The 219,499-nt window shown below is 39.3% G+C and overlaps 2 protein-coding genes and 14 non-coding genes across 16 annotated transcripts; all 16 read right to left on the bottom strand.

Annotated features, from left to right (window-relative positions):
* Positions 1–102,779: 102,779 nt before the first annotated feature.
* On the bottom strand, positions 102,780–125,253 carry slc6a5 (solute carrier family 6 member 5). Its single transcript, XM_041985450.1, has 15 exons — positions 124,745–125,253; positions 122,833–122,983; positions 122,231–122,362; positions 121,944–122,117; positions 120,429–120,579; positions 119,703–119,835; positions 116,683–116,817; positions 116,450–116,553; positions 115,957–116,081; positions 115,710–115,822; positions 111,587–111,718; positions 111,319–111,418; positions 108,757–108,857; positions 105,547–105,714; positions 102,780–104,117 (listed from the first exon to the last, which is right to left on the bottom strand). Exons 1-15 carry the CDS (start codon positions 125,225–125,227, stop codon positions 103,962–103,964), a joined length of 2,358 nt encoding a protein of 785 aa, XP_041841384.1. The 5' UTR covers positions 125,228–125,253; the 3' UTR covers positions 102,780–103,961.
* A 5,948-nt stretch (positions 125,254–131,201) lies between these two features.
* On the bottom strand, positions 131,202–217,792 carry prmt3 (protein arginine methyltransferase 3). Its single transcript, XM_041987391.1, has 16 exons — positions 217,684–217,792; positions 217,317–217,437; positions 217,081–217,163; positions 216,943–216,992; positions 216,708–216,813; positions 214,876–215,041; positions 214,271–214,412; positions 213,056–213,121; positions 210,170–210,291; positions 207,315–207,414; positions 189,035–189,113; positions 156,357–156,544; positions 153,477–153,563; positions 141,318–141,368; positions 140,607–140,694; positions 131,202–131,529 (listed from the first exon to the last, which is right to left on the bottom strand). The coding sequence occupies exons 1-16, from the start codon at positions 217,703–217,705 to the stop codon at positions 131,420–131,422; spliced, it is 1,581 nt and encodes a 526-aa protein (XP_041843325.1). The 5' UTR covers positions 217,706–217,792; the 3' UTR covers positions 131,202–131,419.
* LOC121646124 lies at positions 158,307–158,413 on the bottom strand. Its single transcript, XR_006011568.1, has one exon. It is a non-coding gene; the product is annotated as a U6 spliceosomal RNA (small nuclear RNA).
* LOC121646117 lies at positions 160,874–160,980 on the bottom strand. Its single transcript, XR_006011566.1, has one exon. It is a non-coding gene; the product is annotated as a U6 spliceosomal RNA (small nuclear RNA).
* On the bottom strand, positions 162,362–162,468 carry LOC121646113. The gene has a single exon (XR_006011565.1). It is a non-coding gene; the product is annotated as a U6 spliceosomal RNA (small nuclear RNA).
* LOC121646110 lies at positions 163,851–163,957 on the bottom strand. Its single transcript, XR_006011564.1, has one exon. It is a non-coding gene; the product is annotated as a U6 spliceosomal RNA (small nuclear RNA).
* LOC121646104 lies at positions 165,340–165,446 on the bottom strand. The gene has a single exon (XR_006011563.1). It is a non-coding gene; the product is annotated as a U6 spliceosomal RNA (small nuclear RNA).
* On the bottom strand, positions 166,829–166,935 carry LOC121646100. The gene has a single exon (XR_006011561.1). It is a non-coding gene; the product is annotated as a U6 spliceosomal RNA (small nuclear RNA).
* Positions 168,318–168,424, bottom strand: LOC121646079. Its single transcript, XR_006011555.1, has one exon. It is a non-coding gene; the product is annotated as a U6 spliceosomal RNA (small nuclear RNA).
* Positions 169,807–169,913, bottom strand: LOC121646095. The gene has a single exon (XR_006011559.1). It is a non-coding gene; the product is annotated as a U6 spliceosomal RNA (small nuclear RNA).
* LOC121646087 lies at positions 171,296–171,402 on the bottom strand. The gene has a single exon (XR_006011558.1). It is a non-coding gene; the product is annotated as a U6 spliceosomal RNA (small nuclear RNA).
* LOC121646195 lies at positions 172,785–172,891 on the bottom strand. Its single transcript, XR_006011587.1, has one exon. It is a non-coding gene; the product is annotated as a U6 spliceosomal RNA (small nuclear RNA).
* Positions 174,274–174,380, bottom strand: LOC121646187. The gene has a single exon (XR_006011584.1). It is a non-coding gene; the product is annotated as a U6 spliceosomal RNA (small nuclear RNA).
* On the bottom strand, positions 175,763–175,869 carry LOC121646183. The gene has a single exon (XR_006011581.1). It is a non-coding gene; the product is annotated as a U6 spliceosomal RNA (small nuclear RNA).
* Positions 177,254–177,360, bottom strand: LOC121646131. Its single transcript, XR_006011570.1, has one exon. It is a non-coding gene; the product is annotated as a U6 spliceosomal RNA (small nuclear RNA).
* On the bottom strand, positions 178,743–178,849 carry LOC121646147. The gene has a single exon (XR_006011572.1). It is a non-coding gene; the product is annotated as a U6 spliceosomal RNA (small nuclear RNA).
* Positions 217,793–219,499: the final 1,707 nt, after the last annotated feature.

Below are 219,499 nucleotides of genomic sequence, written 5' to 3'. Positions count from 1 at the left end.
GCTTTATAAATAAAATGTATTTGATTTGACTAAATCTAAAACCTGAGATTTTCTAAAAACCTTGAAATTTTATACCAGAATCCTTTATTAATCAGTTTCCAAGGTGACTAGTAGTGTGATTTTATTTTTTTAAAAAGTGAATAAATATGTTTTTAATAAGTCTGAAAGGGTCCACCTTCCATATAATGTACTGGTGACCTGATAAGGGCATACCCGATGTCTCTAGACTGATAACAGCGGGAGGAGTCTCCAGCCCTGGTAACCCTGAACTGGATTAATCAAGTATAGAAAATGGATGGAGGTTAAAACTTTTACTTGTGTACCTTTTACAACATGTACAGTGTTCACTTAAAAGGTCAAAACACATATGTGATGGATCAGGTCAAAATAGCTCACACTCCCTCAGCCCCCATTAATAAGCTAACCTCATTATAGTGTGGGTGGTGTGTCTGGCTTTTGTCATTAATTTCCTCTGTTACATCTTAAGAGTTCTTATAGGCAGCCTGAGAATTTAAATGCTGGCTGAGCAGACAGATAAAGCAGCAAAAATAAAGAATAAATTCACTCCGGAGTTGCAAGTGCTGCAGGAAGAAGCACAAATATTGACACAAATCTTCAAAAAACAGCCAAGATGGTGAACAGATGAAGAAAAGGGAATGACCAACAGATAAACTAGATGTAGGTGAACAAACAAATATAATGCCAGGAAAAGAAAAAACAAAAAAGTAAAAAAAAAAAAAAAATAATAACACAAAATAACAAAAAACTGATTTGTTCAAAATAAACCAAGAAGCACAAAACTAACTACAACTAAAACTACACTGAACTCACTTACTGACACCATGACAGCAGTACCTGTGATCATGGCTAGCTAGTGGCATCTGGCACCAACAGTTTGCTGCATAGTGAAATATTGCCAACTACTATGTTGTAAAGTAATGACTGAGACCATCTGCAGCACCACAGACCAAGCCAAGTCCGACAGGATATTAAGGCATAATATGCCGGTGAAAAATAACCTGTGAAACTCCAAAAAACATCATGGGAAATCACGCTCAGTCCAAACACTGTACTGGTTTCAGACACATCAAAGCAGGTGGTCTTGATGGAGTGTCTGAAGTACAATGAAACTATGCAGAGTTGGTGGTGTAGTGCACACATGGGAAAGTTCCCTTTGCAAAGTTAATAGCCTCTTGGGCATCACTGGTGCCAAAAAAGAGAGAAAGCCATCAATCAGTTCATTTCAGTTCAACTCACTTTAATTCAGCTTTATTTATGTACGGCACATTCACAACAATGTCATCTCAGGACACTTTACAGGCAAATCACTTTGAGTCAATTCATAATAAATAATAGCCTAGTTAAGGAAAACTAGGAGACTGCATCAAATCTAGTTATTCAGATGTGTTGAAGCAAATCTTGTATGACAATGGCCCTTGAGGACAGGAGTAGAAGAGCCAAGTTTTTGTTGATAAAATCCAAAAGGGGAAACTTGGAAAAGTGGAAGTTAAGTGCCCAAACTTCAAAATGGCTAAACAAGAAATCTGACCAGTACCATCTGCATTAAAAGCTTGTATATGAAAGTACTTTGGCTTCTATGAGGCTGAACTGAGATACTTTGGAAAAAAAAAACAGAACAAGAAACCAAATTATACATTTCCAGCCAAGGAAGGATGAAAAACACCTAGCTGTACTATATTTTCTATTTGCGTAGTCAATAAAAATATATATTTGAGTAATTAATTCATAATTGTCACAAAAACTTTACTTTGAAAGTATAAAGTAGTCACAAAGTGATAAATAGAAGCCTTGCATTAAAAAAAATTGTATAAAGGTGCATTAATAGTTTAACCATCAGACTTCATTCTTTTGAATTATGATTAAGTTGAATCCAGCACCTATAGATTCCCGTTCCTTGATCATGACTTGTAACATAATGTGAGAACAGGTAAGAGTGTAAAATCAATATAAATAACTATAATGAATCATTAATTAATAATCATATAATCATATAATAATCATAATTTGATAGAAATTATTATTTTAATGCTTTCCTCAACTGCTAATGTAGCCTGCTATTATGGATACAGTATAATGCTATAATAGGTGAATGCTTCATATGGACGCCATCTCTAGTTTGACCACTAGATGTCAGTAATTTTCACACACTGTTACTTTAATCATTACTTCCAGTATCATTAGATCCCAATACTACTCCATATTATATGTGCTACATTATTACTTATATATAGATGAAAACACAAAAAGCAACGTATCCTTATGTCTTTCATTGGTCAAGTTTAAACCATCTAACCTGTCGCAGAGGAATTGTTGCTTACTTGTCAATCTATTTTGTTTACTTTTCTATTTAACCATGCAGGATTTTAATGATATCTCTTGTAGGAAGTAAATGTTTTGGAGCGCTTTTAGAGAGTCTCCATGAAGAGGAGTCAGCTTTGTAGAGTTAATTGGAAGGAGAATGACACTATCACTCATTGTACCTGGCTCCTAATGAGTCTCCTTAGGATACATGAGGCCCCTAACATGAAGCCCCCATGGCACTCATTGAGTGTTATTGACCGAGCTGGTTTCTCTGACTTGAACCAGCAATAGCTGTCCCACTGCAGCAGCGCACAGCACTGTCACTCCTCTCCCACACTTTCATTTGCTTCAGAAATACAAGCCTGAATGCACAATCTCTCAGCGTGCACAGATGTCTCACACTCGACCGCACATGCAATATAATCAATGCTGCTATGCTATCCATGTACTCTCTCCACAACCAATAATTTACAATAACACCAGCCCATCTCCTTGACACTTAGAAAGAAAAAAAAGAAAAGAAAAAAATAGCTACCTTGCAGGTGCCAAAGCTCCAGGTTAGGCAGCAGGGTCCTGCTGTGTGGAGAGGCAGAGGGGGTTAGGAGAAAAGGCAGGGGGGTGGTGAAATGTTAGGGGGTCGAAGAGGACTAAATAAAATCAATTACCACCATCACCATGTGTCAGTTGGTGATAAATAAGCTAGGCATGGCATGGACAGAAGCCAGTGGATCTGATGGTGTAAGTACAGATGGCATCCTCACACCAACACTGCCCACTGGCATACTGGCGGGGGTGTGTGTTGCTCAGAAACAAAGAAAGCACCCAGATGGACCAAATCGCTGAGATGGATGCTAATATTCTGCCTATGCATTTTCAGCTCCATGTAGCCTGAAAAATGCATATTTTCTTCCACTAAAATAAAAGAATGATTAGTTAGGTCTTTCAGAAGAAGGAAACGTCACACTCCTCTCTCCTTCATGATGTATGATCAGTATTCAAGCTCCATATTAATTAGCCCTAATTCATTTCCATCCTAATGAGATGAGTTTATCGAGTCCTAAAGCAATCTATACACTAATAAGCTGTTTACAAGCAAATCAATTATGGAAGAAAATGGCATGCATAATCAATGCACAAACACACAATCAAATCAAAGCAGACAACTGTGAACATTTAACATTCACAAGACTCGGCATGTTTTTTCAAGGACATAGTTATTAAATATCAAGCTAAATGAGTGTAAAGTAAAATGTTTTATTAGATAAACATTTTAACTTTTCATAGAAATGCAGAATATTTCTCTGCAATGCAAAATTGTGCCTTTAAGAAGAAAACGGCCCCAAACTGAGGGGGGATTAATTAACTCGTGTTTTCCACAGCAGGTCCAGATGAAAGCAATTCTACACTGCTGCTTACACTGAAAGCATCCTCTCTGACAAGGCAATTAATAGAATAAAGTTTTTGCAACTTTTCAGATAAACTTCTTCCACCGGTGGCAGTTATGGGCTAAACAATCTAAAAAGGTTGGTAAGTTTGTGCAGCTCTTTTACTGCTGCAGACCTCCCACTGTCAGGCTCATTATGTTAGACAAGATGCAGATTCAGCCTCCTTGATCAATTGCAGCTTTGCAGACATCCACTTTTGTCGTAAGAAAAACCGACTGCTGACTGCTATTGACTGAATGTCAGAGCGCTTATCTCAAACATAATGGATTTGCATCAGATCTGCAGAAGAATATTTCTTCCCACAGCAAAATAATCTATCCAAAGTTCAAGAGGAAGGTTTGAGGAGAGCACTCATTGATTTCTGAGGATGTGTGTGTGTTTGCATGTTTTAATACGAAGATATGGGAAAAGGGTGACAATGAGCCACTGCTTTTCTTCATGAAGAGAAAATAAAATCAGGTTCTGGAAAAGTCATATTTCTATTTAAAAATAAGAAAGAAAAGAAGGAATGAGCATAAATGCAGAATAGGTTGACAGGTGTTTTTTGTTTATTATTATCGTTAATATTGCACTTAGAAATTATTTAGATTTGTATGTCATTTTACTTTGAAGAAGCTCAAACTGTAGAAAAAGAAAGTAGGGTTTTATTGGTTAACTGTTTTCATGTTTTCATACAACTTTGCAACTCAAACCGCTTTACAGACATAACAATAAAGCAAATGATGTAAGTAATGTTCAGAGCAAACTAAGTTACTTCCTGCAGGTGTTTAAATGTTTTTTTTAAATAAAATAAATAAAAGCCAAACAAGAAAAATGGAAAATTGATGTTGAATGTTATTTATTTATTTGGTGGTGGTTTAAAAAGTTATGAGGACCAGTGCAAAAGAGATGACCTGATGCACATATTTAATAGCACAAAACAATGGCTAAAATAAAATGACTGTTTTGCACCTAATTCTTCCATTTTCAAGAGCTCAGGGAGAAACTTGAGAATAGCTTTTACTAAAAATGACTCCAGAAAACTAGAAGCTTAAATACACACAAATTGGAAATTAGTAAAACAAATCAGTTTTACAGTTTTTTTTTTTGTTTTGTTTTTGTTTGTTTTCTCCAAATAAATATTTTGTATATTATTAATTTTCAATGCATTTAATAAATATTACATTATTCAGAATAGGTTCATTTACATGTATTTCTTGCAATATTCTTTTTAAATTTCTTTCATAAACTTAATTAGATTCTGGTACAAGCAAGTACTCTTTAGGTCTGACATTAAAACTGTATTATTAAAAATTGTAAAGCCAAAATTTGTGTTTATCAACATGAATAAAGTTTGATTTAATAAATCTAGAAAAAGAGAGGCTCATGTTTTTTAAATGGAGTTTTCTGTCTTTGTCTATGTTTGACTTCAAAACATTTTACCAGAGGTCATAGATTCACTACTTTCTTGAAGTAAGTGCTGCTTCAGGAAATGTGCATTTTACAGAAGCTACAACAGTTTGTTTAGTGTTCAGAGTTTCATGTTTTTCAGGCAGAGCATAAGTCAGCAATCAGCTTTGATTCTTTAAATGGAGCATTGATCAAAAAAGCTGAAGAAGTCTGTGTTTCTGCTACAAAAATAAATAAATAAGTAAAAAAAACTAAAGTGAATCTAAACGAGTAGCAGAAACAATCTTGAACATTTAACTGAAAAAAGAAAATAAAAGAAGCCATGGAAAGAAGTTAAGATTAATGATGAGATTCCAGTTATTTTAAACAATAAGCCTCATGTTTTTGTGGTAGGAAGGTTTCCTCTCATCAATCCTGGCAGAAACAGAAAATGTTGCCTGATGAGCTGAGTTTCAGCAGAGCCATCAGGAAGGTTTTCAAGAAGAGCCAATTTTGTGCTAAAAAAGGAATTCATCTCCAGGGCAACAAAATGTGAGCAAAACCTGCAGACTCACCACTTTGCTTCAAGTATCTCTGGATTTGTTGTGCAGTTCACAGGATAGAAACCCTGCTGTGCTCACAAAAAAAGTTAAAAGTGGTGGCTAATTTTCTCCTCTCCCTCAGCTGTTCCAAAAGCCAGCACGGATATTTCTGTGGCTGAGCTGCGAAGTTGTGCTTCGCAATTACCTCCTGCCTTGTAAACAAATTGTCCTTCAAGACTGTGTGCTGTCAGGATTTGTGAAGCAGAGCAGAATTAACAACTCTGTCCTCATTAGATAAAACAGTCCAGCTTTTATAGCCACAGAAATCAGCTCCATTTCACAAAAGAAGGGAGAAAATCTTCATTTAATTTCATTTTCAAACTCAAACTGTTCAGAAAATATACCAGTAAGACATACTGTTCCACTTACTCCTCATTAATAGTCCATTAAAATCTTTCATAACAGTATATATCACTGTAAGATGTTAATGGCAATGAAAGGGATTGAAAAAAAGCGGAGCATTCAGAGTGCTTTTGATTGCAACAACTTTGTTTATGCATTACTTTAATGGATGCATGAAATGATCAAAAGGCATTAAAATAAAAGGTTTTCACAAAACAATTACAGTTTTAGTGGCAACAAATGTCTATAGCATACAGCTAATTGCAATGTAAGAGCTTTGGACCATTTGAGCCACCCTGTGCTGTCATCTAAATAAGGAAGACACATCTGCTAAGGGTTGTGTGAAGAAGTAACACCGAGAAAAATTAAGAAAAAAATCAAAGCTTGAAACCAATTAAGATGGTGTCAAACAAAATGACAAAGATATTAGAGAGTGAATATAGAACAAAAAACCACTGAATGTGTAAATGCAAAAAAAAAAAGAAAAAGAAAAAAGTGTTTCCATTACACTTTTGCCATTTAACTTTATATATACACACACATCTGAAAAACCACCTCATAAGGGCTTAAAAACTATTTTGCAATATTAGAGAGGTTTTTCAGAAATGTAGGTGTTTCCATTACTGGTTTTTTATTGCAATATTTTGGTTTTGCACAATTCCAGGGGTGATGGAAATGCACCTCTAAGAATCCAGACTTTATTCTGGATTCTTACAGAATTAAGTTTCCTAATGACTGAAGTCTTAGCAGGGTCAGCAACATCTGAATGGCATAGGTTAGAAGTGGGAATCATTACAGGATCTTTGTGATCCTGTTTGTTCAAGCAAAGAACATGCTGGTAAAATCTGCTGATCCAGAATGCAGAGGCCCAAAGTCTGGGTGAGGGATATGGCAGCCACCAATCTGCTCTTTCACAGATACCCTGACAGTGACCACTGCGTCTGTGCCTGGAGGAAGATGGATCTTGAGTAAGCTAGAGAAGCTGATGGTATTGGCTAGGATGCCATTCAAACCATTATCATGATCTCCTCCACTGTCACCATGTTTACTACTGAATAAAACTGATGTCAAAACTCGGAGGTGAACTGCAAATACTCATGCTAATCCTCTGTGCGATGTATTGCCCAAAAACCATATGAAGGTAAAGGACACATGGATGTATGAGAGCAGTGACATTTGAAACATACGTACGTATAAAAGGAGCATAAATGGGCCATTAAATCAGCATCTTACAGAGAAACAAATATTAAAACTGTGGAGAGGCAATTGTTTAAAGGTAGTAGAAAAAACGGTTTAAAATATCAGAAATTAAACAGCAGCTACGTAAAAATAATTAGAAAAAATATTTGAGGAAGAGAGGAATAAGTATTGTTGTGTCGCATAGCATTATGTGAGTAGTGTAGTCACATTTAGAGTTTCTTCATATAAGGGTCTGTGTCTGTGCGTTCACTGAACCCTGCATACTCAGTGAATTTTTAGAACAGGATGTACTATATATAAAATCTGGGGAAGCACACGTACAGTGTTTCAAGTTTTAATATACAGCTCTCATGATTGGCTCAGATGTGAACTTGGGAATGTTATTTGTTTGTAAAAGCATATATAAAGCGGCTGACATATGTGGTCAATTAGGTTTTCAACATTGACCAAGAGACCTTCAGAATTCTGCAGAATCTGTTTTAGATACCAGAATTTTTGTAATAAACCTTTTGCTTATTCACAAAGTTGGTGTCCGGAGACTTTTGCCCAATCTTTAACTTCTTGGTTGATGGCTTAAGATGATGCTTCAGTATTTACAAATAATGTTCTTTCTTCATGATGCCATCTATTTTATGAAGTGCACCAGTTCAGCAGCAAAACAACCCCACACCATAATGCTGCCACCACCATACTTCACAGCTTGAATGGTGTTTTCAGGTTTCAAGCTTCCCTCTTTTTCCTCCAAATGTAACAACAGTTATTTTAGCCAAACAGTCCCACTTTAGTTTCATCAGACCACAGGACATGTCTCCAGAAATTAGAGTCTGTGTGCATTTGCAATCTGTAATCTGACTTTTTTTTTTTTTTTATCTTGCTTCTGGAGTAATGGCTTCTTCCTGGCTGTGTGGCCTTTTAGCCCATGTTGGTACAGGACTCGTTTGATTGTGGATAATGACACTCTTACCAGCTTCAAAGCCTTAAAGTACACACACAGGTGTGCCTCCAATTAACACAGATGTTGCCCCTTAACCTATCAGAAGCTTCCAAAGCTATGTCATCATCATCTGGGATTTTCCACATTGTTTGAAGATATAGTAATCTTTGTGTATGTAAACTGACTTTGAAGAAAGTAATAAAAGCTTCACTGAAATAATCCTTCTCCCATTTTTGCAGCGTTTAACAAATAAAAATAGATTTGGTAATCCTAACTGACCTAAAACGAGAAGTTTAGTCTGATTTAATTTCTGACAGAAAAAAAGGTTTATGTATCTTTTTTACACTGTATGTACATTTCTGGTTTCAACTGTACTGTAGGTAGACCATGCTGGAGAAGAGAAAATCTATATCAAAATGAACATATGGACAAATAAATAAGAAATATTGTCAACATGTAAGAGTTAACTAGAAATAAGAGTTAACTAGAGATTTAATAAGTTTCTGTAGTGTGCACCATCAATCAAAAGTTTGGACACACTTTCCTAATAAATCCAGTGGGAAAGTGTGTCCAGACTTTTGACTGGTAATGTATTTTAGGCACAACATAACTGCAAAGGCACACAAAAAATCAAACTACAAAAATATTCCCAAACAGATACAGCACATATACTCTGTCACACCAGCACTGTAACTTGACAACTGGTACATCTGTACATTTGAAACAACAAACCTGCAAGTACCAAGTGACCAAAATACATGTTTTTGTTCTGATACAGAAAAATGTACCTTGTAGGAGGCAAAAAAACAAACAAAGAAAACAATTCCTGCTCACATTTACACCTAGTGTCAGTTTAGAGTTGACCTCAGTATGCATGTTTTTGGATTGTGTGAAGAAAGCAGAGTATCAGTAGAGAATCCATGCAGTTACAGGAAGAACATGCAGACTCCACAGAAAAGCCTTGGCATCTATATAACTGACAAGTCTTTTTTCATCCAATAAAATTAACATTTACAATAAATTGGTTTAATTTGGATTAGAGTTATTTTCATTAGACTATAAGACTAAATTGGATTGTTTTTTTAAAGTGTTCTGTTCACAGTGTTTTCTGTGAACTGGCACTTTATAAACAAACTGAACTGGATCAATTAAAATGCTAAAAATGATCATTAATGAAACTGTAAAACTGCTGATTACAAAACAAAAAGTAAAACAGGGAGTAACTACATAGTAAATGAAGGCATTTAACATTAGTACACTTATCAAATAAACCAATTTACTGTGCAGGAAAACACATTTTCCAATGGATAAGAGATTTGTAGAAAACAAAGCTCTAAATTACTGAAGTACAATGCTGACAACTAAGGGTACATAAATTACTTTATACCTCTAAAATTAAACCAAACTCAACAGTATATACAGGGCCATTTCTGGATAGTACAGCAGTGCAATACACAGAAAAGGAAGGACCCAAACGCAGGACTACAAGGCCCAGGGATGTATGACCTAGGATTTATTTAGAGCAGGAATGTCCAGTGTCCTCCAACACACCTGATTCAAGTTATTGAATCACCCAAGCCTGGGCAGAACATGACATGAAGTGGAACATGAAGCATTAATCTGAGTCAGGCATGTTGAAGTGGGAAACATTTGAGTCTCAAGGGGCAGACTTGACAATCCATGATTTAAATAAACTAAAGAAATTGCAAAGGTAAAATTAACGTGCTTGAACCAGGACAAAATAACAAAACTCAAAGAAAAGCTAGTGTTAATCAAAGACAAACCAGGAGAGGATATGTGAGGATCTGGCAATTAACAAAGGAAAACAAGGAGTATCTATACCGAGGAAGCTAATGACCAAATGCAGGTGTGACAATTAGGAACAGAAATAGGCACAACAGAGGAGCAAGATGCAAAAACAGAATACGTAGGAGACACCTCTACAGAACCAGAACAAGACAAAGCTAACAACATAAACTGAACCAAGAAATACAGAACACAGAAAAATTTGACAATAAATCACAAACACAGAAATCCTGAGCCCAAGGAAGCCCAGCTGAGAGCCAGAGAACACACAACACTTGGAATTTACCAGGAACTAAACCAAAACCAGAACAACAACCCACAGATCCCAGAACTGGTCAGGAAAAAGAATTTCATGTGACTTCCCTAATATTATATCTAAATTTTGTTAAGATTGTCTCTGACTTGTTTTGTCTCTTAGTCCAGTGTTATATTGATGAATGATGCACAGTAGAGCTGGCATCTCTTTTTGTATGATGTTGTTTTGGAACTAGTTACTAAAACACTTAGCATGCAGTGATCAGTTCAAACAAGCTAATCTCTCTCAACCTGGAAAGTCAATCTCAGGACATCCACTCTACATATCAAAATATCTTTGAGGAAGAAACTGAACCAACGTCACCAACATGTGCTCATGTAGAAATTAATGAATTTATAAGGAACGAGTGGTCAACAAGACAAAAAGCCTGCTTTGTGAATGCAGTTCTATTATGAAGTAAAAGGAACTACTCCCAACACTTTTTATTTACATTTGTCACATTACATGTATTCGTGCTGAGAAAATACTGACAGGTCACACACTTTTTGCTGCCAGTGTTGACTTTGAGTTTAGCAATCCACCACATCTCTTGAGTATTGGCAATGTTTCACATTTACCACTGACATTTATATCCTCAGAGAGGGTGTCCTTGAGTCAATGAATTAGCTGCAGGTGGATAAATGAATCAATATCACAAATTTTGACAGTTACGGCAAGTTCATGTATCCCACCATGCTACATAAACTGTCACAAATGCAGTTGTTCAACATAAAACCTTCTTCTGTACAGTGACATCAATAACTGAGCTGTGTTGCTATTAGTGTCAGCTTATTCCCTATAAAGTACCTGGTCATAGTTATTCTATTACCTTCTGTATTTTCTCCTAATACAGACAGATTCAGCTTATCGTAAGTGGAGCGATTTTATTGTGAAATGCCTCAAAAAATAAAAATGAAATAAAACTTGACCGGTTAAAATGTAAAGTATGTGAGATTTACTGACATCTAGTGGTAAAGATGGGCATGGAAATAACTCCAAATGTCAACCACGTTGTGTATGGATGGTGGCCATTGGTGGCAGAAATTCTTCCACACATAAGTGGAGTGGATCCAGTGGCCTCAAGTGCAGCGATAACTGAACAACAGGTAACTACTTCAAAATTGTGTACATGTGTACTGTTTTCTTTTGTGCTTGTGTTTGTCCATTTAGAGACACCACAGTAAAAATGGTGGTACAGTGGTCCCTCGTTTATTGCGGGGTTATGTTCTGAAAACACCCCACAATAAATTAAATCCGCGAAATGACGACCTTATTGATTTTTCACGATTCAAATGCATGTTAAGGCTCTCCTCTGAGTGTTTATAGACCTTTTCAAACTATAATGAACATTTTCAACATTCTCACACACTTTATACACTCTCAAAAACCTACATATATTTAACAACGTGAATTTCTTAATAATTACTCACCCCGTAAAATATATTACAGCTTCTCTGCTGGTGCTGCTTCCCCACCCTCATCTGTAACATTGTTTTTCACAGAAGGCCCAGGTGTTGCTGTCTTTTTCAGAAAAAGAAAGCAGGACACGAAGTAGACTGACTCTGGACAGAATTTGGACATAGAATGGTTGAAATAGGATTTACATATACTTAAATATGCAGTGATACAAAAAAAAAATCCATAAAACAGCGAAACCCCAAAAGATGAACTGCGATATGGCGATGGACCACTGTATGGTAGCAGCCATGTATGTGAACCCATAGCAAGTAGATATAAATCGAGCAGGGGCCTTCCTGTGTGTAGTTTGCATGTTCTCGCCTATATACATACCTGAGTCTAATTTGAGCCAATGGATTTGCTACCACATCAATGGAAAACAGTGGTTCGTTTTGGATAAACTTTGGGATAAACATCTGCACATTAATGGAACAAGTAAATGTTTTAAAGACAACTTTTTTTGATATTCACATTCGTTTAAACCAGTTTCCAAAGATGTGCCCATGTTTGTGAATTATTTTAAAAACATATCTCTGAAGAAGGCATGGGCATATATAAAAAGAAAAATAGTTCAAAATATGAAGGCCTTCACCTCCAAAGTAAAACACACACACATATGCACACACACCTCTACTGATTTCAAAGTCATCCTTGAACTCCATCAAGCTGCATGCATTATTTTGGCCATTGACTTTTAGGAGATCAAAGAGTTTCCACTGCATGAGAAGGGATAACAAATTTCAAAATATCAGCCCAACCCACAGGCAGGCAGAGGCAGCGATAGAACACAAAAGTTAAATTGCTGAGTGTTTGGTTAGTGGGCAGGTCTCTGTCTTTGTTGCTATGGCATGCACAGGCAGAAGAGCTGAGACTCTTATGTCTCAGTCTGCAAAAATGGCATTTATCAGGATAGTGACATCTGTCAAGGCGCTGATTTACCACCGCCTCAATGCAGACATCAGCAGATGCTGCTGTTTCAGGATGAAAATTACATTTCAAAACATAACCCAGAAAATAACCACATTTACTGGGAGAACTCTGCAACAGTGTAAAGCTTTTTAATTTTGTGCGCATTTAGGTTAAAACCAGGCTTTTCTAATATTTCTTGGCTGAACGTTGTAAAGACTGAGATGCAGTATATCCTTCCCAAGGCTTTCTGTGTTTTGAATAATTCATACATCTCAATGTATTTGCTACAAGGCAAGCTTTGGCAAAAACAAATGTAGCCTAACTTTGAGCAAAGTGACTAAGTAGTTTGTCCTGAAGGAAAACATAAAAACCACACAGAGTAGTGGCATACTGTGACTTGGGAGACCTTTGACAGTATGAGATACAAACTGCACTACATGACACCACTGGAACAAATTCATTTCACAACTGATGTATGTGTTTGTTTATCTATCCACCTTACAGCGGCAAAGATAGCAGTGTCTTATGAGTCACTCCTAAAGCTTTTTGCAATGTGTTTTTTCTGATCCCTGTGGTGTCAAAGAGAGAGACAACTATATCTGTGCTGGAAGAAACGCTAAGACTGTGGCACTAAACAGATGTAAAATAAAAATACAATTTAGATAATGTATCAGAGTTGTATTATTTTACAATCTCAAATGTTTCCAAACTATATATAAAGTTTTTGTTGATGGGATTTACCTTACGTTGCTCACTAGTTTCCTCCATCTTTAAAATTGAAAGGATAACGGGGCATGTATTGTAGAATGCATCCATCCATCCATCCATCCATCCATCCATCCTCTACCATTTACAGTATCCAAGGTTGTGCCTAAGCAGGAAATTCCTGACATCTCTTTGCCCAGCTATTCTTCCAGCTCATGTAGGGGGATCCCAAGGCATTCTGAGGGCAACCAATAGATGTAGACCCTCCAGTAGGTCCTGGGTCTACCTCTGGGCTTTCTGCAATAGGAATGTACCTGCCACACCTCACCAAGGAGGCGCTATGGAAGCATCCTAACCAGATGTCCAAGCCGCCTCATCTGGCTCCTCTTGATGTGGAGAAGCAGTAGTTCTACTTACAGCCCCCGGCCAGATAACTGAGCTTCTCATCTCCTCCTTGAAGCCATCCAGAAAACGTTCTTCACGGCCTCACCAAATTCCTCCCACATCCTTTTTTTTTCTCCTCAGTGACTGCTGAGCTGCATTTTGCTTGGCCTGCTGGTACCCCGGAGTTTCACAGGCCAAAAAGGCCCACTAGAACCCTAGAACCCCTCTTCTGGATCCAAGACAAACTACTTGTATTTTCCAATGGCCTCACACTGAAAGCTTGCTTCTTTTATTTAAATTGAATACTAAGGCCCTTTTATCCATCTTCTGCATCATTTAGATGTGTAATTTGTTCCATTTTGGGGTCCTTGCAGATGTGTACCCTGAAACTAAGCAGTACCACCGGAAATTGTGGGGGCTGTAAATTTGAACAACGAAAGAAAAAAAAGTTACTCCCGGTAACTTGGAGCTTCAGTCTTGTCCAGTGACGGTTTGGCACATGGCCACTGAATCCATCCATGGAACCAGTTTTTCTACAAACAGTGGACAACACAATACTTCAGCTACGGCTGCGCCCACACATATTTCCCTTGGTGTGGTAAAAGAAGTACTATATGAATTTTATTAATACACATTGTTTAACTGTACAACCCTTAGTCCTAGCCACTTTCAGCTGCAGTTTTGGTGATGCATAGTATGTAGTTACAGTAAATTTTATGTACTTGCTCTTAGTTCCCAGTAATGAACGGCACTAAACAGATGTAAAATAAAAATAAAATTTAGATAATGTATCAGAGTTGTATTATTTTACAATCTCAAGTGTTTCCAAACTATATATAAAGTATTTGTTGATGGGATTTACCTTACGTTGCTTACTAATGCTTACTTTTATATACTTGCTCTTAGTTCCCAGTAATGAACGGACTGATTTGTTTGCATGATAAATTAGCTTTTTCTCTCATTCCTTGCACAGGATGTGATGTTTACAGCACTATTTTCTTGAATTAAAACTTATTTTATACTTATTGGTTTGGTCTTCTGTCTCTGTCAACATAATTTACATTTAAATTATTATTTTTTGGTTAGACCAGCTAAAAGGCAAGGCAAGTTTATTTGTATAGCAAAGTTCAATGACATGGTGATTCAAAGTAGAAGCATAATATATCATTAAAAACAAAAGAAATAATAAACAAAGAACATTGGATAAAAACAGTATTAAAACAGGGTCAAGTTTAAAAATTCAAACTTAGGAGCTTTCAACCTGTCATGATCATTTGACTGCTTTTGTTTTTACAAAATATGAGCGCTTAAGATGTCAAACAGGACTTATTCTGAAAACGTGACAGGAGCTCTATTTTTTTTTACACGTCTGTCGGATCTTTCACTGATCATCTTGTTGGTGGTCTCTGTTTTACATAATTTCCTTATGAAGTGTCAAAGAACTGAGTTATGTTACTTCTATACCATTAACCACTTAATGGGGCAGTTCTTCCATTCCTGCAAATGTGCCTGCAACACATTAAAACATAAATCTGCCTCATGTACACACACACACACATATATATATATATATATATATATATACACACACACACTGTTCCCTTCTTCCACTTGTTTGCTGTTTTTTTTTTTTTTTTTGTTTTGTTTGTTTTTTTTCCGCTCCTCTTCATCCACACTGAATCAAACTCGAGTAAATAGGATGACAGCTCAAAAGTTTGAAAAGAAATACACATTTGGATTGAAACATAAGTGATGAGTGATGTATGACAACCATATTTGGTTACCCAGTGTGATATGTAGGATAGGACTGGCTGGATTTTCCCAAGATTAATTGTAATAAATAGAGCACTACTTTCTAATTGGCATTGGCAGCTTCCTGATAAGACTCTGCCATCTCACTTATCACACCAGCCAATCAAATGTCATGTGTGACAGGCATGTCCTGCTTTATTATCTGAAATAACAGGGACCTTATTAACAGGGTTGATTGAGTTATTTGGAGGTAAAATAGCTGCTTACTTTGGGAAACCTTTAGTGGAAGCTGAATCTATTTTCATTAACAGTCTTCTTGCATGTTGCCATGATTCAGACACCACAAGTTCAGCAGTTTCTCAGCAAAACTTAAATTAACTGAAAACAAAATGTTCTGCAGAGTAATGTAGAAGCTGCCTCTGCTATTACATTGCCCAAAATATCAAATTCTTCAGAACTTTGTGTGCTTCAAATTCCACTTATTCAACTTCTGCTACTAAGTTCTACTTCAACTGCTACTCAGGAGCTGTGCAACCATGGCCCTCCAGGTTCTTCAGTTGTGCTATCTACAGTTAGGATAATAGCATCGGCCTTGCATAGATGCAAATGTGTGTGCATGATAAACATATTTCAGGCTTTCACTCCCATGTTTTCCTGTAAGCATAAGTTGTGACTACCTATGCAGACTACTACTATATTTTGTTTACTAGCCTTGAGTTTACAGCCATCTAAGAATTGGAGTGATTTTTGTTTCTTACACAAAAGTAATTTAAAAGGGCTGAACATTGATGTCTGGATCAACACATTCCTCACAGACATGTGTTTTTTTTTTTTTGTTTTTTTTTTGTTTGTTTTTATTTTGTTCTTTTTTTGTTGTTTTATTTTTTAAACAGTAATTTATGTTAGATTTTGGAGTAGATAAAATTCTACACATCAGGGTTAATAAATGAGTTCTGATTTTATGTAGTTTGATGTTATGTTTGGAGAGTAGAAACTAGGGTGTGATGTTAACCTTGAAAGGCTTGGCAGCAACAACTAAATACAATTTAGATTAAAAAAACTGAGACAGCTATGTTTATTGCAAATCGAGGTGAAATCAAGGCAAATCAAGGTGCTCGACCTTGATTTCATCTACTCCAAAAGCAATTCACCTCAGCCATCTGTGTCTGTATCCCAGAAAACAAAACACAATCAATAAACAAAATAGAATATGAAGAGAAAAAAGGTGAAATTTTTTATAACATTCAAAGAATGAAATTATCAAGGAGGGTGCAAACAACAGAGATGCACACTTGGTCCAAACTGTACACTCACTTTTATCAGTCTCTGTGGCATTTTTTTCCTATAGTATTTAAAAGAATTAACAGTCTTTTGATGGGACAGCTTAGACCACATGCCTCTGTGAAAGCATGTCTTTTTCTACCAAACAGATGCCCAATATTGTCTACCAATGTATCATCTAAAGCATTATTTTAAAAAAAGGTGGAATGGTTGAGATATCAAAATTGTTCCTTTGGTCATTCGAATTTCCAATAAGGTTTACTCAAAAGGCTACTTATAGGTATTATAGGTAACTGTATTTAAAAGTTGATCTATCCACCACAATGGCACCAATTAGTTTTTTGACTACTCTTCTAAAGCTTTGGGTCTGGTATTTGCCCATCACCGTCTTGATCGGTTTGCAGTCAAAAGGGAGTCACATTTGACTCACTGCTAGCCCACTGAATGTTAAAATTAAGTTTGATCTCAACAATGCAGTTGTACCTTAGCTCTGTACATGAGAGCTGAGGTCATATGTCAACCTGGGCATGGATTTGTGACTTCAGCATGTGCATTCTCTTACTGGAGTCTGTTCACTAACAATCTTTGGCTGTCTGTTACAGGGTTACTGTAGGGGTGGGGGCTAATTAGGGTCCGAGCCATACAAAGTATGGCGAGGCCCTATTGTTCCTGAAATGTTTATTATTATACTCCTAAGCATTTCGACGCCAAATTTGACCCCCTAAACACCCATGAAAAGTTGTGAAACTTGGCACACACGTCAAGCCCCACGGAACTCGGATATTATAAAGTCCGCATACACTTCAATGCAAAATTGGCGTAACAGCGCCACCTAGACACCCCAAAATTCCCCAAATGAATGGGGTCCTGAAAGTCTACTTCGAAGTAGGAACACGAAACTTGGCACACACGTGTAACACGCCAAGCTGACCAAAAAAGTCAATCGAACACCTGGTGCCATGCCAACGGTGTGCCCGCCATCTTGGCGTGTGCTGCCATTTTTTGGCCATTTTTTCCACTTTACACACATCCTATTTGAACCAACTAGTCTGAGGGGATTCGTGCGATTGACTCCAAACTTGGTGGGAAGCTTCCTGACAAGTTGGGGACCAAACGCTATTCAAATCTTTCTAATAGCAGAAAGCATGTTACCGTGGCAACCGACCGAAAAACGCCTTCTCGCCATGAAACACGGTTTGCTCATATCTCCATAGAAATAGATGGGATCTGCACCAAACTTGACAGTATTCATATGTGTAACACCCCAACTCCAGCAAACAAGTCGATCAAACACCTGTTGCCATGGCAACGGGATGCCCGCCATCTTGGATTTCATTGACATTTGAACGAACTAGTCTGAGGGAATTCGTGCGACTGACTCCAAACTTGGTAGGAAGCTTCCTGACAAGTTGGGGACCAAACGCTATTCAAATCTTTCTAATAGCAGAAAGCGTGTTACCGTGGCAACCGACGGAAAATGACCTCGCCAAGAAACACGGTTTGCTCATATCTCCATAGGAATACATGGGATCTTCACCAAAGTTCACAGGATTCATATGTGTAACACCCCAAGTCCAGCAAAGAAGTCAATTGAACACCTGTTGCCATGGCAACCGACGGATAATGACCTTCTCGCCATGAAACACGGTTTGCTCATATCTCCATAGGAATATATGGGATCTTCACCAAAGTTCATAGTATTCATACCTGTGACACCCCAAGTCCAGCAAAGAAGTCAATCGAACACCTGTTGCCATGGCAACGGAGTGCCCGCCATCTTGGATTTCACTGACATTTGAACCAACTAGTCTGAGGGGATTCGTGCGACTAACTCCAAACTTGGTGGGAATCTTCCTGACAAGTTGGGGACCAAACGCTATTCAAATCTTTCTAATTGGAAAAAGCCTGTAACCGTGGCAACCGCCGGAAAAAGCCTTCTCGCCATGAAACACGGTTTGCTCATATCTCTATAGGAATACATGGTAACTGCACCAAACTTGACAGGATTCATACTTGTTGGGTCCCTAAAGCATTGCACCACCTGTTGTCATGGCAACATAGCATGTTAGCTAGCAGAATTAGCATGCAAGCAAAAAATGCTAACTAAGTATATCAACATTTCAGATTTTCAGCTGGGTGTTTTGCCATGTTACCTTCCATGTTACCAGGTTACCTACCATGCTAGGAACAGGTGTATGAGACGGGTGGTGGGGTCCAGGACGCTCGGACCCGATGGATGCCGCTTGCGGCTTTAATTTCTCTTCCATTTTGTCTGCACTATAAAACACTAGAGTCTCTTGTTTAAAGATTAATAAGAAATGCCACATTTATATGAATGACTAATTTTAGATTAGAAGCTAAAAGAAATATCTCAGCCAGTTGTTAATCAAATTACAATGAACAGCATTGAATTGTTCTTTATAGAAATATTTTGACCCTGATTCATACCTCACCTGGTACATCTACATACATATACGATGGTCTTAAAAACTGGTTGTTATATAAAATAGAATTATATAATCTGGTGTTTCATCAGTTGTGATGGGTGAACCATTTGCATTAAGTAGCTTTTTTTGTTTGTTTGTTTGTTGAGTAAATGAAAACTGTGACAGAACAGTAATTTTGTCACTGGCTTGGCCAAAATATTGTCACATTCTAAATATCACCCACACAACAGTTCTGAGGTTTCTGCCACAGTACAGGTGTACACAGGTCATTTTTACCTGCTCATTGTTTAAATAAGAATAAAAATGGTCATTGCACATTATAGTACAACAAAATTATGAGTACTACTCTTACAAATTGCATGAAAAATCAATAAATACACATAAAAGAAAGACAGTATTCAGTGATACTATGCATACCAAATAAAAATTATTACTACAATAAAAATATTGGATGCTCTCTTGACAATCCAGTCCCTTTCAAGCCAACAAAACAGCCCTGACCCATCAGGACACAGGGCCAATGGAAGTGTCCTTTGGTGTGTGGCACCTGGATTTTGGCAGATCCTTTGGGCCCTGTGGGTTGTCGGTTTTGGAGGCCAAGTCCCTGCCTCCTGTTGTTTCTTTGTTGTGTATTACAAGCCATTCCTTAACAGTTTTTGTACTGAGAAAAGGTATATTAAGATGGCGCTGTCATGTTATTTACTTGACCTTTCGGAGGTTTTAATGTTGTTGCTTTACAGACAATATAATTCTCTTCTACTAAGGCAGTTTTTTCTATTGGACCACCAAATAAGCATGTACCAGTTGTAATAAATTAATTTCCATTGCTTTTATCATATTTCTTTAAATCACATTTCTTTGAAGTGTTTCACCTGTGACAGGCAGGAAGTGTCAAAACGCTGTACTTGTCTATTTCTCTCTATTTGTTTCAGTATGATGAAACAAAGCATAAGATATGTTTGTACACCTACCTTTAAACATGTGAGATGAAAGGGGCTTTGAAAGGAAAGGGGAGTAACAGAAAGAGATAAAGGTTGTAATGGCAGGCGTCCAGCTTGGCATCCCTACTGGGTCCTGGCTTGAATGTAAGTTAGATTGGTCTGGTGTCAGGCCTGTACTCCCACTGGGCTGGCAGTGGCACTAAAAGGGCTGGATGTTATCAGAGTCAGATGCTTCCACTGTGGAAAGTAAATTACATTAAGGCACAAAAAATAAAAAAATAAAAATTCTCTTCCATTTGAATACTTTTAAATGGATTGTTTTGATAAAAAAATAATCTAACATGCAGTATAAATGCACGGATACGTTGATAATATGTATGAGATATCGCTTCTTCTTTTTGAAAGATCATGAAATTTGAGGTTCTTCATTAAACCTACCCTATCACTCAACATTCAGAGACACTCCTTTTTTCCAAGCTGGTCTTACTGTATGATTGACACATGGTAATTGTGCTTATAGGCATAATACTGCTTGGGAAAAATGCATAAACTCAAAGATTACAGGTTGCATGCATACTGAAATTTGTGCAACAGAAATTCAGACCCTGTTTATATTTGGTTTTTCAATCTGTCCTGGTGGACCTGATCAGAACTGGATAGTGTCAAGTGTGTGTTCTTAGTTGGGGCTAAAATGTGTCCAATGTGGTTCCCAACTTGTGGTCCAGGACCCCCAAAGAGCACATGGGGTCCCTGAGGCTTTGAACATTAAGAGCCATTGTGATCAATGTCCACAAATTGTCCCTATTTTAAGGGGGGAAAAGTAAGGCTATATGTTAACTTTGGCTTTATCAAAAGGACAGAAATCTCACTTTTAAAAGCATAAAACCAGGCATGGTTTCAGCACAGGGTGGGGTAGGGGGTCCAGAACTTCTTAGTAAATGCATAAAGGTGGTCCCCGAGGATAATGGGTTGTGAACCACTGTCCTAAGGGACCTTATGTGATCATATCTAAGTTATCTGCCCTGTATCCAAATAAACATGTTGCCTACAGGACATCAGCGTGTCTATCAATGTTTCTGAGAAATCACAAAAACATTCAGCAACCTGAACTGTCATCATAAATCAAACACTGTTCATTTTCACCCAAGTCACATTTATTAAAGATTTATGCATAAAAAATTCAATAAGATCAGACTAATGTGATGTGGGGAGCATACAAAAAAATTACTTTGTTTTCTGGCTGTATTCCACACAATTTTGCTGTGCACACAAGGGATTCGTGCTTGCCCATGTGACAAAAAAACTGGAAAGCTAAGTGTAACCCGGTGGAGAAAACCTGGTTAAATTAGGAGTAAAGAGAGACAGAACCTCTTTCCCTGAGTTCATTCACTACAGTGGCAAGATGGGAATATCCTATAACACTTGAAGGTAACACTAGCGTGTTCAACCCCACATTGGGTATTGATCTCTTAGTAGCCAATCAGAAGCTCTGTAACTACATCTAATGCCAGATCAGGCGAGAAGTGTAGGCGCGTTTCCTTTTTTCCAGTCTTTTTTGGATTCAGCCCCAGAAAGTGGAGCGACCACACTTACGAGAGCTCAGAAAGACGAAATTCCAGTGTTACACACAAAATTAAGTATGCACTATCAGCATCTGTATCAGTCGGGAGCGCGGGGCCGAGCAGTTAAACAGCAGAAGACAAGCAACGCTGGCTAGTCTTGCGGTCTCCATCTTGGGAATTGCGGCAAGCACGTCAGGTTTTTGGTAAGGGTCGGAAATACCTGAATATTCCTGGAAGAAGGGTGGCAATCATCATCCATCCGGTGGGAAATCCAGGGTCCGGGTTGGAGAATCCAGCCGTCGTGATTGGAAAGAGAACTCAACGTCCCAGTCCGTGGAGGGAGCTCACTGCCTAAAGACAGGATTGGATTCTGATGGTGAGCCAGAAGTTCCAAGGAAAGAGATAAGCACGTTTTCACTCACACACGCAGGACATTCCGACTTGACGGATTATCAAACCAGGAAACTCTGTGACTGATTCAAGGGAATAAGGGCCCAGACTGAACATTTCCTTTTATTTTATCTTATTTGCCAGCTGTGTTTGTTTCTTTGGGGGGTTTTCAACTGTGTTGTTCTTGTTGCCAGTCATTTTTGTTCTCAATAAATATATGAGTGGCTACTCAACTACATGTTTTGTTGCCTGTTGTTGTTGCTCACTTCTCTGGCTCCCAACCCGAATTTAGATTTCTGATCGCTAGGCCTAAGAAATCTTATTGATTCCCATTCGAACATACTGTAATCCACCGTATGTCAGAAGAGCTGGTTACATAAGCATCTCTGGATTCGATTGACGCACGACATCTTAAGATATGGTTGTACAAGGAAATTACAACTTCACAATGATCTCTAGGAATGGTGTGTGATGAGGACCCAAATGCAGGAGTCACTTGAGGACAAGTAATGTAACTTTACTTAAAAACAAATACAATTTGCTGCAGTGGAGGGAAAATACAAAAGCACAGAATAAACTTGGCAGGAATAAAACCTGGGCCAGAACAGAGGTGAGACATTGTAAAACAACAATGACAATCTGGCACAGAAGAAAGAAAAAGTTGGTGTATAAAGACCAACGGGTACAATCATAAAAAAGACAAGTGTAGCAATCTGTAACTGACACACTGGTGTGAATCAAGAACAGGGAGTAAGTTTAACAGAGTACACATTCGGTTAAGCTACGTTTAGAAAACCCTTACCCTGTTGCCTTATGATATAAATTCAAATTCATCTCTGGAGTTTCAGTAGCATGAACCTCATTGCAAACGGTTTATTAAAGCTTAATCCAATGTAAAAAAAAATAAATAAAAAAAACAGCACAGGCTTGAAGAGATGAACAACAAGACTACACAATGAACCTTTAAGAACTGTGGGTCTAAATAGAGGGGTGGACAGTTGTAACCCATGAGGCTGATGATGATGAGACACAGGTGCAGTCCATGATGGCAGGAGCAGAGGAATCCTGGGTAATGTAGTGCCAGAGCCGGTGATCAGTAGGCTGGTGATGCTAAGCGCACCAGCAGAGGAGTAGGCCTGATAGTCTGGTAGGAAACCTAACCTGCTCTGAAACAGGTTCCATTAAAAACTAAAAATAAAAAATTATTGGTGTAGGGATGAGTTTTTTGGACCAAGAGTTTATTTATTGGTCTGACTGGTTTATAAAACTTGGTAGTTCAGTGGACCAACTACCACTGAGCCACCCTACTCAAATCTTTAAACACCATCCTCTTTTACTGTGGTCCCCATGCCTGAGTAATTCACAAGTCCAAATAGTAAAAAAAAACTTACTTTCCTGATCATCGGTCAATGAAAACTGTTGATCTACAGCCCACTGGTTGTTCTCCTAAGACCAGGCTGAACCAATCAGATACTTGAGATGCCTTTTGGTTCTGTACAATGCAGACATTTAATACAAAGATCCATGTTGCGCACTTAGCTGGCAGACACACAAGCATGCAAAGAAACAGTGAGATGTACACAGCCACACATAATAGTATGTATGTAGCCCTCATTTCTGTTGTCGGATCATGAATACACTGAGGTTTGTCATTTGGAATGTGCATGGAGGGCAAAGAGGTTAAAAATTTTCAATCGGCTGCAGGAAATTAAGGCAGACATCATCCTCTTGCAGGAGACTCATTTTACAAACTCAACAATAGATCTTCTTTCAACAGCCCAGTTACCACATGTGTACTCAGCATGTTATATTTCTAGGCAAAGAGGAGTAGCAACTCTTATTAATAGAAGGTTAAACTTTGACATTGATAACACAATCACAGATCCAAAAGGCAGATTTATAATGGTTACATTATCTATTCAAAATGTTGTATTGCAAATATTTATGGTCCAAATGTTGATGACCCCTCCTTATTTCTCTCCCTCTTCACCTCACTCTATGGTCACTCAGATAACACACTAATTATAGGAGGTGACTTTGACATTATATTGTACAAACACAGAACCATAGGAAGTCATCGAGTTTGGAAATCCTCAGAAACTGTTAAATAGTACATGAAGGATTTTGATCTGTGTGATGCTTAGTGCTCTCACTATCCTACAGTAAGACAAAACACCTTCTTCAGTTAACCATTCAGTTAATTTATTCTAGATTAGATTGTTTCTTAACTAGCAGCTCGCTGATGAGTGATGTCAGAAATCGAAATCCAGCCCATTACCATCAGCGATCACACACCAGTATCATTCACTCTGAGAAATAAGAACAATGAACCAGCAACTAGAAACTGAAGATTTAATATGTCATTACTCAAAGATCTTGCATTTATCAGCTACAGGATTTGGGGCTCGCTCGTCTGCCAAAAGGCATGGAGGGAGGGTGTGTGAAAGTGAGTGTTCGTGGGTATGGCACAGGGGAGGCTGTGAGTGAGGGGTTACAGGGTGAATAGATATGGATAATGGGTGGGGGGAGGGTGTGGGAGGATGGGAGAGTGGTCAGTGGTGCACTGGTTCCTGGGGTGTGCGGCTGGAACATTGGGTGGTTGTCTGGGGGAGCCCAGTCCTCCTGGTCATGGTGCGGGCCCTCTGCCTTTCCCTTCTATCTGCTGTATCTTTGTGTCCTTTTCCTTTTTTCTATTTTCTGTTTTACTTCTCTTCATTATTGTCCTTTTTTGTCTCAGGATCATTCAGTATATTACTGTCTATGCTTAGTGTATTTAAATCCCTTCAAACCAAGTATGTCTTCAGATTTGAGAAATTTAATCTTGTAAGATTCTTCAGTTAAGCCTGATAAGTGGAAATTATTTTGCTTATGGTAAACCTCATGGCATAAACCCATATTGGAAGCTCTGCTGTTTGTGTTAAGTCATGCAAGGTAAGTGAGGTGTCCTTCAATGCAGCAAGGGAAGTATTTGCATTTAGACTGCTTTGTGAATGTTGAAAAATGCTTCTTCAACCACCTATGAATGCATCTTTAATGACACTTGTATTGGTTCCTAAGGAATAATTTTCATACCAAAAACAGGGTCTCAAATCTTTTACAGGAACCTTAATGTACATTTTCAGTTCCTCCTTGTTTTGTTTTGTTTTGTTTTTTTATTGTTTTTTTTGTTTTGTTTTGTTTTTCCCTCCTACAGTGTTATTTTGATGAGAAAACAAATGTTGGGATAGTTAAGAATTAACACAGGTATTGTTACAGTTTATCCCAGTTGCCATACAAATCTGGTCCTTGAGGGCCACGGCGACACAGGTTTTAAACATTTCCCTGCTTTACTTGAATCAAATTATTGGGTCATTAACAAGCTGGTGGAGAATGTGGAGACAAGCTGTGGAGGAGAGTCATTTCATTGGAATTAGTTGTGTAAGAGTAAAGAAATATCTAAAGCCTGCAGGGCAGAGGTCCTTGAGGACTGGATTTAGACAACGCTGCCAATCATGTTCAATGTTTTAAGGTTAGGGCTCTGTGCAAGCAGATCAAATTCTTACACACAAAACTCAGTGGAAAAATGACTTTGCCATGTACCTAGAGTGCTGTCATGTACAGATAAGAAAAAATCTTTGACTGTTAAGCACATACTTTTTTTGTTTATTCATCCTATTGCTTACTTAACTTGTCTTAAAAGGCCAACAAACAAAACAATCACAGAAATAACCAAGCATTCTCACAAAATCACAAAATGTTTTCCATAATAATAAGGATTTGAGACCTTCCAGAAAAGTCTTTAAAGTTCTCCCAAACCAACTTGACCCATTATCGATCACAGGTGGTAAGGCTTGCAGAATTTTTTTGTGTTGTTGTTTCAGTTAAAAAACAAAACAGCCTGCTGCTGATTAAGATTAAAGCAAAGCACTTCTTTTCTTTGCAAACGGTTTCAGTGAGTCCTTTGAAGCATTATCTCCTGAGTTAAAGCAGAGGCATCAGCAAAATATACACACAACATTATAACATCAAAGATAAGTCTCTACTGGCTTAGAATGACCTCATAGAAATATCACTTGTGTCAACATTTTTGAGTAGATGGACTCCATTTTATCAGATTGCTCCTACAGAGGACTATGAATAGAAAAGATAAAGGGCAATGACGGAAGCAGATACAATCTCTCATTGATGGGTAGTTCTTCATTGTTCTGTCAGCATATTGTGAAAGGAGCCTTATGGGATTCAAGCTGATTGCTGGAGAGTAGAGGACACTGATTATCAACATCTTTTCATCACACCAAAAAACAAATGTTTTTGTTAAAAATCCAAGTTTGTCCTTTCTGACTGATAAGATTGTAATTATATTTCTAAACTGGAAACAAAAACCAAAACACAGCAGCAGGAGCATACTGCTGTTAGGCTGAAGATAGCAGCGAGCCTGCTATTGTTGCTATTAGCAACAGTAGCAGCAGGACTCTGTGGGTGGTACTGTAATGCTGGTCTGTTGTTTAGTTAATAGTGATGGAGCTAAAAACTATTTGTGAAATCATTTTGAAATGTTGGAAGTTGGTAAAGAGTGAATTTGGGCTTGCTCTCTATTTTCAACACACTCCTAATATAGCACTAATGTACTTTTAAGAAAAACACCAGGCATGTATTTCCAACCAAAGACCTTTTTTTGGGACACATCTAAATCATGCAACGTGTTTTTGTGGATTCATGACTTTTATCCACAGATGTTTTACCCAGTCAGTCATTCCTGCATCTCTGAGCATCCTCCTAACATCACAGAGAATAAAAGACATTTTCACTGCACAAATATCAAAATTGCGCTACGTTAACAATGCAAGCAAAAGTGGGTCAAATCCCACTTTTTTGTCCTTTTGTGACCCATATCTGATATTTATTTGGCATTCTGAACTGTCACGAATGGCAGAGGTGGTGAGGACCCAACTTTAGGTAGAATCAGGCAGGAGGCAGAAAGGTGCAGTTAACGGGTTTATTTCCAAAACTCAGGAACCAGAAAAAACCAACCATTACAAGGACGACCCACACACAGCAGGGATAAACCACAAGGATCTGACGACAACAACTGAAAACCATGGAGTATTTACACAGAGTGGGAATAATCAGGAGCAGGTGAAGTCAATGGGTGATCAGACCAGATAAACTAATGAGGTACATGAGAGAAAGCTACCAACAGGAAAGAAAAATAAACATGACAAACACCTAAACCATGATTCTAACAGGATCTAAACATGACAAAAACCAAAACTATAAACCAAAATCATGACAAAACTAAAACATGACACAAACCATGATCAGCAGCTTAAACAGAACCCAAAGACATCCCATGATCATGACACTGAACAACAAATCCAGTTCTTTAATCCAACTCCAGGCCACTTGCATATGTTGTACTAAATTGGATATTCAATCTCTGTCAAAGTGACCTCAGTCTGAATGATCGTGCCACATTTCATACAACTTGTACATCGCTGAAGTGAGACAGAAGTCACAATTCTGTACTGGAGGACGTGGGACGTGGTCGAAACAGTATTATATTATAATTTTGTCAACTGATTGCACAACAACTTAGAAAATGACTTTGACAATGACATGTGGAGCATCCATATTTACCTCCATAAACACAGCGTGCTGTGTATGATGTCTTACTCTACACATGTGGGCCACTTTGGGGCTATAGACTGTTCACACTGGAATCTGATGGCGGTAACTTTAATCATAATGTGAACATGAAAAAAAAAAAAAAAAAAAAAAAAAATCTGATCTCAGGCTAAAATCGGAATTGTGCATTAAGACTTGCAGTGTGAACATAGCTTTAGAATTACCTACATTATCCTAACTAATTCCTTGGTCTAATAATAATAAAAAAAAACTTAACTAATTACTGCTACAAACGGAAGTCAAATGTACAGTTTGTTCCATAGAAAATAAATCTTGAAAGAGTGCATCTACAACTCCAACAAAACAATAGCTGGGTGTATTTTTCATTAAAAATGCAGACTATGCACACATTCACTCTCTACAATTAGACCAAAAGTGCATGAAGTATAAAGATGTTCGTCATGGAGGAACTGTACTACAGAGTTTGAAAGATTTCCAATCTGAGACAATTTCCACTGCAGATCAAACTGAAAATAAAATCTTATTTTACAGATGTTAACACATACTAATCAAAGGAATCATGATAGTGTTGGACATCTACATCTCAAGCTAAATAAAAAAGCTGGAAATCGGTGCTCTACAGTGGTTGTAATTAACTCCAGTGACTGCACTGTAGACAAAATATGGCAGACCTTCATCTGCAGCGTTCTAACTTCTGTTTATACAGGTTGTCTTCTTGAGACATGCACATGTCATGTACCAAGGTGACTTATTTTGGGCAGACAAAAGAAAAAAAAACAGAAAAATGCCCATTTCGTTACAGTTACATGGAGTTAAAACAACACAGTATATAAACTAGAGTTCATATAAAAGTGTAAGGCAGGTTAGAAGATTTTTTTCTCCAGTTTCCAGTTTAAATTCCCCTAATGGGATCAGTGTGGGCAACTTTAGACCCTGCTGTATTCTGTTTCAAGTTGAAGGAGCAGAGTATTAAGAGCGCCTTTTGCCAAGCTCAGTACAAACTGAGGGAAAGGTGAAAGTAATAACATCCTGTGAGCTCAGGTTTTGATGGTGCTATCTGAGTAGCATGGAGCATAAATATGTCAGCGGCCTAAGTATGGATTTGTAAACTAAGCTATACCAGTGCAAAAGTCTGTGAATAAATAGTGATGACCAACTGACCAGAGTACAATGTGCAATGGTGAGTGAGGGATATGTGTCCAGGTGTTATCTATTTTCATTTACAAAGTTGAACACAAACCTAAGAGTCAAAACACACAAAAATTCAACCAAGTTTAGCAAATGTAGCTCATTAGGAAAAGCCATTATGTACATTCAGTGCTTGCTTTTTTTACCTTGTTTATAACGGTTTGCCATTAGCAAAGTCTGTGCACAGAGGCTCATTGACAATGTTCCCAAAGCATGCAGCAATCAACACTAGATAGCAAGATGTGCAGTGAGGTGGATAATTCACCGAGGTGTCCTCTGAGTACATCTGCCACATTTCAGGCAGGTTCAAAAACAACCTCAGTCCTTATACTGCATTCCTCTGATTGTTCAACGAACACCCATAGACATTTGCATCATCAAATATAAATTTTGATTAGAGACAATACACTGAAAGATCCACCTTCTGAACATGGTTAATTGCGACATTACATACTGATTTATGTCAGCCTGAACTGCATTGACTGCTTCTTTTTTTCATTTCACATGAGCAAAAATAGGCAAAAAATATTCTGCTGACTGCTTTGGCTCTCTGATGAATTCGTCTTTTATTTAGTCATCAACTTGTAAAACTATCTTCCTTTTGGAAAGTATTCCATTTACAGAAAACAAAGAAAAGAAAAAAAAGGTTGCTCTTTGAGGATGCACTTTTGTTTCAATGCAACTGATAAAAAAATCCTTTCAACTCGTGTTTTTATATTGAGGGGATATTGTGGGCCATAAACTTTATTGCTAAAGGTTAGATTGGGATTAGTGATTTGAGGGGGTGGTTGGTAAATGATTAAGCAGAATATATTTGAGTTTTCCAGCCCCAAATACTCAAACAAGACTTATTGTAGTCCTAGTCTGTGCTTCTGTTTTTATTGGTAATTGAATACATTTATAAATGTATCCACCATTTTATACATTTATAAATGTATTCAATTGCCAATATTATCTTATAATATTATAATATACCAATATTATCTTATAAATAAGATATTTTAATATGTATTATGTTTTGTTTATTGGTCAGCTTTTTAAAACTTGGATAGAATATACGTGTTTCATTGTGGTGCACCACTTCTATGTAAGCAACAGTTCAGCAGGACTTAAATTCATAGGTTAACCTTCTGATGAATTGATTATTAATAACAGTGCCACATTTTTTTCACATACAGTATTTTACTTCTACAGACATGTATAGTGAGGCTTTTCTTTATTTTTCATCTTATTTGACTTATAAATTATTTCGGTTATATCTGCCTATCCTATAAAAATATTTATAAAATAATAAACTTATAAAATACTTATAAATAACACATTGTCATATTTGTATGATACATATATATTATATACATTCAGTATCATGTTCTTTTCCTGTTTAGCGCTGAAGCTAACTTGGTAATTACATCCACACCCATGCATATACAGGAAAACTCCATTTAAATAGGTGTCCACTTTAATGGACACTATATATGAAAGGGTTAAAAAGTACACGATAGAAATGTGCTTAAGGGAATGATGAAGTATAAATAGCATGATGGACAAAGGGCATGGAAGGGAGAATGTGATGTGTTGGCACTGTGTTTCTGTTGTTCCAGCTTAGTGAAATATCTGCCTAGGATGAGGCATTGGCACTTCTGACACAGAAAAAGCTCCATGTTTACATTGTGAGGCTAAATGTTGCCTTTCTGTTCAGTTTTAGCTTGCAGTTTGAATGAGCCTTGAGGCATTACAGGCAGAAAGGATAATTATCCAGTGCCCACTCAACACAGCCAACATACAGACTGTCTGCAGTAACTATGAACATAACCAAAGCAAAACAAGAACACAACAAAATGCAGCAACTTAAAAAGAAACCCCATACACATGTGTACAATTGTCCCATTATGAGCAAATGGGGAGATAGCAGTCTGAAACCAAAATATGTCATTAAAGGAATAAACCAAACAGAGCACTAGATTTAGAAAACGTCACCAGTAATTTCCTAAACAAGAAACATAATGCTAACTAAAAGAGGAATACCAAGTGGATATTATCCCACAACACCCTGAATCTTTCCATACAGCAACTGGACAACTAACTCCCATATGCATAATTAAAGTAGCCTACAACCTGGCTCATGAGCTGACATTGCTGATACTGACACACAGGGCCAGAGTGGGACAGGAGTTATGCTGTCACCCAGGACACCTCAGCTTATATATTGCATGCATATACTTACAAAAGTGTGCACATATAAACAAAGTTCATTATTCCATGTACACCAACATTCACACAAAACATTCACAGCCACCAGTCCAGCTTTTTTCTCTCCTCTATCCTCACCAAAACAGCTCAATACAACAGTCACAAAACGACTCCTATATTAGGAGGGGTTTTTAAATGCTTCAGGCAGCAGCCCACCAGTGAAGGTATGTTTGGTTCAGCAGGACAGACTAAATATTTTATGCAGTAAAATATTCAATGTTACTATGTAAAAAAAGAAAGACAAACACACACTCCATATGTAGTTGTGAACAAAAACTTCAGACATCAGCATTTAACCAACAAGTATTTAAAAAGCTGCAATCACATCCTACACAGCCAGATAACCACAGTGACAATCTCTTTAAATACAGATGTTCCCTCATCTACATTTAACTTGGGCTAATAAAATGATTCTCATTGGCACAGTTTTGCAGCTATTTTGACAGTTCTACAAGGACGGTATATGTAAACAAACTAGTATAGCCCATAAATCTAAGTATTACAATATCCACTCATCAGTTTAACACAGCACACAATAATAACTAATATGTTACAAAGGTTATATCAGGAAATTCAACAGAAGACTTCCTGTATTTCCACAGAATGTAGGTACTACTGCTCCATCACAATAAACACAACATGCTTTTCATAAACAAGACAAAAATGATCTATACTACCCAGTCCTTTATGTGGGAAAACGTCTGTTTCCCCTCCATTTTCCTTTTCTGCATCCTCCATCATACCATAAATCTGAGCCTGCAACAAACTTGACACAGCTTTTACGGGTCAGTCGAGATTTCAGTTATTTGAGTTAATCGAGAAACTGTTTCAGTCCTAATTTTCTAATGTGTGATGCTCCATCCTGTATGCCTCTGAGCCCAGAGAAGTTCATGGCTTGAATTTATAATAAATAAATAAATAAGAAAAACATAACGTTAGAGTAAGAACTAAAGATAAAATGCAAATATACATGTATGTTCAAGACATTTTTAAAACTGCAAACAACCGTTTTGTTGAGGAGTTCATTAGACAGCAGCAAAAACTGCAACAAATGAGGCGATTTAACAGGGACTACCTGTCATGGACACCGGACTCTAGTGTCAGCTCTTTTTGTTGTTTTCTTCTCCCCCTATGTGTGTTTGTGGGCATGATTGTTTCTTCAGACAGACAGCTATGGCGCAGCTACCTTTCATCTAATCATCACAGCTGCCACCCATCTAATCATCGTGGCTACCAGTCATCTACTGATCCTCCAGAGTATTTAGACCACATCCCTTCTTCACTAGATGCCAGAGCGTTGTACCAACCACACTTGAGAATCCTGTGTAAGCCTTCCAGATCCAGAGCCACGCCTGCACTACTCTGCCCGTTCAGACCGAGGATCAGCTGTCTGCCCGCTCGCTGTTATACTAAACAATTTTTGTCATCAAATAAATCTTTTTCCCTCAGTTCTAGAACTCTGTCTGCATTTGGGTCCGCACATCCACTGCTTTGTGACACTACCTCTCTTTTAAATGGCAACAGAGAACATTTGCATAAAGGCCTTCTTCTTCTTCCAGTTTCAGAAAAAAACTGATGTCCATGTCATACTTTATGCAATATTAACAAAGCTTACTGTTCTCAAGTATAAAAGATAGTTGTAGCATTTACATGCAAACTACAGATACCATCCCTCTTGGATGAACACAAAGACATGTTTCAGTGGTTAAGGTAAATCTGCAATGCCCTTGAACACAGACAGAAATGAAAAATATGAGTTTAAGTAGTGGATCTTATTAACTGACACAAAAGCAGCATCAAGAAAGGAGAGCGGACAGCCAGAAATGTTTCTGCAGGACCAGCCATTTTTACAAGAGGACCCAGGAGGACATCTTTATATTTCAAAACCTCATGTTGGTAAAGGCTGCAGTGATTATCATTCCACATTTTTTCTATCAGCAAGACTCTTATAGATAAGCAGTGGGGATCTGATTGATCCAGGTTAGATCTCCAGACAGAATTTAATCAAATCTCAGTTGTAAACATCTTGGTACATCTCAACAGTTGGATATCAGCATTTGCATTATGCAGCTCTGTTGTTGACCGGAGGACTCTGGCTTATCTGTCAGTACAGGCTTGTCAGGTCTGCACCTCGCAGTGAGAGGCTGCTGGTGCTTCCCATTCAAGGCTGCAGCAGTGGGAGCACACACTGGCGTCGATGGGAGAGCCAATAACCTTATGCAGTAAAAGGAAGAACAGCCGCAGTTCCACTCTTCAGAGGCAAAAAACACACAATTATACAGATTCATCTTCAACAGCTGCCAGAAACGTACAAAGAAACACATTTCTCTAAAGATGTGCAGCACTAAGCAAACATTTCTAAACCCTTCAGCTGAGAGGAATTTTGACACCATAGTTTTGTACAGTGCTTGGTTGGTACATGACCTTTTAGCTTCCTCATGTGTGTTTGAAGCAAGATTCATAAAAAAAAAAAAACTGTGTCTATGTACAAAGGCAGAGATGTACATTCACAATCTTTTCATCAAATTTAAAAAGCTGTGAGCATGGCTCCCTTCTATAAATCAACTTGTTGGGTGTGGGTGTGCAGGCAACACCTCAAAAACTGGTCATTAAGCTGCTCTTTTCTCACTCTCCTGTCTGTCTTATTCATCCTTGATCTTGTTCTCCCTTGTCCATTTACCTCATCTAGTCCCTCGCCTCATCCCTGCCTCACTGATGCCTCTTCATAGCCATTCATCCAGTCTTCCCTTTTCCCACTCCCCTCTTTTTACTGGCATCATCTAGGGAGTTCACAGCCAACTGAGGTCCGAGACAGAGCCCCAACTCTGAGTCTCTTCCTCCCAAAGCATAAATTCTCCCAGCTGACTCAAACAAGAGAACATTCACATTCATGGATACCCTCTCTTCCAGTTCTTTACTTTGACTTCTCATTAAACCAGTAATCTTATGACGTTTTGGCGTGGTCATGGATTGTGAAATCTCAATTATTATGAAATAGTACACACATGTACAAACCTGATTTCCATTCTGATTTTTAGCCATGAATGGATGGATCCCTAATTAGTAATTTGCATATTAAAATGTGCACCACAAATAAACAGACATGACAAAGAAAGCAAGAACACAAAAGAATTTTACTGAAAGTGAAATTGGGTCATTCATCAGTGAACAAAAACTGATTAATAGAAAGACAGATGCAATCAACTCTAAGTTTAGAGAAAATTATTGTACAAATTTAAAAAAACAAAATGGCACAACATGGCAAGGGGAGGAGTACAGGAAAACTGCTACAGGGCTACAGGACGACCACTCTACCACTGAGCCATGCCGCCCCTATATGAAAGGGATAAACTCTTAGCTTGTATAGATTAAAAAAATCACTTTCTAAATGTTTTCTAACATTCATATGTGTCCTCATAGCCAGCGTATGAGGCCCAAAAATGAGAAAATTCTGTCACCTCTCTCACTTGCTCGCTTCAATTTTTAATTAATGTGTGCTCAAACGGGTGAGTCTGAGATCTTTACTTTTGTGACCTCACAAAGGGAAGTAACCACTACCCCCAGTAGTGGATACTGTTACTGACCCACCCCCTTCGCTAGCTGAGTCTGCCCTCTAAAATCACCTAGCAGGCACCAGTGAAAGCCGGATCTTCTCCCAGAGAGGAGCGTGGACAGGCACCACCCATGAACATTTAAAAGTTCAGACACTGAAACAGCCCGTTCTCATTAGAGCTCACAAGAGCCACATTTGGAATGGCTGAAATTAAGGCCCAAGTCTGAATTTGGGCTAATACACTTTTTAAAAAATGTTGTTGGACCTTTGATTTCCATATGACATTGCTGAAAAAATGTATAATATGGGACCTTTAAGGCTTTTTTTATATATGATCAGAAGGGCCATGCAGTTGTAAAGATGGTATGATAATGCTGGTATGTTGGCTGTTTTCACTCACTCATTTGAATTTAATCTCTTTCTGCAGAGCTATTACAGTAAGCTTTTGTGTGTCAGGCATTTCTGCAGGGTTTTTTTAAATTAAGCGATAGTAGCTGGTTAAAGTTATAATGTGTGAAGTCATTGACTGAAGAGTTTTAATAAATTTTGAACCAAGTGCAGTCTGAATTTCCTAAGTATTAGCACATGATTGCACAAAATTAAGCTTTTTCTGATTTGCGTTATAGTCATTTTTTCTGTTTTATTTTATTTCAGTCTTTTTCTCCAGTTGGAGGACTTTTGGAGTGATAATTTAGAATAAATGCTTCTTATCTTCAGTGTTAAAGTTTGAAGGGATTACACCACACAATTAAAACGAAAATATGGTTTATGAGCTACAATTTATATTATTAAAATATAAGTAAATAACTCTGAATCTCTTGGAAACAAATGGAAGTTAATACATTTAGTTTCAAAATATTTTTTATTTAAATATTTAGCTGTTAGAAAAGACAACATATGCATGGTTTCATTTAGTGAAACAACAAAAAAAAAACAAAAAAAACAAACAAATAACACCATGTTCTGCAGACACATGTGTTGGCTGTTTTCATGGTTAACTAACTATAATATACTTTGGACTTTGGATGACCGCCCAGACAAAGAATACAAGTTCTTTGCTTCTCACCTAATTTTTTTTTACACTAATACATTTTTGCCTTTGCCACTGCCCTGCAGGTTGCTTTTTTGTTCCGTCAAACCTGTTTCAAATGAAATGGACCAAACAGCTTGATATTAGGCTCTCCACAATGACCCATTAATTGGAATCATTTGTTTTGAAGAAGGGAAACATCTAAAACCTTCCAAACTGTTGTGCTCAAGGACTGGAGTTTGACATTCCTGCTCTAATGCTGTGCCTTCAGTATTAAAGCTAAAGCAACCTCACAGCTTAACAGAATCTAAACCATGTTTCATGATGTTCTGAATAGGATGTTGTTTTAAATGATTAAGACTTAATATCATCACTTCTAAAGTCTAATGGACTGAATTAACAATAAACTCTATTTTGTATTTTTATTCCATGGAACATTATCCCAGAAAGTGGCATATCCGAATGAATTACTCCTTTATAATATGAAAATATTTTAATAATAAAGGGGAATTACAGTGTTGTGGTAAGATTTCTTTTAGGGCTTATTTCCTTTAAAAAAATCATAAATAATTAGTTTTCATATCACTAAACACACTGTTGTTTCCTTGCTGTATTGTGTGAAGAATTGTACATTATGCTCAGCAGCTTGTGCAACATTCTTCTCACCTCCAGGGGCTCCAGAGTTTTCCTCAGTACAGAGCCAGTCTTAGTCAACTAATCAGTTTTTTCAGTTTGTTTAAGTCTCTGACTCTGATGCCTGTGTCCTAGCAGATGGCTGCACAGCAGATTGCACTTATCCATAACAGACTTGTAGGAGATATGCAATATCTTTGTGCAGATACTGAAGGACCTCAGCTCCCTGAAGGAGGAAAGTCTGCTCTGTTACTTCTTGTAGAAAGTCTTGGTGACCGTAACTTGCTCCAAATTTTAGACTTACATTAGGACCTGTGTAAAATGTAAATGAAACAATGCAATAATCAGAAAAGCTTATACATCATATTTGGTTCCCAATGGTATATTAGCAACGTATATCTAGAAACTGAGATATTTTATTGACATTTACATTATTTCTTTTAAATTGAACCTAAAATTATTTGTCCCTCTGGGGATAAATAAGGTTTTTTTGACTAGACTTAATTTAATATCGACCATTTCATGGAAAATATTTGCTTGTTTCTAATTTGATGGCAGCAGCATATCCCAAATTTAGTCTGAGATCTCTGTGTAAGGGATCCTGATATTTTGCTCTCACATTCACTAACCTACAGTTGTTGTGTTTTCATGTGTGTTTAATCACCAATAACTATAGTTTTGTTTTTTTTTTTCTTTGTGTTGCTGAGGTTATCTGTATCTTTTCATGTGTAGCAGCTGGTTGTCTGGTTTTCTGTTGCGATTGAACAGCTGATGGTGTTGCTTTCTATCTAGTTTATTCTTGACTCCCTTTTTCTTCTTTTAAAATTTTCTTTTCTCTTCACTTTTTCCTGCGATTCACTGGATGATTAATGCAATGTGCATCTTAAACCTGCCTGGTCATAAATTAAAATACCAAAAATGTTGGAACAGGGTGAATTCTATCATTGTGTAGCATCTCCTCTTCATTTGACATCTGTCTGTAAATATCTGGAAAGTGAGACCAGTTGCTGGAGTTTTATGAGAGAAATATTGTCCCGTTCTTGTTTAATGCCAGACTATAGAGTCTCTGCAGTCATGGACCCTTCTTACCAGATTTTGTTGTTTCATAATGCACCAAATGGTTTCTGACTGGAAATGTTGTTGAACTGAACTGCAGGCAGGTCAGTTCAACACCAGTACTTTTCTCCTGGGAAGCCATGCTGTTGTGATAGATGCAGTTTGTGGTTTAGCATTGTCTTGCTGAAATATGCATTTCCTTCCCTAAAAGAGATGTTGATTAGATGGCAGCAGATGTTGCGCTAAAACCTCTATGTACTTGTCAGCATAGATAGGAGCCTCCACACAAGTGTAAGCTGTCCACACCATAGGCACTAATGAAACCCCATACCACAGGGTTCACCAACTCTGGTACTGGAGGGCTGGTGTCCTGAAGGTATTGAATGTTTGGTATTGAATGTTTAGCTATTGCAACACACCTGATTCAAATAAAAGGGATCTCCAACAGTATGTTGTCAGGTTCTGCACAAGTCTACCAATGACCCATTCATTTGAATCAGGTGTGTTGCTGCAGGGAAATATCCAATACCTGCAGGACACCGGCCCTCGAGCACCATCAGAGATGCAGCCTTTTAAACTGATAAGCCAACAAACATCAAGTCTTGGCCTTCAGTCTTTTCTCTTTGCACTCAGAGACCTCTCCTGAATTGTTTAATAATAATATAAATAGGAAATGGTGGGATCTTCCAAATCTTAATTTTAAACGGAGAAAGATTTTTGATTAACTGAACCTGTGCCCATCTTGACATCTGGGAGGCTCTGCCTTTCAGAAATGCTGCTTCATATTCAGGCATATTACTGACCCATTGATGATCAACAAGTTCTCTTCCAAATGTTTAATTTGTGCAAATTACTTTTCCAGCTTTTTGTTGCCCCTATTCCAACATTTTTGAGATGTGTTGCTGCCAACAAATTTAAAAAAAGCTGATATTTTCTATGAAATGCGAAAAAGCCTTAATTTCACCACCTGAAATATATTCTAATGGAACTGAAACGTGTTTATGATTGTCTTTTTATTTATATTGCACACAGTCTCCCAATGGTTTTGGGATTGGGGTTGTTATGTTTCACATCATTTTCATTAAATTGTTACTGATCACTGCCACGTTATTATCCACTAAATTTTGAAGCATGTCTTTCTAGACAATACATCTTATAACCTTCATTATCCAACATAAAGGCAAATTTTCACACAAGTGTTTGTTTCAGGTTCAAACTGCTGCAGAGTAATTTCATTGCACAACCTTAACAGCATCATTTAGCTTAAGAGTACTTGAAAAGCCAACAGAACCTTTGTAATGACAGTACAAATCAGTTTCAGTATAACCTTGAGTGATAGTGGTGTTAAACAAGCCAGTGAGCAGGTCAGCCTGAAAAGGCAATAACCTCATAGAACCTGGCAGCTGAGCTTCTGATTAAAAGCAACATTCACATATTATCTGCAGCAGGTTCCAAAACTAATGTAAGTGAAAGTCTGCCTCTGAGTGAAAGTCTTTTTTTTTTCTTATTCAGTTTTAGAGGCTGGACATAAAAGGCACAGAGAAAAATAACCTAAAGGCTGAATGGATCAAGATACCAGCATCTCAGATAAGAGACTGTACAATGATGCAAACCGCGTGTTCTCTTCAAACATTTACTGCAGTTATGGTATTTCACATTAAGTATGGTGGGTTTCATATATCCCCATCTGCATACCACTAGGTAATCATATTTATTATTAAATCAAAATATTCAGGCAAGAAGATACATACACATAAAGAAAAGAAAAAAAAAAACAAAAACAACTCACTATTAATGTTCATGGACCTCCCTGTGTGAATTGCTGCAAACTACAGAAATAATAGGAAGAATGATAACAAATTACAGTAATCAGCATTCTTAATTAATAGTCAGATCCTGCTTTCTTTGACGCCAAATAAGTAACACTTCAACACAGAGACTGCTAGACCTCACTTGAATGCATATGAAAACAGTAAACCGACTTGTATGACTCATGGCAGGTAATTCCACAAGGCAATTGTGTGTTTGACAGCAGCGCACTCCCACCAACTGCTCCTCTGATAATAATGTTTATGTACTTTGGCTCCATGAGGCAAAGCAAAATGGCCACACTAACAAGAGGGGCAGTGGACAGAGGCATCCAGCAGAATGGTGCTGATTCATCCCCTGAGGACTTGAGAAGCTAAAGAATTTCCTATACAATAATGTTAATCAAAACAACTGTATGTCAGTAATATTAACTATAACCCAGATATATAAGTGCAGCTATATTTTCATGTTATTATATCAGGCAAATAATGTCAGTTTCCACACTTACATGAACTGTATTTGATAGGATGTTGCATGTCTGTTCCAACTGAGACGTTTCTTTTGCAAAAATAAATAAATAAAAGAAAATACATAAAGGGATAACAATGATGTATATAATCTGACTGATCAGATAAGGACAAATAAGAAATAACTGTTGTTTTTGACAGAATGAAACATGAGGTTTAATTAAGTTTTGTATCAATATCTTGAGTCACTCAATGCACTCAGCGCAGTGTCTACTATAAAGTCTGTGTTCCAGTACAATTCTGGAGGAAACATATTGGTGGATTAGGAATAACTGAGGTGTGTTAATGAGGGCTGCAAACAAAATTAGTCACAATGTCTTTTTGTATTTGGGATCAGTGTTGTAGATTCGTTATTTTCAAATCAGAACTTAAAGATTTTGGGCTAAAATGATGCACTTCAGGTGGTTTCAAATGAATGAAATTATTTTCACCATAGATGTCGGTTTTCTCTGTCTCTACTTTAGTTTCAAATCAAAGATGTTAGTACAAACAGTAAAGATATCCTGATGCTGATGTCCTTTTTATAGAAAGTATGAATCTGACATCACACAGCAGTTTGTTTAGATATGATATTCCGTTTTGGCTTACTCTGAGGTGGTCTTTTGTGCATTAACAACCTGAACAGTAACTATTATTAGTATTATACTCAAACACAAGCATCATCCTCTAAAATTATATTTCAGTACATTTCTAATCCTAATAACCAAAAATGAACGTATCTGTCCAATGAATGCGTTTAAAAAAGAACATTCTGATAAGTGCCAATATTAAAACACATCTTTGTTATTAAGGATGAAAATATATATCTGTGCATCAGTTCCACAATCTTGAAATGATTGATCCAAGCTGAAGATATTGATCAAACATCAGCAGGGCGCTAAATTAACTTTTTGATCACCAATAAATGTGGCTAGTAGATTCTTGAAGTCACCGGCCCATAGCAGTTTCAATCAGCTTTGTTGACTGCATTTAATCATACAAGTTTTTTGGACTGCTAACATTTACGTTTTTTTCATTAAAATGCTGAACAGTAACAATCTTCTCTCAATGTTCTCTTCTCCAGCAGCGAGCAAAAAAACTTAAGACACTAACCAGCCTCGTTAACAACACCACACGGGCTAAATTAGCATGCAGCCAATGGATGGAATAGCCTAGTGTTTGTGCAATTTTTTTCATGGTGTGCTTGCATTTAAATCTGGTTGCAGTGACTTCCTCTGTTGTTCTGTGTAGTTGGCCTGTACCACTGCACTGAGACGTCATCAACCAGTTGAACCACTTGGCAACATGGTCTTAACAAAACCTGTAAACCACACACAATATATGCCCTGCATTTTTACATGTCTGTGGAAAGTAATAGAAATCCCTAAAAGACTATGAACATTTAGTCTCTTTCCCTAAGCTTAAATATTCCTACACAGCATTGTGTATGTGTGTAAAAGTGCATGTGTGTGTGTTGACAGCAACAGCTTAACACAGCAGAGGAAACATTAACACTGATAGCTAAATGTACCACCATAATTCAACATAGAAGCTAACAACACAATAAATGCTCTCCATAGATAAAGCTTATTTCTTGTCTCAACAAAACTTCAGCATACAACTACAACATTTTTCACTGAGATAACATCCACTCAGTTTCTAGAAGATGAATGTAGTCCTTTTCTTCAGATATCAACCTAGCCAAACTATTCAAACTTGAAGAAGTCCCTAATCAACTTCAGTAGAAGCTGGTTTTCAAAGTTGCGTGAATCAATTCTTCGTCTTCTTGAAACACTGAAAAGATTTCACAGGCAGCAGAGGCTGGTAGAGCAATGTTTAACTTGAGTGACAGTCTGGATACAGCTGGGTAAGATGTTAAAATATCCATACCTCTAGCTGTACATGTCAGGTATGCATCAAGTTTTTTGGCTGTTTCCTGGGTGTGTACGTGCTTCATGTTGGAGAAAAAAATCCACTTTATCAGAAGCATTGAGGAGTCAGCTTTCTGCAGAGGAGGCTCATTGTCAAATTTGATTTTAAGGAATGAACCAGCTAGATTCCTCAGGTCTTCAGTGTATAAATGAAAATTTAATTGATTGATTAATGTTAATCGTAGGGAGCACCCATCCCATCTGAATGTTGGATTCTCCCTGAAGTATATTTATTGCCTTTGCAACTGGACCCATGATGCTGGAATATTCAAGCAAAGAGGCGATTGTAGCATTGAGGCCCTAGACTCATGTTACCACATTGAAGGAGCATGTCTACCTTTTTCTCTGGCCTCCCCCATCCTTGTCTATAAGTTTTTTGACCCCCAAAAACACCCTCCTTGTCCAACAGATGGCCAAATTGTTTATTTAAGCTGAGTGCTCAGCTTACACCCACTACTTCATTCAGAGGATATCTGATTTGTACTGTTACGACCCAGCTTAGGGGTATGAGAGGGGACGTAACATAAAGGACAGTCTCAGGCAGTTGTAAAGGTGGAACACGTCATTTTATTGTGGAGGGAATAAAACAAAGGGGTAAAACAGGAAGTTAACTGAAATCCGAGTGTTGGGGTTAGCGGAACTGCTGAAAGAAAACAAAAGTTTAAATGAGGAAACCATATACACCAAGTAAAACATCTTGAATGAAACAAACAAAAGGGTGCCCTTAACTTGGTGTGATAACTGAATAGCAAAAGCAGCAGTCCCATTAAACTAAGTGTGAGCAATTCAGAACACAAAACCTAAATCTAGCCCAACACAAAACCCAAACTTTAATGCAAAGTGAACAATAGGACAGAACACACACTAATGGGTAGCGCTGCTCAAAACCCAGCCTGTGCCCAGAACATTCCCCACGGGGAACATGGAGGTAAGCCAAACCTTCTGGGACTATTTTACCGTCCCCGACTAGGGACAACAACCTGGCAGGATCCATCCTGCTACACACACTCAAATAGTCCAGCAAACAAAAGGCTACCTATTAGCAAAGCTGGCACACAACCAGCAACACTACCAGATGCCCATCTGTCCAGATGGTCTGAGGTGAGGGGAAACAGCACCCTCCAAAGGTGAGGGGAGGCAGCCCACACAGCCCAGCCTCTCCCTCCAATGTGAGGGGAGACAGGTCACCCAGTCCTGCCTCTCCCTCCGAATGTGAGGGGAGACAAGCCACACAGTCCTGCCTCTCCCTCCGAATGTGAGGGGAGACAAGCCACACAGTCCTGCCTCTCCCTCCGAATGTGAGGGGAGACAAGCCACACAGTCCTGCCTCTCCCTCCGAATGTGAGGGGAGACAAGTCACACAGTCCTGCCTCTCCCTCCGAATGTGAGGGGAGAAAGGCCACACAGTCCTGCCTCTCCCTCCGAATGTGAGGGGAGACAAGCCTCTCCCTCCGAATGTGAGGGGAGACAAGCCACACAGTCCTGCCTCTTTGCATATCCAACGAGCCCCAGCTGTTGGCAATGATCACCAGCAGTCTTACGTCCCTGGGGACGTAACAGTACTCAGACCTAGAACTTAGACTTCGTTAGCTCCAAAGAAGAACCTTGAGAAGCCATCTTGAGTAGATTAAATCCAGAACTAAGTGTCAGCTTATACCTGTGGATATCTAACAACCTTCTTGATTAATGACACTTAGCCCATCTTCCCTCCCTCAAAGGTTCCTTCTCCCGAACGTTTCACACATGTAAATCTCCTGAGCCAGATGGTTTCTAACGCCAAGATAACATTCCTTCAACAGGTGAATTTTGTTAAGAAGTGTCAAGAAAATAACCATTTTCTCTTTCAGGACTCTTTCAAATGTTTAAACTGCATTAAATGTTTGATTTTTGTGATAATGACTGGTTTGAAATGATTCCACATATTAAGAAGAACAAATTGTAATTTGAGCAGAGTTTCTGGGATGTACCGTTACAAAGTTAAAATTAAATGGGTTTTTATCATGGAGCAAGAACTCTTCCTAGTGGCCATTTTTCAAGGTTTGTTACTGTGGTCACAAAAGGAAACTTTTCATACTTTACAGAAAACTTTTGCCAGAAACATTCATGACTAAACTAAGAATGTATTATTGCAAACATGAACTTTCTTTCCAGGTCCCGGATTTGCAATCTTGCATACTTGAAAATGATATAAATGTATGTTTATATTTGATGAATAATTAATTACTCTCTTTGGTAACAATCTATGGTTGTGTTTCACTTTTGACCAAGTTGTTCATCCGTTTACAAAATGTGTGTTCTAATGCATTTTCTTGTTGATTAGGACATGGGAAAATAAGTTTAAAACTTGCATAGACAATTCGATTAACACTTATATTCTTTGTATGTAAATTAATCTTAACTGCGCCAATATATTACGCTGTGATTGGACTAGCCGTGCAAAGCCCCGCCTGAGTCAGTAAATATTACCAGAATCTTAGAGGTTTGAGACAGACGTGGAAAAGGAAAAAAGAAGAGAAGAAAGATAGAGAGAAAGGAAGAAGAAGGAACTAAACAGATCTGTAAGAAAAAAAATAAATCCATGGATTAACACTAGAAGTTTCGAACTTAGTTTTGTCTTTTTGTCCTCGTTCATTTGTTTATGTTTTTGATTTTTGCTCAAAGTAACCAAAACCGCTGCTACACAACTAAGATATAAACTTTTTGTATACAGCGTGAGATATATTCAAACTTGCTGAATTTTTAATTACTTTTTCTGTTGGAAAGAACTTTGGGGAGCCAGTCCAAGGTTCCAGTCTTCAGAGCAAATTTCAGCCAGAAGCGTTCTGATTAATAACTCTTGATTGTGGACATATTCAATAAAAGGCTCTGGTTGGGATTTTCAAGATTTCTGGAAGCACACTTGTCACACCAGTAAATTGTCACCATTGTGCCAGTGGAGAACTGAAGACCACGAAGTTCGACTTGGACGCTGAACCAGACCAGTTCTGAATGGGCGGTCTCTTGCTGAGCATCGAGACAGATTTCAGGGAGATTCTTGCCATACTCCGCTGGTAGGCCCTACCTCTGCACCAAGTAAGACAGAACCGAACCTCCAACTGGTTTAGCTGGGGTCTTTTAAAACCCTAAATTAAGTTCCCCTTTCATTCCAAAGCTACACATAGTTTATTTCTTTTATTTTAATTGGTTATTCCCAAAATTGCCTTAACAAATTCCCCTTTTGCTTCCTCTGTTAGTTGTAAACAAAATTAATTAAATGCTGCTCATTAGTTTAGTTAATTTTCCCATATTCCTTGGGTGAATGTAGTACATATTGTAAATTGCTTTATGTAAAAAGGTGCTATAGAAGACCCTTTACCATTTACCCTAAAAAAAAACAAAAAGTTATTTTCTACAAGGCTTTTGGCAAACTCTAAGATTCACTTGGAATAATTTCTATAGTTCCAGCATAGGGTGATCGTATTAAGTATTAAAACACCCAAACAAATATTTACTACTTACATTGGAACTTTAAGTGCAGCACATACAGCTCTCACAGCCCCCTCTCCTTGTTCTTTGAGGATTCCCAGGATCCACTCTAGAGCCAAAAGGGACGTCCATCTTGTTGCGTTAGGTTGCACCAGCTGAAGTTTGCAATGTTCTTCAAGCACCTCTGCAGCAGTAGTGGACCTTGCAGTCCGGATTCAACAAATGACAAGCACACTGATAATGCTTCGGAAGTTAGTATCTTCAGTCATAATGGTGCCAACATCAATGAATACCACCTCCTCATCCTCATCAGTTACCTCCTCAGCAGTAACATTGTTGTTTTCATCTTCTCCAAAAACTCGAAATGCTTTGAAATGAAATCTGAGCCATTGTCATTGACTTGCTTTGTTTCTTCAAGAGTCATCTGTTTGAGATTCTTGGAAGAGGTCCCACCCTCAAATTTTGTCTTGCAGGCTGCTGTAGTCAATTGACTGTATTTTTTCAGCTGACTTTTTTGCTTCCTCTATAAAAGACAATAAAGAACTTCATTTAAAAATAGGTAACTTAAATTAGCATCAAAAGGATTCACACATTGATGGTGGTAGGCAACTGAATAAAGAATAATCCCAATGCAATTACATTTATCTTTTTAAAATGTATTAATGCAACTTCACCACACTGCAGAGTATGGCTGGGCGATATGACTTTTAATCAATATCATGATTAGTTGAAGATATTACCTCAATTATAATTAGTAATTATCATTGTTTTATTTTTAGTTGTCGTAGCTCTCATAGCTAACTGAATGTTTTTGCTGCAACTATTTTCATAATAGTATCATTAGTATCTGAATAATTGAGTTAAACTTTTAAGACCAGTGGTAGCACAAACGTCATGCATGCTGATGATCTTGTCAGGAGCGCCATCCTACCCACTGAGATGTCCTGCCTTGCTTTCTACTCATGCAGATATCACAAAAATGTCATTTTCATGAGTAGTATGGACACACCTATAAATCCATGCTACCCTCAAGTCCGTGTCTATCAGCTGTACCTCAGAGTTGTGAGGCTTTCCTCAGCAATAACTCGTGAAATAAACTAAAAAACGTCATTTTATATAGGGCTACAGTATGTACATATTTTATGTATTTCCTAGAAATTGTAGGCTTTTATTTAAAGTGGTTTGAGTTTTTTATTATTATAAAAGCCTAATAATATAAATTTTCATTAATTTACAGTGTTGAGGCATCTTAACAGCATACTTGATGGGGTAATTTAAACTGTCAAGGAGTCACAGGTGTACCTCTGTGTTGTGAAGTAAACTTTAGTTTTATGCATTTATATGCATTTTTATAGAAATTGTCTATTATAAATTCTTTAAACTGTTTTGAGTGTTGCATTATTATTTAATATGTTAATATCTACATTCACGTCCTACCTTCTTTAATTTATTCAAAGTTTGATTTTTGAACAAACATGACATATTTCGTAAGATCGTACCTATAGGGCACTTCAGTTAGTTTAAAGATCATTAATCTACAAATATGAGGATTAATGATCTTTAAACTTACTACTTAACTATTTTAGAGAGCACAAAACAATAAAATACGCACAGTATTCTTTTCTGACAGGGTAGCACAGATTGACAGATAGACCTATAAATTCATCCTGTGGTAGCACGTTTTAACAGAACAATGGCACACCTGATATCATGATTGATTTTAAGGCCATCAGCTTGTCATATCATCTCATACTGATCTCATCTCATATTGATCTCAAATCAAAAACAAAATTTCTGACTCAGACAAGCGTCAAATCAATATCCATTAAATCTATATTGAATTGTGATCCAACTTGTGATTACACCGCTATGTACTATTGCTATAGCAACTTATTAATTCCACTATATGACTTCATACAATAAACATATTGCTGGAAGTATTCTAATTCCCTTTCTGTCATAAAGTCATCTAAAAGTAGAGGTGAGACCTTGCAAAGAATGCGATTCAGGCTTATAGGCTTGCAAATTATCAGTGCTTGCATTGAGAATTGCAGTTCAGTTACTCCTTGTAGGGTTCACTATTCACTCTATTCTTCCATCCTCTTTTAGATTGTTTTTAGTCAAACAATCTAAATCAACTTAAATGGCAACAGTGGTTCTAAGTGGACATCACATGAAAGCATTCTTTATAAGTAGACGTCCCGATCCTAGCATGCAACGTTGCATGTCACATCTTTACATTCTATATAGCTAAGAAGTCATTTACTTCTTAGCTTGTCAGTCTCCTAAACAATGCAAGCAGGTGCAGCAAAAAAAGCTCTGATTACAAAACAATCATGTCACACATACAAGTAGAAAAGAAGCAGTGGTTGAAAATTCTTTGCTAAATTTTATAAAGAAAGGTGATAACACAGATAATTATTTATGCAGTGTTTATTTAACTGGCACCATGCTAAAGCGAGTGAGAAAAGGCTGATGACATATAATGATACTATCACAGGCTCACACTTTTACGCAACAGCAAAATAGCTGCATTTTAAAGAAGTGTTCTGAGGTGAGGTGTTAAAGTGCTTTAGTCTTGTCAAGTTGTACTTTAATTTTCTGTTTAAATCAGTTCATTTGTTTATTCACATTACCTGTATGGAGTTAACAAGGATACTAAAATCAAAGTTTATTCTGGTAGTAGTTTCTGTGATATGGTCAAGACTCAATAAGGGAACTGATAAAGAGCTGGATCTGTAAGAGAATACCTCTTGTAATGGCTGATAATGGCATTGGTATCAATGTAATCTTTTCAACTCCCATACCTAGTCCCTGATATCGATACAAGTCATTCAAGACAGAGTATTTGCAAATAAAAAGTCAAATTTTGAGTTTACAAATAATTGCTATGTGATTCTCATTGTACTTTTACTTCTTACGTTATCATCATACAGCTTTGTCTGGTTCTCCTGTGATTAGCATGTCCTCAACTGTGGCTCTCAAACAGCAGCACAAAGTTCTGGACATGCATCAAAGCATGCTTTTGATCAAATGAGGAATCAATCCACCATGTAGTGAGGCTATGTAATAACATTGTGAAAAAATCAGAACTCCAAATGTCTGTAGTGAAGCCAATGGCAGTCACATAACAAAAAGATGACTTGTACTTTGTAACTCTCTCTCTCTCTCTCTCTCTTTTATCATTGACATTTTATTGTTTATTCACTAAAAAAAAACAAAAAAAACAGAGGTTTAGACTATAAGCAAAATAACAGAGTGGTAACACCGTTGGATCTTTGATTAGAATGCAAATAAACAAACACAAACACACTCACTCTCAGTTCCATCAGGCTTTTTCAGGAGCATCTGTGAGCTGGTAATGTCGCTGCTTGATGTGGCAGTGATACTGACCCCATATTAAGTTGTACTCTGCTCTATCCTGCAGCCTATAGGTCAGATGTTCTCCTCCCTCCAGCCAGCTGCCCAAGGGAGGAGCCCCACAGTGAAGGTGCTGGTGAAGAAGAGGCCCTCCATTGTTGTTCTGAACTGGATCAGTATAGTTCTGAGTTCACTCAACTTTTCCCCAATTTTTCAATATTTTACCCCATCTGCTTCTGTGAACGACAGCCTCATGTCCTTCCCAAATTAACTTAAAGCAGAGTATAAATGAATCTGTGGCTGTAAGTACTATGTAGTAGTAAGCAGATTCTTTATTGCCACGTCCAAAATGTGGGTCCACCTGCCAAAATCCTCTATCCATTTCCAAGGAGGGTAAAATAACGTCATTGGTGAGGACTGATACCTTTAGATAACTGTAAATGAGATGAATCCCATTTATGAATTTTTCATTTAAGCCAAAACTTTCCAGGGTAGTGAGTAAATACTGTCATTCCACCCTATCAAAGCCTTTTCTGCATCCGGGGAAATGGCTGCAACAGGCCTCTGATAGTAAATTATCTATTTCTACTAGCATATTGGAAGTTTATTCGAGCGTAATGCTTCAGTGGAGCTTTAGCTCAAATTAGCACAGTGATTTTTTTTTTTTCAAGCAACTGTTTAAACTTTAGGTATTTAATCAGATTGGTTTTACTGAATGACATTCTGTAACAAAAGTCTTGCAAAAGTGCTCCAATCGCAGATATTGACTGTTTGGCTGCTCTTGTTTTCCACATCCAAGATCTATTGACAAGGTCCTGCAGTAAGGGGAAGCCATATTATGGTGCAGCTGATACGAAACAATAAAGATTGGACTTAAAGTTTAAATAACTCCAATACCAATCATACATGAAAAAAACATGTTTACCGAGACTGCATTCCAGGCCCTAACAAGTTCAATATCCCACTATGCCACACCAGATAATCATTTTCTGTTCATTCATTCATTTACTTTCTCTGCAATCTCCCACAGAGATATTCCTTATTTATTTGGACTGATTAGATCCCGGTATAGCTCAATGGGAGGATTACTAAACTTCCTAAGAAGAAATATTCCAGTACACAATTTCAAACAGGTGCATCACACAAATCAAGAAGGCTCAGTCAGATATAATTTTCACAGTTCAAATAACTTCAACAACCTTCACAGATATGATTTCCCCCCTCACAACACATGTATGTCAAAGGACTGCTCTTACTTTATCTTTGGCAATATGCTGCATGTGCAAGTTTATAAGTCAGTTGCTTTATTGGGAGCCGAAATCATTCATCACTTTGCCTGATCGCACACTGGCCTTTGGTGACTAATGAAGAAAAATGTTCCATTACAGGCATTTAACTCAACGTGTGTATTAGACTGAAGGTTTGCAATGGATTAAGGTTACCTTGTTAATTAAACAGCAACAAGTTTAACCTTGGAATTACTTTCTGTTCTATGAAAGGAGCTTGTTGTGCTGCAAGTTAAATCTTGTCAGTATGGAAAATAAAGTCCACATTAACTGTCCACATAACTGCATATGCTGCATCTAGATCATGACAGTTTTCTGTAAATCTTGCACCATATTCCTCAGGGCCTGCTTAGGGCCTCCATGGGGCCTCACATGTAACTCTGTTTTCCTTTTACCTATGATAAGTTTCTTTAGTGCAGGCCCAAAAGCTGCTATCGTTTTCTATGTCAGAGGAGCTAGCATTTCAAAACATATTTTCTTATCACTGTATCACTTTAAGAATTCATTAGGTAATACATAACACACTCTGTGGATCTACCATGGGTGGCTGCTGAAGGATTTGTAGCACAACTTTCAAACTGCTTGAGAAGAGGAGTCCAACACTGGGTATATTGTTAACTTTGGGGAAAATATTGCCTCAGATGAAGAGTGCAGCTCAAATCAAAGCCAAAACTGACAACACACAAGCAGAAATTAATTTTTGGGCTTATGTGTGTAGGCTTTGGCTGAGTCAGCAGGCTAGCAGTCCCACAGTCTGAAGTCTCAGAGTTGCTGAGTGTTGACAAGAGCGATCAATAGCAACCACTGTCTTCTCCCGGTTTTCCTCCCTGATTATGAGGTAAAGAGAGTAAGAAGTGTCTCTTATCATCCAAACGGATAGAGTTCAATGAATGACTCAAAGATGATGTTAATACGAAAAGAAAGTAAAGCAAAAGCTCCTGACTGACTGGCAGAATAACATAGTTTGGGTATTAGTAAGAAGAAGAATAGAATTTGTTGTTCCTATTCAATGTAACAAGTAAAAAGCTGCTTGTGACTTTGTTGTTCTACAAATACAACAAGGATTTTAACTACAGTGTCCAACAGAGACATGTTTACAGAACAAAACATGAATGTAGACAGTGTTACTGAGCTGTGGGAGATTTAGTAGCCTAAGTAGATTAAAGCACCCAAGCAAAAAATAAGTTTACTCGTGTCTGTTGAGTGTTTATGGAGCTGTACATTGGGTCTACCTGCTTCAAAATATCAACAAGCCTAGCTTACTGATGAAATAATATGCTGATGTAAAGAAAACTGTGCCTCACATGTGCGAAACAATAAACTGTTTGTGTCATAAATTATTAATTCCAGTTTTGGAATATACACAATTGAGAATCCAACCTCATTAAGAAGAAGCTAGATGATTACTGATTATCTTCTAACTAAAATAATAACCATTTAAAAACAATACATCAATTTAAAAAAAAGATGAAAAGGATGAAGGTTGGGAATGTTTTTTTTTTTACATTTTTACTACATTTACTGGTGTCCACCATTAAAATTACACCAGCAAATCTAATTAAAAGCATTTGTCTAAGAGATGAATAAGGGGGCAAAACACCATATTTAAAAGCTCATTGTTAATAGCAGTGTGGGTGTGCATGTCTAAAGGAGTATGCTCATGACAATATTGCAGAAAGCAAACATGTTTATGACTCTGTGCTGCCTTCATGTGTCTTCACAAAGCAAATTAGGTCAAAAGATCTTGTGGAAAAACAGGCTTTTCAATCCCTTCTGGGTGTAGTTCATGTTAAAAGGCCAGTTTATGAGTATGTGTGTGATCTGTGTTTGAATTGTCAGGTTAAAAAGAGGAGGATGCATGCAAGATCCTTTTGTACACAAGTAACATCACCTCAGCTTAACCACAAAACATGACTGCAACAAAACAAATTCAAAGCAACAAATCAATAGGCTACTTGTGTGATAAAAGTTAAGCATTTGTTTGCTTAGCTGTGTACAAACTGCAGTGCTATTTCCCTGTTAGGAGCAATAATGCAGACAGTAATCACTGTTGAGCTTGACTGGGAAGCTTTGTGCCCTTTGTGTAAAAAATCTAACGTTATGGGGATAATAAAATGGAAATTTGAAGATAAAATATGCAGTCATTAAACAGTTAAGTCTCTAAACACCAGCATACTAGTTCACAACTGAAAAATATCACTTCTTGTTTAAGAGAACTCATGATAGGTTACACTGCACACCACGCTGAGATATGCCAAGTTTTCAGCTGATAGCTCTTTGGAAATCATCTTGTTGCTGCAAAAATAATAATTTATGTCCATCAAACTGTGTTACCCTTGACTTTTTTTCCTCAGTGATGAGACAAAAGATGTGTCTTCATGACAGGCTGCTAGTAACTTAGTGCTTTAAGATACTATTTAAAATGGTTCTTTTTAGCTCAGTGCCTTTTCATGTGTAAGTGATTCATAGTTCAGTGTTAGTTGGCTTAACAAATTCTGAAAACAATTAGATACAAGGACTGAACTGAAAATCTGTGAAAAAGCAGCCAGTGTCCAGAGAAAAATTTTAAGGACTGCTCAAAAGCACTTTAAAAGAAAAAGAAAGAAGATCTGTCAGCTTTGAAGAAAATCTTTTAAAAATTAAACTTGGCTCAAAACCTCTGCTCAAGGAAATATTTCTATACTTGTTCTACATGTGTTGATCAACAGTAAAATGGTCCCTTGTGTAATAACTTTACATGATTCACTCAGAATTCAAGGCAAAGATATTATTCAAGTCAGTTCCAAACTTCAGTTCAAATCAGCTCATCTTTATTCAGCCTCCATTTTTCCAGAGCCCCCTTACCATGACCAACACCACATCCAAAGAGAATGGACACAGCAATCGTCCTCACAGAGAATAAAGGAGTCTATAAACAACTGGAATTCATGTTCCTGTGGTTTATATCTGAAATACAAAGACAATTCTAAATTCAATATGGTATTGTTGAATGCTGGGTTTGAAACTCAGAGCAATTCTTTGGTTTGTGGTGACCAGTTGCATTTATCCCATCCTTTCTGCTGTAGTTGTCAAATCCAGGCACAATCCAATTTGTACATTTATCTAGTTGAATTTATTTATTTGTGTATGATCTAGACTAAGGTGGTGCAGTGGTGCAGAAAATAAATTGACTGATGTGCTAGCTTGACAGAAAAGAAAAGTTTTATTAGATCCCGTTGCTTTGTGTATATAGAGTCAACCAGCACACTAGGTTAAAAATTTACGGTTGATGTTCAGGACCTCTCGTGCAATTCATCATAGTGCAAGTACGCGCTGCTGTGACAGCTTTGCAAGTATGTGTAAAGTTAGCTTTCTCTGTCATTTTAGGAATTTACTGTTCCTATTACAAATACTATCAAAACAGATTCAACATCCACATGAAAGGTGGGGAAATTTTCCTTTAAAATGTAATCATACTGAAGGTAATCAGTGTAAAGTCTAGGCTTAATAAGTGCTCAAATAAAAAGACTGAAAGTTGAAAACACATTTAAGACTTTAATTAGGAGAATTATCGGCTGCACCTGCTGGCCCATTTCTAAAGAGGTATTTTCAGTCTCCTCCACATGGATAAGCCTGAAATACTTCAACATTTCTGTGTTCTTCGTGACAGCCTTATTTTCAGAACATTCACTTTGAATAAAGGTGCTTTTAGCATTCATAAATGTGCACTCATGGTGGACAATCCATCATAATCCTGGCTGCATACTGTACATAGCTCAGTGGGCACAGCAGTCTCTTTCTATCTCCGCTGCTGACATTCAAACAAAGCACAGACTCCTCAACTCCTCTGCAGGATCCCAATGAAAAACAACAACAAATGAATCACAAGCAACAGCAGCCCACTTTGCTCCCTTCACAGCATATAAAATGTCAATGTGCACAACAATTCCTTGCAGTGATGGATGGGTTGGAGTCTCAGCTCTGTTTGGGACACAAAGCATTAACTCCACCTCACACTACCTACGGATTTCATGCTTCTTTGTAAATGTCACCCACAGGATTTATGAAGAGATGTCATTTCATTGTTTAAAAGATGACCTAAGGTACAGGTGAACCTTTGCAGCCAAATCTGGAGAAAATAGCCCCTTTCTGAATAATACAGTAACTTATTTTGGAGTTCTATTTTGGATGCAGCATTCAAACGGATTCTGGATCTGGAACTCCTTGTTGAACATTACAAGCAATATGGCCTTCACGCAGAAATGTTAAAAGGAAATTTGTTGGGGTGCCTCTGATAGACTGCGAATGCAGCAGAACCAGTTTGGATGTGCGTTTGCTCAGTAGCCTGCACCTTCAGTTCTGTCTTACAAAAATAATAATTTCAAGAAAATGGGAGTACAAATTCTTTTTAAGGTGTAGAAATAAAAAAAAGGGGCACACATCTTTTTGAAGTGTGTGGTTGTATGCTGAGGTCAAGCTCAGTATTTTTTGTCTTCAAAAAAGAAACTTTAGGTGGTGAAAAAAGAATAATAAAAGGTGATGATTAAAAAAAGAAAGCATATTAAAGCTTTCAGAGCTAAATGCACAATTAGACAAAAATCATAGTCAAGAAGAACTTTTCTTTTGAAACATTAACATTTTTATTGGTTACTCCAGTGGAAATTATAACACACATTAAGTCAGTTTATCTCACGCTATCAAGGATTAAATGCTCTGTTTTCACAAGGTGCAGTCAAACAGATGGACATTTTCAGCAACTAATTTAATAACAGATGTCACAGGCAAACACAAGCATCTTTCCAGTGATGCTGATTTATCTGCTCTGCTGTTAAAAGAAATTAAAAGTTAAATACTTCACCTTTTTTATGTACATTTATCAGTGCTTTGTTTACAATGACAAAGTCAATTCAAATTCCAGTAATTACTAAGTTTTACACACATCAATATCTTACATTTATGGTCAAATGGTAATTCCGAGTGTAGAAACTTTCTTCAACAGGCTGTTTTAGATCTCTTGGTACTTTTAAGCTTTGATAGTGTTTTAGGTGTGTGTTATATGTTTTTAGATGTTGATGTTGGAACTTCCACTGTCCTCTGTGCTGCTGCTGTTTTTGGGCCAGCATTTTAATCTCAGTGAGTTGATTTCTCCTGGTTCTTTTAAGGATGTTTTTAGTTTTTTTGGAATAGTCCATCCTGAAGGAAATGAAAGTGTAATGAGTTAGAATATTGCACAGTCTTCATTATTACTTCATCGCTATTATTTTATTGTTTATTAACTGTGGTGGAGGAAATAGCTTCACATGTGTTTAACAGTGGGGCATCAGGATGTCTGCCCTGATGGTGACCTTGGTGATGCATTTGTAGTCTGACCATGTCCTTCTTGCCTCTGCCAAGATCTTTCTCTCTGAATGCCGCTGATAGCCTCAGTGACTTTTTTTTCCATTCTGCAGTATTTTTCTGCTGCTGATACCAAAAACTGAGACCAGTTTTTCCAGCGTTGCCACCTCAAATCCTGTTAAATTGTACTTCTAAGCTGCTCTTTTTTAATACTGCAATTGCACTACAAGTGATATGAACAAACAATGTTTTAATATGCAGATGATTTGTTAAGGAAGTGGAAATCTGATTTGTACATGTGTTAAATTTTCACAGTAAGTTTTTTTTTTTTTTAAAAGTGGACCAAGCTTTTGTATAGCTTTATAAATCTGATTAAAACTTGCATATTTCTGTCTCCAAGCATTCTTGGCTTTAGTTATGAATCTACAGAGGTCCTAACTATGCAGCCTGAAGGCAAAAAAAACAAGACAACGGCATGAAGTAATGATTGTAGAAGGTGATTGCAGGCATATATTTTACAGGCTGGGAGGTATTTCTCACCTTATACGGATGTGATATTCACTGGAAGCAATGAAGGGATGAAGAAAAATTCACAGAGAGAGAGAGAGAAGCTTATGTGGTGCCTGAAATTCTGAGTTGAACGTAGAAACAATTTAAAAATCCTTAAGCTCAATGGCAAACCCTGCAGTGACGGTTTATCGGTAAAACTGCAGGATTCTTTTTCTGGAGGGCTTTGCCTCTGGCGTTTCTATGCTTTAAATGTGAGTAATGACAGAATGTACTGCCAGTTTTATCCTGATTTCTGTGATTAACTTTGCCTTTTTGAGGTCAATCAAAAAACCTGCAGTTGGTAGTGTAGTTTGACAGAACTGCATTTTATTTACCAATTTGCTCTAAACAGCACAGTAAGTCAAGTGGTCATGGAGTGACGCCCACTTACAATGATTATATTATTATAAAGCAATTTGTTGTGTTATACAAGGTGTTTTGGTCATGGTTTCACCCTTTTTCCATCCATTCTTCCCCTCAGTCTCTACAATTAAACAAGGTCTTCAAACTAAGAAGCAAAGTACACTAGGAAGCATTTTCTTATTTATCTCTCAATTCAACTCAGCATCACCATAATTTTACCTTCCAAAGCCTTTTATCTGCTCCTAAAAACTAACAGAAAATTGTTTTCTGATCTGCCACTAAGTCTGGAACATGGCAAAACTTCTGTAGAAGGGAAAGATGGGAGTCTTGTTGAAAGAATGTCTGTGGAATTTCTCCTGAATTGAAGACTCTCCAGGGAACAGAGTTTAAATCTGTTGGACTCTGACACATTAATGTGTGCTATCAAGCAATTCAAATAATCTAAAGAGAGACTGTTTAAATGAAAGAAACGGTCGACACCGAGGCTGAGCCCTTCTTCTTTGAATCATAGCATGCAAATGTGAATCTCTAGAATACAAGTTAAACACCCAGAATTCCATATATAAATTTAAGTAACCAATCCTGTCACATGGCAGGGTGGTGCTGACTTGTGACAACTGGTGAATGGGAGATGGCTAAATCAAAAGGTTTGTATTTTTGTTTTACGTCACTTCTTTTAACACAGAAGAAAGGTAGAGAGAATACAGGTAAGCCATGGAAGATTGAGGCTACGCAAATTTACATATTTATAGACCATGTATACTAAAATAGGCAAAGGCATGGAGTTATGTCTAAGTCAATTTAAGGCAAGACACTTTGTATGTTATTTTAATGATCAGGGTTTTTTGTTGTTGTTGTTGTTGTTTTGTTGTTGATTGTTTTGTTTTTTTTTAAACTCAGTTACATATTAAGGGGGTTTTTGTTATTGGTGCCACTGATGTATAAAAGTGGAGCTATCATGCATTTAACATTTACAATCACAATTAACTATAAATGAGTAAAAAATGTATCTATGGAAGTTGCATGCAAATATATCCCACAATATGTACCATTACCAGTAAAGGATTGTGTGAATAATCTGGTTTTGACATTGAGTGAGCACATGGCTGTATTTGAGAAATTCATACACAAAGACGTTATTCTGACGCTTATATTCAACTTATATCCAATAAAATTAGATTATGTAGTTCTAGCTTAGTCAGCACTAAGATACTGAGGTACTTTGAGCATCTTTACAGTTTATTTTCAGCTCTAAATGTGAAAATCTTGATTAACTGAGTTCATGTGTAGTCCCTAAATATACTCACTAAAAAATAAGTTACATTGTTTCTTCACATTACCTTAAAATTAATCTAGTGGTACCTTAAAATTTGATTAGCTATTCTAAGGAGCTTCATGCTAACATCAGGTTAATAGCCTTACTTAACATTAGTAACTGTACTAGTCCAGTCAGACTTCAGAGATGGCCAGTGCCACCCTGGTCACCTCTATACTGCCACCCCTAGGCACCAAATGTGTGCAAGAAAATGTGAGGTGTCCAGTGTTGTATGCTCTTCAACACAGACAGCTACAGCATGATTTAAAGTAGAAGTACATAACTTTCTGACATTAAAATTCAGAGTTTCTGACTCGTTTTGATAGCACAGTAACATTTAATATGTACATTTCTGGAGCTGTCATTGCACAAAATTTTTTCCATCGCACTGCATCACTTACAGCAGCATTATACTTTACGGCACTGTCATAAGCTATCAACTAGATTTCAGTACACTAGCCATTTTTATCATGCACCATGGCTGATTCAGCAAAGAAACCTAAAGCTAGGTACACACATAAAGATTATCAGGCTGTTTTTGTCACAGTTTTCCCCCTTCCTGACCAAGGACGGCAAATGCACGATTATCATAAGTATTATAAGATTTTCCTATAAAATTATCCTGTGGTCTACAATGTGTTAAGAGTGAATTTGTCACGACAACTGGCTCCGAAATGGGTCATGGCTAACAGTCGGATCATGCTCAATATTTACAACCAAAAGCTCGTGTGTGAGGAAAGCCGGCAACTCCTGAGTTATGACTCTGTGGACTGTGAAGTGGAACAGAATGTAGCCAATTTTTTTCAGTTCTGAATTTTTCTGTTCTGTTCTGGATAGTAGCAAGACCGCCATCATTACTTCATGTATGTCCTCTGCCATGCTGGGTGTTGTGTTTTACAATCTTTGTTTTTCTGGTTGTTTTCACGGTTCCTATTCGTTTTTCCAGATGTTGCTATGTTACTTCTTCTTCAGTGTTGTTAGATCACATTTGGTCACGCCAGATTTCTGGCTCAGAGGACTAGATTCTAGATCAGTTGCGAGTCAGCATCGTTATGTGTGTGTTGTTCTGTGCTGAGATTATTGGAGAACACCACACACAGTATGATCAAAACTGTTTTTTATCTTAATGTGTAAGGTGTCGAATAGATAAAATTTTAAAAATCCTTATGTGTGAACTAGCCTTAGAAGGATGCAAGGAGAAGAAAGAGAGAATGTGACCAAGCAATAGATAAGGATCAACATCAGCCTGACTTTTACTTGCTGGAGGGAACTCAGAAAAGATAAAGGATGTAAGTGGATGCTGAATTACCTGTTGTTAAGGGCTCTCAGACAGAAAATCTAAAAAAAATAAATAAATAAATAAATACATAAAATAAATAAATAAATAAAAAAAGAAAGAAAATTTGCCAAAGGTCAGAAGTGAAACTTTAAATAAAAAGACATGCAGTCTACCCACACTGTATTAGGAAAGGGGTTTCAGCTTATGCTGGAACTAAGTGTGACCATCATATCATGACTCGGCAACTTCATAAGACTACAAAAGAGGAAAAAAGTGAAGTAATAGTAGAAGCTGTTGAAAGATACTAAGGAATATAGTGTAACTGTGAAGTAAATGTATCATTAAAGAATTGATCTTTTCAAATGCATTTCATCTTTTTAATTTCTTTTTCCCCAAAAAGCGGCAGCCCTTGTGTGTGAAATTGACTTTTGCTGCTCTGCAAAATCCACACATGACCCAATGCTTTACTGAAGGTTTGCTTTATTGCAGCTTTTACTAAAAGATCAAGTAAATAGATTCTGGCAAAAGTCTGACAAAATTTGTTTATGATTTGATATTATGGACACTGGCTGATTTGGGTTCCATATCAGCTCCAGCTGGCAGCTTTCAAGCTAGCTTTGGATCAGCAGACACCTCCACACACAACACCAATTCTGCCAAATTGTACTCAGTCACACATCATAAGCTTGGCATAAGTCCAGTTTATGCCACTCTTAGGCCAAAATGCTTTTACACACTGATTCTTTACCTGCAAACGGGCACGGGATCAATGCAGCCAAACATGGCAAGATGACAAGTAGTGTTGTGTTTTATTAGCAGGATTAGGAGACATGTAAAGGAATAACAGGGCATCACCCATCATACTATAGGAATAAAAAAAAGAAAAGAAAAAAAAGAAAACAGCCCTTTCAATTCTGTAAAACTAATTTGAACAAAACAAGCACTGTTTCTGGGCATGTCACTGCAATAAGTGAAATGTCTTTTATCAGCCATGTAGCTGCTGTAGTCTAGAGTGATTGGTGACCCAAGGTTACTTTCTCACATTAATAGTCTGAGTAGTGATACTTCAGCTTCACATGATGCCACTGGGCTTTTTAAAGTTTAAAAAGGATGAAAAAGCAAGATTCAAGAAACAAGTCCAGATTTAAACAAAAAGTCTTCCTATTACTACAGCATGTGGTGGCCCTGAGAGGCACATAAAAGTAATAGTCGGATGCAACACCTCCAGCTGCAAATGTGTGATGAAGCCAGAGGTGTCCCTGACCTTTAGGAAATGTATGGGCTCACTACTAGGGCATTTATCATTTTCTAATTAAGTTATGTGGCAAAAGCATATCTTGTGTGCCCAAAGTATGCGGTGAAATGGGTCTCTATCAGTATGAAATTATTACAAAGCCATGTAAAATTAATGAAAATATGACCCAGGTGTCAGAGCTAATATATCAAAAAGAACATGTTATAGTCTGAGACCACACTGTGGCAGAGAACAAGGGGGAAAGAAGTGCATTAGCTTGAAAACAAGCTAAGAGCCTATTTCTGAATTCTAACATATATTTTACTGGCTAGATGTTAAGTAAGTGCATGAGCTTTTGAAAATTCAGATACATGTGGTATTGTTTTAATAAAGAAAAAAATACTGAATAAAATGCTTTTAAAAAATATTTTTTCAGGGAGAATGCCAGTTTACCAAATGTATTAAACAGAAATAATTTTCTGACTATCCCTAACTCAGTCAGTGCTGCCTGTTTGGAAAAAAATGTTTAGGTATTAAATAATTTATCCAGTAAAGAACTGAATGAAGAATCTACATTAATAGAAGACAGTCGTTTGGAAACTGTTTCAGCTTGTGTCTGCTCTGTGTTTGAGAATAGAGAGAGATGCAATAGCTGATATATCAGTCTAAATGATGACATTGTATGCTGTTGTGAAGGTGCTGTGTTTGGTCAGATATGCTGTTCACATCTGTCATTTTCCTTCCCAAACAGCAGCAGTGGTGCTGTGCACTGCATGTCCATTTCTGTAATAAGCTAATTCTTTCCAGTCTGAGCTCTCTCTCTATATATAGATTTATTAAAATATTAAGGATCACTGTAATGCTTTTTAACACAGCATTAATCAGTAAGTTAATCTTCATAAGATGCGATATGTTTTTTAGTTAACACCAGCTGTTTTTAAAATAGTTTACATATTCATTCATCAACAAAAATCACAGCTAATTTTCACAATATTTCAACACTGTCAGCTTTCAGTTGATCATTTTGATTAAGCTCTGCCTGTTATTTTATGTGCAGTGCTAATCTGCAGGGCTATTTCCAGACCATTCTTTTTCTTCCACTCATAGCTTTCTGAGAAACAACTGAAAATTAGAGCATTTTTAGAAAATGTAGACGGGGTTTGCAGGTATTACTGGGAGCACACACCGGCAGTTTATCATATGCAGAAACACCTGCATCTATTATTCTCTGCATAAGCCCACACACCATGATGGACATTAATTCAAAGTTAGTTTGTGCCTCTGCTCTATTCCCAAACACTGAAGTATGAATACAATGCAACAGGTACCTGCACCACTGAGAGCTTCTTTTGTTTGTGTGTACGTCTGATGTGTGCTATATGCATCTAATGAACATAATGATACCATGCAGATGGTGTTTAAGAAAGATAGTGTCAATGCATTACAGTTATACATGCATCACACCACGACAAGTTTTTTTTAATTACAAATGCGGATCTGACTAGGGCATCCCAATGTCTGATACATGACCTCAATTTTTGTCTAGTGCAGCAGTCAAACAATAACATAGACAAAACCAAGCTATGATGGAGCAAATAAAGCTGTGCTCCAGCCAAAATGTGGTGTAGCTATGTTCAATAGAAACAAACAGTTGGCAAATAAATCAACAATGTTGAATATGGGGTTTGATAATCAGTTGAAGCCTCCTATATCCTGGGGTAAACTTCCCTTGGGAGGCTAAGAACCCAGATTAACCTGTAGTTGAAGCACATGGGGACTAACACCTTGGTTTGCTGCTACACAGGCTTTGTTCAAGACCTCTCTGCTTTATTAAAGAAACATATCAGTCCAGGCAGCCCCCCATCCAGAGCCTACAGGATGTTGGGGTGAATCTTGTCCATTTCTGCTTTCCTGCACTGTTTATATCAAAAGTAGTTTTTAATTAACTGGTTTGGTGGTAAACTCATGATTTTGTTGCAATCAGCCTTTTTTCCACTGGCACTTGCACTATGAATTCTCGTCTTCTAACACTGTGAAAGCTCTTCTTGATTCATTCACATCACATATTCATTCAGTGTCCTTCTGCAAGCTGATGATTGATAAACACAGGTCTGTGGCTTTGGAAGAACCAAAGCTGTCTTAAAGAAGGGCTGTGATTTCATATCTCAGATGATTACACCAAACTTGTAATTAACCCCAATCACAAGAACAAAGGGCCACAGGAGGAGTGACTCTGCTCTGCTGAGGCTTGTGATTCTGCTAATAAAGAGGTCAGAGTCTATGACCTTTCTACACTGAGATCCCTGACACACAATAGAAATGATCGGAAACTTGAGGGTGCATAATATAATGAAATCACCTTTTTTTCCCTAAAACTGTCTCTAATCACTCAAGTACGCAGATAATTATTTAGCCATTTTAAATTATATGTTTCACAGGAAGAGAAGAAGCAAAAGAAAACAAAGAAGACAAAGTAAAACCACCTCTTCTAAATGCTGGTTAATGCTGCTTAAACAGCATTTCCATGTGGATTTTTGTTTTCTGTCTTTAAGATTCTTTTCCTCAGAAACCTATTTAAATCCTATGATTAAAAGCCTGTAGAACCACTGTTAGCAGCAACAACTTTAACCATTTTCCATACAACATAAGTCTGTCACATTGTTATGAACAAGTTTAAGCAAAATCTTCTTTATAATTTAGCTTCAGTTAATTGAGATTTGCAAGTATATGTTTATCCACAGCTCTCTTTAAGGTCCCACTCCCAAATTTCATTTAGATTGAGCTCTTTGTTTTTTACTAGAACATTGCAATGCCTTTATTCTTCTCTTTTTCAGCTATTTTGCAATAGATTTGCTGCTGTTTCATTGTGGAGTTTAGATGCAACTTTGCAAACCTAAGCTGTGCTGCCATGTTCTTTGGGAGAGAAAAGGCTTTTGCTTGCAATCCTTCCAAACAAGCAATACTTGTTCATTCTTTTTTTAACCATGCTGTGATAAACATTATCTTTAATATACTGAGAACTAGAGAGTCTGCGAAGTAGCTCTTTGATTGTTTATAGATTTTTCTGAGCATTGCATGGTTTAACCTTGGGTTAACATCCACTCTTGAGAAGAATTGGCGACAGTCTTGAATATTTCCCAGTTATGAATATCCACCTCACCCAAAAATGACGATGTCCAAGTGTCCAATGTCTTTCCTTCCCACCATTGTTAAAACACACTTGAATACTTCAGAGCAGCAAACAGCTAAAACATCTGCTTTCAACAGAAGTGCTCACACATGCTGATGACCAATTAAGCGTTTCTAATCATGAGCACCCGACTGCCACTTGTACTCTTAATTTCTATTTCTATGAAATTAGTGAGGGTTAACTTTCCCCATGCACTGATGAAAGATTTTTGTTAAAGAAGTAACAAAAGCACACTGTGTCACACGTTCTTGCTCTGAGGTTGTATTTATCTAATTTTAAGCCCTGGTTAACAACAGATTTTTTTAAATTACTGTTTCCTGATACAAAATGCATTTAAATTGAAAGAGACAACATTGTCACATTTTACATGAGTGTGGGAGTATGAGTGGTTGTTTATCCCTCTGTGATGGACTAGCTACCTGTTCAGGGTGTACCCTGCTTCTCGCCTCTCAATTCCAGCTGGGATAGGCTCCAGCCACCCCATGACCCTGCAGTGGAATAAGTGTGTATAGACAATGGACAGATGGATGGATTTTTACATGATTATATTAAAAAAAGACAGAGTTTTATATAATATCAATACAAAAATAAAAAGATAGTAGGGACAAATTTATTTTTGAACTTGATTTAGTTAAAAACACAATACTCAGACCAAAGTTTAAAAGCCCTTAGCATGAAGAAGTAGTAAGTTGTACCTCCATTATACCTAGCCTTCAGCATGCCCCAAGATGCTTCACTAGTCCCCTCTGGTCATAAGGAACCAGAAACAACAATAAACAGGAAGTAATGTGAATGTGTAAGTAGGGCTCGGGTAAGTGATAATCTACCTGCAAAAGAAAGTTTAGACAAGAAACACCTCAGGTGCATGCAGTTTTGATGATGATAATGATCATATCATATACATGATGATGAAAATCATACTCTATAAGACCTGGGCTTCAATGCCCCCAGTGCTTGCAATTTCTTAAATATACAATTTCTTCAATGAAGACAAAACAGAAGTAATGGTCAAAAACCTTGGTGTCAAAATTAACCCTGACTTTGGAGTTGATACCCAAATTAATGATCAATCCATCCTCTAAAAATCGTCTCCAGATGGTGCAGAATGCAGCGGCACGCCTTTCGGCACATGTAAATATGATCACATTACCCCTATTTTAGCATCCCTCCATTGGCTCCCTGTACATCTTAAATTCATTTAAAAATATTATTTGTTTTTAAGTCCCTTTATGATCTCACTCCACTCTAACTCTCTTGGCCTTTATATGGTTTTATTTAAAGTGCTTTACAAATAAAGTTGGATTAGATTGGATAGAGAATATTTGTCTGACATATTGACTCTTAAAAAAAGCCCTTGGCACATCTATTTTTCCAACGGGTGTGTGGGAGAAGAACAAATCAAAAGCTGTAAACTCCCACATGCTGTCCAACTTGCAAAAACACATTTGCCATCATTTCAATTTTTGGCATTTTGTTTCAAAATTACCAGTAGGTTGACAACATTAAGAAAATAATGAAGTGAATGTGTTCATGTGATCCATGCTTTTATTTAAACTCCCCCTTCCATAAACATATAAATCCATAAAATATGAGAAGATGGCATAAAATTAGCAATGCCTAGATAAAACTTTGATATGGAAAGTAAATTACACTCTACAGCAGGGGTGACAGAGTCAAGTTCTTGAGAGCTGCTATCCTTCAACTTTTACATGCGTCCCTTCTCCAACACACCTTAATCAAATGAATAGGTCACAACCAGGTCTCTGCAGAGCTCAATGACATGTGCATTAGGGAATTCAACCATATGACTCAGGCCTCTTGTAGAAGGGAGGCATCTAAACATTGTAGGAAAGTAGCTCTGGAGGATTGGACTTGGGCATTCCTGGTCTACAACCACCCTCAAGATCATTTCAGGGAGTCACCAGATCATTGTACTAAAAAATTTAGCCTACATTTATCAAATAAATTTGGGATTTTCATTAGGACTGTCAAACTGAACGTGTTGATGCAAAGATATTAATCTGTGAAATTAATGTTTAATTTTTAAAATGTTAATGCATAAACAGAAAAGTTATTACTCATGCCATAATAAAAGTCTGAGCACTGCGTGCTATTGCACACAAATAGTAGTACAGAGGACATTACTAAAATAGCATTTTTGTAAAGAAAATAATTATATTAAGCTCTAAAATTTCACTCAAATATTTCTAAGAGGTTTACTCACTGGAAACAACTGGAATATATCATTTCAAATTATGTTAATTGGTAATTACCAGATGAAATAGACCATTTTAAAGCTACAGTTGTCCTCTGTAAGGATCAACAGGACATAATAAAGTAACGTGAAGTGTAAGAGAAAGGAGCTAAAGTGGAATGTCCACTAGAGTGAAAAAATATAATTACTCAGGAGGTTATGTTAACAGCATGACTACACTACACATTTTTTCTCTTCCTGGTTGGAAACAGGTATTTGTTAAAGGTTGGAAATAAAATCTACTTTGTGAGGATTAGAAAACCCATCAAAAGGGGTAAAATACATTCTTATATTATCCCCCCTCCCCATTAATGGATGTCAGTTTGACACTTGAAGATCCTGATGCTCTAACAACCATAAGAGATTCTTTGAAAGCAATTAATATTGCTATTGCCTGCATAGTTTTACAGAGGGCAGTCTGCCCCAGCTTCTATTTAGGTGTGCTTTTTCTGTTTAATTAAATCAAAGATATATTTATATATTATTTATATTTCTCTCTGGGATAAATAAAGTATTTTCCATATACTAAACATTGACTCTGCAGCAGTTGCTATGTAAATCACACCTTCAAGAATGAACAAGGTAAGTCTTCATACTGATGTTGCATAAACTACTGACCTGCTCAAAGAAATCCCTTTTTTGTACTTCATGAATTGCAGCTAAAAGATTTTTTATATGAAAGAACTTTGTCATATTTGCACCACTGTCTTGTACTGCCATCATCTTTGGATTACTGTGTTGCACATATAACTCCTGTTTATTCACTTGGAAAAAAAAAGCAACAACAATCCAACAAACTGATTGACGGGGCTTACAGTTGTTGAGTCTCAACAGCCATCACATACTCACTGAGTGCATTGTTGCAAGAGTACAAAGCAGCCTCACATTTGAACAAAACAGGCTACACACCCATAGTGGGACAATTTTGTACAAAGATTAAATTCACAGGAGCAGCTGTTTCTTTTGTGGCAGAGTGAGCTGTCTATTAATCTTGAGTTTTTTGCTTTAATCCTCATACATTTGGATTCAGGAGTTTCATATATGCAATTCAAATTTGCAACTTGATCTGCATGAAACAATGCATGAACAGCGGGGCAGAAAATCAATATTGCTGTGACTAATAGGGAAAGATTGTTTTCAAATGGTCATTTTATAGTAAAAAAATCAAATAGTTGATGTGATTATCGTTGCACTATACAACTGTCCTGTTTTAACAAGGACCCCTCCCTCTGATGTCCGGATTGGACAACTATGAACCCGGACAAATCCGGGATGGCAACCCGGAAGGACTCCTTTGCTATAAAAGCCGCGTAGAAACAACCTGTCAGGGCGGCTGTGTGGTTGGGTGACACCAGTGCGCCAGGTTGGCTTTGTTTCTTGTGTAGTGAAAAACCTTGGATGGTAAAACCCTTTAGAGAGTTGGATTTGGTTGTGCTGAGCTTTTCAGATTGATTTTTCGTTGTGGTGAGAAGACTCTCTGTTTTTTGTGCGAACTGCTCTTGTTGTGGCGGATTTTGGTTTTTGTTAGTAACATTTGTGTTAAACTGTTTAAAAATTGACGCTCTCATTAGGAGACACTTTTTGAGTTATCTAACTTGTTTTTGTTTTTTTTTTGTTTTGTTTTGTTTTTTAGGGGTTTTTTTGGGGGGGGGGCGGGGGGGTTGTAGTAATCCCAGGATTTATCTGGGGGGACTTTTGGTTTTTCGATATTTGAAGATTTATTGTAGAAAATATTATACCTGAAAAAGGACACAATTTGTTAGTAGTTTTGTTCGTAAATACTGCCGTTTTTTTTTGTTTTGTTTTGTTTTGTTTTTATAGGAACCTTTTCTATTATCTTTAAAGTTCCCGAGGTGTTTTGTGAATATTTCTGTGTTTTGTTTTATTTATTTGGTGCAGGAATAAAATTGGTATTCCTTCACAAAACGCCGGACTCCTATATTTGTTATTTATTATTTGTTACCTTTACCTGGTCCCTAGCCAAGGGGAACGTAACAAAAATAAGTGTTCCATGCAGGAATAACTTGGGTGCACCGTGTTGCTCTTTCCAACATCCAGGATCCTTAACCAATCATTTGCGACTCCCCACGGTTGCCAAGGCAGCGTTTGGTATTTTATGTGGGCAAAAGAACAGCAGCGTGCAGGTATGGAAGCTAGTAAAAGAAGCAGTCCAGAAATAGTTTCAGAAAAACCTAAAAAGTCTCACCATCCTGCAAAAAGTAAACGACCAAAAACGGAATAAAACGAGGATCAATACTGGAGAATCTTTTGCAAGGAGAAGTCTGAGCTGGCAAAGTTTCTCCTCGACAGGTAAACACCGGAATTTTGCTTATATTAACTGAAACGTTTATCTTGATTTACAAAGGTTTTGGTCTAATTTATTTCTCAGCACTCATTAAATTAATTTGTGTGACTGTATGGATGTATTAGTGGAGTAAATTGGTGGCCTATTTGTTTACAACAACAAATGTAATGATGTTTGGGCCAAGTGAATGGTGTGTTGGTCCTTATAAACTTATGAAATTACTATGAAAATAATTTATTAAGTGAGACTAAGGGAAAACAGCTGCTGCGTGGCATTTGTTGATTAAGGTAGCTTTGTTTACTCTATTTTATACTAACGTAAATTAGCGTGTGAAATTAGCGCTAGCATTGCAAAGCATACAACTTACTGTGTGTGTGAATCATCTTCACTCCTCATCATGTTTGCTGGCGCTATGTTCTCCGTCCTTCATAGACTGTATAAAAGTACCGTCCTCTCACAAACCGGCAACCTGCGCAAAACTTTCCGATGGGGAGGGGGGAAGAACACTCTCCGTGTTTTTCTCTTTCGACTGCACTTCTGATTTGACACACCAGGTGTCAATGCTACTTTTTTGCCTTTAACTTGTGCATTTAAGTTGACATAGATTAAACCTGTCTGTATGCAGTATGTTACCAAGGGTTGCTGCAACAGCATCGGGAGCCTTTAACCAAAGAAGATAATTAGCACACCAAGCATGCTCTCCGGAATAGAGGATGGTTTGTCCTGCAGCATTCCTGTGTATTCTCGAAGCATTAATACTACTTTATTAAACTATATTGCTGTATGTATGCATGGGAATTTCTCACATGAAAACTCTTACCTTTGAGGACTGTAATGTCCAGTCAAATGAGTTTGTATCCTGTATTTTTGCCCATTACTGCTTATGCATGGTTATGTACAAGTGCTGTGCATCTGTGCAAGGACATGAGCCTGAGGAGCCAAAAGTAGATTCATCACTCTCACCACGACGCTTAGTTTAGCGGTGGTTCTGTGACTTGTTGCCTTCACTTCTGCGCCTCTGTTATCACCTTGGGTCTTGGCTGTGGAAAGAGAGGATAGTGTCATGACAATTAGGTTGGTAATCTATCTGACATTTGTGTGTGTGCTGTTCTTAGAACTCTGTGTTTGATGTGGTATGGTTGGTGTTTTACAAGTCTATGAATGAGAACAAAAAAGATTAATGAGCCAATATTAATAATACTTTCACACTATCACTTTTTGAACTGACAAAAGTAGCAGACCAATAATGCTGGCTCTCTCCTCTGTGTGATTAGCAATGATGACTACAGAGAGAAAAAATAAAAACAACAATTGCACAATAGAGGACTGATTTCTTTTTTTCTGTTCAATCAATGCACAAAAAATTTGAAGTAGTTTAACAGAGTTCAACTGTCTGAAGGGACAGACAGGGACAGACAGAGAATGGGTGCTTAAGTAAAGTTCTGTGATGATGTTTTTTCTAGGCAAGACAGTCTGTTCAAAAGGGTATTTTGACTATTTTGATGCTGGATCTGTCACCCATTTATTGAGAAACACGCAGCTATGGGAATACGAGTAAACCAAAAACTTTTATACAAGAATCTGCATTTATATACACTGTTATTTCACTTTTCAAGCATACAGAAAGTCCATACTGCAGATGATTTTGTGAATTTTAATAATAAGCTTAGGGTCCTGTGTTAATTTTTGTCAGTGTAACTGCAAGGGCTTCAGATTGCTAACATTAGGTTACATTTATTTCTAACTACATTTTAAAGCAGATCTGTAACTTAGATATTTAAATACTGTGTGTTTTGTTTTCCTAAATTATCATCATTGTAAATATATATATATATATATATATATATATATATATATATATAATTATTATTATTATTATTATTATTCATTCATTCATTCATTCATTCATTCATTCATTCATTCTCTGTACCACTTGGTCCATTAAGGGTCATGGGTAAGCTGGAGCCTATCCCAGCATTAACAGGTGAAAGGCATATTATTATTATTATTATTATTATTATTATTATCATTATTATTAATAATATTTGCATCATCATCAAAGTCCACGGCCACATTATTTTTCAGAGTCTATGCCGAAGCCGTACGGCTCCAGTGCAGTATCCTTAACCCCCACATTACACCACTTACTAAGTGGTGTAATGTTTATTTAAAAGATTGTGTGAAAACTACACAGGAGTGGTCTGAGCCAGGTCAAGAACACAGCAGTGGACAGGCCATAGGCAATGACCACATCCAGGGTGTGTTCTCTGTTGTGAGCAGTGTTGGGGTAGTTACTCTAAAAAAGTAATTAGTTACTAGTTACTCATTACTTCTGTAAATTGTAATGAAATTACTTCACTCATTACTGCATTTGAAAAGTAAAGCCACTACTTATTACTTTACTTTACCATTTCTTAATTCACCATGTAGACAACTGAACTGAAAATAATGTGAATATCACCCCAAAGCCCATATCTCAGACCCTCCAGCTTCATTTTTCTTTAGTTGGCGTACAATCAGCTACGTCATGCAAATCAATCTCTACGGTAACGTGCCCAGGTAGGGGAATACACAGGCAGCACCATGCGCGTACCACTTAAAACAGATCAGAACTTTACACATAGGCGAACACAGCTCCAGTAACACAGAAAAATGCATTACTGTAGTCCAGTAAAGTAATTTCGTTACCAACATTTTAAGTGTAGCGCACTACTTTACTTCATTACCCAAAAGTAATATCGTTACTGTAACACGTTACTCCCAACACTGGTTGTGAGTAGGTTGTGTGATGTGTTATTTAAAATCCAGACAGTTTAAAAGATTTAAAAATACTCCTTCTCAAAAGGGTGACCGCTGTTGTCAGTCTTTATCTTAAAATAGACAGTTATTAAGAAATTGTAGGATTCTGATATATCAGTTGAAAAGTTGGAATTCTTGTAGCAAAACAGGAAGGAGGCTTGGGTGGTCTATAAACTCTAACACATAAAACAGGTGGGTTGCTAAAAGCAAAAGCATGATGTTCAAATGAAGAGTAATTATTAATAAAGGGGAGTTATTTTTGCTAAAACTGAGCTTTGAGAAATTGATACTGTAAACACAAGGCAGTGTAGTGCAGAATAAATTGCAAACTGCGTAATAACAGATAGCAAAGAGCAGTCTAAATTACTGGGGTGAACAGTATCACAATATTATCACAGTAGCCCAATCTGCATTGGCAGAAACAGCATAGACATTAAAATCGCATTAACATCACCAAGCCACTGATTTGCTGTGTAAATTACAACAAAATGAAATCTAAAACTACTGATCTGATTAATTTCTTTCCTGCAATCTCCTTAAAATAAAAATTCTGATCTATAAGGCGTTATGTCACCAATGTGAAATCAAAAGAAAGTGATCAGAAAGGAAAGTCTTAATCATAAAGAAGGACAAATCCATTTTATATCATATTTGGAGATCAAATTTAAACAGGTTTTACATAAAAGATGTTTTTCCAGTCAGGTCCGAAAGTCAAAATATGACCCAAAGTGAAGCAAACAAAACCAAAAAGTGTTCAATATTTCAAAGTCTGGGAGTAAAACTATCAAACAAGAAACATGTATTAGAAATGAGTAACAAAGAAAAGGGAAATGAGGATCTCCAGTGGAGCAAAGCCACTACAGGCAGTTTCAAACATAACAATGGTGCATATGTGCAGTGGCACTGATCAACCTCCACCAAGAGAAAAAGACAACAAATGGATTCTTATGTCTCCATCCATCCAGGCCTGATAATGTATCAGCAGATCTCATGAATAAAATAATAAAGTTCCTGCTATGGACCTCTGAGGACTGTCCACATGGATATCAGAATAAAGAGATTTGCCCTGTACACAGCAGGTTCAAATACACATAGCAGATACAGAATGTTGATTATATTGATGATTAATTATTTCATCTGACAGAACAATCTAGAGAACATAAGTGAGAGATTGCCTGAGTTCACAACTAAATTAATATTAGGTAGCAACATGCTGTCCCTTCTAAAGAATGGTAGAATGCCCACAGTATTTTCTAGAAATTCATCTTGTACACAATATGACACGGATGAAATTGCTTTCCATCTTACAACACTGTAGCTTGTATTTTAGAATATATACAAGCATATCAGATGCCCTTACTTGCCTGAAGATGAGTGCCTCAGATGGAAAAGTTGGAGCGTCTCCATCCCAAGGCGCTCACCATGCTTCATTGTGTTTTCAAAGCTGAGTCTGCAATGCTGAACTGCAATGCTGGTGGGCTAAACGAAGCCTAACATAGTGCTTGGAGGATACAACAGCAGCCCACTCCATTATGACAGGATCAGAAATAAAATGCTGGAAACACTACGCTAGATAAGGGTGAAACCTTTGTAAACCAGATTTTTTCCACAGTTCAAAAACACATGTCAATTAGTGTCTTAATTATCTGTAGGAGCAAGTATCTTGCTCAGTATAAGCTGGGGTATACTCCAGGCACTCAATGCAAACAGCCATAATTAAAAAAAACATAGCTGTCATAATAGTGAGACTAAAAATTTGAAGGATTGAATGTGAATATGTATCGCTATAAAAACCAGCAACTAGCAACTGTAACCATCATCATAAAAGGTGAGTTTAATGTAGAATACATACATTTTGAAAAATCTACCATGCCTTTCATGTCTACTCCTGTAAGACTTACTGGTGCATTCAAACACATCTGGTTCACTTAGAAACTGTCACTTAATTGGGCACAACTATTAACAGTTAAATGTATTTTATTTTTATATTTTGACATCATACCGTTGTCACAATGCTCTGGACTACACTAAACTTCAATAAGAGGGTTCAAATTCACAAACTCTCAGTGGAAAAAAATACATTATTACTCCAATGAAATGCCTGAAAATGACAAACATGAGGTAAAAGCACCATTAGTAAACATCAACAAAGATTATCCTTCATGCTTCAGCTTAAACAGCTTTCAGCTATGTAATAACTGCACTCAAGGTCCATCAACAATCGGCTTTCACCACAGTAGTTTATCACTTAGAGTACATCACTCATCTTTTGACATTTAAAGTTTTCTGTGATCAGGCTTCACTAACAAAAAAGGGACAATTTACTGCTACCACAGCCACAGATGTCCATTCATCTGGACTTTTCATTTGTCCTACAGAAAGTCCCCATCATTGGATCACAGCCTAAGTCATTTGTTACTGTAGTATTTGCTGTGGGAATCCATGAAGCATGACGGACCATCTGCACCAAGCACAAATCAAAGAGCTCATAATATAGCAGACAGATGTTGTCCTCTGTTTGACCACACGCCTTCTATGCTGATACAGACAAATGTTTGATTTCATTTGCATATTTCTTCTGTGATGACAAAACATTTTTCCAGACAGATTACAAGTTACAATGGAGTATATTATTTTTACATTAAACTCTGAACCTATAATGTTGATTTCTAAAAGTCCCCTTCAGGAATACAGCCATCACAGTATCCTTGCATTATCATAACTCTATAGATGACTGTCAGATGAAAACTAAGTGACTGTCTGAGCTTTGAACTGCTCACATGTAGTTTATCAAGCTAAAGGACATTAAATACTACAATTAGGCCAACTTAGCTCAAATGAGACCATATGGATTAATTTTCCATCTGTTAGATTGGTATTTAAATAACTGCATGTAGTGAACAAAGTAACTACTAACAAAAGCTATAAAATTAAAGGCCTTTATCAGTGAGCATCACCTTCCATTTCTTACCAGTCAATTGTGATGGTCTGTCTAGGGATGGTGCACAATATGAAAATGACTTATATCACTTAATTCTCAAGCAGCCATGGAGACATCATGAAAAGTTTTAACAATTACAGAGCTCCAGGTTCAGGGAGCATGAAACATCATTTTCACACCCGGATTGGTCACCACTGAGTCCAGACCTGAACCCTACTGAGCATCTTTGGGATGTGCTGGAGAAGGTTTTGCACAGTGGTCGAACTCTCCCATCATCAGTACAAGAAAGTGAATGCAACTCTGGATGGAAATAAACTATGCGATGCTGCAAAAGCTTACTAAAACAAAGCCACTGCAAATGCTGCCGTAATCAAAGCCATGGGTTTGATTCAAAGAATGTGATCTTTTTTTATTGAAAATATCCACAGATTTTGCACACAGATATTTTAAAAAAAATGAAAAGAGGTAGCAGTTATTGCCTGTATCATTTTCAGTCTTACACACTGATGTGGAGAGATCTTTGCTTATGGTATTGTAACTCTTATAATATCCCTTATTGTAACACCTTCATTCTGTTCTTTTGCAGACATTCTGTTGTATATATTCCTTCTGTTTGGGACTATTGTCCTGTTTCATAACCAAATTTCAGCTGTCAGACTGATTGCCTCATGTTTGAATCTAGAAGACCTCAGTATGCAGAGGAGCTTGCGGTGGCCTCAATGACTGCAGGGTGTCCACATCATTTGGTTGCAATGAATGGTGGAAGAATTCTCAGTGATTTCAAATAGTGTTTTTACTTGATAAAAACTCCATTCCTATGAAGTTTCCATAAGTTCACAATTTTGAGTTATACTAGAACAAATTCACATGCTTTAATGATCATAAAACATATTGGTTTCTCCAACAGCTCTTTGGTCTAAAGAGCCTTGATAAGTTTCTAATCCTTGAAGGCCATCCTAAGGCTTTGGAAAAAAAAAAAAAAACAAAAAAGAAAAAAATTTTACAGGTGGCTACTGAAAAAACAATTTAGAACAAAGCTGCCCCAAATACCAGAAAATGTAATTATTGTTACACTTTCATTTTGAACAAAAACTTATTAAATATGAAAATGAAGAGGAAATTTAAAAAGATGTCAGCAGTTCAAAGATCTGCTGTGTCTTAAAAACATCCTTAAGAAAACCAAAGGTTTGGTACCACAGCTGTAATTCTACTTGATCCACCTTTGATCTGGTGAATGTCCTTGCTCACCCGTTTCTTTCACACAGAAAGGTCATTGATTTCTGCTGCTCTGTTGTTGCTTCTCAGCACCAGACCTTAACACATGGCTACTAATTCTAAAGAAAGGCACAGATACACTTTAGTAAAGCTCCAGGCCAGGGGGAATTAGAAATTGGATGTTATCAGTCTTAGTCCACGACTCCAGTGTGACAAATGCAAGCTTTCACTCCACTAAAACCAAGAAGTCTCTTTATTGTGGCTTCAGTTGTGCCATATTTACATTTTTTTTTTTATATATGTACATTTTTGTCAATTTTGCAAATAATGGGAGCATGAGAATCTTCCACCAAATTCCAGATAATTTCTTCTAATTCAACTGTTTTTTTTTTCAAAAAAGTTAGTTTGCAGAGGATGATCAACAGTATAATAACAGAATAGCGAAGGCAGACAGAAACAGAAAGCAAGTTTATTTCCAATTGATTTTGCATGCAGAGTGAAATGACCTTGTCATGACTAAATGGTAACCTGCAAGCCTTCTTGTCAATTTTTCTGCTCATCTATTATGACTCTCTTGCCAGCAGCAACAAATACACCAAGTATACCAACAAATATGTGCCCTGTGTGATTCATCTGTCTGCATTTTTATATGACCATGTTATTATTAGACTGTTTGCATCCCTTACACATAAAGCTGGTTTATGTAATTCCTCAGATAGCATACAATGATTTTCCCCCCTCTCTGTTAGCTGTGAATCATATTTGTTTTGGGGAGAGCTAATATTTTGGTTATTTAATGTTCGTGGTCGCCAGGGGGGCATTGGTAAGAATGCAGCAGAGAGTATTCAGAGTTCTTTTATTAAAGGCTCAAATGAAACGGTTGATTGGGGTATGTGTGTGGTTCTGTAACACAGATACAAATAAAGAAATATATCAGTAGGATTCAATAAATAACAAAACAAACAACAACGTCACAAACGAGTGGCGCTATAGTGAAGTTAGCTTAGCACGGCAGGGCCACTAGGCGTGCAACAGGTCTCACGTAGGTCTTGCCTTGGACCTGTACTTCAACAGTCCGGATCCTTCCATCCTGTCCAGGGAGGACGTTGGTAACATGACCGATGGGCCACATTGCCCTCGGTAATTGTGGGTCCATCACCATGACTGTGGTTCCAAGTTGCAGCTGTCTTGGGTCCTTGTGCCATTTAGAACGGGTCTGCAGGGTCGGGAGATAGCACCTGATGAAGTGAGCCCAGAACTGGTCCGCCAACACTTGACTGTGTCTCCAGCGACGTCGACTCAAAGGCTCTGCATCCACATACACAGCCTGAGGCAGAGATGGGTCAAGCCGCCCCATGAGGAGCAGGTTAGGGGTCACCGGGTCAGGGTCTGCAACATCCGTAGACACATAACCTAGTGGCTTGGAATTCAAAATCCCTTCCACTTCTGTCAGGACAGTCCGCAAGACTTCTTCTGGGACGGATTGGGGCTGGATGGTGGCATAGAGTGCAGCCTTGACTGATCTCACCTCTCTTTCCCATATCCCTCCGAAATGCGGTGCATTTGGTGGGTTAAGTCTGAACTGGATCTGGGATTTGGCCAGCTGATCACGAAGTGCAGGATGTAGGGCATCAAAGGCCTCTCTCAGCTCTCTCTCCCCACCTCGAAAATTTGTGCCCTGATCAGACAGGAGCTCCGCTGGCTTTCCCCTCCGTGCAATAAATCGCCTGAGGGCCATCAAGAATGAGTCACTGTCCAAACTGGATAGGATATCTAAGTGCACGGCCCGTGTCGTCAAGCACTTAAATATGATGCCCCATCTTTTCTCCAGACGACGTCCCACTTTGACTGTGAAGGGCCCAAAACAGTCCGTACCTGTAGAAAAGAAGGGCGGCTTCAGCAGGCGCAACCTAGCCTCCGGCAGGTCTGCCATCTTAGGCACGGTTGGTGTGGCTCTCCATCTCTGGCAGTCCAGGCAGGAGTGCTGGTGTCTTTTGACTGCTTCTCGTCCTCGGAGTATCCAGTACTTACGCCGTAACTCTGCGAATAGGCGCTCTGAGCCTGGATGGTGAAGGGCCTTGTCTGTGTCCTGGATGATGAGCTGAGTCACTTTATGACAGGGATCTAAGACCACAGGGTGAATGGCATCAGGCTCTAGTTGACTACTGCGGCGAAGCCTCCCACCGACTCTAATAAGCCCTGCAGTGTTATCATACTCTGGGGCCAGCGTTAACAGCCGACTTGTTGTATGAACTGGCTTACTGGCTCTCAACAGGTTGTATTCCTCTGGAAAACTGTCTTGTTGGGCTTGTTGCAGGATCTCCCGCTCTGCTTCTTGACAGTCGGCAGCAGAGAGTGTCGTGCGATCCGCTGCCGCCCCATGGCGGGACTGGGCAACAGTCTCTATCAGTTCGGAGAGGGAGGAGGACTGGTCAGCCTGTAACTGCAGTGTGGTCTTGGTGGTTGTGGTAGTAAGGCAAGAGATGGCAGGCTTACGCAGTTCAGCATCAGTTTCTGGTACTTCTCTAACTGGCTGAGTGGGCCAGAAATCTGGTGCCTGCTGCAGAAAGGCTGGACCGTGTCTCCACTTGGTGCTGTTGGACAGTTCCAGCAATGCCCTGCCCCGTGTGATGTCATCGGCAGGGTTATGTGCTGAATTCACATATCTCCAAGACCTCGGATCCGTCAGCTCCTGGATCTCGGCCACTCGTGTTCCTACAAAGACCTTAAATCGACATGAGTCTGACTGTAGCCAAGTGAGGACAGTAGTGGAGTCTGTCCACAGGGTGACACTGTTAATAGTCACCGTCAGCTCTCGTTGCAGGAGTGCAACTAGTTGGGCGGCTGTCAGGGCTCCGCACAGCTCCAGCCGTGGCATAGACTGTTGCTTTTTCGGGGCCACTCTGGATCTAGCTGTGAGGAAGGCAGTCTCTACATGTCCCGCTGAGTCCTCTGTGCGCAAGTAGGCCATGGAGCCATAGGCCTTTTCCGATGCATCTGCAAACACATGAATGTCTCTGGAGCAACTTGAAGTGTCTATGGCAGAACTGACGTAACAGCGTGGTAATGTGACTTGGGACAGATATTGTAACTCTTCCTCCCACTCAGACCAGGGCTGTAGTACCTCCTCAGGGATGGATGGGTCGTCCCATTCTCGTTGCTTGTCCCACAAGCGCTGAACTAGGACCTTGGCTCGTGTTGTGAAGGGGACAATGAACCCCGAAGGATCATACAGACGCGCCAGCACTCTGTAGATATTTCGCATGGTAGGTGTGGGTGGATCTAGCTGGTGGTACTTGTACCTTAGGGTGTCTGAGTTACAAAGCCATCGTAACCCTAGAGCGAGCTCTTGCGGGTCCGCGCTTGACTCCTGGAGCCAAAGCTCACTGCTCTCAGACCTGGCTTCTCGGGGCAGATGTTTGATGGTTTCGGGGATGTTACTAGCCCACTGTCTTAGTTCGAAGCCACCTGCTGCTAACAGTGTTGTCAGTTTGTTCACAAGGTGCTTGGCTTCTTCTACAGTGGGGAGGCTTTGTAGACAATTATCTACATAGAATGATTTCTCAATTGTCACTCGTACATCCTCACCCGACTGACTGTGGTCAAACACATGCTTCTGCAGCGCAAACGTAGCACAACATGGGCTACATGTCGTACCGAATGGGAGGACCTGCCATATGTAGACACTAGGTGGTTGGTCTGTCTTCAGGTCTCGCCACAGGAAGCAGAGCAGTGTTTTGTCCTCAGGAAGTAGTCTAATTTGATGAAACATCCCTCTTATGTCACTGCTGACAGCTACTGGGTGTTCTCTAAACCGCAGCAGCACCCCCAGCAGGCTGGAAGTGAGGATGGGGCCGGGGGGGAGCAGCTCATTCAAATTGTCTCCTTTATAGCAGAAAGAACAATTGAAGACGATTCTATTCTTCCCATTGTGGCTCACCATGTGGTGCGGGATGAACCAGGTCTCCTTTGCGTTGCTCCACTCATCTTCTGAGACTTTTAGCACATAGCCAGATTTCTCCAATTTATCAATCTCTGCACAGTAGGCAGCCGCTCTCTCAGGGTCACGCAGTAGTCTTTTTTCGGTGCTGCGCAGATTGGCTAGCACTGCCTCTTTGGGCGCATTGAGCCGTGGCATATTCTTTACTCTGAGGAGTGGAGTGGCATAACGCTGGGTTCCCTGAATGTCCACACGTGTAGTTTTGGTCTCCAGCAGGTGTATTGCTTGCTGGTCTTGTCTGGAGCGCACAACCAACTTTTCGCTACGATAGGGAAGGACGTCTAGCTGCCACAACCTTTCCACATTGTGTAGGATTTCAGCTGAGGGTGACAGCGTGGATATGTGTAGACACTGCTGGACTGCAGACTGCTGGTCGGTATGCTTAGTGGGCCCCTGGAGTGTCCATCCTAATCTTGTCTTTACTGCTGCAGGGCCTCCAGGACGTCCCAGGCGCACAGGAGCCACAGGAGTGATGAGGTGCGGGTAATCTGACCCAATTAACAGCAGGGGGCGCACTTTATCTATTGCTGGGAGGGGGAGGCCTCTTAGGTGCCTGTACTTCCTCTGAAGTGCCTCCACTGAGTATGTGTGTTCAGCCAGGTTCAGTGGGTCAGCTGTGAATGCACCCTTAATTTTGAAGGACCTTTGTGGCTTGTCTACTGGGGAGAGGGTGAATGACACTGCTGTACCATGCAGGACTCTAACGTCTTGTCGAACTGTTCGAAGAGCAAGTTGTTCTGGCTGGCCGCTGAGTTTAAGGCTTTGAGCTGCCGCAGGGAGCAAAATAGTCCGCTCCGAACCATCGTCAAGTATCGCATAAGTCTCTAATGAGTGCGCACCATTGCGTAGTAGCACTCTGCTGATCTTTAACAATACTTGGTTACAGCCAGAGCGTCTGTCCAGGTACAGCACTTCATTGGTTGAGCTAACAGGGCTGGCTGGGCTATCAGTTGTAGGCTTTATGTTTACATCATGTAGAGCCTGCAGATGTTTCCCCTTACACGCTGGGCATGTTGCTTTCAGGCGACACTGTGCAGCCTGATGGGAACGACCACAGCGCCAGCATTTTCTGTTTGCCTTTATCCATGTTGATTTCTGTTCCCCTGTGAGCAGAGCAAAATTGGCACACTGGTCAAGATAGTGCAATGTATTGACACAATATGGGCAGTATGCTGTCTTCTCCGACTTATCGGTTCTGGGATGTGTTAGCTCTGCGGGGGTTGTATCCCTTGGCTTATGTGTCGTGTGGAGGATGCTGGTGTTTTTACTCCCCTTACTGTCATGGCGCCGTGCTGGTTTTGGTTCACTGCTGCTTTTCACCTCACTGTGCAATGACTCGTACACTGTCTCTTGTATCTTCAGCTCATAGTTGAGCCAGTCAGATAAGTGTAGGAGGCTTGGGATGGTGACACGCGTAGGATACAGGAACCGCTTAAACTCCGCTCGCATGTCTTGTGGCAGCTTTGACAGCAACCGTGTCACATGTGACCCGCAGCTCAGCTCAGTCTGTCCGCTTTCCCCCAACTGCTCCAGCAGGCCCACCAGTGCTCTCACTCTCAGGGCAAATCGCTTGAAACCAGTAGTATCGCCACGTGCTATATTTGAGGACTCCATCAGGTCAGCAATCTTTCGGAGAGCCAGCTGGTGCGGCTGCCCATACCTTTCGATTAGACTGTCCATTGTGTCTTTATATGGCTGTGGTGAGTTGGTGTACGAATCAGCAATGAGCAGGGCGTCTTCCTGCTTTAAATGGTCTACCAGAATCTGATATTTAAAGCGCTCTGTAGCATCTTCTGGCAGAAGGTTATCTAGAGCAACTTTAAGTCTGGCAAACTCTCTTGGATCCCCCTTTGTGAAGTTAGGGATCGTAGGCTTTGGACCATGATACACTGTTTCATGCTTGGCAAGGAGCAACTGCTTGGTGGGCTCTGACCCACGTCTTGATGGGGTATAAGGGGTACAGTACTCTGTTGTCTGCACATGAGGTATTAGGAGGCGTGGTTCTGCTTGGTGACTGGTTTGCAGCTGCTGAGACTGCTGCGATTCTTGCGTAGTTCTCATTTCCCTTAGCCGTTCGGTGAGTCCAGCTACCATATCTGGTGGTGGTGGAAGAGGTCGATCCACATATTCATCTGCTACAGGGGGCGGCGGCAGTGGCCAGTCCTCTTCAGCATTTGGAGCTAGTCTAGAGGTGTCAGCTGGTGAGGATAAAGGAGGGGGCCGACCATGGTCCTGATTTGTGAGCAGAGCAGAGTCTTGTTGATGGACAGGGGCTGACCTGGGTAATAGGGCTGGGGGCGTTGTCTTAGCATCAAGACGCCTTTGCATTTCCATCATTTGTCTTTGCATCCTCTGATTATCCTCAAGCACCCTGTGCAGGACTGCAAGGATTGGAGGTGATTCTTCTGCAGCTGGCCTGGACCTGGGGTAGACTGGGGTGCTTGCGGGTAATGGGGGTGAACGTTCATAATCATATGAGTCCATAGCCCCTGCTCCGTGTATTGTACTCCAGTCTTCTGTTAACTGTGGGGGTGTGAGAGGTGTCATCCTGGCAGCTCTCTCCACTGGCCTCCCCACACTGGGGTACGGTGGCTGCTGCTCATATGTATAATCAGCTGACGGCTGCTGTGCAGGTAGTGAGGAGACGTAATCCTGCATCCAGGTTGGTGGTCGTCTTTCTCGGCGTGGCCGGGCACCTGCTTCGATTGGAGTCTGGCTCGGGTCTGAATACATCTCGGTTTAATCCCCCGGTGGCCACGCTATCCCGGGTTTCGGCACCAATGTTTTGGGGAGAGCTAATATTTTGGTTATTTAATGTTCGTGGTCGCCAGGGGGGCATTGGTAAGAATGCAGCAGAGAGTATTCAGAGTTATTTTATTAAAGGCTCAAATGAAACGGTTGATTGGGGTATGTGTGTGGTTCTGTAACACAGATACAAATAAAGAAATATATCAGTAGGATTCAATAAATAACAAAACAAACAACAACGTCACAAACGAGTGGCGCTATAGTGAAGTTAGCTTAGCACGGCTGGGCCATAGCATATAGCACTTAGCATATAACAGTAGCAAGCAGCTTATAAATATAGTGACAACACTCTTCTACTAAACTACATGAACTACACACGAACCATGAACAATATGATCATATATCTATTAGGCTGTATCAGTGCTTTAAACCAATACTCACTCTTTTATCACGCACACTGGCCCAACCACGCTTACTGTGGTGCATCGGAAAGGTATAAACAAACCCAGCAAAACGGTGTGCTCTCAACCAAACTTCGCAAGCATCTAGCCTCTGATTGGCCATAGTGGCTGTCAATCTAACTGAGAAGTCAAGGCGGGCCCAATCCTTCTTTACAATATTACATCAGTAGTCTTTCATAAAATGTATAAATGTGCATTTCTTTTTATATAGGAATCCTTAAAACTGATTTTGAAAGTTCAGCTCTCATTAACAGCAATCAGGACCAAACATGATTCCCTGTGTAGCTTCCTCAAATACATTTTTCGGCCTAATCAAGCCAACAATAAAAAAACAAACGTTATCATCAGTGTTGGATGAACCTACGGCTGTAAATTCAGCAAGAGTTAAGAGAGCTCCCAACACTGCCTCACCCAACAAGGAAAAAAAGTAAAAAGTGAGACAAAAACGTAAATAAACTAAACGTAGCATTGTGTTGCTACCAGTATGTCGCAAAGACAGTTTGATCTAGTTTCTTCAGCTGCTTGCATGAAAAATGCCAAAGATAACACAATTTGAAAGGCATAACATTTTCATACCAACAAGGAAATTCCCAAAGAACTTTTAGCTGTAAAACTTAGCAAATCTGACTTTAAAAAAATGTGAACAGGAAAACTGGATAAAGAAGCGCCACACCTAAAAAAAAAAAAAAAAACCACAGCAGATGAACAGAATATGAAATTGATGTCCTTAAGGAATAAGAAATCAAATTCATTAAAAACCTGACAGGACCTGAGAGGTGTATGTGGACCCTTCAGTTATCAGGCCTTCAGGAAACAGGGGCCACATTTTTAGCCACGATTGTCCACTGGCCACAAGTAGATGTTGACAAGAAAACACTTAAGATAACATCATCAGTCATTCACTACCCTTCCAGAGTTTAGACATTAAAACGATATAAAATTAAAAATGTCTGTCATGAAATATGGTCAACTATTACTGTAAAATAATAATAATAATAATAATAATAATAATAATAATAATAATAATAATAATAAAATTTGTCCCAAAGACAAAGTTAGTCAAACCAAACCCTGAATTTAAGGTTTATTGCAGAAACTTTGTTTCATGAATTTCCCTGCAAGGGATTAATAAAGTATTTCTGATTCTGATTCTGATTTTTACATGCTGTATTTCCATCCGTGTTTACATGTTTCAAACTACTTCAACCATATCCCATTTTATTGTTTAAGAAATGTGTTTGGGTAGTTCCAAATGTTAGCACAGTACTGCATATTGTGACAGACAAAAGATTAAACAATTTGTTGTAGCTGATAAGAAAATACTGGCTTTGTGCAGAAATGGGCAGTTATTTAACCTTTCCATTCATTATCTGTGGCATTAGCAATTCAGTGTTAAGACATTTTTAAATAACGATTTCAGGTTTATTATTATTATTGTTATTGTTGTTGTTGTTGTTGTTGTTGTTATCTCAAATAACAATGTTTTTGTGTAAAGTAAATGACAAAATGAAAGAACCAATAACTGAAACCAGACATACCCAGTTTGCTTGACCACAGACCACTGTAGGTACCAGACAGAGGTCAGACACTTATGGCTGATTATAAAATCAAGGAGTGATTTTACTCCTTTTCTTTACTCATTTTCCACTAGTTTGACTTTTCACTTGTTGTTAAAAAAAACTGTGTTTGTTAATCTCTTGAACTCTTCCAGCAGGCTATAAAACAGCTGAGTAATACTGAATAAATTTCCACCAACTCTTCAATCCACTGTGCATTAATTAACTGTTGTTTACTTCCAAGCAATCACAGGCTTTTGAAGTACTTACAAAATTGCCAGTTGCAGAGAGAATGTTCTTGTTTTGCCAAGGCAATTTATTTTCAAAGACCCTCTAAAGGGATAACATTGTTAGTTTTGTTAGCATATTTTTACCAAACACTCCTGGCTTGACTGTATATGTAAATCATCATTCCCCAAGAAGAAATACATGTGTTAAATATCCTGTAGTTTAGCTGACCAACATTACTTGTTGACAATGTTTTTGGTAAATCACCAGAAACACTATCTACTGACCTGTTTACAACATGACATCTCTGTTATTCCACAAGATAAAGAGGAAAAAAGTGAAAACACCCACTCTTATTATTGAAATCACCCAAGTTTCCTGCAAAAGAGAAAGCCTTGGGTTACAGCATATTTTATTTGTAGCATAATATGGCCTATATTTCATTATAATTCATAAAGATTAAATTAAATTCCTGCTGTCAGCAATTACTAAAAAAGTTGAAAATGAAAATTGGATAAATGTGCCATTTGCAATGGATTCCTCATTTCACTGTGAAGATGCACAACCTGTACCTATACTCTATTTTTACATAATATCCACAGAGAATGTGTCAACGTGATTTGGTTTCATCTTTATCTTGTCAAGCATTTTAATATACCCACATTAAAAGACGGTTCCAGACCAAGGAATCTCTCCTAGCCTTTTTTTTAATAGCATTTGCATCTAGCATTGAGTCTATATTTGGCTTTCTCTTTAATTACAAAAAGCATCACAGAAAGGCAATGACATCTTCCTAGACAAAAATAAAAATAGGAACGTCATCAGGTGCCAGAAAAACATATAAGACACAAAAACTTGCCATGAAGATGTCACCAAGCTTAAGTATAGTGATACAGAGAATACAGCAGTGCTGCAAAATAAATAATTTATTTCAGTAACTTTACCTAAAAATGACATAAGTGGGATGTACAACATAGTCACTACCAGTTTGGATGAAATAATGCTTCACTCCACAACAAAAAAAGGTTAAATAATTCTTTAATCAGCTGAATGTTAGATCAATGTGAAATATAACCCGAGTCAATTTGACATTTTGCACAAGACAATTTGCATTTTGTTGAAATCTAAAGTTTGTCAGACTCTATGTCAGATTGATCCAACATACTACACATACCTATGGTATATACGGTACATTATGCTAGACCCTATGTGTGACATTACAAAGTGTTACTAATATCTTACAGATTTAGTATGCAATCCTTGGTGGTTGTGATGATCTGGGATTTTTGTTCTGTTGCATTGATCTTTGATTTTCAGTTTAGGCTGTCTAAGTTCAGGTTGAGCCCTCTGTGTTATCTTGTGTTCTGTTTCCTTTTTCATAAAGCTCAAATTATAGTTAGGGCTGGCTTGGGTGACCCTTAGTTATCACTTTAGTTGTAAGTTATATGCTGCTATATTCTGCAGGGGATGTCTGATGATGGGCTGAGCACTTCCTTACATTTTTTCCCTCTTTCCTCTTCATCCAACAGGTATTCATGGCTTAGAATATTGGTCCCAACCAATCGAGGTAGGTGGCCTTTCCTGAGCCTGATCCTGATCCTGCTGGAGGCTTTTCCTTCCTGTCAAAAGGGAGTTTTTTCCTCTCCACTGTCTTGCTGCGCTGTGCATAATCAGGATGTAGGATTGAGTCGAGGAGATTCAGTACTTCTGTTGGTTTTCTTAGCAATTATTTGCAATGACATTTCTTGAACTGGCTCATATGAACTCAGTTATTTGTTCTAAATTGGCCTAATATGGATCACATACTGGATTTGTTTTAATTGGATTGCAGTTGGACAACAATGAACTGTATTGAATTGAGTCAACTCAGTTGCAAATTGGTGCAAAACAAACCAAGCTGAAAAAAACTGAGTTTATCCACAGGGGTGTTGTGTTGGATTTACTTCCTGCTCCCCAGTTATTCTTAGTTGCTGATTATCACACCTGCTCCTCATTCATCAGTAGTGAGTGTTGAATTCTTATCTGAGTTTTGTTTTTCATTTGTTTCCCATATAGTTTTTTGAACATCCTGTCTGAGCAGCACTTTCTTAGCTTTACAAGTTCTCTGTTAAGTTCCCCTTCCTGTCTCCTGACTTATAGTCAAGTATTTGAGTTATTTCCTTTCTCCTCTACTAAGGATCAGGCATGGGGATATTTAACACTGATAAAAGTTTTAAGTAAAAGAATTAAAAAATAATGCAGATTTCCACCTGAGATAAGTAATACCCAGTGTAGAGTGGTGCCACACTAAGACATACTAATGGAGTGCCACAGATGTTTCACACTATGCCCCAAACCGGCCTAGGGCCAGAGGTCAACTTCCTATCAAGCCAAAAGTACTTTGTCTGCAAAATATAAGACACAATCGAGAACCTTTGCAAGCACCTTCTGCTCATTGGCTACATCCACAAAGCCTGTCTGTAAAAGTTATTAATAAAATCTGTTAAAAATAATCCTCCCCATAAACAATTTGGACTCATTGCTGACAATACAAACCTAGCTATTGTTCAGCTGTATGAGGACCAAATACCCCCATGGCAGTTGGTGGAATGAAAGATCGACATGCACGTCAGGGCAGCATCTGTATCGGTGTGACATGTTGAAGAAAGGAAAAAATAAAAAAAAGCTGAGCCAAAAGGTTAAGGTCACCAAAGGCCAAGAGCTGTTAGTGGGCATAAGAAATAGATATAAGTGAAAGAAATTATCTCCTTCTAAGGCAGGAATGGGCAACTCTGGTCCTCAAGGGTCACAGTCCTTTAGGTTTTAGATGTTTTGCTGCTCCAACAGACCTAGTTCAAATTAAATGGCTCTCTTCAACAGCTTGTTGTCAAGTTCTGGCCAAGCACCTTGATTTGTTCATTTGATTTAAGTGGGCTGCAGCAGGAAACATAAAAAAAATCTGCAGGACTGAGCAGTCCCTGTCCCTGCTCTAAGGAGTCACCCTTAAAGACATAATTTGGTAGTGGAGAGCCTCTGCTCAACTGTCACATCCCCCGGCTTGTGGCCGGGTTCTGTGTTAATTCAAAGCCACCTGTGTGGTTGCAACTCTGCGGTTGGCTGTGGACCTGAGAGGCCTCCCCTGCTCTTCTGATGCCCTGTGTGATTGCAACTCTGCGATTGGCTGTGGACCAGGGAGACTGCCCTGCTCTTCGGACTCCCTGATTGGCCGACTCCCCTCCAGACAAGCCAACCTGTGGATCACCTGCCCTTTATAAGGAAGGAAGCACCAGCGTTCGAGGCAGCTGGTCATTAGACCCTCAGCTTGTCATCTGGGATTGTTAGTGGAGTGTTGGTTTGATTGGATTGGATTGGATTGGATTGGATTGAATTGGATTTGATTGTAAGAGCATTTAGTTTTCCCTAGAGTAAACCTTTGTGTTAAATTAAGTGAAGTTGAGATTGTTCGCTCTCATCGTTTGTGAGTAGCTTTTGGTTTTTGGTACGTTTTATAGCTGTGTTTTGGTTTGTAGTTTGAATAGCTTTCTGATTTATTTTGTGGTATTGATTTTTGGTTTGTTTTCAAAAGAAGCTTTAAGTTTGTTTAGTAACATTTTTGGTTTATATAATGGTAAAGATTGTTAAGGTTAATAAGTAAAGAGAACTGTTTATTTTGCAATTGTTAATTATTGTTAATTGTAACCTCAATTGAGGACACCTTTTGTTAAGTAGATTTCTTTCTTTTTTTGTGACCGGACAAGATATTCTGAACTGTGGACACCTTTGGTTGTTTTGTTTTGTTTAAATTAGAACCTGGGGTTTATAATAAAACTTTGTGTATATATATCTTTAAGTTTGGTCCGGTGTGTTTTTGTTGCCGACCCCTTAATCCCCTGGATTCCAAGGTGGGGTCGTAACATCAACCAAATCAAACAAAGCCAACTGAGGTGGTGTGAGAATCTACCTATACTTCCTGACTCTTGCTGAGATGGTTTGGCTTCAGTTAAATGCTCTGGCACTGGTGCAGACCAAAGACATTTTGGAGAATGTATTTTTTCCATTTGGCTTTGTAACATCTCAAAGTCCACACTGAGATTCTTAAAATTTACTAGGCAAGACAGACTAAGACCAAATTCTTATTTGCAATCTTTCTACATAGTCTTTTCGGTTTACTTGTGAAAGACTCATGGACAGTTATGATTGCTTGGCCTAGTTTATGACTGATGAAGCAGTCTTAAACCTTGCTTGTAAATACTAATATTCTAATCATTGTTACGGCTGCCTACTCATTGTCGCCACCTGCAGCCCATTCTGCATATAAACACTTGTTCACTGTCACCTGGCCAGGATTAGCTGGAGCTGTCACACCTAGAAACCACCAGGAAATAAGAACCTTCTGCAGCTGCTCAGTCAGTGGGCAACTGTTTGTGCAAACAGTCTGCCTTTGGCTTGCTGAACTTTCGTAGTTGACGGTGTGCTTCGATTGGTGGGATTTGTTTAGTAAGAATAGTCTTTTTCCAACAGTGTTAAAACTGTTCAGCTTTGTGCTCTCTTTTGTTTGCTGACTGATAGTTTTGTTTTCTTTTTTTTATTAATAAGTAAAGCCCCTTTGGCTTCTCTCTGTTGTTTATAGATAGCTTAGAGTTAAAGTTAGAATGTGTTGGGCTAGAATAATTTTGTGTGTGTAATTGAATGCAGTATTTAAACATTGCTATTAAACACTGCTTCCCTTTCTGTTTATAGTTTAGATTAGTAGGCCAGTTTTTCATTCACCCGTTTATTTTTGGTTTGCTTTTTTTATTGGCTGGTTTTGAGTTAGAATATAACTGTTTTGCTTTCTTTGCTTTAAGCAGCTTCACTAACCCAACACTTATACCTTACCAACATTTCCAACCATAAATTCTATTAGCTTCCATTTTAACACCTGTCCACAGTTCTCTTTAGACAGACAGACAGACAGACAGACAAACAGACAACTTTATTTATCCCCGAAGGGAAATTGCGTTGTTACAGTAGTCCAGTGTCATACGTGGCATAAACTATGAATAAAAAATAGAAGTAAAATATACAATATAAGTAAAGTGGAATAGAAGTAGAAATAAAATAAAGATAGAAATCCAGAGTGGAATAAAATTAGAAATAAATAAAATATGAATACAGAGTGGATTGGCAGATAAAGTGCAGTGGCAGTAATAATGAAACTAGCTATCAGATATTAATATGTCAATATGACTATGTAAATAAAGGATGTGCAAAGATGATACAGAATGTTGGATGTGCAAAGGATACAAATATTGTATAATTATATGATATATAATATCAAGCGACAGTTATAGGTTGCAGTAAGTTCAGTGGTTGGCTTAGTCCAGTTGTGTGATCATGGCTTTGGCAGAGGTGGATGAGTTATGGAGTCTTATTGCAGCAGGAAGGAACGATCTCCTGTACCGTTCCTTAGAGCAGTGGGGTTGGATCAGTCTGCTGCTAAAACTGCTCTTTAACTTGTCCAGTGTGTTATGGAGGGGGTGGGAGGGGTTGTCCCTGATTGCCAGCAGTTTTGCCAGCATTCTCTCCTCCACCACCTCCTCCAGGGTGACAAGTTTAGAGCTGACAGCAGACTCTGCCTTTCTGATCAGTTTCTTCAGTCTGTTGGCGTCCTTTGCCTTGATGCCCGCACCCCAGGACACTACAGCAAAGAAGATGGCGCTCTCCACAACAGACTGATAAAACATCTGCAGCATCTTATTGCAGACGTGGAAGGACCTGAGCCTCCTTAAGAAGTAAAGCCGGCTCTGCCCCTTCTTGTAGATGGCGTCAGTGTTGGTGGACCAGTCTAGCTTATTGTTAAGTGTGACGCCTAGATATTTGTATGAGTCCACTGAGTCCACATCCGTCCCATTGATGCAGACAGGAGAGGGCAGAGGCTTGTTCCTCCTAAAGTCCACCACCATCTCTCTCGTCTTCGCCACGTTCAGCAGTAGGTGGTTCTCCCCACACCACCTCACAAAGCGGTCCACCAGGTCCCTGTACTCTGCCTCCCTCCCCCCCTCCACACATCCCACAATGGCCGTGTCATCAGAGAATTTCTGCAGATGACACGACTCAGTGCAGTACTTAAAGTCTGATGTGTATGTGGTGAAGAGGAAGGGAGACAGCACAGTTCCCTGGGGGGCCCCAATGTTACTGATCAGACGATCAGACACACAGTTCTGTAATCTCACAAACTGCGGTCTGCCCGTCAGATAGTCGTCTACCCAGGCGACGAGGGGAGCACTCAACCCACATGTCCAGCAGTTTGGCCTTCAGCAGTCCAGGCTGGATGGTGTTAAAGGCGCTGGAGAAGTCGAAGAACATGATGCGGACTGATGTGTCAGGTCTATCCAGGGAGGAGTAGGCCCTCTGCAGCAAGTAGATGATTGCATCATCAACCCCAACATGGGGCTGATATGCAAACTGGAGGGGGTCTTGTGATGGGCCCACCAGTGGCCTGAGGTGCGCCAGAACCAGTCTCTCCATGACCTTCATGGTGTGAGAGGTCAGTGCTACTGGCCTGTAGTCCTCCAGTGCAGTAGGACGTCCTTTTTTGGGCACTGGGACCAGGCACGATGTTTTCCAGAGCACTGGCACTCTCTGAAGGCGTAGGCTCATGTTGAAGAGGTGCTGGAGAACTCCACAGAGCTGACCGGAACATGCTTTCAGCACATAAGGGCTGAGTCCGTCCGGTCCAGCGGCTTTCCTCTGTTTGAGTCTCTCCAGTTCTCTCTTCACCTGGCTGGATGTGATGTGGAGTCCAGACTGGGGGGTGGGGGGTATAGCAGGTTCTGAGGTGGATGTAAGCAGTGGGCTGGGGGGTGGAGGTGACAACAGAGGTGCGAAGAGGTGTCTGCAGTCGGAGGTGGGGAAGAGCTGTGGGGGCTGTGAGGAAGTCCTGGGGGCAGGAGATGAGAACGGGTCCCAGCAGGTGGTGGTGTTGGTGGGGGGAGGTGGGGAGTTGTTGTATTGAGATTGAGATGCAGAAGAGGGGCTGCCAGTGGAGGAGGGGTTGGAGTTGAACCTATTGAAAAACATGTTCAACTCGTTGGCACGTTGCCTGTCCCACTCAGCTGCACCCCCACCTCTCCTCTGAAAGCCTGTGATCTCTCTCATCCCCCTCCAGACGTCCCTGATGTTGTTATCCCCCAGTTTGTGTTCAAGTTTTCTCCTGTAGTTGTCCCTGCTCTCCCTTATGCTGTGTTTTAGTTCCCTTTGTACACGCTTGAGTTCAGCATGATCCCCCGATCTAAAGGCTCTCTTCTTCTCATTAAGAAGGATCTTCAGGTTGCTGGTAACCCACGGTTTGTTGTTAGGGTAGCAGCGAACCTCTTTTGTGGGGATGGTGTTTTCAATGCAGAACCCAATGTAGTCAGAGACACAGTCCGTCAGGCCATCGATGTCCTCACCATGTGGTTCATACAGCGCATCCCAGTCCGTGGCCTCCAGCGCTCCCCGCAGTGTTTCCATGGCCTCAGGAGACCATTTCCTCACTGTCCTCACTGTGACTGGGTGCTGTTGAACAACAGGCTTATATGATGGTGAGAGCAGGACTAGGTTGTGGTCTGACCTGCCCAGTGGTGGCAGGGCAGTGGAGCTGTATGCATCCTCAACATTTGCATACAGCAGGTCCAAAGTCTTATTTTCACGGGTGGTGCATGTAACAAACTGGTGGAAGGTTGGAAGAGTAGCAGGGCTGGCTCGTAACAATCATCAGTTTGCCATGTGGCCTTGACTGATACTTGTGTAACCATTTTTCATTCAGAATATGTCAAGGGGTGTAAATTTCAGGCAGTCCATCAATTTTTTCCAATAAACAAAAAGGGCATTTTAGAGATTAATTTCAAATCGCTGTATTTCTAATAACCTTATGATTTAATCCATATCCGGCCACAAAAAACACACTTTGTGAAATACTGTAAGTCAAGAACGGCTTTTCAGCCCCACCTACTTTTTCAAAATATGACAATTTCGAGCTTCAAACAGGCCAAGACGGTGACATCCAAAACTCTGCTTTCACATGGAGGTTCAGCAACCAACCAACAAGTGACATCTTGGGGACTTTCTTCACTTTCTGTAAACTGTAAATATTTTAGACAGGCAGAAATATCTCATTTTAATTAGCCAAAACATTACACATAGGCATGCAAATTATAGATAAGTTTGTTTCATGTAGTACATAAAATCCTTGAAAGGGTTAAATTTGCCTTTTCCTTTTGAGCCAGTAGCTGTGTGCAGACTTTTGACCAGTAGAGTACATAATTTGGCTTTTTACAGTGGATCAAGTTAACATCCAAAACAATGCTCAACACCTGCCTGAGCAGCATTCAGTTTAATTTTACAACCATGATTGTTGATGGAGCCTACAACACAGAGGCTGACACAGTTCAGAAAACAGCAATAGAGTGAACACAGAGCTGACCTCTATCATGGCATGTCAAGATGGGGACATCTGTACCCTTTTCTCTTGTTACAGAAGGAGATTTAATATCCTCCTGTCAGTAGAACAGGTGTAGTCAGTTGGAGAGCTGTATTACACACAGGGGCAGACCCCAGGTGTTTCTTCTCTATAGCTGAATTGGTACCAAACGAAAGTTTTGAAGAAATCCGAGTTGCTCTGCTTTCTTCACATTTTTGTGTGCAGCTCACAGTTACAACAAAATGTGAATGATGGAACTGAATTAAAGTCTTAGTGTGTCCTGAAATGTTGAATCGTTTTCCTGAATTTATGGTAACACCATGTTCAGTCCTGCACAACGCTGTGATAAAACTTTAATGTGCATTTCAATCTTTACAGCACAGCCTGCACAATTCTGTATTTCCATAAGTGACACATTGAGTGACTTTGCCAGTAAAGCTGAATTGTCATTTTAAGGATTTCACTTATTTCAGTTGAACCAGGTATGTTAATCCGGTGGTAGTTGGGTCTTATTGATAAGTGGCAGGCACAAAGTCGCGTCATTCAACATCAAGATTTCAACACTGTAGAAGAAAATTAAAAACAATAGATCTTCACCTAACAAGCAACCCCCCCAATTCAAACACAGCTGACCAACTTATTCAATAATTCATTAATTCCACAATTAAATTTATTGGATTTATGACATATTTGTCAATAAAAACTTAACTAAATGATTGCTAATTCATTCAACTGTAGAGTTAATGCATTTATGTAATAAGTAGGTCATCAATGTTTCCACTGAAATAGAGTAAGCACGGTGGGTGCCAGTGCATGCCTTTACCATTTCACAGCGATCACCTCGCTGCTGCCTCCAACTCAAGCCACTGTCTTTCAACTTCTTCAGGTCCACAGACGGACAATAGTCCACATCTTTGTTGTCATCAGACGGACAACTGGAGATAAAATGTGTCTCTGCTGCATACCCGGTGCCAGGGCATCAGCTTCCAGTTTGCCAGGCTGATCGCACAAATTCAAGTTGCTTGCTGATGTTCCTTTACAGGAAACCGGTAAAAACTTATTCCCTGTTCAAATCTCTAATTTCCTCGGTAAAGACAAACACATAGCCTATTTCACTTAACAGCTTAGCTTTCTGCCCTCCATTACAGTTGCGTGAAAGCAAGGGTGACATAAGCAGAAATTAACAAAAGGGTCTATTGCAGGAATAGCAAAGTACTTTAACCAAAAACTATTTAACTCATTATAGGCTACGACAAACTGATAAAATAAAGCTAGGTTAATCAAGACAAAACAGATGAGGATCTAGCCAAAAGCAAGTGATACCAAGAATATAATGAGAAAGCTAATGACTAAATAAGAAGCAGGTGTGGTAATCACCAAGAACCACATGACAGAGAAGCAGAATATAAATACAACAGAATATTTAAAGTATGAAAGTATAAAAATCTCTACAAAATTAAACAGGAAGCAGGACTAACAATACAAACTGGACCAAGGAATATAACACATGAGAACAGAATAAAACAAAATCACAAACACTGAAACCCCAACCTGAATCCAAGAAAGCCCAACTGAGAATACACACAAGACTTCAAAACATAAATTTAACATAAGTAATTTTCCATTTAGTTTTATGGAAAATTTGCATGGAATTACAGTGACAGAAGTAAACTGACGACACAAGATGGATGATAAACAACAAGGTTAGATTAAAAAAAAAAAATTAGGTTGAAAAAAGGAAGAAAGAGGGGGTTAGCCTGCCTGATCGTAATGCATTTAATAAATACTTTGTTGAAAATTGTAAGAACCTCTGTGCATGTATTTCATAAGTTACAGGCACATGATAACTTGGCCAAAAACAGCACACATTGCAAACACATTGTACTCAGGTCAGTGAAGGCATGGGTGGTTGTATGGTGCATGGGGCCAGCTTAATTGTGCATGCTCACTATAAACCAGACAAAAGTTTTTTTCACCTGTTGCATCTTAATGGACATGTAGAATCAAACTCTTGGTAGGCAGCTTATTAGCCTGATCGGGCAACTGCAAAGGTATTGGACATTGTTATGCAAGATTCCATAGCAGTGGGGACAGAAAGTTCAGTTTAATAGGAACTTCAACTGTGTAGGGAATCAGCTATATTTTTTCTGACATTAAAATAAATGTGTTAGCAATGTATGCTAATATTAACTTGGTTGGCTTAGGATTTTACTCTGCCAATTCTGTGCAAATGTACATTGGTGAAGAGCTTTTTAGACTCAACAACAGTTAAAAATGTGTAACACATGGTTCATATGTGGATTTGTATATTCAAATACAGACAAATATTAAGACAACTGCTTCACACATAAACACATTACAATCTGTACAAATTAGATATTTTGCAAGCATATTTTTAACTGAAATCTGACAGACATGATCCTTTTTATGTTCAAAAAGGTTCATATGCATACAAATTGTTAAATGTGTGTCCACACATTGCCTGATGCGTACAGATCAGATTGCATTTGCTCACAGATGCCACTGATTGTTGCACGTGGGATTTTGAAACTTCTTTAACACATCCAGACTACCCACAGTTCCAGAAATAAATGTCTAATATGTAACCCAGGACTGAAATAAAACCAATGATTCCAGTCTTATCCTACAAAAGAAAAAAACTGGCTTGAATCACTCACACAAAAAAGAAAAAACAGTCAGATGCTCTAACACTGATTTTGTGATCCTTACTGACCTCATTTGGACTTTTTCTTTTCTTTTCTTTTCATTTTTTGGCATGAGAATAATTTATTAGGTTTATTTATATATTAAAGCCCAACACTGTCATGAAAGCCCAAGAAAGGGATGCACTTTAGGTGACGCTTTCTTTAATAACAGTCACAAGACAGCTTCTTTCCTTTTCAGAGTGTTGCCTGTCTGAAATACATGAGGTTCTCTCAGAGGTTAGCATTTTGTTTTTTTAACTTTAGTTTCATCAGCAAATGAAAGACTGGACACATTTTCCACATTTCTTTTTTATTTAAATGTCAGTAAAGCTTTTTATCCGTTGGCAAGATAAATCAAGTTCAGGTCATCATACCTGCAGGGCTACACATTAGATAATGTGATCTTATGGAAGATTAAATGGATTCCTGAAGCTGTCATGAGAAATAACCTAAAACAAAAAGAAGAAAAAAAAAATAGAACATAATTTTCTTCAGGGGAATTTCCTCATAAAACAAGTGAATAAGTTAGTGATGTGATGATGAAAACAATGGGGGGGGATTATATTATAACAGTGGGCTGCCAGGCCAGATCCCAGCACCTGGTTGCAGTTGGGGGTTAAGGGCCTTGCTCAGGGGCCCACAGTGGTTTTACCATAGTTGCCAGCCCAGGGACTTGAACCCAGGTTCTCCAAACCCAAGCCGATCTCTGTAACCACAAGGCTACTATTATTATTAGACCATAGGCTATTATTCTACTGTGGTAGTTATTATTATTCCAACAATCTCCATTTTCTATATCCACTTATTCTAATGCAGTGTTCACACAGAAACCAGCTGAGGTTCAAACAAGGGACTTCGCTGTAAGAAAACAGTGCTTACTTCCATACCACAGTAATATTACTTACAAAGTAATACAAGTAATAGTTATGATTATTTTGCAGGTATTTTGTAATGTTAAAAAATAAAAAAGGTTTTGGTTTTTTTTCTTATGAACTGATATAATTTTAAAATGGATTTTTATGTTATTTATAGATTTGATTAGAGGGGTAAGATGCAGCCTCCCTTTTTGTTGGAAACATGTTCCTATGAAGCAGCAAATAAGACTTACCTTTTAATTCATAGAAACATATTATATGCCGTATATTATTGTTCCAAATTTTGGTCAATTACAATAGAGCAGGACTTTCAGGGAAAGTAGACATTTTTAGGTTCAACACACATATGGAGGTGGCTGATTGCTGATGTGCTTAAGTTTGGCGAAGAAAAAAAAAAAAAAAAAGTAAAACAAAAGCAAGAAGCAACTATAAAAGAAAAAGTTTGGATCAAAATGAAGCAAAAATTACAAAATCCTTTTTCTATAGTGCTTTTTCCAATTCAGGGTGGTGGGTTGTGGGTAGCTGGAGCCACTTAGCAGGCGAGACACAGGTAAACCCTGGACAGGTCGCCAGCCATCACAGGGCCAATACAGAGAGACAAACAAACATTTACATTCACTCCTATGCCATGCCCTTTATGGTGGCAATAAGGCTACTCTTAGGATATTCTTAGATACACAGATATAAATGGTTTATCCTAAGGTAGTTGAATATAATTATTGCCTATCCCAGAAATTAGTAGGCTGGGATATGCAATCGCTTTTTATCTGCAAAATGATAAAATATTAACTGAAATGCTGCTTAATCATTTTTTCCAAACATCTTTGTTATTGTTACACACCGGAACTTTGATTAGTATAATTAAAGGAAGTTCTGCTTTATATCTACCATAACTGAAAACAATGTTTACTGAAATTTCTAAACATTCATTTAAGCAGAATACAAACACATTTCTAAAAATCATATATATAACTTATCCTTGTTCATAGTCATGTCATGGCTCGCCTAGACTACTGCAACTCTTTTTTATTTGGTCTCCCTCAGAAAACTTTACACAAGTTGCAACTGGTTCAGAATTCATCTGCTCATGTCATAACTAGGACTCCATTTTCCCACCACATCACACCTGTCCTGCAGCAGCTCCACTGGCTTCACATTTCATACCACATTCAATTTTAAATTTTACTACTCACTTACAAGGCCATCCATAATCTCGCACCTCCATGTAGCTCAGATCTCATCCATGCTGCTAAACCCGTTCGCACTCTTAGAGCCTCTTCCTCCACCTGTCTCACTATACCTCATTCGTTTTTGCCAGTTGGATCCCTGTTGGCTAAAATTGGTCATGGGAAAATGGAACATCCTTTGACTGCTGGGGAAGGAGTCCGCCTAGCTGGATCCATGCCTGGTACGCTCCCGGTGTGACCTGACCCACCGCGGAAGTTGGAATAAAACTGTGGTGCAGCCGGAATGTGGTGCACAGGCACATGGTGGAAATTGGAGGTTAGAGAAACAACTTGGTAATCTAAGTGGTGCTTAGAGTAGATGCTCCTCTACATTGAAGTGGTTAAGTCATCTGGTTAGGATACCTCCTAGACTAGTTTTTGGGCATGTCACAGCAGGACTTGCTGTACACCTAAGATTTACTGAAGAGAATAAATCTTTTGAGTAGTTTTGGAATGCTTCTCTGTCTCCTAAGAAGATGTAGCTGAGGATTGTTATAATCCTGACTTATGCATCACAACGAATATGTTGTTAGAATTAGAATTTCCAAGAATATATAATCAACGTGCATTTTGAAATTGCTCCGCCCCTAAATGCCCAGTGTTTGTGCTGGTATTAGTACTGGCATAATTGCAATTTACAGTCACAGGCCAAAAAAAAAAAAAGTTGCCACCTGGATTTAACTAAGCAAAGAGGTACAAGCCTCCTATTGGAAAATTACTGCATGGGCAATTATGTTTCAGCTAGCAACAAGTTATTTAACCTCAACTGATGCAATGAGTAGCTTCTCATTTCTTAAACAACCATGTGGAAAGACACATACCATGGTTGTGGAAAAGATGTTTTAGAGGGGTCAAATCCGTGGAATGTGTCTAGAGAGAAAATATCTAAGGAGATTGCAGAAACTACTAAAATTAGGTTAACAACTGTCCAATGCATTTTTTAAACCAGAGTACAGAGCTCTTTTGGATGTGCTTGGGGAAGGCTTTGCACAGTCTTTTGGACTCCTCCATCATCAACACAAGATCTTGCTGAAAATAAATGTAACACTGAATGAAAGTAAATCTGCAGAAGTTTATAAAAATGATGCCACAGCAAATGTATGCCATAATCAAAGCTAAAAATGGTCTAATGAAATATTAGAGTGTGTGACCTTTTGTTTTGGCCAGGCAGTGTTATTTGAAGCTGTTTGTAGGACATGTTATTATAATCAACTCCATTCAGCATTAGAGTCAATAAACTTCTAGAAAATTTCTCAACATTGGCAGGAGACTGATTTGTATACCAATCAGTATGCTGCTTTCAAATCAATTCAAATTGCAAATGTTCAGTAGCACAAACCAGCAAAAATGGCTCCCAAAATGTTCAAATTCTTTTTATTCCTCCAACATCCACGTTCTTTCATCATGATTTCCCAGTCAAAAACTAAATATATCACTTTCCCCCCTCAAGGCTGGTACACACATAAGGATTTTCTAAATCTAAAGAGATTTTTTTTTTTATCTATTACTCCACACATGAGGATAAAATAATCAGGCATTTAACAGTTTTGATCATACTGTGTGTGGTGTGCTCCGATATTCTCAGCATAGAAAAACACACACACACACACATAACGATACTGTCCCACACCCGATCTAGAATCTAGTCCTCCAAGCCAGAAATCTTGCGTGATCAAACATGAGCTAACAAAAACAAAGGAGAAGAAACATAGCAACAACTGGAAAAATGAAGAAGAACCATGGCAACAACTGGAAAACAGGATGGAAGAGGATATACAGTATGAGGGAATGATGGTGGTCTTGCTATTGTTAATAGAAAAATTCAGAACTGAAAAAAACAACTGACTGGAGACAGCGTGAACATGGACTTTATATCCTTCCTTGTTCCTCAGTCAGCTCGCTTTCTGATTGGCTACATTCCGTTCCACGTCACAATCATAGACTGTATATAAAAGATGGACGGAGCCTCCATGACGTCAACTGTAGGTTTCTGAAGAGCTGAATTGATGCTCATTGGGCGGTTCCCACCGTCGCCATCTTGGCACTGTCATGCGTGTTGTCATTCCTGGAAAATCCAAAAATGGGCAAAGAGGTGGAGCTGAGAGGGGGACTGTGAAGGTGGGGTGGATGATTGACACCCATCAAACTCCGAGCTGCCTGTAGCTAAGAGCTAACTGAGCCAACTTGGCTCTAATTTGAGCTAACCAGCTAATGAAGGTAGGCGGGCTAAAACTAAGGCACGCTTTTAGCCGGCTAAAAACTGCATTTGTGCTACACTCTACCTTCTTGTCGCGGATAATGGATACCTGTTAATCAAAAGGACACGCCCCTAATTATGCCAAATTTCAAGATTAAATAACATCCAAATAGATGAGTTAGAAAAAAATTCGTCTCCCTCACAGTTGTCATGAAGGTAAAGTTGACCTATTAATCCTAAAATGTTTTTTTTGTTTGTTTTTTTTTTACCAGGCTTTAAACATGTTTATTTCTGCTGTGAAGTTGGCCTTTTTAACATGGGCATCTATGGGGATTTGCTCTAGCAAATGAGGGGTGAACTGCAATTTTTTGCACTTTGTAGGCTTCACATTTTACCAGGTTTCCGCTTGGTCACAATCTACACAGTCACAACTCAGGAGTCGTCGGCTTTTCCCACACACGTGAAGATTTTTGGTCGTAAGTACTGAACATGTTCAATACTTGCAATACTTGCAATGAATACATGAATACATTCTTAACACACCTCAGATCAAATGATAATTTTATAGGATAATCTTATAAGACTTAAGATAATCGTGTGTTTGCTATCTTTGGTCGGGAAGGGGCAAAATCGGGACAAAAACAGCCCGATAATTTTTATGTGTGTACCCAGCTTAAGCTAAATCTAAAAGTTGAATGACAGAAGGTTTTTACCATCTTAACCCAATTTACTCATTAATGGGTTTTGTTTATTACTCGACAAATGCAGCAGACAGATCTGAAAGAAGCTAGTGACAACAAACAAACAATAACATTTATTTATTGATTCATACGTTATACATTTCATGATATAATAGCGATATATTATTATTGGCAAAGATACTATAATCCAATTGCATTTCTATACATAAATACAAAATCTGAGGTAGGGCCTCAAAGATTGATGATGTTGAAAATAAATAAATCCATTTCACATTTATGATATATATATATATATATTCTATTTTTTACACATCACACACATTTTAAAACATATTTTCTATAATATATCTATATCAATTTTAAAATCAAATGAATGTCATGGGCGGTTGGAGGCACATATCTATATCCATAGGCAGCAGTACCTCACATAAAACACACAGAAATATATGACATTACTCAAGTAATTAGAAATTTAACCTATGCATCCATAGGTCACACAATAAAGTGCCAAAAAGACACAACAGACATAAGAATAGGAATACTGGTACCATATGAGACAGACAGCTATGCTGTGATGTTATTTTTGAAATACATATAATTTTCTACCATTAGAGAACATCTATAAGGCCAATGGTTACCTGAAGATGTTTTGTAACATATTGGCAAACATCGAAGAACACTAAATGTTATATGAATGGCAGTATCTCGACTTTCTATACGCAGATGACATTCCTTTTTTTATATTTATATTTTTCTGTTTTCACTACAACCCTAAAGTACTCTTTCTTTGGTTACTTATACTGCCCAAAGTTGACTTGTAGGCCAAAAGAAATTTTACTTCTTGACATTGTCTTTTTTTTTTTTTTTAACCTCTTCTGTAACTGGACAACAACAACCCTTTGTTTCTTACTTTATGTAGAACAAAAAGTTCTCTAAAGTAAACATGCACTGACTTATAGTATTAAGAGAAAAAAGGTCAATTTACATGGACATTGATTTACAGCAACACAAACTGCACATGCAAGCTCTTTGCTGAATACATTTTATGAAGCAGTGAGGTTAACTAAACCCTAAGCTGTTTTTTTCCCCCCCCTCTTACACCAAACGCAGGGAATCCCTGTCAAAATGGAAACACAGGAAGACAAAACTTATATTTCATAAGCTGTGGCCCTAAATTAAATTATTAAAAGCAATCAGGGCATAAAGGTTTTTGTCATTAAAGTCTTTCTACTGTGAACAAAATCCTTGCTACACACAACATAAGGTTTTAATTAGCTAAATGCTCCTGTAGCAGCCCCTTTCTGAATTGTAAAGAAGCTGTAGAATTTCATTGTTTGGAGCAGATCATCATTAAAGGTTTGTTACTCTCAGGAATTCAAGTTCACATTTGGTTTTTAAAGATCTTCTAAACATAAAAGAAGACAGAGAGGTGCAACAAGCCGAGGGATTCCAGGAAAACTGCCTATAAATCCTCTGCTTCTTTATGCATTTTACTCTGAGACTGGCCATGCAACCCTCTGATTGACACAGTGGAGTTCTGCATAACTAATACAGAGACAAACACACACACACAAGCTTACACAAACACACATTATTATCACATTTAAGCAAATGGAAGGAAATGCACGACATCTTGAAAATAATGCAGTATCGCAAGCTATTTAACATCTTTGTGCTCGTTAATTATGTTCTGTTTTCAAACAACCTCTTAATTTTATCTGTGCTATTTTCAAGGTCATGAAAAATCATGGCTTAGAAAACTAGAAAGGGAGAGCCTTAAACTATTAGCAACAGTTATTGCATCCTGCATTAAAACACAATTAAAAGCCTGCAGTGTTAAAAGTGTAATCAAGCCAATCATGACTTTGTGACATGAAACGACCTATCCAACATGTCAAAATGAGCAAAGGACTCATTGCTTCTGAGTGGAAACTTTGAGGTTAAAAGATCTACAGCCCACAAAGTAAAGCCAGTCTGATCACCTGTAGAGCTACAGTGGTGAAACATCTACAGATGACTTTTGCACCCCTAAAAACACACCTACAGTCGTTTTGTTGTGCTAATGGTTTCTGAACAGCATGGTTTTGCAGTAATATGTCTGATTCTCATGGACCACAGTGTTAACTAGGGAACCAGAAAGCTATTAAAAGCACTGGTTCTACTTTCTCCATATGAAAAACACACTGCAGTAAACTGTCGATAAAATCTCACGTTGATTGCACAACATTCAAAATGTTACTTTTTAGGGATCTTAACTCATTTTTGCTCTTTTTTTAAGTATATCACAAACATAATGACACTCGATTCACGCTTCTTCCCATTGGTTATGTCACTTAGACATCCTTTGCAGCAACAGAAAGCAAAAATTGAGCTGTTTGGAGGTCATCGCAGAGTTGTATTTTTGATTTTAAGCTTTTGGGACACTGCTTCCATTGTATTTAAACATGAGGGTAGCTCTGCTCTCTGTTTTCTGTGCACTGGATGCCATTATTCCTGCAACTACCAAAGTAGTCTGAATACCTGAGACCCTGTTTTCATGTGGACACACAGAGAAGCAAGAGGGATAAGTCTGAAATAACCAAGTGGTGTCCAAATCTCTACCACAAAACATCAAAAGACAAAGTACACTACCTGGAGAGCAGGAGGCAATTTTCTAGTCTAATCTTTGTCTGCTCACATATAACAACAGCTCCTATCGCTGTGAGAATGCAACAACACACACACTACTTGAATATAGTCGTTTTTCCATGAAGAGTGTACTTTATACAAAATATTCCAGCTTTGCAAGAGAAACGTGGAGACACATTGACACACAGACACACACACATACAATCTCTGTCTTGCTAGCTCTGTCTTCTGCTAGAGGCTTTAATATATATATATATATATATATATATATATATATAGATAGATAGATAGATAGATAGATAGATAGATAGATAGATAGATAGATAGATAGATAGATAGATAGATAGATAGATATGTGTGTGTATGTATATGACTGTATATGTGTAAATATTCATATATATCTATATTATATATTTAATATTTTTACACTACTGATGTAATGTGCAATGTAAAGATGATTTTCACAGATGGCTTAACAAGTTCACAGCACATAAATACACATCTGAAATATATGCGTAGAGAGGGACTGTGAGGTCAGTTTTTGAGACCCGAAAAGGTTAATTGGCCCAGTTATCGCCTACCAAAGGGTGGATAGACTATTCTAGTGATTTTCTATACTAAAAAGGTGCAATGTTACATTCTAGGATAATACAACAAGCACACAACTTAATAAGTAGACAAAGAGAGAGGGTATCATACATGGTCCCTCAGGTTCAGAGAGAAAAATAGATCCAAGCTTCTATCACACTGCTGAGTCTTCAAAGGCCAGAGTGTATCCACTGAAAGTGGTAATCAGTATGTATTTGCTACTCTACTGGGATGTAGGAGGCACAAATTGCAGATCTTGTAATCTGTTTTTGACAAAGCAAGAGCGACTGAGCAGTAGCTTATATAACTAGTATATACTCCTGGATAGGAACAAAATCTAATAACATAGCATATCATATCTTTCTTTTCTTTTGTATTGCCTATTAAATTTTGTACAGAGATGAAACCAAACACAGATTCCCGCTGAGCTCATTGAACTGCTTTTTTTTTTCTTCTTCTTCTTCTTGTTGGTGGGTTTTTTTGTGGTGCTCAATTTTCTTTCTTTCCTTTTTTTTATTTTTTTTTTTCTTGTGTCTGCTTGCACCAACATGGATTGTTATCTCTACAGATAAAACTAATGGCACGCACACACACATAGAAACACACACAACTCCATAGGGAGCAGCTATGGTCTAATATTGCAAGTGCAGTCTGAGCTGTGTCATTTTATGACACAATTTTTCTCTTGGAATAAGGTTTCCTGGGAAGAGTTCTGAAGTAATCAGTGGTCATGTGAGAGAGGCAATGGCTGCCCCTTAACTGAGTATGAAGCAGTTGCCACTCCTTCACGAGAGAAGACAGGAAATGGTGAAGAAGTAAAGGAAGAAGAAAGTCTGTTTCCATATTCGTGATGAAGAGAGGACTAGAAGTAAATACTGTAAAATATGGAGCATAAGATAAAGAGCAAGGAGGAGGAGGGGATGAGAGGTAAGAAGGAGAAGACAGCCTACAAGCAGGCATCCCCCCCCCCCCCCTCCAAGTACCTCCTACAAGAGCTGGAAGTGGTTGGAGAGTTGCTCCCAAGATGGCTGCTACTGATAGGAACCAAGCTGGAAGTCCTTTGGGGGCAGTTTGAGACCAAGGGAGCTGGTTCCAAGTGGGTCAATCATGTTTTTGTAGCGTTCTCCACGGTGCTTCATTAGGAAAGGACCCCAGTCAGGCTGAGGAGAGCAGACCAACTTCAGACGCTGCAGGGGAAAACACAAAGGCACATACAATTTATTAGATACATGACAGCATAGATGCAAGCTGTTGAATCAAAGTGAAGATTTGTTTTAATAAGTTGGTTTTCTTAGCTACACTTGGTATGTAATAAATACTTTTATACTGAGCTGGGTTTGATAGAATTAGATTAAAACTGCTTCATTCAATTTGGTTTTATCTGATTTAATTGCATTTAATTATACTGAAGTGTATTTAGAGATAGACAGACAGACACAGACAGACAGATAGATAGACAGACAGACAGACAGACAGACAGACAGACAGATAGATAGATAGATAGATAGATAGATAGATAGATAGATAGATAGATAGATAGATAGATAGATAGATAGATAGATAGATAGATAGATAGATAGATAGATAGATAGATAGATAGATAGAGAGGGTCCAACTTTAGCACATTTAATAAACAACAAATCATTCAGGCATTAGGATTTTTGGAGTGGATTTGGATTTGGAGTGAAAACTGAAATTTTTATAACTGAAATTAATTTGATTGCATTTGATATTATGATTATGATTGAAAATTAAATGCAGAAATAACTGAGATGTCCAACTGTAACTGAACTGCACTATAATTGGGCTGAACTGGATTTTAGTGAATTAAACTAAATTGGAATTTAATTAATTAAATTATAGTTGAATTGAACAGTAACTGGATTTAAATGGGTTCAGCTTATTATAACTGGATTGAACTTGACTTGGACTGAACTCAGTTCTAATAGGATAAGTTTGATTAAAATGATTTTACGTTAATTTAAATTGTTTGAAATGTATTTTACAGAAATGCATTAAATGAATTGAATTGATTGACTTATAATTATATTTAACTGGACTATATTTATTTTAACTTAATTTCCTTCCTTTTTTCCTGTTATTTTTGTAAAAGTTTAATCACACTCTAACAATGAATATGATGTTATTCCTTTTGGTTGCAAAACATCATCACGAAATGTGAGCTTTGAAGTTGTTTTGTAGTAGTACCACATAACTTTGGCTTGATGCTAAAGTAAAAAGCTGCAATACTGTAATTATAGTCAAGCACAGCAAAGAAATGAAATTGTGGCGAAAACCTGTAATTGAAACTGCAGTCAGATATACTGAAGAAACAAAGACATTTGGACAAAAAGACACAATCATCATCACCTATTAATCAAAGCATTTAGAAAAGTGCCCCAGGACTCCCAGAAAAATATTCAAATTAATCCTCAGCCAGCAGCTACTTCTTCATGCTAATGAATGAAGGATGGGACCATCAATTTCTAAGACTGTGTGTGTGTGTGTGTGTGTATGTGTGTGTGTGTGTGTGTGTGTGTTTGTCTTTGTGTGTGGAAAAGATAAAAAAAAAATATACATTACGATGTCTTGCCACAGTTTCGTATGAATTATTACCTCAACCATGGTGCCGGGGGCCAGGTGCATCTTAATGCCGAACATGATGGGGATCCAGATCACAGAGCAGATAACCATGAGCCAGCCCATAATCATGGACCAGGGCGGGTAGGTGTAGTCTTCATATGTCATCACCTTCCACTGGTACAGACTGAGTATCAGGATGCCCTGCACGCATTAAGGAATCATAAAATGTACATTAAATAAAGTCCTCCTCTTTTCTTTCAAGAATGTCTTTTGCAGTTGCGTGCTTACATTTTAAAGAAGTACCACTAAATTTTTGGACTTTAAAACTCTGTGCTTCTGACTCATTTTGATGGCACCGTGATATTTATTATGCACCAAAGTTCTGCCAAAGTTCAGTAGTGGGGCTTTTAAAAAGCCTATTATCTTCTGTGACCTTTGGTTCTGCTTTAGATCCTGTTAGATTTCTATTTCTAGTTTGGGCATTCTTGAGTTCAGGTTGGTCTTTCTGTGTTTCTGTGATTTCTGTTTCTTCTGTTCTTCTTTTGTTCTGTATCATGGGGTTTTGTAGAGGTTTCCTGCTTTTGGACTATTTTATGCGGTACCTGTCAAAAGTTCACACATACTTTTACATTAAATTTAAAGTAAAAGTGTGTCCAAACTTGATTAGTGTGCATACTTTCTGATTCCCTGTCATACCTACTCTTCTGTGTCTGAGTTCCAGACCTGCTCCTTTTTTGTCATTAACTCCCTCATAAATTACTTATCTAATAGTACCCTTTGGTTTCTTCAGTACCAGATACTTGTCATTCTCAATGCTGTCAATGTCAATGCTTTGGGCTGTTTATCATTCTGGTCTCAGTAGGCTTGTCCACAGGGATGGTGAAACCGAATCCTTGTGAAGCACTGAATCACTTTGACATGTTTGCTATAAAATTGACTCACTGCTTCGAAGCATTTGATCCAGTTAAAGAGCACCATCTGCTGATTGTGCTCCTTAACTTAGTGGTGCACTGTCGTTATTGTTAACAGTTGTTATTTTTGTTATTGTTAACAGTCATTGATATAACATCTGGCAATGGGGTATGAGTGGGTGGGGAGAGCGTAAATGTGCTGTTTTTGTATATGTGTGAGCTCAACTCATGGGTGTGAGTTTGTGTGCGAATGTGCGTGAACTACTATGAGGTGTCTTTATATATATATATATATATATATATATATATATATATATATATATATATATATATATATATACACTCTGGTGTGTGAAGGCTTTTAAATTTTGTTTTTAATATACTTTTTTTTATTATGTAAAGCACTTTGTGTTGCTTTGTGCATGAAAAGTGCTCTATAAATAAATTTTATCTGACTTGATAAATGATGAAAAGGGGCTGTTGGGTTACTTTGATCTAGGTAACATTATAAGATGGTGGTATAACTTTTAAAAATGTAACACATTTGGAAGCTTTTTCAGGTAAATCAGTGTTTTTAAATGGAAAAAATAGAAGGAAACAGGTGCTAATGCAACTGGGAAAGTGACTGTGTTACTGTTTTATTAGTTATATTGTAAGGGATTGAAACGACTTTTAAAACATTGAGACATTGACAAGACCAGACCCCTCAAATCCCTGTGAAGCAAGCTCGACACAAGTCTAACATAACAAGATCTTGGTTGGTGTGGTCACAGTGCCACAAATGTTTCTGTTACCCTCCCAATCAGCAGTCTAAGCTACTGAGAAAATGGTGCCACATCACTGCTGTAATAGCTTTCAAAGGAGTTATACAGGAAGCACAATATTCATTTACAAGTGTGACTACACATTTTCAACTTCACTGTTCTATTTTAGCACTTTTTCCTGCCATCGGTTACATCTATAATAGTTGGATCTTATTAGGTTCTAAAGGTTCATACAGAAGCCTGTAGAGGCAGAATATTCAAACGCTTTCTTACAGCTTACTGTTTTTCAAACTCCACTCACTCAGTGGGTTCCAGGATATATATATCCACCTGTACTCTTTCTACCCCTCTTATCTCCTTATGGGCAGTTTTTAACATTAAAGTTTAACATGTGATGCCAAATGTTCTCATTTTAAAAGGTAGATGTAGACATACAACTCTCTTGGAGTTCAGAAAACGTAATCAACACATTTTAAGCTTTGAGACCTTTTTACCTTTTGTCCTATAGACCAGCATAGATGTTACACATTGTGGAGCATGATTACTCCTGCACACTATGACACAATCAAGAAGAACATATTGAAGGTAGAAATGTGGCTACATTTTAACATAGTATAATATAAATAGAGGCAGATACATTTAAAATCCACCAGTAAAACAAATTCCTCCATGTGTCTAACAAGATGTTAAACTATGAAAGCAAATTAAGTTATTTTTTCAGACATACTTAAATTAAAGCATCTGAGAGGTGAAAGTGGAAATGAGAAATTCACTATATGGCAAGTTTGTATAAAAAAAATTAAATCAACAGTGTGGAAAATTATATCAAGCTGACTTTGCTAAAAGAGGATTTCGAAAACAGAAGGCAAACAGAAATGGATCAGCTGCAGGTTGTAAATCGTGCTTGCAGGAGAAATTTGATCTCCCCCAAGAGCAGAGCGACTGGTCAGGCCAACTGTAGCTCCATTTGTCACTGTCACCTCTGCTTTGGAGGTACAGTGGTTTCAATTGCAATTACAAACATTAGTGCTGGCCTGTGTCCAGCTCTGACACTCTGGTAAAATCTGGGCATTACAATTTACAACTTTTGCTACACAACATGGACAAAAAAGTTTCACTGAAATAAATACATGTGCATGTTTGAGGCAGATAAATTGATGCCACACTAATACCAGGTGCTTAAAAAGAACCAACTTAGACGCTGCTCTGACAGACCTCACACAAAGTATTTGTCAGTCTTGTAAATAAACAACTTAAGAGCTGGAAAGGAAAAGAAGAGGGAAATAATTTTCTATTTAATTTTGAGGGGTGCAATTTCTCCTCTGTCCCCGCCCTACTGCAAATGAATGTGCTTGAAAGGAGATGGTGAAAATTGAAACATTTTAAACCTCATACATCTACGAATAAGTGTGTGAGTGTGTGTGTGTGTGTGTGTGTGTGTGTGTGAGAGAGAGAGAGAGAGAGAGAGAGAGAGAGAGAGAGAGAGAGAGAGAGAGAGAGAGAGAGAGAGAGAGAGAAAGAGAGAGAGAGAATGAGAATGAGAATGAGATAAGCAAAAACAAACATACTGTCAGAATAGTGGGAGTCACAAAGGCCCAGCACAGCCTCCAGAATCGGTTTGGCTGGAAACCAATCATCATTTCGATGTCCTCACAAAACCTCTGCAGACCTGCAGAAAAAAAGAGGAAGAGAAATAGAATCTAAGAAGAGAAACACAGAAAATGGAGACACCGAGAGTGACCCAGGTTTAATAAGGTCCTTTGAAAAAGGGATCAGCAAATTCCATCCATCTTTGTGGTGTGTTTTTATGTGCATGTGTGTGTGTATGTGTGTGTGTGTGTGTGTGTGTGTGTATGTGTGAGAGAGAGAGAGAGAGAGAGAGAGAGAGAGAGAGAGAGAGAGAGAGAGAGTGAGAGAGAGAGAGACATTAGGTTCTGTTGTCCCTGGGAAAAAGTGAGGGAGCAGATGGCTTCATTCCTCTGCCTTTATTGACAGATAACAGTGAGTGACATGAAGAGGTAGAGTCACACAATCATTTCAATATGTCACTTGTATTGATGCTCAGACAAACTGGAGTGCAGCCAGTTTCTCTCCTTCTTGGTAACAGCCTCATGATATGCACCTGAGCTCCAGACTTATGTATGTGAATTATGCATTACAACAGAGACCCCAAGTGGCCACAAGGAGAATATCAAGTGAGAATTACTGACCAGCATGAAGGACACGCTCACGCGTGCAGGTTCATGAGGGTTAAAGATGATATAAAAATGAAGAATGAAGCAAACCACCAGTACATCAGGCGTTGCAGTCACACTATACTGTTCATGTTTTTAAGTGACCACTGCCGCACTTTTTATCCATCTTTACTCCCCTTTAGAGTCTTTATACATATTAGCAAATTATGAAGATAATAAATTCCTATGCAGACATTTAACTGAAAAAACAAACAGCTCTACAAAACATGTAGCAAACAGCCATAAAAGCAAGTAGTGACGTTCATTCACACACTTCCCATTAACTCCCCAGTTCAACAGTTATATCTAAACAATAGGGTGCAATTTCTCTGTGAACCCACACGCATTTAATGATTCAACAGTGGGACATTCCTGAGAACTCATCATGAGTCCGTGAATTTGGAAATTGAGATTTTGTATTGGAATTATCTTCCCTTTACATATAAATGAATTAATCAAACTGAGAACTCCTTGTGTTTCTTGGCTGAGGTGTTTTAATTTGTGTGTCAAAGCTGGTGCAGTTGTAATGAGAGAGTAAGATTCTGGTTTTAACATTTTTATATACGCTAAAAACATTCATCAGGAATATATTTATATATTTCTTATATTTTAATAATGCATTAAAGGAAATCAGTATTTTATCAATCTATTTCTATTTAGAAAGAGAAAACACCCAGAACCAGAATTTATATCCTTTCTGAAATTCTGTGCTAAAACCAAAACTGAGTAAATAAATTTAACGTTTTTCCTCTAACTGAACAGTTGGTAGGAATAGCTTTCATGAACCAAGTCGGATCAAAATGGTCTTAACCAAGACTTCAGTATTATGTAAAATCCTGTGTTAAAATCATTGATTCCTTGTAGTCATGTCGATGTGATGCTTGCTCAAGTACCAAATGGGTGGATTTTTATGCAGTTTACTCAAGCCCTCTGCAGTGGTGTTGTGGTGCCTGGAGAAATGGATACAATATTTATTCCTGCCCTCAAGGTTTTTAAATTCAGTCTGACCAACAAAGAATAAATGTCCTCTGTTATTTAGTCAGATTTAGTTTGGCCATAGCTGACTAGTAGTATTTGTGCATTGTTTGACAGGAAGGAAGGGTTGTTCTGAAACTGACACCCGTAGAACAAGTGAAGACTTGTCAATCAACTTGTCCCTAACTCTTCGTACATAAACACATAAACATTGCACAGTCCTCTCACTTTGCTAGTCTTTGGGTCTGCAGTCTCTTTAATAAATTACCTTGGATAGTTTGATTTATGTTTATGTTAAAATATTCAAAAACCAGTTAGGAAACCAGTGGGGCAAACAAGCCACAGATGACCTGATTAAACCATGACCTGCTCTACTTTATCCCAACTCTACCTGATCATCATGCCCCCTACTAACAAACCAAACCTATGACAACAATTAGTTGTTGTCACTTGCCTTCACTATGCATGCAGTTGCAGTACACTACAGAATTTGATATACATTAGATGGGATTTTGAAGCAGGAATATTCATAACTAAACGGATCTGCATTCTATGCATCTTTGCTTCATGCATGATAAACCTAAAGTGACAAGTTTTTCTTGATTTATTTATGCTTTTTTAATCTTTTAATTATTTTTGTATTTAACACTTATGTTACTGTACTTGTATGTTAGTCATATATAGGAAGCTTGCTTTCAGGATAATATTAGCTTTAAAATTAATTTAGTCCATAAACCAAATGTTTAATGCACTTGTCTTTGCTGATCTCCATGTCATCTTACTTTTATGTTGTAGAATATGATTAATGTAACATTACAGAAAAACAGAACACTGACCGATTCATTGACCTTCAGACTTGCTGCTCAAAGTTCATGACCAACAAGAGGAAAAGGTCATTTTGCAGGTCGGTCACGTACTCACCGTAGAGGTAGGAAATCCCCACCAGCTCAAAGATAGCAATGATGACCAAAGAATAGGAGGCTGCGAATGTGTCCACCAACTGCAGCATGTACATCCCACTCTACATACAAACAAAATATTACAAACACAATTCAGACCTCATCCTACAAAGATATCACTCCCCTTATTTTTGTCTTTTACCTTTGAGTAGTTTTGTACCATAATGTTCACACCAGCATGTATCTCATCATAAGAAATGAGTTTTGGTCTTGATGTGCTTGTGACATACCTCTGTGATCATGGGAAAGCCCAGAATGAAGAAGGAGACGCAGCAGACCAGGGTGAAGAGTGCTTTGTGCTTCCTCAAGTACTTTGGATATTCATCGGATACGGACGTTACAATGGTCTCAATGGTGGCAAACTGGGATGGAGAAGATTGGGAGGAAGAAGGAAAAAATGTGACATAACAAGAATGAAAAAGGATTAAAAGATGGGGAAGTAATTGTTCTTTTAGGGCTAAGAAACTTTACTCACAGATACCATTAATTAAACTAAATTCTGCTTATTTTTCTATTAATTAAATACACATGAGTGGAGTTTTTAAAACAGTTTCAGGCTCATTATAGGAAACAGTTCACCAGAGATCCTGCCTGGCTGTTTTTGCCACTACAGAACTAAAAATTGTCTAATGATGCCAGATTGCAGCAGCATTTCAACTGAACAGGCTTCAGTCAGCGGTTTTCTTATTTAAATGAGAGCAGCTGCTGCTGTCAAAATTTCAGTACCCTGAGTTATGAGGCATTTTTCTTCCTTTCATCCAATGAGCACTTTTTTTTCATCATAATTGGATTTATTTCCAAAACAATTAAAAACAGCATTTATCTAATTCAGAAAAACCAAAAAAAAGTGTTCAAAATTTACTTTACAGTAAAGAGACCTGACAGGTGGAGTCAGCCAGAGAACAGCAAATGTGACATAATGCTGAAATGGGCTCTGAACCCTGAGGAGAGTGGTGGATGAATATATAAACAGGCAAATTGAGAGCGTATGCATGAAAACACAGTAGAAACACACTGGCGCCAAGCTATCTGCCACTTCTGTACTCCTCTCCATCCTCCTGAGCTCCCAAAACTAATTTCCTGTCAACACCCCAAGCCTATTACCACCGAGCTGTTTCCTGCAACAAAGCCACCAGCCTCTCCTCTGAGCTGCTGCTGCCAAGGCAAAGTAACATCATCATTTACTGCTACTGTTGACTCGTGTCTTAATGTGCCAGTGTACTCTCTGCTCTTCTGCTCGACTCAGGCGCATCAAGGATTTTAGTGTATGAGAAATTGTTTGTTCAGAACCATACCTAGAGGTGCTCTGGACTTTAAAAACATCCCTGAGAATAAAGTGTTTGATTACTGAAGTTGCATCTGGCAAATTAGTGCAGCAACTGACACAATTGGTGTTGGGAATAAAAGTGTAATGGTGAATGGATTTGTCAGGAAACAGAGTTATTATAAAACAATATTTACTGACCTAATGGCTGTTTGAGGTCAACAAAGCAAAGTGCAAACACAACACTGACAAGTTATAGAGAAAAAAGGGGAAAAAATGCTGATCTGGAGTTGACAACTAGTACTGGTGCAATCTTGGAGATATATTTTTATGGTTATATGCTAAACAGAGTCTTTTATTTGTCCATTCATGTATGTGTGTGTATGTAAGTGTGCATATGTTATTTAGATTTTGCAGTTTTGTGTAAATTCCTTTCATTTAGCTTGTATTTGGTATTTGATTTGTAAGACAATGTTTAAAACGCTATTAAATATCTAAAAGATCCTTTTTTTAGAGTTTATCTTGCTGTTTGGCTTTTTGAGACAAAAGAGTTACCTTGTGTTTAAGAGTGGTGTGAACATGAAAAGCTGGACTCTTACTCCCTCCCACACTTAAAAAAGAAGTATGTTTGATTAACTGGTGATTGACAATGCTATAAGTGTAAGCATGCTTTATTGTTAGTCTTATATGTGTCTGTCATGACAGCTAGGGTTGACTTCCTGGAAAGAATATGAAAATTATTTCCTTTTGAGACTTCATATGTAGTTCCTCTTATGACCATTAGAGGGCACACTCTAAATAAAATTATACAGCAGGTCAATGTTGCCTGCATGGTCAAATGACCCACATAGTTGTTTTTGGGTGGAAAACAGTCTTTTTCTTGCTTGTTTTTTTGTTTGTTTGGTTTTAAAATTGTGTGCTCCAGTGACCTTAATTGAAAAGTAGCTGGACAGGAACGGGGCTCAGAGAGAGAAGACGTGACATGCAATTGTTAAATTTGCTCCAAACGTCCACCTCAACTTATTAGTTTTAATCAGTGACATCACAACAGACATCCTCAGCTCAACTACCTGGAGAGCTCCAGCACTTGAGCTGAAATGAGTCACAGCAGGTGGCGTGCAAGGGTAATTATTTTAATTGGGTCAGTTGCTTGCCGTGTTAATGTGTCACTCAGTCAAGCTGCAATAATTCAGTGTTTACCTTGGTGCAAACAAGAGTCAAGAGACTCATGTTTTTGACATCAACTAATTTCAAGACAGTCATTGAAAACAAAACAAACTAGAGCAACTACAAGAAGTCAGATATGTTTGTTTTAAATAAAAGCAAACTAAGCTATGAAATTCTTTTGTTTTAATCCACTATCTGTTGTTTGTTTTTATCTATGCATTGCCTCAAATAATGGCAAAGTATATTAATTCATCAGCTAGACAAATACTATGGTCAGTCATTTTTACTGGTTAATGTTACTGATTGTGTGAAACTGTCTGGATCAGTGGTTCCCAACCTGGGGTCCCCCGAGAGCACAGGCGGTCCCCGAGGATTTGAACATTCAGAGCCATTGTGATTAATGTCCACACATTGTCCCTATTACAAGAAAAAGGCTATATGTTGTAAATTTAACTTTGGCTTTATCAAAGGATAGGACTGAGCCAGAAATAGTATCTGGTAAGAATCTCACTCATTCATGTGTGAATTTGACTTCAAAAAGTGTGTGAGATTTACTGACATCTGATGGGCATAGAAATGAGTTTAAATGCCAAGCTCAGTTGTGAGTGTAAGGTGGCCGTCAGTGGCCAAAATTCTTCCAGAAATAAATGCGTTTTCATCTCTCACCCAGTGGCTTCAGGTGCAGCGAATCAATACAGGTAACTACCTAAAAATTGTGTACATGTGTACTGTCTTCTTCTGTGTATCTTTTAAGGCTTTTCTTGTTCTAAGCGGTGCTCTAGGACCTATCAACAAAGCTGGTACTGCAGTTTTTAAGCTGGTTCTCACTTAACGCACATAGTTGTTTGTCTATTCAGAGACACTGTAGGAAAAATGCTGACACAAATGTAGCGGCTGCCATGTATGTGGACTACTGGTACGGACATATAAATGGCTCATTGTAAGAGAATAAAAACATTATAGTTATTTTAGTAAAGTAATAAGATACCAATAGAAACACAGTTTTCATGGATATATTACTTTTTTCTCTCACTGACCTTAAATTTTGTGGTACACGTAACCTTTATGAGAACTGAGCTATACTCCTACAGAAAAGTTCTCCTGTTGTTTTAGTTTTAAATATGACTGTTCCACTTGTTTTCCTCTCGTCTTTAAATTGTTTTTCTTGCCATTACGAGCCAAAGCCACTTGGTTCAGTTTAAAACAAAGAAAGTTTGACTTTAGACTCTTGCATCACTTGCATAACCTCCACATTACTCACAAACCTTCATTGTGTTTCACATGGTGCCAAAGAAACCAAACTCCTTTTGCTGAAAAATGTACATTCAATAGCAAAATTAGGTTTCCAGAAGCACAAAATGAAAATAGATTTTTTAGTTTGGCTGAATGTTTCTTTGGATTGTCAGTGCTGATAGCACATGCAAGGAGTAGCACTAAAATTGGCAGCTGATGAGCATTTAATTTTACGAAATCTTCAACTGAGGTCAATGAAAAGGGATATGAAACAAGACAAAGGAAGTCATTTTATGTGACTATCAGATCAGAACCCTGGAATCTAATGAAGTAATGTTATGTGTGCATGTGGGTTACAGTTTCCCCGATGCTTTGAAGTTTTTAAGTCACCTAGTGGCAGAAATAATAAAAACCCAGTCTCGTCATGCCCAGATTAAAATGAAAATATTAATATAACTACCTACACTACGTGTGTCCACTGCAGAGGCTGGTATAGCTTGGAGCCATTCCTACATCTTGAGATCAAACACATTAGTTTCCCTCATAAACCTTTTTTCACAAATGTTTTTTATTTTTTTATTTTTTTTTTTTTTTTGAGCTTGCAACTTGTGCTTTATTTATCATGGGGACATGTGCACCACACAAGAGCATCTATACAGATGTGCACACAGTGAAAGTGCAGTGGTTACCATGGTATCCAGTCCAAGAGTCAGGAGCATGAGGAAGAAGATGATCGCCCAGAAAGGAGAGAGTGGAAGTCTGGTCAGAGCCTCTGGATACACCACAAATGCTATGCCTGGACCTGATACACACACACACACACACACACATATATGCATATGCTGTACACAAATGTAGATACACATACTGCTTTAGTTTAGAGATTAAACAGTTTCACTGAGCAGCTGCTACAGCTTACTAGTTGGGTTATCTTACCCTCATCTGCTACTTTCTCTATGGGCACCTTTAACTCATGAGCCATGAAACCAATCACAGAGAAGATGACAAACCCAGCAAATATACTGGTGGCGCTGTTTGTACAAGTCACTATAATGGTATCTCTGCAATGACAAAGAAGACAGAGAGACGGAGGACACCACATTAAAAACGACTTTTGTGCCTGCAGGAGCGTTACAATATTCAAAACATGAAATGTGTAAAACATGCTGGTATGCTCTACTGTGCAAAACAGGGCTTTTTTTTCTACATCAGAAAAATGAAAGGTTCAACAGTGCCCTCTGGTGTCCACAAGAAAAACTACCTGTGAATACAGGGCTGTTAAATAAGTTATTCACAGAAGTTGTACACAAGGTGTCTCCTAAAAGTCACATTAAACCCACATTCTATCAGACATACAGATACAGCATCATGCATCTGTGACAGTTCAAATTTGTCTGACAGAAGCATAGTTTACCTTTTGAGTGTTTACCTGTAGCAATTATTGTGGAACTTATTATAGGAGGAAAGCGTGATGAGGCCTCCCCATGCAGCCGAAAGAGAAAAGAAAATCTGAGTGGCTGCATCTTTCCACACCTGAGGAAGAAGAGAGGAAGAGGGTAAAGAAGTGGAAGTAAGGAAGTGGGTAAAGAACATGCAAAAACTGGAAAATATTTTAGTGCATGAACATATTGTGGATGGTATAAATGGGCCACCATGACATACCTTTGCATCATTAAGTTTCTCCCATTTTGGTGTGATAAAATAAAGGATGCCGTCACCAGCACCAGGGAGGGTCACTCCTCTTACCAGAAGGATGACTAGCACCACGTAAGGAAATGTAGCAGTAAAATAAACCACCTAAACAGAGAGATGACAACATAAGGGAACACCTGTGTAGGGGGCCATGAAGAAAATGATAACTGCCAAAGAAAAAATTTACATAAAAACTTAAACAGATAAAAAGGGCTGTATTCTAATTATAATTACATTTATATTTCCTTCTTTTTTAAACTTTTTTTTACAAGTCAATAATGTTATTTTCAAAACACAATCTTCATAGTGACAAATAGTTCATATTATAGCCTCTATGCACAAAAAAACCTTATATAATTAACACATAGTGAAATCCCTTTTCTGTGAGCTTAAGTATCACTGTAAACCTTTTACTCCAAGAAATGTTCAAGTTTACATCAACCTTCTAACATACACCAAATCAGGACCTGGGTCTCCACTTCAGCTCATCTGGTATGTGCGGCATCACATCTCTACGTCCACTAGAGGGCAACACATTACAAGATTTCTGCCTCAAATGTCTTTAATTCTTGGTTTCTTTAGGAGAGAGGCATGTGATCACAGCAATGCACTTTTTCTATTTGTCAGAAAGATTAAGCAAAAAGCCACCAAGATAAATTTAATTAAACCTGGTGATGGAGAGGACAGGGTTGTTAAAACTGAATGCAAAATGGGGTTATTTTCCTTGGAGCATCTGCAACTTGTGATAGATGATGGAAATTCACACACACATCATCATGTCACACCTACTGGATTAGAAACATCCTTTACTTTCTTAAATTGGAGAAAATCAGGCTGTCATTAACCCTCTGATAAACGAATTATTAAAACACAGCCACAATTTTTTTCACATACAATATTTTATTGAAAAAACATATACAGTGATGCTTTTCTTTATTTTAATATTGTTTTACTTTTTATGTAGTTGATCTGTTTTAACCCATTCAATAAAAAAAAATAAAGTTGCCATATTATTATAAAATAAATATTCGATAAAAAATATAGCTGTATTACTTTCTTAAGGCAAACTAAATGAGAACAAAATCCAGAAAAATCACATTGTCTGATTTTTATTTAATTAATTGGTAAATTGGCTGGGACCAAAGTAATAAAGGCTACCATCAGTAACACACTACGCCACCAGGGATAGGATGCTGCAGTGAGTTGAAAGTCTGTGCTGCCCAGCGACAGCCCAAATCACTGCGTTAGAGGAGATCTGCATGGAGGAATGGACCAAAATGCCAGCAACCGTGTGTGAAAACCTTGTGAAGACTTACAGAAAACGTTTGACCTCTGTCATTGCCAACAAAGTATTGAGATGAACTTTTGTTATTGACCAAATACTTATTTTACCAAGGAATTTACCAATTAATTCATTAAAAATCAGACAATGTGATTTTCTGATTTTTTTTCTCATTGTTTCTCTCATAGTTGAGGTATAACTATGATGAAAATTACAGGCCTCTCTCATCGTTTTAAGTGGGAGAACTTGCACAATTGGTGGCTGACTAAATACTTTTTGTCCCACTCGATATAGATATAGCTATAGATATAGATACAGATATAGATATAGATATAGATATAGATATAGATAACATATACCATAGTGTGGCATATACAGAGGAGATGATCTGTCCCCGCTGCTGTTCTGTATAGGCCTGAACCCCGTCAGCCAATTAATCAACAAGATTGGCTATGGCTACCAACTCAGGAATGGGGCCAACATCAGTTACCTCCTCTACATGAATGACATCAAGCTGTACGCTAAGAGTGAGCAAAACATTGACTCACTGATCCACACCACCTGGATCTACAGCAGGGACATCGGAATGTCATTCGGACTGGAGAAATGTGGCCAGATGTTAACAAAGAGAGGGAATGTAGTCCAAACAGAGGTGACTGCACTTCCAGAGGGCAGAATAGCAGATGTTGAGGAGAGCTACAAGTACCTTGGCATACCACAAGCAAATGGCAACCATGAAGAAGCCACAAAGAAAGCTGCCACAGCCAAATATCTGCAGCAAGTAAGACAAGTCCTGAGAAGTCAGCTCAAGATCCGGACAATTTTACAGCTATGCCCTATCATTTATCAGATATCCTAAGATCAGCTAATATAATCAGATCAGATAATAAGCTGGCTAAAGGAGGAAGTCCAGACCACAGATGTTAAAACATGAAGGCTGTTCACCATGCATGGAGGGTTCTACCCCAAATCCAGTGTCCAGATGCAATTCATTAAGCCCAAAGAGGGTGCCAAGTGAGCATCAGGGCCACTATCCAAGATGAAACATCCAAGTTTCATGAATACATCAGGAAGGATGTAGCACTGAGTGAATGTCTCAGGCAATGGAACCTGGAAGACCCATCATGGGAGGACAAGCCCCTGCATTGGATGTACCACCAACAGATGACAGCTGAAGTGGTGGATATGAACAAGTCCTACCAGTGGCTAGAGAAGGCTGGAGGACAGCATAGAGGCGCTAATCATGGCAGCACAGGAGCAAGTCTTAAGTACCAGGCCAATCAAGGCCCAGATCTACCACACCAGGCAGGACCCCAGGTGAAGGCTGTGCAAAGAGGCCCCTGAAACAATCCAGCACCTCACAGCAGGGTGTAAGATACTGGCAGGCAAAGAATACATGGAACACCACAACCAAGTAGCCAACATAGTGTACAGAAACCTCTGTGCTGAATATGGACTGGAGACCCCTAGGTCACAAAGGTAAATACCTCCCCGAGGTGGTGGAGAATGAGAGCACTAACAATATGGTGGTGGCCAACCAACCAGCCATTGTGATCATGAATAAGTAGCATTTCACCTCCTCCTCTATCTAAATGCTGTTTATCTGTTAGCAGAGAGTATATCCTCTCAGTGAAGATGCAAAATAAGTCCTGAGACGTAAACCACATGAGGGGGGAGCAATCAGAAATTAGTTTTGATATTCTGTTACCTTTCCTGATGACTTGATTCCTTTGGCTAAAGAGGCGTAGACGATAAGCCAGGCCAGGAAGAGGCAGCCTGCCAGCGGCCAGCGGATATCTCCAGGATATTCAATCCCTTTAGAAATGTGCAACACATTGTACCTGCAGGTGTGAGTCAGACAGTTAAACTCATCCTCAACACAAATATAAAGAAAGATTAAATAATATGCAATAAATGTTGAATATAAAGGAGTAGATGAAAATTTATTTATTTTCATCAGGTTATTTATTTCATACATTAAATCCTATGAGTCGTAATTTTCTGTTTGAAAAATCTGGTATATATTTTCTGACATATTTAAAGACTTGCACATGAATAGGTTTAATGTTTCTTGAGACATATGTGGTGGATTTGTTTTTTGTATTTTAAGCTTTTTATAAAATGTGAGTGGAGAAAATATGTTCTTGTGTCATTCTAATATTTAATTGTCAAACATTAATAATGTAATTTATGTGATTATTATGCAATAAATTCCATGCAATAAAGTTGCTCTCTCAGAATAAACATAGATGTGTGGGTAAAAATATAACATTTTGTTCAAGCATGTCCACTAACCCTTTCTGCAGCAGCCAAGCTGCTGTTTTAGAGTCATAGAAGGCAAAAAGGAAAAAATTAATAAGAAGCCAAAATGTCTGTTTCTTTTATCTGGATAGAAATAACTGACTCTTTTCCTTCAAACAGAAGATTCACTCACTTGAAGTATTCCTCACTGGGGCTGACATAGGTCTTGTTGCCATCAGCAGTCATGTTTAGCAGCTTTGTCAGGTTTCCCACAGCATTTGCAGACAGACAGAAAGTGGAGTTCTTGATGGAAAGAGTGTTTTTGTCCCGCAGGATGCATGAGTCTGTTCCAATCAGAAACCAACACATATGAACTGGGTGAGACTGGCAAAGTGCTGCACAGAGGCAGACTTTACTGCCTGCTCAGGTTCTACACTCCGATGAATCTGATTTACAAAAATATATATATATATAAGGGGGTCTGACAAAAGGCTGCAGCAACAGGGAAGCAGCAGAGTTCCTCCTCAGTGTTTAACAATCAACGTGTATTAGAATTCTGTTTGCTTAGACAAACATTTGGATATTTTGAACATAAATGCTTGGGTGCCTCATATCAGGTACTTTCTGTGGCGATAAGACATCGTTTACTTCTCACAATGTTTAATGCAAACAAGGAAATATGAGTGGACAAAAAATGCCTCTGCCTTTTAACATTTCTGGGGTTTGTTTTGTTTGTTTTTTTGTTTTGTTTTTTTTGTTTTTACTCTGGTTACTTTGCTTTCACAAATAAAATGATCTATAGTTGTATGTATTTTTAGTAATACATACAAATAGCCACTCACTACAGAAAATTGGACAAAATCAACTGTACAAAAATTAGTGTTTCATACAACTAAAACATTTCTTTTAAAATTACATGTTGAATATTTTATGGATTTTTGCACCATCTTGCAATCCAGTCTATTACAATGCTAATATAAACATATACTATTATCATACAATTCATCTAATTGAAGTTTTAAATAACAGAAATAAACATTTTTTAAAGTGTAATGTAATTGCTGTGAATTTTCATATTTGAAGAAAAACCAGTAGATCTGGTTGAACGGGCCTGTGGTTCGTGCTGCAGCCAGCAGGGGTCAGTGTCGGGCTCACTGCAGCACTGCAGCAGCTCAGCCTGTACAGTAAATTTGTCAAGCAAGCAGTTTTTGTGCTGAATTCACAGAATCGCTGAAGGCAAATATTATGCAAAATGAACCCAAATTCGATTTTTAATTGACACACGTCGACGTGAAACGTCTCTGTGTTCCTGCCTTAATGTTTCCCCTCAAGCAAAATGCAAGTTTATCTACATCTTTATTAAAAACAAAACACTCCAGACTGCTTCAGCTTTACTGTCGATTTAAAGAACAAAAAACAAAAGAAACAAAGAAACAAAAACATGCAAAAAGGTTTTTAAAGAAGGATCTGTGACACTCATAGACTTCCTTTTGTGCTGTTGTGTGCTTGTTTCTTTATAAAAGCATGAAACAGATAAATGAGATGCTCCAAATTTGTTTCTGAGATTAAAACACCGCAGAGATTGCAGGTCAGGATTCATTATACTGCAGGACACCTCAGCTGAGGGAGTCATGACGCATTGCGCATTGTGGAGAGAGAGGTGTTTCTGGTTTATGTGTGTGTGAGTGTGTAAAGGTGTGTGTCTTACCTAACAGCAGCATGTCTTTGTCCTTACATTCCACCGTGTTCCACTCATTCCTACAGTTAGCCCATGGCAGTGAGCCCTTCAACGAAGCGAACAGGTAGTACAGTGTCCAGCACATTATAATATTATAGTATATGGCTATCAAGACAGATATTATCAACATGGCAATCCCGCAACCTAAAATAAATAAATGAGACGAAATATATAAATTACTCTTAAGAAAAGTGTGTGATTATGAAAATTTAAAATAATTTTAACACTTTTTTAGTTTAATTGTGGGGCCAGTTTACCTTGCAGGGCTGGAATGCATTTCCAAACTGACACAGGCCCTTGGCTGGCAAACTGACCCAGGGAGACCTCCAGCAGAAAGATTGGGATTCCGGCGATGCCCAGCATCGTTAGGTAAGGGATCAAAAACGCTCCTAGAAGTAAAGTACACACCAGGATACAGTTCACAGATTTCTATTAAAAAAATCACAACTTCGATTAAATGATACCGGTATATCTTTAGCTTCCTATTTCTGACTTTAAAATCAGCATGGTTCTTATGTTAATTGACTAAACTATTATATGTGAATAAATTCAATATTTTAAGGATATAATGGAATATTATGTATGGTTTATTATCACTTAAATACATTTACATTATTTTCTCTTTTATTTTGACATTTTCTTTTTTAATAATATAGTCAATAATATAGTCACTCCTTTAAATCAATTTCTATATTTTGTTTTCTTTTTTTAATTTAAGGGTACTATTCTTCGAGTGCTTGAAGGCCTTACACCACAACCAAGCATTTCAGCGGAAGAAATAAGAAATCATTTAAAGTCTTTACTGATTTTTCGTTTTGTTTTGTGTCAGGAAATAAAACCAGTGACCCAGAACTCGTACCTCCACCATTTTGGAAGGCAAGATAAGGGAACCTCCACACGTTTCCCAGTCCGACCGCATAGCCAACCATGGACAGAATAAAATCCAGTTTATTTGACCAGTTTCCTCTGGCCTTATTCTCGTCTCCCCCGTCGTCATCATCGTCGTCCACCTGAGAGGAAGAAAATAAGTCAAATATTTTCCACATTATTATAAAAAAAAGTAAAGAAAGAAGAAAAGGAAGAAAACTTAATCAAAGACGTCTTAAATCTTAACAGGATGAATATTGATGAGGGTGGGCCTGAACAAAATTTATTAGGACTGTGATACTTTGCTTAAAAAAAAGGAAACACAAAATGCCCTATTCCACCACAGGAAAAAAGAAAGATGTTTTATACTAAAATTAAGGAACCTAACGTTTGATTATTAAATAAACATGTGAAAATCTGTCAAAGAGTAGACACCTTTGCTACTTTCTTTTCATTCCCAGTTACTTCCTATAATATTTCCTTGAGATTTTACCCACTGTTACTCGTGCGTTGAACTCAACCCAGAACTCGTCTAAAGTTTTCAGACTCCGTACAGGACAACAGTAAATCCACTTGGGTCTTATGCTACATTTGCACTGACCAAACTATTGTCATCAAACTACTTGAAATTACATAAAAAAAAAATCCTGGTGGGAAGAGAAGAGGGGGTATACACACACACACACACACACACAAACCAAACCCTCGCCATGCCTAATCATAGCAGCACAGCAGAAACACAACGAGCAGATTTATTAAACATAATGCATCGATGTTCAGATTCGTTAAAAAAAACACAGGAAAGCGTGAATGCGTCTGTTTATACGTGTACATGTGTGTGTATTTGTATTTGTGATGGGAATCCTCGCGGGGATTGGAAACAAGCTGCAGTCTCAAACAGCGCTGCCTATCAGGCGGAAAACACCTGGGCTTGTGGGCCATACCAAAGCTGGGAGCAGGGATCACCCAAAATACCGCGAGAGTTTCAGTCATTGCTCACAAACATTAGCCATGTTACTAATCTGCGAGCAAAATAATTAAATCTGTCTAAATTACTAAAAAGAAGAAAAGAAAAAGTTTACATCTGTAAAGGGCCAATTAGTTCATTTTAAAATCGATCGCACTGATTTACAGATTTTAAAAAACCGGTGTCCATGATATTGATATTCAGCTGACATAAGCTGTTTGTAAAGTTTCTGCCTACAACAGGATGGTGCAGCCAGACCGAGAAAGAACCAATTGCTGCGCAGAGCAGAGACAGTAAACAGCTCAGAGTAACGCCAACAACAGATTCATGCACATGCAAGATTTTAACTGGAAACATTTCAGGATCATATTTTTTATGTATACTTCCCAAGATGCATCTACAAAGTTTGTTGGGTATTCTGCGTGAAATTAACATTTTGCTTTTCTTTGTGGAAACCCTTATAACCAAAACTCCACGCAGTGCAGAGAATAAAGCAACCACACGCTGTGAACAGTTAATTCCAACAACCCTGATAATGGCCCACCGATCCAAGCTGTAAATAGTCTTCCAATGATGGCTTCTTTTATAATATGATAATCAAATCACGAGCATCCACTGACCAAATTCAGAAGTCGTCAGACACAAATGAGCATTTCAACGCTTAAAAACCACAGATAAAAACCACACACGATCCCTTCTTTGAAAAAAAAAAAAAAAAAAAAAACACGTTTTAGGGGATACACATTTTTAGCTCGACAAACTCACTGATCAGCATCACTGATCAGGGGTCTGCACCCTTTTTGTGAGGGGGAAGCAGGTTTATCCTGCTTTTTTTTTTTTTTTTTTTTTAATCGTCGCCCTTCAGAAACATCCACACCGCACCTGCATCCACCCGCTCTGCTCTCCGCCCTGGAAACGGTTCATTTAGCTGACTTACCCCCACCACATTTCCAGGCTGAACAGACGCGCTCCCATCTGTTCCCAGTATGATGGTGGTCTGGCTCATAGCCGTCCAGTTGCCTACGGTGTTGTTCTGCTCTGTGGTGGCCCGGAGCGGGTCGCCATAATGGGAAGACCCCCCGCGGGCCGAACCGACGGAATCCTTCCTAAAGGCCGAGTTCACAGCCACTGATCCGGGAACCGGCGGCGGGGTGCTCTTAAACGTCCCATATGCTTTATTGGTGTCCGGTTCTCCCGGTTTATTTTCCGTGGGACAAAAAGTTTTGCTCTCGTTACAAGGAGGCGGCGGCTGAGGTGCCGGGTGATGCTGAGGGGCGGGCGGCGGGCAAGCTGCAGTGTTGTCCGGTTTGTTTGTTGTAAGTCCCGCGGCTCCTTCTGGCTGCTGCGCCGGGATGTAGCCAGTGGGAGCGCTGGCCAGTTGCTTGGCCATGTCTCTCTGCTCAGACAAATCCTGGAACATGAAAGTAACAGATCAGCGATACAAAAGGGGAAAAAACGGTATAAAGCACGAAGGCTTGAAGCTGCTTCAGCCCATCTCTGTCCAAGGACTTAAAAAATGCTCAGGTCATTTTCCGCTTTTCTTTATTTTTGCTGTAGCCTTTGTGTTAGTGTTTCGTGGCCGCACTCCAGTTTTAGCTCGCTGTCTACCTGGTGTGCGGTGTATCAATGCAGAATATTTGTGTGTATTGGAGGGAGGAGGTGCTTTGCTTTTCCAGTTCTCGATTTCTGCAAGATTCTTTAATTTTACGCCCCATTTCCTCCCTCATGTCATTCAGTCACACATCCACTGATGTTCTATGGGCAATAGACAAGCTGCTGCGGGTCTCTTGGTTACTCCGATCTCCCCGCAGGCATGCAAGATCACCGGTGTTACAGCAATGAGCGGACCGGGGAGGAGGAATTACAAATTACTCCCTGAAATTTAACTCAGAGGGGGCGGGAAAGCAACCGGAAAAGCCCCCAGCTTCGAAACGGGCGGCAAAATATCTATAGAGGTTACTGATTGATTAGCTTATGCTTAGATGTCTTGGTAAAGGTAGTGAGCAGATGGTTTTTGTTTAAATTGTTCTAAAATAACTTAAAATTATGAAATTTAATCAAAATCTAATAATTCACATAATTTAAGCCTTAGACAACAGAGTTAAGCGAGTATAGAAGAAAGTTGTTATCAAATACAGAAACGTGAGAAAAGTTTTTCATGTGAAGCAGCAGCTGCATTTCAGCACCACGGACAGCGCAACTTCCTCAGCGTCCAAACCTACTTCCGAAAAAAGTGTCAAATTAACATGAAGTTAGACCAAAAACATTTGTAACATTAATGGTGCTGCAGGTTCTGTGTAGTAAAAGTATTTTCATGCACTTACCATATTTTTGCAGAGGTCTTGGTGAGGGGGGAGGAACGCTGAAAACAGCTGTAAAATGCGACGAGAGGACTGGAAGCGTTCTGATTGAAGCCGCGCAGAGCAGCAAGTGCAATGCTTTTCTATAGCTCCGTGGGAAAGACTGGAGTTTGCGTCAGTGCAGAGCAAGGTGCCCTTTGCCTGACATTTTCTTGATAACAGGAGTTTGATAAATCATTGGCCTTGGATTCGGATTTTAAAGGGACTACCCGGAGCTGAGACGACGGGGGCGCGTTTTGTGTGCGTGAATTGTATGTCTTCTGATTACGCACGTTGCATGCGTGAGCGCTAGACGGACATGTCCAAACCTGATTAATACATCTACTCATCTTTAGAGATGCACAAGAAGCTGTCTCTCTCTCTCTCATACACACACACACACACACACACACACACACACACACACACACACACACACACACACACACACACACAATACAGCAAATGGGAATTTATAATGTTTCAACTGTGCTGACTTTGGACTCCCTGTTACAGTTACAGTCCTTATTTTATGGATAAACTTGGTCCCTTTATGTCATCCACAGCTGGGCCTTTAAAATGCAGAAACTTTATTGGTTGTGTTTATGCTGTTTAGTATCTTAGAGATTATTATATTCTATTCAGGCTATGTTTACATTAATCAATCAAACTTATAAACATACATTTTATTTGGGGCAGTTTTAGGGTTAAGTAAAGGATGAGCTAAAATGGTCTGAACTATAAATAGTTTTTTTCTGCTTGGCAGGTTTTACGCACAGAACGCTGGAGGTTATACACGTTCCTCTACGCGTCACCAATAGCAGCATCGATGAAGTAAAAGAAAAAAAGTGGGCGAGGCCTTTATAAAGCTACTCATTTGTTAAAGTCTTACGCAAGAAGGAGCTTTTCTTATTAAATCACATGTGTCAGGAGGAGCCAGAGCCAACCACTGGAGCATGCACTGTAAGCAGTAATAGCGGAGGGGTGGAATATGTGCTGTAGATTCTAAAACACTGCATTGCGCATAGCATTGTCCCAGTATTCCTTTATCCAGATTATGCGTTATGCATAGTCATACTAATCCAACAAACAAGACAAAGAAGCTAGATTATTTTGATACAAACAACTTAAAATTTTCTCTTAAATGTATTTTAACATTTCGCAAAAAAAAAAAAAATAAATAGTTTTGCATTAAAAAGCTCCTGCAAGCATTGTGGACTGAATATAAAATTTCTCATGGGTATATCGTTGTCAGGCAGTCATATTGTTTAGTTGGTTATAAATTATGACAAAAACAATGACAATAAGAACTATAATAATTCTAACATACGGACTGAAAGTCTAAGATTCTGTTATTATTATTCAGTCTCAGTGGTTGAGATTTCCACGTTTCGGCTCGTGTCCAAGGCCCAAAAACTGCGAGATGTTTAAGGTATTCATTGCCAAAGGGGAAGCGTTGGGCAGCGTGATGCAAACGTAAGGATTTACGCAAGGAGATCACTCATTCACTCATTCATTCATTCATTCATTCATTCATTCATTCATTCATTCATTCATTTTAAATCTAAAAATCCAAACTTTTTTTTATATAAAAAGAAAGATTAAAGAACTATAAGTCTAAACTTAAATGTGTAGCTAACTCTATTTCTATGCAACTGGGAATGGAAAAAGAGTGGTGGGCAATATTTGGACTCATTGGGTGGCTGTCCTTGGTGTAGCTTCCTCATCAGGCTCTTCGATTAATTTCCGTTTTTTACAGTTTGTAAAGAAAAACCTTTGCCTGCAGCGTTTGCGGTGCCTTAAATTGAATAATTCTACGACTTTTTGAGCATATGTGACATGGTATGTTTTGCAAAAAGCAGGGGTGTAAAGAATTCCTAGCACAGAGAAGCATCGTAGCTTAATTTTACCATTTTGGAGCCTTCACTATCAAGCTGTTGTTTTGCGCTGTTAGGTAGTTTTCATTTTGTTATGCGACTGCGTTGATTAGCACAATTCTGCGTCACTTCTCCGAACCCACAGGTGCTTACTGTAGCAATAAAAAAATATGTGCATAAATTTTAAAATGATTTTAGAGAATAGCCTATTATAATACTATTTAACGCACCCCTTCAACCCTCCGAACAAAAACCTTTCAGAATAGTTTTAATAAATAAACTAAAATTCTTATCCAGCATAGCGTTTCAAATTTTTAAGCTGCCCTGATCTAATGAAAGCCAAGGAGGTCTCAGGTAGCCGCGATCAGTGTGGTAACACGCTGGTCCCACTCCCACTCTGGGCCCCTACACTTACTATGCTCGCTGCGCTTCTTCCGCTTGTAAATCTCCCTCCGTCCCAGATAAGAAACAGCAGTGGTGTACGAGTCGCCGCCTTGAGTTTAATTACATTGTCAACAGAGAATAATTGTAATTGATTTCCGCTCCTCTTCCAGAGACCGCTGAACACATGGACTGGCACACACCCTTACACACAACCAGCTTGTGATTCCTTCAAAACAGCATCAGACTTTTGCTGAATTTTATACACAAGCATCACTTTTTGTTCTTACTTTAACTAAATCCAGATTCGGATCAAGTGGGCAAGCTGCTTGCCTCGTGGAGGAGGGGGTTCCAAGTGTTTCCACGCGCTTGTTAATGACTCAAGCTAGTGTAATTAATTGATCACTCCCCCCCTGTCGCCTGAGAGATAAGAAGCTGTATCCATTTCAAGCGTCTGGAAGACACTGATTCAGCGGAGGTTATCCGGAGGCGCGAGGCTTCGTCGTCATCATCATCCTCATCACCTTTGTCAGTCTTTACTGACAAAACATTCACAGTCCAACTTCAGCTAGAATTTCTGCAACTGCATCAGAAAGCAGCAATTAAATGCGTTGTAGCAAGAGAAAAGATTAAAAGTGAACGTTTCTTTAAAGTATAGAACTATTAATATATAAATTAGAGCTTGATATGTCTTTCCCTGCTAGATTTAGCTGATTATGCGGCTCTCAAAAGGCATGAAAAAAAAACAAAACTTGGTTTAGATTAGGAGCAAATCACACGATAAATACAAATCGAGTTCAGTAAATTCTCTAGAAAACTGAGCTACATCTCACTCATTCTGGTGCTGCTGCACAACATTAGGTAAGAAATTACACAAATTAACGGACTGTGGTGAAAGAATCGATATATGTAAAATAGCATTACAGTCCAGTGGACTTTCATACACACAACAGAGCCTGTTGTTGAGAGTTACATACTGACACCGGGCTGTGTTAACTGTAATGGTGTTGAGGACAGAAGCAGTACATCAGGAGATGTGACTGCTCAAATCAATATTAAGAATAGGAGCCAGATCCACAGCTTGCTCCTCCCCTCACAAATGAATACACTCCGAGTTCAGGATTCATCATCTCAGGCAGACAAGAAAGAAAAAAATCTTTAATTGTAAGCAGAGCTGCTCAATGAAGTATGTAAAGGGGCTTCAGTCAGCCTTTTTAAAGCTAAAATTCATTTTTGCATTGTCCTAGCAAACTGGAAGGAGATGGATGATGTTGCTGGAAAATCCTCTGCAGCTTAAAGCAGAACAGCCTGAAACACCTAACAGAAGCACAAAACCTCTTTCACAAAGTACAGCCATTTTTTTTCTTAACTTGGCAGACAGGTGGTGCATGATAAGAACCATGCCTGTGAGTTTGATTATTTAAAGGTGTGCAGCCTTAAAATCGAATCTGGTCCAATTTGCATTTAAAAGGAAACATTTTAAATCATTTGACTACAGGTATTTAAGAATTTACTTTATTTTTCAGATTTAAGTTAGATTAATAAAATATAGGAATTTGATCCAAGCTGCCCCTCAAACACATGGAAATTTAAAGCAGGTTTACACAACTTTTAAAAATCAGTAAAATATTACAGAATGAAATCTCTTGCAAAGATTCAGACCCTTTGCTGCAGAACTTCCAGCCGTGGTCATTGGCATTCTGTCTGCTAGTGAGAAGGCATTCATAACTGTTGAAAATTAGACTAAGACACCAGAATGAAAAACAGATCTGATGTGTAAAAGACTCTATTATTTCTATAACTAAGGTCTCATAATTCATAGAACAAACAAGTCCAGGGAACTCTGGAACCGTTGAAATAATTTTGGGTCGACTTGCTTCAAGGAGCAAAATAGCTTAACAACTTTGGGATCACTGGGACCCCTCATAGTTGGTAAAATTGGCCAAGCGAAGGATAAGAAGGCACAGTTATGACTCTCTATCAATCCTTTATCAAAGTGTTGTTTAAAAAGGAAAAACAAGACTGAGTGAGAACAATTCACATTTCCAATGAGACATAACTGAACTCTTTGGACAGAACTCCAAGCCACAGTTTGTTTGTTTATTATGTTTTACTATATTGTTTACTTATTTCTCTTCTATTTTTGCAAACACTTTTAACCATGTACTATTATTGCATGCTGCTAGTACTTCTTGATTATCCTAGCGTGTCAAACGGTTCCTCTCATTTCATTGCATTGTTGACCTTGTTGACAAAAAACAATCTTGAATGTTGAATCTTGAATTTACCACCAGTATGGGGAAACATTGAGATGACAATGACATCATGACATCACATCACAATATGATGAGGGTGATTTTCTGCAGGAGGGTCTATCAGAGTGGTCAGAGTTAAATGCTGAAGGATGCTGACAGATAAAGAGGAAATAGTTGAAGAAACATTTAAACTGGGTCAAGAAATCAAAAGCCAAACTGATCAAGAGGTTTTGGAGATGGGGAACAACCCAACAGCTTTTACCATTGGACTTAAGGAATTTGACAAGGACCATTTTGCTTTGATGGCTATCATTGAAACTTTGGCTGCATCTTTTAGGTATGGGTAGCAGAAGACTTGATAAGTCTTGAAAGCTAACCAGTGGAATGTTGGGTCTCCTTGCTAGATTGCATTCTGCATATCCTTGTGTCTTTTTCCTCTAAAATCAAGACAAATTTTCATTTGGATCAAATACTTTGAAGTGCAGCTGAAACTGTTACTTCAATCACATGTACTATATACAACAAAATGAAGACTATACACAGACTCAGATCACTGGTTTTAATACATCATCATCTAAACACATCAACAAAAAGAAGATGTCATATGATAGTTTAAAAAAATAGACACAAACCAGCATTTCTAATATTAAAATCAAGTATTTAATTGTGTTTTGTTTTAAATGTGCGCATAGATGAAAAAAAGAAGAAGAAAAAAAAAAAGGTAACTAAATTGGTTGGCTGCATCATGTGATGGCTAACGTTACTGCAGGCTGTAAGTCTGTTTCCTGTCTCGGAGGTCGATGGTGACCAACAGCGAACGAGGATCCTTCTTGTTTTTACGCACGCTGATCTTTCCCTGCAGCTCCTCCCCTGAGGAAACAAGCAGAGAAATATCAGCACATTGTTTAATGCTAAACACAAACTATCACATTAACTGCTCTGTGTTTCAAGGCATGCACATTAAATCTGAGTTTAAATGGTTTTTAAATTTTATCACATAGTTGTCTTCAAGAAAACAGCAAGTCATGGCTAAAGCAGTCATGAAATACTGTAGTCTTAACTTTTGTTCTTAAGATCTTTTTCATTTTTGTGCCACGGTGCAGGTAGGGGACTGTTAAGGAATGACACGCTGGCTTTCTCTCCTTCCCCAACCATTTCAAAACTTATGTCAGTGCTGTAAAATGGCATGCAAAAAGCTTCTGAAGCACAGAAATGACAGAAAATGTGCACAGCAATTTATACACAATGCCATGAGATTCCATAGATCAGGGGTGTTAAACTTTGGTCCTCGAGGGCTACTGTCCTGCAGGTTTTTAGATGTTTTTTTGTTTTTTTTTGCTTCAACACACCTGATTCAAATTAAATAGATCCAACAGACGGTTGTCCAGTTCTGCACAATGACTAGTTCATTTGAGTTAGCAGTGACCTGACCAGACCTTGACATTCCTGACTTAGACCATTGAATCTTCATCTTAATTCCAAGTTGCACAAAAAAGTTAAAACAAACAAATGCAACAGAAATAAAAAGGAATGAGAGAGGAAATGTTCACTGTACTAAAAGTTCATATGATCAAAACTTTTATCCATTTCATAACTACAATATGCTTTGTACATGATTAACCATGATAGCTTCTGCATCTGTATATCATACTTGAGGAAATAGAAATAATTAAAAGCCAGAAAACAATTTCAGGCATCGATCAGTATGTTTGAGATAAAATGAAAGTCTTCCTGATGCCCTGCAGCGGTACAGTACTGCTGAGCTCAGGCCTCTGCAGCATGAGCGCACTGCTGCTTATAGAAATGATGATGTGTGTAAAGGCAATGTGGTTTAATGTATGTTATTAAGCAGGGTTGTGCGCGAGTGCGCACGTGTATGAATGCAGATGATCTGAAATCTCCAGATGGCAGAGAGAAGAAGGCGCACTTTACAGTACGACGCACAGGCGATGGAGAAGCCAAGAGAAAACGCTGCTTATTATGACGCATAATCACTCTAATTAACTTTATGTTTGACTGCTGGAGGTAAATGAATGTTTACCCAAACGGCAAACAAGCATCCCCTCAAACCTGCAGCAGTTCCCGCCCTGCACGCTGTTCATTGCTGGAGGTTACAGGAGGATGAGGGGAGAAAATGCTGACTGTTTGACTTTCTCCAGCAAAGCGTCAGCCATCACTGCTGCCGCCACTCTCTCGTTACCATGCCAACGTCACTGTCACAGAGTCTGAAGCTGGCGCCGCTCTCTGGGTATGTCAATCCACTGCAGAGAGGGCAGGCTGCCCCACTGTTTCACAAAAAAAGCAATCTTTAAAAAAAGAGCATGAGCTAAACAAGAAAATACTTTCTTCAGACTTTGGTACTGAACATGAAATTATTCTTCTGTAAGGTGGTTCCTCAATATGAGAGTCTATGTTGGTCTATGTCTTTAAAAAATGCACAGCTGTTGATTATGACATTGTTAAAGGGATATTTGTTTTGTTTTTTTCTAGAAGAAGAATGGTTACTTGTAGTATTTAAGAAGGGTTAGCATCATAGCTGCAACACATATAGGTCAGTTTAAATATTCAAAAACAATCCTGACAGAAAGTCTCAGCTAAAATCTATTCATGGGGCCATGGAAATAGCTAGTTTTTTTAAACATTAATTCAACCAAATCATACTGGAGATTTTTTTATCTTCAAGGGCTTATAGTTACGGCTTGGTCTGATGACCCTGACCTGCCCCTTTAGTTATGTTGCTATAGGACTATGAAGTTGGGGGACTTCCCATGATGCACCAATGTGGTGTTGTTACGTTTGATTATGTCTCCGTTTCCTCACATCCCAGCCAGTCAAGGCAGATGACCACCGTTCCTGAAGATGGTTCTGCTGGAGGTATCTGCCTGTTAAAAGGAAGTTGTTGTTCATGCTGTCACAAGCTCAGGACAAGGTACTAAATCCAAGTGAAGATCTGATACGATCCATTTGTTTCCTTTGCCAGGAAAGTTTTTAATTGGAGTTTAATAAACACAGTTACAATGAATTGGATTATAATTAAACTGAATTGGTTTATATTTAGCTGGACTTGTACTGAAAGTGTTTACTTTTTCTTTTAAGTGCCTTGAGATGACTTTGCTTAATCAACATAAATTTACCAGAATAGAATTTTACTAAAAGGCTTTTCAGTATCAAACATAGATGGTTACTATATTTTCTCAGCTGCAGACAAGAGTTTCTTGTTTTCTTTTGTTTGTTTTTGTTGTTTTTTTTCATCAAAGTTTGTTCCTCAAACTGAGCACATTCTGACATCTATCTCCTGCAAAACGGCTGCAAGTTCCAACATTAACTGCTCACCAGTAATTCTAACCACCATGCTTCAAAAAAAGCAATCATAATTTAAAAAGGATTCAATTCTCTATTACCTGTTTTAGATAATTAGGAATTCCACATTTCAAGTGATGCAGAGCCATGGCAAATTTTTATTCATTACAATAAATTAAATTAGTAGTTATTAGTCCACTTTTTATCAGATTTTATTAGAAATGATCAAATTTCTTATTTGTATTTATTTATTATTATTAATTTATTATAAGAATAGAATAAAATAAAATACAATTAGATAACTGAGCAGCAAAAAATGGATGGATGGATGGATAATTTTATTTTATTATATTATATTAATATTTACGTTATTTTTTTTCACTGTATAAATTTTGTTTTTGTAGAGTTGTAAATAAAGTCAGGCATTCAGGGCATGAGACTTAAAGCTGAAAATAAAATGGCCATGAATTAGTGTTTAAGATTCTCCTTCTCATTCAGATTGTGCATGGTTCAGCTGCATTGAAGGACTTTAGGACATCTGTGTCAAGGACAGGCATTAATCAAAATTTTAATGCATAATCCACAAGCTCTACCTCGTTTTTGTATGCATATAAGTACAAGAATCCACCTTAAAACAAAATGCAAACTGTTGCTTCTCTTATTTATGTTACTTATATGATTTGACATTACAAATCCTAATCTCACATTAGGATTATTTTGGTTAAAGCAGCAGTTTGATGCCAGTGGGGCAGGAGTCAAAATGAACCCGACAAAAAGCTGATAAAGTCCAAAGAAATAATTGACTGACCTTTTCAAACCTTCTCTTAAAAAACTGAAAAAAGATAAGCTTGAACCAAATACTTTTACCCTAAAAAGAAGGGGGGATAAATGCAATTATCTTTCCAACTAATCTCCCATGTTTCAGCCTGAGATGTTGAAGTATACAAACATCTCTCAACAGTGTGTGTTAAGTTGCAGTGAGACTACAGCAGCTCTCCTATAATCAGTCAAACTGAGCTCCCCATGGAAGAGGCCTTGATGCCTTCTGTAAACTGGCCACTCAGAAACTGGGAGAAAGAGTTAACCATGTGTGGAAATGAGTCGTGGAATGGAGCCGGGCTTTAGCTGCAGTGTCGTATATCACCATGCCAGTGTCATTAAGCAGAACCAGGCACATGGAAACAGCCTAACACAGCCTTTCTCCATGAAATTACAATGAAAATACATGGCTCACATAAATGAGTCATTTAAACTGTTGTCATTTACATTTCAACCACTTTGCTCACATTGCTACAGTATCAGCACCTCCACACGGTGAAGGCAAGTCTTTGTAAGACAAGCATGAGATATGTAGGAAAAAGATTTTCCTGAGCCTGAAGGCGCATTCAGCTTTTCTTTACAGTTTTCCTAAAGGTGTAAGGAAAATAAATGTGAATGTAGGAAAAAGGGGTGAGAACAACATATAGAAGCTAAGAACAGGTATGGATCCACGGCCAAAGCTGATGGACTGATGATCCGAAACACCAGTCTGCAGACTGCATATAAAAAAAAAAAACATCAGTTTGAAGCTTGGACTGGTTTCTACTGTTTGACAGTTCAAGGACCTTCAGGGTTTCAATGAGAGGAGGAGGAAAGTGAGTAGGCAAAGAGGTGCTTAAACTGTACATGGACAAATGAGGGTGGAGGGATGGGGAAGATTTGGAGGAGCTCCAACTCCACTCAGGATAGAAGAGGTGAGTCATGTAAAGAGGCAGGAACAAAAACCACTGACTGACCAATGAAAGCCGGGGTAGAAACTCACGCCCATGTTTCAACTGCTCTGAGCTGTTTTCTGCTCAGGTAACCAGGGCAACATCTCACCTTGAGCATGATGGGACTTTTTTCTTTTTTTTTGTCCACACAAAAATGACCTCCTTTCTCCAGTGAACATTAAGTAGGTAAAACTGGAAAAAGGGACCCTCCTCTGCAATACCAGAACTACACAAACACACCAGAGCATGACAAATGATTTGCTGTTAATTTATTACGCTGCCAGTCGGGAGGATTTGCTGGGATGTTTTGTTCCAGGCTGCTGCCTGCATTCCCTCTCTTCCAGCAACACCTCCCACAGAAGCGCAGCCTCAGAGTTAATTACTGCTGCACTCGTACTAACTCATCAAATAAGATTTGGTCTCTGCCACGATAAATCACCACAGCTAGAGCCAATATTAAAACAAACAACTGGCTGTTTATGCTAAGAATCACTGCAAATGATCAGAACCAAAGGGTCAACCCTCCGTAGGACAGGCCACTCGTGTTCATCACAAAGTTCTATCATCTTTAAGGTGACTTTAGAAAGTTTGTTCCTACAATAAGAGAGCAATTTACAGGAGTATGGAAGAACTTCTCTGTGTATTTTACCGTGTAAAGGAGCAGAGCGTGTGTTGTAAAGAACACTGTAAGAGCCTAGCAGGCGGTGGGTGAATGCTGTTAAATACTTCATTTCTGGTTTATGGCTCTGGAAGGAAGCTGGGGACAGTTAGACTGCCGGGGACTCTGAGCACATCAATAATCTGTTTCCCACTACGACCTTCATTTTACTCTTCATTTAAACTTTTCAGCTCTTGCTGCTTCAAAGATTCAACACACTGATGGATCCTTCAGAAGTTGTGTCTAAATTGTTCTAGATTGAAATGGCTCAGAGAATGACCGTCATGGTCAGATGGTTAGATGGTGGTAATCCTGTAAGTTTAAGGATAAGGCAGCTAGGCTCACACAGGAATATGTGTTTGTACCTTTTTATTTGTGCGTGTTTTAGTTAATGAACCACAGGATACTGTGCATCAAGGCCTGATCTTTAATGTGCTCAGTAAATTCTGCACAATATTTTAATCTTTCCTGGGTTCAGATGAAAATTTTACCTTGGTGTTCTCACAGGAGCTTTTATGGGGGTATATTAGTCTCTTTAACCAAGAGACACAAATCATAGTTTTTCTATTTTATTTCCTTGTGTCCAAGCTTAAATACTGGACTGGTTTTCCTGAAAAGTCTGTTTATGCACTCAAAAAAATCATAGCTTGCATGCAAATGTTAAACCTGGAAAGTCGCATGATGCATTGAGCATTTCTTCCTCCTTTTATTGATCTCTTTGCTCTTCACTTACCTTTAGTTGCTCTTTAGCAGCAACACTGCTGCTCATTGGATTGTCTGCATTGAAGTATACAAACACACCCACAGGGAGGCAGTGACGATTTCATTGAGCTTCATTTTATCTTATCTGGCGTTCTATTGGCTGGATTAATTTAAACAGGATCCTCTCACTGCAATAGCACCCATAAAAACAAGAGCAAAGGTTTTGTGGGAGCACAGAAGGAGGAGAAGAGCTCAAGGTTGAGTGCAGGACATTTCTATGGTATTTCCCTATCTTTAATCAATCTTTGTTTGATTTGAGAGAAAAATGTCTTGTTTTCACGCTCAAATATCATTTTGCTCTCTCACAAAACTCTGCTCTCACACTCAAAAAGTCCCGTCTTGCTCTCAAATATATGATTCTTCCTGTCAAAACTCTGCTCCTCTTGCAGGTTCAAATCTCCTGCACATAGACTTGGTCTGTTCCCTCACACTCAGACACATTCACTGCTCTCGAAACTTCTGCTCTTGGATATTTTTTCCTCTCTCTTGGGTTGTTGAGAGAGCTGTCTGTCAAACGTCCTCCGGCCAATAGAATACTAGATAAATGATGACTGAGCAAATAGTCATGTCCTTCTTCAGGGTGCGCTTGTTTTTTTTATTATACTTCTCTTTTAATATATGCATGTGAGTGTTTTTCACTAAAAGAAAAACACAATAACTCGAATCGTAAATTGAGACAGATGTTCTGCTTCTATGGTACTGTAGAACTAACCTACAGTGTATATAGAGCTCCTTTAGGTTTGTTAAAGACTAAATAAGTAACTTTTTTTTCTGTAAAATATTTTAAAATGTTTTCATTTGTTGCGAGGGATAAAAGGAAGCTTCCCTATAAACAATTTGTCTCTCTACATTAACAATGTCTTTGTCAAGCTTTTCTCCTTACAAAATAAGAGTTACATGACGGAATATCTTCAGTGCACTATGTAGCTCTTTACTACTTCCTGGTTCCTTAACCAATCATATGCGACTCCCCAAGGCTGCCAAAAAACAGCGCAGCGTTTGGTATTTATGTCGGCTAAAGAGCAGCAGCCTACAGGTAAGGAAGCTAGTAAAAGAAGCGGACCAGAAATAGTTTCAGCAAAACCTGAAAAGCCTCAGCATCCTGCTAAAAAATCATGATGCTTGCTGTGCTATAAACACCACCATGTCTCTGCACATTGACACATAACTCTTGCAAAAAAAAAAAAAAAAAACAAAAAAAAAAAAACAAAACAAACAAAAAAACAGTTAAACAGTAAAGCAAGCGCACCCTGAAGAAGGACATGGCGATTAGCTTGGTCATCATTTATCTAGTATTCTATTGGCTGGAGGATGTTTGACAGACAGCCCTTTCAGCAAGCCAAGAGAGAGGAAAAAATATGTCAGGGAAAAGACCAAGTCTGAGGACAGGAGATTTGAACCTGCAACACTAAACTTCAGAAGAGGAGCAGAGTTTTGAAAGGAAGAACCATATATTTGAGAGCAAGAAGGGACTTTCTGAGTGTGAGAGCAGAGTTTTGTGTGAGACCAAACTGGTATTTGAGCGCAAAAACAAGAAATTTTTCTCTCAAATCAAACAGTTCCGTTTATGATTAAAGATAAATACCCCCGAACATTTCCTCGTGCAACACTAAATCTGAGAAGAGTTAGCAGAGTTTTGATTTAAAGCGCAAACAGTGACTTTTTGAATGTGTAAGTAGAGTCGTAAGTAGGAAATACTTAAGAAAATATAGATTGAAAATACAGACGCCTGCTCTCTAATAGAAAGACTTCACTCTTGATTTAAGACACTAACAAAGCCAATGGTTTCAGCTTGGTCTGGTGACCCGAGTAAGAATCTGGAAAACCAGCGTTAACAACACATCTCTGAGTGTGTTTTATAGTGTTCAGTGAAAGGATTTTAGAAACTGATCAGTGCGAATCAAGTTTATCCAGGTTTATCTAAACTGAATTGGGGTCTGAGTGGCTTTGAGAGCAGGTTAATGATTTGGGCTCTTTGTTGCATTCCTCAGTAGGCTTCTGAAGTGAGGCAGCAAACTTTGTCCAATTGGAAAATGTTACTTGTATCAGGAAGTTGCACTGCCAGGGACATACAGTAGATGGGCTCTATGATGGCGGTACATGTCACAGTAACATCCACATAGATAACAGGATACCGGAAAAACTTCACCTGTTGGAAGTTTTCATCTTGTGACTGATTAGTGCACTCTGCCACTGAGTCAGATATCAGCCTGGTATTGTTCTGTATTGTTCAATATTTACCCCCCAAAAAAAACAAACCCCCCAAAAAAACAGTTTTACACTGCAGTGTCCCTACTTGTGTAATGTATTAGTATCCTGTTGTGCCCTGTGCTCTGATGCGTTTATCTGACCCAGCTGAGTGCAAAGCCTGCGATAGCATTTGCACAGTGTCAGTGTTTTTGACGTTCTTATCGTCTGAGTTCAGCAGGTGGAGGCTGAGCATGCCGAAGGGCCGAAAACGTCAACCGTCTCCGTCCCTGCACAGGTCGTTTATTACAGTAGACTAGATCTGATAAGTGGCCAGTGAGTGGACAGCCAGTCCTGAGGCTCATCCATCTTCACATCAGCAGATGCAGCCGTGATTTTCATTGTGATAACGTGCACAAAGGGCTGGAGCTTAAATCAGTAACAAACACAGGACCCTAAGTGTTTGAACAGAAAGCAGTTGAAATTCTTTTCGAAGTTCTTGAAGATGTCTTGCATGCCATTTCTAAGGTAATCACACTTTAAGATTCATAATTGTTTGTAAGGGTAATTTTGCTCGCTTTCAGTTATTATGAATAGTCACAAAAACAACAGCGTGAAGGTGCAAACAAGTCACTCTCATTGGTTAAATGCTGTCTGCCAGCTGAAGAGAGAAGAAGCAGTGAGATGTTTGTCTATTCTGGAAATATTTACAGTGCATTTGTCCAAAATGTTGTTGGATTTTTTTGCTAGCTGCTTTTAAAAAACATTAAAAAAAAAACCCATAAATGGGTGAACATAGGCCCCAAATCTACAGAGGTGTGATGCTCTCGGCGTTGAGCATACAACAGAACAGGACATTTTCACACATTGTCATAAAAATGTAATAAAATCTGATTATTCACCCAATAAACTAATGACTAAATATTTTTGTGGCAGTCACAAAGAATTTCTCATTCTCATGATTCAGAAGGCAGTGAGCTGCTATCAGATGAAGTTTTACATGTTGTCTCTGACGGCTGCATGTGATTTGTTTTGATCTGTCCCTGTCGCTGCTGGTGACAGATAACAGGTGTCAACCAGCCGGACTACATCTCCACCACAGACAGATTACTCGTTGCAGTTCACTATGATGTGTGCACAAGGTCCAACATGGGTGAAATAAAAGCAGAAACTGTAAACACAAGTTGCTCTTCTAAATAAAACTGTAATCTAAAAATAAAAAAACAACAACAAAAAAAAAAAACAAATATAAATTCTGAGAAGATTTTAGGTGAACTGTGTTTACTGACCGGCTTGAACAGACACGGGCCTCTCTAAAAGGAAGACAGTCTGCTTCCAGTGTGTCTTTGTGACCTGAGGACCTGTGGAGAACATCACCTGGCACAAAAACACATGAATAAAAAAACACAAGAATAAAAGAACACAAGCAAAACCCATCACAAATCAATAATACCTATTGGAAATGTGTTTCCATGTACCATAGTTAACTGGAATACAAATAAATATTAGGAGAAATAAACATGGAAAGACTTGAGGATATTATAATGCATATTTTGTAATCTGGTTTAATCTACAATAGAGCAGGAAACCAGTCTTTTATTTTATTCCGATACAATCCATTTTTATAGTTCCATCTCTTAAAATCCTTTACACCTTAGTATTATAAATAAAACTGTGCTGTATTTATGATGCAAAAAGATGTGTCCTTGTAATCCTTGTTCCAGCTTTAGCCTCCAGTGGAAATGGTAATTTACTGGTTCAGCCATTGCCTGAATCTCAAGTACAATAGGAAGTGCAATCAAAAGACATGTCTCTGTTGCTCACAGAGCTTGGCATCAGCTGTTCCAACTGGCTGGGCTCTGCCGGGTAAGTGCTTGTATCAGCAGTTGGCTAGCATGCTCGTCGATTGCCAGCGAACACCTCAGGGAGGAGGAACACGCTAAACCGTGAACGTAATTGAGTTTCCGTTAAATGGCTCGGTTGTTGCTGCTGCTGCTTACCTTGTTGCTGCAGCCTTTGTCAAAGAAAATGTCAAAGTAGCCGACAATTGCCTGCAATGAAATATGAGAGCGTTGTTAGAAAGTGACAGTACAATAAACCCCTAGATTTGTTTGTCTACACAGCAACTCTGACATGCAGAGCTGAGAGGTAGACCTTGTCTTGGTGTATCAATGAGCAGATTTAGCTTAATGAGTTGCTGTGATAAGGAATAAGGCAGTACAACCAAACTGGGATTGAAATTCACAGTTATTGTTGCAGCGCTGCTTTTTTACACTGCAAAATTAAAGAAGAGGTTTCTTTTTGTCCTGTTTAGCATGCTTCCCATGTTGCTTGGAATATGTGCATTGGCTACACATCCAGTCAGACATTTATGAGTCTGTAACCTTACTTCCTCTCACAAACAACATGCTTTTTTCCCCATTTAGGCTGAGTCAACAACATGTGCCATGTGCTCCCTCTCACCTCATCACAGACTTGTCACTGGACAAAAGAAATAAATTATGAGGCCACAACGCTGGGGAAATTTTTGCTGACAATTAAAAAAAATCCTGTTTGCTGTTGAACATGAAATTATAAAAGGTGGTTGTTTAGATGCCAGTGTTGCAGTGATGTCAAAAAATACCCCAGCAAAACAGTTAATGGAAATAAACACTTCTGTGTTGGCTGACGTGACACCCTGCCCACCAGGGGAAAAGAAATAGGACAACTAACAAATTCTCAGTCCTGGGAATCTATTCTGATGTTGATAAACTCTTATGGAACCATGAAAGGAAACAAAGCTAGTCTGAAACTTTCTGATGGTTTCTTTAGATCCTACTTTTGAACAGAAATGAGAAACTTATTTTCCATTATTCTCTGTATTATTATATTTTTTTCCTTTAACATAATTCTGTAGTCTTGATGATTCCTGGAACTGTAAACACGTTTGAGTGATTACCAATTCACACAGCTAAAACAAACTGGAGGAAAGTCCAAGGCCAGAACACCTTCAGGTGACTGCTGTTAGATTTGTGAGGTAAAAACCACCCCCCAGACGTGTTTTCTTCCCATTTCTGCCCCCACCGGAGGAGCAGAGCCACTCTATCAATCTCATGAGCACACTTGTAGTGGCAATGATGCAGAACTAATAGCTTTTAATCCTGACGCAGCTGACAACTTGGAGGCCGGTTCTCTGAGACAAAGAAGAGCTGAATCAATGAAAGGGAGAGAAAAAGCAGAATACGAGACACAAGAGAGGAATGGTGGAAAGAAAGCTGTAGAAGAGTGAACACAGGAAGCTTAAAGGGAACACATTGGGAGGTGGATGGGGAAAAAACTAGAACATAATGATGTTAGCACTGGGGAGGTTGTTTCTTTTCTTTTTCTTTTTTTTAAATAAATACATGTCTTTCCAAGTTTGTGTCCCCTGCAGCAGCAAACTGCATCTTCTCTTAAAGTCTGCCAAAGCGGACCATTCAAAAAAAGAGATTAGTTTTTTTAATGAAACTCTGTGAAGTACTCACAAAACACACACATCCAACCTTGATAATCACATTGCTATCAGAGGCCATGTTCAATACACTCCACACCAAGGCTTCAATCAACCTTTATTGACTGAGACAAGCAGGGGCAGCGCCGCTAGCACACAGCTAAACTGCCAGAAAAGAACCCAAAGTGGATAAAAGAGCATGTCAACCCAATGCAATTATGGCTTTTAATGAATACTACAGAGAAGCCGAGTGCTGAGGTAATTAGGAAATTAGCCATAATTACTCGTCAGGCAGAGCTGATTCACCTCCTTCAGTCAGAGAGACAGAGATCATCCTCAATGTGCCTCGCTGATGACAACGCCTCGTAAGCGAGATTGATTGTCACTTCTGCGATGAGCAATTTCCACATCACGGACGAGATGGGCAATTAAAAATTTGGGGCACAGAGTAAAAGTAGCAAATGCAAAACTGGGTAAGTAGCTTGGCACCTCGACACACCATTAAAATGACATCTCAGATGATAAACACAGGAAATATTAGCGTTCAGATAAACAATGAGATTTGATGACTCACGCCTGATATGAAAGATGGAGGATGAAGGCTGACAGACACTTATAATAAAAGTTTAACTGTAAGAAATCTGTGCTACAGTCATCTTCACCAGTTAATAACAAAGTACGTCAATAAACATACCAGTGAATGCTTGATTAATAAAGCACTGATGTGTGGTGAAAATGAATGATTACTATGAGGGCAGATGATCAAAATTCCTAAAGCTAACATGATTTTTGGCAACTCTATCAAACAAGCAGATGAATTCACAATCTGCAGCCTAAAAAAATGTTCTGCTGACAGGTTTGGAAATAATTGCCAATACACTTTCACACACACCATGGTCATCTCATCAGATTCTTGTTTCTGTCCAACTAAATCTCTTTTCCTTACAGCTCAGTCTCCACCAGCTGATGATGAATCACAGTTGTTGATTCATTTGTCTCCCATTTGGTACCATGTAGGTAGTGTACATTCATACCTCTTTAGCCAAGTTGAAATCAGGCTTTCAGCTTCCTGTTTGACTGGGAAAATAAAGAAAATCCCACAAGAAATGACACTAGCTTAAATATCTCACGCCATCGTTCCAGAGAGCATCTTATCAAAAGCATAAAATCTATATTGGGTTATTCTACATGTAATAAAATATCAAATAAGCACATTTTGTACTTCTTCATCAAATTTAATTTTTCAGATAAGAGAACTAAATCACTGTTGCTGAACATTTGTTGTCAATCACAAAGCAGTGAAACAAACCTAATTCTTTTTTTTGTTTGTTTGTTTTGCTTATTTTACTGCCAAAGCTCCATCTCCAGCATAAAACCAGTGCTACATCAGCATCGGCTATTTGCTGAAAAAGGGCAAATATTATCTGAGGTTGGAGGCTGGGGATGGGAATATGAGGACCAGCCAGCTCAACTAAAATGTTTACCACACTGTTTAAAAACCCACAACCACTGTAGTGTTTAATCTGCTCAATTCAAGGGAAATCAAGAAAGAACTGAGCTGCAGTGAACACAAAGTTCAAGCAACATGAAGAACATGAGCTCAGCGTTTCTTTCATTTCTTTGCTTTTTAATGTTTTATATTGTCAGTCACATTCTTGAACGTTGTCTAACGCGCTGCAGAAAGCTGCATTCACAACCACTGCTTTCAGCTGAATTTAGGATAAAATAATTGCAGCTATATTTATTGCATTATTGGGTGTGTCAATAAAGTCAGCTGCCATTTGTATATCCTGCTCGAAATATAAGCTCAGGTATTTGGAAATAACAGTTGGCCCATTATTTTTGTTTTTGTCTTCTTTTATTGTAGTCCTCTAGAGAAATTCAGAATTTAGTAGAGGGGGCATTTAAAGTGATGGGAGGACCTCGCTCGGTTGTGGCTTAATCTAAAAACTATGAATCTGTTTTTGAGTAGAACCAGCTTAAAATTGATTCTGTACCAGCAGCAAAACCAGCACTGGTACCAGTTTGGTAGAAAACAGATAAGAGAGATTTTTTTTTTGACTGATTTCTGAGTGAGTATTAAACAGAACATTGACTTAAAAGCTGGAAAGTGGTATATGAATGTGTGTAAATGAGTGAATGTGCCTTATCATGTTAAATTCTTTGACTGGTCAATATGGCCAGGAAAAAAATACTAAAAATGCTATTTATATAACATCTTCATTTTCACTCTAAAGTTACACTCCTTTTGTTCTTTAAACTCTATGTCCAGCTGTCATGGTTCCTGGGTTTTTGTGTGTTCTTTGGTTTGTGTTAGGTTTTATCATGGTTTAGGTTTTTGGTTTTGTCATGTTTAGTTCAGTTTGTAGTTTTCCCTCATGTGCTCTTTGTTTTCTGTTCATGGTTCGTTAGATCACCTGGTCTGATTTCTCATTCACTTCACCTGTTCCTCATTACTCATTCTGTGTATATATGTCCCTTTGTTTTCAATTGTCTTTGTCAGATCCTTATGTGGTTCATCCCCTGTAATGTGTGTTTCCCTGTTCCTGAGTTTTTGGGAAAATTAAACCCTTTTATCTGCACCAATTCTGCCTGATCCACCTGCATTTGGGTCCTCACCCCCACCAACACACAACACCAACCATTTTTCTAGATTTTTATCCTTTCTTACTATTTCTTATTATAATTTTATTTTATTTGAAGCAAAAGCATAGAAACACACACCCACAAGCTAAAAACAGGAGAAATCAGAATGAGGGCTGTTCATTTTCATCAGTGTTTAGCCTTGGGCCTCGGCTCTGTCTGTGATAAGTGATGACAGTGGGTGTCCTGACGGCCTACAGAGGAGGCTCTGCAACAATGCAGCTCTCCGGCCCCCATTCTCCGGGAAGAGCGGGGGGAAAATTAATAATTATCATCATGGATAACACCAACAGGGAGCAATTCATCATTGCTCCCCTTTCGCCCGACTATGTGTCAACAAGCCGCGTGGCCCGGCCAGATACTATTATACGACGGTGGAGGGGGGAGTTTAAGTGGAAGGAGAAAGAGGGGCATTGAGGTGGAGGAAGGGAGGGGGCAGGAGAATAGGGGGCTAATGCGCTTTTGATGGGGTTTATCCAGGCGTAGAGGCTTCAAGCATGACCACCTCAAGAGCAAGATGGTGTGAATAGACTGCCTTTGACTCTCCTCCCACCCTCTCTCTGCAAGTGCTGCTTCAAGGCTGAGATTGAGCAGGTATCTGCCTGGGATGGTGCTCCTCATGATGTCCTCTTAGGCAAACAACTGTACAGTAATACTGAGAGAAAGCCCAAAGTCAAGCTGGGAAAAAGGATTGGGTTTGATGGGTGGGTGAGATTTGTTAAGGACAATTCAACGAATAAAACAGTGATGCTAAAAGCTTTCTTAACAAAACATGGACAAATGGAGCATTAAAGAAAAAAATAAATCCAAGTTCTTAGCCATTATACTTTTTCAAAACATAACCAATGAGTTTTAAATTCCTAAACCTTACCAAAGTTTAACAGTGCCTTAATCTAATCAAACAGCAAAGTAAAACAAAGAAAACAGCAACTGAAAAAAATAATGGTCTACAAAGGAGATTAATTCTTCCTGGATGAGTCTTGGTTTTGGACTTCCACCACCTCCCTCTTATTCATTCTACAGCTGCTTTCATATATGAAGTGGTATGTGCGGTGCTTACTGTATAGCAACAGAGCATGAGGAGAAAGGTTTGGCTAAGCTGTGATGCCAAACTGATAGCTGGGAAACAGCTTGTTTTTCTAGACATTATTCAGACTTGGATGCAGGATGCCTGACATGTCTCTCAAGCTGTCAGGGGACAGGACTGGGATTTCTTTTACTGAAGAGGAGAGAAGCAGCAGCTGTGATGGTATAGGCTCATAATGTCCGCATAGCACGAGGGGAGTTTGGGGAGTTTAGGCTAGGGATCTCAAACTCCAATCCTTGACAACTATTGTCCTGCAGGTTTTAGATGTTTCCCTGCTTTAAAAAGTCTGATTAAAATTAATGGGTTATTGTGCAGAATTTGACAACAAGCTCTTGGATCAATTTAATCTAAATCAGGTGTGTTGGAGCAGGAAAGCATCTAACACCTGCAGAACAGTGGCCATCAAGGACCGGAAATTTGTCTGAGATGAGTGAAATGCTACGATCTGCTAGATAACTTCTGAGTGGACGCATCAGTATGTCATCACAAAGTGTTGCACCTAAGTTGAACTTCCTATATAAATGTCTAGATATTTATATATATTTTTTTTATAAACAGAACATTTCTAACAGCTGTTGAAGTATTTTCTTCCTACAGCCAGAGATTTTTACATTTACTCGCATTTACATTAAAAATTGTACATATTGATGAAGTCAGAGGTGTTCCATTGTCTAGTTGACTTTTTAATTTGCATGGTTTTCTTTGCTTAATCTCCACAAGGGAATCTAACTGAAAATCAAAAGTGTAATTTTTTACATTGCTGAAGAAAATCTCTGTATACTCCCTAACATCTGGCTTCTTAGTACAATGGTAAGGAGTTTAATTACCACTTTTCAATTGACTGTTCTGTATCAAATGACTTTGCAGTGGCCATAGCATCTGGTTGCACATGCTAATTTTCAATGAGGGTCCTGCAGACAGGTCTACAAATCGTGGGGAAATCGCATTTCTTATTTGCAGAAACACAAGTTTACCAACCATATTGCTTCACATGCAAGCTCTGACACTGCCAGCAACAAGTCAGGGACAAATAGCCAACACAGACTGATTGTAACTGACTACAAAACATCTGGCTTCCCACTCTCAGTTCCGCTGTTTGGGCTGAAGTCCAAGGTTCAGTCAACTATAATAAAAACTGCCTAATTATGCCAGAGAGCTATGCTTATCAGAAACACAGCCAGTCGATACATCATACTAGCAAGATTTTATCTTCTCAGAGATACAAGTTTGACCCCTGAGACATAAATGGTACATATGTATACTGAACTGGTACTGAATACTGAATAAGGTGATACCCCTGTAAACATGCTATCACTGGCAATAGGCATGGATTTGATTGGCTTGTTGTATTTTCATTTTAATAGTTAAAACATTGCTTTCGATTTTAAAATGGCCTAGGAATGGCCTAATCTGCAGCTCATCCAAAATGCTGCTGCTAGAGTTTTAACCAGGACTAAGAGATCTGAACACATCACACCAATTTTAAAATCTTTACACTGGTTTCCAGTCAGTCACAGAATAGATTTTAAAACCCTTCTGATTGTTTACAAATCCCAGAATGGTTTAGGCCCAGAATACATCTGTGATATGTTCAGAGAATATAAACCTAGCAGAGCTCTTAGATCCAAAGACTCTGGTCAACTAGTCCAGACCAGAGTCCAGACTAAACATGGAGAAGCAGCATTTAGCTGTTATGCTGCAAACAAGTGGAACAAACTGCCAGTGGAGATTAAACTTTCACCAAATGTAGACATTTTTAAATCCAGGTTAAAAACATTTCTTTTCTCGTGCATGAAATCTGCACAGAAACTTTTTAACTTATCTTGCTTTTAATCATTTTAATGTAATTTATTATTTTATTGTGATTATGTGTTGATGACTTTTACTATTTCTAAATATCTGTAATGCCTTTGTTTTATGTAAAGCACTTTGAATTGTCCTGTACATGAAATGTGCTATACAAATAAACTGCCTTGCCTAAGACAGTGTAATTAGCTTTGTTTTGTGCCACACTTCACACACTAAACATGTACAGGAAGTTGGACTACCTGCCACAACACAGTACCAAGGAAGAAGGGCTTCTTTATTTGGTCTGGGCACAATTATGCTGCTTTTTCTGCAAAGCAACCATAGAAAACAGTTGTTTGCTGCTCTATAGTGGTTAGAAATATACATATATTTACATGCAGTCTTTATTCTTCTTTAATCTAATCATTTTTTATTGTGAAGTATGAAATTTGAATTGTTAGTATATTGTAGAAATGGGGTAGAGCATTACAAGTTTATACTTTCGCCTATTCATTTTCAGACATAAAATGGGAAAATGTCCATCCATCCATCCATTTTCTGCCGCTTATCTGGAGTCGGGTCACAGCGGTAGCTGCCTAAGCAGGTAAACCCAGACTTCCCTCTCCACATTCACCAGCTCATCCGGGTGGATCCCGAGGCGTTCCCAGGCCAGCCGAGAGATGTAGTCCACCCAGCGTGTCCTGGGTCTTCCCCGGGGCCTTTTTCCAGTGGGACATGCCCGGAACACCTCACCAGGGAGGCGACCAGGAGGCATCCTAACCAGATGCCCGAGCCACCTCATCAAGCTCCTCTCGATGTGGAGGAGCAGTGGCTCTACTCTGAGCCCCTCCCGGATCATTGAGCTTCTGACCCTATCTCTAAGGGAGATCCCGGCCACCCTGCGGAGGAAACTCATTTCGGCCGCTTGTATTCGCGATCTTGTTCTTTCGGTCATTACCCACAGCTCGTGACCATAGGTGAGGGTAGGAACGTAGATCGACCGGTAAATCGAGAGCTTTGCCATTTGGCTCAGCTCCTTCTTCACCACAACAGACCGATGCAGAGTCCGCATCACTGCACAAGCCACACCGATCCGCCTGTCGATCTCCCGCTCCATCCTTCCCTCACTCGTGAACAAGACCCCGAGATACGTGAACTCCTCCACTTGGGGCAGGACCTCATTGCAGACCCGGAGAGAGCACTTCACCCTTTTCCGGCTGAGGACCATGGTCTCGGACTTGGAGGTGCTGATTCTCATCCCAGCCACTTCACACTCGGCTGCGAATCGCTCCAGTGAGAGCTGAAGATCACAGCCTGATGAAGCCAACAGAACCATATGATCCGCTAAGAGCAGAGACCCAATCTGAGGCCACCGAACCGGATCCCCTCAACACCTCGGCTGCGCCTAGAAATTCTGTCCATAAAAGTTATGAACAGAATCGGTGACAGAGGACAGCTTTGGCGGAGTCCAACCTGCACTGGAAACGATTCTGATTTACTGCCGGCAATGCAGACAAAGCTCTGACACCGGTCGTACAGGGACCGGACGGCTCATACAAGTGGGTCCGGCACTCCATACTCCCGGAGTACCCCCCACATAAGTCCCCGGGGGACACGGTCGAATGCCTTCTCCAATGGGAAATGGGAAAATGTAAATATTGTAAATACTGTAAATAAATAAACCTGTTTGAAATAAACTTTGAAATAAAATATCAACGTTAAATATTATCTACAAAACTGATGCATATGTAGACCCACTCATGACCTGTTTATACTTTTGCAGAATCCACAGACTTACTATTTAACTTTTTCATGCTAGAAATGTCCTGGTGAATATTTGTTTTTTAGTTTTCTTGCTGACAGCCAGCTGATCAAGTAAATCTGAATATCATGTACTACTTGTGCATTGTTTGGAGATAAAGGGTGGTTTTTCTATTAACAACTTCCTTCTAATATTATAAAAAGAAAACGTCCTTGAAATTGATGCGTGTCTGCCCTGACAGTCCAGAAGGCCAAACCCGCCAGACACACAATTTAAATTTGATGGAAAGCAGGTTAGAGATGGATCGCTCAGACTTTTTTTTGGCTGTAGCGCTACAGTAGCTACATCAGCAGCAGTGAGACAGCAGGGTTAGAATTAATTACACAGAAACTTATTCTCCTCTGGCATGCTATCAGCATACATCATGTCCAGGCATTAGAAGTGGTTGAGGCTTTTTTTTTTCTTTTTTTCTTTATTTTCTATCTATTCTACAGTTCAGGTGAGTGATCATGACTGTAGCAAAGCTGTAGGGGCAACAATGAGACAGAGAAACGAGTAAAAAAGCCTTGTAAATGGAAGTTTTAATGAAAGTTTCAGCACATATGTTCTAATTCAAGGTTTGTAAAAACAGAAAGTATAAACAAGCACGCAGTGTGTGAAATATAAGAGCAAGGAAAGAAAAGTAGGGATATATATTAGAAAAAAAAAAACATCAGCAGGAGGATTTGTCTTGTGCAGGAACGGCGCATACGCAGGGGTTGTGCTGTTCATTTAATGCAAGGTTAGGCAGGCTGAGCTGATGAATGGACTGTCGACAAGAGAACAAAAGCAGGCGCTCAATCACGGGACAGCAGAGGCAGCAGCTCCCTCTCACAATCCCCGAGCACTGGTCCAGGAGCAGTTTACCCTTCACACACCCTATCCTTAACTACTACTGAGGAACTGCAGCCATACTGACTACAGATCAGAATCTATATTGTAACATTGCTCTGCCCCTGCAGGTTGCATCTATAAATGCTGGGATGAGCAGCAGTACTGGTGGCGAGTATTTACAAGGTATATATGTGATAGCTTCTACACAGAATACCTGCATTATAAATGGCAGGAACACCCAGATAAGACAAGCCTGATAGCATAACTGAATGATAAATGCAGTATGTGTGCTTTTGTAAACCATTACAGAACACGAGGAAGATTACAATTGTGAAGTATTAGGAGTAAAGTACAAAAAACAGTAATTAAAAAAACAAAATAAACTGGAAAACTACATTTCTGTGCCACATGGTCCCATCATCCATTCTGATGCACTGGGATCCAAACATGATTGGACTTAGATTCTAGAGATAGAAATTGGATGTTTTCAATTACAGAGCAGAGAAGACAGGAAAAATGAGAGGATGTTTACAAATCCCATTATGTCCAGCAGCCTCACCCGGTGAGCACAGGCCAGATAATAACTACCTATTGATTATCCATTAAACCAATACACCAGACAGTGCTGTGCAAACACTGCAGCACAACACAGCGCTACCCTGAAACAATAGGCTTTGTCACAGACAGATCATTTCACATGGCGTGGTGCATCGGAGCCTGCAGTGGTGAGGCCGCGGTGTAGTGATATCGCTGAGAGAAATGTGGATCAGACATAATGGGAAGCTCATGGAAGTGAGTGTGAACAGTAAGTGCCAGAATCTCACCAAATAGACCCATATTTAGGACACACACTTCAGTTAAATCAAAGGTTTCAGACATGTTTTTTTTTTCCTTTTGCTTTTATGAAATCCTCTGATTACTTTCAGGGTGAAAATAAATTAACCAAAGTTTGTCTTTAATTAAACTAATTTTCCCATACAAAATTTCCGGAGGTCTTAATGAAATGTCTGACATGTTTCAAATTAATACAAACATTGCAGCAGCTCTGATTTCCACCATTAATTTCCACCTCTTTTCAAGGGGATTGTTTTGGGGGTGTGGAGTGACTCCACTCCATCTCTCTCTTCCTCAGTGTCAGCCTCTTTTTAAATCTGTAATATTCAATAAATCATGGAGCACCTTTTCACGGTATAAGAGAGAGCATAACCTGAGAACTCAGACCACAGAACAAACTCAATTACATTTCCCTCTCCTGCAGTTCAACCATTAACCGTTTCCAAACGACTGATCCCTTTTTCTGTCACAATCTACTTGCAAGTTGTGTTGAAGTTGTTCAAGATTTCAAAACAAGCCCCACAGAACGTAATGGCTGCTGGCTGATTTCTCCATCACATATCAGCTTCATAAACTCTGGACCTCCCTCACGCTCCATTCCTCTTATGTTTAGATTTTTAGCAGATAACATTACTGTTACTACATAACTGTTTCTTATGTAGCCAAATAACACAAAAAACAACTATAAAAATAAATAAATAGTTACCAGTGCTGTACTGATGGTGAATTTAATGACAAATGAAAAATCAGAAATTCTATCTTTCAACTGTTTAGACTTTAAAAGTACGGGTAGACTAGAGTATTATTTGCTCATTTATTTTTTTCTAATCAGAGAAGCATATGAATAATGATAAGATATGGCATTTAGAGCAAAACATAAAGCATGATTAAAATTGTTTAACATCCCACTTCTGAGGTACAGTGAATGCAGCATCATCCAAAACTGAAGGTAGTTTGAGATAATGGAAAAAGATGCTGGATAACGTTATAAAGTCATTTTATTAGATAAAATGCAAAAAGGTGTTTGTTTTCTGAGATTTTCAATTGGTTATAACTTAGTACAACTAAATGAATGCTAGTAAGCAAAAAAAAAATAATAAAGTTATGGAGTTTCTGACCTGTGAGATATGCATGGTCAATCAAGGCTGAAAAGCTGTCAAATAAAAATAGTTTGAAAATGGTTCAGCAAAAGTATGACCAGAAAACATGTCCTTACACAATGAAATCATCTTTGTGCTGTTTTGTTATGGTATAAATCTGTGTTGGCATTTGTAAGAATAAGAGGAGAAGCAGGCAGTGAACATTCAATTTGTTGTATTACATGTCACTCAAAGTCACATTTGCCACATATTTCTGAATCAATTTGAACTTCAGGAAATGTCCCACTGACAGACATTAAACAGAAACATAATCAATCAACAGGTGCTGAGTGATGTTTCCTCTGTTTGCTCTGCCTTGTTCCTTTCACACATCTCTGATAAATGGCAGGTGTTAACAGTGGACACAGACTTGTTTCAGGTCATTTTTCGTGTCCCTTAATGTTTGACAAGAGTGAAAAACAAACTAAAAAAAAAAAAAAAAAAAAAAAAGAACTCAACACAAATAAGTTAAAGGGTCTCAGGAGTATTTTTTGCGTGCAGAGGAGCCAGGATGAGTCGTGTGTCATGCCTCTATGTGTGAATTTGTGAGCTTGTGCTTCTTACCGTGCAGTCTGTGCTGTTTGTTATCTTCAAGCAGAAAGTTGATGTAAACTCCAGCTCTGACAAGCACACACTGTTACAGTCAAAGGTCTGTTAAAAGTCAAAACACACATGATCACAACTAAAGCAGAACAAGGCATGATGCTACTGATTATATGCGCAGTGATCAACTAGCAAAATAAAACTGAAGGAATAAAACAGAATTACAGAAGACATTTTGTAAGAAAGGGGCTTTTAAAGAAGTGAGATCAAGGATACCAAGAGATCTTGATCTTTGAGTTAGTATTCAACATTAAAAGTATGGCATTTTCACTTCCATACAGAGAGGGCAAATGCCCCCTAGTATGGGTGTCTACATACCCAGAGATGAAGCATAGGGGGAAAATTAAAGTTCAGAACCACTTAGAAAATAATCATTTAATTTAGACGGTGGCTAATTACTTGTAGCAGGAAGCTATGTTCATCCTGAAGACAGCTACTAATCTCATCAATATTAAAACCTGCATCAATAACTGAGTGTCCATTGGTGGCAAATGACAACGGACTACTCGGTCCACCTGGCCAGTAACATAGCTACACATTGCATCATCTGTTCTCCCAGGATTAGCGTGTCCATTAGAGAGGCTAACGACTTGCTTCTCTTGGCTGGTGATCTACTGTACTGTACTGTACAGGATACTCCTTCTACTGTTAATTTGTAAGGAGATGCTAGCATTAGTATTGGAGAAGCTAATAACTAGCTTTCCTAGCCTGACGACCAACTGGATAAGACACTGCCTTGGCTGGATGTAAGTTTGATTAGGCTGTCCATTAATATGCAGAGGCTAGGGCTGGGCGATATGGCCTAAAAATAAAATGTCCGATTTTTTATAACCAAATCCGATTTCCGATTTTAATCGATTTTTTTTACTTTTCTTTTACAAAACATAAATAAACTTATTAAAACATTAATTTGTTTATATAGATGAATGCTAGCAAAAATAAAGCATATAATGTCATAGCTTTTCCACCATATAAACGACTTCATATCTTACATTGAAATATGCGACACAATGCATCCGTGATCTCTTTCCATCTGGATCCTTATCGTACAGGATCCACTGCAGGAATAATTCCCCTGATGAAGGTTGTCTCTTAACAAGGGTTTGCAGCATTTCTCACTGCAGTTATACGTACAGCTAAATCCCAGGCATGAGTGAAGGGTCACTTTACTGAAAATCTGTCAGACAAACAACTTTCTGGTGTGGAGGGAGGGCTAAGTCTGCTGCTAACTAACTATGGAAAAAAATCCCGATTTTCAAAAAAATTAATCTCCAGAAATGAAAAATTCGATTTATCGATTTTATCGATTAATCGCCCAGCCCTAGCAGAGGCTGGCATTTGTACTGATAGGCTAGCAACCAGTATATCAAAGTAACTGAATCACATTTAGCTTTGGTTACTAGCATCCCTAAACTAACCCTAGAGATGAATACAGAAGGAACCAAAATTTGTAATTAAGTATGTAACATGTTTTTCTCAATACTGCTATGGTTTTGCTACTTTTGCTCTAACTTATATTTATATATGTATGTATATATATGTACATGTATATATGTATATATATATATATATATATATGTATTTAGGAGCGATGTCGCAACCTCAACTGTGTTAGCAAGGTGGGGAAGACTTACACAATATTAAACAGGCTGTTCTGCGCATATCAAAAACAGAAGAACTTTAAACACAACTATGCCACAGGGAGGAACTATAGTTTCATTCTGAGAATATAAAATCTAGAAACAAAAAATACATTTTTATTTATAACACCCAAAAGAGTTGAATAACTTTTCGAAAAATAGCCCAAAATGACAGCAAATTAGACATTTCTCAAGTTGAACATTCATTGAGGAGAAAAAAAAACTAATCTGTTCAGCAGGAATTTATAATTCCATGAAACTGCTCTCAATTTTACGGAATTGCAGCCAGCTTTAATGGAATGTTATTGGATCGTATCAACGAGAGGCAATAGATGAGAGTCCTTGTAATATGGGCAGAGGGGCTGTCTATTTGTCACTGGAGGGGAGAAACTATCGATTAGAGCATTCAAATTCCATTACATCAAGCTCTACCCTCATTCATCACATTCTCAGATGGGTCGAGGACACAGCACTTAACAAAAAGGCTAACTGGCAAAGAAACACACGGGAGTATGAGAGTCAAGAGCAAAGAATGTTCCTGGATATTCTTTGTGCTTAGTGAGTATTTGTGTGTTTTTTCTCTGAGTAAGGCTTGTGGTCCCTCATCAGCTCTGAGAAAACCACTCCAACTGCAGCTGGCTGAGAGTAATGAAGTTTCCTTAAGAGGAACTTAAACAAGGATTAGACAGATCAATCACCCAGCTCTACAGCATCACCACACACACACACTTCCTTAAACTTCAGAGCCCTATCTCTTCCTCCACTGCTCTCATTCTCTGTCTATGCTTTAATAGCTTGAACCTTGAAAACTCAATTTCTCTTGAGTGTGTCTGTTTCTAAAGAACACACACAAGGTCTGATGAACATAAGGGATTGTCAATATTTAGATCTGATACAGGATTGTCAGGTAGTCAGTGTCATTCAAAGATGACAAATGCAAAAATCCACTAAATGATCCTGAAAACTGGCAAAACATCTTAAGAATTAGTACTGTACACCCCGAGTCCAGTCATGCTGTTTATTTACATATGTCAATTTAAAATTCTTGTCATGTCCAGAAAAAATAACATTGAATAAATCAAGTTATGCACATAAGTTTCTTTGATCCGTTTTTAAGTCGTTCTACCAACACGTGAACAAATATTTTTTCTTTTTTCAGCTTAAAGATAAGCATTAGTAATAGAGTTGTGAACCTGTTTACCTGTATGACTGTAGGTTCAGAAATAAGTGTGTCTGCTCTCACTACTTCCACCACAGCCTCGGGCACCACAGCCTTCTTCATGCATGCCATGTTGAAGCCAAACACATCGTCCCAGAATGCAATACGGTCTTGGTGCTTCAGTTTATCTCCAACAGCTGCCAGGCTGATGCTACAAACATCTGGGTAAACTGTACAGAGCAGAGAAGCAAACTGAGTTAAAGGTAGGCCAACAAACTACACAGACACATACGGTAGTAACACCCGTTCAGTCATATCTTATGAGCCACTACGAGTAGGTATGTGTGGTGTGTTTTCCTTGCAGACACTCCTTTCATCTTTTATTCTTCTGATTTTCTCTTATGCTGTTGAGTCCAAGACATTTGTACTTTCACTTTTTGAATACACATGACACATTTTATTAAGTGACATTTTTTAAATGCATTTATTGACAAACAACTCAAGAACAGGCTGGAAAAATGTGCTATGGTATCATTAATACCTAAATACCATGTAGCAATGTCAGAGCAGAGCCATGACCAGTGGGCACCAGAGCTAAAATAAAACTAAAACATCAAAGAGAAATCTTCAGGATTTGTTTTCAAATGGGTATCTATTGTTTATTCTTTAAGGACCAAAGTTACTCACCATATTTGTTGTCTGGAGGAACAAATGTGAAATGTTTTGTAGTTCAGAGCTGATTTTGATTAAATGTTCTGTGCCACCTGATACAGTACAACACTTTTGATCATTTTTTTTAAATTACATAAACCAAAAATGACAAAAGTGTGCTCACAAACTGGCTTATCACACTTGAGGTCAAACACTATACAACAAATAATCATTCTTAGTAGTAATCTAACCTAAAGTTATGTAACAGAAACTTACTGCAAAAGAAACAGAAGCACCAGCAATCACTGTGAGAAGTTTTAAAGATCATAGCATCTCAATATACAATTTCATTGTCCTAAATACGGCCGCTGGACAGCAATGAGTTAATCCATTATGTTGCTCTTAGCAAAAGATCATTAATCATAACTACAGAAAAGGGTGGGGAATTCTGCACCCAATACGTCTACTCTCAGTGATGAGACATTCTTAATAACAACAAATTTAATGGCTTATAAACCATTCTACAAGTTTAATCAGAGCACGGTTAGGCATCTTGTGGGCGTGGAGTTTTACATCAATTTCATATAGCTGCTGTAATGACTATATCTATCACATATGCACATAATAATGTCCTGATGATCATTTTGTCCTACTTTAACACTTCATTCTTAATATTGTGTTCAAAATTACTTTAATGTTAGTGAAGTAACACGAAATATTTCAACAATTCATTCCAAAACCACTGAAACCATTAAGTATACATACTGACATGTACCGCAGGTATCTTGGGCAGGTCACCCTTGCGAAGATTTTTTTTTCTGTATAAATGAAGATTAGGTAGCATATTCTGTTAATCAGAAAAGGAACAGATGGGACACATCAAGAACTTTGTTTTAATTTTCTATTAACTTACATTTCTGATTGATATTCTGACAGACAATGATTACAGTGGATACTGAAAACCACTCAGAAATTTATGGCCTGGTTTCCTCTCCGACAGGTCAAAGCAGAATTCTTTTAAACATGTGATTATGTCAAAAGCAACCAACTGTTCATAGCAACAGAATGTGTCTGGGAATTCCATCTCTAATTGAATATCTGAGGAAAAATAAAAACTTTAACAACAAAAAAGGGCCAAAAATGCAAGACGTCCAGATGTCAATGAATAGTGGGCGGAGCACTGTCTTGCACTTTCAGGGCCTCTGCATTATTCACCGCAATAGGCTTTTTGAGAAAAAAAATCTCACAAACGTGCAGTCATTTCAATGAGGGAATCCTACAGCTGATAACCCTAAGGAGACTGCTCAGCTGGTATAAAACTAGGGAAATCCTGGGGTTAGCTAAATGTGGAAACGCTTCACGAATTTGCGTGTCATCCTTTCGCAGGGGCCATGCTAATCTTCTCTGTATCGATTCCAATTTATCATATGTGCTGCCGGAGCAAGCACACTTTCCCTCAAGCAGGGCCTGCTACATGACCCCCTGCTGGCTCAATTCCCACTGCGGGCTGGCACAAACTCCACGGCAGCTGCTCCTCTTAGCTAGCACAGCCAAGCACAAAGTGACTTTAGGATGTGATTAAGTCTACAGCAACCCACTTTTCACAGCCACACAAGGCTTCTGGGAATTCCATCTCCAACTCAATATCTGAGGCAAAAAAATAAATAAATAAAAAGAAAAAAACCCCAGGCCAAAAATGCAACCCCTCCAGCTCTCAGTGAATAGTGGGCGGAGCAAAAGTAATCTCCCATTCCAGACCAAGAGCAAATATTTTTCAAGGATTCAAGGATTCAAGGATTCAAGGATTCAAGGAACTTTATTGTCATACCAGCTCACATTTACATGTTTATGGTACGAAATTAGAACTGAGGTCCCGGTTTGAGCCATAAGAAGGAGGGCAATAAGTGAAATAAAATAAGACATGAAGAGAAAAAAAAAAAAAAAATAGAAATATAGGCTAAATATAAATAGAATATAAGCTAAATACAATAGAATATAAACAGCACAATTTTAAATAAAATAAAAATAAAAATAACAGTAAACACTAAAGAGCCCAGTTTGCATGTGCAGCCTAGATAAATATGTGCAAGTATGTATGTGCATGAGGTAGTGGTAGTCCAAAGTATAACATTTCTGATATTAATATTAGTGATATTGCACTTATATGGACAGCAGGTAAACATGTAAACATGTGGACAGGAACTCCCCTGGGGGGGTTAAAGTGTTTGCAGTGCAGGTCTGTTTGTCGGAGTGGGGAGGTGGATTCAGTTTAGGATGGGGATGGGGGCAGGGCAGCAGGGTTTGGGCTGGTGTTCAGAGGTGGGGAAGTAGGGTGGGGAAGGGTGGGGAGGAGTCTACAAGGCATGGCAAGAGTTCAGCAGTCTGACAGCTTCGGGGAAGAAGCTGTTCCTGAACCTGGTGGTCTTGCTCCTTATGCATCTCAGCCGCCTGCCTGAGGGGAGGGGTTGGAAAAGTCCATGTGCTGGATGGGTGGAGTCCTTCATGATGCGGAGGGCCCTCCCCCTGCATCGTGCTGTGTAGAGGTCTGAGGTGGTGGGAAGGCTGCTCCCCATAATCCTCTGTGCAGCCTTTACCACCCTCTGCAGAGCCCTCCTCTCAGCGGCGGTGCAGTTGCCGTGCCACACAGTGATGCAGGTGCAGAGGACGCTCTCCACCGCGCAGCGGTAGAAGCTCCTCAGGACAGCGCTCCCTAGTCCGGCTCGCCGCAGCTTCCTAAGGAAGTAGAGGCGCTGGTGTGCTTTCCTGACCAGCTGGGAAGTGTTGGTGTTCCAGGTGAGGTCCTTGGTTATGTGCACACCCAGGTACCTGTAGCTGGAGACCACCTCCATTTTGATGAGTTTCAAGCTGGATTTATACTCGCGTATTATCTGCGTAAGCTCGGTTACGGCGTACCTGACGCTGGTAAAGTGTGCTGTCACACTCGAGCTTAAAGGGGTAAACGTGATTTTGGCATCGTCTTGCAGTTTCTCTTTCTAATCTGAAGGTGGCAGCGGGGTTGTATTGGCTGGTAAACTCAACAGGACGGAGTTCCTTTAATAGTTCATTTCAATTCCGGTAGGTATCTCCTGTTTAAAAACAACAATGGCATCCAACATGTTGCAGTATCTTCAAGAGATTGTGGAAGCAAACAAAAAATCATTTGGTCAGCTTCTCTTTAACTTGACCCAGTGGGTGGTGTTTATAAAAATGGCGGTCACAACACAAATTCAGCAAGAAAATCCAGAAATCCGGAAAAGCGTAATCCCAAACTGTTCAGTCACAAGGGAGTACTTCCACGTAACCGCCTGCATAGCAGGGGTGCACATCAGGTCTGGAAGACATGCACGTCGAGCATCCATGGACCCGCGGTGACGCCGTAACCGACCTTACGCAGACGTCGCGACAGTATAAATCCATCTTCAGACTATGTGTGTCACAAATGCAAGCATGCTCTCCCCTCCATAAATTTCACATAAAGGTGTGGATCTTAGATCCATACATTGGTCTTTGACAGAGCCTGCCAAAGCGTCGGTTTTAAACCATCTCCGGACCTAGCCCTGTCTCCTTCACCTGTGTCTGAGGGAGTGTGAGGAAGGACGGGTCAGAGGAGCACCAGGCCCACTGCAGCCGTTCTGATATTAAGTGGCAAAGTCAAGGTCTGTCTTGGACTTTTATTGGTCATTAAACGCTAGTATGACAGGAAAGAGGGACTTTCTTTTCTCCTTTTATCTCCATGCATGGCCCTTACTGTCTTGCACTTTCAGGGCCTCTACATTATTCAGCGCAATAGGCTTTTTGAGAAAAAAAATCTCACAAATGTGCAGTCATTTCAATGAGGGAATCCTACAGCTGATAACCCTAAGGAGACTGCTCAGCTGGTATAAAACTAGGGAAATCCTGGGGTTAGCTAAATGTGGAAACGCTTCACGAATTTGCGTGTCATCCTTTCGCAGGGGCCATGCTAATCTTCTCTGTATCGATTCCAATTTATCATATGTGCTGCCGGAGCAAGCACACTTTCCCTCAAGCAGGGCCTGCTACATGACCCCCTGCTGGCTCAATTCCCACTGCGGGCGGCACAAACTCCACGGCAGCTGCTCCTCTTAGCTAGCACAGCCAAGCACAAAGTGACTTTAGGATGTGATTAAGTCTACAGCAACCCACTTTTCACAGCCACACAAGGCTTCTGGGAATTCCATCTCCAATTCAATATCTGTGGCAAAAAAATAAATAAATAAAAAGAAAAAAACCCCAAGCCAAAAATGCAACCCCTCCAGCTCTCAGTGAATAGTGGGCGGAGCAAAAGTAATCTCCCATTCCAGACCAAGAGCAAATATTTTGATGAGTTTCAAGCTGGATTTATACTCGCGTATTATCTGCGTAAGCTCGGTTACGGCGTACCTGACGCTGGTAAAGTGTGCTGTCACACTCGAGCTTAAAGGGGTAAACGTGATTTTGGCATCGTCTTGCAGTTTCTCTTTCTAATCTGAAGGTGGCAGCGGGGTTGTATTGGCTGGTAAACTCAACAGGACGGAGTTCCTTTAATAGTTCATTTCAATTCCGGAAGGTATGTCCTGTTTAAAAACAACAATGGCATCCAACATGTTGCTGTATCTTCAAGAGATTGTGGAAGCAAACAAAAAATCATTTGGTCAGCTTCTCTTTAACTTGACCCAGTGGGTGGTGTTTATAAAAATGACGATTACAACACAAATTCAGCAAGAAAATCCAGAAATCCGGAAAAGCGTAATCCCAAACTGTTCAGTCACAAGGGAGTACTTCCACGTAACCGCCTGCATAGCAGGGGTGCACATCAGGTCTGGAAGACATGCACGTCGAGCATCCATGGACCCGCGGTGACGCCGTAACCGACCTTACGCAGACGTCGCGACAGTATAAATCCATCTTCAGACTATGTGTGTCACAAATGCAAGCATGCTCTCCCCTCCATAAATTTCACATAAAGGTGTGGATCTTAGATCCATACATTGGTCTTTGACAGAGCCTGCCAAAGCGTCGGTTTTAAACCATCTCCGGACCTAGCCCTGTCTCCTTCACCTGCGTCTGAGGGAGTGTGAGGAAGGACGGGTCAGAGGAGCACCAGGCCCACTGCAGCCGTTCTGATATTAAGTGGCAAAGTCAAGGTCTGTCTTGGACTTTTATTGGTCATTAAACGCTAGTATGACAGGAAAGAGGGACTTTCTTTTCTCCTTTTATCTCCATGCATGACCCTTACTGTCTTGCACTTTCAGGGCCTCTGCATTATTCAGCGCAATAGGCCTTTTGAGAAAAAAAATCTCACAAATGTGCAGTCATTTCAATGAGGGAATCCTACAGCTGATAACCCTAAGGAGACTGCTCAGCTGGTATAAAACTAGGGAAATCCTGGGGTTAGCTAAATGTGGAAACGCTTCACGAATTTGCGTGTCATCCTTTCGCAGGGGCCATGCTAATCTTCTCTGTATCGATTCCAATTTATCATATGTGCTGCCGGAGCAAGCACACTTTCCCTCAAGCAGGGCCTGCTACATGACCCCCTGCTGGCTCAATTCCCACTGCGGGCCGGCACAAACTCCACGGCAGCTGCTCCTCTTAGCTAGCACAGCCAAGCACAAAGTGACTTTAGGATGTGATTAAGTCTACAGCAACCCACTTTTCACAGCCACACAAGGCTTCTGGGAATTCCATCTCCAATTCAATATCTGTGGCAAAAAAATAAATAAATAAAAAGAAAAAAACCCCAAGCCAAAAATGCAACCCCTCCAGCTCTCAGTGAATAGTGGGCGGAGCAAAAGTAATCTCCCATTCCAGACCAAGAGCAAATATTTTGATGAGTTTCAAGCTGGATTTATACTCGCGTATTATCTGCGTAAGCTCGGTTACGGCGTACCTGACGCTGGTAAAGTGTGCTGTCACACTCGAGCTTAAAGGGGTAAACGTGATTTTGGCATCGTCTTGCAGTTTCTCTTTCTAATCTGAAGGTGGCAGCGGGGTTGTATTGGCTGGTAAACTCAACAGGACGGAGTTCCTTTAATAGTTCATTTCAATTCCGGAAGGTATGTCCTGTTTAAAAACAACAAGGGCATCCAACATGTTGCTGTATCTTCAAGAGATTGTGGAAGCAAACAAAAAATCATTTGGTCAGCTTCTCTTTAACTTGACCCAGTGGGTGGTGTTTATAAAAATGACGATTACAACACAAATTCAGCAAGAAAATCCAGAAATCCGGAAAAGCGTAATCCCAAACTGTTCAGTCACAAGGGAGTACTTCCACGTAACCGCCTGCATAGCAGGGGTGCACATCAGGTCTGGAAGACATGCACGTCGAGCATCCATGGACCCGCGGTGACGCCGTAACCGACCTTACGCAGACGTCGCGACAGTATAAATCCATCTTCAGACTATGTGTGTCACAAATGCAAGCATGCTCTCCCCTCCATAAATTTCACATAAAGGTGTGGATCTTAGATCCATACATTGGTCTTTGACAGAGCCTGCCAAAGCGTCGGTTTTAAACCATCTCCGGACCTAGCCCTGTCTCCTTCACCTGCGTCTGAGGGAGTGTGAGGAAGGACGGGTCAGAGGAGCACCAGGCCCACTGCAGCCGTTCTGATATTAAGTGGCAAAGTCAAGGTCTGTCTTGGACTTTTATTGGTCATTAAACGCTAGTATGACAGGAAAGAGGGACTTTCTTTTCTCCTTTTATCTCCATGCATGACCCTTACTGTCTTGCACTTTCAGGGCCTCTGCATTATTCAGCGCAATAGGCCTTTTGAGAAAAAAAATCTCACAAATGTGCAGTCATTTCAATGAGGGAATCCTGCAGCTGATAACCCTAAGGAGACTGCTCAGCTGGTATAAAACTAGGGAAATCCTAGGGTTAGCTAAATGTGGAAACGCTTCACGAATTTGCGTGTCATCCTTTCGCAGGGGCCATGCTAATCTTCTCTGTATCGATTCCAATTTATCATATGTGCTGCCGGAGCAAGCACACTTTCCCTCAAGCAGGGCCTGCTACATGACCCCCTGCTGGCTCAATTCCCACTGCGGGCTGGCACAAACTCCACGGCAGCTGCTCCTCTTAGCTAGCACAGCCAAGCACAAAGTGACTTTAGGATGTGATTAAGTCTACAGCAACCCACTTTTCACAGCCACACAAGGCTTCTGGGAATTCCATCTCCAACTCAATATCTGAGGCAAAAAAATAAATAAATAAAAAGAAAAAAACCCCAGGCCAAAAGTGCAACCCCTCCAGCTCTCAGTGAATAGTGGGCGGAGCAAAAGTAATCTCCCATTCCAGACCAAGAGCAAATATTTTGATGAGTTTCAAGCTGGATTTATACTCGCGTATTATCTGCGTAAGCTCGGTTACGGCGTACCTGATGCTGGTAAAGTGTGCTGTCACACTCGAGCTTAAAGGAGTAAACGTGATTTTGGCATCGTCTTGCAGTTTCTCTTTCTAATCTGAAGGTGGCAGCGGGGTTGTATTGGCTGGTAAACTCAACAGGACGGAGTTCCTTTAATAGTTCATTTCAATTCCGGTAGGTATCTCCTGTTTAAAAACAATAATGGCATCCAACATGTTGCTGTATCTTCAAGAGATTGTGGAAGCAAACAAAAAATCATTTGGTCAGCTTCTCTTTAACTTGACCCAGTGGGTGGTGTTTATAAAAATGGCGGTCACAACACAAATTCAGCAAGAAAATCCAGAAATCCAGAAAAGCGTAATCCCAAACTGTTCAGTCACAAGGGAGTACTTCCACGTAACCGCCTGCATAGCAGGGGTGCACATCAGGTCTGGAAGACATGCACGTCGAGCATCCATGGACCCGCGGTGACGCCGTAACCGACCTTACGCAGACGTCGCGACAGTATAAATCCATCTTCAGACTATGTGTGTTACAAATGCAAGTATGCTCTCCCCTCCATAAATTTCACATAAAGGTGTGGATCTTAGATCCATACATTGGTCTTTGACAGAGCCTGCCAAAGCGTCGGTTTTAAACCATCTCCGGACCTAGCCCTGTCTCCTTCACCTGCGTCTGAGGGAGTGTGAGGAAGGACGGGTCAGAGGAGCACCAGGCCCACTGCAGCCGTTCTGATATTAAGTGGCAAAGTCAAGGTCTGTCTTGGACTTTTATTGGTCATTAAACGCTAGTATGACAGGAAAGAGGGACTTTCTTTTCTCCTTTTATCTCCATGCATGACCCTTACTGTCTTGCACTTTCAGGGCCTCTGCATTATTCAGCGCAATAGGCTTTTTGAGAAAAAAAATCTCACAAATGTGCAGTCATTTCAATGAGGGAATCCTACAGCTGATAACCCTAAGGAGACTGCTCAGCTGGTATAAAACTAGGGAAATCCTGGGGTTAGCTAAATGTGGAAACGCTTCACGAATTTGCGTGTCATCCTTTCGCAGGGGCCATGCTAATCTTCTCTGTATCGATTCCAATTTATCATATGTGCTGCCGGAGCAAGCACACTTTCCCTCAAGCAGGGCCTGCTACATGACCCCCTGCTGGCTCAATTCCCACTGCGGGCCGGCACAAACTCCACGGCAGCTGCTCCTCTTAGCTAGCACAGCCAAGCACAAAGTGACTTTAGGATGTGATTAAGTCTACAGCAACCCACTTTTCACAGCCACACAAGGCTTCTGGGAATTCCATCTCCAACTCAATATCTGAGGCAAAAAAATAAATAAATAAAAAGAAAAAAACCCCAGGCCAAAAATGAAACCCCTCCAGCTCTCAGTGAATAGTGGGCGGAGCAAAAGTAATCTCCCATTCCAGACCAAGAGCAAATATTTTGATGAGTTTCAAGCTGGATTTATACTCGCGTATTATCTGCGTAAGCTCGGTTACGGCGTACCTGACGCTGGTAAAGTGTGCTGTCACACTCGAGCTTAAAGGGGTAAACGTGATTTTGGCATCGTCTTGCAGTTTCTCTTTCTAATCTGAAGGTGGCAGCGGGGTTGTATTGGCTGGTAAACTCAACAGGACGGAGTTCCTTTAATAGTTCATTTCAATTCCGGTAGGTATCTCCTGTTTAAAAACAACAATGGCATCCAACATGTTGCTGTATCTTCAAGAGATTGTGGAAGCAAACAAAAAATCATTTGGTCAGCTTCTCTTTAACTTGACCCAGTGGGTGGTGTTTATAAAAATGACGATTACAACACAAATTCAGCAAGAAAATCTAGAAATCCGGAAAAGCGTAATCCCAAACTGTTCAGTCACAAGGGAGTACTTCCACGTAACCGCCTGCATAGCAGGGGTGCACATCAGGTCTGGAAGACATGCACGTCGAGCATCCATGGACCCGCGGTGACGCCGTAACCGACCTTACGCAGACGTCGCGACAGTATAAATCCATCTTCAGACTATGTGTGTCACAAATGCAAGCATGCTCTCCCCTCCATAAATTTCACATAAAGGTGTGGATCTTAGATCCATACATTGGTCTTTGACAGAGCCTGCCAAAGCGTCGGTTTTAAACCATCTCCGGACCTAGCCCTGTCTCCTTCACCTGCGTCTGAGGGAGTGTGAGGAAGGACGGGTCAGAGGAGCACCAGGCCCACTGCAGCCGTTCTGATATTAAGTGGCAAAGTCAAGGTCTGTCTTGGACTTTTATTGGTCATTAAACGCTAGTATGACAGGAAAGAGGGACTTTCTTTTCTCCTTTTATCTCCATGCATGACCCTTACTGTCTTGCACTTTCAGGGCCTCTGCATTATTCAGCGCAATAGGCTTTTTGAGAAAAAAAATCTCACAAATGTGCAGTCATTTCAATGAGGGAATCCTACAGCTGATAACCCTAAGGAGACTGCTCAGCTGGTACAAAACTAGGGAAATCCTGGGGTTAGCTAAATGTGGAAACGCTTCACGAATTTGCGTGTCATCCTTTCGCAGGGGCCATGCTAATCTTCTCTGTATCGATTCCAATTTATCATATGTGCTGCCGGAGCAAGCACACTTTCCCTCAAGCAGGGCCTGCTACATGACCCCCTGCTGGCTCAATTCCCACTGCAGGCTGGCACAAACTCCACGGCAGCTGCTCCTCTTAGCTAGCACAGCCAAGCACAAAGTGACTTTAGGATGTGATTAAGTCTACAGCAACCCACTTTTCACAGCCACACAAGGCTTCTGGGAATTCCATCTCCAACTCAATATCTGAGGCAAAAAAATAAATAAATAAAAAGAAAAAAACCCCAGGCCAAAAATGCAACCCCTCCAGCTCTCAGTGAATAGTGGGCGGAGCAAAAGTAATCTCCCATTCCAGACCAAGAGCAAATATTTTGATGAGTTTCAAGCTGGATTTATACTCGCGTATTATCTGCGTAAGCTCGGTTACGGCGTACCTGACGCTGGTAAAGTGTGCTGTCACACTCGAGCTTAAAGGGGTAAACGTGATTTTGGCATCGTCTTGTAGTTTCTCTTTCTAATCTGAAGGTGGCAGCGGGGTTGTATTGGCTGGTAAACTCAACAGGACGGAGTTCCTTTAATAGTTCATTTCAATTCCGGTAGGTATCTCCTGTTTAAAAACAACAATGGCATCCAACATGTTGCTGTATCTTCAAGAGATTGTGGAAGCAAACAAAAAATCATTTGGTCAGCTTCTCTTTAACTTGACCCAGTGGGTGGTGTTTATAAAAATGACGATTACAACACAAATTCAGCAAGAAAATCCAGAAATCCGGAAAAGCGTAATCCCAAACTGTTCAGTCACAAGGGAGTACTTCCAAGTAACCGCCTGCATAGCAGGGGTGCACATCAGGTCTGGAAGACATGCACGTCGAGCATCCATGGACCCGCGGTGACGCCGTAACCGACCTTACGCAGACGTCGCGACAGTATAAATCCATCTTCAGACTATGTGTGTCACAAATGCAAGCATGCTCTCCCCTCCATAAATTTCACATAAAGGTGTGGATCTTAGATCCATACATTGGTCTTTGACAGAGCCTGCCAAAGCATCGGTTTTAAACCATCTCCGGACCTAGCCCTGTCTCCTTCACCTGCGTCTGAGGGAGTGTGAGGAAGGACGGGTCAGAGGAGCACCAGGCCCACTGCAGCCGTTCTGATATTAAGTGGCAAAGTCAAGGTCTGTCTTGGACTTTTATTGGTCATTAAACGCTAGTATGACAGGAAAGAGGGACTTTCTTTTCTCCTTTTATCTCCATGCATGACCCTTACTGTCTTGCACTTTCAGGGCCTCTGCATTATTCAGCGCAATAGGCTTTTTGAGAAAAAAAATCTCACAAATGTGCAGTCATTTCAATGAGGGAATCCTACAGCTGATAACCCTAAGGAGACTGCTCAGCTGGTATAAAACTAGGGAAACCCTGGGGTTAGCTAAATGTGGAAACGCTTCACGAATTTGCGTGTCATCCTTTCGCAGGGGCCATGCTAATCTTCTCTGTATCGATTCCAATTTATCATATGTGCTGCCGAAGCAAGCACACTTTCCCTCAAGCAGGGCCTGCTACATGACCCCCTGCTGGCTCAATTCCCACTGCGGGCTGGCACAAACTCCACGGCAGCTGCTCCTCTTAGCTAGCACAGCCAAGCACAAAGTGACTTTAGGATGTGATTAAGTCTACAGCAACCCACTTTTCACAGCCACACAAGGCTTCTGGGAATTCCATCTCCAACTCAATATCTGAGGCAAAAAAATAAATAAATAAAAAGAAAAAAACCCCAGGCCAAAAATGCAACCCCTCCAGCTCTCAGTGAATAGTGGGCGGAGCAAAAGTAATCTCCCATTCCAGACCAAGAGCAAATATTTTGATGAGTGTCAAGCTGGATTTATACTCGCGTATTATCTGCGTAAGCTCGGTTACGGCGTACCTGACGCTGGTAAAGTGTGCTGTCACACTCGAGCTTAAAGGGGTAAACGTGATTTTGGCATCGTCTTGTAGTTTCTCTTTCTAATCTGAAGGTGGCAGCGGGGTTGTATTGGCTGGTAAACTCAACAGGACGGAGTTCCTTTAATAGTTCATTTCAATTCCGGTAGGTATCTCCTGTTTAAAAACAACAATGGCATCCAACATGTTGCTGTATCTTCAAGAGATTGTGGAAGCAAACAAAAAATCATTTGGTCAGCTTCTCTTTAACTTGACCCAGTGGGTGGTGTTTATAAAAATGACGATTACAACACAAATTCAGCAAGAAAATCCAGAAATCCGGAAAAGCGTAATCCCAAACTGTTCAGTCACAAGGGAGTACTTCCAAGTAACCGCCTGCATAGCAGGGGTGCACATCAGGTCTGGAAGACATGCACGTCGAGCATCCATGGACCCGCGGTGACGCCGTAACCGACCTTACGCAGACGTCGCGACAGTATAAATCCATCTTCAGACTATGTGTGTCACAAATGCAAGCATGCTCTCCCCTCCATAAATTTCACATAAAGGTGTGGATCTTAGATCCATACATTGGTCTTTGACAGAGCCTGCCAAAGCGTCGGTTTTAAACCATCTCCGGACCTAGCCCTGTCTCCTTCACCTGCGTCTGAGGGAGTGTGAGGAAGGACGGGTCAGAGGAGCACCAGGCCCACTGCAGCCGTTCTGATATTAAGTGGCAAAGTCAAGGTCTGTCTTGGACTTTTATTGGTCATTAAACGCTAGTATGACAGGAAAGAGGGACTTTCTTTTCTCCTTTTATCTCCATGCATGACCCTTACTGTCTTGCACTTTCAGGGCCTCTGCATTATTCAGCGCAATAGGCTTTTTGAGAAAAAAAATCTCACAAATGTGCAGTCATTTCAATGAGGGAATCCTACAGCTGATAACCCTAAGGAGACTGCTCAGCTGGTATAAAACTAGGGAAATCCTGGGGTTAGCTAAATGTGGAAACGCTTCACGAATTTGCGTGTCATCCTTTCGCAGGGGCCATGCTAATCTTCTCTGTATCGATTCCAATTTATCATATGTGCTGCCGGAGCAAGCACACTTTCCCTCAAGCAGGGCCTGCTACATGACCCCCTGCTGGCTCAATTCCCACTGCGGGCTGGCACAAACTCCACGGCAGCTGCTCCTCTTAGCTAGCACAGCCAAGCACAAAGTGACTTTAGGATGTGATTAAGTCTACAGCAACCCACTTTTCACAGCCACACAAGGCTTCTGGGAATTCCATCTCCAACTCAATATCTGAGGCAAAAAAATAAATAAATAAAAAGAAAAAAACCCCAGGCCAAAAATGAAACCCCTCCAGCTCTCAGTGAATAGTGGGCGGAGCAAAAGTAATCTCCCATTCCAGACCAAGAGCAAATATTTTGATGAGTTTCAAGCTGGATTTATACTCGCGTATTATCTGCGTAAGCTCGGTTACGGCGTACGTGACGCTGGTAAAGTGTGCTGTCACACTCGAGCTTAAAGGGGTAAACGTGATTTTGGTATCGTCTTGCAGTTTCTCTTTCTAATCTGAAGGTGGCAGCGGGGTTGTATTGGCTGGTAAACTCAACAGGACGGAGTTCCTTTAATAGTTCATTTCAATTCCGGTAGGTATCTCCTGTTTAAAAACAACAATGGCATCCAACATGTTGCTGTATCTTCAAGAGATTGTGGAAGCAAACAAAAAATCATTTGGTCAGCTTCTCTTTAACTTGACCCAGTGGGTGGTGTTTATAAAAATGACGATTACAACACAAATTCAGCAAGAAAATCCAGAAATCCGGAAAAGCGTAATTCCAAACTGTTCAGTCACAAGGGAGTACTTCCACGTAACCGCCTGCATAGCAGGGGTGCACATCAGGTCTGGAAGACATGCACGTCGAGCATCCATGGACCCGCGGTGACGCCGTAACCGACCTTACGCAGACGTCGCGACAGTATAAATCCATCTTCAGACTATGTGTGTCACAGATGCAAGCATGCTCTCCCCTCCATAAATTTCACATAAAGGTGTGGATCTTAGATCCATACATTGGTCTTTGACAGAGCCTGCCAAAGCGTCGGTTTTAAACCATCTCCGGACCTAGCCCTGTCTCCTTCACCTGCGTCTGAGGGAGTGTGAGGAAGGACGGGTCAGAGGAGCACCAGGCCCACTGCAGCCGTTCTGATATTAAGTGGCAAAGTCAAGGTCTGTCTTGGACTTTTATTGGTCATTAAACGCTAGTATGACAGGAAAGAGGGACTTTCTTTTCTCCTTTTATCTCCATGCATGACCCTTACTGTCTTGCACTTTCAGGGCCTCTGCATTATTCAGCGCAATAGGCTTTTTGAGAAAAAAAATCTCACAAATGTGCAGTCATTTCAATGAGGGAATCCTACAGCTGATAACCCTAAGGAGACTGCTCAGCTGGTACAAAACTAGGGAAATCCTGGGGTTAGCTAAATGTGGAAACGCTTCACGAATTTGCGTGTCATCCTTTCGCAGGGGCCATGCTAATCTTCTCTGTATCGATTCCAATTTATCATATGTGCTGCCGGAGCAAGCACACTTTCCCTCAAGCAGGGCCTGCTACATGACCCCCTGCTGGCTCAATTCCCACTGCAGGCTGGCACAAACTCCACGGCAGCTGCTCCTCTTAGCTAGCACAGCCAAGCACAAAGTGACTTTAGGATGTGATTAAGTCTACAGCAACCCACTTTTCACAGCCACACAAGGCTTCTGGGAATTCCATCTCCAACTCAATATCTGAGGCAAAAAAATAAATAAATAAAAAGAAAAAAACCCCAGGCCAAAAATGAAACCCCTCCAGCTCTCAGTGAATAGTGGGCGGAGCAAAAGTAATCTCCCATTCCAGACCAAGAGCAAATATTTTGATGAGTTTCAAGCTGGATTTATACTCGCGTATTATCTGCGTAAGCTCGGTTACGGCGTACGTGACGCTGGTAAAGTGTGCTGTCACACTCGAGCTTAAAGGGGTAAACGTGATTTTGGTATCGTCTTGCAGTTTCTCTTTCTAATCTGAAGGTGGCAGCGGGGTTGTATTGGCTGGTAAACTCAACAGGACGGAGTTCCTTTAATAGTTCATTTCAATTCCGGTAGGTATCTCCTGTTTAAAAACAACAATGGCATCCAACATGTTGCTGTATCTTCAAGAGATTGTGGAAGCAAACAAAAAATCATTTGGTCAGCTTCTCTTTAACTTGACCCAGTGGGTGGTGTTTATAAAAATGACGATTACAACACAAATTCAGCAAGAAAATCCAGAAATCCGGAAAAGCGTAATCCCAAACTGTTCAGTCACAAGGGAGTACTTCCACGTAACCGCCTGCATAGCAGGGGTGCACATCAGGTCTGGAAGACATGCACGTCGAGCATCCATGGACCCGCGGTGACGCCGTAACCGACCTTACGCAGACGTCGCGACAGTATAAATCCATCTTCAGACTATGTGTGTCACAAATGCAAGCATGCTCTCCCCTCCATAAATTTCACATAAAGGTGTGGATCTTAGATCCATACATTGGTCTTTGACAGAGCCTGCCAAAGCGTCGGTTTTAAACCATCTCCGGACCTAGCCCTGTCTCCTTCACCTGCGTCTGAGGGAGTGTGAGGAAGGACGGGTCAGAGGAGCACCAGGCCCACTGCAGCCGTTCTGATATTAAGTGGCAAAGTCAAGGTCTGTCTTGGACTTTTATTGGTCATTAAACGCTAGTATGACAGGAAAGAGGGACTTTCTTTTCTCCTTTTATCTCCATGCATGACCCTTACTGTCTTGCACTTTCAGGGCCTCTGCATTATTCAGCGCAATAGGCTTTTTGAGAAAAAAAATCTCACAAATGTGCAGTCATTTCAATGAGGGAATCCTACAGCTGATAACCCTAAGGAGACTGCTCAGCTGGTATAAAACTAGGGAAATCCTGGGGTTAGCTAAATGTGGAAACGCTTCACGAATTTGCGTGTCATCCTTTCGCAGGGGCCATGCTAATCTTCTCTGTATCGATTCCAATTTATCATATGTGCTGCCGGAGCAAGCACACTTTCCCTCAAGCAGGGCCTGCTACATGACCCCCTGCTGGCTCAATTCCCACTGCGGGCTGGCACAAACTCCACGGCAGCTGCTCCTCTTAGCTAGCACAGCCAAGCACAAAGTGACTTTAGGATGTGATTAAGTCTACAGCAACCCACTTTTCACAGCCACACAAGGCTTCTGGGAATTCCATCTCCAACTCAATATCTGAGGCAAAAAAATAAATAAATAAAAAGAAAAAAACCCCAGGCCAAAAATGAAACCCCTCCAGCTCTCAGTGAATAGTGGGCGGAGCAAAAGTAATCTCCCATTCCAGACCAAGAGCAAATATTTTGATGAGTTTCAAGCTGGATTTATACTCGCGTATTATCTGCGTAAGCTCGTTTACGGCGTACGTGACGCTGGTAAAGTGTGCTGTCACACTCGAGCTTAAAGGGGTAAACGTGATTTTGGTATCGTCTTGCAGTTTCTCTTTCTAATCTGAAGGTGGCAGCGGGGTTGTATTGGCTGGTAAACTCAACAGGACGGAGTTCCTTTAATAGTTCATTTCAATTCCGGTAGGTATCTCCTGTTTAAAAACAACAATGGCATCCAACATGTTGCTGTATCTTCAAGAGATTGTGGAAGCAAACAAAAAATCATTTGGTCAGCTTCTCTTTAACTTGACCCAGTGGGTGGTGTTTATAAAAATGACGATTACAACACAAATTCAGCAAGAAAATCCAGAAATCCGGAAAAGCGTAATCCCAAACTGTTCAGTCACAAGGGAGTACTTCCACGTAACCGCCTGCATAGCAGGGGTGCACATCAGGTCTGGAAGACATGCACGTCGAGCATCCATGGACCCGCGGTGACGCCGTAACCGACCTTACGCAGACGTCGCGACAGTATAAATCCATCTTCAGACTATGTGTGTCACAAATGCAAGCATGCTCTCCCCTCCATAAATTTCACATAAAGGTGTGGATCTTAGATCCATACATTGGTCTTTGACAGAGCCTGCCAAAGCATCGGTTTTAAACCATCTCCGGACCTAGCCCTGTCTCCTTCACCTGCGTCTGAGGGAGTGTGAGGAAGGACGGGTCAGAGGAGCACCAGGCCCACTGCAGCCGTTCTGATATTAAGTGGCAAAGTCAAGGTCTGTCTTGGACTTTTATTGGTCATTAAACGCTAGTATGACAGGAAAGAGGGACTTTCTTTTCTCCTTTTATCTCCATGCATGACCCTTACTGTCTTGCACTTTCAGGGCCTCTGCATTATTCAGCGCAATAGGCTTTTTGAGAAAAAAAATCTCACAAATGTGCAGTCATTTCAATGAGGGAATCCTACAGCTGATAACCCTAAGGAGACTGCTCAGCTGGTACAAAACTAGGGAAATCCTGGGGTTAGCTAAATGTGGAAACGCTTCACGAATTTGCGTGTCATCCTTTCGCAGGGGCCATGCTAATCTTCTCTGTATCGATTCCAATTTATCATATGTGCTGCCGGAGCAAGCACACTTTCCCTCAAGCAGGGCCTGCTACATGACCCCCTGCTGGCTCAATTCCCACTGCAGGCTGGCACAAACTCCACGGCAGCTGCTCCTCTTAGCTAGCACAGCCAAGCACAAAGTGACTTTAGGATGTGATTAAGTCTACAGCAACCCACTTTTCACAGCCACACAAGGCTTCTGGGAATTCCATCTCCAACTCAATATCTGAGGCAAAAAAATAAATAAATAAAAAAAAAAAAACCCCAGGCCAAAAATGAAACCCCTCCAGCTCTCAGTGAATAGTGGGCGGAGCAAAAGTAATCTCCCATTCCAGACCAAGAGCAAATATTTTGATGAGTTTCAAGCTGGATTTATACTCGCGTATTATCTGCGTAAGCTCGGTTACGGCGTACGTGACGCTGGTAAAGTGTGCTGTCACACTCGAGCTTAAAGGGGTAAACGTGATTTTGGTATCGTCTTGCAGTTTCTCTTTCTAATCTGAAGGTGGCAGCGGGGTTGTATTGGCTGGTAAACTCAACAGGACGGAGTTCCTTTAATAGTTCATTTCAATTCCGGTAGGTATCTCCTGTTTAAAAACAACAATGGCATCCAACATGTTGCTGTATCTTCAAGAGATTGTGGAAGCAAACAAAAAATCATTTGGTCAGCTTCTCTTTAACTTGACCCAGTGGGTGGTGTTTATAAAAATGACGATTACAACACAAATTCAGCAAGAAAATCCAGAAATCCGGAAAAAGCGTAATCCCAAACTGTTCAGTCACAAGGGAGTACTTCCACGTAACCGCCTGCATAGCAGGGGTGCACATCAGGTCTGGAAGACATGCACGTCGAGCATCCATGGACCCGCGGTGACGCCGTAACCGACCTTACGCAGACGTCGCGACAGTATAAATCCATCTTCAGACTATGTGTGTCACAAATGCAAGCATGCTCTCCCCTCCATAAATTTCACATAAAGGTGTGGATCTTAGATCCATACATTGGTCTTTGACAGAGCCTGCCAAAGCATCGGTTTTAAACCATCTCCGGACCTAGCCCTGTCTCCTTCACCTGCGTCTGAGGGAGTGTGAGGAAGGACGGGTCAGAGGAGCACCAGGCCCACTGCAGCCGTTCTGATATTAAGTGGCAAAGTCAAGGTCTGTCTTGGACTTTTATTGGTCATTAAACGCTAGTATGACAGGAAAGAGGGACTTTCTTTTCTCCTTTTATCTCCATGCATGACCCTTACTGTCTTGCACTTTCAGGGCCTCTGCATTATTCAGCGCAATAGGCTTTTTGAGAAAAAAATCTCACAAATGTGCAGTCATTTCAATGAGGGAATCCTACAGCTGATAACCCTAAGGAGACTGCTCAGCTGGTACAAAACTAGGGAAATCCTGGGGTTAGCTAAATGTGGAAACGCTTCACGAATTTGCGTGTCATCCTTTCGCAGGGGCCATGCTAATCTTCTCTGTATCGATTCCAATTTATCATATGTGCTGCCGGAGCAAGCACACTTTCCCTCAAGCAGGGCCTGCTACATGACCCCCTGCTGGCTCAATTCCCACTGCAGGCTGGCACAAACTCCACGGCAGCTGCTCCTCTTAGCTAGCACAGCCAAGCACAAAGTGACTTTAGGATGTGATTAAGTCTACAGCAACCCACTTTTCACAGCCACACAAGGCTTCTGGGAATTCCATCTCCAACTCAATATCTGAGGCAAAAAAAATAAATAAATAAAAAGAAAAAAAACCCCAGGCCAAAAATGAAACCCCTCCAGCTCTCAGTGAATAGTGGGCGGAGCAAAAGTAATCTCCCATTCCAGACCAAGAGCAAATATTTTGATGAGTTTCAAGCTGGATTTATACTCGCGTATTATCTGCGTAAGCTCGGTTACGGCGTACGTGACGCTGGTAAAGTGTGCTGTCACACTCGAGCTTAAAGGGGTAAACGTGATTTTGGTATCGTCTTGCAGTTTCTCTTTCTAATCTGAAGGTGGCAGCGGGGTTGTATTGGCTGGTAAACTCAACAGGACGGAGTTCCTTTAATAGTTCATTTCAATTCCGGTAGGTATCTCCTGTTTAAAAACAACAATGGCATCCAACATGTTGCTGTATCTTCAAGAGATTGTGGAAGCAAACAAAAAATCATTTGGTCAGCTTCTCTTTAACTTGACCCAGTGGGTGGTGTTTATAAAAATGACGATTACAACACAAATTCAGCAAGAAAATCCAGAAATCCGGAAAAGCGTAATCCCAAACTGTTCAGTCACAAGGGAGTACTTCCACGTAACCGCCTGCATAGCAGGGGTGCACATCAGGTCTGGAAGACATGCACGTCGAGCATCCATGGACCCGCGGTGACGCCGTAACCGACCTTACGCAGACGTCGCGACAGTATAAATCCATCTTCAGACTATGTGTGTCACAAATGCAAGCATGCTCTCCCCTCCATAAATTTCACATAAAGGTGTGGATCTTAGATCCATACATTGGTCTTTGACAGAGCCTGCCAAAGCATCGGTTTTAAACCATCTCCGGACCTAGCCCTGTCTCCTTCACCTGCGTCTGAGGGAGTGTGAGGAAGGACGGGTCAGAGGAGCACCAGGCCCACTGCAGCCGTTCTGATATTAAGTGGCAAAGTCAAGGTCTGTCTTGGACTTTTATTGGTCATTAAACGCTAGTATGACAGGAAAGAGGGACTTTCTTTTCTCCTTTTATCTCCATGCATGACCCTTACTGTCTTGCACTTTCAGGGCCTCTGCATTATTCAGCGCAATAGGCTTTTTGAGAAAAAAAATCTCACAAATGTGCAGTCATTTCAATGAGGGAATCCTACAGCTGATAACCCTAAGGAGACTGCTCAGCTGGTATAAAACTAGGGAAACCCTGGGGTTAGCTAAATGTGGAAACGCTTCACGAATTTGCGTGTCATCCTTTCGCAGGGGCCATCCTAATCTTCTCTGTATCGATGCCAATTTATCATATGTGCTGCCGGAGCAAGCACACTTTCCCTCAAGCAGGGCCTGCTACATGACCCCCTGCTGGCTCAATTCCCACTGCGGGCTGGCACAAACTCCACGGCAGCTGCTCCTCTTAGCTAGCACAGCCAAGCACAAAGTGACTTTAGGATGTGATTAAGTCTACAGCAACCCACTTTTCACAGCCACACAAGGCTTCTGGGAATTCCATCTCCAATTCAATATCTGAGGCAAAAAAATAAATAAATAAAAAGAAAAAAACCCCAGGCCAAAAATGCAACCCCTCCAGCTCTCAGTGAATAGTGGGCGGAGCAAAAGTAATCTCCCATTCCAGACCAAGAGCAAATATTTTGATGAGTTTCAAGCTGGATTTATACTCGCGTATTATCTGCGTAAGCTCGGTTACGGCGTACCTGACGCTGGTAAAGTGTGCTGTCACACTCGAGCTTAAAGGGGTAAACGTGATTTTGGCATCGTCTTGTAGTTTCTCTTTCTAATCTGAAGGTGGCAGCGGGGTTGTATTGGCTGGTAAACTCAACAGGACGGAGTTCCTTTAATAGTTCATTTCAATTCCGGTAGGTATCTCCTGTTTAAAAACAACAATGGCATCCAACATGTTGCTGTATCTTCAAGAGATTGTGGAAGCAAACAAAAAATCATTTGGTCAGCTTCTCTTTAACTTGACCCAGTGGGTGGTGTTTATAAAAATGACGATTACAACACAAATTCAGCAAGAAAATCCAGAAATCCGGAAAAGCGTAATCCCAAACTGTTCAGTCACAAGGGAGTACTTCCACGTAACCGCCTGCATAGCAGGGGTGCACATCAGGTCTGGAAGACATGCACGTCGAGCATCCATGGACCCGCGGTGACGCCGTAACCGACCTTACGCAGACGTCGCGACAGTATAAATCCATCTTCAGACTATGTGTGTCACAAATGCAAGCATGCTCTCCCCTCCATAAATTTCACATAAAGGTGTGGATCTTAGATCCATACATTGGTCTTTGACAGAGCCTGCCAAAGCGTCGGTTTTAAACCATCTCCGGACCTAGCCCTGTCTCCTTCACCTGCGTCTGAGGGAGTGTGAGGAAGGACGGGTCAGAGGAGCACCAGGCCCACTGCAGCCGTTCTGATATTAAGTGGCAAAGTCAAGGTCTGTCTTGGACTTTTATTGGTCATTAAACGCTAGTATGACAGGAAAGAGGGACTTTCTTTTCTCCTTTTATCTCCATGCATGACCCTTACTGTCTTGCACTTTCAGGGCCTCTGCATTATTCAGCGCAATAGGCTTTTTGAGAAAAAAAATCTCACAAATGTGCAGTCATTTCAATGAGGGAATCCTACAGCTGATAACCCTAAGGAGACTGCTCAGCTGGTATAAAACTAGGGAAATCCTGGGGTTAGCTAAATGTGGAAACGCTTCACGAATTTGCGTGTCATCCTTTCGCAGGGGCCATGCTAATCTTCTCTGTATCGATTCCAATTTATCATATGTGCTGCCGGAGCAAGCACACTTTCCCTCAAGCAGGGCCTGCTACATGACCCCCTGCTGGCTCAATTCCCACTGCGGGCTGGCACAAACTCCACGGCAGCTGCTCCTCTTAGCTAGCACAGCCAAGCACAAAGTGACTTTAGGATGTGATTAAGTCTACAGCAACCCACTTTTCACAGCCACACAAGGCTTCTGGGAATTCCATCTCCAACTCAATATCTGAGGCAAAAAAATAAATAAATAAAAAGAAAAAAACCCCAGGCCAAAAATGCAACCCCTCCAGCTCTCAGTGAATAGTGGGCGGAGCAAAAGTAATCTCCCATTCCAGACCAAGAGCAAATATTTTGATGAGTTTCAAGCTGGATTTATACTCGCGTATTATCTGCGTAAGCTCGGTTACGGCGTACCTGACGCTGGTAAAGTGTGCTGTCACACTCGAGCTTAAAGGGGTAAACGTGATTTTGGCATCGTCTTGCAGTTTCTCTTTCTAATCTGAAGGTGGCAGCGGGGTTGTATTGGCTGGTAAACTCAACAGGACGGAGTTCCTTTAATAGTTCATTTCAATTCCGGTAGGTACCTCCTGTTTAAAAACAACAATGGCATCCAACATGTTGCTGTATCTTCAAGAGATTGTGGAAGCAAACAAAAAATCATTTGGTCAGCTTCTCTTTAACTTGACCCAGTGGGTGGTGTTTATAAAAATAGGCGGTTACAACACAAATTCAGCAAGAAAATCCAGAAATCCGGAAAAGCGTAATCCCAAACTGTTCAGTCACAAGGGAGTACTTCCAAGTAACCGCCTGCATAGCAGGGGTGCACATCAGGTCTCGAAGACATGCACATCGAACATCCATGGACCCGCGGTGACGCCGTAACCGACCTTACGCAGACGTCGCGACAGTATAAATCCATCTTCAGACTAAGTCGGATCAATAGGAAGGTCCAAGACCATTAAGACATAACTAAAAGAACCTTAAATTCTGAAACAGACAGGGTGCAAATTCACTCATTTTAAAACTGGTGTGATATGTTCCAGCCCACTGGTCACCTAATTGCAAGTTTGAAATAGACTTTTTGGGAAGACCAGAGAGCAGGGCATTACAATAACCTATTCTACTAGAAATAAAAGCATGCATCAGCACAAGAGAGCGAAATGGGCGGACTCTGGCAATGTTTTTAAGATCATAAAATCCCGTTTTTGTTACATTTCTGTTTTGTGGAGTAAAATCCACCTCAAAGTACTGTTTTACATGATCAAAATCTAAAACTGCATCGGTTCAACGTACAGTAATATACAGAGTAGGGCTGTTAAAAATAATGTGTTAACTAATTTATGTAATTAATTGCGTTAATATTTTTATGCAAAAGCTAAAGGGGATCTTAAATAAATAAACACACAGTGTGAGCACCTTCGGCGACTTCGATTTCCTCCTGATGGGAAACAGGAGTATTCTTCACCTGCTCCTTCTGTTTGAAGTTGAGGAACTTCGCCACAATGGGTCTTGGTCTGCTGGCCCTGGGTTTCCTCCCACCCAGACAATGAACTCTGTAAAAGGAGATATTTTTCATCATTTCCTCCAGGAGCTTCAGTTGGGTTTGGATGAAATCTTTAACCGTGGTCTCGGGGTCCTCCTCCGTCTGCTCTGGAATCCCTGCAAATACCAGATTCTCTCTCGTGCTTCACGTCTGCAGATCGATGACCGTTTCTTTTATCTTATTTTCCTCAGAGAGTCGGGTCATCCCCTAGGTCAGGGATTTTACTTTGAGGCTGGTGTTCTCTGCAGCCCGGGTTTCCACCCGATTCTGGCTGAGTTCCAGTGACTCGTGTAGCTCCTGGAACTCTTTGTGGAGAATTTCCACCAGGCTCAAACACGCATCAAAACTACTTTGTTTCTTATCTATAGAGATCAGAACGTCTGTTGAGTCGTTCCCGGGGGTTAAATGGCTCCATGTGAATCCTTGTTTTGCTGTCTCTTGGCGTCATAGTACCAATCTTTAAAATCTGTCAGGCTGGCCAAATCCTCCTCGTTGTGCTCCAGAGTGTACCTTTAAAGATACTATTTTTCTACTTTCAAAAATATTTTAATTAGACTGGCAGAAATACAAATGAATGAATGAATGAATGTTTGAATGCGCCTGGTTTAAATCTGCCGTCTTACCAGAAATACAAGACGTCACTTCAATTTTGATACTTTGTAATTTCATACTCTTAACCAGAGGAATCTTCTGAAGTTTAACTGCCCGGCCAAGCTGCACAGAGTCTGCTAATTGGCTGGAGAAAGTAAGACACTGCTTTGTGGGCGTGGACCGCCTCAAAACTTATGGACTCGACACAGGAGGCGACGTTGCTTCTTCTCCACTCATTTCTTATGGAAGTTGCGGGGTATGGCAAAAAATTGCTGTCCTCCTCAAGCCAAGTGACAGGTGACATTCGTGCATGTGAAATGTTGCGCTTGTTCACGTAGACGTGCACATGGGGGCTTGCAACAAAACATAAGATAATAGAAAAATGTTCCCTTTTTATCGTTGTCGCACAGCCAACCAGCGAGGGGCTTCATTGACTGACCAATGATCTCAGAGCAGGCTAGACAGTGTAATCTGCAAACATTTTCAATATGGAGGAACAGATCATTTTAGCTGTGTCTGACTTTACCATACTTTACAATACTTCACGCAAAGATTCTACAGATAAATAAAAAGATATCCGTATGGTGCCAGAGTGAATTTGTCCGAACGTAGGTGCTGGATTTATCTGGATTAGCCTTGAGGTCCGCCATCAAATGGTGATATTCACCATGCTGTTTCCTTGTTTGTAAAATAGGATGAGCACAGGTTTATATTTTTCTTTTGTACAATAGAGTCAACAGCAAGATTTCTGTCAATTCAAATTCTTGTGATTCTTCATCCTTCATGCCTCGTCTGTCACAGACTTCTTTTAAAATTCCCTCCAATGTCATAACCAATCAATTTCTTGGAGAAACGCAATCCGAGATGAGACAAACGGCAGCGACACCAGAAGGAAGAATGTAGGAACTAAGCTGAACCTGCATTAAAGCAGCTACCTGTGATGCTAAAACGGAAGAGGATGAACACTGCTGGCCTTTGTTTTACAAATATTTTTTTTCCCAGGTAGGTACGTGCTGGTTCTTAGATGGTTCGCACAAATCTGAAGTGAGAGATGTATATGAAAGAAACCAGAGACTGCAGACAGTGAGCCAAATCATTGTTTAACTTGCTTAAAGAATCAATTGAATTTGTATAGAAAAGCAAATTCATCCATAAAATGCTGTAGTATGGATTTTTTGTATGTATATTGAGGAAGAAAAGCGGCATTTTGTGTGAGTTAGTGACCTTGACATATTTTAAAGAGCCCATTTTATCAGGAAATTATGATAATATAATTAGTAATGGTTAACGAGGATGTCAAGAAAAAATAATTTATGAAAACATAAAACTCCAGATATTTTTTCCCATTAAAAACTGGCTTATGAAAACTTTTTTTCTTCTCAGAAAGTAGGAGGATGCTCTGTCATTGAAGAGCTCAATTCTAGTTTCATTGTTCAAAGGTCTAAAGGCTGATCATTGGTGGTGATTACGGTGCTGCTCATATTTCATATCACTGCCTTTTGAATGAATTATCCAAATCTTAAAATGAACATTAAACATAAGCCTTAATGTCTTGTCACTGCATTTTCACATTTGAATAAATTATTTCGTATGGTTAATATGCTTGGTGATGACATTAGTGCTGATATGCTTGAAGCCATTTGTATTCCTACTGTGAAGCAACATTAGGCAACACTGAGGCCTTAGGCCTAAACTAGACATTGGAATACATTCATGAGGATACGTAAACTCAATATTTTAGCATGTAAATTACTGTATCTAGTCAAAATATAACAATCTGTTCCAGTTAGATCTATATATGAGATCTGTATAACACCTGCTACACACACTGCTGTAGTGGTAAATATACGTTTTAGTATTGTGATTTAAGCAAGTCCTAAACTGGCAACAACAGGGTACTTTATGACTGCAGAAACCTCTTCTGGTATATTTTAACAGTTTGAAAAAGCCCCTTACTTTCTGGGTTTTATCAATAAAAGAATTAAGAACAATTATAGTTCACAGAATTCTGTTTCTGGCATCTTTTACAGCTCCTGAGACAGAGCTATGAAAAGACCCTTTTAGTTGGATCTATGCATCACTGGTTCAGACAGCATACATGTGCGGTGAAGACAATGCAGCACTGGAAACCAACATTAAAGGTAATTCCAGCATTAAAGTGGCATTAACCAGCATTAAAGTTAAAGTTTCATACCAAAGTTCTGAGGTATTTAATTAATAAAAAGTGCAGAAGATACAAAAGACAATGAATTGTCCAAGGAATTGGGATCCATTTAAGGTGCTGTGACATATATTAGTAATAATGGATTAGATTTATATAGCACTTTACAAGGCACCCAAAGCGCTTTACATTGCGTATCCATTATTCATTCACTCCCCACTCATACCTGGTGACGGTAAGCTACTTGTGTAGCCACAGCTGCCCTGGGGCAGACTAAAGGAAACGTGGCAGCCAATCCGCGCCTACTGCTTCTCCAACCATCACCAAACATTCATCCACATTCATTCACCAGCGATGCCAACACTGGAGGCAAGGAGGGTTAAGTGTCTTGCCCAAGGACACAGTGACAGATGACTGGGGGAGTGGGAATCGAACCACCAACCTTCCAGTCACTGGACAAACCTGAGCCACTGCCGTCCCATTACTGTGTTTGTGCTCAGTCTCACGTGACCTTCGATACCTCAGGGTATAAAACGTGTGAATGGGTTAGGTTCCTCTATGATGGGCAACTCAAGGCCTCTCTCATTAGCTCAAGCCTGCTTGTGACCCTGAGAGCGTCACAATATACCGCACACTCACTTATTTACACACGCAAACAGCAGATTTGTCACCCCATTGTACTCCGATTACTGATCCAAGTGAGTAATTATGAGGGCTTGGAGAGAGGAGGGGTGCTGATTGGGCACAATCTGAACAAGGCTCTCTCTGAACCTTGTTCAGAAAGACGAAAGAAAAGACGAAAAGGCAAAGTAGAGGGTGATGCAGAGAAAGATGACGACGACAAAGAAGAAGAAGAAGAAGGCTATCATACACGGGCGTCACTAGATTCATGTCTTTGACATCTGCGTCCTTCTCGATTCACTGCCCACAGCCCATTTGTCATGCCGCCCCCCCACCCTTTACTCTTGCTCCTTTCATCTTACCCCATTGGCTGCCTGTAACAGAGAGAAAAAGAAAGTGCGGAAGCGGGGGCATGGGACAAAACAGATCCCTTTTCCCAAGATGCTGTGCTGTGCCAGCCATGTGGGGACACATTTAAGGATGAAGAGGAGGTTAATGTAGTGGGGAGAATGAGGGAGCTGCTGATGCTCTCTTCTGATGTAACTTAAACACACATATACCAGCAATGCTGCAGTGAGAGACTAATAATTCAGCACTACTGTGCTCAGACTGAACATCTTAAAATAAACTTATTTTAAGAGTAGAAGTTGATAAATCAAATATGTCACAATGATTTTAAGTCAATACTTAATAAAATAAAGTGTATCCATGTTTGCATTTGCTTGGGTTTAGCAATCTGCCTGCAGATAATGAAATACTTCCTTAGAACAGTGGTTCCCAACCTACTTCATTTGGGGACACCTTCATGCAAATACCAAAAAGTCATGGACCCCCACCTCATGCTGAAACCATACCTGGTTTTAGGCTTTCAAAAGTGAGTTAACTTAAGTTTTGGTTTATCCAAGGACAAGGACTCAGCCAGAATACATTATTTATGGTGAGAAATTCATAAATATGAATGGTCAAGGTCTTAGAGACCCCCTGTGCTCCCCAGGTTGGGAACCACTGGCTTATAAAACTTGTAATAGTATATCTACATACATTTATACGCACAGCTACAGCCCAGCCGATTAAAGCCCTTTCCAAAACAATCAAAAGTGGACAGATTTTTGGATTAAACGCTGACATATTCTTAATTTCTCATAAAAAGGTAAATGCTGTTGAGAGTTGGAGTCGTGCAAACTGACGTCATTGTGCTGTTTGTCCACTAGGTAGAGCTCTGACTCTATTCAATCCATAGTCCTCACAGCTTTAGCTGTAGCAGTAACTACAGCCAGGTAACACTACAGGGGTTGGCATAGCGACGCTTGACGACAGGTTCATTTATAACGACGTTGTGAAATTAAGAATGACTCAGCATGTCTCCAGCTTTAGTTTAACTTTGTTTGCCATGTGTCATGATAGTGACCTGTACTTCGTTGAGTCAGTCATGCTTTTCATTTATGTTGCATTGGTAAAGTTGTGCTAACCTAGTATAGCGCTAGCTAACAGTTAAAAACTGCAGAAATAACGTTAAGTGTACAAAATATTTGAGAGTACAGAATGACTGTTCATCACTCCGTCAGCTGCATGTTGAGAAACATTTCTCCATCTTCAGCAACTGTCATGATGTCCCGTCACTCTTAGTTTTACTTTGTCAGGAAACACTACAACGTGACTCAAGCTGCAGCAGCATCTTACTGTGTGTGTTGTTGTGGAGTAACATAAGTGCCAGACTACTTGTGACCATTATATTTTTAAAATTCAACTCTGTTAAAGATGGCATGTTTTGATATCAGAGAAAGGGGTCTGGTTTTAATTTTGGTTGATATAAATTAATTCATCAGTACAATTGGAAGCTACATTAATGCATGCCCCATAGACAGAAAAATTCACAATGCAAATCTAAAATAAATAAAATAGACGTTATTATATTCATATATATTTTTTTAATTAATCGGCCAATTAATCGGTTATCTTAATTTGTTTCTGCCAAATATTGTACTCGCAAAACTCATAAATATAGATAGAGGTAGTTGGTTTTTGTAAGATGTAAGAATGTCCTTAAAATGTACTATAAACTTAACAGGTTAACTTAATTTGACCTATTTACACTTTTTAAATGCAAATTGTCGCTGTACGATGAAAACCACGTATCTCCAAAATTCTTTTTTTTATAGGAGCATGAAAAAGCTTTTTTTTTCACAAACTTATGACATCCAGTGGAGATACGTCTTAAATAGACGGTCTCATAAAACATCCTCCCATTGGTGATATAAATATCCAAGGCATCAGTTGATAGGACAAGAATGTAAACATGCTGTTGACTGTAAAACATCAAAAACATCAAAGTGAATATACGTGGTTTCCATTGGACAGCGACAAAATGCTGATCTCTAACAATGTGATTAATTGCAGAAAAAAGCATCTGAACCATGAATCAATGTTGTGAATGTACTAAAATAAATGTACAAATTATTTTGAACTAATCTTTGTACAAATACATTGCAACAACAAAGCAAAAACAAAACTAACTAACTAACTAACTAAATAAATAAATAAATAACATCCACCTTAGGAATTCAAATATTTTCATTTACCAAAATATTTTTCATTTTTGTTCAATTTCTTTTCCAGGTTACCTTTTTTAGGACACTTAACATTCAGAGAACAGCAAAGAAATGATCAATGTGTCTGAGATACTGAAAAAAAATTAGTGTTGGCTTCAGTGAAATAAAAATTATTATCATCATTTATCATTATTGACATGCTTGGGATTTTTCTTTTCAAGTACAAAACAAGGTGTTTATGAACGATGAGCCATGGATGGGACCAGGCCATCATGCTGCTTCAATTACTAACATGCAAACACTAACATGCAATAACTTGATTGACCTGTTGTCCTGTAATTGTACAAGATGTACGCTTGGTTGTTCAGTTCTGGTAAGTTAAAAACATTTAGTTGAGCCTCTGTTACATACACATAATCTAAATAATTATGGATATTGTGCTTTTCAGTGTTATGCTCTTACTTTTTCTATGCATATGCACAGAATAACTGTCATAGTAAAAACCATAACAATGCTAATGAAATCACTGCTACTATATTTATTTTACTAGCCTTGCATATTTTCATTGCACTTCCTGCAGCTTTGGTGCACAGCAGATCTCATCAGAGCACCCTGTGTTGGGACCATCAATGTTAAAGGCTTATGACAAACCATCCGTCAACCTCTGACCTGTAACTTTTTGCCTCATTCATGTCCCATCTTTGTCTGTCCAATCCCCCTCATGAGCAGATCTGTCTCTATAGCTGCTGTCATTCTGACTGCCCCTCAGTGTGTGCTTGTACGTCTGTGCCTGAGTGTGACCTCTCTCATGTCCCAGAGAGTCAGTAAAGGCGATGTGGTGGAACCGTTCCTCAGCTTGGTCACATTTGGCACAAGTCATTAAATCTGTGGCACCAAAGGGATGACACAAGGGAAAGGCCTTCCCATATGTGTCAAGTCTTGGCGCACAACAGGGTTTCATTATTTTGAGTCAAATATGCCATTAAAAATATCTGCCTTTTATCACAGAGGGACACAGACTGGATTTATGAATTTACTGGAAGGCAAACTCGAGAGGGAGCTTGTTGTCTATAAAATCTGTCTTTAAAATAATGTAGTTCTAGGGCAACATTTAGCTCAGTGGGTAGAGCAGCTACCTTATGCACAGAGGATGCTGGTCTTTGACAACGGCAGGTTTAAATCCCAGCCTGCAACCTTTTGCTGCATGTCACCCCCTTCCTCTAACTTAATTTTTAAAGTAGTTTAGGTTTTAAAAACCTAAGAGCTGAAGTAGGAGGTCCTATAACAAAATTTATAACAGCAGCTACAGAATCTTAAAATCAACCAAAGGTCAAAGTAAATACAGCACACAGCAGCAAGGTGGGCCACTCAGCCAGACACTGTTACTGAAAATAAGCAGCTTTTATATTAAAGACATCCTTACAAAAAAAAAAAAAAAAAAAAGACCTGACTGTGCTCCTCATTAAAAAGTTATGTGGTGTTACATAATAATTTGAAGATGGAAGATATAGAAGTGCATCACAACTGTGTACACACAACTAGTTAGTACTTCTGTTGTTTGGAGAACAGCTCCTAAACAGAAGCAAAAATGAAGTTAATTTTAGTTATTGCCTAAAAAGATTAATGGAAATTGTATAAAATTCAAAGACGACCCAGCTCTTTGCCCAGAGCAGTTGTGGTTCCAGGCCAATGAGAGCACACTGAGGTCCTGCAAGTCCAGATGGCAGCAAAGTCTCTGCAGTGACTGACTGTGTGTCATAAGACTAATCTCTTAAAACTATAGTAAGAGCATAAATATATGGATCTTAGGAGTCATCTGCATGCAGATTTCCCTTTGTAAAAAGAATTCAGGGACATTCTCAATTATGTATATTAGGCCAAGCAATTGCTAACTTAGAAATGTGAACACTAGCAGTCTGGGACAGAGGCTGGACTGATTTCACCATTTGCTTGGACTGAGACATTTATAGCTATACATCTGTCATTATAGACTAGACTTCTTGAAATTTAGACTTACTCTGTACAGTGACAATAAAGAAATCTTGAATGAAACATGTTGCGAAATTGCAAAATTTTAACACTATTTATGGCAGGGGTAGCCAACGCTGGTCCTCGAGGGCCCCAATCCAGCAGGTTTTCCAGATTTCCCTGCTCCAGCACACCTTACTCAAATTAAATGGATCCAACAGCCTATAAGGATCTCCACAATGACTCATTAGTTTAAGTCAGGTGTGTTGGAGCACGGAAATCTGGAAAACCTGCCGGATTGGGGCCCTCGAGGACCAACGCTGGCTACCCCTGATTTCTGGCAATAAATAGTCTAAGGCAGGGGTGCCCAGCTTCGGTCCTCGAGGGCCACAATCCTGCAGGTTTTCGATGTGTCCCTGCTCCAAAACCACCTGACTCAAATTAATGAGTCATTGTGCAAAACTTAATAGGCTGTTGGATCTATTTAATTTGAGTCAGGTGTGCTGAAACAGGAAATACTGAAAACCTGCAGGACAGCGGCCTTTGAGGACCAACTTTGGACACCCCTGGTCTAAGGTGTCTTTACATGTAGGTGTCATTTCTATTAAATGTGGCACATTGCAAAGTAAAACATTATTATATGCTGAGCCTGGTGAAACAAACATCATTGTTATGCTGCTGATATTGTTAAATAATGCAGAAACACAACCAATGTAGAAAAAAGCAGGTAAGATTATTTACTTTATTTTCAGGGGAATGCTGCATTGTTTGCCACCTACCTGAGCCACCATCAGCCAAGTAAAGGTCTCTGGCATACAGGACAGAGTCCATCATGGATTCGAACAGCAAGAAGTAACCCTGAGTGAAAAAAATGCAAATCACTATCCAAAAACACAAATGCAGACTTTACAACAGTTCAGGAGAGGTTGTAATCAGGTCAGCATTTCAGAGAATGCTAAAGAAGTCCTGGACAAGTTGGATATTTTAAATTCAGCATGAGTACAGAGGAAATCTGATTTGGTCACGAATGTGAATCTAATGAGAAGCCCACATGGTCTGGCACAAAACACCCAAAGGCTTGACCCTGGGCTGACCTCGTGTTCTGCTCCAGTAGACGGCACATTAACCGTGGTATTATTCTATTAATGCTGAAATTGAGTTTTGTCCACATCTTGTTGGCTTCAACCTGAGTGGCAGATACTGCTGATAAATGGATTTTTCTACCTGAATCCCTCCAGCCTGAGATCAGCCAGTCAGCTAGGCCTGTGCTGCTTTCAGTATGTTATTTCTGAGAACAACGTTTGTGAATGTTCAGGCATATGCTACGGCATATCTCCATCTGGGACAAGGAGGTGGAGCAGAACCAGTGCATGCACATGTGACTGTTACTGATGACCCATATAAGTCCATTTGAGGCTGTGACAGCACAAACTGACTCCTTTGGAAAATACCCATTATGCTTCCAGAGCCATCTTTTGGGATTAAAACCAAAACATGAGGTAAAGACTACTGAAGGTGAAATCCTAATAGGTATTTGGTTTATTTGTAGTCAGAGATAAATTTGTTCACAGTCTCTATTTTGGATTTATGGCATTTCTTGACTGGTTTGTTCAGGCTATTATTAGGAGAAACAATAACTTTGAGATTTACACAGCACTGCTGCAGTGTATTTTAACTGATGGAAGTTTAATAAATGGGAAATGGTTCACTAGCACCACACTGGAAAGCAGGATCCATCTAAGTAAGATGTTCCCAGCTCTATGCTAAGACAGCTGATACAATTTGTAGTGGGAACCGAACAATATGAGGAAAAAGGAAAAAAAGAATTGCTTCGAGTATGTTTAAGAATCCAATATCTCTGCTTTCTCTTCAGTGGAGGGAAAGAGGGACAAGGAGAGGTGAGGGCTGGGGTAGCAGATAAAAACTGAATGAAGGGAGGGGTGTGTATGATTAAAGACAAACTGGAGAGGTGGGAGAGAGAAACAGTGATAGGGAAGGAATGCAGTAGCCAGCAGAACAGTAACTCACTGAGATAAGACCCTTATTATTCAAATAAAGACAATGTTTTACTGAAAGGAGAAGGGAAACAACTCTGATTTATAACTCTGACTCCAAAATCGTCACCATCTCCGTCATGAGCTTGAGCAGATAATGACAGCGATGAAACTGATATAACCGCCTCATCCTCAGTAAGGTAACAAAGGGAAAAAATCTCTGTGTTTATCAACACTGGACTGGTTTCTGGCCAAAGTCAGGCCCATAGACTGTCTGGTGCTCACTGTTGTGGTCCAGTCGATGCCCTTAGCAGCTGTGCGAATCATTTTTAAAACCTTCACACAGAGTGCACCACTGTCGTAATTTAGAGCCCAATTTCACGGGACACTGGTTCACTTGAAGGAAGGAGGATATAAGAGAGAGATGCTTGAAAGCAGAGTCACGCCTTATTTTTATCATCAACAATGCTCCTGGATTATGGTCTGCCCCCCCTCCTTTCTGCTACCTTGCATGTCCTCCCAGTGACATGTATCACACCCCCCTAATTTATACATCTGCAATGTTAATTACTATAAACATAGATGTGCAGAACTGGAATTGCATTTCATGTGCAGTATTACCTCTAACAACAACATCAAAAAAGAAAAAGAAAAGAAAAGCATTGTTATGGGCCATTACTAAGAGGCTACAAAGCCAAATACAATTGGGTTCCTGTTAATTTTGTGCTGCAATGCCATTCAGCAGTCAATCAGCACAGTGTCTTATCCTATATGGCACAACATCAGAAGTACCACAAAGTTAGATGTAAATTTAAGGAGCCTCATTCAGTTGTACTAAAGAGCTTTGTGAATTTTATTCATAGCTACAAAACCACGCAAAAGCAGCAGTGTTCCTGGAACCTCCTAAATGTTGCATGTAGTTACTCAGCCTCAGTTTCCATGCCTCAACAACACTAGACAAAAGAAGATTGTAAAAATGTTGGCTGGTCTAATGAGTCTAGATTTCAGCTGCAACATTCAGATGGTAGGTTAAAATTTGGTGGAAACAACATAAAAACATGGATCCATTCTACCTTGTATTAACAGTACCATTGGCGTAATGGTGTGGAGCATATTTTCTTGGCACACTTTGGGCCCTTTTTCAGCAACTGACCATCATTTAAACATCACAGCCTGCATATTGTTGCTGACCATGTCCATCCCTTTATGACCACAGGGCACCATCTTCTTATAGCTACTTCCAGTAGGATAATGTGCCGTGTCTCAATGCTCAAATCATCTCCAACTGCTTTCTTGAACATAATGAGTTCACCGCACTCAAATGGCTGCTGAAGTCACCAGATCTCAATCCAATGGAGCAACAGGTAATTCTCATGGATGTGCAGCCAACAAAAATGAAGCAACTGTGTGATGCTATCATGTCAATATGGACCAAAATCTCTGAGGAATACCTAGTTAAATCTAATCTAATCCTTCTGTTAAAAGGGAGTTTTTTCCTTACAAACATCATCCGCTGCCCTGTGCATACTCAGGTTAGGGGACTAAACAGAAAAGAAGATTTAATGAAATCCAGTGGTTTTTCTTAGATGCACAATTATTGTTTTATGAATTGGCATGTATGAACTGTTATAAATTGGACTAATGTAGATTTGTTTTAATTGGATCACAGTCATGCTTGGACCCATTATGTCTGTAAAGTGCCTTGAGATGACTTGATATGCAAAATGAAGGTGAATTAATTGAAAGAATTAAGGCAGTTGGTACAAATGCATAATGCAAAATGGAGATGTGCACTCTGCAAGTCACCAATTCTATACTGAACACTGGACATGCCCAGCTTTGTGGGCCAGCATGTCCAAAAGAGAATCCTCTAATGTGCAAATGATTGGGAGAGGAGCAGGCTGTCACTTATGATTTCAGTTTTGGCTCTAAATATTGCTTTATAATCTTACTTTTACAACTGGGTCAAAACCAACCCTAACAATCCAAAGGTTATAATTTCAATAAGAGCGTTTAAAGATTTAGAGAAGAATAATGTTATGTTTTATTTTGATGAAAATAGGGGTTCCTGAAGGCTTGGCGCAATAGCTCTTTTACTAATTTGAAACCTAAAAATGGTTCGGTGCTGACCCCGACCCAAGAGGAAGGATAAGCAAATGTGGTGTCTGCATGAATGTACGCAATTTTTACAGATGCCCTCAACCTTCACGTGAAGTTACTTGATCTACGGTACGTCAATAAGATGGTGCTGTACAAGGAATGCTGAAGCAGAACAAGCTAAAAATAAATAAATTCAACAGTTCTTGGCAATTGTCAGGTGCGAAATCACACCAAGACAGACAACTTTATCTGCCTCATGTTCTCCCCTTTACATTATCTTTATTCACTTGAAAAAAAATAAATAAATAAAAAAATCTCATCACCAAACAGACTTACTTTTTTTGTTTTTCTTTTTGATAGCACTTCCACAAAATCGATCTCCTGTCTAAAGGCCTAAGTGACACAGATTGGCTGAGGTGTTGGCATGAGGGAACAGCTTCCTTAACTGTCAGACAGCCAGGCTGGTGGATGCTCAGCAGTATAGTCACTGTGCATTTCCATAAAAGAGACTAATGAAAAGCTAATGAAAATAGGCTGGAGCAGCTTATACACATTAACAAAATTAGCATATAAAACACATTCCCCTGAGTGGGCTAACACTCACATACACATCAGTCTACGCACCAATTCACACACACAAAACAAAAAATACTCTTACATCTGTGCTACTTTATTTTTGCCAAGGCTTTAGTCTTTTGTTTAACAGTTATCTCTTAATGAGTACATATTTTTTACTGACTATATAAAGAAAACTTCTATAGTATCTTTTTAAGTGTTTTGCTACCATTAGCTGCAAGAAGCCGAATGGGGGGAAAAAAAGAGACATTTCATGGATTTTTGTGTCTATCAACCCTTGGGAGATGGAGTGGTGGTCAATTATGAGCACTGAGAGACCTCTTGGTTCAAAATCTACATCAGCAAATTACATTTTCCTCCTCCCACTAGAACCTCATTTCTTCTCATTCATCCAACACGTATCCTGCTCAATTACAGAAGATCATCATCACTTCGAGTCCCACAAGGAGTCAGGCTAAATACAGTAGCTGCATGCGTGAATGTGTGTTGGGGTAGGGTAAAGGTATAATTCCACGCTTTGCTGAACAGTGACAGCAGCTCTGTGTCAAACATCCCCATCCATACAAATCTATGGTCAGACTTTGTCACATCAGCACCAGCTTATAACACATGTCACTACTGCAGATTTAAACATGTTAGTTCTCTGAGTGCAGGTTGCAGCATCAGCATAATTTACATGTAAAGAAGTGCAAATAAAGCTGCAAGGTTTTTTTATTCTGCAATCAAATTATAAGGTTTTAGAAGATGATCAAGGATTTTCTACGGACACTTGATCTTCATCTCCAAATCGGTTCTTTTCTACAATGAGATGAAATTTCATGACCACAGAATTTGAAATTTCAGCCATGAACATAATTTTCTCAAAAAGGCAGATATATAAACTCTATTTGTTTAAATTTAACATTTTATACAATAGCATAGAAAATAAAATCATTAACATTCTTCACAACTAAAACAAAGTAATGGCTGTGAATTGACATATTAATGTCATAATACAGTATTTGGCAGGACAGCTCTTCAAACTTTAACACTGTTATTATATTCATCCTTTGAGGACAGTTCTCTCCATAAAATGAAAGATTAGCTGAGCCATATACAGGAAAGTGGGGTTGAGGGGGTTGCTTCTGGTATGTTTTGGCTTATCAGGTGCATGATCTGCAAAAAGGAGAAGTTACCTTTTTTTGCTTTTTTAATCCTTACTAAAAGAAAAAATAATATACCTTTGCATTTAGGAGACAAGGAGTATATCAACAGTGTACCATGACCCATTTACATAATTTATTTTAATATATTGAACTGCATTGTGGGTTTTACATCTCAGCTTATTTGTTCTATAACTGTCTACAGTATGTGGCCAAATACTTGTACCTCATGAATATAACTCTTAATATGAGCATTAAGTTTATGCTCATATTAAGAATAATGGTAGTACACGGACATAGTTAAGACTGAACAATAAAAAAAAAACTATGATCACTGAAAACACAGTTCAAAATGTGCTTAAAACCTTAAAAAATAAATCTGATTAATGAATGAATTTATTAATATTTCTGATTGGGGAAAAAAAACTCCCTCTTCCCTACAAAAGAAAACTTTTGATTAAAAGAAAATAAAAGATTTCTTCAAACATAAAAAATATATACCATGCATATGTTAAATAAATCATATCTTTACAAAGCCATTTGCTGGGCAAATGGGCAATAATCTCTGTTTTTGACACTTTTTATGGTTCAAATAGTAAAAATTGGATAAGCCTAAAGGATCTGAGTGACACTGATACAGATCAAACTGTTAAGATTCAACCACGGCAAAAGTTGGACTGTTTCTGGTACACAGCAGTCAGTTAAAGCCCCACTACAGAACTTTTGCAGATTTAGTCAGTGACGCACCCCCTATTGACGTTTAATTCGCCATCTATCTTGCATCCTACCTGTACCTGTCCACAGCTCTCTCCAGCCTATAAATGTCTTAGCCTTTGCTCTGTGCCTTTCTCTCTTTCATTTCCTCTCTTTCTCTGATAATGTCATTTTGCGTTTCTTTGCTGAATCAGCCAAGTTGAAAACGGTCAGTGTGTTGATATTCACTTGCTAACACGTGAAACTCAGCCACAATGTCACGCAGCATCCCGGAAGTAGTAGTTGTACAGTGCAGTCTTTCAGCCTCTGGACGCTGCTGTACAGCGAAGGCTCCAGAAATGCATACCACAGATATCACTGTGCCGTCAAATGAGTCCAGAATGTGGAGTTTTAAGGTAGGAAAGTTGCGTAGTGCCTCTTTAAACTACCAAATGTTGACAAAGCAATAGCCAAACTTCAGGATTCAATCACTCGTTTAAGATTAAGATCAAGTCAAGAATCAGCTTTCAGGTTGTAATTGTTTTTCTTCTGCTTTTTTCTTTATTATTATTATTATTAGTTAAAGTTAAGCTTGAAAACTGGAGAAAATAAAATGTAAATGCATTAATAATTTTTCTTAAGTACAAACACCTTTTTAAAAATATTCCTTGCAACATTAAAATAAATTCCTTACTTATAGGTACAAAATGAAAATATTAAATAAATATAAGCTTGAAGAACAACAGTTTAACAAAGGACGGTGAAGATGGTATGACAATGTTTGAAGCCAGAAATATTGTGGTGTTTTGTTTAATTTATTTATGTTTTCTTGGGAGGAGGGAGGGAGGGAAGTGTGCAAATTTTTTATTGTTAAGTACAAAATTGTTTGAAATAAACTTTGAAAAAATGACAAATGAAATGGGGGGATCAAGTATCACATATAATACTGCAAGGGTAAAATTAACCAATTTTTACAACAAAGGGAATTAATCACTGTTTTTTGTAAAACGGGTACACCTTTTAGATAAGATAATTAAAGCCCTTCCGACTGTGTGTAGTTATAGCTTTATAATCTAAGAGCCACAACCCACAATTTTTAATACATTAACTGCCAGAGGTCAGGTGTGTCATGGTTCGTGTTTCTTTTAGGCCCGTAGCGATTGCCTTCTTAATCAGGTTCATTCGTTCCACCTGGGCTTCCCTGATTGCTCCCTATCCTCACCTGTGCTCAGCCCTACTTAAACTCTCTCCAGTCTCTCCTTCCCTTTCCTGCCAGATTATCGACAGCCTTGTACCAAGCTGAGATCCAGCGTTTGTTTTCTTGTTACCGACCAAGCCACGTCCCAGGATTACTCTTGCCTTGCCCTCAAAGGATCTGGTCTATGACCACCAATTCTCGCCTACCCCCTTGGATAAGTATCCTGACTTTGCTTCTCTGTGTATTACCTTTGCCTGTTGTCCTGACCACGCATCTGGTTATCGGACCTATGCTCAAACTGTTGGGAGTGTTTTCAGATCCCAGAACCAAGCTTTCCTGGAATGTGCTTCCACCCCACGTGACCAAACTACCATTCTAGGATCTGATTATCAACCACCATCCTCTCATTCCTCAAAATGAGCAACCTCTGTTTAAACATTTACTCTTGTGTGTGGCTGCATTTCCGGGTCCTCAAGGTCATCACAGCATAATTTGGCCAAGATGGACCCATCACCCACACAGGTGTGTCGCTCATGCGTTTAAAAAAAAAATAAACACATTTAAATCTAATATGCAGGAGATCACAATCCTGGTGAGTCTCTCGACAACGGCTGATCCACAAGCGGCGCAGTCATCCCATTCTCCTGAAACGTCGTCCTTGTGTCGGATCCCACCAACCCAGGAACCACGTCTACTTCCATCCGAGGTATTCAGAGGTAAGCAGAGTCAGTGTTGACTATTTTTCACCCAATGTGAAATACAGTTTGAGCTCCAGCCCTCATCTTTCCTCACCGATTGAGCAAGTCTCAGATTTCTTTGTCTGGCAAGGCCAAATTATTTGGGGCAGCTGAAAGGCAGAGCGACTCACTACCCACGAGAGAGGCAGCTCGAAGGTTGTTAATGTTAATACAAGGCAAAAGATCTGTAACTGAATACATAATTTATTTCCATACTCTTTCCACAGAAAGTTATTAGAATGAAGTGTTCAACATATTTTACCAGGGGCTCAACGAGGAGAACAAGGATGAGCTTGCAAGGATGTCCCCAGGAGTCTGGCTGAGTTGGAGACACTCTACCCGGATTGATCAGAGGCTTCAAGAGCATAAGATGGAGAGGAGTCGAATTAACCAGGGCCATTACTCTGAATCAAGGATCAGGCCAGTGCCATCTTGTCGCCTTCCTCTATGGTGGATGGGGAACCCATGTAGATTGGACGGACCCAACTGCCTCCCCATGAGAGGAGATTCAAGGAAGGAATGTTTCTATTGTGGAGAATGGTCATCAGCTTTCCTGGTGTCCTTTAAAGGGCCAGAATCAGTTAAGAGGGGTGAGGCACCTACTGAATCAAAAGATTGATCAAATCCTCACCCATCGTTTCATTTTGCAGGCAACTACAAATAAATGGTCAACTGCAGCAAGTATTTGTTGTTGTGTGGTGGGTTTTTTTTTTAAATATAAACTTGTCCTGTCCAGCATTGTAGCAAATACAATGGTCTGGCTGCTGTCGTATCAAACAAGTTCTTTGTCAAGGGGAGCTTTATGGGTATAAGGCTCCTCTTGATCTTTTACTTTATCTTATTTAGATTTATGGAAGTTATGTAATCTTGCTGGACCTGAAAGGAGAAAAGACGGTAATGGTGAGAAGTAAAAGAAGAGACGGATACAGTAGATGGCAACGACCCTTCAATTCAACCTAACACCAGACAACCAACTGCTACACCTGTACAGAAGTGCAACAGAATTTCTTACAGCTTTTACAGGTAAACTAAGCTGACAGTCATTAGGAGTTCCAAAAAACATAACCAAGACAAGCTGCTTCACAAAGGTACCAAAGACTCACACATTGCAAAACAAAAAAAAACTCCCCCATCAGTCTTATTACACCACTGATGTCTGGAATTTTCCCTCCAGGGGACAATTGTATTCTTTCTGGGCCTGAGACTCCGGCTATGAACTTGCATAGATTATTCCCTCAAGGTGGAAATCATGCATCCCTCAACATCACTTGCTGGTGCTAGGCTTTTAGGGGTGCAAGAAAGATGGATCTCTTGGACCATGCACACACTACAAAGGACTTAATGAGAACTATTAAGAGCCTTTACCCTCTTACCTTCATGAACACTGCTTTTGAACACATGCAAGGACTCACACAATCTTCACCAAACCTGATCTCAGAAATGTCTACCACCTCATCAAAATCAAAGAGGGAGATGAATGGAAAATGGCATTCAACACTCCTACAGGACACTGAGTATTAATGCTTTTTGGTCTAACGCTCCTGCAGTTTTCCAGATGTTGGGCAATGATGGGCTCAGGGACATGATTGGATTATTTGTTTTTGTATACTTTGACATTCTGATTTTTCTTTTTCCAAGGATCTCCCCCCATGTATAGAACATTCCCTTGCAGTCATTCTCCATCTCTTGCAAAGCAACAGTTAAGGTAGAGAAGTGTGAATTACCTAGAAACTATAATTTCTAGGATTTGTCGTTGCCCTGAACAAGATCTCCATGGATCCCAGCAAAATTGCGGCTGTTAAGGAATGGCTGATTCCCCAGTGTTGTAAACAGTTCCAGAGGTTGTTGGGCTTTGCCAACTTCTCATGGAGGTTCATTAGGAACTACAGTTCTGTTGCTTCACATTTTCATGCCCTCACATCTTCTAAGAGCAAGTCTGTCTGGAATGACCTAGCAAATCATGCTTTCACACACTTAAACTTCTTCACTTCAGTACCTGTTCTCCACTCTCCGGACCCTCTCAAAAGTTCATAGAAGTTGACGCTTGAGATTCAGGAGTTGGGGCTATACCGAATCAGATGTATAGATGACAAAACTCACCCCTGTGCTTTCTTTCCAGAAGCCTGTCTGCAGCTGAAAAAAATTATGTGGGAGATCAAGAGCTACTGGCATTAAGCTGGCACTTGAGTGGAGACATTGGTTGGAGGGGGTTACAGAGCCTTTCAGTGTTTGGACTGATCACAAGAACCTAGAATATCTTAAGTCAGCTAAGAGACTTAACCCCAGACAGGCCAGGTGGGATTTGCTCTTTTGCCGGTTTAACTTTACTCTTTATTACAGACCTGGAACCAAGAACATTAAGCCTGATGCGCTCTCCACAATCCATGAGTCCCCCGAGAAGGGGCAGTCTGAGGAAGGCGCAGGTTACATCCTGCCTTCATCCACTCAGTTGACAGTTACCAGACTTGATTAGGAGAGAAGGATTACAGAGGCCCGCCAACAACACCCAATACCAGACAACTGTCCCAGGGATCGCCTTTTTGTTCTGGGTCACCTAGTCACAGAGGTACTGTCTTTTTGTCATAGCTCTCATTTGAACTGTCAGGGGTGAACAAGACTCTCAGGGGTCTAGGATCGTTTCTGGTGGGACACAATAGTTTATGACGTCAACTTGTAGATAAGATTATTAAAGCCCTTCCGACTGTGTGTAGTAATAGCCTTATACTCATTGACCTAAGAGCTACAACACAAATTTTGTATACATCTAACTACCAGAGGTCAGGTGTGTCATGGTTCATGTTTCTTTTAAGCCTTTAGTGATTGCCGCCTTAATCAGGTTCATTCGTTCCACCTGGGCTTCCCTGATTGCTCACTATCCTCACCTGTGCTCAGAACTACCAGATGCCCTGCCAGATGATCGACAGCCTTGTGCCAAGTTGAGATCCAGCGTTTGTTTTCTATGTTTGTTTTGTTACCGACCAAGCCACGTCCTTGCCTCAACCTGAACGGATCTTTCCTCCTCTCTTTGTGATTATCTGGACACCGACCCCTGCTCTGATCTATAACCACCAATTCTTGCCTACCCCCTTGGAAAAGTATACTGACTTTTGCCTGTCTGTGTATGACCTTTCGGACCTATGCTCAAACTGTTGGGAGTGTTTTCAGATCCCAGAAAAAAAAAAAAAGTTTTCCTGGAATGTGCTTCTGCCCCACGTGACCAGACTGCCTTCCAGGCCTTATGTTCCCATTGATGCCAAGCTGAGCTGCAACTGATCAAAACTTGCATCAATGCAGTCATGTGACATGGAACTGCATACCGATTACACAATTTGACGCTGCACACAGAAGGTAGGTGTTAAGAGCAGGTAGCAGTTTTCATTTCTTTACATCTTTACAGTGTAAAATTAAGTTAACTTGGGAACTGTGTTTTTTGTTCTACCTAACTGGGACAGACGCATCAGAAGTTTGTAAAACAGACAGCCAACTAAAAGCCACTTTGTGGAATATTTAAAAGGGCCTTTTGGAAGTGAATAAAGCCAATAAATCCTCATTAGTGCATGGATACAGCTGTGGCACTGACACTGTTTGTGTATATGGAGGAATCTTTTTTTTTTTTTTTTTCCTGCCTGAGCCTCAGTGAGTACATGTGTTTGGACCTTTGGTGTGTGTGTGATTGACAGTCAGTCAGACTGAAGGACAGGATGACGGATGACTGCCACCCTTTTCTCAGACAGGTGAGGTTCCCAGCACAGATAATGAGGTTAAAAAGGGTAAGGGCACCATTAATTTGACTTCACACCATAACGGCACACATTAAGTCCAATGATGTGTTTTTGTGAGCAGTAATAAGGTGTTTTGTGGTAAAAACTTTGTTCATCTCAAGGTAAAACATCAGCAGTGAAGTTGAACTGGGTCTTGAACACTGTTCAGGGTTGTTTTCATATTTTAAAGAAACATGAGGAACATTTGCTGTTGCTCAGAACTAACTTAACATTCTTGGAGCATCTTCAAAGTGAGTAATAAGCTCACTACTCAGGGATACTGGCTCATGCCAGTGTACACACACCGAGATGAAAAGGACCATTTATAATTTCTGCTGCAGGTGACTGCATATATTTTTCACGGAAAAGTCAACTGACAGTTTCTGTATCATTCATTTGCGGTGAATGCAGTTGTAAAAGTTAAGGATACAGTACCTGTCAAGAGATCAGATACATCTACCTTGGAAGATGACCAGTCTAGTACACAGTGTTTAATTATTTAAATGAAATCACACTGACAAGTGTTTAAAGAGGACATATTATGTAAAAAATAATTTTCTGTACCTTAGAATTGGGAAGTCCAAACACTTACTCTAGCCAAATTAATTTGTCCATTGACAGTGAATTCTCATTAGCAGCTAGATAACTTAAAGATATCAGCTTAGGCATGGGCTAAACCGGTCCTCAAGGGCTACAGTCCTGCAGGTTGCTCTGACACACATGATTCAGATTAAATGGATCCAATAGCCTGTCAAGTTCTGCACAATGGCCTATTAATTTGAGTCAGGTGTGTTGAATCAGACAAACATTTAAAACCTGCAGAGCAGTAGCCCTTGAAGACTAGAGTTGCCCATGCCTGTACTAGCTAAAAATAAATCAATAATTTTAATGTATCTTAAGTAGAGAATCTGACTTCTAATTGTCAAAAAGATAAAGGAATCAGAAACTGTCCCTGGTCAAAGTGAAGACGGTAGTGAAGGTCATGTTCACACATACATGAGTATTTTTACAGAAGCAGATTTGCACCTTTCATCTATGCAAGCACAGTTTAGGGGCATGTAAAATCAACTTTATGGTCAATGCATTTCAATCTGACTGTGCTGTTTACGTGTAGACAGGAAATTGGCATTTTTCGCTCATATTGTCAGATTGGGGCTGCAAACTGTGTGCCTTACTTCACAATATGTACCTTCAACTCCTTTGTTTACATGGCAATGGTAGACATAGCCAGGATAGTGTTGGCACTAATCTTTTTTTATTGTTGATACCTTTATCAGATAACCTTTTAAACCTTCTTATAATATATAATTATTTAAATTCTTTCTGGTGACAGTGGACGTTAGTGGAGCTCAGTCATGTTTGATATCGTTATCTGAACTTGTTTAACTGTTTATTTCTCAGCTGCTTTGAGGAAAACTTTAACATTGTTTAGAAGTGCTACATTAGTAGATTAAGCTTTATTATAACTATCATTAATAACTGTATTCATTTGATTGTATTCGTGTAAAATAAACAGTGACGATGATATGCTCCTGATGCTGCTCCTGACAGCATTTTAATGCTGTCTGGGATTTTTCTGTAGGCACACTTTCTTTGTGAAAGGTGCGTGTATACATGATTTCCTTCGGGAAATGAAACAGGGGAAGTAAAATTTGGGAAAATGCTTGTTCATGTGAACATAGCCAAAGTATTTCAGAATAAAAAACTTGAGTTGAGCACTAGTGTGAGCTCTAAACCTGGGTCCTAACGCTTCATTATATGATGGTAATATGATCCAGTTGTTACTGAGAACTACCAAAAGTCAAAGCACATCTTGTAGGATGGGGTAAAGTGGACTCAAATGGGTCAATCCATGCTCAAAAATGGGTGGGTTCAAGTATAAGTGTAAAGTCATGGCTGAAAAAAGGTGAAATAGTATAACATCTGTGCTATGTTTGACCAAAGCGTGCCACAAACATTTTCTTAAAAACAGGAAACTGTCAATGCACAAAAATAAAGTATAAATTGTCTTCAGCAAAAACTGCATGTTGACTGGTTGAATCCAAGTTTGTACATTTCAGTACAAGTTTACCAAGTGAATTTTTTTTCACTACTGCATAAAACTTTTCATTGCTCATTTTATAGACTTTAGACGCTATATGGCAAAGTTTGTTAAAGCAAACTCTCCAAATGTCCTACTTTCAAGTCTGTATTTTTAAGTCCGTGTCATTACCACTATCAGTCATCGTCCGTGATTGATCTCAGGACGGCCGTCTTTATTTGGCCTTTGGGGAACTCTGCTTTCCTCCTCCTTGACAGCTCCCCGCTCTCTTATCTACTCCAAACTGTTTTCTGGCTTGCTGAGAAAGAGGATCAATGTTGTGAGTTATGAAATGACAGAGGCGCTGCTGAAGGCAGTCTCTCAAGCGCTGCCACAAAGGACAGACACTCATTTGCCCCCTTCTCCTTCTTCAGCACCACCACAAATACAACACATTCATCAACCATCTCCATTTCCCCTTTAACCACCGCCTGTCTGCTCACTCCAACTACTACAGCTGACCTGAAATTCTTTCACTCATCTTTGTCAATTAACAGAATACTCCATACAAAGCACTCAAGATCTACTCACTGGCCACTTTATTAGGTTGAGCACTGGGCACCTTGCTAGTACTGGGTGGACCCACTTTTGCTCCAGAACTTCCTTAATTCTTAGTGGCATAGATTCAACAATATGTTGGAAACATTCCTCAGGGATTATGCTCCATTTTGCTTCACACAGTTGCTGCAGATTTGTCATCTGCACATCCATGATGAGAATCTCCCGTTGCACCACATCCCAAAGCTGCTCTGCTGGATTGAGATCTGGTGATTGTTGAGGCCGTTGGAGTCCAGTGAACTCATTGTCATGTTCAAAAAAGCAGTTGGAGATGATTTGAGCTTTGTGATATGATTCATTATATGGCTGGAAGTAGCTGTATAATAGATACAGCAGATGGTAGAAGATGGTACACTGTGGTCTTAAAGGGATGGATGTGGTCAGTAACAATACTCGGGTGAACTGTGGTGGTTAAACTATGCCTTGTTGGTACCAAGTGGCCCAAAATGGGCAAAGAAAATATCCCCCACACCAGTAACAGTAGAAGCCTGTAGCATTGGTCCAAGGCAGGATGTTTCCATGTTGTTTCCATCTAATTCTGACCCTGCTGCCTGAATTTGGAGCTAAAATGCAGACTTATCGGACCAGGGAACATTTTTCCATCTTGTATTGTCCAGTTTTGGGGAGTGTGCTTGAACGGCAGTTTTACCATCATCTCCAACCAATCTGCCCGCTTACCTCTGTCAGATTTACACTGAGCTCTTTACTGAACTTAAAAATGTAATGTTTTGTTTTTCTCATAATGAAATCAATAAAAAAAAAATTTTTAAATTTCCTCCAAGATGTTGAAGTGTTTCTTTCAAACGTGGTAAAAGAATTAAGAACCATTAATATACTCAAAACAGTTTTATTGGAGCCTTTTAAAAATGAAAATGTCAGAAAACAAAGTTAAGTCTAATTAGATAGTAGATAATTTTTGCAATGGGATCATAATGAATTTATTATTTGTACCCCCCCATCATAGCACCAATCCATCTATTTACAGGTCCTCTGAAATTAACAACTTTTCAAAGCACCACAGATTTTTTATCAGATGCCATCCACTCAATACAGACTGCTATTCAGGACAGAGAACATGATGACGGATGAATGCAGCTCTTGTTTTCCTTTTATTTTTAAAGGCGAGTTAGTTTCTGTTGTCAGAGTAAATCAATGACTCTCTCTTCATCCACAGACCATGAACCTGTGAATCTATTAATTCAAGAAATTTCAGTTTACTCACACTGTTGTGCGGCAACAGATTAAGCAAACTATACTTCTATTCAGACTTACTAGAATGCAGATATTTGTTTTTAGCTCTGATCTTCCAAAAAAAAAAAAAAAAGGCTAATCTAAGTGAACCTAAGTAAGAAGAACCTAAGTGAATCATTTTAACGTTGGCTTGTCTCTTCATAATTTCCCATAAAATGAGTACAACAACAATCAAGGTGACTTTAATGAAGCACAAGGCAACTTAAATTAAAGTTCTTGATGTGTTGGGAGAGGCTGTAGCTATGTCCTGGAAGTAACAGATAAACAACCTATGAAAGGGGAAAAAACAAACAGCTCCTCTGGCATCTCGCAGAATTCACTATGTCTGAGTGAAACAACCAGCAAGGAAGAGTAACTTTTACAGTTGCCAAAGTTACTACCCTAAAGAAATAAAAAATAATATGTAGTTGTCCCCTCGCCCTCCGTGGGCGGTCTCTCATCCATCCAAGCTCAGGTCCTCTACCAGAGGCCTGGGAACTTGAGGGTTTTCCTCTGATGTTTGTCCATCACCACAATGTCCGGCTGGTTTGCCATTACCATTTTATCGGTCTGGATCTGGAAGTCCCACAGAATCTTAGCTCGGTTATTCTCTACCACCTTCGGAGGTGTTTCCCACCTTGACCTCGGGGCTTCCAGTCTGTACTTTGCACAGATGTTCCTGTACACTATACCAGCCACTTGGTTATGACGCTCCTTGTAAGCTTTCCCTGCCAGCATGTTACACCCTGCAGTTATGTGCTGGATTGTCTCAGGGGCCTCTGAGACAATCCAGCATATATATATATATATATATATATATATATATATATATATATATATATATATATATATATATATATATATATATATATATGCACACAGTTTGTTTTGCAATTGTAGGATTTCATAGGCAGTAACTTTCAAAGACGTGTAAAACAGATAGGTTGTCATATTCTGTTAAAGGAAAAAGTACCAACATCCCCACACTCTCATGACACAACCTGGATATAAGAGAAAAGTCAGGAAAGTTGAATACAGTCTAAAGACACTGGCCAGACAACCAGCTCTGTACTCAACTGTCATTTTTCCTTTTTATACTGGCAGATTGAAGGGCAGCTATGGAAGCCATAGCCAATCTGAGAAATGTCTGCCATCACTGTCCTGATGAGAAGTGACTGGGGAATTCTTAGATTTATTAGCGCAATGTGAGCCAGTGTCATCAGAGATTACGCCCCCTATCCTTCACTGTTCCAACGCCGTGTCAGCCACCGAATTTCAATTTCCCCAGCGACAGGATGGGAAGGCTCTGGCTGGCGACCTGGGCATTTGACCCTGGGATTTTACGATGGATGTGGGTGGGGTGGAGGAGGGACAGATATGGGATGCTCATGAATTAGGGATGACTTCAGCAGTGCATTCAACTTTGGCCATCCTGCCTGTATCACCTTAGAGAATCTCACTGATAAATGGCCATCAAGGGGAAGGAAGACTGCACTTCCCGGTTAGATATTCAAAAAAGCTCATGGTCAAATTTAGCCCCCTTTTTTTTTTTATATGACGCTGTATTTAAATCATGGTCCACTCTTGCTAGGGCCTTAGATTATTCATGCTCATTGGCTGGTAAAAGACAATACTGAATTAAATGTGAACACACATGACTTCATGCATATTGGATGGGAATATGCCCACCAGCCCCTAACAAGCCTGACTAACCTAAAAACAATCTTACATGTTCAGTACTGGTGTGGTTTACATTAATAAACTTTGTCAAAGCACCTGTAAAGTAAATCCAGGATTATGTTCCGTTGTGACTACAACATGCTCATGGAAAATGACCGTGGCCACTTTAAAGAACTGATTATATTTCCAAATGTGCTATGGTGCACAGAGCAGAAAACCTAGTCAGAAAGTCTGGATTAGGAAAATAAGGAATCAAATACAACATACAAGTCCCCAATCACACAACACATCGCTATGTTGATGTAACTGATGCCACCAGGCCAAAAACCAACCAATCAGAGGATTTTAACCATGAATATTAAGAAGTTCAACAGCTGAAAAAAGAGGGTGTTTAATGCCACTACACATCCATGTTTTTATACAACAGCAGTAGAAAAGACGATGCATGGATGTAAACTTCAGGAGTTTTCAGGAGCAGCTTTTTAACTACATTCACAGGTCATGTTTAATCATTGCAGCACAGGACAATTTTCATGATTATTTCATGATTTTCATTACCTTTTATTTGATGCAGTACGTAAGCTGTTTTACAATGCCTGCGCCTAATCAACTGAAAAACACAATGATTATTGTTTGCTACAGCAGTCAAGCAGAGCCCACTTTGCAGCTTCTGTTCTTTGTTAGAGAAGACTGTGCATGCACAGTGGTGAAGGCAGTAAACCCGAGTACAGGGAAAAGATTGAATTGTGTGGTATTTGCAAAAACTGCCTTAATTCCTCTAAAATGCAACAAAATCCCAGCAAATAAGAAGCCAGTAAGAACCCTTTAGCACAGTGATAGTTAAACATCTGGAAATGTGAGATTTACAGCAGATACAGATTTGATGTTTCACACAACCACAGCTGCCATGTGAGGCTGATACGAACTGTTATGTCAACAACACTACTCAGAGAGATGTGTGACTCGAGGAACATTACCGTAAAAGTGAACAATGTCCAAACGTCTGTATGTCACTGCTTTAACAGACTGATGAAGCTGTAAATGTAACAGGCCTCATGCCTGAAGAGTTTATTTATTTATTAATTTTTTATTTTATTTTCACAGCAGTAGGTTTGATTAAGCTTTAACACATTCAACATTTGCTGGCAATAAAGGATAAATATACATAAAAATAATTCTTTGAAGACAGCAAGCAGCTGTTGTGATCCAGCTGTAGAAATCTAAGCCTGTAATATGTCTAGCTCAGGTACTGTTTGAAGACTTGTTTGGAGTTGTAACTTAAAATGACAGGAAGTTAAATAATTACTAACCATCCACTCGGAGACAATGATGTCCACCTTCTCCACAGGGAGCTTGATGTCTTCAATGCGGCCTTTGATCAGAGTAATCTTGTCCTCCAGCTGATTGGACCTGTGGGAAACACACAGGAGTCTGAGGACTTGCTCATGCCTCTAATTAGGGACGCACTGACTGATCGGTGAGTTACTGGAATCATCCGATTTTCAGCCTGACTGGCTCAGATCAGCTGATCCGGCAATCTTTGTTAGATTTCTATTTTTTTTCTTTTCATTTTTCCCCTTGTATTTAGAGAAAGACCATAAAAAGAGCACTTTTTGCTAGCTTTTTTTTTTGTTCACTGACTCAATGACCTAAACAGCAGAGCACTGACACACGTTTGTTTTCTTTTTGTTTGTTTTGCATAGCATGTAATAAATGGAAAAGATGCCCAGCAGCCTGGCACAACAATAACAATAAGAAAATAACAATAATAACATTATTCTTGTGTTATTCAATTATTAATTTTTTGAAGTTTAATGTTCAGTCAGGCTAAATGATCTTAAATCAATTGATAAAAGTTCTAGTAGTTCAAAAAAATCAAAACTGGTTGCTTAGGCCTTTTAATGAATGAATGAAATGTCCATTTTATCTTTCCCTAACATCAGATAAAGTGAAAATAAAAATAAAATCAAAAACTTTATCATACCCCTTCAAGAACTGTACCTATATATTTTAATTTAGGCTTTTTCCTTAAAATTTTCTTACATTAAAATTTCTTACATAAAATAATGTGAGGTATAATTATGTGTCAATCTGCATGGTTTCATATTTTTATTTACTTCTTTTGGTGTTTTTTCCCCTCTTTGTCTGGATATAAAAGCAGTCGAACTGATAACTAGTCAATTGAAAAGCGTTCATGTTAACAGAAAAAAAACAACTCACTAAAATATTAATGCACTGTACATGTTGTATTTCTCAATTTCTAACAAAACATTTCCTATGTTTTCAAGAAATTAAAAAATTCTCTGGTGAACCTGCATTTTCGGTGCATATCCAGTCTTTTCAGAAGCAAATGCGAATGTAAAAAGGACCAAACTAACTGTGACTCTGCAATATGTCTGGCTGCCTCCGCTACGGACTGTATAAGATCAGTACTGCTGTTTAGATGATCCTTCCTTTCAAAGCGGCCAGTTTGGATATCAATCTCTGTGAATATTCCATTATCATGGCAGTTAATGTTACAGAGGACAGAACAATTACTCACAGTAGCCCAGAAAGCATTTCTCTAGCAACGATCCTTATCTAAAACTGTCTTTCCCCCCCTCTCAGCTGCTCTTCCACTGCCGCTATCACCTCCTCCCAGAATACAACACCCCTCACCCATAACCCACCTCCTCCTCTACCTTTCACAAGAGGGAAACACTGTAATCTCATTATTGGGGTAATTTAGAGGACAATGTCAGGACTCTGGGGAGAGTGTCAGTATCTGTGAAGCTTTGTAGGTATGTGAGGGGAGAGAGAAACCAGTACTGTCATACAAATTAGTTTTGTTACCATTACAACCTAGAAAACAGTCAAAATATGTTTGTATGATTTCACTGAAACAGTTATATACACTGAAGCTGACTAAAAGGCAGGTTTTTTTAATGTAATGATGTTCTTTAACAGTCAGATTTCAATCATCCATGCTATATTACTGTTCAGAAAAAGGTGATCAGCCCTCTCTGACCAAACATCAGCTAAAAAGCATCCTAAAAATCCATCTTAACTTCATATTGCTATGAAAAACTGAATTTCATGGAAAAAAAAAAAGAAAAAAAAACTCATATTTCTCCTCTTTGTTGTCACACTGTAAAGCATCCTGTCAGATAATCTAACAATTCCAGGCAAATTTTTAATGGTATTTATACATTATCCATTAAGGAAGTAACTGAAAGAGGAGAGTCACGTCAAGCTTTTCATTTAAACTTTGCTGAAGGAGAGCGACAAGAGATGGATGTTCCTGTCCAACCAACAGGAACCACTTTAATTACAATCCTGATATTCACATCAAGAGGAATGGCTCTCACACACACACAAAAATGAATTCTTTAAAAGTTATAAACCATCTATCAGTAGATATAAAATGCCAATTTTATACTTTTGTGTGAACGAGTGTGTAAAAGGTGCAGCAGCAGTGGGGAATTGCAGCTTTTTTTTTTTTTTGGCCTGTATCTTCACCGCTGGCATGTCGACACACACTTGAACAGTGAGCCAGTGGTCTGTAAAATTAAAACGTCCTTTTCTCTTAGCAAACCGTGTTGTTTTGCTTATACGACACTCTCTTACATAATGGTAATAATGGCAGTCATAATGGACCCTAACTCAAAAATGTATTTTAGAGGCAGGGGTGTGATGGTGGTTGCAGGGAGTCACAGTAAAAGCAGAGGCTGTGGTGGAGGTAAATGGACTCCAATGTGGAGAAGCAGCTGCTGGAAAACTGGAAACACAGCAAACCTGAAATTGGACTGAGGAGTATATTAAAAAGGTACCAACAGGGGGTTTGTCTACATGTTTGTGTGGACGTTGCTGCAGGTTTCAGACTGTAGCTGCTGCAGGAGAGAAGAGACACGGGGCAAACAAGTCAGGCCGCTGGCGTAAATTATGTACATTACAGCGATGCTCCTGACAGCGGCTCTATTGAAGTCAACCAACTGCAACAAATAAAAATCTAGCTGGAGGGCACGCAGACCTCTGTTCCCATAATCCTTAGCTGTACACAAAAAGAAGAATGCCAGTCCACACTCCCTTTCATATGCAAAGTGAGGATCACATAACAGAATTAAATTCTGTTAACTTGTAAATCATTCTGGTGACATGCTGAAACTGTAGTGTATATGTCTCTCACCTGATGATGTCCATGGCCTGATAGATGATTTCTGATTGGTCCACTGCAAGAACCTTTTTGGCCCCGGCTCTGGCAGCAAACATGGACAGTATGCCAGTCCCGCAGCCCACATCAAGCACCACCTGCAGGATGGGAATAGGAGGAGGTAGGAAGGTGTGACAGGGTGTATCAATGACAGAAATGTGGGCTCACAGGAAATACCAGAGCAATTCAGGGTTAATTCAAATTAGTTAATATTGCATCATCAGTGAAACACATCAGCACCTACATGTGGATTTATGGGCAAGATGTGAGGGGGAAAAAAAACTGAGAAAACAGGAAAAGAAAGATAGAAAAGGAGTTTCCTCTGGAAAGCCTCCCACCAGTATTCAGTCCTGAATATTAGCTGTAAATAAACATGGACAATGACATCATTTGTAAGCAGTTTTACAAACTAAGGGCACACCCCGTTAACTTCACATAGAGCTGCCGCAGCTTTGACTGCTTTGGACTGATTCAGACATTTACATCACTGCTGACCTATTAAAACAAACTAAAAAAACAACCTAGTGCCCAACTAGACATCTACATATCTATTAGCTTATAGCACAGACTGACTGTACTCTTAGCTTGGGACAAAAGGCCGTAAAAGAGGCCTGTATTAATAAACCCTCTGAGAATCCTTCCCGGGAGCTCCTAACTTGACTGAAGTTTTAGTTTATGGTTGACTCGCGATTAATCTCAGAGAAACTGAGCAAGTCAAAGACAAGAACTCATCTCAGTTAAGAGGCAGGGCTGACCTTGTTGCCAAGAACAGAACACATTCTTTTGTCTGTGATTAGTTAAAAGAAGAGGGAGAAAAAAAAAACATGGTGCAGTGTTGGAGATGTAAGCACATCTCTACTAAGAAATTTACATGACCCTTCCACAAACTTATCTTTAGCATTTCAGCAACGCTCTGGAGCAGTTCACTTTGTCTTTAAAACATTTTCTGCTGCTTAAGAAACCCTTAAAACTGTTACTCATCCCAACTATTCCTGAAAGTTTTTCACATCAAGTTCTCTTTTAAAAGTTAAGGAGCTTTATGAATAACTTATTTTACTAAAATGTAATCTTTCAATTTCCCCTGGGAAGCTTTTAATGACTAAGAGCAACTCCTAGCACAAGGAATACAGCCCCAAATGTCCACACTCGCCACTAATGCATCTGCATAAGAAGGTGGAAAATATTTGCAACACATTTCAGCTGAATTTCTGGAAAGCTATCAAATTGTTCAACTTTGTACACATTATATGCCCCAGACAGAACAAGTGCTTCATAATTTATAAGTCAAAGTAAATTACAGCAAATAAATCTTTAAGTGATAACACATGCACCTTGAGTAAACATGCAAAAATATGAGAATGTAGAAACTTACAGGTTAGCAAAAGCAACATTTTTTTAAGGGTTAGGTGACTCTTCCACTGTTTCAGAGAAAAAGACTAAATCAGAAGCGACCACAGAAAAAAGCTGGTTTCTTACCACCAATCATACTTCCTACTTTAAATACTGAAGAATGAGCAAGGCTGCTCATTATAGCCTGAATACAAACAGTTTGTTTTACAGACACAGAAGGAAGCAAAAATCTGTTAGTATAATCTAGATGTTTTGCAAATTGCTATTTTCTCAGGAGGCCTGCACTAAAACTTTGGATTTTTGGAAGTTTTTTTTTTTAAAGATTTTAATTGTAAAAAAGTTTTGACATTTATTTGGAGTACACACACATACACACACAAAAAACATATTTTCAATTCTAAGTGAAAGAAAATATATAAACACAACACAGTATACTGTGCAGTTTGAGTAGTGTTTGGCTTTCCAGCCTGAAAGCTTCTTCAGCTTAGATGAACTGTTGTTCTAACAGTTGTTTGTATTAAAATACAAACAACATTCTCTTTCTCTTCTTTACTGATGCATCCGCTTGTAATAAAACACAAAAAAGAAGCATCATTTATCATGGTGGCTTGCTGGAGAAGTTATGAACTGTGCACATCTCAACCAATAAGTGACGAGTGATGTTTAGCTGCTGTTGATTTCTATTGTGTTTGTAGACCAATTGTGAAGGTTTAGTTATTTAATCTAAATCAAGTTATTTGTTTGAAAGGATGAGCTTGCTTCATGTTGGAAATGACCGTTTCTTTCTCAAGCTTGGATTTGTTCATCTGCACCTCCAACTGGTGTTAAATGGCTCAGACATGAGAGTGACGACACACCCACCTATATTTAACACTGGTTTTAGCTGTTTCTCTATTTAAGGTGACTCTCAGTAAGCTTCCCGCTGTTTTTATGAGTTCACAGAGGGTTGCCAACACACTGCTGACACAACAGAACACACTCCTTTGTTCTTTCTCTATCGGAGATAAGAACATCATGTGTTCTTCTCCGTCTGTCGGTTACTGTAGAAGGAGATGCTTCCTTCTCTGCCGACTGTGTCGACCTGACAGGGATAATGTACGTTCCCATCAACGCAAGCAGCCTCCTTCCTCTGCAGCCTTATCCCAGCACTAACCATCAGCCGCCCATATAATGGATGGTCATGATACAGACCACTGCTTCCTGCAACTAAAAGCAGCAAGCAAGAGATGGGATGGGGGAGGGAGTTAGAGGGGATTTTTGTGGAGGTTGTTGGGTGTTGTGGGTTTTGACGGTGGATTGTGTGTTTGTTATCAGGACTCTGCAGTCGACACTCAAGTTGCTAATGGAAAGCTATACTGTGTTTTAAATCAGACATTATCACCTTATTAATGTCTCCTCAGGAAAACGCACTGGTGTTTACCTTTTAATAGGCTTCACTGCACATTAAACTAGCAAAGTCACACCTGTAAACAAATGAATGCAAACACCCTCCGTTGCATTGCATTGGCTCACCTTGTCCCTGAACACTTCAGGGTTGCTGTACATGAAGTCACGGTAACTCTCTGTGCGCACTTTATCCTGCAGAGAGAAGATTCAAAAATAAGAATAAACGCCCATAAAAGGTCAAACCATCACACATTTTATTCATAGCGGTTCAGAATACAGCAAACCATAACAGAACATGGAGGATTTCTTGGAAATTTCATAGCAAATCTATGAGATGAACACAACCAGAGGGGACTCTGGTAATTTCCTTTTGGAAGTTAGGTCAGGACTCACTAATTAGCCTGCCAATCAAATCTGCCCGCAAATCAAAGCAGCTACTCTCTGGAGGGGTGAAAGCTGCAGAATCTATTAAATTTACAGTAAAATACTTTTGGTCCACAGTGATGTGGAAATAAATCTGTACATTTTTTTATGTGGATGAATATGATGACGTTTGCGCAAGTCACTATCCAAATTTTACAACAGCAGAAATCCATAATGCTGTGGTGTGTCGCAATAAATAACTGCTGTCACAAGTCAAACGTTCTGTGTCATCAGACTGCTATAAAGGAAATTACTTCTGTTTAAGCACTCTGACTTAAATAAATAAAAAAAATTAAAAAAAAGACCCATCATCCTCTTCCAAAGAAAAGGCCTCAATCACACACAGGCTGCGTCATAAGTGATGCACTTGACTCGGACCCAAGTAACAGTTGACCGCATTCTACTGCAAAGCCTACGTCACGTTTTTTTGGCCCCTCCCGAGGCTATGATGGAGTTTTCAGACTGACGCACACGCAATGCAAAACTTAACAGAGCTACGCACCAATCAGGGTAGCCAGCAGGAATATGTCTAAGTACTGCAGTAAGTGGAACAGTGCAGTGGAGAGAGAGAAAGCGCTAATCCCCCCCAACCCATGCAAACACACAGAAGCCCCTTCAGCCTGCACTGACACTTTAGGTTTCAGTGCTTTAAAGTGTGTAAAATAATTTTTTTATGTTCTGTGGCAAGTGTGATTGTTCACGTGAGAGCGCAGCAGTTATAGCTCATTTCTCACTTTTAAGAATTTGTCATGCCCTGTGCATCGTGCTCATTTATATGCTGCGGCAAAGTTTTTCAGCAAGCGCTGAGGCGCTTCCCCCACTGTAAAGATACTTATTTTCCCCAGAGGACACACAAGACTAATGAGACCAGCAAGCTTGACAAGTGCATGCACATGTGTTTGTTTGCACAACTCAGACCTTCAGCATCTCCTCGTGGATGCCATAATGACCGTAGGAGCTAAAGTAGGCCTCGTCCTCATCCTCACGAAGCTCAGCCACAGTGCCCAGGTTACTGGGTTTACTGGTTTCTGCATTCAGCACCAAACCCTGGGCCAGGAGCCTGAAACAAAGGCAGACAAATCTGCAGGTAACTTTGCATGTCAGGACATAGGACAAAAGCAGAAACCAGAAAGTGGAAGGCACACACAGCCTTCATGCAGGACGAAGTTGTAAATGGAGGAGATGGGAAGCATTCATCTTCCTAACTCTCCTCCACATCCACCTCACCAGCTCTCTTTCTGTAATTTTCCCTTATTGCCCCCTACCTACCTCCTATCCTCACTTCAGCCTCCCCTACTGCAGTGGAATTTTCCCTTCCCTTCTTTTTTTTTTAATCTTTCCCCTTGCTCCAAACTTGTTCCACAAGGTAGTCAATTTAATGTTTGTCATACTGAGTTCACTGTGTCCCCCTGCTGGCCCAAAGAGGGTGATGCAGAAGCAAAAAACTGCACTAAGCACATTCTAAGTTCTCAAAAGCCTAAAGAATCCCAGCTTTTGAAAAAAACATCTGGAAAGTAACTGACTTGAGTTTGTGTAGATCCTCCATGGCTCTAGCCAGTGCCTCTTCTGAACAGCGAGCTCTCTCCTCAGCAGCTTGTGCCTTGTGCAGGAGGACATCGTGAGGCTCAGCTCTGGACGACGGACATGTTGACGAGCACGTCCCCTCACCGCTACAGAGCTCCTCAGGGTCTGACAGAAACACAGAGGGGGGAAGCAACAGATTTTTCGGTAAAATTAAATTATTTTTTTAGGTAACTGACAAAACTTTATCTCTTTACTTTTGCTAAAGAACTTGAGAAAAATATAAACTAGAATATTCTCAAGCTATTCAGAGGTTTTATTTAAAATGTAACCACTAAAGCTGCCTGTAATCCATCCTGTGGTTAAAGTTTACTTACTGTACTGCCAAGATCTGAAATAACATCTATTCTAACCAGGGGATACAATCAAAATTAGTTACAGTTGTAAACAAACAAACAAACAAAAAATAAATAAATAAATAAGGGTGATCAGATCACAAGTGGGTAAAGCCACATGTGCAAGTTTACACCTGATTTTAAAAATGGCCTCAGAATATAAAAGATGCTCACAAACATGGTCACTGATAAATATTTTAGGGGAAAACAATCTTCTTCTTGCTTCTGTTTGCCGCTTTATTACATATAAACACCAGTTTTGACAATCAGAAATAAGAGCTCTAAATATACATTAAGTTTGGCAGGTAAATTCTGCAAATTCCTGTAGTTGTGTCCGGGCATTGCTAGTACTACAATTCACAGGAGCACTGTTCTGTGATGTATCATACATTCATGGAAACTAGTGGAAATCCATGGAAAATGATGTTGTTTATGAACTAATGCTTGTACAAAGTGCAGCTGAATGAGGAGCTAATTTTAAATAAACTAAAAGACATGTAGACTGAAACATGTTTTGGTTGAAAGGCGTAAAAAACAAGGCTGGTTACAAGAAAAGAAAAGGAGGTTGGAGAGAATGTCAAGAACCAAAGAGGAGGTGAGTGCCATTGAAATCTGACATGGAGGTAGTTTGTTCTCATGCAGGCCGGAGTTTATGCACAAATGCAAACACCGAGCTGCGGGAACTGTGAGTACACAGAGTTAACAGGCTCACACGTAGACTCTGAAGATCTTAGTTCTGATGAGAGCATTGAAGACATTTGATCATGTGTCAATTAAATGAGATAAAATGACTATTTAGGATGGATTATTTATAATTCCTTTTATTTAAGTTATGTTGCAAAAAATCTACAAAGCTAAAGTTTAAAGTCAATCATTTTAAATATGAGACCAAATGTTTGTTTTTTCCTCACTAGAAAAGAAAATGTTGAACGAATGATGTTATTTGGCATTTTTATGAAAAAAATTACAACACTAATGTCTGATTTACCTTATCTTTAATGAAAATGGCTTAGCAATCTTTAATTTGACCTATTTTGTCTTAAATTTGCTTTTGTTGAAGTTTTGGAGTAACTATAAGTGAACTGTTTATTTAAAGGTTTCTATTGTATTTATCAGACTTCACAAGGCTGCAAAAAAAATTATTTTAAGATTTTAAATGATACAAGTGATCAGCCTGATTTAATTTAAAACAAAGAAAATTTTTTATTTACTGCTTTTGACTTTCACTTTTTAAATTTCATACTGGTGTAGTAAAATCTATTTAATCTGACTTAAATTAAAACGGCTATTTTGGTAGTGCTGATAAATATAATCACAGATGTGCAGATATTTAGCCATGGCGCTGTATGCAAAAACTTGCAGGACAGAAATGCGTTAAACAAACTGCAATAACAATAGAAATAACATATGTGTGCTTAAATAGAGAGAAGTAGCAGTACCCGTTTGAAGAAGCGGGTCATCCTGCAACACTGGTCGCAAGAAGTCTTCACTCTCCCAGGGTAGGGGGCCATCTGGCAGCCCTGACAGGCAAGATGAGCTACATTTCTAACCACACAAACAAATACATCAGTTATAAGGCAATTCAAAAGAAGTCAGTGCAGTATTTACAAAATATGAAACACTAAACCTCAGCAGTGTGTGTAAAAGATGTGATGCAATGGCAAAAGTACTTACTGTTGACCGTATGAAGTTGATCATTTTTATGTAGCCATAATCATCTAATCCTAATGAAGAAAAGATAAGGAAATCCCCTTCAACTGATGGAATAATCATGTGGTCTTTTTTTAAGCTGAGACATCAGTGTGCACTTACTGTGTTTTCTTATTACATCTGCAAGGTTGACCTGGTGTTCAGCTGTGCAATGCTGCAGGGTGGCGGCTACAGAGCTTAGCAATCTAATAAAATCAATAAATAAAAACAATAAGAGCGCATGCCGGAAAAAAATGTCTACATTTACTACATGTCTCATGCCTCTTAATTTCATAAAGTACCTACTTGTGTTTATTTTTATAACTGGTATACTCCTAAGGAAGAAAATGATATCTCACCTGTCACAGAACAGACAAGTAACTGGCTGATTGCCTTCCTCCATCCACTGCCACTGGTCATCATCAGCGTCATCATCTCCATCAGAGAGTTCCGGCATCTCCTCGGCAGCTCTATCGTCGTCTGGCAAAATGAAACTGCTTTACAGATTTCTTAATGTAAGAGCCACAAAATAAACCGTTTATATCGATAGCATCAACGTTACAACCGTTAACACTGAGAAAGGTGTTGCTTACGTAGGTGTAACGAGACTAAACGCTAAATTTGGTGATCAAATGCTTAAAAACAAACATTGCCAAACAAAAAGTGTTTCAATTTTTTATCTGCTTAAGTTTTTAAATAATTTGTTTGACTATTTACAAAACTCACGTGGGTCTGTGTATTCTGCCATGATGTCCAATGCTTCAGATTACTTCCTGTCCACGTTTGATGACGTAAAGACGTATCTTGCCCACCTATATATATACGTGTGTCTTGCTTATTTCCTTATAAAGGCCACCAGAGGTCGCCAAAGTATAGATAGTCTTTTTATAGAAAGAGAAAGATTTTCTTCTTTTTGTTTTTTCTTTATGACCCAAACAGATGAAAGTAACAATTTATTACAAACTAGAACAGGTAAAAGGATTAGAAAAAAGTTTGAATAGTTTACAATTATGTATAATAGCCCCAAACATTTAACCAACACTTTAAAAAAAACATAATTGAAAAGAACAAAAAATACAGTATATTAAAGACTTTTAAAAATAATAAACCAGCCTGAATTTGAAGTAAAACAAAATGATGCACAATACTCCAAAATTAAATCATGCACATTCTTAATGATCATCTTTAGGATAAATGAGAAATATAAATGTTATAAAAAAGAATTATCCTTAAATTGGGGACATTTTATAAATTGCTGCAACAAATACATAAAGTATGTAATAATTATACAAATTATAAAAAAAAAAAAAACAGTTTGAGATAACCTGCCAGTCAAAAGATAATGATAATGAAAGTTAGTTATGTTACATGTTTAAAATGACAAAACAGTTACCAATTTTGTATTTTGCACATTTGAAAAAAAAATTTCAGTGGAAACAGATTTCATTACAGCCCAAGAGAACATGTCAGGACTTAAGATTTATCTTGTATGGATTTTTTAAATTGTTCATTAAAATCCTCAGTGGACAAGTTGTAGACCAGATTGTGAAGCAGTTTTGCTCCAACACTGTTGCATCTTTATAATCAGACATAGCAACAAATAATATTTGACATGCTGATTTTACATTCATTTGAGGGAGCATTGACACGTTTATTCAAACAGGGATAAATGCATACAACATTGCTTTATAAAATTATATAAATGCCTTGCATAAAGGTTTCTAGCCAAGGCTAATTTGCAACCCCTGTCCGTTGTTTTCATCTAAAAATCTAAGACTGATCATATTTATCCTCCATTTGCAGTGGTAAAGCAGACATTTTCTTATAGAGGTTGTTTGTCCTTGCACATGACAGGACTGGAGCAATTTCACAGACATGTCACCTTTAGAAGGAAGTCTTTGGAAAAGTTTTTGTTTGTGCTTGAATGGGTTATGTGCACTCATTTCCAGACTATGCCTCTGGAATTTTAATGAAGGCATAGCTGGAGCCATACAGTCTATGGCTGGAACTCCATTTACTTAATACATTTTCAAAAGGTTTGGTTAGTTTTAAATTATGTTGCAATGACAATGCATACTTATAAAGATTCTAGAGCAGCGCTTTAACCATGGACTTTCATATGAAAATAGGTGCAGTGAATATACATATGCACAAAGGTATGTTAAATCAATATTTAAGCTCCTAAAACTCAGCGTACAGAATGCTAGATAGATAGATATACCATGTTTAATTTAAACATGTAATAACTGAAATAATAGTGATATATTAACACATAATACTTTATTTGCACGCTCTTCAATGTCTAAAATCTTGGACATAAAAGTGACATTTGGAAAACAAGATATGTACAAGATTTACACATATACATCCAGGAATGCAGCTTGTTGAAATCCCCACCTTGTACAGAGAACTACACTATTGTGGAAATATTCACATGGAGATATACACACAACCTAAAAAACATGACTTGTGTAATGATTAATGTAGGAGGACCTGGGAATTCAGCCACACACACAGCAGTTAAAGTTTTAACAGGGTTTTA

Source organism: Melanotaenia boesemani, chromosome 1, assembly GCF_017639745.1.
Source record: "Melanotaenia boesemani isolate fMelBoe1 chromosome 1, fMelBoe1.pri, whole genome shotgun sequence".
NCBI lineage: Eukaryota > Metazoa > Chordata > Actinopteri > Atheriniformes > Melanotaeniidae > Melanotaenia > Melanotaenia boesemani.
This window is presented reverse-complemented; position numbering and strand designations above follow the sequence as displayed.

What these genes read in the sequence shown, in the direction of transcription:
- slc6a5 (XM_041985450.1), bottom strand. Translation starts at nt 125,227, where the DNA reads ATGTTCCAGGATTTGTCTGAGCAGAGAGACATGGCCAAGCAACTGGCC. An exon ending in AGCCTGGAAATGTGGTGGGG is followed by an intron (nt 122,984 to 124,744) that starts GTAAGTCAGCTA and finishes TCTTCCTCTCAG; the next exon opens with GTGGACGACGATGATGACGA. An exon ending in CCCCCGGCACCATGGTTGAG is followed by an intron (nt 104,118 to 105,546) that starts GTAATAATTCAT and finishes TTTCCCCTGCAG; the next exon opens with CGTCTGAAGTTGGTCTGCTC.
- prmt3 (XM_041987391.1), bottom strand. Translation starts at nt 217,705, where the DNA reads ATGGCAGAATACACAGACCCAC. An exon ending in ACTTGTCTGTTCTGTGACAG is followed by an intron (nt 217,164 to 217,316) that starts GTGAGATATCAT and finishes TGATTTTATTAG; the next exon opens with ATTGCTAAGCTCTGTAGCCG. An exon ending in GCCCGTGTCTGTTCAAGCCG is followed by an intron (nt 131,530 to 140,606) that starts GTCAGTAAACAC and finishes TTGTTTCCTCAG; the next exon opens with GGGAGGAGCTGCAGGGAAAG.